Below are 288358 nucleotides of genomic sequence, written 5' to 3' on the forward strand. Positions count from 1 at the left end.
GGCGCAGGGGTAAGCGCTCAGGTTCGTAATCCGAAGGTCGCCGCAAATTTTTTATTTTGTTTTTTGTAACTCAAATGTACACACACACACACACACACACACACATATATATATATATATATATATATATATATATATATATATCCATCGTCCACCATCAATTGTCTTCTCCAATTTTTGCCGATATGATACGATAAGCGTGGTATGCATCAAACCTGACGAACGATAGAATAATTTTTTCAGAATGTCAATCAGGTGTGTTTCCCAACAGATATTTAAAAAACAATTGTTCTTGTAAAAACGCAACGTTTATCAGATGTGCTCGATGTCGTGCTGCTTTCTGCTTTCCATGTTTCTATGATAACTATCACTCTGATTCGTGCGATACTCCGGCTACTTCTGGTCACTAATTGTTAATTATGTGCGAGTGTATACCGAACTTTTCAATATATTGTATCCACTTGAATACTATTTGTGATATTGTGTTTTATTTCAAGTTTTATTTTTCCACGACAAACGACTTTCAACAACTTGTTATATGCATAATTGTTGCAACTGATTGCCCGGAATTATATATATATATATATATATATATATATATATATTTGAATTACAAAAAAAAAAACAAATAATAAAAAAAAGTTGCATGGCGCGAAATTCGATCCGGCGACCTTTAGATTATGAACCCGAGCGCTTACCGCTGCGCCACGACGATATAAAAATTTAATAAACGTAGAGAGTATTTCACGGCAACGGTTTCTTTTAACTCGATTTTCTCGACAACGGTTGAGAAGTGCATCTTGGTGCTTTGCCACATTACACCTCTGGCCATGAGCTTCTATTATGCGCAGCATGAATCGAATCTGAATTTCACAATTGGCGGCCTCCCCTTGTCAGATCGGCACCGGATCGCGGACGTTAGTTATCAGTGATGTGTGTCAACTTGCCAGAACATTTCACAGATCGGGGACTCTATATTGCATGTCGCCCTTCGTTTGCGAATACTACTTGTAAATCTCAAAGTTAAGTATTGTCAATTGCTTTATATAAATAAAACTATTAATGTTATTTGTCTGAAGTGTTGTATAGCATTCCGAAAACGCTGCATCTCTTAGGCACCCCGTTAGCGAAGAGTGACAAGACGCCACACCATTCATCTTTAGTTGCCAGCATCTGAAACAAGTAATCCTGACTTCAGACCCCATGACAGATATGATAACCTGCAGAAGAAACCGATGAAGCCGCGGATAGTGGTGAAGGGGGAAATATTACACCTCCACGAAACAGATAAAGAGCAAGGCAGGAAGAAGCGACACTTTGAACAAGACCACTGAAGTGTTGCAGTATATCCAGCAGCAACAAAAACAAGATACATCAACTGATTTTGAAAAATTTGTTGCCGTCAAATTACAGGAGCTTCCACTGTATGAAAGGGCGTTGGCCACAAAAAGTTAATGATGCATTATTTGAGGCCAAAATGAATGTGCCTGTTCGTGACAAGAGGATCATCAATTTCAGCTTTAGCTTCCCCTGTCACATCCATTCGAAGTGTTACAGAGTTTGAGGCTGAAGAAACTACATTTATTGAAAATGATAAACTAGATTAATTTTAACATGAAATTAAAATAAATATATACTCAATTAAATATATGTTTCAGTGCTTTTAACATAACTAAATTACCTTTACATAATTCTTCAGCCCTTGAACCAAAGCTTCACAAACTGCAGAACCTATTTGAGATATGGCTGGCTTTGAAATGTGGTATAAATATGTAAGGCTTTGACACGAACCACCTGTTGCCACAAAATGAAGAATATTGGCTCTGAGCACTATGCGACTCAACTGCTGAGGTCATCAGTCGCCTAGAACTTAGAACTAATTAAACCTAACTAACCTAAGGACAGCACACAACACCCAGCCATCACGAGGCAGAGAAAATCCCTGACCCCGCCGGGAATCGAACCCGGGAACCCGGGCGTGGGAAGCGAGAACGCTACCGCACGACCACGAGATGCGGGCTGAAGAATATTAACAAGTCTTTGTTTCATAGGAATTGCTTTTCTGAAATTTACGTCTTTCTTCGAAACAACTGTCCCTATCATACTCATTGCAATTTCATCCTACTGAAGTTACAAAAACTTGCAAGTTCACAAAGTGTGTCATTCCCATCACGTCTACTGTAGTATGTTTTGGTCCACAATTCTGCAAATGGAAACATGATTACTGGCTTTATATGAAGCATACGTAAAATTTTTGTGGCTAAGCAAGTATTGTTTAATAAGTGAAGGCTGATTGTAATTTCACAGCAGTTCATTTCGTTCTAAAAATGGTGAGAATTAGAGCAATACTGGCAGCTTTTCCAGGTAATCCGATTCTAGAACTGGAAACTTCAATGCCCAGTCGGTTTGAGAAAGGAAGGAACAAGGTTTCTAGTGGTAGTATTATTTCAGTTTGAGTGTAGCTTTTGATAAAAGAAATAAATTATATTACAGTGTCTTTCAGTGTACTTGCACGATACATAGAACCAAAAATCGGTACAGATTGAATTTAATATTTCAACCTATTTAACTGATGTTCGGTGCAAAAGTGAAAACTTTTAAATGAATCTTTAGGCATCGCAAATAGCACATAATATACCGCATAAAAACTTTGGAATTATGCTTTTGAGAACCTGATGTAGGCCAAAATATTGGAAATATTTCATCGTCAGAGCCATGACTGCACCTTTAATGTATCAGATTTCTTAATACAGCTCGAATCGTAGCTCTACAAGAAGATGAAATTAGCTTTCGTTATCTAAAAGCGTTTCACATATGGGTCTTCGTTTACAAGTTCTATGTTCATTGCTTTGTTTGATGCCACTATGTTATTTGTGTATAATTTTCACTTCCAGATCCAATGACTGTTCTTTCTCTTGTCATTGGATTCTTGGCCCAGTTCTAATGTCATACCCTGGATGACAACACTGGTGTCCATAACAATAATCCCTGTTGATATCATACTGAATACAGTGCCACAATTTTGACAGGAGCATGTGAAAATAGCAGCACATAATGCTACTGCTATATCAGACCTCATGTCGCCTGTTGTACACTTTTCTTGGTTGTGGAAACCTGGTTAAAAAGTACAAGAGGCACTTAATGTGGCGATCATATTTTTGAATCTGTGATTTTCGGAAATTAAATACTGGTGAACATTTATTTTGTTATAAACAATGAACTTTAATGAACATTTATTCCTAAAGGGTAATGAACTTTAATTGTTAGAAACCAAATGGTACCTCGATAAAGTACCAAATACTATTGTGATATTCCTGGCTGTGGCTGCCAGTATTTTATCTTGCTAGAAGCTCACCTTGATGCAGCTTGATACACATGAAGTAGCATGTGGTACCAAAATGGGGTGAGGCACAAGCGGCAGATGATACGGTATGTACCTGTCACGTGGGATAGTCCGCCAGTTGTACTGAAATTGCTTATGATTGGTCGGCACATTCGGGTGTTGGGCGTCAAAACACCTAACTTCTCTTACTTTTCATTGGATTTAACCCATTTTCAGTATGACAATCTCTCACGGTTACCCTACGAGTTTATCGTTTCTGTTTATTAAATTTCACTAGGTATGAGAAACATATTGTAAGAGCAACGATATTGCAACCGAAGTGCTTCGGAAACCTTCAGGTCGCTTTGGCGCGCTTGGGAGACGAAGTACTTCGACCGCGCTAGTCAGACTGATTCGGGCGTTCTGAAGATCCGGTCACGCAACTATGTTTCGGTCCTTCAGAGGACCGGACGTGTAAGATGGTTCAAATGGTTCAAATGGCTCTGAGCTCTATGGGACTTAACATCTGAGGTCATCAGTCCCCTAGAACTTAGAACTACTTAAACCTAACTAACCTAAGGACAACACACACATCCATGCCCGAGGCAGGATTCGAACCTGCCACCGTAGCGGTCGCGCGGTTCCAGACTGAAGCGCCTAGAACCGATCGGCCAAACCGGCCGGCGGACGTGTAAGACTGTTTCGGGCATTCTAGTGGGACGGACATGTATCTCAGTTTCGAACAGGCATGTCGTACTCTATATCGGAAGTTGTCAGAAAAGTTACCGTACAATTAAGGAAGCTATGTCGAGTGTTGTAAAAGACAGTGAAAAAAGTTTGATGATTTAAAAATATAACAAAACCAGATATAGTAATGAGAAGTGTCGCCTACCATCATTGTTAGTACTACAGATCTTGCCCTCTAGAGATACAGAGACTAAACTGGGCAAGTGGCACCCATAAAAAGCACAATCACAGTTTCCAGATGACGACATAGCAGTCTCCGACGAAGAAGATTCCATGACCGACGAGCTGTCTTCTGCGCTGGGTACACAACTTCAGAACGACAGGTTGGTGGAAAGAACAGTTAGGGACTCTTATTCAATCTCTCCAGCTTCAAGATCTGACTTCCAAAGGACAAGCATAATTTATACGTGGCAGCCCTGGTGAGGGACGTATATTTTAAAAAGAGGCTACCGTCTGTCTACGAGAACTGTGAACTAAGTGAGACGTGAAAATCATAGTGACAACAGTGGACTGTAATGATTATCATAAAACGCCCATGTCAACAGTGTATAAACAGTGAAAAAGATAAAAAGCGACACTATGTGAACTGTGAAATTATATCCTGTTTGAACTTTTGTAAATTTCTTTGAACCGCTAGGCAACAAAATTTATAAATGCCGCTAATTAATCCGCGTCACGTAGTCGAAAGTGAAAACGCAAATCGAAATGTAAAGTTATAAGTGTGCGTGTGGTTCAAAGGGTTACGTTTTATTTCACCGCTACGAGAAACAAGGCTTCAGAGAGCAGTTAGTAGAGCAGTGTACAGCAGGCGAGGCAAATGACCTGGAAGCAACACCTATCGCCTCCACAAACTGCAGTCCAAAGTCAGAGAGCAGCGAACGGCAGGGATAGACGTCTGTGGTCGACTATAGCAGCTGAACACCCAACACGATACAAACAATGCAGCGAACAGCAGCATCGCGCCGGAGAAGAAGGTAGCGTGTACACTAATCACTTTACAGCCAGCGAGAGGAAGCTCGTATTGACAACCATAGGGATATTTAAGAATATTGTTAAACTGTTTCGTAATAATTTCTTTTATAACAATACGTCTGGGGAAAGCGAAACATGGTACAATCTTAGAAGTAGAGAGACAGTGCAGCCTCAGGGTAACGAAATTGACGAGGCAAGCCAATTACAGGGATGCCAGATGAAATCAAATGGCTCTGAGCACTATGGGACTTAACATCTGAGGTCATCAGTCCCCTAGACTTAAAACTACTTAAACCTATCTAACCTAAGGACATCACATACATCCACGCCTGAGGCAGGATTCGAACCTGCGACCGTAGCAGCAGTGCGGTTCTGGACTGAAGCGCCTAGAACCGCTCGGCCACAGCGGCCGGCCATGCCAGATGAAATTAGTAATATAAGTAAAGAGGAAATTGTACAAAATCAAATGGATGATAGCTATTTACCAGAATCATCTGGTGCAGAAACTGAAGTTTCCAAAGAAAAAATGATTTTAAATAGTAACAATAGTGACTTTGGAGAAGTGGATTCGGATGTAGATGACATGAATCTTAATGGTAAGTTAAATAAGGTGAATAGTGATGTCAGAGGTGATGACTCTGACACCGCCATTGCTAATGGATCAACAAGTAGATTAAGACATGGAACAGCACCAGCTGATACATTGCCTACACAAGATAATAATAAAAGTATGGTTGGAATATTAATGGAGTTAGTATCTGGGCAAAAAGAATTAAAAACAAGGCTAGAAGAAAAGATGGAACAGGTACAAAAAGAATTAAAGAAAGAGCAAAAATTACTTGCTGATAAAATAGAGGCAACAAACCAGGAGATGGCAAAAATTAATCGTAAGTTTAAACATTTAGAGACCGGGGTTGATTCTCACGAAATTAGAATAGGGGCATATGAGAAAAGAATTGAAGATGAGAGTAATGAATGGGGTCGAAAACTGGATAAGTATAAGCAAAAGGTTAATCATAAGATTGATTATGAAATAGCGAAAATAAATTATCTCATGCAAGCTCAAGATACTTTTGTATTGTCAGTTAGGGATGAAGTCATTAAATTAAGTATTGACCAGAGTAAAATAGACAAACTTGCGAAGACACCCATGAAAGGCAAAACAAACAAGTCATGGACTTAACGGACAAAAATGCTGTCCTTAGCCATAAAGGATCATGAACAGAAACTGTTTGTAATGGTAATGTAAATATGATTCAGTGTCGTTTGAGAGAGATAGAACAGAAGGTAGAAATCACACCTCGACTCAGTGAGGTGAGCAAAAATATAGATAATATGGAAGTTGTGCTAAAACAGAAAACTCGAAACGTGGGTTGAACAAGAAAAGCGTAAGTGTGTTGTTCATATTAATCAAGTAGTCAATAATGCCAATGCTTACAAATTTCGTAATTTTTCTAGGAAAGGTAGTATACATCCTGATGCTTCCATTCGTCAGTTTGAGGGCATCATGCCTGACAATATGACAGAACAGCAGAAAAGCAATTTTGTGGCCAGTAGTTTTGAAGGGGACGCCATATCATGGGGAACAGGAGTCAAAAACTCATGTAAAACATACCAAGAATTTGTTATAGCATTCCTAAACCAATACTGATCCACAAGTGCACAAAACAGCATAAAAACAGAAATATTTGAAGCTAGGATCTTTGAGAACAGTGGCTGCGATAGTTATAAGGAGTTCTTTCAGCACTACTAGAAAAAGAACCAATATTTAACTGATCCTCTATGTGAATCTGACTTAGCAGAAATAATACTTCTTAACTTTCCACTGGCTGTTCAGGAGAAACTAATTCATGTAGACAAGAGTGAAGTTAACAACCTCCTGTATGTACTAGAAGGCTGGACACGCTTTCAGGCAACAGACAAATGCAGGCAGGCTGGCGTAAAAACAGGTGGTGTGCAGACCAGCGCCACCGTCACTCGTAAAGGAATAGCAAGTCGAGAAACCTCAGGGCGCAATAGCCCTCTTTGCATTGCTCGATAGCTGACGCCTACCAAGTACCCGAGTTAACTAACAGTTTACTTCCTTTCTTTTCTCGCTGTTAGTTCTTCCCTCTTCATCATTCTGAATTAAAGTCTGTCATCTATCCTTTCTCTCTATTCAAGATAAAAAGGGATCAATTGAAATAAAACGTGTACTAACTAAGTAGTTAAGCAACCGACCATAGACTACACTTATATATAACAAAAGATAACATGCAGCATAAAGTTTGCAAAACAAGTAGAGGACCTAGGCTATAAGATCTAAAATCACCATCCATACAGGCAGAAGAACACCCTATAAACTACATACAGAAACTTTTTATGTATATTATGAAACACAAAGGAATTACATCGTACATATACAGAGAAAACAATCTTCTATATTTCTTTATTTAGCTAGGTTGCAGCTGATGCAGAGGAAGAGGAAAAAATGTGTGTGAAATCTTAAGGGACTTAACTGCTAATGTCATCAGTCACTAAGCTTACACACTACTTAACCTAAATTATACTACGGACAAACACACACAACCATGCCCGAGGGAGGACTCGAACCTCCGCCGGGACCAGCCGTGCAGTCCATGACTGCAGCGCCTAAGACCGCTCGGCTAATCCCGCGAGGCGAGGAAGAGGACGGTGCCAAATCAAGTAAGTGGAAACAATTAGAACAAACAATACACAATGGTCCTGAAATGATTAGATTAAACTTCATTAGCAACAATTGGTAGATGCTCTGCAAGTGATTAAAAACAATGATGAAGTTTTGCTGCAATACATATCTATTTAAGCTAGGATGAATCCAGACACAATTAAAATGAGTTTTTGGATCGACCAGAGAAGTCGATCACTCGTATGTAAACGATAGGGAATAATAGGAAGGTAATAGCCGGCGACGTGAGTCGGCCACACATTTAGGGTTTAGTAGGCGAGATATTTCCACTGAAGCGTTATTATGAATTGTATCACGATGCAGAAATTTATGCACACGGCTAATGAACACAAAACATGAATCGCACATAGCACACTCACAATAATAAGTACTGAGGAAGAAATACATAAAGCACTGTAGTGCTTCGAGAATTTCCGCGTAAATTCTAGAATCACTCGGCCTTCTACTGTCTCGAACACACGATATTTTAAATATAAGTGTGAGAGAGCCTATCTACTGCAAGTCGCCTGTCTGTGTGTGCAGATTCGAAGTGTGTAATAAGAAGACTGTAGACATGGCGATCGAACGGCGCCGACAAGTGTCTGCTGGTCGCACCATGGAAGCTGTAGTGAAAGAACAAGGAGTGTTTATGTATTCTGTGCTGTTTTATAACTTTGACTATTGTACTGGAAAAAAAGAACAGTTAAAATATTGTTAATTGTTGTTTCTTTTGGAGATGGAGAGGATAACACGTGTGTTCAGATTCAGAATGATAATGGACTTGGGTTTTTAGCCAACTTTTTCTCATGTGTAAATGAACTTTGTCTTTAACTTTTGGGCACATGAAGAGACTTACTTGATAGTGTTTGTTTATGTGGAGAATGAGTTTTGTAAAAGTTTGATGTTCAACTATATGTCGTGACGTGAAGCAAAAGAAACTGTGTACGTCTGCTTATTTTTATAAGTAGAAAGAGTCTTGAGAAATTCCTGTTCCTAGCAGATATACTTTGGAGAAGATGAGAAAAGGAGGTTTCAGCAGTAAGCTAACCAGCAAGGAAAGTCGGCTGACCATCTCAAGTAAGTCATATCGTTAAAGAAGTGGGAGTTTACACACATACTTCATCACTTTATGTCGTCCAAAGCATTACAGCACATGAGAAATGTTTGTTATATTCATAATGTTTACATGTTTGAGCAGCAAAGTCCATAATAAGCTACAAGCTAATTTAAAGCGACGAGATTTGTTTCGCTATTTTTCTCTGTTATCACGATCTAGGGTATCTTCAGTTGTTTCAAAAGACCTGCGAATCTTGTTTTAATGCCTAGTTAAGTTATGAAATGAATATAAAACTTGAAGTACAAAATGAGAGCTATTCTCATATCATTTCCATTCACAATACTTAGACGTAAGATAGCAGTGCGTCGAGCGCCTATACGAGCTTGAGTGAAAGTGATTATTTACTGGGATGAGTCACGCCTGATGGGTAACGGCAAAATATTAACAGGTAGTGCAAGAGTGGACTGACCAATGAGTGAAGGTTAGGAACATTAGCCGAGCAAGGAGACAATTCAAATGAAAGCCCTGTAGTCACCATAGCAGTAACAAAGGCTTTGTAAATATTATTGTATTATGTCAGTGCAACATTGTGTATATTGTAAAACTATGTAACATCTGTGTATGAGTATTATGTAACGACACTTACATGCTGATATAATTTAGAGTATTTCTGAGCTCTGTGATAGTAAACAATATATGTGGATGGCCTAGGGCTGGCGTAAGTAAAAAAATGTGAGTATTATTAGGTAAAAGGGGACACCTATGTGCTGATGTTAGATATAAAAATGTGAATGTTATTAGGTAAAAGTGGACGGCACTGCACTGATGTCAGAATAAATATATGTTATTTGGTAAAACGTGCGTGGCATTGTGCTAATATTAGATGAAAAACGTGTGTTGTGTAAAGATAAACGGCATTGCGCCAACAACTTATATTTTTTAGTGCCTATCTTACGTAAACAGCAATAAGTGTAGTGAGTGTTTACGAAAAGATTTAATAGCCCAGTGCTAATGTTTATTGTTGAATAACAAAACTACAGAAAATTTAAAGGACAGCCAGGAGCTGAAGATCGAAAATGATATTTTGTAGCAAGAAGAAGTTCATGATGTAATGTGTGCTTAGTTAAGGTTTTATGATAGAATTAAGATGAGAAAGTATATGTTTAGCATTAGTAAGTCAATAGTTTTGGTTAATTTGGGTAATATTTTAGGAACAAAAATTTCCTAGTTTTTTTAAAGAATTTCCATGGGAGGTACTGAGAGGATGGAAACTTCATTTTTTTTTCAAATTTGGGGCAAAATATTCTCATTCCCGAACTTGTTAGTTGTCTTCGATAACAGGCTAATTTTGTAAATCAAAGAAGAAGGAGGAAGTGTAATATTTCTCGCTGTGGCTACCAGTATTTTATCTTACTAGAAGCTCGCTTTGATGCAGCTTGATACATATGGTACCAAAATGGGATGAGGTACAAGCAACAAATGATACGGTATGTACCACTCCCGTGGGAGAGTCCGCCAGTTGTACTGAACTTGCTTCTGATTGGTTGGCACATTCAGGTTTAGGCACCAAAACGCATGACTTCTCTTATTAATTATTTATATGCATTTCACCGTATTTAACACAGTTTTCAGTATGGCACACTCTCATGGTTACCCTACGAGTTTATCGTTTCTGTTTATTAAATTTGACTAGTTATGAGAAACGTAAGGGTAACGATATTTCAACTGAAGTGCTTCGGACACCTTTGGGTTGCTTTAGCATGCCTGGGAGACGAAGTACTTTGGCTGCACTAGTCAGACTGTTCGGGCACTCTGAAGGTCTGGTCACACAACTCTGTTTCGGTCATTCAGAGCGCCAGACGTGTAAGACTGTCTTGGGCATTCTTCAGAGTTAGATGCATAAGACTGTTTTGAGCTTTCTAAAGGTCCAGTCATGCAACTATAAAGGCCTTCAAAAACAAAGGAGCCAGAGGCATAATTACAGAAACTAGTACCTGTATGTTAGAAGTATTGACCCTGGATGTTGAGACGCTTGTCCCACTGTGACACGAGGCAGTGAATGGCTGTCTCATAAAATTTCCGGGGCTGCGATGTTCAACAGTTCCGCACATACAGCTGGACGTTTGCCCCTCAGAGCCTTTTTAAGGGGACCAAAAATGGCGTAATCACAGGGAGAGAGATCTGGACTGTATGGAGGGTGGCCGAGAACTTCCCATTTGAATTTCTGCAGGAGTGACGCGACTGTGTTGGCCGTATAAGGCTTTACATTGTTGTGGAGCAAAATGAGCCCACAGGTGAGATTGCCTTGTTGTTTTGATTTGATCACTTGGCAAAGGGATCTCAAGGTTTGCGAGTAATGCTGAGCATTCACTGTTGTCCCATGCTGCAGGAAGTGAATCAGAAGGAGATCATCCTGTTCAAAGAAGAACATCAGCATAAACTTTCCTGCACTCATGTGGACGGCGACATCCAGCTGTTAACATCACAGCCCCGGGAATTTTATGAGACAGCTGTTCACTGCCTTGTGTCACAGTGGGTCAAGTGTCTCTACAGCCACTCACAGTGGGTCAAGTGTCTCTACAGCCACTAACATACACGTACTGCTTTCGGTAATTATGCCTACGGCCCCTTATATATTTCGGTCGTTCGGAGGGCCGATCGTGTAAGACTGTTTTGGGCATTCTAGTGGGACGGACATGTATCTCAGTTTCGAATGAACATGTCGTACTCTGTATCGGAAGTTGTCACAAAAGTTACCGTACGATTAAGGAAGCTATGTCCAATGTTGAAAAGACAGTGTAAAAAGTGTGATGATTTAAAAATATAACAAAACAAGATACAGTAATGAGAAGTCTCGCCTACCATCATTGTTAGTACTACAGATCTTGCCCTCTGTAGATGCGGAGACTAACCTGGGCAAGAGGCATCCCATAAAAAGTACAATCATGGATTCCAGATGACGGCATAGCAGCCTCTGCCGAAGAAGATTCCATGACCGGAGCTGCCTTTTACACTGGAGATACAACTTTAGAAGACGACAGGTTGGTGGAAAGAACCCTTAGGGACTCTTACTCAGTCTCTCCAGCTTTCAGATCTGACTTCCAAAGGACACACATAATTTGTACTATACATGCGTATTCATAATACAGCCTTCTGAGAACTATACCAAACTTGATACTAGCAGTGTGGCAGTGATCAAGTGTGTACATGCGTTGGGAAGTTTTTTCATTCCTACTTGGATCAGCACTTACCTTGGATTACAAGTTCATGTTGTTTGTACACGACAAACAGAGTGCAGTATTGGTGGTATTCCTCCTGGAATAGAATCACAGCAGACAATGAGACTTTATCGTCAACCTCTTATTACATTGTTTATGTGTGTCTCAAATATGACATTGCTATCAAATTGTAAGCAGGATACAGACTGCTCAAGACACAATATTGACGACTTTTCGTATAACTTGTCTGCCCTATAATCATTGTAACAGACTCGCGATAGTGACTTTAACAGTAGGAAATGAAATAATTCCTGTTTTGAAGGACACACAAACGTTACTTAGAGGAGATAAAGGAACAATAGATTGAGGTATTATTGAATGCAGTATCTCTGCCAGTGTGTGGGTCGAATAGGAGAATCTTCATTTATGATAGGGACAGGTCAGCCCGAAACAAGAATAACCAACAGCTGAAATCCGAAAGCAGTCATGTAACGTTTCTTTGTTTGGCTGAAATAGGGAATTGGTCACGTGATGACCCTCACTCTCTGTATGGCACGATTTTGACCTCCAAATTTACGAACGCATTGCTAAGGATTTGATCACAGCTAAATATTTGTGACAATCAAGACTATAAATATGACTGCTGCTCGTTTCATTTGCAACAATTTAAGCTGCACTATTAGGTTGTCTGCAGCTTGTGGTCTTGCGGTAGCATTCTCGCTTCCCGCCCACGGGGTGCCGGGTTCGATTCCCGGCGGGGTCGGGGATTTTTCCCTGCCTCGAGATGACTTGGTGTTGTTGTGTTGTCTTCTTCATCATCATTCATCCCCGTTACCGTCAGAGGAAGGCAATGGCAAACCACCTCTGCTACGACCTTGCCTAGTCAGCGGTGCGGGTTTCCCTCATCATCATTAGGTTTCACACAACCAGAAACTGGACATATTTGGAAGCAAAGCAGCCAAACATTTGTAACAGGCAAGAACGTAAACATCATTCACTGTCTACTCTTAGATTTATGACTAATCACATTCTCACAAATCACGACATATTCACAAAGAATTTTTTTTTCTTTTGCCTTAAGTCACGAAATGGGAGAAACTCGTTACTTGCAAAGCACGTTGTTATATGCAAATGAATTCGAATATTGCGGAACACACCTACGTTATATAACTAAGGAAGTCCCAGAACGTGTTAAAAAAGCGGAGATGAAAAAAAAAGCACACTCGAGGATGCGAACACTATATTCCTCTGTTCTGCAACTGCATGTCTCTAAAACTCAGGACCAGGTTTAGCTTTACTACTGTTCATGTTAAAATCTCTTTACATCAGAAGTGACATTTATTTATAACAAATCATACCTAGAGCAACATATTTGCGATAAATGTTCATTGTGCTGTTGCCTTGAAATAGCAGAGTGTCACAATATACAGGTCATAACATCCAAATACGATGAAAATAACATGGCGTCTCATGAGAAGCGAGCAAAGAATGTCATTGGACCCGAGTGCCAGATGTACTTCCGAAGCACTCCTTTTGGCTCTTGTTATATACTGAAAAGCTATTTGTGATTCTTGTTTCGGGCCGAACTGCCCCTAACTGTAAGTAAATATTCCCCTATTCCAAGAATGAATCATTAGAACAAGGTATGTAAAACTGAAGACAAAGACGATGTACTAAGTGAGCAACTTGTACAACTAGTTCTGAGAGTACTAAGCAGTTAAACGAGAAATTCGGGAAACAGTTCTAACATATGTTAGACTGTGGTTCTACTAACATGACAAGGAATTCAACAACAAAAAAAAAAAATGCCGTGAACAGTACAAACTATCGACGAACAGAACAAAAAGCTCGATGAATGGAAAGAAAAAATTGACAAAATGTGTAACGAATACAACTGAAGACTGTGAAACTGAATCATCAGTTGCCAATTTGAAAGCTTCATTGAGTATGCAATTAAGGAAGCTGCTCAATGATGTGGCAAATAAGTGGGAGAACTGTTTCAAAAATTCGATAATCCGCCAGCACTAAGTGATGAGCAGTACCAACAAAACTACACAGGACAAAAGTGAACTAAAACATATCATCATGTTTAAACAGCCATCAACAAGATATTGAGTGGGAAAAAACGAATTATAACAGATCGTTGGAATCTATGAACAACACGAGGAAGCTCCAGAGAAGGTAGCAGTATTTGTTGGCAAACCCGAAATCAAATAGTACACCTGTGTCCACAGAGTGGATAAAATTTCTGAAGACATAAAACAAACACAATTAGTAATTGGCAATGTGCAACAAGGAATTTGCATAGGCAACCACAGAAATGCAATAGCTGGTAAGGGAAAATTTCTTCACTATAGTGGTTTTGCAAAGTTCTCCACTAATGGAAACTATGTCCCACACAATTTCTCAATCAGTTCGTACCCAAATGATGGACCCAAACAAAGAAAATAGCTGTTGTAAGAGTACAGCTAGATGATGAAATTCAAAATATGAGCCCAGGATACGAAACGTGTGAGCCTTTAAGCAAGTAATTTTAGACGAATACTGGCCAAATGAGCAACAGAATGGGAGCCATAGTAGTATCTTCAGTGCTAGAACTTACGAAATGGGTAGGAATAATAAACTGGAAAAATATTTCAACATTTATTGTAGAAGAAATGAGCAGTTAGATTCACCTCTGTCAGACCAATCGTTTATGATGGTAATGACAGCCAGATCATGAAGGTGAAGAAAAAGTAGTTGGAGTGTACGTTAAGTGACTCAGAATCTATACTGTCAGACATTAAACTACATCAAAAGGACAACAAGTAAAAGATCAGTGATGAAATAACTTTTTGAATGAAGGTAATTACTGTGTCCCCTATGAACACAGGAATGAGTCAAGAACAGGTAGTGGAGAAAGCTATAGAGAACACTGTAGCTACCTGTTTGCCAGAACTTCTGACACTTTCTTCTTATTGAATGTTTTTCCTCCATCACACCTGAACTGTTTGATAGTATGACCATTTGTCTTAGCTTCATTCAAGGATTGTTCCAGAATGGTGCTGACTTCAGTCTTCTGCTTCAAGAACAAAAATTTACACAATTCGCTAAAAGTATCCTTACATCATACCTAGTAGTGACATTTTCCGACAGACTCTATGAACATAGGTCCATTTACATCAGCATGGATTTGCTCACCAGTAACCATTGGTTGATTTATTTTATTCCTGAATGGTAATCTATGCATTTTCCCAGTGCATATCCATAGCAAAATTCTTCTTTGCACCCTTCCACGCTGATGTTCGTCTACTTCAAGATGCATTTCAGTGTCGTTTGTGTTGATGGCCGTATCTCTCATGATAAATTTGCAGGCTATCTGACAATGTTTTAAAATTCACTTGAAGTGGTTGTGCTAGTTTAACGACACATGTGTGAAGAATATGTAGACATTGGTTGATGTGACCAGTCATCATTGTTTCCCCAGTGACTTTGTGTTCAGTCCTGACACTTTTGTTATAAGGTCTCATGTAGAAGCATTTTAATGCAGCTGCTTTTATGGACAACAAGTGAGCACTTGCTTCAGAAACATAAAGTACATCTTTTAGTTCATTCGCATAGAGGATAGTGTGTCTGCAGGGACTTATCCCTTGCACGCTCCCCGTGAGACCCACATTCCCAACTGTCCACAACCTGCATTCGTAGTGTTCCTAATAGATGGATAGAGCATTTCCATGTAAGCAGGAGATCCTGGGTTCGAGTCCCACTTGGGGTACACATTTTCAGCTGCCTCCATTGATGTATATCAGCAACACCTGTCGGTAGCTAAGGGTTTCAATTTAATTATCATTTCATTATAGAGAAGCTGCACGGTCATCAATGGTATCTGTTCTTTCAGGAACAGATACCACCTTCAAATAGTTAGAGGCTAGCTGGCCATTGACCTTCTTCTGGGCAAATGGGCATGCTTTGCCTGAACTCTTACGAGACTCGTCACCTTAGTCTGGCACGCGTAATGTGTGAACAGGCAAATATGTATTAGGAACACTATGAATATAGGTTGTGGACAGTTGGGAATGTGGCTCTCACGGGGAGCGTGCAAGGGATAAGTCCCTGTAGTCGCACTATCCTCTGTGCCCTCGGTGGCTCAGATGGATAGAGCGTCTGCCATGTAAGCAGGAGATCCCGGGTTCGAGCCCCCGTCGGGGCACACATTTTCAGCTGTCCCCATTGATGTATATCAACAACACCTGTTGGCAGCTAAGGGTTTCGATTTAATTATCATTTCATTCTAAAGAAGCTGCCCGGTCATCAATGGTATCTGTTCTTTCGGGAACAGATACCATCTTCATATTCTGTGAAGTATTCTACAGGACAGCTTCCCATTTCAAATTTCATCATCTTCTGCAGAGCTAGTAGGCATATAAACTTTTACTGCTGTGGTGGGTGTTGGTTTGTGTCTACTTTAGCTACTATAATACATTCTGTCTATGCTGTTCATAGTATCTCACCTGCATTTGTATTCTCTTTTTTCATTACTAGGCCTGTGTTACTCCTATCTGACGATGTGATCATAACCCTGCTAACTTTTCTTATCATTATAATTTAAATGGAATTTTGCCTTGCCACTGAAAGTTATTTTCTGATCAAATTCCTCATCTCCTTGTCTCATCAGAACCTATTCAAAAGACTGCTTCCATCTGAGTACAGTAGTCAGTTAATTTCATTGCTTGTATTAACTTAAATTTGTGTATAAGCAAGGATAGAATGTTTGTCAGAATACATGGTATGAAGATTAATGGAAAAAATTACTCTTTAAATTAAAAATTCTTTCCTCCCACTGTTTCTGTGTTTCCCAGTTCATGTTATTACTGTTGCTCTTTGTTACTTTTAACATACTTAATTCTTTCTTAATAAAATAAAAAAATCATAGGTTGAAATTAAACAATGTAAAATACACACACACACACACACACACACACACACACACACACATCACTTTTATGTGGAAAATAAATGCCTTTATTCACATCATTGAGTCATATTGTAAAAATGTTTCTTTTCCAACATTGCAATTTATGGACAAGCACTGCACGTACATTTTCTTAAAAAAAAAAAAAAATAAATAAATAAATTAATAAAAATAAAAAAAGGAAACCTCTTTTTCCTGTATGGAATAAATCAGTATAGTGATCTGGACGTGTTACTCCAATGTCTTATTATTAAAACACAGTAGAGCATCAATAATCCAAAATAATTTGGGAGAGGGAGTGAGAAGCAGTGTTTCAACAACTGATTTTTTGCATAACTGATCAATACAAAACATATTCTACCAGTGTTCAGAGTAATATGAAACAAAGAAACACTAAATTAAATACAAAACTATACTGTTATGTCCGCACTATAACACAACAAATATTCCGTGATAACTAAATTTATTTGACGTTCTGTCACTCAAAACAAAACTTAAGTTCGACTACACAACACTTCGCTGGCTGTAGCGCCAAGGAGAAATCAGAGTCACTAGTAGAGAATACAGGTCCAAACCACTGCCAACCAGTCGATACCGATGCGTCGGGAGTTTACAGCTTGGGAGGCCATAGTACGGTTCGGTCGTCGTGAATCCAGCCGCCGGGTAGTAACCAGTCATCAGCGAAGATTGAACTGGTTAAACAGGCTCAGGGAGCTCGCTTAAATCCGAAGGTCCGGCCAATCAGAGTGTTGGTAGATGGCGCCCTTATACGGTTGCTCACTCTGGTGGCAAGAGCAGCGCCGCCAGGGTAATCCGTATGTGGTGTGTACGCTGCCGCTAACCCCACGACGACGCGTTCACTTGCGCCGGTTGTTGACATTGTGTGCGGCGCCAGCGGTTGTAGCACGCCGTGCCGAGTTGACGGCTGCTGTGCGGTGGCCGATACAACATATACTTTTATATATCTAACATATGTTTTAAAGACAGCATCACTTTCTTCTTCTTCTCCACTTTATAGCTGTCTCAAGGCAGTAAAAAGCTTCCCAGAAAGATGGCTATTTTGTTGCAAGGATCTTGGCCACCAATGACATTGGCAGTTACTTCAACATACATGAGTACATGGTAGCCAGGATCATTAATATCACATTCAAGCCAGCCTTGAATCTTTTCCTGACAGCATTCTTCAGTTCCAGAAGTGTCTTTAATCAGCTCACTCATTTTAGATAAAAATTGACTGTTTAGCGGCTCTCGAGGTGCCGTGACACACTCATCTGAAAGAAGGAGCTTATTCCAAACTTTTGCTAATGTTACTTATAAAACGTCCGTCAAGTCAGTTTCTTTGTACAGGTGCTGAAGTGTTTTTTCATATTCTTCTCTGAACAGTGCTATACACAGAAACATTTTTCTGTAACAACATCTGAACCTTTCAATGACGTCTTTGTCTACTGCTTGGAGTACTGAAGTTATACTGGGAGGCGTGGGTGGGGTGACTGGGATGGGTTGGAAAACCCTTTAAACTTGCCGTTTTCTCGGTCAAGCAAAAGGTTTGAAGGATGAGTTGAGGCATTATTGACCAACAACACAATATTTTAAGAATTCCCAGTTGCAAGTTGATGCTCTTTGATTTCCTCAATAAATACAGTATCATACCATTCTACAGGGGTTGGGCAAAAATATGAATGCATGCTTGAACATAAATGCAGATGTCAGCCAAGCAGGCAGGTTGTGCTCTAGTATTTGACTACGAATGGCAGATAAGCAATGTTCACAATATGTTGCAAGCATCAGTCACGGTCAGGACAGTGTTCTGTGTAGTTGTGAGTGCATTTTTTGGAACTAAGAGAATTCAAACACGTACAAATTGTTGATGCTCATACAGTGAGTGCTTCTCCCAAAGCCAAGGTAACTGAAGTGTTCAAAGTTTCAAGGAGACCATATTGAACATTTATACCACATACAAGGAAAATGGGAAAACATCATCCACTACATCATCATGGCAGAGGGTTGTGGAAGAGGATTGTGAGAAAAAAATACGAGGTCAACAACTACAAAAGTCACAGCAGAACTGAATGTCACACTCATGAACCGCTTTCAGCACCAAATCAACACTAAGGTAGCTCTGTAAGCAGAGTATTGCAAGATGAGCTGGAATGCCAAAACCACACATCCGTGATGCCCATAACGTGAAAACATGGTGCTGAAGCCGTAAAACATAGACTATGGAGCAATGGAAAATTCACCTGGTCGGATGAGTCTTGACGCACACTGTTTCCAACTTCTGGTCAAATTTACATTCCGAGAGTGAAACATGATGGCAGTTGTATGATTATTTTGGCAGCAATATTGTGGTATTCCGTGAGCCACATGGGTACTCTACAAGGTCAAATTACTGCCAAGGATTATGTGACCATATTGGCTGATCGGGTCCATCCCATGTACAATGTTTGTTCTCCAAAGGTGGTGCTATGTTCTAAGATGACAGGATCCTTGTTCAAAGAGACTGCATCATCTTGGACTGGATTTGTGAGCATAAAGATGAATTTTTGCATCTCTCCTGGCCACCAGGACACCACTGTCACCAGATCTTAATATTACTTAGCCTTTGTCATCTGCTTTGGAGAGAGGAGTATGTTGTTGTTATCCATCTCCATTATCATTACCTGAGCTTGTCACTATTTTGTAGGAAGAATGGTATAAGATACCACTGAAAACCATACATGACCTGTATTTATCCATTCTGAGATGAAAGGAAGAGCTGTTTTAAATGCTAACAGTTTCCTACACCGTATTAGACACAGTAATATGTAGTATTTTTGATATTTCCATATTTATGTCCACCTCCGGTATACAAATACACTTTTGTCTCTTGTAGTTGACTTGCAGTTTTTTTATTCCTTTAAAGTAATGTGTATTTACAGACTACCCTATGGTCAGCAACGGTAGCCTGTGTGTTAACAGTAACGTTCCCACATACCACAGGAGTGGTTCATAACTTTCTTGCCTTACAACCACATGCTGACATTTCATTCACAGAAACATGAGATTTTGTTGGCTTTTTCCTCCAGTATAAACCAGTTTTGTTTGCATTGTAGACCTTAGTTTTTCTGTAACACTCCTTATTAATTGTTTTTAAAAGATGTTTTGAAATATTTAGCAGCTTCAGTATCACCCAACAGTTATTCATCCTGGATGTCTTACTGCCTAGTCAAGCACCTAGATTTCAGGCAAGTAAGAGAGCCAGTAGTCTCTTTAAAATCAGCATTATCTCCTTGATTCTTGTTTATGTAAACAGCTGTTTAAAAAATCAAACAGATATTAATTGCTTGTTCTTGGTTATATACCAGCATGAACTATGTGTAAACAGCAGTGTCTGAACCCTGGTTATCTGACATTTCAATTATTTTTCTAGGCAAGGTTCCATCTTCAATGTCAAGTGCACTCAACTTTTTGTAATACCATCACAGTTTATGTTTTTATTTTTTTTTAATTTCTGCATTTCTAACTCCATATTCCTAAGCTAAGTTTCATCCACTAGCAGATTGCTTCAAATGGTCTATTTTGTCAGAAATACTAAGAGTAATGGATTTTTATTTAGTTGCTATCTCGAAAGCACAACAACTGCATGATAACTCACCGGTGAAGGTTACACATCAACACATAACAGTAACTGTGATGATTGGGATGGAGGAGAGAGGGGAGGGGGATGACGACAGCTGAATTTGTCAGCCTAGTGCCAAAACTTCTATACTGTTCATGCACATATTTGAATTTGCTGATTGGAACGCTTTTGGTTAACTAATGTGTTAGTTGATCAGTATGTGGATGATGTTTACTCTACTGTAGAGAAACTACTGTGATGATAAATGGCTTACTAACATACCATACTCTGAATAGATAATAGTTGCTCTACTGAATGGTTAAATGAGGATGGAGTCCTCTTGGGTAAAATATTCCGGAGGTAAAATAGTCCCCCAACTGGGTCTACAAGTGGAGACTACTCAGGAGGATGTCATCATCAGGAGAAACAAAATGAGCATTCTATGGATCAGAGTGTGGAATGTTAGATCCCTTAATCAGGCAAGTAGGTTAGGAAATTTAAAAAGGAAAATGGGTAGGCTGAAGTTAGATATAGGTGGAATTAGTGAAGTTTAGTGGCAGGAGGTACAGGACTTCTGGTCATGTGAATACAGGGTTATAAATTCTAAGTCAAGGGTAATGCAGAAGCGAGTTTAATAATGAATAAAAAGATAGGAACATGGATAAGCTACTACGAATAGCATAGTGAACGCATTATTGTAGCCAAGATAGACACAAAGCCATTGCCTATCACAGTAGTACAAGTTTATATTCCAACCAGCTCTGCAGATGATGAAGGGATTGAAGAAACGTATGATGAGATGAAAGAAATTATTCAGATAGTTAAGGGAGACGAAAATGTCTTGGGGGAATGGAATTCGGTAGTAGGAAAATGAAGAGAAGGAAAAGTATTAGGTGAATATGGACTATGGGTAAGGAATGAAAGAGGAAGCCACCTGGTAGAATTTTGCACAGAACATAACTTAATCATCACTAACACTGGTGTAAGACCCATGAAAGACGACTGTATATGTGGAAGAGACCTGCAGAAACTGGAAGGTTTCAGAATCATTATATAATGGTAAGACAGAGATTAACGAACCAGGTTTTAAATTGTAAGACATTTCCAGCAGCAGATGTGGACTCTGACCATAATTTATTGGTTATGAACTGCAGATTAAAACTGAAGAAACAGCAAAAAGGTAGGAATTTAAGGAGATGGGACCTGGATAAACTGCAAGAACCAGAGGTTGTTGAGAGTTTCAGATGGAGCATTAGACAACAGTTGACAGGGGAAAGGAGTACAACAGAAGACAAATGGGTAGCTTTAAGAGATGAAACAGTGAAGACAGCTGAGGATCAAATAGATAAAAAGATAGGGTCTGGAAAAACAAGGAAATGATTGTATAGCATTTATTGGCCGGGATATTCCCTTCAGGGTTCAGCTGCCAAATTGCAAGTCTTTTTAATTGTCACCACTTCAGCGACTTGCGTGTCAATGATGATGAAAATGGTGATGAAGGACACACAACACCCAGTCCCCTGCCGGGAATCGAACCTGGGCCCCCTAGCGTAGTAAATGGTAATGCTACTGCTGAGCTACGGAGGTAGACAGGGTCTGGAAGATATCATTGGATAACACAAGAGATATTGAATTTAATTGATGAAAGAAAAAAATTTAAAAATGCAGCATATGAAACAGGTGAAAGGGAATACAACTGTCTAAAAAATGAGATTGACAGGAAGTGCAAAATGGCTAAGCAGGACTGGCTAGAGGACAAATGTAAAGATCTAGAATCATATTTCACTAGGGGAAAGATAGATACTGCACACAGGAAAATTAAAGAGGCCTTTGGGGAAAAGAGGAGGAGTCGTTTGAATATCAAGAGCTCAGATGGAAAACCACTCCTAAGAAAAGAAGGGAAAGCTGTAAGGTAGAAGGAATATACAGAGGATCTCTACAACAATATTATGAAAAAGATAGTTGATACTCACCATATAGCAGAAATGCTGAATCGCAGATAGGCACAACAAAAAGACTGCCACAAAATAAGCTTTTGTCCAACAAGGCCTTTGTCAAAAATGGATTATAGACAGATAGGCAGACACGCACGCACGCACACACACACACACACACACACACACACACACACACACACACACACACACACAAAATCACGCAATCATGCAAATGACGCAACTCACACACACACACGACCATAGTCTCTGGCACCTGAAGCCAGTCTTGGGGAGACAAGAAATTTGTGGCACAACTTGACCAAAAGAAGGGATCAGTTGATAGGACACATTCTGAGACATAAAGGGATCAACAATTTAGTACTGGAAGGAAGTGTGGGAGGTAAAAATCGTAGAGGGAGCCCAAGACATGAATACACTAAGCAGATTCAGGAGGATGTAGCTTGCAGTAGTTATTCGGAGATGAAGAGGCTCACAAAGGGTAGAGTAGCATGGAGAGCTGCATCAAACTAGTCTACGGACTGAAGACCACAACAGCAACAACAGAAATTAGTTCGATCAACAATATGTATTTCAGTGATTACTTAACAATTGCAATACATTAAATGTGAAACATAACATGTTTCATATACATACATTTAAATATTAGCATATTTAACCAACTTATAAATTATTCATTCTACTTATCTTTGAGGTATCACAGTCAGTGAGGAAGAATCCTCTTTTCTGATAGTATAAAATATAATTTTCATAATTATTTCACCTGTCTCTTCCTGCTGGAGTAATAATATGTCGTTCTGTCACTGTACCTGTAATGATTTTTTGTGTTCATATATTATTACTGACTAACTGATTTCCTGATGTGTACTAACTTGGCTTCTACATAATTAAAAAAATTATGTAATTTTCTGCCTTCTGTAGTTACATCTATTCAAAATTTTAAAATGTGCTGTCAAACATCTGTGAATATTGCAACATTGAAGAATTCTGTTCCCAAAACAATTAAATCTACTATGGAAACAACACACATTTTATGTGATTTAGTTGTAACAATACATCAAAGGTTCATCCATATACATGAAACAGTATGAACTCAAAGAGTATCATGCCAGAATTATGATGTATGGCTTACTTGACACACACATTATGTGCCAGGAGTTTCTTCAATTAATGACGAGCAATAGCAACAAGCAACATATAATCGTCGAAGAATCAAATGCGTGCTTCAATATTCACTTACATGAAGTTTTGCAAACTTATGTCACCACTGTAATTTTCTAAAGATCAAGTAAGACTATTCCACTCTGGTGTCAAATAACTGCTAACAACATGGTGTTTCTCTGTCATTACAAACCATTGTAATACAATACTGGGAAGTCCAGAGTGGAATACAAACTAAGAGTAAAGCTCATCTCATAGCTGAGGCACTGAGTGACTGACAGGCACATAAAGAAGACTGAAAACATACCTGAGCTTTCAGGGAATGTCCTTTGGAGCTGACTAAAACAAAACATGCCAATGCACACATATTACTACATTATTGAGGCCGGCTGTGTTGTCCTGGCTCTACAGCCTGACTGGGGTGAGAGGTTCTTTCCGATGGAGTGGATAACAGGGGAAAGGTGGCAGAGAGGGGGCAGTGAAGGGTTGAGGGAAAGCTGGGTGACAGTCAGGAGTGAGAAGCCGCAAGAGCATGGGATGGCAATTTGACACCGGCAGGTTCACCTTGGCTCAGGCAGGAAGAGTTGCAATGCATCTGGCACAGGATGAAGTCAAGGTATAGGTTGGGGAAGGGGTTGAACCAAGGCAGATGACAACTGTGGAGAGGAAAGTCTGAGTTTAGATTAATGGGGTTAAATAGGAAGCATGGGGAGGGGACTGGGGGGTTGGTTTGAGACAGGTACTAGTGGAGATTGAAGACTGCAGGTTTGACAACTGTGCTGTAAGTACGACGCCCATCTATGCTATTCAGGAATAGCAATATCAGCTGATATTGCTGGGGGGCAAGTGGGAGGTTAATGACATTTTTTTGTGAAGAATCCAGTGAAGTCGAGCCATTTGTGCCCAGTAGCATGTTCTACCACTGGGTAATCAACCTCTCTCTTGGGCACACTTTAGCTATTCATGTGAGTGGCAGTCACCTCCACATATAAAGCTGTGCAAAAGTTGCAGTGGAGTTGATATATCACACAACTGCTTTCACTGTTAGCCCCGGCTCTGATAGGATAGGGCTACCCACGTGGATCTTCCACAGGGATATGACTAATGTCAAAAAGAGTCTGGAATAGGTGTGGGATAAGAATGGACCAACATATTTTTTAAATTAGGAGGACACAGTGGGGAGGTGGTAAGCATTGTGAGAACAATGTTCCTTATTTGTGGGCATCATGAAAGATAGTGAAAGCTCTAATGAAAGATATGATTTAAGATGTTCAAGTGTGGGATAATGCTGGGTTGCAGATGGTTTGTTGGAGTGGGTGGAAGATTAGGGGCATGTGTGCATATAGCACAGGAGATCTGTTTGGGAATTGTCCTTTGATTATGCAGTATTTCTGGCCTCAGTCTACACTAATCCCTGTCCAACATCCACCTCTGCACCTATCCCCATGCCTCAGGCTCACTCAATAAAACTCACTCAAACTCTCTTCTCCAAAGTTATCATTTTCCTCAGTGCTATCATCCCTACACATCTCCCAACCTACTCCTCCACTTTATCATTTGCCAAATGCAAGTCTCCCTTCCTGTGCCAGGTTGAACTCACTGATGCAACATCTCTGTACTGTTCCCTTATGGCCTCTTTCTCCAGCTCTCAGCAACCCATCCCTCCACTACTCCCTTTCATTCCCCACTTCCTTTCTTCACTCACCCACTCCACCTTATACAGCCTTTCCTTGGAACAGTAGGACTATCTTTGTATCAGTTATCTCTGAAGAAGAACACTGTCTGAAAGCTCAGCTACATTTTCAATATTCTTTATGTGGCTCTAATCACTCAAAACCTCAATTATGGAGAGGTTACCTTTACTCCTTGCGTTACTGACCACTTTAATGGCTAGTTTCTAGTGATAAGAAGGATAAAGATCAGCTGTTCATTGAGCCTGCATTGTGACAGTTGTGTAGGAAGACTCTTTCAGAAGAAGCCATTCCACTGTCATCCTAGCTCAACTAATCAATTTCTAGGACCTCTTTTAGAACTGAAATCTGTGAGGTGTCAATAGTGTATGCTATAATATATACAAGTCATTGGAGAAATGGTTAATTTTCAATGATTTTAGCTTCTCTGAGTGGCCTCTACCAGGTTTCCAATGCGATCTCTTCTGGTAGCGTTTGTGTGTGATCACTTAAACAATGATACTGTAAGTGCAAAACTCAGAAGCATCAGTGTCAAGTGCAAATGCTATTAACCTGTTGCTCATAACTCTAAATGTTCTAAGTGCATCACTTTCCACAAGCATTGCTACGTTCATACAGAGAATAATATTAACAAAGACTTTCATGTTTTTATAGTATACTACTGTGAGTTTTGCACATGAATTTATGGGTTAACACTGGTGACCACTATATGACAACTCTTTTCTTTCAACAAAATATTTATGCTGCTCCCCATCAAATTGAAACTGAAGTGTTCTGTTTAATAACATTAATTGCAAATTCAGACTTTATTATAATGTGAACTTGTGCTCTGAATGACTGCACCAAACACACAGCATTCTTCTCCTTCCATGGTTGTGGCATTTTGTTGTTAAAATAAATTCAGCCGTAGAAGAAATTCTATTGAAGATGAAAATTGGTCCACGAATCCAGAGAGAACTGCTACAAAAGAAAACACATTTACATCCAGAAAACATAGACACATACTTGGGGAACTCTTAAGATTGGATTATGACAAGCTTTAAGGTTTTACACAAGTATCTTCAGGTCACAAATGTTTGCAGCCATGGGTACTACGCCATCGTCCATCTCACTCAGTAACAGAAGGTTCAATGTTTTCAGACCTGCCAAAAATGATTAATTATGTTAATAGTTAATTATGAGAGACCAAATCACTATTCAACATTGTAATGTGATATATATGGCTTTACCAAAAAAAAAAAAATTGAAAACGAAAAGGTAAATTTTACCTTATTATCCTTCCTTTGGCTCCACAATATTAGTACACGGTTTTTGTGTTTGAGGCTCTCGGACAAGTGCCAGTAATTTCTCTAACTTCATGATTTCCAGTTCTCTAGGCTCATACTGTGGACCTTTTTTTGGTGGCTTCACTTTTTTACGGAGATTTGGGGACAGTTTCAGACTAGTTATACAACCCCTGAAAACAAAAAATAAAATACTGTTGAAACATCACATTTTTAGCCTGGTATTGATTTCTAAGGAGTTTGCATATGTCAATGCATTTAACAAATATAATTTCAGTTCTCATCAATTTCAGAGATAGCTGTTGCATCAAATTGCTAAAATCAGATTGAAAAAATTGAGAAAATCATGTATGTAATATGTTGAAAGCTGGTCACAAATTGTAGTTCAGTTTATGCCACTACTGATGGCAATGTTTCTTTACAACGTAAAAACAGATGTAAAAAAAAATAAAATAATATAAAAAAAAAATCACACAAAAAGTAATAGAAACTATGTTCTCAGGTTCATGATTCTTTCTTCCAGAATTAAAATGGGAAAATGGGCACTGATAAAAGGAAAAGAAGGGATGTAAAACAGCTCAAAAGCTGTGAGCAGCCTATTCTTAACACATATTGCATCTTGGAGTGCATTTTTTCGATAATAGGTTCTACTGACACATAAAAAAGCACTCCGTCTCCAGGCCACGAGTGGCCTACCGGGACCATTTGACCGCTGTGTCATCCTCAGTGGAGGATGCGGATAGGAGGGGCGTGGGGTCAGCACACTGCTCTCCCGGTCGTTATGATGGTATTCTTGACCGAAGCCGCTACTGTTTGGTCGAGTAGCTCCTCAATTGACATCACGAGGCTGAGTGCACCCTGAAAAATGGCAACAGCGTATGGCGGCCTGGATGGTCACCCACCCAAGTGTCAACCACACCCGACAACACTTAACATCGGCGATCTCATGGGAACCAGTGTATCCACTGCGGCAAGGCTGTTGCCTTAAGAACATAATATAGTCACTTAAATATTAATTGTGTATAGAGTGCTGACATATACAAGACATAATCTATGCCCATATTTTCTTCTTGTTCATATATTGGGGGCTATACAGGGTGTTACAAAAAGGTACGGCCAAACTTCCAGGAAACATTCCTCACACACAAAGAAAGAAAATATGTTATATGGACATGTGTCCGGAAACGCTTACTTTCCATGTTAGAGCTCATTTTATTACTTCTCTTCAAGTCACATAAATCATGGAATTGAAACACACAGCAAAAGAACGTACCAGCGTGACTTCAAACACTTTGGTACAGGAAATGTTCAAAATGTCCTCCGTTAGCGAGGATACGTGCATCCACCCTCCGTCGCATGGAATCCCTGATGCGCTGATGCAGCCCTGGAGAATGGCGTATTGAATCACAGCCGTCCACAATACGAGCATGAAGAGTCTCTACATTTGGTACTGGGGTTGCGTAGACAAGAGCTTTGAAATGCACCCATACATGAAAGTCAAGAGGGTTGAGGTCAGGAGAGCGTGGAGGCCACGGGATTGGTCCACCTCTACCAATCCATTGGTCACCGAATCTGTTGTTGAGAAGCATACAAACACTTCGACTGAAATGTGCAGGAGCTCAATCGTGCATGAATCACATGTTGTGTCGTACTTGTAAAGGCACATGTTCTAGCAGCACAGGTAGAGTATCCTGTATGAAATCATGATAACGTGCTCCATTGAGCCTAGGTGGAAGAACATGGGGCCCAATCAAGACATCACCAACAATGCCTGCCCAAACGTTCACAGAAAATCTGTGTTGATGACGTGATTGCACAATTGCGTGCGGATTCTCGTCAGCCCACACATGTTGATTGTGAAAATTTACAATTTGATCACGTTGCAATGAAGCCTCATCCGTAAAGAGAACATTTGCACTGAAATGAGGATTGACACATTGTTGCTTGAACCATTCGCAGAAGTGTACCCGTGGAGGCCAATCAGCTGCTGGTAGTGCCTGCGCACGCTGTACATGGTATGGAAACAACTGGTTCTCCCGTAGCACTCTCCATACAGTGACGTGGTCAACATTACCTTGTACAGCAGCAACTTCTCTGACACTGACATTAGGGTTATCGTCAACTGCACGAAGAATTGCCTCGTCCATTGCAGGTGTCCTCGTCGTTCTAGGTTTTCCCTAGTCGCGAGTCATAGGCTGGAATGTTCCTTGCTCCCTAAGATGCCGATCAATTGCTTCGAACGTCTTCCTGTCGGGACACCTTCATTCTGGAAATCTGTCTCGATACAAACGTACCGCACCACGGCTATTGCCCCGTGCTAATCCATACATCGAATGGGCATCTGCCAACTCTGCATTTGTAAACATTGCACTGACTGCAAAACCTTGTTCGTGGTGAACACTAACCTGTTGATGCTACTTACTGATGTGCTTGATACTAGTACTGTAGAGCAATGAGTCGCATGTCAACACAAGCACCGAAGTCAACATTACCTTCCTCCAATTGGGCCAACTGGCAGTGAATCGAGGAAGCACAGTACATACTGACGAAACTAAAATGAGCTCTAACATGGAAATTAAGCGTTTCCGGACACATGTCCACATAACATCTTTTCTTTATTTGTGTGTGAGGAATGTTTCCTGAAAGTTTGGCTGTACCTTTTTGTAACACTCTGTATAATTGGGATGTTTCTGTCCAGACACAGTATGGTCCTTCCCTAGTCATGCCTCAGGTTAAGCTAATAAATTACTTTATCCATAAACAAATGGATCTAAAATTAAAGAGTAAAGTATTTTTTCATCAGTTCTCTGTTACATTTTCTTTGCTGTTCACACATTCTATGTGCTTTCTGTTTTCTTTATTACACTTCTTTATTCACATAGCATGTTCTGAACAAAGCATTATGAAGTAGACCTTTCAGGGATAGGGAACAAGTCAAGAAGAACATTAAAAAACAAATAATTACTAAACAATGGAAAAACCAGGATGGAATAACAACAATATTATGAAAAGGATAGGTTGCTGTCACTATATAGAGGAGATGTTGAGTCACAGACAGGTAGACAGGTAGAGAGAGAGTGTGTGAGAGAGAGAGAGGGGGGGGGGGGCTGCTATATGTGTGAGCTTTTGGCCAAATTGCCTTCTTCTAACATAGTAAATACACACATTACATTCATGGAAGTGCAACTCCCACATGCATGACCACTGTCTCTGGACACTGAGACTGGACTACAAGCAACTGCACCTGATGGGAGAAGCAGTCTGGGTGGTGGGGGGTAAGGGGGTGGGGAGTGGCAGGGATAGCAGGGTCGTGGTGGAGAAGGGTTTAGTGCTGCTTGTGGGAGCTCAAGTAGCATTTTATCATCCACCACCGTTAGCCTGCTATTCCTCCCCCTCCCAGACCCGGCCTCCTCTTCACCTCCACCACTCAGACTGCTTCTCCCATCAGGTGCAGTTGCTCACAGTCTGCTCTCAGTGGCCAGAGACAGTGGTCATGTGTGTGTGAGTTGTGCTGTGTCAATGTGTTTGTGTTTTCTATATTAGAAGGCCTTTTGGCCAAAATTTCAGATGTATGGCAGACTTTTTCTGTGCCGGTCTGTGACTCAGCATCTCCACAAATAATTATTTTAAGCTTATGTCTGTATATTCAACAAAACAACTAACAACTGTTAATTTTAGTGTGCACTGGCTGTTGATAAAGGCAAATAACTGAATGAATAAAAATAAATACTACATAGTGGGAACACTGAGTGGTAAATAGGCATATAAAAAAGAAGTTGAAATGATAGCTCAGTTATGGGCTTGTATTCTCCTTGAGAACAAACAGACACACATACTTAGCTACAGTGCACCAACACAGTTTCCTGTCATAGTAAAGCATTAAATATGCTTGTTGTTTTGTCTCAGAAGTGAAGAGTATAGCAGGATACTGATTTGAACACCTGGTCAAAGACAAACTTGCTAGCACCCAAAAACACTTCGGGTTTAGCTAGAGTGGATATTCAAAAGCAGAGACGAAGTGTTGACATTTAGTAAACACCATTGCATTAAATATCTGAACACAACAATGACTCGTCACTTACAATGCATATATGAACTCTGTGAGGGATCAACACTTTTTAATGCCTTACGTAATGAATTACAGGTCAATAGCACAAATGGTTCTGTGGTACTACATATCAACCCATGCTGAAACACCCATACTAGTTTGTGGTGTAGCCTCCACAGGCGGCAATGCAGGTGCTGACACTGTCAACTTATCGATTGTACAGACGGTGAATATTGTCCTGGGATATATTGTGCCAAGCCTGCTCAACATGTTCATGTAGTTTTGTAAGAGTTGTTGGTCGACAAATTGTATGAATCACTTCTTGCCTCATGATATCACACACATGCTCGATTGGAGACATTCTGCAATTGCACTGGCCAGGGCAGCTGCTCCACGTCTTGCAGAGCACATTGAGTTTCAAAGGCAGTGTGTGGGCAAGCATTACTCTTTTGGAACAAAATATCACCTTCCTGTTACAAGAACAGCGAAAGGACAGATCTAACAACATTCTGCACACATCAACTGCTGGTTAGCATCCTTCCAGAAACACCAAAGGTGAATGAGAGTTGTAGCTTGTTGCACCCCAGACCATAGCACCTGGGGTGGGGCCAGTTTGTCTTGGACAACATATCTACACTGTACATGCTAATGACCATCAATTGCATGTAAGAAAAATCTTCTTTCATCGCTGATGACCATGGCATGCTATTCCATCTTCCAAGTGATCCTCTGATGCCACCAGTCGAGCCATGTATGTCGACGCTGAGGCATGAGTGGAAGATGGGCTAGAGATATGCATGCTCATAGTCCCACTGCTCATAGCTGGTTTTCAACAGGTCATGTTGACACATCTAAGCACAAATCCCTCTTACGTGTGCTGTGGTAGCCGTAAGATTCTCCACTGCTGCCCTTACAATACAACAGTCCTGGCGGGTGTCTACGAGAGTGTTCATGTGACTACTGATACCTACATCATTGCACAAATGACGCAGTATGTCCAACTTGTGTGGCAATTCTCTGAAACAGCTATCCTACCATTCAGAAGGCCACAATTTAACTGCTTTCAAAGTCACTCAGCCAGCTGTAGGAAGCATGAATGCATTTCCATGGCATGGTTGTCCACTTACTTCACACATTTGCATCACATTGAGCTTTCTTGCTCTGAGCATTCCCTATTACAGGGTAGACAGATGGCACTGTGGTAGCTATGCCACTATGCTTCTGTTGGTGGACATGGATGAAAACATTATCATTACATCTACTATCTCCCCAGGAGGCATATCCTGTCATTGGATCAAAATCGACATCATATTTCCAGATGAACTATTTTTTTTACAGCAGTGTATTTGCTTTTGACTAAGTTTCTCATCCCTTCTTATTGTTTTATAAACAAGAAATAATTATCGGACTTCTTAAAATCTCTGTCATCACTTTCACATCAGTCCTTCACATCCAGTAAAATACTGATTCTTAATATCAGTATTCCTCTATGTGCATATCATAAATATTTCTTCTTGGTATACAATAATGGAAAAACTGGTAGAAGCTGACCTTGGGGAAGATCAGTTTGGATTCCGTAGAAATGTTGGAACACGTGAGGCAGTACTGACCCTATGACTTATCTTAGAAGAAAGATTAAGGATAGGCAAAGCTACGTTTCTAGCATTTGTAGACTTAGAGAAAGCTTTTGGCAATTTTGACTGGAATACTCTCTTTCAAATTCTGCAGGTGGCAGGGGTAAAATACAGGGAGCGAAAGGCTATTTACAATTTGTACAGAAAGCAGATAGCAGTTATCAGAGTCGAGGGACATGAAAGGGAAGCAGAGGTTGGGAAGGGAGTGAGACAGGGTTGTAGTCTCTCCCCGATGCTATTCAATCTGTATATTGAGCAAGCAGTAAAGGAAATGAAAGAAAAGTTCGGAGTTGGTATTAAAATCCATGGAGAAGAAATAAATACTTTGAGGTTCGCCGATGACATTGTAATTCTGTCAGAGGCAGCAAAGGACTTGGAAGAGCAGTTGAACGGAATGGACAGTGTCTTGAAAGGAGGGTATAAGATGAACATCAACAAAAGCAAAACGAGGATAATGGAATGTAGTCGAATTAAGTTGGGTGATGCTGCGAGAATTAGATTAGGAAATGAGAGACTTAAAGTAGTAAAGGAGTTTTGCTATTTTGGGAGCAAAATAACTGATGATGGTCGAAGTAGAGAGGATATAAAATGTAGACTGGCAATGGCAAGGAAAGCCTTTCTGAAGAAGAGAAATTTGTCAACATCGAGTATTGATTCAAGTGTCAGGAAGTCGTTTCTGAAAGTATTTGTATGGAGTGTAGCCATGTATGGAAGTGAAACATGGACGATAAATAGTTAAGACAAGAAGAGAATAGAAGCTTTCGAAATGTGGTGCTACAGAAGAATGCTGAAGATTAGATGGGTAGATCACATAACTAATGAGGAGGTATTGAATAGAATTGGGGAGAAGAGGAGTTTGTTGCGCAACTTGACTAGAAGAAGGGACCAGTTGGTAGGACATGTTCTGAGGCATCAAGGGATCACCAATTTAGTACTGGAGGGCAGCATGGAGGGTAAAAATCGTAGAGGGAGACCAAGAGTTGAATGCACTAAGCAGATTCAGAAGGATGTAGGCTGCAGTAGGTACTGGGAGATAAAGAGGCTTGCACAGTATAGAGTAGCATGGAGAGCTGCATCAAACCAGTCTCAGGACTGAAGACCACAACAACAACATACAATAATCAGCCAGAACATTATGACCACTTACCTACTATTGATATAAAGCCATCCAGGCAATAGCAGGATCACCTGGCGAGGATCGAGTGCTAGTCAGACACACACACAAACACACACACACACACACACACACACACACACACACACACAGTGCATGTAGTATCAGTGAGAGTGCTATCCCATGTGTAGAATGGGGAAGGCACACAATCTATCTGAGTTTGACTGAGATGGCCTGGAGGCTCAGCATGAGCATTTTGGAAACTGCATGACTTGCTGGGTGTTCAAGTAGTGCTGTGGTGAATGTCCTCAACATGTGGTAAAATCAAGGTGAAGCCATGTCCAGATGTTGTGGAATTGGGCAGCCAACCCTCATTACAGACGTCGGACGTTGAACACTGTGCAGACTGGTAAAAAAGGACAGGCAGTGAACTGTGATAGGACTAACATCAGACTTTAATGGTGGGCAGAATACAGGTGTGTCTGAATGCACAGTGCACTGAACACTTGTAACGATGGGCCTCCACATCCGATGACCCGTGCATGTGGCAATATTAACATCACAACATTGGCAACTATAACTGCAATTGGCAAATGATCATTGGCACCAGACATTGACACGGTGGCAGAGCGTTACATGGTTTGATGAATCCTGATACCCTCATCATCATGCCGATGGGAGAGCACAAATCCACCATCTTCCAGGGGAAATGCTCCTTGATACCCGTACTGTGGGAAAGAGACAAGCGGGTTGTGGCTCTGGGCTCTGTTATGTTCTGGGGCCCTGGACGTGCGGAATATTTGTGTATAAGGAAGTGGCATCAATGGTTACAAGGATGGTTTCTGGGGGTAACAGACTGGGTAAGGATTCCAGGCGTTCGAGAAAGTGGTTGGTGTCTTTGATGAAGGATGGGAGACTGCATGTAATGGGTTGAAGGTGTTGCTTCATCAGGAAAGAGGGAAGGAGAGGGAAAGATGAAAGGATGTGGGTTTTAAGGGAGAGGGTAAGCAGTCATTCCAATCCCGGGAGCGGAAAGAGTTACCTTAGGGGGAAAAAAGGACAGGTATACACTCGCGCACACACACACACACACACACACACACACACACACACACACACACACACACACACACACATATATACAGCCATATATATGTATATAAAAAAAAACAAAGATGAGGTGACTTACCGAACGAAAGCGCTGGCAGGTCGATAGACAACAACCGTTTGTTGTGAAAGCTTGAATTTTGTGTGTATGTTTGTGTTTGTTTGTGTGTCTATCGACCTGCCAGCACTTTCATTTGGTAAGTCACATCATCTTTGTTTTTAGATATATATCTATATATATATATATATACAATAGAGAGAAACATTCCAAGTGGGAAAAATATTATTATAAGTTTCTGGAAGGTGAAGTATTATATATATATATATATATATATATATACATAATGGAAGGAAACTTTAAAGCTTTAAATATGTCTGCTTGTGTCTGTATGTGTGGATGGATATGTGCGTGTGTGCGAGTGTATACCTGTCCTTTTTTCCCCCTAAGGTAAGTCTTTCCGCTCCCGGGATTGGAATGACTCCTTACCCTCTCCCTTAAAACCCACTTCCTTTCGTCTTCCCCTCTCCTTCCCTCTTTCCTGATGAGGCAACAGTTTGTTGCGAAAGCTTGAATTTTGTGTGTATGTTTGTGTTTGTTTGTGTGTCTACCGACCTGCCAGCACTTTTGTTCGGTAAGTCACCTCATCTTTGTTTTTATATATATATATATATATATATATATATATATATATATATATATATATATATATATATATATATATTAAAAAATTGCTTTTGAAAAAGTGAATGTGGAATTAAGAATCATTGACAAAAATGTAAATTGTCAAATTTTGACTTTAAAAACTAATGTTGACACCAAACTGGCGCTTGTTGAAAGCAATTTTGTTGAACAGGTGAAAACAGTAGACAGAAAATTCACAGAAAATGTAAAATTAAGCAACAACAGAATGAGCATTCTTTAAAGTAATGTTTCGGTTTTGTGTAAAAAGTTGAGGAATTGTCTAATGATGTAGTTGGTAGAAATCTTGTTAACAATATTGGTACCCGTTTTGCAACATTCTAGTGAGAAACTTTTCAGGTGGCGGTAGTGTACATTCTGTAGATTTTCTGCGGCATTGTAAAGATAATTTTGTGTCTAATATGACTGATACTATTAAAATCAAGTTTGTTAAGAAGTTTATGGAAGGTGAAGTATTATATTTATAAATGATCTCCCTCTCTCTACGGAATATTGTAGATTCACCATTTTCGCGGATGACACTACACTACCTATTGATAATTCAGTAGATAAACTTGAGGTAACTGCAAATAAGGTTCTAAATGAAACGGTGAACTGGTTCAACATTAAGGGTCTTTCTTTAAATTACTGTAAAACAAACTACATTCAGTTCCACAAAACACCCAAAGATGAGGAAATAGTAGTACAAATAGGTGAGCAGACAATAACCAGGGTAGATTCCTCAAAATACCTAGGCTTGCATATTGATAGCAAACTGAATTGGTCAAACCACATCGTGGATCTATGCAAAAGACTAAGTTCAGCAACATACGCATTACGCATTGTTTCTTCTTATGGAAATATGGAAACCATGAAGTCAGCGTATTATAGTTACTTTCATGCAATTATGGAATTTAGAATTATATTTTGGGAAAATGAGTCACTGGCTAAAAAAGTACTGTGTGTACAAAAAAGAGCCATAAGGATCATGTGTGGAGTCCATCCTAGAGCCACATGCAGGAATGTTTTTAAGAAGCTTGAAATACTTACATCCACGGCGCAATATATATTCTCGTTGGTGTGCTTCATAAGGAAAGAAAAATCCATCTTTAAGCTGAATAGTGCATATCACAGTCACAATACTAGAAGGAAACATGTTATCCACTATGAACAGCCAAATCTAAGTATAGTGCCGAAAGGAGTCCATTTCAGTGGCTGTAAGATTTTTAATGCCCTCCCTTCAAGAATTAAGTGTTTGGTAGATGATGATCTCTTGTTTAAAAAAACCTTAAGGCAGTTCCTATTGCAAGGATCATTTTATACAATAGAGGAGTTCCTGAACTACAGTGTTTAACATATATTGCAGATGTATGCCCAAATTTGTATTTGTAATATGGAATATTTTATTGTAAACATATATTTTGCAATATTTATTGCTCTGCAACACTTATTATTTTGTAATCTTTATCTATCTCTAAAATGTATCTTTTGTAGTGGGATCTAAGTTACTGTTTACTGTTTTTTGTTTTGTAATCTCTATCTATCTCTAAAATGTATTTTTTGTAGTGGGACCTAAGTTACTGTTTACTATTTTTGTTTTGTTTTATGTATTACCATAAATTCTGGCCAAAAGCTTGTAAAATTGACACGTTCCATATCCTGTGATAGTGTCACAACATGGATCACCGGAACAAGAGATAAATAAATAAATAAATAAATAAGCTGGGCAAATCAGTATACTAATGATAACACAAGCTATGTATATTTTGATAAATGATTTTTAGATAAATTTTGGTCAGAGACTGAGCAAGCTAGAATAAATAGTGATTTTCCCAATGTACTGAATAACAAAGAAGGGCATATTAGCATGAAACAGTTTTGCAAAAATCAGCTTAAAAAATTAGCGCATTTGAGGAAACCTTTTGATGAACTCACCCAGATTGATGGTTTAAAAAGGAGGTTACTGGCTGATGTACAGTGGACATAGTATATGGGCCAGATGACACAGCAGATCAGTTTTTGACATATGTGCATAAATTAGGTAGAGTTTTGGAAAAAAACAAGGAAATACTGCTACAACAGACACACAAATTTTGAAGGAGGTAGTAATCAAAATTGGCACAGTAATAATCACAACAGGAGAGAACATTGTAACCACAATGATAACAATTATCATCAGAAGGAACATAACAGAGTAGATGGTAACAATTTTCATTATGGAGAGCAACATGGTAATAGTTGGAACAGAAATTGGAATAGAAACCCAAGAAAGGAGGATGGGATATTAATTCAGGAAACAAATATCTAGCCTGGGTCCCATTGTCAATCCGCAATTTAGGGGCTCATGAAACAAATAACAGATTGACCAGAAATTACACAAATACTGACACACAAGAAAAACACTCTAGTGTAGCAATCAGTAGTTACTTTAAAGATGTGTACTATTCTGTTAATATGATATCTGTTGAGAAAGAAGTTTGTTCACCAAATAACAGATGGATCAGAAATTACACAAGTACCGACACACAAGAAAAACACTCTAGTGTAGCAATCAGTAGTTACTTTAAAGATGTGTACTATTCTGTTAATACGATATCTGTTGAGAAAGAAGTTTGTTCACCAGGTACGGCAAAATATACAAATAAGGTAAGTGAGCTCGCAGAAATTGAAAAGGAGGATACAGAAGAAATCAATTTATCAGAATTCTGTCACTCGGTAGAGACTTTTCATTTGTCAGATACTGAAGTGACTGATTTTTGTGATGATTTTGGAATTCAGAAACTAATACCAGAACCAGGTAAGAAAAATACGGATACTGTATTAATGAACAGCAAAACTGAGAACTTAAACAATAATGAAACAGCGAATGATGATTAGTAATTTATGTGATGATACTGATGATGTTCATTGTTTTTTTTAATACAATAAATTGAAGGTAAGTGGTGATGAGAATAGTAATGAGGAAGAAAAGTATTTTGTTTGCTTTAAAGAAGAATTGGAGGTATTAGGTATTAGTAAGGAAATGTATAATAGTGGCTATAATGCTGTAGAGATATCCAAAGAGACTTTTAAAGGATTGAGGGACATTAATCACAGTATCACAGCAAACAAAATTCTTGATTTAATTACTAATAAGAAGGCAAGTATAGATGACCAACCTAATTTATTTACCAGCTATGACAGTGACAGTAAGCTACTTAATGTTATGAATGAGAATGAATCATTGTTATATAATATGTGTTTAAAAAATGATGCTATGCTATTACAATCATGATAAAAAACCTGTGTTTAACTTTGTATCCAGAGTGGTGGCAAAAATTAAACATGTGGTTGTAAAACAACTTAAAGACAAGTACCACAGTGTTGATCTAAATGAAACAGGTAAGTACTTATGGATTGATGAAATTCTCAGTGACAGTGATAATGATGTCAGTGTTAATTTAATGAAAGTGTGTCAAGGCAATGAAAATGGTAATAATAATAATAATTTTAGAGGCTTTAGTTTTGTAGAGATAGAAGATGACCTGTCATATGAGGATGTCAAGACTGATAAATGTACTGAAGTTTGTTGTCCGTTCATTAAGGTCAGAATAGGATCATGGGAAGGCAGGTGTTTTGACACAGGCAGCCAAATTTCAGGAGTGTCTGACTCATTAAGTAAAAAAATTAAAACATGATGAAGACTATGTAGAATTACCTGTAATTGGGGTGTAGATTAAAGGTGAAACTGGGAAACATAGTAAAGTCAGGCTTTAGTTACTTTTGCAATTGATGTTTAATAATTCAAGATCTCTGTGAAGATCTTATCCTTGGCATGACATGGATAGTTAGTGTCAATGCAGGTTTTGATTGGGGAGGATAGAAGCTGATAATCAATGCACCTGATGGAGATTGTATTTGTACTGATTTTATAAAGTCAACTATATCTTATGAGGAGGATAAAATAAATAGCATCAATGTTTAAAAGACAGTGGATTTCTAGTTAAAGATATTCCAGGATTAGACACAGACGAAGCTGGATTTAAAGAACTTGTAGACACTAGATTTCAAAAGGAAAAGGGTTAACTGATAATCAGAAATGGGCATTGGAATCTTTGTTATGGGGGTATAGTGATGTGTTTAGTAGTGTTCCAGAGGTAGAGTGAGAGGATATCAGTGTACATTGCAGCTAAAACCACATCAATCATTTTTTATAAAACCATATTGTGTACCTATAGCTAAGAGAGCTGCACTTGAGAAGAGTTGCATAAGATGGAAGTGTGTGATATCAAGAGAGGTGTTAGCTCATAGAACAACCCATCAGTCATTGTTTCCAAAAGAGATGGTGGAGTGAGATTGTTTCTCTATTCTAGGTATTTGGAGAAGTATTTGTGCAGAGAAACAGATCACCCTGAAAACACTGATGAACTTTTACATAAATATAAAAACATTCAGATTATGTCTAGTTGGGATTTAACTTCTGGATTTCGTGAGATACCTTTAGTTCCAGAATCACATAAATATACTGTCTTTCATTACAGTGGTAGATATTACCAATACTGTGTAGTACCTTTTGGTTTGAACTCATCTGCAGCTGAGTTCATAAGAACATTAGAATATGTACTTGGCCAGGATATGATAGTGTTATACTTGGATTAAAAAGAGTGTAAGACAAGGATATACTTTTTCGCCCTGTTGTTCAATGTATACACCAAAGAACCAGTAATGGAAATAAAAGAAAGGTTCAGGAGTGGAATTTTGCTAACTGAACCAAGTTGGGAAGAGCATTTGGAATTGTTGAAGCAGGTAGGTGAAAAATTTAGGCAAGAAGGTATGAGTCTGAAACTCGAAAAATGTAAATTTGCTGTCCCTGAACTAAAAGTATTAGGTCATGTAATTACTGGGGAAGAAATCTTGGTAGATCATGATAAAATTAAAGCAATCTAGGATTTTCCAGCACCACGTAGTAGCAAGCAATTGAAGTCTTCTATGGTTTATGTTAATTTTATCAAAAATTTGTGAGTGGACAAAGTTTGCATACATTGTCTTATTTTAGATTTTTGGTTGACCTGAGTTCAGTTAACTGGAGTTGTATTGTACTGTCTAAAATAGGCACTGTCCAGTTTTACAAATTACATGTGCTCTCTTCTGGAAAGTGCTCTGGATTAACTGCCAGTAAGAGAAAAAATTTTTGAGCTGCAGCCATACAACCTGTAAGACTCACCAGCAACTAATACTAAAGCCTTCATTGTATGCACAAAATGTAATGTTACATAGAATGAAGGTATGTTTGTTATGAAGGATACTTATGTGACACAGCTGCTATGGACACAGTGAATTTCACAACGTAAAATATTCCACAGAAACTTCAAAACTGAAAAGCACCTGAAAATGAAAATATTAGAAAGGCACATGAGAATGGAAATATTAACATCAAATTTCTAAAAATGTAAATAAAAAGAAAATATAGGAAAATTAAAAAGAACTTTGGACAAAAGAGAAGCAGCTGCGTGAATACCAAGGGCTACGATGGCAAGCTGGTACAAAGAAGGGAAAGCTGAAAGGTGGAAGGAACTGAATGAAGAGCTGTAAAAGGGAAATGAACTTGATGACAGTATTGTAGAAAGCTAAGAAGAAGTAAATGCAGATGAGATGGGAGATGTGATACTGCGAGATGAACCTAATAGAGCACTGAAATGCCTAAGTCGAAACAAGATCCCTGGAGTAGACAATAGTCGCCCAGAATTACTGAGATCCTTGGGAAAACCAGCCATGATAAAACTATTTCATACGGTATGCTGAGTATATGAGACAGTCAAAACATCTTCAGATATAAAGAAGAATGCAGTAATTTCTATTCCAAAGAAGCCAGGTGCTGACAGATATGAGAATTACTGAACTATCAGTTTACTAAGTCATGGCTGCAAAATACTGACATAAATTATTTACGGGAGAACAGATGTACTGGTAGAGGTCGTCCTTGGAGAGGATCAGTTTTGGTTTCAGAGAAATTTTGGAACATGTAAGGCAATACAGACTCTATGTCTTGTTGATGATGTTGATGAGTCCCATACTTCTTTACAGAGCGTAGGGGAGCGACGCGGGAGACCCGCGCTGCCTGTCTTATCTTAGAAGAAAGGCAAATCCACTTTTATAGTATTTGTAGATTTAGAGAAAGCTTCTGGCAGTGTTGACTGGAATGAGCTCGAAAATTCTGAATGAAGCCATGATATAGTACAGGGAAAGAAAGGTCATCCAAAATTCGTCCAGAAAACAGACTGCAATTATAAGAGCAAACAGTGAAGGACTGTAAGGAGAAATTTGGATAAGGAATCAAAGTTTATGGAGCAGAAATACAAACCTTTGAGTTTGCAGATGGGATTGGACAGTACATGACTAGTTGTTGTTGTTGTTGTTGTGGTCTTCAGTCCTGAGACTGGTTTGATGCAGCTCTCCATGCGACTCTATCCTGTGCAAGCTTTTCATCTCCCAGTACCTACTGCAACCTACATCCTTCTGAATCTGCTTAGTGTATTCATCTCTTGGTCTCCCTTTACGATTTTTACCCTCCACACTGCCCTCCAATACTAAATTGGTGATCCCTTGATGCCTCAAAACATGTCCTACCAACCGATCCCTTCTTCTGGTCAAGTTGTGCCACAAACTTCTCTTCTCCTCAATCCTATTCAATACTTCCTCATTAGTTATGTGATCTACCCATCTAATCTTCAGCATTCTTCTGTAGCACCACATTTCGATAGCTTCTATTCTCTTCTTGTCCAAACTATTTATCGTCCATGCTTCCCTTCCATACATGGCTACACTCCATACAAATACTTTCAGAAATGACTTCCTGACACTTAAATCTATACTCGATGTTAACAAATTTCTCTTCTTCAGAAAGGCTTTCCTTGCCATTGCCAGTCTACATTTTATATCCTCTCTACTTCGACCATCATCAGTTATTTTGCTCCCCAAATAGCAAAACTCCTTTACTGCTTTAAGTGTCTCATTTCCTAATCTAATTCCCTCAGCATCACCTGACTTAATTAGACTACATTCCATTATCCTTGTTTTGCTTTTGTTGATGTTCATCTTATATCCTCCTTTCAAGACACTGTCCATTCCATTCAACTGCTCTTCCAAGTCCTTTGCTGTCTCTGACAGAATTACAATGTCATCGGCGAACCTCAACGTTTTTATTTCTTCTCCATGAATTTTAATACCTACTCCGAATTTTTCTTTTGTTTCCTTTACTGCTTGCTCAATATACAGATTGAACAACATCGGGGAAAGGCTACAACCCTGTCTTACTCCCTTCCCAACCACTGCTTCCCTTTCATGTCCCTCGACTCTTATAACTGCCATCTGGTTTCTGTACAAATTGTAAATAGCCTTTCGCTCCCTGTATTTTACCCCTGCCACCTTTAGAATTTGAAAGAGAGTATTCCAGTCAACATTGTCAAAAGCTTTCTCTAAGTCCACAAATGCTAGAAACATAGGTTTGCCTTTCCTTAATCTTTCTTCTAAGATAAGTCGTAAGGTCAGTACTGCCTCACGTGTTCCAGTGTTTCTACGGAATCCAAACTGATCTTCCCCGAGGTTGGCTTCTACTAGTTTTTCCATTCGTCTGTAAGGAATTCGTGTTAGTATTTTGCAGCTGTGACTTATTAAACTGATAGTTCGGTAATTTTCACATCTGTCAACACCTGCTTTCTTTGGGATTGGAATTATTATATTCTTCTTGAAGTCTGACTAGTTAGAGCAGCTGAATGGAGTGAATAGAGTCTTGAAACAAGTTTGTAAGATTAATATTAACAAAAGTAGAACCAACATAATGGAATGCGGTCACATTGTATAAGATGATACCGAGAGAATTTGATTGAGAAAATAGACAGTAAAAGTGGTATATGAACTTTGCTATTTGGGCAGCAAAATAACTGCTGGTGGCCAAAGTAGAGAAGATATATAATGCATACTTGCAATACCAAGAAAAATATTTATGAAAACATAAATTGTTAACATTTAATTTAAATGTAATTGATAGGAAGTCTTTTAGAGGGAATTTGTGTAGCATGTAGGGTTGTACAGAATGAAACATGGATGATAAACAGTTCAGACAAGAAGAGAACAGAAGCTTTTGAAATGTGTTGTTACAGGTTACAGAAGAATGCTGACGATTAGGAGATAGATTTAGTAACTAATGAGGAGGTATATAGCACAATCTGAGTAAAAGAAGAGATGAGTTGATAAGACATAGCCTGAGGCATCAAGGGCTAATCAGTTTGGTAATGGAAGGGAGTAGGGGAGAGGAATTGTAGATGGGGGCCAAGGGTTGAATAAAGTAAGTAGGGTCAACTACATACAGGTTGTAGTAGTCATGAAGAGATGAAAAGGCCTGCACAGAACAGACTAGCATGGAAAGCTAAATCATGCTCACAGCAAAAAAAACAGCTCTGGTGAAAAACTCAAGTACAATAGCTGAGCAACAATAATAAGCACCTTTTTTATGTATCTACCCATACTTTGACTCTTTATTTGTATGTTGAGTGATTGATTTTCATCATTTGACATTTTATTCTTTGTTTGCATTTAACAGATAGAAATATTACATCAGTGGGTATACCTTGCATTCTGTAGAAGTGAAGCATGCAGTGGTAACCACGAACCTACTATGCTGTCATAGTAGGAGGAGAGGTGATACGCCTATGTGGTGCGTCCCAGGTGGCGGACAGGGAAGTCCTCACCGGTTTACTGGCAGACTTGAGTGAAATAAAATAGCACTCGCAGACCAAACACACCCTCTGCTGTTAACAACCGTAGTTGTAAATCGGAGCTTGCTCCAACTAAGGTTGACAACCTTCGAAAGTCAAAAATGGAAAGGTCTTTTAGGAAAAAAATTCCACCGTCCTGCTCAAAAAGGCAAGAAAAGGCTACATCGGATTCGGTGGGTAGTCAACTAGAAGACAGCAATGAATCAGAGTGTTTGCAACCATCAAAATGCACACTAAAACACAAAAAGAAGGTTAAACATAAGCAAATAAATTACATAGCAACACACAACATAAACTCACTACTTCAGACCGGAAAACTCAAGGAGCTCACAGATGAACTAAATAAACAAAAAATTTTAATAACAGGGATCCAAGAAATGAGAAACACCACAGAAGACCCATTCGAACCACAAGGATACAGAATTTATAATGGGAAACCAGGACCGAGGGCAATGAAACAATGTCCCCAGTTTGGAACAGGGTTTTTAGTAAACATAAAAATAATAGATTCAGTAACGGATTTCCAAGCAGTATCACCAAGAATTGTGACTCTAAGCTTTAAAACAATGAATAAAACCTATACAATAATAAATGATCATGCCCCAACAAATGAAAAAAATTGTCTAACAAAAACAAAGGAAGAGGTAGATAAATTTTGGGACCTTCTAGAACAAACTGTGAACAGAGTTAATAAAAAGAATGTAAAAATCTTATTGGTAGATTTCAATGCTCAGTTGGGAAAAGAAAGGAAATATAAAGATATAATTGGAAAATGGAGTCCACATAAATTTACGAACAAAAACGGTCAAAAACTTGTAGAACTCTGCAGAGAACACAACCTTATATCTAAATCAACATACTTTAAGAGGAAGCCAAGTAAACTTAAAACATGGAAACATCCAAACTGGAGGAAGGGGGAGTGGCAGCTAGACCATGTCTGTATGGACAAAATTTTTCATAAGGAGATCCACAATGTTAAAGTACTGAGAGTAGTAGACACAGGCTCAGACCATTATATAGTTAAAATTAAAATCAAATTCACTCTTTTAAAGAAGAGGACTGTAAAAACTAATAAAATTAAAAGGTTTGACCCACATCAGTTAATTAAAAATAATAAATACCATCAAATTAACACATGATCTAGAACAACTAGTGCCTAATCTTAAAAAAGAAGCAGAGAATCCAACTCTCTTGAACTCACTAAGGAAACATGCATGGTGGACATCAGAATGTGACAAATTCCATGAAGATAGACACCAAGCATGGTTAAAGTTTGAAACACATAAAACTGAAGAAAATGCCATCAACCTAAAAAATGAAAGAAAAAAATTCACACAAAATATTAGAAGAATCAAGAGAAGATTCCATAAAGATATTATAAAGTCTATAGAAGGTAATTATCATAAAACCAACTCCAGGAACTACTATAAAATCTTTGGGAAACAACTACAACAATATGAGGCCCCTACACTAATACTGAAAGATGAAGATGGAAGAATGACACACAGTAACAAGGAAAATGCAGAAATCATGGCAAAAGCATTTAACAAACTTCTGAATTGCGAGGAACCCAAAGAACCCTTACAAATCAACATAAATACCCCAATAAAAACCAAACCTAACAAACTAGACCTCCAACTTTCCAAGAAGTAGAAAAAATTCTTAAAGAATAAAAAATTATAAGGCATGTGGAGAAGATCAGGTTTTTGTTGAAATGTGGAAATATGCAAGTGACACAGTCAAGACCTCCTTACACATGGCTCTAACAAAAATTTGGCTAACAGAATGATTCCCCGAACATTGGACCACAGCTATCATTCCACCCACCCACTACACAAAAAGGGACATAAGAGCAACCCAGACAACTACAGAGGAATCTCTCTCCTAGATTGCACATACAAAATTCCATCCAAGATCCTATATGAAAGAATCAAGGAGCAATTAGAACAGGAGTTAGGGGAATATCAGGGAGGTTTCAGACCATGGAGAAGCTGTGCAGAGCAGATAATTAGTTTAAAATTGATTATGGCATACTACAAGAAATGGAACAAACCTATGGCAATAACATTTGTAGATTTTAAGAAGGCATATGACTGTCTCCACAGACCTTCAGTATTAAAAATTTTAAGAAATCTAGGACTCCATCCAAAACTAATTAAATAATACAACTCACTCTAACCAACACCAAATGAAAAGTGAAGTTTAGAGGAGAAATTTCGGAACCATTCCTCATAAAAACAGGCTTAAGACAAGGTGACTGCCTATAACCATTACTGTTCAACTGTGCACTGGAATACATAATGAGAGAATGGTATAAGGGCAATTCAAAGATGATAAGAATTGGAAGTGCAAAAGATGATATTAGCTTGAACTGCTTGGGATTCGCTGATGATCTTGCTCTCCTAGCCAACACCGTTCAATGAGCCAGGCAACAAGTGAAATCACTACAAGAAATAGCAGAGAAAGTAGGCCTTAGAATATCATTTGAAAAAACGGAGATTATGCTAACTGATCCACCACTTGCAAACAAAATTACAATAGGAGAACAGGAAATCAAAATTGTTGATAAATTTAAATATTTAGGCGAAATAATAACATACAATCTAAATGAGAAGCCATCATGGCAGAATAGAATAAAAAAACTGAACTACGCAAATTACATTACCAAAACTACATACAACAAAAAAAGCCTATCTATAGATGCAAAATTAAAACACTATGAAACAGTTACACAACCAGAAATAACGTATGCAGCTGAAACTATCTTCAAAACAACTAATACAGCAGAAATTTCCAAAATACTAAAAATAGAAAGAATAATAATTAGGACATGCATAAATAAACAGTATAAAATAAATGGACATTGGAGAATAGCATCAAATGAAACAGTATATAAGAAAATAGAACCAATCATGAGCACGATCAGGAAGAAACACATCTCATTCTTTGGACATCTGACGAGAACTCCAGAAAATAGAATTAGTAAAAAAATAATACAAAAATTGTGGAATAGCAAGAGCGACATAAAATGGATCACAGAAATTTAGTAAGATATAAAAGAACTCCAAATTACAGTAGATGACCTAAAAAACAAGACAGAGAGAACCAGAATACTGCAAGACCCGTAAACCAGACTACAAATGTAAATCAGTAAAAGGAGTACAGAGTGGTCTCAGATGAAGAAAGAAAGAAAATATCTGAAAGAATGAAGAAATATTGGACAGACAGAAGAGCAAAACACCTTTCATATAAGAATAGACTCCAATAATTATATTACCTAAATATTGTATTAAGTTATTGTTGAGCCAAATTGTATCCCTGTGTAACAACTTGTTTACAGCTTTGTATTTTTGACTAGAGTGGTCCAATGAAGGCTATAAAATAAACAATAATAATAATAATAATAATAATAAAATGCAGTTGTACATAAACAGTATTAAAATAAAGAAAAACACACATAGGATATACAAAAAACAATAAGAGTAAGAGTATAAACTGGTACACCTCTTCTTATGGCAACTCATTAAGCAGACTTTTGTATCTTATTGGCATGCTTCATTCCTTACATTTATTTGCTATTATTTTATTTTTTACCTGTCATCTCCCACAATTAAAACTGGTAACTTGTAATTAAATGATAGTCTCGTCAGTTTGTTCTTCTTTGCTGATACAACTGGCTGGACACAAATTGGTTTATATTTGTTGACATTCAAATCAAAAACGTGGACTTTACCATCATTAGTGACTGCAGCAAGAACAGTACTTGAATAAGGTGCCCACTCAACATCTCCAACAGGTGATCCCAAATCAAAAACAAATAATGGATCACTGAAATGAAGAAATCATATAAACTGATAAATAGTAGATAAGGTATATGGTAGTTAATTTTTATTTTAATCAGCTAGATCCAAAATCAATCCAAAATTTTGCTGTTAAGTTTGAACTTTGTAATGTTACATATTGATAGTAACCCAAAGTCTTTACCACCTGAGTAAAGTTATGCAAATATTTATAAAATTATATTTCAGTGTATTTACATTAGGTTTATTTCAATATATTCTCACAGTTTTGTTTCTTTTCTATTTTGTGTGGAGGTTACAAGATCGTCACAATGTGGAATTATACTTCTTTACTGGTACAAAGTTTTGCAGTGCTGGCCACCACAGAGTTTTAGTTGACAACCGGAAGCACAAGATGAGACATGCATTGTCAGGAGCTTCACCACACTTTATAATAAGTAGAAAAAAAGGAAGCTCACAGTACCTGATCCCAAGTCCAAAACAAATAATGAATCACTGAAATTAAGAAGTTGTATAAGCTGATAAATTTTAGATGATGTTTATCATACTTAATTTTTCAATTTAATCATGCTTCATTCAAACTCAATATCTTTACTGCTTGAGAGAAGTCAGGTAAATATTTATAAATTTATCTTTAATTGACAAACTGCCTATTGGCTTCTGTCTCGGGTTCTTTGGCTGACATTCATCTAATGATTTTACTGACGTTTCGCCAGCACAAGTGGCTGGTATTGTCAAAGCTTCATCCTCCATTGCCGGTGGTGCCCACTCAACATCTCCAACAGGTGACCTCAAATCAAAAACAAAATCATTAGAGGAACATCGGCCAAAGAACTCGAGACAGAAGCCAATAGGCAGTTTGTCAACAAGTGGCCACGAAAGCCTTAACAATTTGGTATTATCTTTAATTGTATTCACACGAGGTTTATTTCAATATATATACACAATCTTATTTCTTTTCTGATTCAAATGGAGGCTACAAGATTGTGACAATGTGGCATTGTACTTTTCTGTAGACAAAAGGAGTTTAAGGCATTATTGTTGAATCAACAATTGATGTAATGTAAATGTGCAGTTTTGCTTAGAACCTCATTGAGAATGAATAAAGTTCATTAATATTGAATTGTAACAGTAGTAGTAACCATCAGGCAAATATTTATATACTATATGACAAAAAAACCAATCCACCATGAAAGAATTATCCAAATGGGAAAGAAATCAGTAGATGTGATGTACATGTACAGACAAAGAAATTATTACAAATTCAGAACAATTGGATGATTTATTCAAGAAAAAGAGCTTCACAAATTGAGCAAGTCAAATAATGTGCTGGTCCATCTCTGGCCCTCGTGCAGGCTTGACAGAGTTGTTGGATGTCCTCATGGGGGACATCATGCCACATTATGTCCAATTGGTACGTTAGACCGTCAAAATCCTGAGTTGGTTGGGCAGCTATACCCATAATAGTCCAAATGTTCTCAATTACGGAGAGCTCTGGCAAACTTGTTGGCCAAGGTAAGGTTTAGCAAGCATGAAGACATGGAGTAGAAACTATCACCGTGTGCGGTTGGGCATTATCTTGCTGAAATGTAAGCCCAGGATGGATTGCCATGTACAACAACAAAATAGGACACAGAATATCATTGAAGAACTTGTGTGCTCTAAGAGTTCCTTGGATGACAACCAAGGTGGTCCTGCTATGAAAAGAAATGGCACCCCAGACCATCACTCCTGCTTGTCTGGTGACGTGTTGGTATCCCACCACTGTCTGGGGGATCTCCAGACATGTCTTCAGCCAGGAATCTAACTGCCTGGAACATAATTGTCTTCAGTGATAACTTCCACTTCAAACTGAGCCCTGATGATCAGTGAAGGCGTGTCTGGAGATGCCCTGGACAGTGGAGGCATACCAACCTGACTGTCACCCACCATCAGGTCTGACAACCAGGAGCTATGGTCTGGGGTGCCCGTTCTTTTCAATGCAGGATGCCTTTTCTTGTAATCTGTGGCACTCTTACAGTACAGTGGTATCTAAATGATATTCTATGCCCAATTTTGTTGCTGTTCATGGCAAGCCATCTGGCCTTACATTTAAGCAAAATAATGCCTGCCTACAGGCAATGAGAATTTCTACTGCTTGTCTTCAGACTTGCCAGGAAGATTTTCAGATCTCTCCCCAACTGACAACATTTGGAGCACTATTGGCAGGGCCCAACATGAATCTCAGGATTTTGAAAACTAATGCACTAACTGGACAGAATTTGGCATGATATCCCTCAGGAGGGCATCCAACAACTCCATCAAACAATGTCAAGCCAAATAAATGCTCGCATAAGGGTCAGTGCATTATTGACTTGCTGAATTTGTGAAGGTCTTTCTTTTGAATAAATCATTCAGTTTTTCTGTAATTGTAATAATTTGTTTGTCTGTACATGTACATCACATCTTTTGGACGATTCCTTCATGATGCACTGCTTTGTGTCTTAGAGTAAATCTGTATTATAAGCACTCCGTCTTCAGGCCACGAGTGGCCTACCAGGACCATCCGACCGGCGTGTCATCCTTAGTGGAGAATGCGGATAGGTGGGGCGTGGGGTCAGCACACCGCTCTCCTGGTTGTAAGATGGTATTCTTGACTGAAGCCGCTACTATTCGGTTGAGTAGCTCCTCAATTGGCATCACGAGGCATGATTAGTAAATGGTGATGTGAGAAGATTTGTGGGGAAAAGTATTAGAGAAGTCTGTCATTCTTATTTCAGGAGAACTACATAATTTGCTTCCATCCCTGAACATGAACTTATTTGAAACCCACTGAAGTGAAAAATTTTATATATTGTTGCAACAAAGCATACGGAGTACACGAAATGATTACAATTATAGATCAATAGCACAACCAGTGCTGAGCTACCACGTATTGACCCATGCTCGAACACCCACATTATTGACGTGGTGTAGCCTCAACAGTTGGCAATGTGGGCACTGACTCTGGCATCTAGTTGATCATACAGATGACGGATACTGCTCTGGGATATGTTAAGCCGTGCCTGCTCGACCTGTTCACGTAATTCTGTATGAGCTGTAGGTTGACACGTTGCACGAGTCACTTCTCATCCCATCATATCCCCCACATGTGCTCGATTAGAGACAAGTCTGGAGATCGTACTGGCCGAGGACGTTGCTGCATATCTTGTAGATCACACTGAGATTCTCGGGCAGTGTATGGGTGAGCATTATCCTGTTGGAACAACCCATCACCTTCCTGTTGCAAGAATGGCAAAAGAATGGATCTAACAAAATTCTGCACATACGAAGTGCTGGTTAGCATCCCCCCCAGAAACACCAAAGGCGAACAGGAGTTGTGACTTATCGCACCTTGGATCATAAGGCCTGGGGTGGGGCCAGTGAATCTTGTATGAATACACTCTATGAGACAGCACTCACCAGATTTCTGTCATATGCACAAAAAACCTGTGTGCAGGCAGAACCTGCTTTACCGCTGAAGACAACTGCTCCATTCCGTCTTTCAAGTGATCCTCTGATGGCACTAATTGAGCTGTGCACGTCGATGTTGTTGTGTGAATGAAAGATGGGCCAGAGATGTGTGTGCCCATACTCCTGCTGCTAATAATCTGCTCATAACACTTCACACTGACACACTTGGGACCACAGGTCCTCTTATGTGTGCTGTACGATCTGCCACTCCTATCCTTTTCAAGAGTCCTCCAATTAATTTCCTTCAGTACCTCTATGACACTCTCCCATGGATTAAATAAGCCTGTGACACGTTTCCCTGGGGCACACCCAAAGTTACTTGTATGTCTGATGATGACTCTCCATCCAAGATAACATACTGTGTCCTCCTTACCAAAACGTCCTCAATGCAGTCACAAATTTCACTTGACACTCCATATGATCATTCTTTTGACAATACCCATAGATTTGGTACTGAGTCAAATGCTTTTCGGAAATCAAGAAATACTGCATTTACCTGGCTGCCACGATCCAAAGCATTCCAAGTGCGAAATGATCAATGTTTTTGAAATCCATGCTGGTCAGCACTGAGGAGGTCAATCTGTTCAAGATACTTCATTATGCTTGAGCTCAGAATATGTTCTAAGATTCTACAACAAATCAATTCAAAGATACTGGATTGTAGTTTTGTGGATCACTTCTACTACCCTCCTTGAAGATGGGTGTGAGCTGTGCTTTTTTCCAAGAAGTGGGCATGGCTTTTTGTCTGAGGGATCTATGACAGATTACAGTTAGGAGAGTGGATTATTCAGCTGCAAATTCAGTATAGAACCTGACAAGGATTCATCAAGGTCTGGAGATTTGTTCAATTTTAATGATTTCAGCTGTTTCTCAACACCACTTGACACTAACACTTATTTCATCCATCTTTTCAGTGGTAGAAGGATTGAATTGGGGCAATTCTTCTGGGTTTTCCTTTTCAAAGGGACGTTTGGAAACTGAGTTAAGCATTTCAGCTTTTGCTTTTCTACCCTAAATTTCAGTTCTCGTCTCATTCGCTACGAAATGGACCATAACTTTGGTGCCACTAACAGTCTTTACAAACGAGCAGAATTTCTTTGGGTTCTGTGAAAGATCATTTGATAATATTCTGCCATGGTAGTCATTGAAGGAATCACATATTGCTCTCTTGACAGCCAAATGCGTTTCATTCAGCATCTCTCTAATAGTCATATGCTTTGCTTTACACCAATTTTCATCGCCCATAAAATACAGTGTCAGGTCAAGTTCACATCCACAACCTGTTTAAGCAACTTCCTGCAATACTTAACCCCCCTTACCTTTATCAGCTTGAAGTATTGCCAATTCAAATGAAACACAGCATGGTTTTGTGTGCCACATCATAAGTACAGAATGAAAAGATGCTTGTGTGACACCCAGCTGGCACCTTATGATCCAGACACATGGCACACAACAGAGTACTCTATGCAGGTTGCCACCCTGTCAAGGCACCTGTAGCTCATCTTCAGCCCATCCTGCTTGTGACAGCAGCTGCATTATCCAGGGACACAACACCTACTAGATGTAATGCTATAGTGCTGCTGTTCCTAGCACTAACTCACACCCAAGAGCCACGTGATACTACATAACTTCCTAGTACTCCTCCACTGGGCAGCCTTATTGGACACTACATTGCAGCTTGTCAGTCAGTGCAGGTTACGGTCTCTACCTCGACATCGACACTCGACATCTTGATACCAATACCCGACATTGGATGTTCCACGAGTTAGTTGTCAGAACACAGTGCATGTCAGTTGGAACATGAGACACTGCCAGAGTCGCATATACACATTTCAGTTGCTATCTGGAGCCAAATGTTATTGTGTGCTCTCTGTTTTAATAACAAATTTCTATTGTTCTTTGTTACCTGTGAACATTTATCTTCTTGTAGCATGCATCACCCACAACGGGATACTAAAGTAGCGAAGAGGGTAAACATTTCTTTTTTTTGGTATATTTGTTTTGCTTTCAGGACCTTGTTCTGAAACTTTTGCACTTTGCTTCCACATTTCACTGCAACTGTCTTCTTCTCTTGCTCCCTATCAATATCAGACCTTGTTTCATTTTTCTTTCATTGTCTCACTTGACCATTTGCCATGCCACTATCGCTCCTGTAGCTTTTCCAATTACAAGGTCAACAGTTAAGAGTTGCACTGTCTGACCTGGGGCATTGCTCGTTTGATCCAGATATGTTCAGTGGTGATACCCCCACTTGCTGCAGACAGGACAGCACAACTTCTGCATGACACACGGCACTTGCTGCACACCACCGAGCTTCTTCGGCAGTTTCTCACCCGTCGCAATCTCCCCTGTCCAGAACTCGTCTTGTCTGCCTCCAGATTTTGAGAATGCCTCAGATTCATGGCCTGCTTTCCTTGCTGCACTGGCCCACTTCTTTCAGGTTTCTGTTCATCCTGAATTTTCTCTCCTGGCAGCCTCCAGCCCCACCGCATCTGGCACACTCGCCTTGTATGCTGCCTCCCCTGACCCAGCCTCAGCACCCACAGCCCACTGGCTCCTTTGCCTCACTCTGCTTCCAACTCCTGCTCTATGGGCCCTTGCAGCTCCTGCGGCACTGTCCATGCAGGCTCCTGGGCCACGAGCCCTGTTGGTGTTTCTGCACCACAGGCCCCAGCATCACCCACTACAATGCTGCCTAATCCAGCACTGCTCACTTTGGTGCTACCTGTTCCAGCCCTTTCCCCTTTCCCTCACAAGCCTCCCTCTTGGGTGCCTCCTGCTATGGGGCCACCAGCTCTAGTGCACCCAGCTTCAGTGCACCTCTCCCCCTCCCCACTGGAGCCAGCCTCTCCACAGCCAGCCCAGTCAACAACCCTCTACATCAAGCTCTCTCTTGTACTTCCTGTCACCTCAGCATCCACTAACTCTGCAGACTCCTCTTCTCCATCCAATGGTGGTATCACTCACCTTTTTTCCACTTCCATTGACTCGAGCCAGTCACCTCCTGACATGCCTCACTTCATACCACATTTCTTTCTGTCTGTTGCTGATCTTCCACACTTGCTTCCAGTGCTCTCTTTCACTTCCTCCCATTTTATTTTGGGTCTTATCTGCCTCATGTTCACGCCACCTTCCCCACGAGGCAGCCGTGGTTGGCGTTCCTTATAAGTGTGGATCACGACCCTGGACTGCTGCTACCACTGGTGATGATTAGTCTACTGACTTCTTTGAGCATTCTGCTAGCACTGTTGTGCCAGGACCTGGCTACTGCTATGGTCTCTCCAGCCCATATAACCCAGCCGGTCCCATTAGCACCCTCGTGTTCTGGCAGCCACCATTAATTTGAGTAGCTGTCTCCCATCAGCTGCCAGCATGCTGCCACCATTCTCCCAATCAGCCAGCTTCAGCATCATACAGCATGCTTTGCAGTGTACAGGCCGGGCACCTTCTGTGGCTTGTTCAAACACTGCTGGCTCCCTCAGTGTCATTCCTGGCGCCTCTTCAGGCCCCTGCATGCTACCAGCCTGCAAACTGGTGGCCTGCATGCTGCCAGCCTGCATGCCACAGGTCCACACAGCACACACCTATGGCTCACTTGCCATACATCACCGACACATCCTCCCTGGTATTTCCTGAGGCACAGGCACATGCCACCATTGTGCCATCACCTTCTCAGTCCAGCAGTGGCATTTCTTCATCCACTGCTGCTGCTGCTGAACACACCTTGTCCCATCCACATGTGAGGCCCTTCATTCTGTCATCCTTACTGCCTGTTACTGATGTCCCACCCACATCCTTGGGGACTTGCTTCTTTCCTCAGGCTTGTTCTCTTCAGAGTATTTGTCACACACAACTCGTGCAATTTTTGCCTCTGACAGACCCTTGTCAGCGCATGATGTACCTACTCCAGTGCTCTGGTCTACTCTGCTCCACCCTGGTTGCTGGCCTCGGGCATCTCAGGTCATGATCATTTGCTGCATGCTCCACGGTCTACTTCACTCTGCAGAGTGTCCACCCCTTATCTTCAGAGCACCATCTCAGGGCCCTTAGATCAACTTCCCTGGCCCTCCTTTTCTCTGGTCCTCAAAGTTTTGCAGTGAGCCTGGCCACGACAGGTCACACTGTCTTCAGTGACTCAATCACTTTTCTCAACAGTGACCTTGCCCGATTCCCGTTTTTTCTCAGGTCCACTTCTCCAAAATGGCTTCACCATCTCCTCTGTTGTGAAGACGAATGCTGTATCCTTGGCTGCCATCTACAGCATAGTGACTGTCTATGCAGTGAGAAGACTCCACCATTACCTTCATCAGGAAGAGGAATTTGACATCTGGCTGACAACTTACCATACAGCCGCACACCACACAACAGAGTGCTGGGGGTTGCCATCTTGTTGAGGTGCCTACTACTTAACTGCAGCCAAAACTGCCTAAGATAACTGCTTCAGTACATGCGGGCAACAGATCTGCTGTATACTGTGTTGCTCTTGCTGGTAGCAGCTTGCCTCCATGAGCCATGTGATACTTCACAACTTCCTCATACTCCTTGCCTGGGAAGCTTTACAAAATGTCACCTAGCAGCTTTTCAGCCAGTGCAAGTTCCAGTCACAATCCTGACATCAAAACTGTACATCTGTGGTTCCAGAAGTTATTCATCAGAGCATAGTACAAGCCCATTGGAACCTACCTAGGACATCACCAGCACCACACAAACAGATCTTGTATATGGCAGTGTCTCCTTTACTGTGACAGATAGTCTACTCACCCTGTACCTCCAATACTGTTACTGTGTTAGTGACAAACTTTCATCAGATTAGGATGATCTTTCAGTTGCATTCATTCCAAAATCATTTTTATTCCTATCCAGAACCAAATGTTATTGTATACTCTCTGTGTTAGTAATCAAGTTCTATTGTTATTGATTATCTGGGCAAATCTCTTGATGAGCTACAAGCTTGCATCATCAACAACAGGATACAAAAATACGTAGAACTCGACACCTGCCACTGGATTGCCACTTTGTTATCAACTTCTGAACATTACTCTCAGTGGGAATACTGGAGTGTGGAAATTTTTCATAAAATTTTCATAAACCTTCTTGAATTGAACCACTATGGATGTAACGTCAACTATAAATGCTTATTCGTCCACAGAATACAGCATGCTTTCATTGAATAACTTACAGAATGATGAAATGATATTCACACCACTTGAAAGAAACAATTGGAGCTGTAACAGTTAACCAGTCCTTCATGTGAATGGAAGATTGGTTGAGTGGAAACAATAAAATTATAGTATGTTTGTTATGGAATGGGTCAACTTTTATTTTGGACATATTGTAGCTCACACTCCAGGTGTTGAGAAAACAAAATAAGTAAATTCTTTAGCATGCAAGCCTTCAGGAGTTGTTTGAAGTCTTACAATTCTTGGGATAAACTACTTTTCAAGTAATGTGGAATAATCATGGAAAATATTTGCATCAGTTAAACTTGCCTTGAAAAAACCTGTTCTAGTTGGTATTTGGTAGAAGGCAATAAGGAATGTAAGAGTCAGGTTATTATGAATGTTATATACTCATGTTCAGAAAAAACAGAACACCTTGAATTATTAGAGAAAGGATGTTCATATTCACAGAACATGTACAATAGTATGTTCTACAGAAATGATTAGCATTTGACCCACATCAGCCCACAGGTTTGAGGTCAACATTGATATTGCAGTACAACACCACCTACTGGTAAAATGTGCCAGTGGCTCTCATTGTCACTAAAAACCCAAGGTAATGGATCAGTGTGACCTGAGCAGATATGCAGGATGTCTCACGGACGTTTTCATGAACTGTACCATCAAATCAGTGAGTTTGAAAGAGGGTGCATTACTGGAATGAGAAAATGTGATGCATACATCCAGGAAATTGCTTCATATGTGGGACGAAGTGTTTCGGCAGTGCAGAATGTTTCATGGAAGGCTGTAGAATGTGACAAGATCAGTCAGGTCACACCATCCACAATACCCTTAGAGAAAATTCACACCTCATCCAAATAGCATTGTAGGTCAGAAACGCAAACTCCTCAACTCTGGTTCAACAGTGGAACACTGTAACACACTGCACACAATTGGTGATAGTCCATCGCAGTTTATTATGGCATGGGTTGTGTGTGCATTGTCCAGTTCCCCACCCACCTTTGACGAATGTGCAGAAATGTGCTAGACAGCACACTTGGGACAGGAATGGCATCAGATAGTGTTTTCAGACAAATCTAATTTCTGTTTGTTTGAAAATGATGGCCTCATTTTAGTCTGCCACAGACAGCTGGAGTGGCGTCACAGAGACACATTCACACAAGACATACAGTGCCAGCTCAAGACCTTATGGTGTAGGGTGCTAATGGATACAACTACAAATTACAGTTGGTGTGTGTCCAGAGCACTTTGACCAGTTTGAACACGAATGACATCCTGCGACCCGTAGTACTACCCTTTCTGCACAATACCCCAGAAGCCATTTTTCAGTATGATAATGCACAGCCACATGTTGCTGCATGAAAATGAGCCATCTTGATGTCACAGGATTTAAGACTTTTGCCCTGGCATGCCAGATCTCCAGACTAGTCACCAATCAAAAACAACAGGGTATGGTGAAATGGTGGTGCAGCACTGTGACCCAATGCCAACCACCATAGACGAACTCTGGAACCAGATGAATGCAGCATGGATGACTATACCACAGGACATCATTTGCACCTTATGAGCATCAATGCCATCACATATGGAACAGGTTATCAGGGCTCATGGCAGACCATGTGCCTACTATGCACTGAAATGACTGAAATGCTAATCATTTCTATGGAACATACAATTGTAAATGTACTGCAAATATGAACGTACTATCTTTAGTCATTCTAGGTGTTCTGTTTTTTTCTGAACATGAGTGGTGGTCAGAAAGAGTGTGTAAAGCTTTTAAGGGCGTTATAGGGGAGGGTGTGCTGAGAAATAATCGTTAGGAGAATAATTTTATATGTTGCATTGTTTCTAAGTTATTTAGCATTGAAATTAACCCATTCAGGTTGCTGTGTGTGCACATTCAAGCTGCTTGCCAGAGAAAGTGTTGCCAAACATTTTCTTTTTTTGGTTTCCTCAAACTGAACTAGTGTCACTTTTGCTCATCTAGCTTAAATTTATAATTATGAAAATGTTTCATTTTAAGTGATAATGAGCATTTGAACAAGAAGTAACTCACAGATCCACAGATGTCTGTGCATTACCACATTTTAGTTGATGCAAGTGCTTAAATTTGTGATTGGTTAACTTCAGTGTAAATAACTCGAAAACACCAAAAAATATTGATTTTTCTTTCTTTCTTTTTTTTCCTTTCACCACAACCTGGAACACCCTTATAAGCTTTTTAGATTGTTTCTGACCACCCTGTTGAGGGAAAAAAAATTATAGTATGTGCAGTGATGTAAATACCAGATAAACAGTTTGTGGGCTTGGGAGAACACTTCTTATTGTTCCCGGTTCTATAACTTTTCTACTGTAAATTTAGTGTATAAACATATTTTTTTTCTAATGGGCACAATACTTATCAAGAGAGAGACTGTTGTCATTGCTTACCTCCTATTATCTTCCCATATCTTTACTCTCCAATCAGCACTACATGAAGCAAAAATATCTGGACAGTATTTATTGAAATCTATTTTATACACTGCCATATGATGTGCTTCATATGTTGCCAAGAATAGGGAAGAGTATGCAGTACTGCATTTGTAAATTTGCCCATCTTCACTGCCAACCAAAAAAATTAAAGGCTCCTTTGGATGAAAAGCTATTGCAGTACCACATCCTGAAACAAATAAATCATTGGAACATCTTAAATGACAAAAATAATTGTTTAATATTAAAGACAAAGTGAAGAAACTCACATGAAGATATTACAAAAATTAACTACAACCAGAAAATCAAAAAACTTCCAGCTACCAGGTGGCAGGCCTGTACATTCATATTTATGTCCATACTTTGCAAACGACTGAATTGTGTGGCAGAGGGTGCTTCCCATTGTACCAGTTATTATGGCATCTTCCTGTTCCATAACTTATGGAATGCAGGAAGAATGATCATTTCAACACCACTGTGCATGCTGTAATTAGTCTAATCTTGTCTTCATGGTCCCTACTACAGGAGCAATACATAGAGAACTGGAATATATCACTTAATTCATTTTTTAAAGCTGGTTCTTGAAACTTTGTAAGTAGGATTTCTTAGGATAGTTTGTGTCTGTGTTCATGCATTTGCCAGTTCAGGTTCTTCGGTACATCTGTGACACTCTCCCATGGGTCTAACAAACCTATGACCATTTGTGCTGCTCTTCTCTGCTAATGTTCAATACACTTCTGTTAGTGCTATTTAGTATGAGTCCCACACACATGAGCAGTACTTTAAGGTGGGTCACATCAGTGATTTGTAACTAATCTTACACTAATTGAATTTCCTTTGTGTTCTAGTAATGGACAAAGGCTACCATCTGCTTTACCTGCAACTGAGCTTATGTGACTGTTTCGTTTCTCTTTATTTGTATGACTTCACTGATTTCAGTTCTAATTTTTTGATGTAGTAATCATAGGATACTAACTTTTTTAGTTTTGTGAAGTGCACAATTTTACATTTCTGAACATTTAAAGCAAACTGCAAATCTTTGCACCACTTTTGATAATAAGTGTAGGTGTAGTGCTGAGTCAAATTATTTTTGGAAATCAAGAAACACTGCATCTACCTGACTGCTTTCAGCCACGGCTTTCAGGATTTCTTGTGAGAAAAGTGCAAATTGGACTACACATGATAGATGTTTTCAGGATCCCACAGGGGTCCCACCACACTTCCCTGGGGTGCACCCTAAGTTACTTCTACATTTGATGATGACTCTCCATCCAAGATAGCATACTGTGTCCTCCATACCAAAAAGTCCTCAATGCAGTAACAAATTTCACTTGACACCCTGTATGATTGTTCTTTTGACAATAATGATAGGTGTGGTAGTGAGTGCTTTTCAGAAATCAAGAAATACTGCATTTACATGGTTACCATGACCCAAAGCTTTTAGTATGTCATGTGAAAAAAAGTGTGAGTTGGGTTTCACATGATCAATGTTTTTGAAATCGATGCAGGTTTGCATTGAGGAGGTCATTGTGTGCAAGATACCTCATTATGTTTGAGCTCAGAATAAGTTGTAAGATTCTACAACAAAATGATGTCAAGGATATTGGATGGTAGTTTTGTGGATCACTTCTACTACCCTTCTTGTAGATGGGTGTGACCTGTAATTTCTTCCAACTACTAAGCAGTTTTTTGTTTGTAGGATCTACAGCAGACTGCAGTTAAAACGGGGGAGTAATTTAGCCACAAATTTGATACAGCATATGATAGCGATAGCATTGGACCCTGGAGATTTGTTAGATTCTAGTGATTACAGTTGTTTCTCAACAACTCTGGCACTAATATTTACTAATATTCAGGAATTAACAGGAATGCTAGTAAGGCCTGGGGCAAATTGAGACACACTAGGATAGGACAAGAGGAATATCGGCAATCAGATGGCAGCAACTACTGATATATGAAAACTTAAGAAAGCAGAAGTTACAAAATGGTGAATCGACGAGTCAAGAGATAATAAACAAATATACTGGAGCTGTAAGTGTAAATATGACGAAATTTAACACAACAGAGAGAACAGAAAGAGGAAGAAAATCATGGATCAGAAGTTTAAAGATAGAAATGAAATAAGATGACTCACAGAATGGAAAATAAAATAAAAAAAGGGAACATAAATATGGTAATGGGAAGTCCTTGGTGAAATATAAATAATGGCAGGAGTAAAGATAACAGATCACCACACAGCTGAGGCACAGAGTAGTTGATAGGTACATAAACAAGATGGAAAATGTTTCTAAATTTTCAGATGAACTCTTCTTCAGAGCTAACAAAGTACACATACACACACTTGAATACACACAAGTACAAGAAAGACTTGTTTGAAAGCTTAGCAATGTTTTTACTCATTTTTTACATGCCTATCTACCAGCTATACAGTGACTTGTTATTTTTACTCCTTCTGTTATTTTAAAAAACCAATATGAGTGAGTTGGAGAATGATGGTAAAATAAGAGATGTGAGAAGTAAAATGTTGTGAAAAGAAGGTCAGCCTGTTAGTGGCAAAAATTAAATATTTTCTGTGGAGAAAGTTTTTACTTGGACCATGTTTAGACACTGGTACTGACAGGAAGGATTAAAATTCTTAGCACATTCTGTGCTTTTCGTCTATTCCCATCTATATATACTGGCTGCACAGTGATCATGATGCTGACACTAAGTGCTGAGAGGTGACTACATGAAGACTGTTATCACAAAGGTCACCACGCAAAAGTCTGTTTCCTTAATTTTTTCTTATTGTACCACTAATGGTAAGAGAAAAAAATTGTGGAACTGGCATAGGAAAAGCTTTGCACTGTTGTTCATGTTGAGTATATATGATGCTTGACAAAGAAATGAGCTCTAACCAGGATGGTGCATAGGATGGGAAGATGACAAAAACCTACTCTGGCTAGTGTGAGGAGAGTAGAGCATAGACTGTGGTTAATTTCAGGGTAAAACATGTGAAACACTTACCACTAATCAAAAAGTTATTGACTTCATTTCGGACCAGCCTAGTACATTCGACAAGAGATTTAACACATTGTTGTCATAAGGTGATTCATAATATTTTTCTGTACCTGTGATGGAACAACCATGTAATTGTGACTTGTATGGTGGCTTAATTATGACAACTGAAGGCAGTGGTGAGTCTGGTTGTGTAGCAAATCAGTATATGTTTTGGTAAAAATTTTTATACTGTATGAAAAGGAATTACATGGGGAAAGTATGACAACTGTTTGTTAAAGATATTAAAATGAAAATAAATATGGAGATAGTCATCAGTAAGATGGAAGTCAACACTGAGGAAGATGACTATGGATCAAGGAAATCTTTATCTGTAAAAATAGATTTTTATATTTTGAAAAATTACCATCTTCTCTAGGGGGTACAAATGGTGAAATCATCATTAGTGCATTGTAACCATAGGAGGAGTTTATAGTCCATGGACTGCACTGATGAGATCTACAAGAATAAAAGAGGGGAATGGGGAGGGTTCTTTGTAGTTTCCATGTCATACATTTAATGTGTTTACCCTCTAAAGATATATCTGTTATTAGGTATACAAAAATTATGAATCTGAGAAGAAATGGTGTCTGTATGTTGCCTTTCAGTTTGGCATTTGCTGATGAAGTTACAAGATGATGGCCTAAGTGAAAGTACCTAAAGTTTCATCACAAAAAATTGTGAATTGGGAAATGAAAAAGCATATGTAAACAACACATGCAAATGAAATCACAAAGCTTAAAGAATGTATTTCAAGCCTGCAATTAGTTATTGGTGAATTAAGACCGAGTATCTCAAAACTTCAGAACGAAAAACTTGGACCACTGTCGAAGCAAAACTCGACAAATCTTCCTCAATGTAGTTCAAACAACTCCGAAACAAACGAGTCGTGTAAAAACAGCAGACATAAAGTGAAAACTACTGAAGACTATGCAGAATTGGGAAATTTAGTGAATGTCAACAGATCTCAGATACTTTCTAATACGAACTATGCAAAAGCTGTGAACAATGTGATACCACATGACAAGATCGAAGATGGTGCAAACGTGACAAGATAGGAACATATTCCACCATGGAAAAACAACCAACATAACAAGAATGTGAACAAGATACATCTACCGACTTTCAGAATCCTTCTCCGTTATTTCCATTTCTTGCTGGCACAAAAAATGATGTGGAAAATGTGTGTACCTGTACTACAGACCAAGTAACAGTAATCATCCTGCAAAAAGTAGGCCTACATATAAAATTGACATCTACATTGATAGCCAAGGGTGAGGAATAGCCTCTGAATTGCAAAGTACACTCCTGGAAATTGAAATAAGAACACCGTGAATTCATTGTACCAGGAAGGGGAAACTTTATTGACACATTCCTGGGGTCAGATGCATCACATGATCACACTGACAGAACCACAGGCACATAGACACAGGCAACAGAGCATGCACAATGTCGGCACTAGTACAGTGTATATCCACCTTTCGCAGCAATGCAGGCTGCTATTCTCCCATGGAGATGATCGTAGAGATGCTGGATGTAGTCCTGTGGAACGGCTTGCCATGCCATTTCCACCTGGCGCCTCAGTTGGACCAGCGTTCGTGCTGGACGTGCAGACCGCGTGAGACGACGCTTCATCCAGTCCCAAACATGCTCAATAGGGGACAGATCCGGAGATCTTGCTGGCCAGGGTAGTTGACTTACACCTTCTAGAGCACGTTGGGTGGCACGGGATACATGCGGACGTGCATTGTCCTGTTGGAACAGCAAGTTCCCTTGCCGGTCTAGGAATGGTAGAACGATGGGTTCGATGACGGTTTGGATGTACCGTGCACTATTCAGTGTCCCCTCGACGATCACCAGTGGTGTACGGCCAGTGTAGGAGATCGCTCCCCACACCATGATGCCGGGTGTTGGCCCTGTGTGCCTCGGTCGTATGCAGTCCTGATTGTGGCGCTCACCTGCACGGCGCCAAACACGCATACGACCATCATTGGCACCAAGGCAGAAGCGACTCTCATCGCTGAAGACGACACGTCTCCATTCGTCCCTCCATTCACGCCTGTCGCGACACCACTGGAGGCGGGCTGCACGATGTTGGGGCGTGAGCGGAAGACGGCCTAACTGTGTGCGGGACCGTAGCCCAGCTTCATGGAGACGGTTGCGAATGGTCCTCGCCGATACCCCAGGAGCAACAGTGTCCCTAATTTGCTGGGAAGTGGCGGTGCGGTCCCCTACGGCACTGAGTAGGATCCTACGGTCTTGGCATGCATCCGTGCGTCTCTGCGGTCCGGTCCCAGGTCGACGGGCACGTGCACCTTCCGCCGACCACTGGCGACAACATCGATGTACTGTGGAGACCTCACGCCCCACGTGTTGAGCAATTCGGCGGTACGTCCACCCGGCCTCCCGCATGCCCACTATACGCCCTCGCTCAAAGTCCGTCAACTGCACATACGGTTCACGTCCACGCTGTCGCGGCATGCTACCAGTGTTAAAGACTGCGATGGAGCTCCGTATGCCACGGCAAACTGGCTGACACTGACGGCGGCGGTGCACAAATGCTGCGCAGCTAGCGCCATTCGACGGCCAACACCGCGGTTCCTGGTGTGTCCGCTGTGCCGTGCGTGTGATCATTGCTTGTACAGCCCTCTCGCAGTGTCCGGAGCAAGTATGGTGGGTCTGACACACCGGTGTCAATGTGTTCTTTTTTCCATTTCCAGGAGTGTATATGTAAACGCAGGATCACCAGCATGATAAAACCAGGAGCAGATCTCAAGACAGCAACAGTCAGCCACAAAAAACACTCAGATTAAATAGTAATGATTTTTCTGTCTTTCTTGCGGGTACTAATGACACAACAAAAAATGGGGCAAAAGATCTCATACCAAACCCTTAAATAGAGGCTGCACAAATTTAGAAATATGAATGTGACCGTATTTTCTATATCCCACAGTCATGACATACACAATTGGTCTTGTGTGAAAAGAAACAAATAAAGCAATGCAAAATCTATGCTGGGACTTTAAAAATGCAACATACGTTGACATAAGCGCACTATGGAAATTATTCATACAACACTTGGTTTTCACATCAGCACACTGGGAAAGGCATTTGTTAGCAGTAAGATCATCGAAATGGTTCATTTGAAAACAAACACACTGCAATGCACTAATCAAATTATACCACTGAAAGGCAAAAGTGCTTTAACTTCAGCACCAACTTCCGTCAAGAGCGATGAAAAAAATGCTGTTTTACTGGAGGTAAACGTTACTGCAGCTGCGTTACTTATAATTCAGACATATCACGCAATTGTACAACCGAGAAAGAAAAAAATGATCAAATGTTTACATTGCTGCAGGTCAGTTCTGTTGTAGGAGAAATTAGAATTGTAACATTTTTGTAACATTAATAATGTAGATGTGACATGTGGGGCAGAACATTGGCTAACAGAAAATGAAATTGACAGTTTCATTCTGCAAGGACATGTAGTAGCTGACATGAGGTCTAGGAAAAAGGGAAAAAAATGGTGGAGCTGGGATTTACATTAAGAGTGGGCTAAAATTTTCAAAAACGGATGTGACACTGTATTGTTCAGAAATAAATGCTAAATTTAGTTGTATGAGCCTAAGTGAAGAAAATGTAATAATTGTTAGCCCGTATAGGTCTCCAAATTGAGATATAAATGTATTTTTTGAACAGTTTGAGTTAAGGTCTACGAAACTCCTTAAACTTAAAACAAAAGTCATTATCAGTGGAGATTTTAATACTGAAATGGGAGACTGAAAGCAACAAGACTAGAACATTATTGAATATTTTAAGATCCTTAAACCAGCATTTGCACAAACACATCTTCTACTCGCAATGATACATGTCTAGACAATATTATTGTAATTTACGTAGAGAAAAATATGTGGCTAGTCTGACTGTTCGAGTTTTTGCAGACCATGATCCTTTGCTTTTAATAGTTTAACACAAGCATACAACTTATTACAATAAATCTGAAGTGGCTTGGATGAGAGGTCAGAGAGAGGAACACATTATGTTGTTTACTGACAAGTTTAGTAACATGAACACAAAATAGGACTCTACTTATGGGTGTCAAACAGGAAAATCTGGAGTTGAAAATGGTTCTGATGATCTCTTTAAAAAATACAGAGACTTATGGTATTTGTGTTCCCTACTAATAAAAGTTAGTTCCCCAGGTAGACCTAACCATAAAAACACAAAAATCAACTGGTATACAAAAGAATTGGCAGAAATTAGAGAAAATGTGCTTGTATTGTACCAAATGCATGAAAATGAGGATAATCGAGGGGAGGAGGAGAGGAGTAGGACCTACAATGAATACCTTAGGAATAAAAAGCGTACACAGAAGGTGCTCCAAATAAGTGCAGGGCAGCATGGGAAGTTATTAGACACAATAATTCTTCCAGCCAGGCATGCCAAACTCGGCTTGATTCATGATATCTGAATGACTAGTTTGTCATGTCAGTCACGCAACTAGGAGATATAATTAAGACCTCAGATACTTCCGCAAGGGATCTATTCGATCCTCAGCTGCCCTAAGAACCTTTATTTCACTGGGAAAAAATCACACCTGATGAGGTCTGTAAAACTGTTCCCAAATCATCCAATTCCAAAAATATGGACTGCTACTGGATGTCCAATCATGCTGTTAAAAGAACAGTTCACTTGATAAGTGAGCCACAAAGTTTTATTTTTAATAAATGTTTAGAGTATGGAGTATTTCCGGATTCATTTGAAATCTCAAAAGTCATCCTCATATACAAAAAGGGTGGTAAATTACTCCCCCAGAATTACTGACCAGTTTCTATTGTGCCAATACTCTCAAAAATATTTGAATCACTCATGTACATTCAATTAAGTAATTATATCTAAAACAAAGATGATGTAACTTTCCAAACGAAAGCGTTGGCATGTTGATAAACACACAAACAAACACAAACACAAACTTCAAGCTTACGCAAGCCACGGTTGCTTCATCAGGAAAGAGGGAAGGAGAGGGAAAGACGAAAGGATGTGGGTTTTAAGGGAGAGGGTAAGGAGTCATTCCAATCCCGGGAGCAGAAAGACTTACCTTAGGGGGAAAAAATGACAGGTATACACTCGCACACACACATACATATCCATCCGCACATATACAGACACAAGCAGACATTTGTAAAGGCAAAGAGTTTGGGCAGAGATGTCAGTCAAGGCGGAAGTAAAGAGGCAAACATGTTGTTGAATGACAGGTGAGGTATGAGCGGTGGCAACTTGAAATTAGCGGAGGTTGAGGCCTGGTGGGTAACGGGAAGAGAGGATATACTGAAGGGCAAGTTCCTATCTCTGGAGTTCTGACAGGTTAGTGTTAGTGGGAAGTATCCAGATAACCTGGATGGTGTAACACTGTGCCAAGATGTGCTGGCCGTGCACCAAGGCATGTTTAGCCACAGGGTGATCCTCATTACCAACAAACACTGCCTGCCTGTGTTCATTCATGCGAATGGACAGTTTGTTGCTGGTCATTCCCACATTGAAAGCTGCACAGTGTAGGCAGGTCAGTTGGTAAATCACGTGGGTGCTTTCACATATGGCTCTGCTTTTGATCGTGTACACCTTCCGGGTTACAGGACTGGAGTAGGTAGTGGTGGGAGGGTGCATGGGACAGGTTTTACACCCGGGGTGGTTACAAGGGTAGGAGTCAGAGGGTAGGGAAGGTGGTTTGGGGATTTCATGGCCACTTGGGTGGGGGGGGGGGGGGGGGGGAAGAAAAAAAATTCATGATAACATTCACTGATCACTTGTGCATGAGGCAACAGGCAACATCTCACCTGTAGTGTGGGCACAGTCTGTGCAACATGCTGAAAAGCTTCAGCAAGAATAATTTTACAGGGAAGTGATGATGGATATAAGCCTTGAACCTATCATCATAAATTTACAATCAAATTGTTTGGAAACATATTAAAAAAGGAGTGATGGTGGTATTGTGATGTAGACTTTGGAACAAAGTAATAACATTTCTTAGTTTTAAAGACTTGTGGTTTAAAAAATGTGTTTGTCAACATATCTGTTGTGTGCATAATTATGAGAACATCCTAGCCTTTTTGATTAGGACTTTGTATAGCAATTTTCTCTGGATAAGGAAAAGCGTGGGGTCATCCACAAGTACAAAAAGAAAACTGTTAAGTTTCAGTTACATGATAAATTTCACACAACATCACAGCCTGCCAATTTGACTAAATATGTAGGAATTACAATTATGAACAACTTAAACTGGAATGATCACATAGATAACATTGTGGAGAAGCAAACCAAAGACTGTGTTTCATTGCCAGAAAACTTAGAAGGTGCAACATGACTACACTACGCTTTTTCGTCTTCTGCTAGAGTACTGCTGTGCAGTATCCTTACTGGATAGGATTGACTGAGAACATTGAAAAAGTCCAAAGATGGCCAGCTTGTTTTGTATTACCTCAAAATAGAGAAAAAGAGTGTCATGGATATGATAAATGAGTAGGGGTAGTAATTGTTAAAAAAAGAGATGTTTTCCCTTGTGGTGAGATCTTTTCAGAAAATTTCAATCACCAACTTTCTGATGTGAATGTGAAAATATTTTGTCACCAATTTAGATAAGGAGAAATGACCATAATAAAAAAATAAGAGAAATCAGAGCTTATCCAGAAAGATTTAAGTGTTCATTTTTTCCACACATTGTTAAAGAGTGGAGAGGTAGCGAAATAGTTTGAAGGTGGTTAAAAGAACCCTCTATCAGGCCCTTATGTGTGCACTGCAGACTAGTCACGTAGATATAGACTTAAGACTATATGGAATGTAATGAAATGAGAAGCACGACAGCAAGCCACAGAATAGGACAACACAACTATTGAACATAAAGAAAGGGCTATAAATGAGTCACAGGCAGAAAATTTATTTAATAATCATTTCTTAAATACAGCAAAAAAAAAAAAAAAAAAAAGGACAAATAGTTAAAGAGAAAATTCACAGTAGAATGTTCAAAAAGCAAGTCTCATAAAATTTAGTCATACAAATGTATCACCACTTCCCCCTCAGAAATTAAGAAAATTATATATGCTCTCAAAAATAATACCTCATCTGGATTTGATGGTGTTTCTTACAGAGTACTAAAGATTTGTTCCCATGTAATAAGCCTCATCTTATCTGAAGTGTGTGATGCATCACTAACTCAACACATTTCTCCAGAGAGACTAAAATATGCTGTTGCTAAAATTGTCTTTAAGAAAGGTGACATGAGAGATGTCAGTAACTGTTGATCTGTTTCTCTGCTGATGTCATTTTCTAGAATTTTTGAGAAGGTGATGTTTTCTAGAAAATATCTTACCTGAACAACAATAATGTTCTCAACAAATTGCAGTTTGTCCTCAACAAATTGCAGTTTGGATTTAAGAAGAGTTGCTCTGTTGAGAATCCCATTTACATGGTCACTTTCCACATTTTACAACTATTAAATAACAAAAAAGTTATTTTCTGTGCCTTATCTAAGGAAAATGACTGTGTGAATCACAATAGTCTCCTAGATAAACTGAAATTTTATGGGAGTGGTAGTATAGCCAACCAACGGATAATGTCATATCTAACCAACAGTATGCAGATATTGTTCTTAGTAATTGAACCAATGTAGTCTGAGGATATTATTCTGACTGGGTGGAAATCACATATGGCATTCCCCAAGGGTCAATCTTACGTCCACTATTGTTCCTCATAATATGTAAATGGTCTTCAGTCTAATATACAACAAGCAGAATAAGTTCTTTTTGCAGATGGCACTAGTATTGTAATCAACCCAAGCATACATACGGCAACAAAAGAAATAGTAAACAAGGTGTTACATGTATCATTGACTAGTTTTCTGCGAATGGTCTCACTCTCAATTTTAAAGAGTCGCAACATAACCAGTTCTGCACATAGAGGGGTACTGTACCAACAATAAGTGTAACACATGGTGAGGAAATAATAAATAGGATGGAAACTTCAAAAGTCTTAGGTGTTCAACTTAGTTCATCCACATTTCCACTTAGAACCATTGGAAATCATTGGGAGAGACAAACGAGTAAGTTGATATACACTCCTGGAAATTGAAATAAGAACACCGTGAATTCATTGTCCCAGGAAGGAGAAACTTTATTGACACATTCCTGGGGTCAGATACATCACATGATCACACTGACAGAACCACAGGCACATAGACACAGGCAATAGAGCATGCACAATGTCGGCACTAGCAGTGTATATCCACCTTTCGCAGCAATGCAGGCTGCTATTCTCCCATGGAGACGATCGTAGAGATGCTGGATGTAGTCCTGTGGAACGGCTTGCCATGCCATTTCCACCTGGCGCCTCAGTTGGACCAGCGTTCGTGCTGGACGTGCAGACCGCGTGAGACGACGCTTCATCCAGTCCCAAACATGCTCAATGGGGGACAGATCTGGAGATCTTGCTGGCCAGGGTAGTTGACTTACACCTTCTAGAGCACGTTGGGTGGCACGGGATACATGCGGACGTGCATTGTCCTGTTGGAACAGCAAGTTCCCTTGCCGGTCTAGGAATGGTAGAACGATGGGTTCGATGACGGTTTGGATGTACCGTGCACTATTCAGTGTCCCCTCGACGATCACCAGTGGTGTACGGCCAGTGTAGGAGATCGCTCCCCACACCATGATGCCGGGTGTTGGCCCTGTGTGCCTCGGTCGTATGCAGTCCTGATTGTGGTGCTCACCTGCACGGCGCCAAACACCCATACGACCATCATTGGCACCAAGGCAGAAGTGACTCATCGCTGAAGACGACACGTCTCCATTCATCCCTCCATTCACTCCTGTCGCGACACCACTGGAGGCGGGCTGCACGATGTTGGGGCGTGAGCGGAAGACGGCCTAACGGTGTGCGGGACCGTAGCCCAGCTTCATGGAGACGGTTGCGAATGGTCCTCGCCAATACCCCAGGAGCAACAGAGTCCCTAATTTGCTGGGAAGTGGCGGTGCGGTTCCCTACGGCACTGCGTAGGATCCTACGGTCTTGGCGTGCATCCGTGCGTCGCTGCGGTCCAGTCCCAGGTCGACGGGCACGTGCACCTTCCGCCGACCACTGGCCACAACATCGATGTACTGTGGAGACCTCACGCCCCACGTGTTGAGCAATTTGGCGGTACGTCCACCCGGCCTCCCGCATGCCCACTATACGCCCTCGCTCAAAGTCCGTCAACTGCACATACGGTTCACGTCCACGCTGTCGCGGCATGCTACCAGTGTTAAAGACTGCGATGGAGCTCCGTATGCCACGGCAAACTGGCTGACACTGACGGCGGTGGCGCACAAATGCTGCGCAGTTAGCGCCATTCGACAGCCAACACCGCGGTTCCTGGTGTGTCCGCTGTGCCGTGCGTGTGATCATTGCTTGTACAGCCCTCTCGCAGTGTCCGGAGCAAGTATGGTGGGTCTGACACACCGGTGTCAATGTGTTCTTTTTTCCATTTCCAGGAGTGTATTTTGCATATTTTCATTCGATAATGTCATATGGAATAATGCTCAGAGGTAACTTTTTAAGAAAGAAAGTCTTCATTCCTTAAATACATACTGTAAGAATAATATGTGGTGCTCGCCCATGATCATTTTATAAACATCTGTTTAAGGAGCTGGGCATTCAGACTTCTGCTTCACAGTATATTCATTCCCTCATGAAGTTTGTTGTAAATAATCCACTGTAGTTCAAAAGGAACAATGATGTACATACTGACTATACCAGAAGGAAAAATGATATTCATTATTTCGCATTAAGGTTGTCTTTAGCACAAAAAGGGGTTCACAATGCCCAACGAAAAGTTTTGATCACTTACTTAGTCATGAAAAAATCTGACAGACAGAAAAGCAAAATTTGAAAACAAACTGAAAAATTTTCTGCTCGAGAGCTCCTTCTTTCCTGAAGAAGAATTTCTGTTACTGTAATGTCTAAAAGGTAATGAGCAGGAATTACTAACTCTAATCTGTTTTTACTTCTTTTTTTTTAACACTTATAAATGTCCAGCATGTAATTGTATTTACAAATTAACACCTGCTGTGAAGGTAAAATGACTCATTCTGCATCATTAAGATGTATAATGCAAATGATTCATGTAACATTAAATTAACTAACTCACCATGTGAGGGTATGTCCAGAATCACTACTCAGACTGAATCTGCTGTCATCCAAGAAGAGCACACAACCCCACTCATCATCTGACCAGTACCTTGCTCTTGGCACCATCGCAAATGGTGCTGCAGTTGTATGGGTGTCAATAGAACACAACATACTGATCACACAGCAGAGAGACCACCACCCCACCATGCAGCTGCTGTGCCACTGTGGAGCATGATTGCAGTCCTGTTAAATGTAGTTGTAACAACACTGCTGTTTGACGTGGGTCCCTTCTTGGCTGTTGCACAATATAGAGGTCATCTGCTACTGTAGTTGACCACGGTTCACCACCTCTTCTCCTTCGAGCACCAGTACCGCTGGTTTGAAGTGCTTCCCATGTGCGTGAATCAATGCTGTGAGCAATATCAAACTCCTGGGCTACACTCGTCACACTTTGTCCTTCTTCCAGTTTCCTGATGATTTTTCCCCATGTGAAATCATCCAGATGTTGTCTGCGGGCCTTGTTTTAATGATGAACACCTTCAAAGTGCACCATAACTGCTCACTGATTGATACACCATATTTTCCTATTCCGTCAACTGTCACATGTTGTGGGGGTAGCCCCATTTGGTGATATAGTCACGATGACCTCATGCCATTTACCGTCCAACTTTCTGTGCATGACTGGAAGACCTCTGGCAACAAGCTCCTGTACTTTCATTCATTTCCATGTTAACATGTTATTTTATCTATCTAGTCTTTAAATTTTGCAAAGCAGTCTGTTACAGAAAGCTCTGTAGTATCAGTGGTTCCAAAGGAAATTTGATAAAATAACCAACAGAAAATAAATTTGGAAGAGGTAGAGTGCAAGTCATTAATATCTAATGCATCACAATGGGGGCTTACTCATGATTGAGTCCCTCAGGGTTCTGCCCTGAGTATCTTATTACTAATGACTCATGCTTACAACTCGCCTGCAGTGGTGAAAGGTAAGTGCAAATTAATGATGTCTCGCGATTAAATCACCATTTTAAATGAAAATTTATCAACTACGAAGATCAATAATTTGTTTTCAAGGTCATCAACTGGATTACCATAAACTCTCTGATTCATTATGTTTCATTCTAACCATAAAGACCAGCAAGAATTTAGAATGCAGTACAATGTTCATCAGTTACAGAGAGTATATAGGACAACATTGCCCCTGCGTCTAAGTTACCTGGGCCTGATCTGAAGGCAACTTGCATGCCAACTATGATTTTATGCTGTCAACTTTCCTGAGTTTGAGATGGAAACCAAACCCAAGAGTAAAATTGCTGACTTACTGATAATTTTGATTACCAAAACTGGCTTTACTGACTTGGACATAAAAAAGAATAAATAATGACTCAAATGTCTCATTAGGAAAGAACAAATCAAATCACATTTTTTTTATCTGCCCTCCAACCTCCCCACAGCCAGCCAACTCACACCTATTTATTGTTTGAATTTTAATCAACATATAAAACTATTACAAAATTACATGTAATAACAACAACAGTAATAATAATAATAATAATAATAATAATAATAATAAATCAGGAACATCAGCGTACTTTAGTATAATACACTGTAACACTCCTATTCAGCACAAATATACCTTATACTAGAAAAGGCCTTAAAGGGCAGCTATATGGCACCATTTTCAGAATAATACATACAAAATGTGAACAACTTTTAATTTTTAAATGTAATGTAGAAAATCATCTACCTTCCTTTACAAAATTAGTTCACTGTTTTTGCTAATTTGAAAAATTTGTTGTTATAACACTATTTTTTCATTTGTCAACTGATTGCTGTACCTTGTCTACATCTTTAATTTTCTTCACTTCTTGTTCCCTAGATTTCACAGCACTTCCTAAGATCTCGTGGGCCACACTAATTCATTTTTATTTAACGCTTCTTTTAAGCACTTGTTTACATCATGCAATAATCTGTCAATGTCAGTCTTCTTTCCTTTTCTTCCTGTTTCATTTTCTTCAGTGCCTGTTCACTGTGTTCAATATTAACTTTTTTCTTTTTCAAACTTACTCTTTATACTTGTTTGCAACAAGTTTTCTTTTTCTTGTTTCCTCAGTTTTTCCTCAGCCACTCTCTTCTCACATCAAGAGTATAGCTAGTGGGAAATCTTGGGTCCTTATCGTTATAAATAACAACCCGTTGATCCACTTGTTAAAACAATGAGCACATTTATTGTCACACTCCAGATATACGTCATTACACATCAAAAGTATCACATAGACAGGATGGCCGGAGACGGGATTGAACCGTCGTCCTCCCGAATGCGAGTCCAGTGTCTTTCTTTTGTGCTGGGGTATGAACTGAAGAAAGTAGTTTTCAACAGCTGACTATAGTTCTAAGAGTCTCTCTCCAGCTGGTTCTAATTTCAGCCATATAGGGGAAGCAAGTTCCATAAACTGATAACCTGGGAGTTTCATATCTGACTGTATTTTTTCAAAGTCTTCCCAATGAGATGTTTGGCCACCAAAAAAATTATAGAGAAGCAAAATCATGTATGGAGCATTTTCACCATAGTCTTGTAAATCTTTTTGGAACACATTGTGGATGATATGTCAATGATGAGTCACATTTTTCTTCATATTGGCTCCCTCACAACCTATAATCAATGGCTTTGAATGAGAAAGATAGACATCATCCAAGGTTTCATTTAACTTGGAGTAAATATCACTAATCATGGCTTTACCAATGAAAAAAGTATGTAGATGTTGTGTTGTAATCATTTGTTTGGAATTAGACCTGTATTTAACTATTTAAAAATATTTAAGTGGGTATTTAATGTTTTTTTTTTCTCAAGTTCTTAATTTCATCCCAGATATGGCCCTTTTCTGTTCCTTTGCTTTATTCCACTTTTTTCTTCCTTGGTGACAGTGAAGCTAGTGTGTTAAGTGAACGTTTATGAATTTCATGAGCTATCCTTCTATTAATTCTTCATGATAGCTGTCAGCAGTAGATGTGGCTTTGATAGAGCACAATGTACACACTGCAGCCTACTTGAAGATTTTCAATTACGGAAGCTTCAATAAATTGCCCTAGAGATCCTATAAATAACTATCATCTTTAAAATGATGCTACAGATAACATTTTTTTATGTTACTGCCACCACTTCTTCTACAGATCTGAACCTACTGATTTTTGAAGCTTTGAAAGAAATATAATTAGGTTTCTGTTTAGAGTTTTCATGTATCGCAGCAACCCAATTTGGTATTATTAATGTCAAGCAGAATGAACAAACTTGACAGAACAGAAAAACAAAGAGTTACTTGCTACAACATGTAGGAGCATGCACAAACTAAGCACAGCTTCTTGACAGTAACATAATGTGCAGAATGGTGGTAAACCTCAGTTCTGTGCAAACACATTGCCCCCCCCCCCCCCCCCACACACACACCTGTCACACAGGTGGGCCATGCAGTCACAGCCACAAACACATCTATAATATTTCAGTAATTACATTTCTTAATCTGCTGAAACTGTCATTAAAATTCGTATAACTGTACTTGTACAATTTCATAACAAACTTCTTGTGACAATTTATTTAATATTTTTGTCTAAATTTCTCAAGATTAGATTATCTTATAATTTTGACTTATTTGAGACAAATACATGATATTTTTGATAGAATTTATGTATCATTTTTCTTTTCTGAAGTTTGTGGCTTATTTTGAGATTTGTTATGTTTTTATGTTTTCAGTTACTTCACATCATTTAGACAACATTCCCATCATAGAGATTAAGAATTGGTCTCTGGTGCACAAGGTTGATTATAAGGTTATAACTCAGAGCCTTCTCAACAGCATTTTCTAATTTTTCAATCCATCTGGCACAGAAAACTTTATGACCACAAACTTTTTTCATATCATGTAAACTTCTCGAAAAAAGCTTTGGTATAAAGTTGACTTTACACACCAAATCAAAGATCACTTACTAAAACTGACCAATGAGAAAAATAGTGACTTTACTCAAGGATGGAAAATCATTTTACTGATATTTTCCATCCTGGAGTTTGGAGGGCCACTACACATGGCACTCACAAGAAGCCTGCCACTGAAAATTGTAAGCAAGTTACAGGAACACATTTCAAGGCTTCAGCTTCTTAAAGCATTAATGATTTTGAAGAAGAACCACTAGTCATCTCAGAAGATGATTTTGATATGGATATGGACACAATCGATGCCACCTTCATGCTTTGCCAAGAAAAATACTTGAACAATTTCAACAGACAAAACTGGGTGAGATGCTCTTCATTTTATCTTCAATGATTTTAATTCACATTTCTTTAATAATTTAATGAGATATAAACATGCATCATGTATGTAGGGGCCGATATGACTATGCTATAAGGACCAGTTAATATTATGACTAAAATGAATAACAGATAATACCTAGCTATCTTTATTACAGTTTCTGTTTTTAGTCAAAATATGTTGTTGTTGTTATTGTTCTGGTCTTCAGTCCAGAGACTGGTTTGATGCAGCTCTCCATGCTACTCTATCCTGTGCAAGCCTCTTCAGCTCCGAATAACTACTGCAACCTACATCCTTCTGAATCTACTTAGTGTATTTATGTCTTGGTTTCCCTCTATGATTTTTACCCTCCACGCTTCCCTCCCTACATATGTATGTTCCTTGAAACAGTTTTCAATAAAACTATTACAGTGTGTGTGTGCTTGTCTTTAAATACAACTCACACCACATACCATAGAAACATCAAAATTTTACAACTGGTATATGGGCTAAAATGTAAACTACAATAATAATGCTCTTAATTTTGCCTGGTACATTATACTACGAATTGGAGTATGCAGAATTAGGAACAAATTTTTGAAAACTGCCTTTTCAAATGTTTTAAACTCAGCAGAACATTTTCATGGATGAAAGAATAAGAAGATAATTGATTCCAGGAAACTAAAGTAAGATACACAGACCAGGCATACTGTCTATGTGTGGTCTAAGGCTAAAATACATAATTAATTTTTTTATGAAGTAATATAGCTATTTGTAATATTTATTGAGATTCCAGCTTCATAAAAAGCACACTTAGGGTATGTGATATTTCAGGCACTCACCCCTTTATTTAGTTCTCCAGTCTTCATTTAGAATGCCACCTAATAATGCACCAGACAATGAAGAGCTTGAACTCGACTGCTTTTTACACTATGAATGCTACCTCACATTAAGAACAATTTTCAAGCAGTTACGGATACCTACCACAGCTTTTTACACTAAGAATGCTACCTCACATTAAGAAAAATTTTCAAGCAGTTACGGATAGCTACCACAGCTTCCAAATACATATTTTTCTCTCATGTGGTTTATTATAAAGAACAGTTCTCTTTATGAGAGCAGTACAGAATCTATGTGCTTGACAACAGACACAAAAATGACAGCCACTGCAAATTTAAAAAGTATATACACATATAGCATTGTAAGAGATGAACTGCCAAATTACTGTCACATCGAAACTTCCTGGCAGATCAAAACTGTGTGCCGGACCGAGACTCAAACTCGGGACCTTTGCCTTTCGCGGGCAAAGCTACAGCCTGGGGGATGTTTCCAGAATGAGATTTTTCACTCTGCAGTGGAGTGTGTACTGATATGAAACTTACTGGCAGATTAAAACTGTGTGCCGGACCAAGACTCGAACTTGGGACCTTTGCCTTTCGCGGGCAAGCGCTCTACCATCTGAGCTACCCAAGCATGACTCACGCCCCGTCCTCACAACTTTACTTCTGCCAGTACCCCGTCTCCTACCTTCTAAACTTTACAGAAGCTCTCCTGTGAACCTTGCAGAACTAGCACACATGAAAGAAAGGATACTGCGGAGAAATGGCTTAGCCACAGCCTGGGAGATGTTTCCAGAATGAGTTCTGCGAGGTTCGCAGGAGAGCTTCTGTAAAGTTTGGAAGGTAGGAGACGAGGTACTGGCAGAAGTAAAGCTGTGAGGATGGGGAATGAGTCATGCTTGGGTAGCTCAGATGGTAGAGAGCTTGCCCGCGAAAGACAAAGGTCCCGAGTTTGAGTACCGGTCCGGCACACAGTTTTAATCTGCCAGGAAGTTTCATATCAGCGCACACTCCGCTGCAGAGTGAAAATCTCATTCTACTGTCACATCATAATTAACATTTTATTTTCAACATATTGATGTCATTTACCATCTTATTAAAACAGTGTCAGTTACAAGACAGTCCACTAACGACATAATATTGATGTCACATCAATCAAGATATACTTGAAAATGGTGATAATGACAAGACAGTCAGTCGTAAATAAAGATTACTTATTATAAGCAGCTATTTGGTGCATCTACTCTAATAATTTAAAAAGTGTAATTTGTCTAATTATGTATTGAGTATGCTTGTGCTGAAAGATACATCTCACTTTCTCCACAGCTTAAATGATTTAGAGACAGTGAAACCATGTTAAAAAATGAAATTACAATACAAAACTGTTGAGGCCTTCATAGTCACTTGTTGACACATTGCCTGTCAGCTTTTGTCTCAAGATCTTTGGCTGATGTTTGTTTATAGTTACACATCAGCTGAAGATCCCAAGACAAAAATGAACAGGTAATCCATGAATTATAGTATTTTCTATTAGACTGGTATTTGTAATTCACTGATAAGTACGAGGTTACCACAGAAATAATTATTACAAACAGTTTTGTTGTTTTCAAATTATAATTTAAGCATTGTGTATATAAGCTTATTATCATGTAGTTATTACACGTATTGTTGTAATTACAAACAAGGTTTTGAATACCAATATGTTTATAATAATAGTGTATCAGATTAGGTGAACACAAACTAAACAGCTATCCTGATAATATACAAGATGCTGCAGTAGCTTGATCTCTGATGATGATGCTTGATTTACCAAGTAAATGATTTAACCTAAGTATTTATAATTGCAAAAGAGAACATTGTTAGCTTTTGAAAAAGGATGGTGCCTACCTGTAAGGCTTGTTGAAGTTCCTTGTGGCCCAGGTATTGGTTCTTTTGCCAGTATCAGTGGAATAACAACTGTTTGTGATAAACCACTCTGTCCAAGAACCCAACTAAACACATGCCCATCAGCTGACACTGAGAAAAAATTCATTTCTCCATCTGGCATGTCTTCTCCCCATCGAACCTAGGTATATTAAAAGTTATTTATGCAGTTCAATAATTACTCAAACATTAATAATTACAGTTACAATGACTTTGTTAACATTGTGTTAGATGAATAAAATAGTTTTTGAAGTATGACTTAGCAAATAAAACACCATTTTTGACACACACACACACACACACACAAACACACACACACACACACACACACATAAATCTTTATTTAAAAGAACTGTCCACCTGCTTAGCTGGGTGGTAAGATGCTCGCCTCCCATGCCAGCATTTGATTCCTGGCCGGCTTGGAGATTTCCTCCCCTTGGGGACTGAGTATTGTGTTGTTCACATCATCATTTCATCCTCATCACCGGCATGCAAGTCACCCAATGTGGCATCGACTGAAATAGGACTTGCACTTGGCGGCCAAACTTCCCTGGATGGAGCCTCCCGGCCAATGATGCCATACGCTAATTTCCATTTTACAAAACTGTCGAAGTCTGAGTTATCTAGCACAATTATTAGCTGCTCATTTTGAGCACTTCTAGATTCTGAAAAAAATGTTACAAGATGTGCCCCAGAAGTCATGAAATATATTTTTTTGCTGTGCTTTCATAGGTCACAGCATGTTTGAGTTGGGTGGGATGACCCACAGCTTTGTAGCACACCCTATGTCAGTCTGCTCTGAGCATCCATGGCATCATGATCACTGATTGGCTAAACCCCTACTTGGAGACCATGTCATGGTTGATACTTTTGAGCAATGCTGGGTAATCAAGATCTGCATAGAGCTCAACAAAAAGTTTCAGAAACTCATTAACTGCTTAAACAGTGCTGCGAGGAATTAATTCTTTTGTATGTGCAAGTTATGAAGTGGATGAGAAAGTTTAAGCTGCACCAGGAATGAGTGGATAGCCATCACCAAGCCAAATTGATGAAAATGTGACTCATCTCCATTGGTTGTTGAATTCTGACTGTTGACAGAGTGTTCAGCTGTTGGTTCACGCACTAAACATTCTGAAAACTGTCATGCATCACATAATTACAGAAGAATTGAACATGAGGAACGTGTGCACTAAGCTGGTCCACAAACTGTTTATGGAGGAGCAAAAGATCAATCAAGTGTCGATCACAAGTGGACAAAAGGAATGTGTGGAAAATGAACTGGATTAAATGAACAATGTTATTACAGGTGATGAAACGTGCACTTTTCAATACAACCCATAGTCAAAGTGCCAAAGTGCTGAATGGTACATCCTGGCATCGCCAAAACAGAAGAAGGCAAGGATGAGTAAATCCAAATTGAAGAGAATGTTGATTGTCTTTCTTGATTACAAGGGTACGGTTTGTAAAAACTTTGTACCTCAAGGACAAACTGTTTATGCTGCCTACTATATCAGTGTTCTATAAGAGGCATTCAAATGAAACCCAGTCACTAGTGTAAAGTAACAGTAACAATTTTACTATCTCAAAAATGTAGTTCTACACAGTACACATACTCAAAAATAGTCGCCAAAACTGTTGGCACATTTATCCCATTGTCAATTCCATTCTTGAAGAAGCTAGTAGGCTGCTGTCAGATCCAGGCCTGGACCCAGTCACACACTTCATCATCTGTTGCGAATTGATGTCTGCGAATAGCTTGTTTTAGAGGTCTAAACACATGAAAGTCACACAGTGAAAGGTCAGGACAGTACTGTGTACATTCCAGCATTTCCCACCAAAACTGCTGGAATGTTGTCTTCACCACGTTGGCTGTGTGTGGGCGAGCATTATCATGCATGAGGATAATGCCTTTGGACAACATGCCTTAGCATTTCGACTTGATGGCTCATCTAGGGTTCTGTAAAGTGGCTTGATAATGCTGGGCATTGATGGTGATTCCCCTTCCAGGAACTCGACAAGCAGTGTGCCCTTGTGGTCAAAAAAGGAGGACATCATGACCTTACCAGAACTGATGTGCACGGCCTTTGATTTCTTTGGAGATGGTGAAGTCACATGTTTCCACTGCTTGCTCTGACGCTTGCTTTCCTGTTCAAAATGGTGACACCAAGTTTAGTCACCTGTGACAATACATGACAGAAAGCCGTATTCCTCCTCATCAAAATGTTGCAGATGACTTGAAGACAGTGCCATTCAAGTATTATGCTGTTTGGCGGTCAGTTGGTGGTGAATCCACGGCACAGAGATTTTTGAAAAGTTCAAGCGTTGATGCATTATGGTGTGGGCAGTTCCCATGCTAATACCCAGTAACCGGTGGATCTTGTCCATGGTGATTCTGTGGTTGTCCAAGACTAAAGTATTCACTTCTGCTACCATTTCCGGTGTGGTGACACTATGGGCCTGTCCAGGACGAGCATCATCTTCCAGTGACTTGTGCCCCTCAAGGAATCATTTGCGCCATTCCACAACACTTGAACAACTCAGACTGTGCTCACCATACACAGCCTTCATCCGTCGATACATTTCACAGCCTCCAACTCCCTCTGCTGCCAAAAATTGAATCACTGCTCATTGTTCCTGCTTACTCACCTGCACGTTCAGTAGTGGACGATAGCTTTTGTGACCACCTTATCTTCGGCATGAAACCACACTAGCACTATGCAACATCAAATGGTGTGCACACGTCAGTCTCTCTTTCAATAGATGGCACCACCATACCCGCAGTTAGGTGGTGCCACCTTGCGTGTAAGGCAAAGGTAGATGCACTGACCAGGTTTCATTCAATGAACCTCAAAGAAATATGGCAGAAAAGACTCATTCATGTACGAAGGGACATTGCCTCTACTTGGCTGCTGCATTACGAGAATGCACCCAGCTGCATGTCTTCCTACATCGGTGAGTTCATGGCAAAGCATAACAAGGGAACACTGCAGCAGCCACCTGCACTTCTGATCTGACTTGGGACAACATTTTTCTGTTCTCCAAGGTCATGAACATACCCAAATGATACCATTTTAACAGCACTGAGGTTATTCAAGTGACTGTGTCTATAGCTTTAAAGGAAACTCCCATCTTGCTCACCAAGGAGGTGTAGGGATATAGGACAGTCAGTGGAAAAGAGTGTAAATGGTCATGGAGAGTACTTTGAAGAATAGTAACCTGTTGTACAGAAATAGCTAATAAATCTTTTTCAAATAATATGTGTCATGACTTTAGGGACACATCTTTAACATAATGTATAATGTCTGAAACACAATATTGCTTTGATTTGTGACTAGTCTGAGTATTTTTATATGTAGTGTGTACTGTAATATGTAAAATGAAGAGCCACCACCAGACAAAGCTGTAGTTTCATTATGCTTCAGGGGAGTCTGTTGTAACCGCTGTTGTTCATGTATCATATTGATAAGCTGAACTTACAAAAAGATTTTTCAATTGGTCATCAGGCTCAACTCCAGATGTGACTAAAAACTTTAGTGAAAACCTAAGTTTACTAATACACAAGTTCCCCAAAGACACTGTCACCACTGGAGGCACCAAAAATCCGTTAGCGAACTAGGTCTTAGGTCCTGTCTGTGATGGCCTTTGTGAGACCTTCAGCACACTGGGCAAGGGAGTTCTTTTCACTGCAGTTTCAGTACCTACAGTTTGACAGCTAAAATCCCTTGCACATAAAAAAAAAACCTCCTGTATAGCGTAGCCGCCTGTGGATACCATATATGCAGTGACAAGAACTCACTTGCCAAATATGTTGATAATCTCACAAAGGCATTCACAGATAGGCACCATCCCCCAGACCTAACCTACAAACAGATTTCCCATGCCTGCATTTGATGTGTTTCAGTTGTGGTTTGGTTGGAGTGGACAGATATAGTGGTCACATGTGTGTGAGCTATGCTTGCTTCTGTGAATACAAGTGTTTCTTTCCTTTTCTGAAGAAGGCTTACTCCGAAAGATTAGTGCATAACAGTCTTTTCACTGGGTCTGTCTGCAGCTCAGCCTGTCATCTTTACAGTGAGTAACAACCTATCCTTTTCATAACTGTTGATACTCCAATTTGGACATTCCACTGTTTGATTTTCACCAATGTCTTTTCTTGCATCTCACAATCTTGTGATGTTTTCCTTTGTTGCAATTCTCTAAAGTATTATGCTACTCACTGTTCAGTCTTCCTCATCTTTCCTGTGTTATTTTCACCATTTTCCAAACTGTGCACAATCTGACATACGAGCCACACTGTATCAACAGTCTCGTCCATGCACAATACATGGCTACATCACTGCGTGGATTGCTGGTTTAGCTTCTATTCTCATGGGGGAAATTCTTTGTGATCATTAATTACTGCTATTGAACCCATTTCCTTGCTCATCCTCATGTATATTCTCATTTTATTTTCCACACCCACCCATGCTACACAAACTTCTGAATCCCACATCCTCCCTCCCCTCTCTCTCTTCCCTTTTCAAAACACACGAATATTCCCATACTTCATCTGGTGTGTCCTTTTTTCCTACATTTTATAAGTTTTTCCACATTTATTTGTGTGTACACTTACATATTTTGACATATTTGTGCATACTCTTACGTATTTGTGGGTATTTTTACATATTTGTGTGTATTTTTATGCATTCATGAATGTCTGTACATATTTTTACGTATCTTTTTCTGTTGTCCTGTTCCCCTCACAACCACCTACTGTCTTCATCTGCCCATTTCCTACATCATTTCCCATTTTCCCCACATCATCCCCACCACACTGGAACCCTCGTCCATCTTTCTACACCAGTTCAAACAAATATCCCTTTCCCTGGCTAGAACCCAATCCCACATCTTGTTCCTTAAATGCTGCCTAAACCATGGAATCCTCCCCATCGGTCTAAACATAAAAATTCCTTTCTCCGGATCTCACCTCTCCATCCACAAGGACCTTCTCCTTTTCATGCTCCACCAGTCCCTGTCCATCACAAATCAGGTACTGCAAAAGCACTTCTCCATGGCACAGGCATCCCAGAACCACTTCTACCCCCTCTGCAAGGTACGGCTACTGTGGAATCCTTATTATATAAATTACATCTCTGAAATTCAATTCCTTGTTATCCAGCACCTGGAAGAGCATTAAAGACACCACCTCCATTAAGTTACACAACCTGCTGCCATCCTATTGCCATCTTGGAGTAACACTATCCGACCCCTATCCTATCCACAGTGTTCCTCCTTGAGAACCCAGCATAGCATTCAGACCCTGCCTCGTTGACCTTTCCAACATGGCACATCCCCCAAAACTCCCTGCCAACACTCCACCAAATCCAGAGCTGAAACAAACCCAGAACACTGTTGCCTTTCCACCAAAGTCCTCATCCCCACATAAATTTCAGTCCTATACAAAAGCCTCACCTTCAGCCCTCCACCCGAATGTAACCATGCTGGACTTGTCACAGGCCTACTCCCCCTCCCACATAACCACTTCGTGTCACCTTCCAGGAAATCCTTATCTCAAACTTGGCCCAACCATTCTTCCCCACTTCCCCAAATCCCTTCCACCACTGTCATTATGAATCACAAGACTACCAATGGTCTGACTCCTCCACCTATAAACTCTGTCTGAGTGATCCCATCCCATATGGTTATTGCGCTCCACTCATATTTGTGTGAGATGTGGTAGCTTTTGTGAATGCATGTATGTTTTTTGTTTCTAAAGAAGGCTTTGGCCGAAAGGTTAGTATACAACAGTCTTTTTGTTGTGCCTGTCTGCAACTCAATGTGTCATCTTCATGGTGAGTTGCAACCAATCTTTTTCTGAATTGTTGATATTCTAACCTTGACCTTAATTACCTGTTGTTGTTGTTGTTGTGGTCTTCAGTCCTGAGACTGGTTTGATGCAGCTCTCCATGCTACTCTATCCTGTGCAAGCTTTTTCATCTCCCAGTACCTACTGCAACCTACATCCTTCTGAATCTGCTTAGTGTATTCATCTCTTGGTCTCCCTCTACGATTTTTACCCTCCATGCTGCCCTCCAATACTAAATTGGTGATCCCTTGATGCCTCAGAACATGTCCTACCAACCGATCCCTTCTTCTGGTCAAGTTGTGCCACAAACTTCTCTTCTCCCCAATCCTATTCAATACTTCCTCATTAGTTATGTGATCTACCCATCTAATCTTCAGCATTCTTCTGTAGCACCACATTTCGAAAGCTTCTATTCTCTTCTTGTTCAAACTATTTATCGTCCATGTTTCACTTCCATACATGGCTACACTCCATACGAATACTTTCAGAAATGACTTCCTGACACTTAAATCAATACTGGATGTTAACAAATTTCTCTTCTTCAGAAACGCTTTCCTTGCCATTGCCAGCCTACGTTTCATATCCTCTCTACTTCGACCATCATCAGTTATTTTGCTCCCCAAATAGCAAAACTCCTTTACTACTTTAAGTGCCTCATTTCCTAATCTAATTCCCTCAGCATAACCCGACTTAATTAGACTACATTCCATTATCCTTGTTTTGCTTTTGTTGATGTTCATCTTATATCCTCCTTTCAAGACACTGTCCATTCCACTCAACTGCTCTTCCAAGTCCTTTGCTGTCTTTGACAGAATTACAATGTCATTGGCGAACCTCAAAGTTTTTATTTCTTCTCCATGAATTTTAATACCTACTCCGAATTTTTCTTTTGTTTCCTTTACTGCTTGCTCAATATACAGATTGAACAACATCGGGGAGAGGCTACAACGCTGTCTTACTCCCTTCCCAACCACTGCTTCCCTTTCATGTCCCTCGACTCTTATAACTGCCATCTGGTTTCTGTACAAATTGTAAATAGCTTTTCGCTCCCTGTATTTTACCCCTGCCACCTTTAGAATTTGAAAGAGAGTATTCCAGTCAACATTGTCAAAAGCTTTCTCTAAGTATACAAATGCTAGAAACGTAGGTTTGCCTTTCCTTAATCTTTCTTCTAAGATAAGTCGTAAGGTCAGTATTGCCTCACGTGTTCCAGTGTTTCTACGGAATCCAAACTGATCTTCCCCGAGGTTGGCTTCTGCTAGTTTTTCCATTCATCTGTAAAGAATTCGTGTTAGTATTTTGCACCTGTGACTTATTAAACTGATAGTACGGTAATTTTCACATCTGTCAACACCTGCTTTCTTTGGGATTGGAATTATTATATTCTTCTTGAAGTCTGAGGGTATTTCGCCTGTTTCATACATCTTGCTCACCAGATGTAGAGTTTTGTTAGGACTGGCTCTCCCACGGCCGTCAGTAGTTCCAATGGAATATTGTCTACTCCAGGGGGCCTTGTTTCGACTCAGGTCTTTCAGTGCTCTGTCAAACTCTTCACGCAGTATCATATCTCCCATTTCATCTTCATCTTCATCTACATGAGCTCTTGATATTCATACAAGTCGTTCTCTTATCTCCAAAGGTCTCTTTAATTTTCCTGTAGGCGGTATCTATCTTACCCCTAGTGAGATAGGCCTCTACATCCTTACATTTGTCCTCTAGCCATCCCTGCTTAGCCATTTTGCACTTCCTGTCGATCTCATTTTTGAGATGTTTGTATTCCTTTTTGCCTGCTTCACTTACAGCATTTTTATATTTTCTCCTTTGATCAATTAAATTCAATATTTCTTCTGTTACCCAAGGATTTCTACTAGCCCTTGTCTTTTTACCTACTTGATCCTCTGCTGCCTTCACTACTTCATCCCTCAAAGCTACCCATTCTTCTTCTACTGTATTTATTTCCCCCATTCCTGTCAATTGCTCCCTTATGCTCTCCCTGAATCTCTGTACAACCTCTGGTTCTTTTAGTTTATCCAGGTCCCATCTCCTTAAATTCCCACCTTTTTGCAGTTTCTTCAGTTTTAATCTACAGGTCATAACCAATAGATTGTGGTCAGAGTCCACGTCTGCCCCTGGAAATGTCTTACAATTTAAAACCTGGTTCCTAAATCTCTGTCTTACCATTATATAATCTATCTGATAACTTTTAGTATCTCCAGGGTTCTTAATTACCTAGAACAGTTTATTTGGAAGTGTGCTCATGTTGGAAATGTACTGGATGTAATAGCAACAAACTGACCTGACCTATATGAGTACAATCACATAGAAACTGGTATCAGAACTAACAGTGGTACCAGGCAGTTATACCAACTATGATTACCAAAGTGCAAAGGACAACTAAAACAGGTAGAAGGATTTATGTGTTCAGTAAACTGAATAAAGAGGCAGGAATAAGGAACCTGAAATATCTAGCTGTGTAGATATCATGTAGATATCATGTTAGAAGAATAGTTGACCATGCATTTGATAGATATGTGCCTAACAGCACAGTTCATGATGGGACAGACCCTCCAAGGTATAAAGTCACTGTACAGAAACTTCTACGGGAACAGAGACTATTGCATAATATGTGTAAAACAAAGCTTAGGGCTGTAGACAGGGTGATGCTGAATGAAACGTGTTTAACTGTTAAGAGGGCCGCTCGTGAAGCTATCAGTGACTACCATAGCAAAATATTATAGAAGGGTCTCTCGAAAAACTTGAAGAAATTTTGGTCTTATGTCAAGCCTGTTAGTGGTACCAAAGTTAGAATCCAGATATTCTTAGGCAAGACAGGGACTAGAACTGAGGGTTGCAAAGAAAAAGCACCTATGCTGAAGTCTGCTTTGAAATGTTTCCATACAAATAAAACTCCAGAGCTACTGCCCAATTTAATCTAATACCACTGTAAAGGTGAGTGATGTAGGTATTAGTGCCAGTGGTGTTGAGAAACAACTGAAATAGCTAAAACTGAACGAAGCTCCAGGTCCCAATGGAATACCTGTCAGATTCCATACTGAATTTGCTATTAACTTAGACTACCCTTTAACCATAATCTACTGTAGATCCCTTAAAGAAAAACCATACCCAGTATTTGGAAGAAAGCACTGGTCACAACTATCAACAAGGAGTGTAGTGTAAGTCATCCACAGAAGTACCACCCTATATCCGCATGATGTAGAATCTTAGGACATGGTCTGAGCTCAAACATAATGAGCTATCTCAAACAAAATGAGCTCTTCCATTCCAACCAGCATGGATTCTGGAAACATCAATCATGTAAAACCCAACTCACAGTTTTCTCATATTACAGCCTGAAAGCCATGGTTCAAGACAGTCGGGTAGATGCAGTATTTCCCCATTTCAAAATACCATGTGACTTAGTATCACGCCTATGCTTACTCTTAATAGTGCAACCACATGGATTAGCAAGTGAAATTTGTGACGGGATTGAAAGATTTATTGATGGGGAGGCTGTAGCACGTAATACTGGATGCGAGATATTGGCAGATACAGAAGTGACTTCCAGTTTGTCCCAGGGTGGTGTGTTGGGACCTTGCTGTTCATGTTGCATATTAATGATCTTGCTGAAAGTATTAATAATAGCCTAAGACTTTTTGAAAATGATGCTGTTCTCTATTCCAAGTACTGTTTGAAGAAGAAAAAAATGCAAAGTTCAGTCAGATCTTGATAAGATTTCAAAGTTGTGCAAAGAAGACTGACAATTTGCTTTAAAAGTTCAAAATTGTAAAATTGTGCACTTCACAAAACAAAAAAATATAATATCCTATGACTATAATATAAATGAGTCACAACTGGAATCAGTCAGCTCATACAAATACCTTGTTGTAACAATTTGTAGGGATATGAAATGGAACAATCACTTAGGCTCAGTCATAGTGAAAGCAGGTGGCAGGCTTTGGTTCTTGGTAAAATAAGAGAGAAATGTGATCAGTTTCTAAAGGAGGTCACTTACAAATTATTCATGAGTCCCATCCTACAATATTGCTTAAATGTGAGGGCTCTGTACCATTAGGACTAATGGGGGATACTGAACGTATGCAGAGGAGGGCAATACCAATAGTCAGTTTTGTTTGGGCCTTGGGAGTGTGTCACAGGGATGCTGGAGAAATTAAACTGGCAGACACTTGAAGATAAACACAAACTAGCCCAAGAAAGCCTACTTATAAAGTTACAAGAATCAGATTTAAATTATGAATCTAAGAATATATGTGGTGGAGTCAAACAAAAATCTTAATTATTTTTTTCAAACAATGGAAAATCCGAGATGGTGTAATGACAATGTTATGAAAAGGATAGATATAGAGGAAATATTAAGTCGCACACAGGTATGACAGAAAGACTGCCACACAAGTAAGCTTTTGGCCATAAAGCCTTCTTCTGTATTAGACAACACACACACACACTCACATTTATGCAAACACAACTCACATGTACACAACCTAAGTTCCTGGCTGTTGAGGCCTGACTGCGTGCAACAGTGCATGATGGGAGAAGCTGCCTGGGTGGTGGGGATAAGGAGGTGGCTGGGGCAGGGAGGGGGAGGGATAGCGGGTTGGGGGTGGCGGACAGTAAGTGCTGCTTGTGGGAACATACAGGGACATGATGGGTAGAGGGTAGGGCAGCTAGGTGCAGTTGGGAGGCTAGGCTGATGTGAAGGGAGGGTTGAGGGAGCGGAAAAGGAGAGAAGTAAGAGGAATGTGGGTGTATTGGTGGAATGAGGGCTGGGTAATTCTGGAGTAGGAACAGGGAAGGAAATATTTGGGTAAAGAACAGTGACTAATGAATGTAGAATGTACAGTGGGGAGGGTCCCCGCATGCTCAATTCAGAAAAGCTGGTTTTGATGTGGAGGATCCAGGTGGCACAGGCTGTGAAGCAGTTACTGAAATGAATAATATTGTACTGAGTAGTATGCTTATCAACTGGGTGTTCCAGTTGTTTCTTGGCCACAGTGTGTTGGTGCCCACTCAGGCACACAGACAGCTTGTTCACTTTCATGCCCACGTAGGACACAGCAGAGTATTTGCAGCTTAGCCTGTAGATCACATGATTAGTTTCACAGGTAGCCCTGCCTTTGATGTGATAGGTGTTGCTGGTGACCAGACTAGAGTAGGTAGTGGAGGGAGGACGTATTAGACAGTTTTTGCATATAGGTCTATTACAGGGATATGGCCATGAAGCAAGGGGTTGGATGCAGGGTTCGAATAGGGAGTGGTGAGAATTATCATGCAGGTTCAGTGGGCAACAGAATACGACTGAGGAAGGGGTGGGAAAGATAGTGGGTAGGACATCCCTCATTTCAGGGCATGACAAGAGGTAGTTGGAATCGTGGCAGAGAATATGATTCAGTTGTCCAATACTGGTTGGTACTGAGTCACGAGGTGAGTGCTGCTCTGTGGCCGGAGGGTGGGACCTTAGGAGGTGGTGGGTTATTGGAGAGGTAAGGCACAGGAGAGCGGTTTCTGTACAACACTGGGATGGTAATTATGGTCTGTGAAGGCCTCTGTAAGACCCTTGATATATTTTGAGAGGGTATATTTTGAGAGGGTCTGTGGTGACCATGGGTGGCAAGGTTATATGGAAGGCACTTATCGTTATTAAATGGGTGGCAGCTTTCGAAGTGGAGGTATTGCTGATGGTTGGTAGGTATGTTATGGATAGATGTAATGATGTAGCCATCTTTGAGGCAGTCAGGCTGACCAGGAAAGAGGTTGTAGGTTTGGAATCCATTGGGCATTGAGCAACGCAGTGTTCTAGAGCAGCAATGACATTAGGGATGTTGGTGTAAAGGGAGGTGGCATCAACAGTGACGAGCAGAGCACCATGTGGTAAGGGAATAGGAATGGTGGAGAGTTGCAGCCACAGTCTTTTTACTTCTCTCCTTTCCCTCCCCCCTTCCCCCCGCTCCCCTCCTAGCCCCTCTCTTTCTAACCTCTCGACTGCACCCAGCTGCCCTACCCTCTCCCCACCTTGTCTCTGTATGTTCCCACAGGCAGCACTTCACCATCCCCCAACTCAACTCTGCTATCCCTCCGGCTCCATGCCTCAGCCTCCGCCTTAACCCAACCATCCAGACTGCTTCTCCCATCATGCACTTTTGCTTGTAGTCCGGCCTCGATAGCCAGAGACAGTGGTCACTGGTTGTTTGTGTGTGTGTGTGTGTGTGTGTGTGTGTGTGTGTGTGTGTGTGTGTTGTGTTGCCTATTTCAGAAGGCCTTTTGGCCAAAAGAAAGAAAGGATGCCCTCTTTTAACTATAAAAACACATTCTCACTACCAGTATTTGTTCTGATACTAGAAACAAAGTTCTGTGAATGACTTCCTGTATCATGGGGACTGGCAACATGAGCCCTCTGGTTAGGTTGGGTGTTGATACCTACCATAGGTAAATCCATTTTACTGGGAATTGAAAGAGAAAAGTTAATAGGTTCCATCTTGATCCCACAATCAGCTAGGGAAATCAAGGTCCACCAAGACAGAGCCCTGTTGTCTGGGTAAGTCTTATACAACTGAAGTGCAGTTGGTTCCCCAGAGGTAGCCCGCTAATGACTGTTTCACCTCAACAACCACACTTCTCATCAATGTGCAGCATACCTTGAGAATGAGGCTTTTTCTATACAGGTTTTTATCATCCTCATGATCTGGGTGTTTATGTGTGCACACTATGACACACAATGTTCCACCCCTACATTGCAAGGTGGTCACAGAAACATGCCCAAAGCTTACAGTTACAGAGGACTGGCAGTGCTCACCAATCCCCAGCTCAGGTTTGTCAAACCTGTACCCAGCAAATGAATGCTGAGCTTCCTGAGGGGCTCACCATTTACAATGAACCCTGAGGGCAAGTGTGGCTTTGTCAAAACTACCATGGATACAGCGAGAATTGCCCTCAAATTTTATGAGTTTAAATGGCAAGCCCATGCTAAGCAGAGAAAGGAAGGCTGAACTGTGTAAGGAATATATATGAGAATTATACAAAGGAAATGAACTTGATGGCATTAGTTTGTAAGGGTGAGATGAAGTAATTGAAGATGAGATGTAAGACTCGTACTGCAAGAAGACTCTGACAGAGTACTGAAAGACTTAAGTCGAAACAAGACCCCAAGAGTGGAAAACATTCCCTCAGAATTACTGAAATATTTGGGGGAACCAGCCATAATAAAACTATCCCATGTGGTATGCAAGATGCATGTGACAAGTGAAATACCTTCAAACTTCAAGAAGAATTTAATAATTCCTATACCAAAGAAGACAGTCAGTGAAAGGTGTGAATATTAGTGAACAAACAACAGTTAAATAAGTAATGATTGTGAAAAATTTACAGAAGAATGTGAAACCTGATAAAAGTTAACCTTGGGGAAAATCAGTTTGGGTTCCAGAAAAATATAGGGGCATTTGAGACAATACAGACCCTCGGACTAGATACACTGAAGAAAAAACAGAAGAAGCAGAAGGCTATCTGAAACTTGTACAGAACCACATTGCAGTTATAAGAGTAGAAGGACATGAAAGGGAAGCAGTAAACGAGAAGGAGTGAGACAGGTTTGTAGTCTACAACTCATGTTATTCAATATGTGCACTAAACTAGCTGTAAAGGACACCACAAGAAAATCAGCTGAGGGTATAAACTTCAGGGAGAAGAAATAAAAAGTTTGAAGCCTGCCGATAACATTGTAATTCCGTCAGAGGCACTGAAGGACTTGGAAGATCAGTTGAATGAGATATATAATGTCTCGAAAAGAGGTTATAAAATAAACATCAACTAAAGTTAAATAAGTGTAATGGAATGTAGTTGAATTAAATCAGGTGATGCTGAGGGATTTAGATTAGAAAAAAAGACACTAGAAGTAGTCAATGAGTTTTGCTATTCAGGCAAGAGAATAACTGACAATGGCCAAAATAGAGAGGATATAAAATGCAGAGTGTTAATAGCATGAAATGCATTGTTGATAAACTATTTGTCAGGAATTTAGTCTTCTGAGAATCTGAAACATGGACAAAAAAAAGTTCAGATAACTGTTAGGAAGTCTTTTTTGGAAGTATTTGTCAGTGGGTAGCCCTGTACACAAGTAAAAAATTAACAATAAGCAATTCAGACAAGAAGAGAACAGAAGCTTCTATAATACAATGGCACAGAATACTGTTGAGGATTAGATGGGTTAATCAAATAACTAATGAGTTGGTACTCAATCAAATTGCAGTAGAAAGAAATTTATGGCACAATCTGACTAAAAGAAAGGCTTGGTTGATGGAACACATCCTGAGGCATCAGGGAACTGTCAATTTGGTAATGGAAGGAAGCAAAGACTACAAAACTTGCAGAGGGGGACCAAGGCTTGAATTCAGTAACCAGGCTCAAATGGATTTAGGTTGAGATAAAAAGACTTGCACAGGATAGACCAACATGAAGAGCTGCATAAACAACTTCTCACACTGAAAATCACATCATCTTATTAACAGTGAGATATTTAAATTCAAATAACTTTTGAACCGTCTGCATACTAAGTAAATCAAACACTGTTCAGTAATAGGAACCTTAGTACTTTAGTTAAGTGTAAGTCAATAGCCTAACAAAAAATTAGTGTTAGTAACATTTTTAGAGCACGTGGTACTACAGAGATTTAGCTCTCAAGCTCTTCTGTAAGGAGCAGAATATTATCCACTACATAGTCCTTCTCTGTATAAATTTATTGTTGTAGAATTATTATTGACTGGTTCTTAAGTTTGTTTCTAACATACTTGTTATCCCATAAAGCCTTGAATCAGTTTGGAGAAGGCAGATGCTCTCAAATAAAACACACACACACACACACACACACACACACACACACACACAGAGAGAGAGAGAGAGAGAGAGAGAGAGAGAGAGAGAGAGAGATCCTTAAACAACCATCACAGAGCTGTCCAATTAAGGACTTCTTATACCACTATACAGGATGTTAAACAAAAGTGTCAAATAGTTTTAGAGTTGGTAGTACCCACCAAAACAACAGAAAATATCCAGTAAACATGAGTTCCGAAACACTTACTTTCTGAGATCTGTACATTTGTTTGTAACAGCTAAAAATTGTAAAATATTGTGAGAGGTGGTAATACACATCACAACATTTGGTGTGTGTGTGTGTGTGTGTGTGTGTGTGTGGGACTGGGGGGGCGGTGGGGGGGGGGGGGGGGGGGGGGGGGAGAGAGACCATTATACATGGGTCCAGAAATGCATACTCATACACATCTTCATAAAAGAAGTTCAACCTGATATCCATTCATGATGCTTGTTATAGTAGGTACTCAACATGACATCTGCCCATGGCAATGCATCCCTTTGTCTTTAGGCATAAGGAATCCTGCATTCTTTGAAATACATCTGATTGTTGTTGTAAGTGCTGTCATGCATTGAAGTTGTGATTCTGTACTGTCTGGATATTATTGACTGGGGGGGCATACATTAATGCCATCAGATGTCCCCAAATCAACCAAAAATCTACAGGATTGAGGTCTAGGGAACAGGGAAGCCTAGGTGTCGGGCCTCCTTGACCAGTCCAGTGATCCTGAAATGTCAGTGTCAGTGCTGAGGAATTGTACTGGAGCACTGTCATGCATAAACCACATCTGTCATCTTTGTACATTCTCCAATAAGGTAATATGTTAACAAGAAACTGATGATAATGAGGCCCATTTAATCTTTGTATCAATATTTATGGCTGTAGTACTTTATAATCAGGAATGCCTGCCCATATGTTGGTGGATAAACTATGTTGATGGACTTTTTCTGCAACTGCATAGCGATTTTCATCAGCTCAGACATGCTGGTTATGAAAGTTCACAACACCATCTCTTGTGAATTCCATGTCATTGGGAAATAAAACCTTCAACAAAAACAGTCTAACCTGCAGCACACTTCTGCAATAGCCACTGACAGAACTGCAGTCTAACTACAGCGGTCTTCTGGCCTTAGTGCCTGGACACATTGAAGATGGTATGCATACAGCAATTGTTCATGCAGGACTGTCCAGACATGAGGATGACTCATGCCTCCTGCTGCTGCCAATTACCACAAACTGATTCCAGTACTTTCATCCAGTCAATGTAACACAAGCTCTCCCATCTTATGTGTGTGGCCTGACCGAGGCTGTCCACTGTTCACCTTGTAGGGTGTCAGAAAATCTGTGTCCCTGAAACACTGAAAAAGTTGGCCAAACAGCTTGTTGACTGGTACTCTGTGATGTGGCTATTTTTCCACATAGAGGGCATGGGTTTGTAGGCTGCTTCCGTTTGCTAACCCGTAGCAGAAAATTGTATCCGCCATATCACTTGTGAAGTAGTATGCTCCCGTTGCTAACATGTGGAGGAGAAAAGAAAATGAACTGAACTATTTGTGTACAGGACAATAAAAAGAACTCAATAACATTAAACATAACAATTTAGGCATTTTTGTAAGCAAAAGTGAGACTGCAGTACACACTCAGCATTGCAAGTAATTTACTACACAATAATACACTCTAACAAGACAAACAATAGCGCCTCCAAACACAGCTGCCTGTAGACAATCCAGTGCCAATACAGATATGTGCACTAGAATACACTGATGCATAGAGACATGCACAATAGTGAACACTGTCAATGGATCACCTTGGCAACAATTGTGCTCATACAGTACTTGTTTCCTTGTCTGTTGTGAAGTGGACATATTCACAACCAAACATCTTCAGCCACTGTGGACAAGTGTACAGATCTCAGAAGGTATATGTTTCTGGACTTGTGTTCACTGGACTTTTTTTCTTGTTTTGTTGGTTACTAATATCTAGCAAAATATTAGTCACTTTTTTAACACTTTGTGTATTATTAATTAGGATAATTATACATGGTGTCCCAGGAGGAATGGTCAGTGTACATGGATATGACAGGAACAACCATTCAAAGCAAAAAAATCTACTGACATGGGCTCTAAAATGCCCAAATTAAGAGCTATTAGCTCTTTAACTTCGATAATGTGAAACAAATTTTTTTCTACTGGAAGCTCTTTGCTTTCCATCTTTTGAGAGCAGGTAGTATGGACCAAAACAAGAAAAGATTGTCTAGTAGACATGGTCTGTAAAACACATACCTTAAGAGCTGTGTGCACTGTTCAGTGGGAGAGAGATATTTCACAGTAGCGTAGATGAACAAGTGATCATAGTTCTTAAGGTGTGCACTTTATAGCACTTGTTTACTGGAGTTTATTTCTTGTTTTGGTCCATACTACCACTTCTCAAAAGATGGAAAGCAAAGAGCTTGCAGTAGAAGAGATTCGTTTTACAGTATCGATGATGAAGATGTGCTCATAGCTCTTAATGTATACATTTTAGAGTCTATGTTTAATATACTTTTTTTACTTCAAATGATTGTTCCTGTCATATCCCTGAATATTGATCACACCTCTAGGGGGAACCTGTATTACTTATTTGGATATTTATATTATTCATTTGGATATCTGCATTACTTACTGGGGCACCCATTTTATTTACCTTCTGATTCAGCTGCTTCATTGATTTCATAATTAAAACCAAAACCACACACTCTACAGCCATTGCCTGGTTAATGCTTGAAAAATCTTCATATATTAAAAGTTAAATGTGACAAAATATCTCTCATTTTTAAGCAAAAGTAAGATAATTACAGTGTAGAAACTACAGTGTGTTTAAAAAAAAAATGACCTGATTTTGGACAGTAATAATTACAAAACATGGGATGTGCCAGCAAGGAAATATGTGTTGTTTGAATAAACATGGGCTAGAATGTCAGAAAATTGCCATTAGATAGCAGTCAATGCATCTTCTCAGTTTGCAGTCAGTCAGAAGTAATATGGCTGTGCTCAATAGAAGGCATTTGTGTGCTGCAGTTTGCAAAGAGTGAGTCAGTAATTTCTGTTCAGGGTGCTTTCCATCAGCATTTTGGCATTAATCCACTGGCACCCAAAACCATTCATCATTACTATCACCAATTTGAGGGGACAGGATGCCTGTGGAAAAGTAAGAGTCCAGGTCAGCCTCAGACTTCTGATGAATGGAATGAGAATCTTCAAGTGCTGCAGAATTGGCTTCTTACACAACTTCTGAAGGACTCTGATGACTTCGTTTACCAACAGGATGGAGCTCCTTCATACTGGCACAACAACATCAGTCAGTTTCTCAATGATACTCTGCCTCATCACTGGATAGGCCATATGGGACTCCAAGACACTGACCTGCATTCTTTGCCTCCAAGATCACCAGAGGTGACCTCATGTGATTTTTTCTCATGGGGATATGTGAAGGAAAGTGTGTTCATCTCCCCTTCACTTCATGACATAGAAGAAGTGAAAAACAGAAAACAGCCACCATAACTTCTATAAAAGCAGGTGCACTGTGTAAAGTTTATGACAAAATTAGCTATCATCTAGTGATTGTTCATGCTACTCCTGGTGGACACATAGAGCATTTGTGATAGCATAGCTAAAACTTTAAGATTTTTTGAGTATTTTGCAATTCATTTTAGTATGTTTTTATCAATAAATATGGAGTTTTGAAATCAAGACATTCTTTCTGCAACACCCTTTTTCTTCCATTCGAACTGACCCACAAATTTCCTTGCTCTCTCTTGTCACATCATTGATGGCTCTACACAATATTTTTTATGCCTGTACCCCAAATCAATCATACTTTCCAGAAATTAACATATCACATTACTGACAAGAATGGTGTAGTGGCCGCTTACCCCCTTACCCCGCCCCCCTCCCCGAGAGTGGCAGAGCCAATGTCCAACTGACACAAGAAGCATTATACAATATAGAATGTGAACAACTACCCCTATTTATGAACCCAGATTGACGTTCATGACAGAAATGCAGTCCCTAAATCACCCTTGAAAACTGCTGACTGTAAACCCATTCAACAGATCAACACCTTTCTGTTTAGCCACTTAATCTGACAGTAATACTCGAGTCAGTAGAAGCTCTCAGCATGGCAGTCCCGATGTCTAGTACACGCTAAAAAAGAGCCCATATGGACTAGCAAGACAAAAGTACACTCTATAAGTTACTTGAAAATAGTTTCTCATTTTCTCTTCTTGTGGGATGCATTACATACCATACAATAAATAAATTTTGGCATGATTTAGCTTTTGATATTCCTTATCTTCACTATAAATTTGTTTTCTTCCAAATCAAATAAATTAATGTTCTTCATTTTATTATTCAACAATACATAACATGGCAGGTGCAACTGTGCACCTAAAATGGAGTCATCTACAAATAAACAAAACTATTAGCCTTTGCATACATAATTTGTACCAATATATCATTTTCTATGTTCATTTAATAATAATTTTAAATATTTATACTTGTAGAAGGATTTGGATAACATAATACAAAATGGACAAGAAAGAATTAAGTAGTTGTTTTGATGAGCAATTGCTGTTACATTTGAGGCAATATATTAAAATAAAAATAATTGTAATCGGAAAATATAATAGAATGTAATAGAATAAGCATACAGAACTGTGTAATGTATTTGTTTTTAGCATTTGTATAGTGTGAAAAGTGTTTGTTTGGAAATGAATGATGGTCAGATATATGGGTGTTAAATTTATTTGAGCAGAGTGTCACACGACAAAATGCAGGGCAGAATGCAAGGTGGAGATCGTGGTCTTTGGTGTGCTGGGATCCGGTACATGTAAGGTGGGCTAGAACAGCCTGAGGCCACACATGTTTCGATTGTGGGGCCATATCAGGTATATAGGACTGTTCAGAAGCTAGTCTTCAGTTTATAATTATTTGAGCTATGAACATAGTGGAATTATGGTGACTGTGATATAGTGCCTGCCACTGCTGTGCTAAAAGTATTTACAGATTTGGCTGGACCATTGTGTGCAGGACCATCATTCATATCTAAGCAAGTTTCTACAAATAAAGCAATGATATAAATCTAATGTGTGCTAAACATACATTAATATCCTTAATTCTAGATTTCATTGCTCAATCTACTCTTACATATGTGTACTTCGCTGACTGACCTCACTGGCCACCTTAATAATCTTTTATGTAAGAGCATAAAGCAACAGTGTGTGGCAAAACCCCTGTGCAGATGAGCCATGTAGTAGGTTGTGCACTCACTCTCTGCTGGATTGCAAGCAGCAGTAGTTATCACTAGCCGTTGGTAACATTGGAGTAGGTAAAGATAAGATCGCTACTTACTGTAAAGATGACACATTAAACTGCAGACATGCACAATTAAAAGACACTTACATAAAGCTTTCAGCCACAGCCTTCACCATTCATACACATTGGCTAGCACGTCTCATGCACACATGACCACCAACTCAAGTAGCTCAGGCCAGAATGCATTCTGGCATGAGCTGCCGGAGTTGGCAGTCATGTGTGTGTGAGGTGTGCTTGCTTGTGTGCATCAATTGTGTGCGTTTCTCTTTTTCTGATGAAGGCTGTGGCTGAAAGTTTTGTGAAAATGTCTTTTAATTGCACCTATCCATAACTTAATGTGTCATCTTCACAGTAAGTAGCAATCTGTCTTTTCCTACATTGCTGATATTCATAGCTGAAATTCTTACCATTTAATTTTGCCGAATAGCTTTTCTTCCATCCTACAACCCTGAAATTTTTTCCTTTGTTACCTTTTATTCTATAACATAATCCTCTCAGCGTTCATTCTTTCTCTTCTTTACTATGTTTATTCGCTGAATTCCAAATGACATCTGCTTCTGAGCCACACTGTATAAATGATCATAAGTGCACAACACAATCTTCATGACTGTGCAGATTGTTGATGCAGCATCTGACACCTCAAATTCTTTCCTCCGATCATTATTATTGTATTTGTTCCTGTTGATTCTGCTTCATAACATGATCCTGACGTACTTTAGCATCTTATTTTCTGCATGAACTTGTGATTATTGACCTAACCCATCCCCTCTCCACCTCTCTTCCCTTATTGCAATACACAAACACTACCACACCTCATCCACTCCTTTTCTCCCACATTTATGTATGCTTTATGTATTTATATGTATGCTTTAAAATTTTTCCCGAGGGCATGCAGCTTTACTGTATGGTTAAATGACGATGGCGTCCTCTTGGTTAAAATATTCCGGAGGTAAAATAGTCCCCCATTCGGATCTCTGGGCGGGGACTACTCAAGAGGACGTCATTATCAGGAGAAAGAAAACTGGCATTCTATGGATCGGAGCGTGGAATGTCAGATCCCTTAATCGAGCACGTAGGTTAGGAAATTTAAAAAGGGAAATGGATAGGTTAAAGTTAGATATAGTGGGAATTAGTGAAGTTCAGTGGCAGGAGGAACAAGACTTTTGGTCAGGTGAATACAGGGTTATAAATACAAAATCAAATAGGGGTAATGCAGGAGTAGGTTTAATAATGAATAAAAAATAGGAGTGCGGGTAAGCTACTACAAACAGCACAGTGAACATATTATTGTGGCCAAGATAGACACGAAGCCCACGCCTACTACAGTAGTACAAGTTTATACGCCAACTAGCTCTGCAGATGATGAAGAAATTGATGAAATGTATTATGAGATAAGAGAAATTATTCAGGTAGTGAAGGGGGACGAAAATTTAATAGTCATGGGTGACTGGAATTCAAAAGTAGGAAAAGGGAGAGAAAGAAACATAGTAGGTGAATATGGATTGGGGGTAAGAAATGAAAGAGGAAGCCGTCTGGTAGAATTTTGCACAGAGCATAACTTAATCATAGCTAACACTTGGTTCAAGAATCATAAAAGAAGGTTGTATACATGGAAGAATCCCGGAAATACTAAAAGGTATCAGATAGATTATATAATGGTAAGACAGAGATTTAGGAACCAGGTTTTAAATTGTAAGACATTTCCAGGGTCAGATGTGGATTCTGACCACAATCTATTGGTTATGATCTGTACATTAAAACTGAAGAAACTGCAAAACGGTGGGAATTTAAGGAGATGGGACCTGGATAAACTGACTAAACCAGAGGTTGTACAGAGTTTCAGGGAGAGCATAAAAGAATGATTGACAGCAGTGAGGGAAAGAAGTACAGTAGAAGAAGAATGGGTAGCTCTGAGGGATGAAATAGTGAAGGTAGCAGAGGATCAAGTAGGTAAAAAGAAGGGCTAGTAGAACTCCTTGGGTAACAGAAGAAATATTGAATTTAATTGATGAAAGGAGAAAATATAAAAATGCAGTAAATGAAGCAGGCAAAAAGGAATACAAACATCTCAAAAATGAGATTGACAGGAAGTGCAAAATGGCTAAGCAGGGATGGCTAGAGGACAAATGTAAGGGCGTAGAGGCTTATCTCACTAGGGGTAAGATAGATACTGCCTACAGGAAAATTAAAGAGACCTTTGGAGAAAAGAGAATCACTTGTATGAATATCAAGAGCTCAGATGGAAACCCAGTTCTAACCAAAGAAGGGAAGCAGAAAGGTGGAAGGAGTATATAGAGGGTCTATACAAGGGCGATGTACTTGAGGACAATATTATGGAAATGGAAGAGAATGTAGATGAAGATGAAATGGGAGACACGATACTGCGTGAAGAGATTGACAGAGCACTAAAAGACCTAAGTCGAAACAAGGCCTCGGTAGTAGACAACATTTCATTAGAACTACTGACGGCTTTGGGAGAGCCAGTCCTGACAAAACTCTACCATCTGGTGAGCAAGATGTATGAGACAGGCGAAATACCCTCAGACTTCAAGAAGAATATAATAATTCCAATCCCAAAGAAAGCAGGTGTTGACAGATGTGAAAATTACCGAACTATCAGTTTAATAAGTCACAGCTGCAAAATACTAACACGAATTCTTTACAGATGAGTGGAAAAACTGGTTGAAGCCGACCTCGGGGAAGATCAGTTTGGATTCCGTAGAAATATTGGAACACATGAGGCAATACTGACCTTACGACTTATCTTAGAAGAAAGATTAAGGAAAGGCAAACCTACATTTCTAGCATTTGTAGACTTAGAGAAAGCTTTTGACAATGTTGACTGGAATATTCTCTTTCAAATTCTAAAGGTGGCAAGGGTAAAATACAGGGAGCAAAAGGCTATTTACAATTTGTACAGAAACCAGATGGCAGTTATAAGAGCCGAGGGGCATGAAAGGGAAGCAGTGGTTGGGAAGGGAGTGAGACAGGGTTGTAGCCTCTCCCCAATGTTATTCAATCTGTATATTGAGCAAGCAGTAAAGAAAACAAAAGAAAAATTCGGAGTAGGTATTAAAATACATGGAGAAGAAATAAAAACTTTGAGGTTCACCGATGACATTGTAATTCTGTCAGAGACAGCAAAGGACTAGGAAGAGCAGTTGTACGGAATGGACAGTGTCTTGAAACGAGGATATAAGATGAACATCAACAAAAGCAAAATGAGGATAATGGAATGTAGTCAAATTAAGTCGGGCGATGCTGAGGGAATTAGATTAGGAAATGAGACACTTAAAGTAGTAAAGGAGTTTTGCTATTTGGGGAGCAAAATAACTGATGATGGTCGAAGTAGAGAAGATATAAAATGCAGACTGGCAATGGCAAGGAAAGCGTTTCTGAAGAAGAGAAATTTGTTGACATCGAGTATAGATGTAAGCGTCAGGAAGTCGTTTCTGAAAGTATTCGTATGGAGGGTAGCCATCCATGTATGGAAGTGAAACATGGACGATAACCAGTTTGGACAGGAAGAGAATAGAAGCTTTCAAAATATGGTGCTACAGAAGAATGCTGAGGATTAGATGGGTAAATCACATAACTAATGAGGAGGTATTGAATAGGATTGGGGAGAAGAGGAGTTTGTGGCACAACTTGACGAGAAGAATGGACCGGTTGGTAGGACATGTTCTGAGGCATCAAGGGATCACCAATTTAGTATTGGAGGGCAGCGTGGAGGGTAAAAATCGTAGAGGGAGACCAAGAGATGAATACACTTAGCAGATTCAGAAGGATGTAGATTTCAGTAGGTACTGGGAGATGAAGAAACTTGCACAGGATAGGGTAGCATGGAGAGTTGCATCAAACCAGTTTCAGGACTGAAGACCACAACAACAACATTAAAATATTTGTCTGTATTTTTACATGGTTTCACACATTTTTGCATATCTGTGCTTGTTTCTGTATGTCTTTATGTATTTATTATGTGTTTTTTTTCTCTTGTCCAGCTCCTCTCTCAATTGTCAACTCCAATTTTTCCCCATTTCCATGTCATACCTGTTTCCTTTACACCACTCCTGCCACAATGCCCCCTCCTCCATCTTTCAGCAATGCATTCTGCCCTGAGCGGCTTGATTTGATGGTCATTGTGCATGAGATGTGCTTGCTTGTGCCTATGAGTGTCGTGCGTTTCTCTTTTGCAGACAAAAGCTGTGGCTGAAAGCTTTGTGTAAGCATCTTTCAGTACTGCCTGTCTGCAACTTAATCTGTCATCTTTATCATAAGTATCAATCTATCTTTTCCTACATTGTTGCTATTACTCCATGGAGTTTCCAATGTATCATGTTACTATTCTTCTCATCTAATTTCTAACTAGCATCCAGCTGGATGTTCATAAATAACTGACCAAAGCATGATTTCAAAACTCTGTTACTACCATTGCTATGCACAGTTTTTCCAATTATAAGTTCTATGAGTTGAATTAATACTTTTTCACTCAATCTGCAACTATAAAATTAATTAAAAATGTCTATCATTTCACCCATCTCACTCTGTTTATATTTTCCTCCGATCCCACTCCCTGAAATGGTTTAGCATAGGTTTTCTTTATATGCAATACTAATAAGAACACCACTTTTTCTTCCTGTTGTATGATTGCACAGACTGTCCTTCACCATAAGTCTTTACAAATACCTTTGTCTTCCTTTGTTGTTTTGTCTTCAATTACTCCAAAGGTGCAGCTTTGTTGAACCACCTTGGTGCCTCTTACAATAGGCATTCTTTATTTTACTGAGAGTAGTAATTTTTTTCAATTACATCATTAAAAAAAAGTACACATCCAAGTCATATGAAACTGTTTTGTTGAATCTCTTATGAACAAATAATTATGAGAGTCTTCTACTTTATGTCTCTTATTGTAACTTTTAACTTGTTACAAGAATACATGGAAGTACTGTCTTAATAAATTGGGCAAGACTTCAACTTGTACATCGACATACATACTCTGAAAACTACAGTAAGGCGCACAGTGAACTTTCTCAAGAGTGTTTATAAAAGGGGCATCTTCTTCTCTCCAGGGATTCCTTTCTTAGTTCATGGAGTATTCCATTACTACTTGCATTTGATCAAGTCTACTGGAAGCAAATCTAACAGCATACCTCTGAATAGGTATCTCAGTTCTCTGTAAGCAGTCATCTTTATAGATGAGCTACATCCTTTTTCTAGAATTCTCTCAATAAACCAAAGTTAACCATTCACATTCCCTGTTCCAAACCTAACGTGCTCATTTCATTTAATGTTGCTTTGCAAGATTGTGTTAAACATTAACAAATTCTTCTTTTCCAGAAGTGCTATTCTAGCTTTTGCCTGCCTGCATTTTATATCTTCCGTACTTCAGCCATCATCCATTATTTTGCTGCCCAAATAACAAAACATGCCTACAACTTTTAGTGTCCTAATTGAACTCCCTCAGGATCACCTGGGTTACTTTGACCATGTTCTCTTACACTTGTTTTACTTCACTGATGCTCAATTCAATCTGTTTTCAAAATACTATCCATTCCCATTCAACTGCTCTACCAAGTCCTTAGCTGTTTCTGACAGAATTACAATGCCACATGCAAACTGCAGAATTTTATTTTCTCTTCCTGAACTTTAATTCCTTTCCCATGTCCCTCTTTTCTTTCCTTCACAGACTGTTCAATGTACAGACTAAATAACATCGGCGATATGCTACAAAGCTGCCTCACTCCATTCTCAACTATGTATTCCCTTTCCTTCTACTCTTAACTACAGTCTGGTTTCTGTACAAGTTGTAATTAATCTTTTGCTTTGTGTATTTTATCCCTGCTACTTTCAAAATGTAGTGACAAGAAGTGCAAAATGGCTAAGCAGGGATGGCTAGAGGACAAATGTAAGGATGTAGAGGCTTGTCTCACTAGGGGTAAGATAGATACTGCCTACAGGAAAATTAAAGAGACCTTTGGAGAGAAGAGAACCACTTGTGTGAATATCAAGAACTCAGATGGAAACCCAGTTCTAAGCAAAGAAGGGAAGGCAGAAAGGTGGAAGGAGTATATAGAGGGTTTATACAAGGGCGATGTGCTTGAGGGCAATATTATGGAAATGGAAGAGAATGTAGATGAAGATGAAATGGGAGATAAGATACTGCGTGAAGAGTTTGACAGAGCACTGAAAGACCTGAGTCGAAACAAGGCCCCGGGAGTAGACAACATTCCATTAGAACTACTGACGGCCTTGGGAGAGCCAGTCATGACAAAACTCTACCATCTGGCGAGCACGATGTATAAGACAGGCGAAATACCCTCAGACTTCAAGAAGAATATAATAGTTCCAATCCCAAAGAAAGCAGGTGTTGACAGATGTGAAAATTACTGAACTATCAGTTTAATAAGTCACAGCTGCAAAATACTAATGCGAATTCTTTACAGACGAATGGAAAAACTGGTAGAAGCGGACTTCGGGGAAGATCAGTTTGGATTCCATAGAAATGTTGGAACACGTGAGGCAATACTAACCTTACGACTTATCTTAGAAGAAAGATTAAGAAAAGGCAAACCTACGTTTCTAGCATTTGTAGACTTAGAGAAAGCTTTTGAGAATGTTAACTGGAATACTCTCTTTCAAATTCTGAAGGTGGTAGGGGTAAAATACAGGGAGCGAAAGGCTATTTACAATTTGTACAGAAACCAGATGGCAGTTATAAGAGTCGAGGGGCATGAAAGGGAAGCAGTGGTTGGGAAGGGAGTGAGACAGGGTTGTAGCCTCTCCCTGATGCTATTCAATCTGTATATTGAGCAAGCAGGAAAGGGAGCAAAAGAAAAATTCGGAGTAGGTATTAAAATTCATGGAGAAGAAGTAAAAACTTTGAGGTTCGCCAATGACATTGTAATTCTGTCAAAGACAGCAAAGGACTTGGAAGAGCAGTTGAACGGAATGGACAGTGTCTTGAAAGGAGGATATAAGATGAACATCAACAAAAGCAAAACGAGGATAATGGAATGTAGTCAAATGAAATCGGGTGATGCCGAGGGGATTAGATTAGGAAATGAGACACTTAAAGTAGTAAAGGAGTTTTGCTATTTAGGGAGTAAAATAACTGATGACGGTCGAAGTAGAGAGGATATAAAATGTAGACTGGCAATGGCAAGGAAATCGTTTGTGAAGAAGAGAAATTTGTTAACGTCGAGTGTAGACTTAAGTGACAGGAAGCCGTTTCTGAAAGTATTTGTATGGAGTGTAGCCATGTATGGAAGTGAAACATGAACGATAACTAGTTTGGACAAGAAGAGAATAGAAGCTTTCGAATTGTGGTGCTACAGAAGAATGCTGAAGATTAGATGGGTAGATCACATAACTAATGAGGAGGTGTTGAATAGGATTGGGGAGAAGAGAAGTTTGTGGCACAACTTGACTAGAAGAAGGCATCGGTTGGTAGGACATGTTTTGAGGCATCAAGGGATCACAAATTTAGCATTGGAGGGCAGCGTGGAGGGAAAAAATCATAGAGGGAGACCAAGAGATGAATACACTAAGCAGATTCAGAAGGATGTAGGTTGCAGTAGGTACTGGGAGATGAAGAAGCTTGCACAGGATAGAGTAGCATGGGGAGCTGCATCAAACCAGTCTCAGGACTGAAGACCACAACAACAACAACTTTCAAAATGTCATAGTGTGTAGTCCAGTCCATGTCGTCAGAAGCTCCCTCTTCTAAGTCTACAAATGCTATAAATGTAAGCTGCATTTCTTCAGCCTATGTTCCAAGATAAGCGATAGTGTCAGTATTGTGTCACGTGTTCCTACACTTCTCTATGACCTGAAATTATCCTCTCTGTGGTCTGCCTTTACCAGTGTTTCCATTCTTGAGTAAATAATTTGTGTAAATATTATGCAATTGTGACTTATTTTAAACTAATGGTCCAGTATTATTCACATCTGTTAGCATCTGCTTTCTTTGGAATTGAAATCATCACATTTTTCTTTAAGTCTGAGAGTATTTCATCTAAGTCATATATCTTGCAGGGCAGGTGGAATAATTTTGTCATCACTGGCTCTCTCAATGATCTCAATAATTCTGTAGGAATGTCACCAACTCCAGGTGCCTTGGTTTGACTTAGGTCTTTTAGTGCTCTGTCAAATTCTTCTTGTAGTATCATATCTCCCATCTCATCTTCATGTACTTTGTCTCCTCTTTTTATAACATTGGTCTCAAGTTTTTTCCCCTTATATATATATATGCTCTGCATATTCCTTCCAACTATCAGCTTTCCCTTCTTTGCTTAGTTCTGGCTTGCCACCTGAGCTCTTGATATTCATACTATTGCTCCTCTTTTCTCAAAAGATCTCTATAATTTTCCTGAAGGCAATGTAGATCTTTCTTCTAATTATACATATTTCTACAGCTTTGCAATTGTCCTCTAGCCATTCCTGCTGAGCTATTTTGCACTTTCTGTCAATCTAATATTTCAGACGCCCGTATTCCCTTCCACATGTTTCATTTGCTGAATTTTTATAATTTCTCCTTCTGTCAATTAAATTCAATACTGCCCGAGCTATCCAAAGATTTCTACTATGCCTCATCTTTTCCTCTATGTAAACCCCTGCCACCTTCACTATTTCATCCATCAAAGCTACCTCATTCATTTGATATTTTATTTTTTTCCTCCTCTTTCAATCACTCCCTTTGACACTTTCAAAAAACTCTAGTTTCTTCAATTTATCCAGGTCCTTTCTTCCTAATTTCCTAAATTTTTACAGTTTCTTCAGTTTTAGCCTTTTATTTGTCCACGTGAATCTCTTTTTCAGAACATATATTGTGCAGAAGATATTGGATGGAAAATCTTTTTACCTGTTGGTTTTAAACTTGCAAATACATATCATTTAAATTTTTATAAAAAATTACATCAGTATAATGAAAAAAGAAAAATTTGAGTCGATGTTCTCCATTTACAACTTATTTCTGCAATAAAAAATATGAATGAGATAATGAGAGATTGAATAGATATAGTTTTACAGTAGGTAGGAAACCACAGATTTTTTTAAAGGTATGTAATTCTGAGAGAGATTTTATATGTCTGGGTAATCTGTTTATAGTTTTGTTCCTGCATTGTATACACATTTTTGGCACAATGTGGTGTTGCAATGACTAACACACCATGTGATCAAAAGTATCTGACACCTGGCTGAAACTGACTTACAAGTTCGTGGTGCCCTCCATTGGTAATTCTGGAATTCAATATGGTGTTGACCCACCCTCAGCCTTGGTGACAGTTTCCACTCTTGCTGGCATATGTTCAGTCAGGTGTTGGGAGGTTTCTTGGGGAATGGCAGCCCGTTCTTCACGAAGTGTTGCACTGAGGAGAGGTATCAATGTCGATCGGTGAGGCCTGGCATGAAGTCAGCATTCCAAAACAACCCAAAGGATTCAGGTCAGGACTCTGTGCAGACCAGTCCATTACAGGGATGTTATTGTCATGTAACCACTCGGCCACAGGCCATGCATTACAAACATGTGCAAGATCGTGTTGAAAGATGCAATCACCATCCCCAAATTGCTCTTCAGCAGTGGGAAGCAAGAAGGTGCTTAAAACATCAATGCATCAATGTAGGTCTGTGCTGTGATAGTGCCATGCAAGACAACAAGGGGTGCAAGCCCCCTCCATGGGAAGCATGACCACACTATAAAATCACTGCCTCCAAATTTCACTGTTGGCACTACACACACTGAGAGGTGACATTCACTGGGCATTTGCCACACCCACACCCTGCCATTGGATTGCCACACTATGTACCAGGATTTGTCACTCCACACAATGTTTTCCCACTGTTCAATCATCCAATGTTTATGCTCCTTACACCGAGTGAGGTGTCGTTTGGCATTTACCGGCGTGATGTGTGGCTAATGAGCAGCTGCCCGACTATGAAATCCAAGTTTTCTCACCACCCACCTAACTGTCATAGTACTTGCAGTGGATCCTGATGCAGTTTGGAATACCTGTGTGATGGTGTCGATAGATGTCTGCCTATTACACATTACGACCCTCTTCAACTGTCGGCGATCTCTGCTACTAAACAGAAAAGGTCAACCTGGATGCTTTTGTGCTGTACATGTCCCTTCGCATTTCCACTTCACTATCACATCAGAAACAGTGGAGCTAGGGACGTTTAGGAGTGTGGAAATCTTGTATACAGACATATGACACAAGTGACACTCAATCACCTGACCATGTCTAATGTTCTGATGACTTAAAGTGTGAGTGTGAGTCTGGGTTATACTGATTTATTCCCCCAACCACATTCCACTTCTTTACAAGATGACTTACTTCAGATTTGCAGCCACTCTTCTTTACTGGATAACCAGCTGCTGGAAACTCTCTGGACTTCTTCTCTGTCACACAGCACGAGGTACAGGAACTTTTAAGCCTCTTTCTGCTTATAAAATGAGTAGGCATACAAACTTTCCTTTTCGTCAGTTAACAGTGTATCTGACTTTCATGCCCAATATAATTTACACTTTCAACATACATATGTATCTTTCTGTAAGTACCTCGTACCGTTGAACATTAGAAACAAAATGAGCTCCAGTTAAAAGAATGTTGGCCTCACTACCACGAGTTTCTTAAAATGAATCAGAAAATACATATTGCCTCTACCAAGGCTGAGTCAAGAGTCCACAATAGTACTTTTTCAACTGTTCTTGTTTCACATAGCAATAGTCAATGACACAATAAGCACACAGCAGCATAAAAACTCCATGATTCTTCCTTACACACACACTAAAACCTTTATGTATTGCTTGACAGGTATTTGTCAGTGCCGTTCGACCACCACATCAACTTTCTTCCAGCAACTGATTTTAAACCTGCACACACAAACATGTGATGCCCAGTAGGTAGGATTTTAGCATTCCACACTCATATCTAGAATATCGTTTGTCTGAGATGGTAGAAGGCTGAGTGGTTCTAGAATTGACACAGAAATTCTCAAATCACTACACACGTTCGAAGTCCGTGAGTTTCACAGAGCACCCCATTCTGCTCTTTCACGATGTCTAATGACTACTGAGGTCACTGATATGGAGCACCTGGCAGTAGTTGGCAGCACAATGCACCTAATATGAAAAACGTATGTTTTGGGGAGTGTCCGGATACTTTTGATCACATAGTCTATGTATGTCATTGTGTGACGCGGTACTGTGATCATGCGCAATTTTGTTTTGAGTAAATTTTTTTTCTTTCTTCACTATACTTTTTATGACTTGTATAACTACTTCCACTATAGAAATGCAGGAAAGGGGTAAGATTTTTAGATCTTTAAAGAAAGGTTTGGATTTTTTTTTTCCTGATTGCTTCTTACATTATTTTCATAATTACCTTTTATTTCCCAAAAACTGTTTTGGTTTGGTGTACATTTCCCCAGAAAATATACTGTACCTCACCAATGAATGTCAGTTTTATTTTGGTCTTATGTGAATTCATGAATACCATTTTTTGGGGACTTAACTATTAGCGTACTTCAAGTAAAATACTCAGTCACTTGTTTCATAATACCTTTTTCGAATGCAACATGATCTTCTTTGACATTCCCTTTAACTAATAGACTGGGGTCACCTTATAACAGTAATGGCAGTTAATTCATAACATGTAATAGGACATTATTTATGTATACAGAAAAGGAAATGAACCTAAAACTGAGACTTGTGGAGCACCGTGACTTAGTTCACATGGTTTGGAAAAATATATCTTGAGTTCATTTCCTTCCATGCTCTTTATTTTTGCTATTACACATACAATTTAAAATACTCATTTGGCATGTCTCTTACCTCATACATTCAAGCTTTCTCAAGAGCACAGAAGATCAATGACATCATATGTAGAGGTAATTTCGGGAGTACCGCAGGGAAGCGTGATAGGACCTTTATTGTTTACAATATACATAAATGACTTAGTTGACAACATCGGTAGCTCCGTGAGGCTATTTGCAGATGACACGGTTGTCTACAAGAAAGTAGCAACATCAGAAGACTCGTACGTACTCCAGGAGGACCTGCAGAGGATTAATGCATGGTGCGACAGCTGGCAGCTTTCCCTAAACGTAGATAAATGTAATATAATGCGCATACATAGGGGCAGAAATCCATTCCAGTACGATTATGCCATAGGTGGTAAATCATTGGAAGCGGTAACGACCGTAAAATACTTAGGAGTTACTATCCGGAGCGATCTGAAGTGGAATGATCACATAAAACAAATAGTGGGAAAAGCAGGCGCCAGGTTGAGATTCATAGGAAGAATTCTAAGAAAATGTGACTCATCGACGAAAGAAGTAGCTTACAAAACGCTTGTTCGTCCGATTCTTGAGTATTGCTCATCAGTATGGGACCCTTACCAGGTTGGATTAATAGAAGAGATAGACATGATCCAGCGAAAAGCAGCGCGATTCGTCATGGGGACATTTAGTCAGCGCGAGAGCGTTACGGAGATGCTGAACAAGCTCCAGTGGCGGACACTTCAAGAAAGGCGTTACGCAATACGGAGAGGTTTATTATCGAAATTACGAGAGAGCACATTCCGGGAAGAGATGGGCAACATATTACTACCGCCCACATATATCTCGCGTAATGATCACAACGAAAAGATCCGAGAAATTAGAGCAAATACAGAGACTTACAAGCAGTCGTTCTTCCCACGCACAATTCGTGAATGGAACAGGGAAGGGGGGATCAGATAGTGGTACAATAAGTACCCTCCGCCACACACCGTAAGGTGGCTCGCGGAGTATAGTTGTAGATGTAGATGTAGACATATGCTTTTGTTTGGTCTAACAATAATCCTGAGATTTTTGTTTGATGGTTCATTCATTTACGATACGGTTTAACAGGATGACAGTAGCTGTTTCATTTGTGTGCTGTGGCATGGAGTCAAGCTGAATAATATAACTTTTGTTGAAGAATATAGTCAGTTGCAGAAGGAACACTTCTTCCATAATTTTAGAAAATCCTGACAGTAGTAGCACAGGCCAATAGTTATCCACACAGTGATGATCACTTTTATGTATATTACTACTTTTTCTGTCTCACCTACTTTGCGAAGACACCACTTGATAAAGGTGAATTGCAGATATCTAACGAAGGAGGGAGCATATGTCTTGCTGGTATTTTAATAATATAATTTGGGATATCATCAATGTTAGCTGAATATTTACTCTTCAGTGAATTAATGGTATTTAGGAGCTTACCTGGACCTAATGGACTGAGTAACATGTACAGATTATTAACTTAAATACATGAAAGTTCTTTCAATGTTGCATTGGATGGATTTCCAAATTTTTCCTTCTCTAATTTTCAGCAATGGTTACACAATGAGAATTGAAACTGATTGTAACTGTGCAAGAATCAGTGACAATTTTTCCATCCTGTGATAACACAATACTTTTTGTGTCATGTCTTTTTTTCTGCACACACTTGGACTTAGTTTTATTGGCTGACTCCATAATATATTTGTCATTTTACTTCATAATGCCTCTTTTACAACACATCTCAAAACAAACTCATATTTTTTAAAATGACTTAAAGTTCTGTGCTGCTGTTAGTTTTTGAGTGTGGAACTCTAGAACTAAATGCAACAAAATGGATAACACAGGGTATAAAAATTTCTAGTGCATGAAGAGGAAATTCCACAATGAACTGAAATATAATAAAAACAGATGTTTTTCTGAGTATGTTCACCATTACAAAGCTATATTTAAAAAAGTTATGAAGGTGGCCGAAAAAATGGCAAATAAGATGTTCATTGTACAACATGAAAGTGAAGCAAAAGCAGTGTGATCTGTTGTCAAACCAGAATTAGGTGTTAGAATTAGTAGTAATGAAATATCTAGGATTAAAGTAGATGTTAGCTTTATTGTAGACCCAGCACAAATATCAGAGTGTTTAAATGAATTCTGCATAAATTTGGCAAAGTAAGAAGTTGATGTAGCAGCCTTTGGAATCCACCATGAAAATGAGTATCTTATAGATTTTTAAAAAGTCACAATAAAGGATGAGGAAAATTTTATATTATCATTAAAAATATATAAATAAATAAAAACTCTGCCAGGTGGGATGGGACACCCACTAAAATGGTTAAAATGGTATGTGGCATAATAGCACAACCACTAACTAAAATATTGAACCAGTTGTTTGAACAGGGATACTTTCCCGATGTTTTGAAGTATGCCAAAGTCAGACCTCTGTTCAAGAAAGGGTCACGGGAAGACATGGGAAACTGTTGGCTTATTTCTATTCTTCCAGTCCTGTCAAAAATGGTAGAGAAAGCAGCTGCAAAAAAGATAAAAAATGTTATTGTAAAAAATGATATTTTAAGTAACCAATTTTTATTTCAACCAGCAAAAAAACAATCTGGATGCAGTGAATAACTTTATTGAAAAGATAGGCAAATCATTGGATCAGAGGAGTAAAGTTGCAGGTTCTTTTGTGATCTCACAAAAGCATCTGACTCTGTGAACCATGACTTGCTTATCTATAAATTATACAAACATGGGATTAAGAACAATGCTCTTAGTTGACTAACAACATACTTACACAACAGAAAACAAAAGGTAATATCACCTCAGATGCAGTGAACTATTGTTCTAAGTGGAGTACAGTATCAGAAGCGGTGCCTCAAGGCTCCATTTTAATGTAAATTCCCCATCAGTTCTGTTTGAAGACAATTCTTCGGTTTTAATTGAAGATGACAATGCAGAAAAAATTCCGAGCTCCATCATAAGCACACTGGATACCATAGAAAATGGTTCCAGTCAAATGGGTTGAAACTGAGCATTGCACAAACCAATATAGTACATTTCAAAACCAAACATTAGAAATGTGTGGAACTTAAAATACAATGTAACAGTCATCCTATGAAATAAGGTGACACAGTCAAATTCCTCGGACTAAATGTGGATAAGAACTTAACCTGGAATACACATATTTATTTCCTACCAAATAAACTTGGCAGTTTTGCATTTGCAATGCAAATCTAGCAAATTCCATTGGCATGAGTACACAAAAAATTGCATATCATAGTTATTTTGAATCTGTCATTAGATATGGGATAATTTTCTGGGGCATTCAAGTAGTGTATCTCGAATACTGAAACTGCTAAAGAAAATATTCTGATACATGTGCACTGCACAGCAAATACAGTCTTATCCTAACTGTTTCATCCACATACATTTATGAAATTAGAATATTCCTACTCAGCAGACAAAAATTATTTGAGGAGAATCATTTTAACCATACATATAACACAAGAAATAAACATAATTTAATGCTACCTATACACCAGTTGAAATTATATGTACAGACTCCACAGTATATGGGGATGACAATATATAACAAGTTAATGGGCAAAAACATATTTCATACAAATCCAGCAATTTTAAAAACAAGGCTACAGCAGATTCTGTGGCAGAAATGCTACTGTTCAATAGAAGAATTCATAGCAGATGAAATGATCATTTGAGCAAGGGGTAATTAAATGTTAGATTTTATCATATGTATGTATAACAAAATTTTATTTTTATTATAATACAGTCTGTTAACATCAGCTGTTCTTTGTTAATGGGGAAATTTTACCACAATTTGACATGTCTCCTGTTGTTGTTGTTGTTGTCTTCAGTCCTGAGACTGGTTTGATGCAGCTCTCCATGCTACTCTATTCTGTGCAAGCTTCTTCATCTCCTAGTACTTACTGCAACCTACATCCTTCTGAATCTGCTTAGTGTATTCATCTCTTGGTCTCCCTCTACGATTTTTACCATCCACGCTGCCCTCCAATGCTAAATTTGTGATTCGTTGATGCCTCAGAACATGTCCTACAAACCGGTCCCTTCTTCTTGTAAAGTTGTGCCACAAACTCCTCTTCTCCCAAATTCTATTCAATACCTCCTCATTAGTTACGTGATCTACCCATCTAATCTTCAGCATTCCTCCTGTACCTGAATCAAATGATTTAGATTATGTATGTTATGAGACAAATAAACCACAATTCTCAAAATGAGTTCCCACTTCATTTTACAAGAGATGTTAATGCCTGGTGTAATATAGTTTATGAGTCTGTCTGTCCTGGGAACTGCTTTCTTTGTAGAAACGTCTGCACTTCATGGCCCATAAATTATGATCAGAGCCCATGTCTGCCTCTGGAAATGCCATACAGTTTAAAACCTGTTTTTGAAATCTCTGTCTTATCATTATATAATCAATCAGAAACCATTCCATTTCCCCAGATCTCTTCCACATGCACAGTCTTTTTTCATGACTCTTAAATCAGATGTTAGTGATGACTGAATTATGCCTGCAAAATTATACCATATGACTTCTTATTTCATTCCTTTCCTGAAGTCCATGTTCTCCCACTATATTTCCTTCTCTTCCCTTTCCTACCGCTGAATTACAGTCGCCCATCACAATTAAATTTTCATCTCCTTTAACTACCTGAATAATTTCCTTTATATTGTAATACATTCTTTCAATCTCTTCATCATCTGCAGAGCAAGATGGCATTTGAACTTGTACTTGTGTGGTGGGCACTGGCTTTACACCTATCTTGGCTATGGCAATGTGTTCACTAGATTGTCTGTAGTAGTTTACCTGCATTCCCATTTTCTTATTCATTATTATACCTACTCCTGCATTACTCTTATCTGATTTTGTGTTGGTAGCCCTGCAATGACCTGGCCAAATGTTTTGTTCTTCCCACCACTGCACTTCACTAAATCATGCTGTATCTAAATTCAACCTACCCATTTCCCTTTTTAAATTTTGTAACGTATCTATACAATTAAGGGATCTAAAACTCCATGCTCTGATCCATAGAATACCAGTTTTGTTTTTCCTGATGGCAACAACCATCTTAGTATTCCCCACCCAGAGAGCCAAATGGGTGACATTTATAGCCCCAGTTAAGTATCCTACAAAAATGTTTCCTATCTGTGTACTACCCTTCCTCTGTAAATATTGTGATAAACTTAGCAACAAAATAAACATTGTAAGTGTAAAGTAACATTTCCAAATTATTAATTTTATCTGAATCTTTCATAAAAGTAATATTAAATCTTTATTGACTTTCTTCCTTTTGTCTGATAGGTGGCATAATAATGCTTCAAATTTTTCAAAGAATATGAGGGTGTCCTGAAAAGTAATGTCTCCAAATATTTTATGTGAAAGGTTTATTAACCTTAATAAACCTTTATTTCCAACTGGTTGGCTGATTTTTCAACGTCTTCAGATTTATACAGTTGCTGTTTCCAGCCATGTCTAAGATTCTGAAAACTTATTAACATTCTACATCTATATTCTCCTACATATTTATTTCTCAATGTAATCACCCTGGTGATGAGAACACTTCTCCCACTGAGCAACCAGTTTGTAGATACTGTCTCTGTAGAACATTTGACTTTGTGGACAGAGCCACAGCCACACCTCTGCTTGCACCAATTCATCACTGTCAAAGTGAAGTCTCAAAGGTGTTTTGTAACTTCTGAAAACACTTGAAAATTGGATGGAGCCAAGTAAAGACTCTATGAATAATGATCATAACAGAAAACCCAAGGCATCGGATTGTTGCAGGTGCTGCACTGCTCATGTGTGTGGCCTGGCACCATCACGCTGAAAGACAGTGTGCTCCATATGTCGACAAACTTTTCAAATTTGAAACTCGATTGCAGCATACTGTTTCTCATGCACCAAAATAGTTATGTCCATACTGCCAATTACACACTGCAATTCTGAGCCCTTGAGCAAATACATAAACATGAAGAATAAAGATATGGAATGTTAATAACATTTGTTTTATTTAAAAAGTTTTAAGAGTTTTCACATGAAAAATTCAGAGGTGTTACTTTTCAGCATGCTCTTGTATTTGAAGGTTTCCGAGTGGGGATCTGTATGTCATAACAATTATAAATGACTTCTTTTATAGTAACAGCAATTCACAAGCACAGGCTTCCATTTGTTGATCTAAGCAGCTACAACTATCAATAAATTTGAAATTGACTTCATTAATTATATATTGACAATACCCTCTTTCTGCATATTTCTCTACAAAAATGGGCCGCTAATTTATAGTTTTCTATGTTTAACATATGGATCCCTAGGTATCCAAAGTACTACATATGGATTCCCACATTACATTGTACTCAGAGAGACATAATATGTGAACTACTTTTTTACACTCTTGATCATGTCAACAGATAATAAAGTAGTTAAGTTTGGTTTTTAGGCTTCCAACATACCAACTGCTAACAGTAACATTCATAAAAGCTTACTTTGTGTGATTCAGTTCATTTACAAGGACCTATTTTAAAGTGTTCTGAATGAGGTATTTAACCTAAAAACGGCTTACCTCTCACACCGATAGCCACAGGAACTGTGCCATTTGTGACAATATGAACTCCCTCCCCAACATCCACCTATATTTTCAGCTGTCAGTTCAACTAATCTACCTTTCACCTTCCCATTATGGTGTAGGACATGTCTTGTGTATCTTCATATCTCACTAGCAGCAACTGGCACAGCACTAATGTGAGCACCATCCAAAATCTGCAGCAATTTCGTCAATTCCTGGTTAACTCGTCTGATGACTTTGTTCATCCAGGGTTGATCATTCTGCTGCAGAACCCAAATAAAGCTTTCACTAGTGTATCATGTTGCTACACCTAGTTTCTCTGGACTAATACAGGTATTGTATACTCTATGAAATGAAGACTGAGGAAGAATCAGTGTTTCTGTCCCATAATAGATCTAATTGCTTAAAAAACTGAAAAGAAACCTTATGACTTTCCATGAACTAACATAATGTGAAATGAGAATAATGGACTGAAGTCAGAATGTTGTTGCAGAAATGAGTTATTCTGAATACAGAACAAGTCTTTATAAAACTGTAACTATAGGTGGCTCCAATGCACAATAAACTTGCTTGTTCTAAATGAAATCAAACAATAGAAAGTTCAGGATGGAATATAACGATATTATGAAAACTTTCCTTTTCATAATATTGTTCATTCTAAATGAGATCCTTAGCACTACACATCACCAAATCATAATCACAGGAGGTCATTCACTTCAATGTTTCACCATAAAAGATTCATTTATTTTCTTCTTGGATGTGTTTCAATAGTTTATTTTGAATATCATCAATTTTATTGTTATTGAGCTTGAAGTTTTCCCTTTACAGTTAATAGTGAATGCAGGTTCCTACATTTTGATCAGAGTAAAAGAATGAGTAGTGAGAATATTAATGAAAGAATGTGCTGTCACTATTCCATAGAGCAATGTGTGGTGCTCCCCCCCCCCCCCCCCCCCCCCCCCACACCACCCAGCCTACCAATGTTTATCAGTAGTAAGCAGATTCTTATTAAATATTATGTTTGTTTGCATCAAGCTCTCCATCAGAAAAGAGGTGCAGATCCACAACATGGTGCCATGCAGTTCTCATAACAATGACAAATTTCAGGTTCAATTTATTGCTCATAACACATAATTTTACATGCACATGCATTTTCAACTAAGTATGAAGTTTTCATAATTACAATTTTTCTTAGTTTACATTATTTATTATTACATTCTAATTCATGATAAATTCAAGTTATAAGGGCATTTTTGGATAAGCCACTGCTTGACTCGCTTTTTAAAAGAATCCCCTGTCAATACCTTAACTTCATTTGGTAACAAGTTATTAAAAACAGATACTTTGACATAGGGGCTTTTTGCTGTGAAAGTTAATCTTCTGTTAATCATGTGAAAGTCTTTTCTATGCCTTGTTTCATAGTTGTGAATATCTATGTTCCTTTTTGTGGTCTTAGTGTCTTCTTTCACTAGCATTATAGTTTATATTATATACACGGCACAAACTGTGAAAATTTTGTGTGTAATCAGCAGAGGTTTGCAAGAAGTTCCTGGTTTTACTTTTGCTATGATACTCAAGGTCTGGTTCTGCAGTATGAAAACCCTTTTCATATTTGTTTGGCATGTCCCACCCTACAGTACTATTCCACAAGACAAGAACGGGTACACTAGCCCATAATATACAGTCTTTAGGGTTTCAGAATTAAGATATGGTGATAATCTTCTTAATACATGTAGGCTGGGTATTATATTTTTACAGACATAATCAGCTTGCTGCTTCCATGAAAGTCAATCATCTATGCATAAACTCAAGAATGTACAATATGTTCAAGAATGTACAATATGTACAGGTTTTTGGTGGATTTCATCAATCATAGTATTTTGTCTCTTTGGACCACTTGGTTTAAAATGAATAATAGTTTTTTCTATGTTTACCCTTAGGATTGTCTCTTTCAAAGTGAGCACCTGCCTTTTTGATAAACTTATGTATCTCTTCAACTAGGCTGGCCTCATTGTCTGCATGACAGATACCACATGTATCATCTGCATACATTGTGATTAATAGCTTATTGTCAAGAGAACTTGGGGAAATTATTTACATAGCATATGAATAGGACTGAACCTAAAATAGAGCCCTGATGAAGCCCTGAGGAACACCAAAATGTATATTTCTTATACTTGACCTTCTCCTCTCCAGTATTTCTCCAGTACAGTATATTATCTCCATGCACTGCTGTCTAACCTTTAAATATGTTTCTAGCAATTGTATGAGTTTTCCAGTGACACCACTCTTTGCAACTTTTGATAAGAGCATGTCATGATGTACACTATCACAAGCCCTAGAGAGGTTAAGGAATACTCCTGCTGCTTGGGATCTTCATTTATTTTTTTAAGTGCATGATGGACAAATTGTACTGCTGCTGACATGGTACTTTGACCTCTTCTGAAACCATACTGGAAATCATTTAAGATGTTTGCATTGTTGAAATGTTTCAGGATTTTTTAAAATATTATTTTCTCTATCAGTTTGCTGAAAGTTAAGATTAGGGCAATGGGTCTGTAGTTCTGCGCATGATTCATTTCCCCCTTTTTGTTTACTGGTTTAACTACAGAGCCAGTTTCAACTTGTTAGGGAACACGCCATCTTCGAGAACACAGTTCATTAGATGAATTAGTCATTTCATTAGTTCACGTTTGCATTTCTTCAATAGATGTGGAGAAATTTCATCTAATCCTGTTGATTTTTCATTTCTGAGGCTATCAATAAGCTGCAGAGTGTCATATGTGCTTACTGCAGGTAGTGTACTGCAGTTCTGTTTGTTATTGGACTCAAGTGTGTGCTGTATATCCTGTTTCATAGAGACATAATTTTTGACAGTATCAATGAAGTAATTACGAAAAATATTGCTGCCTAGAAGGGGATCAGAGATATCTTCATTATTCAGAGTTAATTGTACATTATTAATTTTACTTTCTGTTTCATTGTTTCTGATTTTATTTACAATTGTCCATCAAGTTTTTGAAACATTATCTGAACCTTGTATCTGCTGGATGATTCTTTCCGATTTTAATCTCCTGACTTCTTTGTGGTACTTATATTTGTACTGCTTGTAGAGCTCTTTATGTAACTCTGAGTTAGGCAGTGTCCTGCCTCTCTCCCTGTTGTCGTTTGCATCTTCCCTACACAACCATGGTGCAGCTTTTCGGGAGGGAAAGAGGTAGGGGGAGGAGAGAGGAATATGCTGGCATAAGCTGTCACCAGTACACAGGTCAGCAAAGATGAAGCGTGAAGATCGATAGTAGCTGTTGGATAAAGTGTGCCTTATCATGAGAGACCCCAGAGACACACTGACAAGCAACGCACTGCCAACGCCTTCTCAACAGCAGGTATTTAGGCCACTGATGCTGACCAGAGGGCTTCACTGACTTGACTTACACTTTGGTATCTCCAGAATGAGATTTTCACTCTGCAGCAGAGTGTGCGCTGATATGAAACTTCCTGGCAGATTAAAACTGTGTGCCCGACTGAGACTCGAACTCGGGACCTTTGCCTTTCGCGGGCAAGTGCTCTACCATCTGAGCTACCGAAGCACGACTCACGCCCGGTACTCACAGCTTTACTTCTGCGGAGACGAGATACTGGCAGAAGTAAAGCTGTGAGTACCGGGCATGAGTCATGCTTCGGTAGCTCAGATGGTAGAGCACTTGCCCGCAAAGGCAAAGGTCCCGAGTTTGAGTCTCGGTCGGGCACACAGTTTTAATCGGCCAGGAAGTTTCACTTTGGTGTCTGTCAGTTAAATCATGGAGCGGGTATAGTTCATCGCACACTACGACAGTACATAGTAATATTGCTGAGAAGCTTGTATCACAACACGTGGACTCTATTCAAGATAAGTAAATGTGAGAGTCCTTGTAAATAAAGAACTGTATTAATCCATGTGTGCATTTGTGTTGTAGAAGGAGGATACCAGCCACCCATAACAACATACTCTCCCTTGCTTCCTATGGTACAATACTCTACAAAACTTGTGCGAACCGGTTCGGGGAGAGAGAAGAGTAAGAAGACATAAAAGGCGAAAATTTGGCAGAGTTAGGGATGTAAAAGAAGGGAAATAGCTTTTCAGCATATCTGGCAGCTTTGAAGACATTTGAATCAAAATGTCTTACCATATTTGCACTTTTTTATGAGTTAACCTTACTTCCCCAGAGCAGTGAGCTCTCTTAGCTGCAAGTTGTTGGCACATCTGCATTTTGCAATTTATAGGCGAAAGTCCCTGATCCTGTATCCAAAATACAGAGGAGTCACCAGTCGTAGCAAACAATAAAAGCAACTGTACAGATAAAAAAAAATTCTACTCACCAAGCAGTGGGAGGAGAACACACAAGTAAAAGGTATTACAGTTTCCTAGCTTTTGGAGCTTGTTTCTCCTTCTTCTGGTAGAAGGGTTGAAGAGGAAGACTGGGGATGAAGGAGAAGGACTCATGAGGTTTAGGAGAAGGGGTAGACTTTCTATACTTGTTAGTAGGATTAAAGTTATAGATCAGTAGATGATGCCTGAAGAGACTTAGTGAACTTTGGTTTGGTCTTCGGAATGATGGCAAAAAGTAGATTATTGTTTTTATTATTTAGTTCTAGGGACCAGATGACCATGTACAGGAAAGTTTACATTATTGGTGAAAGTCAATTCCATTGTAAACATTCTGTTTAGATCAGCCATTAAGATAGCTGCTTCTGTGATTGTAGCCTGTCTCTCTTCTTATATTTTAGTGTAATTTTTTGCTTTGTTGGCTCTAATAGCAGTTCAGTAAGTGTAATTGACCTCCCTACATTTCTTGAGTCAATGCACAACTGTTCAGAAAAGATTTCATTTATCTTTATCATACCTTCAGAATAACAATTAATAAATCTTTGATTAAAGTGAAAGGTTCAGGGGCTCAATTCTCTTGACCAATCTAAAGTTTAATAAAAACTAAAAAGTCACTTAACAAAAGAAAGTGTAAATGCATACTTGAGAGATTGAAAGACCATTTTGATATTTTTTGTAGAGTTATGTATGCCAGGAGTCCTAAAATAGTAAATAAAATCACATCCAGGTCAAACTGCAGCCTTCACAGCTCCCTTATAACATTTTCCTAACAGTAAAAATATAACAGATAGCATATAATATTATTAACATCAAATAGTGAACTGTATTCTTTTTCAGTCCCTCCTATTTATTGGCAAGTTTATTTAAATGTCAATTTTGAATTAACACACAACAGTTATACAATAAAAGACAATCTTGCAGCACTATTTGACTTTATTGAGAGTCATTAAATTTATCTGGATTACTGATAGAATTTGTTTTACCCATATCAAATTATCATGCCAATGAAACATATTATGAAGATTAGAATCAAGTATCAAGTAAAGTATTGCACAAAATGAACCTATTTGCATGCTCATTAAAATAACAGAGGATTACTTACATTTTGATTGTGATGAAACACTATAAGCATGTAGGCATGTGCAATAATAAATATGATGAGTTTAGCTGTACCCTAGTATGATGGGTTTGGGTGGCTCAAATTCATTAACATCAAGGTTACAAGGTGCCATAAAGATAATGTGAATCTGAGCATAGTATCCATCATGCATACTGCTTTAAATGACTATACTACATACAGCTGTACTGAAAAACTGGCTGCCCCTCAATCCCCAACCATCTAAGTTGCTCTTCAATTTTGAAAAACAGATACTGTGGTCTCACCAGACAGAGATGTCTTAGCCATTTATTAGAGGTAGAATGCAACTCTGTCTCACATTAACATTTACGTTATTGTTACCTGTATCATCTTATCATTCTCAGACTGGCCTCAGCAGCCAGCCAAGGGGTATGTGGTCACCAACCTGCATAATTTTCAGTACTGCAACAATGTTGCATAGCACTCTACAACTCATCAGCCTAGCACATGCTGTAACATGAAGCAATGTTTCATAGCCAGCTATGAGGCAGGAACTGACCCCATCACAATAAACCCAGGAAGGGAAAGTAGATATGGTCTCAGCTTAGTCAGTAGCTTTATTCTATCAGGGCCATCCATTTGCCCAGTGCAGTCTCCACGACAGTCGTTGGTTAGGTGTGTAGCTACAGTTCCCACTGAGAGCTATTTCCTGACACTCCAGCACTTGTAGTGTCACAACTGTGTGGTGAAGTTAAATGTTAGTAGCGCCAAGTGCCGAATATATCAGCATTTCTCCTTGCATGTCTCTGCCCCCCGCAAAGACCAGTCTTATCATTTAGATTTTTGTTCATCAGTTTCAGCATCTGTTTTTGAAGAATGCCAATGTGAAGAAATAGCACACTAGTCATATTAAAAATTGTTTTTAATGCAACTGGTGTGCTATTTATTCACATCAGACATAGATATCTTGTTATTCCATCCACCCCTCCCCCCCAGGGCAATTGGCAATTGGACTTCTTCTTCGCGTCATCTGTACTTGCTTCGTACAGTCAAAGAGAAAGATTGGACGTGACGAAAGCTCAAAAAGTGGCAATGCTCCTTCACACAGGGAATATTTATCGAAAATTGCGAAGAAATGTAATAAAAAATAAAAATATTGACACTGTATACTGCCATTTCGATATATGAGGGCTGTTCAAAAAGTAAGGTGACTTTTCAAATTGTGTGGGCAACGTAGATTTGATTATTGATCTTTTTTGTTATGTTGGTACACATGTCCCAAACATATGTTCACAGTATCAAACATATAGCATACCTTGTTTATTTTTGACAGATAGGAAGGTTAGATGGGTTTTAGTGTGCTCAGCGATTTTCATTTATTATAAAAAATGAAGCAAAGAATTTGCATCAAATTTTGTGTGAAAAATGGAATCAAGTGCTCTAAAACACTTGAAATGTTGACTGTGGCATGTAGTGAGTCTGCTCTGTTTTGGAAAATCATCGAATTACTGTAAGAAAAGTTGCTCAGGACATTGGCATATCGGTCAGCTCATGTCACGTAATTTTTTTGGATGTTTTGGGCATGAGATGTGTGTCAGCAAAGTCTGTTCGAGAAGTTATCAATTTTGATCAGAATAACCGTTGCATAAGCATTGCTCAGTAGTTCTTGAATGACATTAATGATTATTCCATTTTGCTCAAAAGGGTCATAACTGGTGACAAAATATGGGTTTATGGTTGTGACATCGAAACCAAAGCCCAATCATCCCAACGGAAGCATCCCGGAGAGCCAAGACTGAAAAAAGCACGCCACATTCAATCAAATGTCGAAGTTTTGCTCACTGTTTTTTTTTTCAATTACAGTGGAGTAGTGCATCATGAGTTTTTTCCTCAAGGTTGTACAGTCAATAAGGAGTATCACCTTGATGTTATGCACTGTTTGTGAGAAGCAATACATTCATGGTTTTTGCATCCTGACAATGCACCTCATTCATCATTGCTTGTGAGAGATTTTTTGGCATAAAACAACATGACAATCCTGCCTCGGCCACCATATTCACCAGATTTGGCCCCCTGAAACTTTTTCCTGTTCACAAAACTGAAGAGACCTATGAAAGGACAAAGATTTTCAATGATTAAGGAAATAAAAATAGCATCGTTGGAAGTACTCAAGGCTGTACCAGAAAGTGCTTATGAGAAGTGCTTGAGGGATTGGAAGAAGCATTGACACAAGTGTATTGTATCTGAGGGAGATTACATCACTCCATATGAAGTTGCAAAAATATTCCCACAGCTGTATTTAAAAGAATAACAATGAGTGAATATGTGACAGTTTTGATCTCCTTTAGACATACTATCACATGAACCCTTAACAAAGTGAATGTTTTTGTTTTTTTATGGGTTTGGGTTCATATTTTAAAATACAAGAAGCACTCATAAATGTATTTATTTTAGAGATTTTAAAGTCAGTTTCTGTTTTGCATTCAAGACACTGCTTTTCAAGTAATTTATATATCTGATAAAGGAAGTTTGTAATGGATCTAGCAGATTTCAAAGAACATAAAGATATATTATTGACAGCCATGTATACATCATTTATGGTTATGTACAAGTAGGAGAATTGGTTTTAGCCTTTTTTGTGGCAATTAATATGCTTGTCCTTATAAATAAGGAATGAGGAAGTTCTACGCAGAATCGGAGAGGAAAGGAATATATGGAAAACACTGATAAGGAGAAGGGACAGGATGATAGGACATCTGCTAAGACATGAGGGAATGACTTCCATAGTACTAGAGGGAGCTGTAGAGGGCAAAAACTGTAGAGGAAGACAGAGATTGGAATATGTCAAGCAAATAATTGAGGACGTAGGTTGCAAGTGCTACTCTGAGATGAAGAGGTTAGCACAGGAAAGGAATTCGTGGTCAGTCAGTAGACTGATGACCAAAAAAAAAAAAAAAAAAAAAAAAAATAAGAGTTAGTCTGGGTTATTCCAGTGGAGGATTATTAACATACGATCCATGATATGGAAAGGTGGCTCCAGTATTCAGTAGCATAAAAATTATAATCTTTTTTCCCCTTCATGATATGTAAGAGAAATATTTTCTAGCAAATACAATACTTCCTTTAGCAGACTATAAAATATATGTAAAATAAGGGAAAGGTGACCACTCACATACAGAGAACCAATGTGTGGAACACAAAAACGTGTAACAGAAAACAGCATTCACACTAGCTTTCCAACTATTGCTGTTTCTCTAGTAAAAATACACACATTCATTCACATAACCACAAAGATACCTAAACGTACACTGCCGCAGTCCTAGTGGGACTGATTATTGAGAGTTGCTGCTTAGGCAGGTGGTGGAGGGTTGTTGGTAGGAGAGAGCACAGGAGGCAAGGAGAGGATATCAGTATAGTGTGAGGCACATCTTTTGACAGATGAATCCGAAACTACCCAGCAAGACAAAATGAGTTCAGAGGGCAGAGTATGTAAGAGATAGAGAGAGAGAGGTGGATAGGAGAGGAATATGGAGATGAAGAGAGATGCTGGGAGGGGGGAGAGAAATGAGCCACCTTCCCACATATCAATTTCCGCCTCTCAGGTGGCTCCATACATATTTAATATCATTCACATCAGCCACCACCTCCACTATAATAACTGTCACTCATTCCATGTCCTTTCTCTTTCCCCTCCCAGTCTCCCTCTTCAATTGTCGCTTCCTCTCCTTTCATCCCCTCCCTCACACTTCTCTATCTCTTACATGCTCAACCTTCTGAACACCTTTCATTCTGTTACGCATTCCTTGGGTCATCTGGTTGACTAAGTGGTTGTGCATGTGAATGTGCGTACTTTTACTAGAGAAAGAGCAAGTGCTTGAAAGCTCGGGTGAACACTGTTTTCCATTAAATGTTTCTGTGTGTCACTCACAGGCCTGCTATACGTGACCAGTCAACTTTTCCTTACTTCATGTATTTTCCATCCAGAAATTTACATTATTATTAGACTGCAAAACACAGATACACTTTCAGCCTTGTCTACTTGAACAGCTATGTAGTAAAAATTTCTCATACAGGCAGCTGTCGGCAGTGTCAAGCAGCATATTGTAGAGCTGTCAGCTGTTACAAAAAGTTAACAACTGACAAACAAACTGAAAAGGTGTCTCCTTCTCATGCCACATACACACACTCTGATGTAAACTTTCAAGCTCAAACTGCAAAGATGATGTTACAGTATGCATCAGTATATTGTGTTAAACCTAGTATAAATTGCTGTTACTAATATTAATGTCATCCAAAGTAATTTTTGGTGAAAGGGGATACAGAATAGACTTGGAAGTACATAGAGGATAACTGATGTAACCACAATCTTCAATTTATGCAGAGTAGAGCACTTTCTGTGTTTTGCTTGCAGGGTGTGGTGTCATGTGCAAGGGTGCACCAGTGGTAAGATAGGGCCAGTTGACAGTTATTGTTCTGTAGTGGCAGTAGGTGGGCACCAGTGTGGGCCAACAGTATAAGACATTGTTATAAATCTTTATTAAACAGTGTCTTATTAATAAATGTCTTTAAATGACACATTCTGTAAAACATCAGCAACTATTCTATTGCAGATTTGTGTTGCCCATAACTAAAGCAGAAGTAACATTAATGGGAAAGCAGTAACACAGGTGAGATGTCAAGATCGAGCTAAAAACTCACCACAGCTGAGCAGCTGATTGACTGAACATCCCAAGACCTGTTTCCTTGGTTATAAGTCAAATGTAGTCTCCCTCAACACATCAGATACAGGCCAGAATACAACATGAGAATCACTATGTGTTGTGCTCGTGTGTTCTCTGTGTTAATAAATTCAATCAAAAAATGATGTTAGGAAGTGAGTTGTGGAAAATCCCCATCCAAAACCTCCCTCTCCTGAAATTTGCTGGTCACTTTCTACCTCTTGCCTTTGTTTACTTTCTGCACTCCTATTTATTTCTCCGTCCTTTTCATCATTTTGGATTCCTATTTCACACCTCCCTCTTGTTACCACAGACTAATCAACTTTCTGTTGTTCTTGCATGATTAATTATTACATCTTTCACATTTATTGTAGCCTCCTTAGGGCTCTTCCTGTGGCCCGTCTTTCATTTCTACTCTCCATTTTATTTACTTTTGATTGGTTCTTCCTTTTCTGAAATCTCAACCTGCTCCCCGTCACTGAGCGAGGTGGCTCAGTCATTAGCACACTGGACTCTCATTTGGATGGAGGACAGTTGCAATCCATCTGGATTTTGATTTTTTGTGATTCTCCTAAGGTGTTCTAGGCAAAAGCCAGGATGGTTCCTTTGAACCAGCACAGTCAGTATCCTTTCCCACCCTTAAGAAAACAATCCATGCTTGTGCTCCATCTCTAATGACTTTACCTACTGGTCATAAAGCCCTTATCTTTCTTCCTTCCTTTGCTTACCCTTCTCCCCTGATCTATGCAACATTCTGCCTTATTCCTCTTTTCCTAACTTACTGTGGTTTCCTCTCAAAAGCTTTTTACATTTAGAGCAACTCCTACCACTATTATAAAAATAATTTCATGTCACATTATCCCCATTTCAATAAAAAGAATTCTAAGAAATTGGCAAGGAAATGTTTAACAACAGATATATTTTGAACATGGCTGCACTTCAGAAATGGTTAGAGATCAGTAAATGAATCAGAAGCAGCCAACCAGTTGCAACAAAAGGTGGTTTTATTCAACCTTTGACCATGGTTTTGATGGATGTAAAACCATCTTCTTTAGAAATACATGTAACTAAAGTTTCACATTGGAAAAACACCAAATAATTAAGTGCTATGACATTTGTCCAATGAAAATATGCTGTCAGAACACATCACTGTATACATTATTAAATATACTGACCTCTATGATCAGTGCTTGTTAAGTAATAATAGTTAAAATGAAGAAATAAAATCAATCAAATAAAATGTCAGGTGATGCTAGGCACTGACATTTTACTTGATTGGTTTTAATTCTCCACTATAACTATTCTGATGAAAGGGGTCAGTATATTGAATAATGTATATAATGATGTGCACTGACAGCATGTTTTCACCAGACAAATGTCAGACTGCTTCATTATTTGGTGTTTTTCCAATCTGAAATATTAGTTACATGTATTTCTGAAGAAGACTGCTTCACATCTGTCATAACCATGCCATGTCAAAGGTTGCATAACACCACCTTTTGTTGCAACTGGCCTACTGCTTTGGATTCATTTAATGAACAGATTTATGTGTTTTTATGTTAATGTAAGGAATGTTTACCTGCCACACTATTCCTCCATGCTTGCTTGATATTGAATTGCTCTTGCTTACTGGTTCCTTTGATGGGGAAATAACATTATAAACAGCAACATTTCCATCAAACAGTCCAACAACGATGAGGCAAGCAAATTTAGGATGAATATCCACACACACTACTCCAGTATCTGTAGTACAAACATATTCAGGGAATGATGGATTTTTCAATGTGAACAGACACACAGCACCTTCAGGTTGTGGTTTCATGAAATCAACTGAAAAAAGGACACTACAATAAAATCTCACATTTTGAATCTATTATGAATTAAAATAAAAATTTAAAAATAACTATGAAAAATACTTAATTTACCGCTCAGTCTTCCCTTCACATCACTCATTTGTCACTCATTAGCATACATGCCTGCTTGTGATACACCCTTCAATTATTGCTACTCTGAAGTAGCAAATGTAGGTGTGTGTTTGTGTTGAATACCTCTCTTCTACCATCCCACTCAGTAATACTTAGCTGCATGCATAGCAATTCCTGTCATTCATTCATTCATTCACTGTGTTCCAATGACAAGGAGAACATTGACTGATGTGGAATGAGTCAAAAAGACAAAGAAATCACAGAAATTTAATCTGTAAACTGTTTTAACGATAACCTATTAGCACACTCCTCAATGATATGCTTATGCCGTTTAACCTTACACACATAACTAGTTTCTTAGCATGGCTATTTACTTTATAAAGTGCATAAAAATTCATTTTATAAACTGAAACACCTTTTTGGCTGCAATCTATATTTATATTTCAGATGCATTTTGGCTTTTACACTAAGCAATCCTCAGTGGATTTAATCTGGAAAAATATAGTTTTTGTTTTTATATTTGGTACTTACACATTAAAAGGCAGTTCACACTATAATTTTTACAGTAACAAATTATTTATTAATGTAAAAATCATGACATGAAATATTTTATAATCTATAAGTATAGCACAAAAAATTAGAACTATGTTGTTCCAGATTAAATACACTGATACAATGTAAAATGTGAAACATTTACTGTAAAAGGTGAAACACTACTGGGACACAAATATAGGTTACAGAAAGAAGGTGTTTCAATTTATGAAATGAATACTAACCGGGAGGGGGGTAGAGAAAACTGCTCGCTCCTCAGTTGCACTATAGAGCTGCTGTTTATCTACCTACTGTCAGTTACCCCCCTTTTCCTGTTCCAGTTGCAAACACTCCAAGGGAAGAATGACTGCTGGTAAGCTTTCGTGAGACCTCGAATCTCTTTCAATTTACCTTCATGGCCTTTTCATGAGATATGTATGGGAGCAAGCAAATTATTTGTTGATTCTTCTAGGAAAGAATGTTCTACAAATTTTAACAGTAAACCACACCATGATGCACTATGACTCCCTTTTGGAGCCTGCCACAAGAGCTGGATGAGCATCTCCTTTATGCTTTTGCATTTAGAACTTGAACCACAGATTAAATGCACTTCTTTTTTTTTAGACTTTCTCTATTTCCTATATCAATCCTATCTATAACAGACTGATGAGTGATATTCAAGTATTGGTCAAACAAGGGTTTTGTATGCTAATGCCTTCATGGGTGGCCTACATTTCCTGAAGATTGCTCCTACGAATCTCAGTCTGACATCTGCCTTACCTATGAATAGTTTTATGTGGTTGTTCCACGTTAATGGTCTTATTGTTCAATAATTGGAATTTCTGCCTATTTATTCACAATATATGACATTCGTTTATGTCAAGGGTCAACTGCCAAATGTTGTAGATCTGTAGTGTCGCGGAATAGTAAAGAGTTGGAAACATGGAATATTGTCAAAGTTTCGTTGCCTATGCCGAGAGCCAGAGGCAGTACATTAGCCAAAAGGTAGGAGGATTGCACATATATCAGAATGTGTCATCACGCAGGGGCAATGGCCTGGTTACACACAACAGGTGAGAGAGAATTGCTTAGCACGCGGGTTTGTGTTAGACGGAGACTTTCGTAGAGTGCAAGACAGGAGGTATAGCGTCAGCTGTACTGCATTTCACAACTTCGCGTAAGTCTGCCGTAACAACACATAACTCTGTTGCAAGAACACCTAAGGCGCGAGTACGACAGATGAATCAGCAGTATAAGTGGAACGAATGCGTTAATTACAAATGAGCATGACGTCAGGATGTCGCTCATGCTTCCTTAAATAAGCCAGTTTTGATAGCAACAAGGCACTCACAGTTAGACTTGCAGATAGATGTGTACTGGGTCATTATGTAGCACTCAGCTCGGTGATCGACATGTTAATCTTTATTAAGGAGATGTTGCAGTAAGGGCGGCCCATCCAGCAGCAGACGTGACGGGACAGTACCAGCTCTGGTCCTCTCTGCTGCCGCTGTCAATCATCAACCCAGGATTATCAGACATTGTGGCAGACTTGCTCGCTGCCAATGCTGACCACATCAGTGAGCCATCGTCGAGATCGTGTGGGGCCTAGGCCCTGTGCATCTGCCGTCACAACCAGGTGAGCTGACGACACTGGAGGACTGCAGCTCGTTGCACCATTCCACCATGGGCGAGCCACCAGGAAGAGCAGGGAAGAAGACGGTGTGGGATAGAGTACACTCCGCACTATGAGAACACTTCTCGTGCCAACAGCACCAGGACTCCAACCCGGGACCTCTACACACAACGGCCTGCTGTCCACCGCCGAGCCGGCCGGCTAGCTGAGCGCCGCCAGCCACGTGCGGCCGAAGTACGAAGTAAGGACAGTCCTCCACTATGTCACAGCATGCGGCGCTGCCTAGCAAGATGTGCGGCCCAGAGCTGGTGTCATCACTACGAGTCAGCGAGGACTTGGGGAAGGTCGTTGATATCACCAGGCTCAGCCAGCCTGTGTTACAAGGGCCACATTGTACTCGGCAGGAATAAAGGTGTTATGAATGAATAATGTTTCTTTGGCCTTTCTGACGTGTCCATAGTCATTTCCTACCTGACAACTGGAGGGGTCACCGCTCGGTCATCCTGTCCACCGTAGGCGACCGGAACCACCGGACTGCCTACAGATTTGGTGTCAGAAGTGGTCGCGCCCACTGCCTACAGATCTTTCTGCTTTTGGTTACTGCTTCATAATGTTGTAAATTCTCTATACATAGCAGCTAAGAAAAGCCTCATGGACCTTCTGATGTTATCAACCAGTTCATTTATAATTATGGTGGCAAGTAATGTTCATTTAACATTCCCCTCAGGTATTCTCAAAGTTACTTTTATGTCTGAGGAGTTCTTCCTGCTTAGAATGACCTGCTGTTCTGTGATTAGTGTTCATTGATGGCCAGAATTTCAAGTAATGCTAGTTTTTGGCCCTTCTTTGCTCTATGGAGAACACATTTAATAAGACTGATATTCATTTAGAGCATGTTCAGAAAACATGCAATTTTTCTTTTTCAGTGTCCAGTTCCTTTCATGTTCAGTAAATCTAGTAGTTATAGCTCTACCTGATTGACCTACAATAATTTGCCATACAAATTGCAGCAAATCATAAAAACTCCACTCTGTTCTAAAGGTGGAACCTAGCCTCTACACTGAACAGAATATGGGCAACCATATTCTTAGTATAGAAAGCTACTGTATATTTCCTGGATTTTAGTTTGCTGCCAAGTATCTGTAAAATCCTACCTACATATAGCTTGGGGACCCATTTGTTGTTAGTGTGACTTAGTGCCTTCTGAGGAGGATACAGAAATGCTGTTATACTCTCTCTCTTCTTTCTACTAAATATGTTATCAATTCCTGTGTATGTAGAAGTTATTTTCCTGTGTATCTTAAATAAACGTTTTTATTGCTAATGTCAGTGGTAAGTTCTAACAAATTCTAACAACAGTGGAGTCTCCTCCCAACTCCACTGTAGAATCAGTTGTACTGTGGTGTGAATTTAAATGTTGGAAATATTTGTTTAATTGTCCAATGGTACCTGTCCACAACCACAGTTCAGTATTGTATTTTAGAACTTAGTGGCTCTTCATCTAAAAATATTTTATTCAAAATTACCCATCAACGTTTCAGCTACTAAGGGACTTGGAGGGACCCCACTGCTAAACCGTCTGACTGACAACAGAACCTGTTGGTATTGGAAACAATTTTGATTTAAGCCTGTCTCAATTGCCAGTCTTACACATTATGTCTCCACTGGAAAAGTTCTGGTTTTACATAACAATTCTGTTAATATTTCCATAGCCTCTCCAACAGAAATATTGGAAAATAAGCTGCTTACATCAAATGATATAAGCTTAGCATTAGGGGGAATGGTTTCATCTTTTAATTTTTCTGGAAATTTTGGTTTACATTTTATTCTTGTATCAATTAAAGAATCTAACTCTTGCTGATTTAAGCTGAAAGTGAAGAATCTACAAGTTTTATTGGAATAACTATCTTGTGAAGCTTAGATAGCCTATAAAATTCATATTTGTGAGACAATTGGAATCACTATCAGTAACTATGGATTCGCAGGTTTTAATAAGTCCTTCTCTTCCACAGAATATTTCATCATGTGTGGTTAGGTAACTGAAGGAATTCTGCAGAGTGAGGAATGTAAATCCCTTTTACGATATACTCTGGCTTATTAAACAACACTAATCTTTCCGCCTCCTCAGCTTTGGCATTTACTGCCTTTAACTTATCTTAGCAGACTGAAGATGAATAAACTTATATTTATTGCATTTTTAGATTTAAAGAAAGAACTTAATAATGTTGACTGGACCACAGTCTTTGAAATAATTGAAGATAACAGGTGTAAAATATGGGTAGCAAAATCTTATCTACAACTTGTACACAACCAATCTGCAGCTATGGGAGTTGAATGGCATGAAAGGGAAGCAGTAGTTGAAAAGGGAGTGAAATAGGGTTATGTACACTGAGCATGCAGAAAAGGAAACCAAGAAGAAATTTTGAAAGGGAATTAAAAGTCCAGGGGCAAGAAATGAGAACTTTGAGGTTTGCCAATGACATTGTGTTGTGAATTAATTATTTTTCTGCATTTCATTGCCATATGTAGTGCTGGTGCTGCTGCTGTTGATGATGATGGATGTGCTTTCATTCACTGATAATACTATTCTGGACTTACAGCAGCCAAAAGATACTGCAAACAGATCATAGTAGTGAGGATTCCAGGAAAGACCTGTTACATGATTCTTCTTTGTCTTCTCATAAGCAAACTTCCACAGTGGCAACAGAGTTCCTTCTTCATCTCTATACTCATCAGATGGATCCTCCCAGTACCTGAAATCTAACAACCACAGCATCATTTGAAATTTAGTTCTAGAGATACTAAATAACTCAGCATAATTTTCAATCACCTGTATTGGCAAACACGTATCATCCTGAAAAAATGGTGTCTTATTACCCATTCAATCTATGCAATATCCTAATCCATCTCTATGACACTCCTGCTACCAATTCTGTTGCTTACAACTTGCAAGTTAATTCTCTGTAGATAATCTAGATACACAACCTGTTTAGTACACTGAGCTGTAATCCCTTGAGGCATTCCTTCCACATGTATTTCCTATCCAATCAGACATAGGCTCAATTACATGCCCCTCCCCCCCCCTTGCTCACAGTAATAAACATTTAAGTGTAACTTACAACTTCAGGAATCAAATTAGCTTATAGTAAATATGCTCAACAAGATATGTTTTCACTTTCTTTTAATGCACGTTGTTTAAAAAGTATTTCTGTTGTTTGCTGGGAACACCATCATTTAGTACATATTTAACTATCCCAGTATTTCTGTTGTTTGCTGGGAACACCATCATTTAGTACATATTTAACTATCCCAAGTGACTTGGGCACACTGTAACAGTGCACACTGTAAAGAGTTGTTCAAAAAGTTAGAAATTCTGACAGTTCTGTGTGAATATATTTATCAAAACATATAATATGAGGAAAAACATTAATCTGTATACCACAAACAACACAATTCACGACCTTGGAACCAAATCCAGACACTGTTTGCATCTAAACAGAAGAAATAAGTCAAAAACTCAAAATAGTGTATTATATCATGGTATTAAATTGTACAACAGATTACCACAAGAAATAAAAGATGTACATGATCCCAACACCTTTAGTCAAAGGCTAAAATAGAAAATATATACTAGAAAATAGATATCACACTGCAGATGAATATTTAAAATAACTATAGATTAATGTTCATGAACATTCTACTGTATAACAAATTTAACTTGACATGATTAGAAAAGTAGGCCTAAGTATAGGAGTTGTACATACTGTAAAGACATGTTTATTTTATAAGAAATATTGTACAAACATACTGCTGCACTAAGTGTGATATTAATGGTTCTACAGAATTTCTCCACAGCAGTACCGAAAAAGGAAACATGTAAATTATGATGACAAATTTATTTTGCTATCAAGTTAATTGATTTCAAAACATCCTGATTTTTTTTAGATTTTTTTTTTTTTTTTTTTTTTGCGGGGGGGGGGGGGGGAGGGGGGGGGGAAGCTAAATAATATGCCAGTTTGATACTAACAAAAGGTTCATTTCTGTTTCCAGTATTTTTATACTTGAAGTGTGACTTTTTTTATGTCTTGTTAAGGCCTGTTTCAGAAGTACTTTTTAAGTACCATATGGAACTCTGAATGATTTGGCAAAATTAAACAACGGAAAATTCAGGATTGAATAATGATATCATCGCGAAAAGGATAGAGTGCTACAAACAGAGATGTTGAGTCACAGATGGGCACAACAAAAAGACTACTGAACATGTAAGTTTTTGGCCAGAAGGTCTTCTTCCAAAATAGACAACATACACTCACACATTCACACAAATGCAGCTGATACACACACCTGACCACTGTCTCTGGCTGCTTGGGACAGACTCTGGCTGAATGCTTACATGTTCAGTAGTCTTTTCATTGTGCCTGTCTGTGACTCAACAACTCTGCTACATGGTGGGCAGCAATTTTCACAACATTGTCTGAACGATTTGCTTTTGAAATATCTCTGGGTGAACTATTTGCTGTGTATCATTTGTAGAGCAAACTTGTTAAAATTTTGTTCTTATTGCAGAGTTGGAACCTTGGATCAGGACAATTCTCCCACTATTTCAGCTTGATCATTTCCTGACACCAAAAATAAATCAATAAACCGTCCAAGAATTAATTGATTCCCTATTCATTCTGTAGAACAGTTCATAATTGTACATTTGACGTGGAATGGGTTAGTTGAATTACAACAACATGAACAAAAATTAAGAGATGGAGCAGCTACTTATAAAATGAACAAACATGACAAAGTCATAAGTTGTAATAACTGAAAACTTAAAGTATGTAGTCAGGAATATTGCAGTACACATAAATTTAATATTTATACACAAATTATATATAGGCATACAAAACATACAAATCTGAACTTGTCTCTAGAAATACATAGAGTAGAAGTGATGGTCTAATAAAAATTGTTTCAGTTTGGCTTTCATTTCTGTTGTTGAGCAGCAGTTTTTCACTATGTGACTGTATACTTTGACTGCCATCTTTTATCCATTTAATTTTGTGTTATGTGGTAAGATCTATTAATGACTTTTGTTCTTGTGTTAGGGAAATGGAAATCCAGGCATTTGTGTACAGACTATAAATGCTGAATTGTGTCACAAATCAATTTAACTATATATAACAAAATTAGTGGAAGTATCTTAAACTGTTTGAAAAATAGCCTGTAATGTACATATTCCTTTTAGATTGAAGTATACCCACTGCTTGCTACCATAATTTGAAAGATGCTATGAGGCTCAAAGCCATTTCCCCTAAAAATCACCACAGTTCACAAGACACTCAATTAGAACATGGTCCACAGGCTTTAATGTGCCTAGATGATTACATCTTTCACTGATCACTGTGTGAAAGAGATTTTGCTATTGATTTGTGGTTATATATCCTTTTCAGATTGCAGCCCACTGTATCACTTGGTCTTCTGCACTGTTCTAAACCTTGATCTACTGCTGGCACATGTATTTTCTATGTGTAGGTATCCTTAAATTTTTTTATTGTCAGTTAACCTTTATCTAGAAAGATTTGTCTTCACCTGCACTACTGGTGCATGTATTTTGTTTAATGTCAACAATATTATTAACAGTAGAGATTGCTACTCACCATAAAGATGACATGCTAAGTTGCAGAAAGGCACAACAAAAAGACTGTTACAAATAAGCTTTTGGACAACTAGCAATCTATCTTTTTCATGATAATGTTAATGTTCCAACTTGAACTTTCCATTATTTGTTTTATTTTCTAGGTTTAGGAATCTTAAAAATTTCTTCTCTATTGTTTAACTCTGATCTAGAAAGATATTTCTTTACCTGCATTACTGGTTTTCGTCCCCTCCAGGCTTAGGTATCTTTCATTTTTCATTGTCACTTAAGATCAAAAGACCCATGTGTGTTGTAATTTATTTTGTCATGCAAATTCTACTCTGTTAACCCAAAGTACTTGCAGGTCAAATGGACTCAGTTACCTGCCCTCATTTTCCCTGTTTCGATTAGAGGCACGTGTACTATTTGCCACCACTTATATCATATGTAAATTTAATGCATTATATGTGAATATGTTCTGGAATCGGTACTGAAATGAGCAATTGTTTGGGGCATGGGCCGAGCTCAAGTTGGTTACCATGTATTGATTAATCCATGTGTTTCAGATCCTCCCCCCAGCATTTTTTTGCACATTGTGGTCTTTGTAGTATCAGTTTCCAGGTAGCCAAAACTATTGTTAGACCCAGGAAATGCCTCCGAGGCAATTTTCCAATACTTATGAAGTTTACATAGTTTGGGTTTTATTATAAAAAAAAGGAATTCTCTGTACTATGATAGAAACTATAATTCAGTTTTTTGGATTTTCCAATTTTTTATTTTTTATTATTTTTTTCAAATTTAGGGTGTTTCCACTAGTTTATTATAGAGTTGGTTCTCTCTGGCGAGTAATTATGGCTCATTTGTTGAGGTTAAATTTGGTCTCTCTGCTAAAATTATATGTTAAAATGATTATTTTCTTTATGCTCAGATCCTTACCACTCCTCAGTCCTCACTCCCTACCATTTCAATTATACCATGCGAGTACAGATACCAATATGTTATGCACATAAAAAAAGATAATTTTGACACTCACAGCTCAATCCATAGCCATGGAACAAGATCCATGCATGCTAACGTGTAGAAATGAAAGTTTAGCAAACATTAAGCCCAACAATTTATTCACATCAGGTCACTAAGCAAATGTAAAAAGTTTTATAATTACTTTTAATTCATTCATCATGTTCTGTAGACTCCATCAAGAAACTTCAAGGATATGAAATGAGTGAATGTATACATACAAAAGTGAAGGAATTTTCAGAAACTTAGGCTGCACCCTGTATTAACAATAAACTGGCATTATATGACTTGATACTAACTATGCTTACATTAGTTAAATCTAACCTGATACACAGGCAAGAAAGCTGTTACATCAGAAAACCTGCTGCTTCCTCAGGTATATTAGATAATGTAACATGTACAAGAACACATTGGTATTTTTCAAAGAAAATCGTTACCTACACCTGTGATGATAAAGGCCATTTTGAAGACACTGCTAGTTGTAATGGAACTCTGTGACGGATTTTGCTGCTTGCCATGTAGCTTGCAGGAATTTTAAATCTCTGAATATAGATTATCTGATAATTCGTGGGAGTGGCTAGTGAGGTATGTTTTTCATTCTGCTTTTGAATTTGTAAGGATTATCAATTTTCCTTTTACGTGAAACTTCAGCTTCACCCAGCATACTTCATGAGAAAATAGGGCACAGGTGAATGGTTAGATCTGTGAATATGTCAGGAAAAATATTTGGCAACCCATCACATTGCCATCACTACGTATGCTGATGAACTGACCACTTGGGGGCCAGTGTGACACTTTTCTCTCTCTCCTCTCCTCTCTTCTCTCTCTCTCTCTCTCTCTCTCTCCCTCTCTCTCTCTCTCTCTCTCTCTCTCTCTCTCTCTCTCTCTCTCTCTCCCTGTCCCATCCTCCTATCCGATAATCTATCTGCCATCCACAACCAGCATCTCCTCCCTCTCTCCTCCTACTGACACTCTGCTCCACCCTCATTTCGCACCCACGTATGCGTGCTGTTCCTCCATCTGCCGCTGAAGTCAGTTTCTTGTAGGGTATCTCCTTTCTCTACTTAATCAGACTAACTGCCAGTTCCCAGGGCTTAATAAAGATGTAGCCACTGTCACAACTGATCAACGGTTTACTTATTTGGGAAGATGCTGGACACAGATGGCAGACTGAATGGCACATCGAAGGGAAGGGGAAAAGAGATAAAAACACTACACCTGTTCCAACTCCGCCAAAGCCGGTCCCAAGCCCGGTTGAAAAAGGAGGACGGGGAGGAGTAACAACCTTGTTAAAAAACCTTGGTTCACCTGGCCCGGGTGATAGTACCTCGTAAGGGTCCCTTGCCAGGGTAACGGTGAAGACCTCAACGGCAGTGAAGGCGGAGATGAAGATCATCGGAACGGCGGAACTGGCGGTAGAGGTGAAGATTAACCAACGGTCCAGAAGGCGGAAGAAGACACTATATGTCCCAACGGCTTTTGGAGCGGAAGAGTTATCTTCAATCAGCAGCGTCTGTACTTCAGAGAAGCGGCTGCGAAAGGCGTCTGTACTCCAGAGGAGCGGCCTGAATTAACTTCTTAGTGTAGCGAACTAAGTCTTAGTGGAAGGAGGTGTATACCTCTGGAAACAACAGCTTTAACCAAGTATCAGAAATGGAAGGTGCAATGAGAAAGTTTCCTCCCCGTGGTGGTAATACCGCCGAAGCTGGGCATTCGGATCCGGGGGCCCAGCATCATTGCGCAACAGACCAGTCGGAGGGTCCTAGGATCCCTAACGCTAAACATAGGAACAGACATCAAACGTTCATAGAAACACTGAACGTGAACTCAATGCTGAGAACAGGTAAACAAAAAGAACTGACAAAACTAATGGATGAACACAAACTAAAAGTTCTGGCTATACAAGAAACAAGATACCCAGATGAGGATACAGTACAGGCAGACCAGTACAGGATTTATAAAGGGAAACCAGCACAGATAGTAAAGAATACAAAAGGTCTTCGGGTATATGGCACAGCATTTGTGATACATAACTCATTTTCTACTAAGGTACTAGAATTTAAATCTAAATCACCAAGAATATCATTGATAACATTCAGAAATAAAAATAAAAAGTACACACTTATAAATGCCCATGCACCAATAAATAAAGACAACCAACAAAATCCAGAGAAAGTGCAGACATTTTGGGAGGAACTGGAAGAAACAATAGGGAAGATCCCTGAGCAACACACAACAATTCTGTTAGGAGACTTTAATGCACAAATTGGAAGAAACGAATTATCAAAAAGCACAGGGAGGTTTACAGCACACACTAAAACTAACATGAATGGCCAGAGATTAGTAGAGTTTTGTGAGAAATTCAAATTGAACATTATGACAACTAAATTCCAGAAGAATCCCAAAAAACAAACAACATGGAAATCACCGAACAAATTACTTGGCGAGTTCCAGATTGATCATGTGGCAATAAGTTATGATAATTCAAGGGACATTCAAGATGTACAGGTGGTGAAAGGGGCCAACTTTGATTCTGACCATTATCTGACCAAAATTAAGATGAAATTAACACCAGAAAGAAGTCACAAGAGTGACGAAACAAAAATAGCCAAATACAGAGTACAGGACTTAATGCTCAATCAGCAAGTCTTAGACGACTACAAGGAAAAGACAGATAAAATCAAAAGTCACAAATGGGAAGAAATTGCAACCTCAATACGAGACGCAGCAGAACAAACAATTTTACTAACCAAAAAGAAAAAGCATCCCTGGTGGAATGAGGTCTGTGAGAAAGCACTACAGAAAAGAGCCAGAACTTGGGAGAAATACAACTCAACCAAAAGGCCAACTGACTGGGAGCAGTTCAAAACGCAAAGACGTGAAACGACGAAAATCATTAAAAGTGAACGAAGGAAATATGACACACAACAAATACAGAAAATACAAGATGAATTTTCTAAGAATAATACACGCAATTTCTTTCAAACATTCAGAACTACAATAACAAGATATAAACCACCGACACTCTGCTTCAAAGATGAAAAAGGAAATCTGATCACCAGCGTGGAACAAAATTGCCAACACCTAGCGAACTACTTTGAAACGCTGCAAAAGACCTGATGAAACCTTGACATTTGAGAAGCCTAAGAATAAGCTACCAGACTCTGAACCACCTAATAAAGAAGAAATTAAAGAGATCTTGAAAGGATTGAAAAACAATAAAGCATCTGGTAAAGATTCGTTAGTCGCGGAACTACTGAAATACGCAGGAGAAAACTTAATAAATAATTTCGAGGCGCTGTTTGAAGAGATTTGGAATACAGAGAAGATTCCGGAGGAATGGAAGACAGCATTGATTCATCCGTTACATAAGAAGGGTGCCAAGACAAATGCAAATAACTACAGAGGTATCTCATTGTTATCAGTGGCCTATAAGATCCTATCCAAGGCACTACAAAACAGGATTGAAAATCAGGTAGAGAAAGAACTGGGTGAATATCAGGCTGGGTTTAGAAAAGGAAGATCATGCAGTGAACAGATATTCAGTCTACTCTCCATAATACAACTTCGCGCACGCACATCGAAAAATCTAGTAATTACATTCATAGACTTCAAAAAAGCATATGATTCTATTGATAGACCAACTCTGATTAACACATTAGAAGAATTTGGGATTGATGATAAAAGCAAAAGTCTAATCCAGGAAACCCTTACGGGAACAAAATCGCAAGTGAAGTTTTTGGGTAGATTGTCACAACCGTTTGTAATTGGAACAGGTGTTAGACAAGGGGATGGGCTCTCCCCGCTGTTGTTTAACATTGTCCTTGAAAAAGTGGTCAGGGAATGGAGAAAGAAGATGGCAGAAGCTGGAGTGAAAAATGGGATAACGTTAGGAAGAAATAAAACAAAAATTGAATGTCTGGCATTTGCTGATGACATGGCAATATTGGCAGATGACATCGAAACAGCAAAGATTCAGATAGAAATGCTGCATGAGATCGCTGAGAAGACAGGTCTACAAATATCGTATGAAAAGACAGAACTGATGATACAGGACAAAACAGACCCAACACAGACATTGCAAACTAAATATGGAATAATTAAGAGAGTTCATAAATTTAAGTATCTAGGGGAATGGATTACACCGACAGGGTTACCAAATGTTTCACTACAGGAAAGAGCAATAAAGATGGAAACGGCATACCAGCTATGCCGAAATGTATACAATAAAAAGTCGATCTCCATCAATGCCAAGCTCAGGCACTACAATGCGGTAATAAAACCAGAAAGTTTGTATGCGATTGAATGCATCCCACTGAACAGAAAACGTCTGTTGGAGAAATTGGAAATAAAAGAGAGAAAAATACTGAGAAAGATCTTAGGACCTAAAAAGGATGGACAGGATTATAAATTGCGATCCAATAAAGAGTTATACGAGAAAATTGAAAAACTGACAACATCCTTTAAAAAGAGAAGACTGAGTTTCTATGGGCATGTCAAAAGAATGGCACCAGAAAGAACGGCAAAGAAAATCCTGGAATACATGGAAAGCAGAAAGACGCAAATTAACTGGCTGAAAGAAGTAAAAGAAGACATTGCAGAAATGAACATTATACCAGAGACAGTTTACAACAGAATGGAATATAGGAATGCCATCAACAAAATACAGGGATTCAAAGACCGAACGCAATCAAAGAAGACGGGAACAACCTGGTCGCAAGAACGTAAAGAAGCCCACTCAGAAAAAATGAAGAAGTACTGGGAAGAACGCAAGAAAAAGCACAAGAAATGACTGATGCTTAGCGTAGTCCAAAGTTGACTGTAACGAATAATAATAATAATACTACACCTGTTCCCAAGCAGTCAGTTCATCAGTGCACTTATGATGGCAATCTTTTGCCTCTATGTTTATCAGGAGCTTGTTGGATGTATTCCGCACAGAATTCTTAATTCTGAATCTTAGTCACACTGCACCTACAAATGATTTTTATCATCAGATACAAAGGCTACTAAGAATTAAACATACTGGTGAATGGATATAGGAATTGCATGATATTTAAAGTAGCTTCTGTTAAATGTTCACTAAAAAATTTCACTCAATATTATACTCTGCTGAATGAATACTTTATTTTCTTCAGATGCATTTCTCTACAGCATAATCCGACAAAAAAAAAGTTAAAATTTGCAAAATAAAACCATTGCCTTTAGGTCAATGCAATGGAGAGATATTTAGAGGAGCAAAATATCCTGAATTGAGCTTCATAATCAATTTTTGATTTTTTGACTCAATTTTAACTTGTTATTCATTTCAGTTCCAAGTAAGAAACTTCCTGGCAGATTAAAACTGTGTGTGGGACCAGGACTTGAACCTAGGACCTTGGCCTTTTGTGGGCAAGTGCTCTACTGACTGAGCTCCCAAGCATGGTTCACAACCCGTTCCCACAGTTTCTTCCAGCAGCACCTCATCTCCTATCTTCCAGACTTGTTTTAATCTATCAGGAAGAATCATATCAGCACACACTCTACTGCAGAGTGAACATTTATTCTGGAAACAGTCCCCCAGGCTGTGGCTAAGGCATGTCTCTGGAAAACCCTTTCTTCCTGGAGTGATAGTACTGCACGTTATGCAGGAGAACTTCTGTGAAGTTTGGAAGGAATGTGATGAGGTAATGGTGTAAGTAAAGTTGTGAGGACAGATTGTGAAACATGCTTGGATAGTTCAGTTGGCAGAACACTTGCCTGCAAATGGCAAAGTTCCTGGAGTCAACTCTTGGTCTGGCACACAGTCTTAACCCACCTGGAAGTTTCTTACTTGGAATTTAACTGGATAACAAATTAATATTGAGTCAAATTATCAAAATATATCAAAACATATTTTTCTCCTATAATTTTTAATGAAGTCAAAATGAGAGACATTTATCAAGTTCTGCTCAGTAAAATGAGTCAGTATTCAATTAAAGGCTGCTTTCTCAAATCAATTCAAAAAGACTGGAAGGAATGAAATAGTTTTCTTATTAGAGGTGATTTGCTTCTCTCTTGTTTGACAGACAGCTATTACTACAGAATACTTGGGTCCGTAAGGAAATATGCCATGAGTTACTGATTACAAAAGTTACCTTAAAGTTTATCCTATCAGTTCAGCACATGATTATTATGATTATGATTATTATTATTATTATTACTGTTACTGATATTATGTAATATCACATAGAACATGGCATTTTTCATGATACTGGACATCTTAAACCTAAGGCTATCAGCATTTTTTACATTTGCACATTCTGTTTCAAAGAATTATAGGTTTAAAGAAATTCATGCATACAATTACAAGCCTTGAAGTTAGCATTTAATTTATAAATTGAGAAATGAAGCCTATACTACCATTATATGTTGACAAAATATACTCTTACTGATTAGATAATGTGGTGTAGGTATGTCCTTAGTTGCATCCTAAATGATTTTTTACATAAATGACAGATTTTATTGTATTAGCAAGTTGTTGGAATGTTTTATATACATGTGATAGATTCCTTTTTGATATCTGTAAGTGTTTGTTGGCTTAACAAGAAGATTATGTTGTCTTATGCAATTATTGCTTATATCCGAATTTTTACAATAGTTTCCTTACTAATTTCATGTTTCTTAATGAACAGTAATTGTTTCTACAATGTACATACTGGGCTCTGGTGGGATCTTTAATATTTTAAAGAAAGGCCTAATCAAACAATGGAAACTCCAGATTGGAATATGAACAATATAAAGAAAAGATACATTGCTACTCACTGCACACATGGCATGTTGAGTTGCATACAGGCACAAGAAAAAGACACTGCAATTCACTGAGTCATCTTTACTGCAAGTAACACTCTATCTTTTCCTTGTACTGTTAAAGAAAGGCTTGCATCTCTTAGGGTCTTCCCAGTAACGATTCTGATAGCTCCCTTTCATATTCTGAAAATACTGTGTGCAGCAGGAGAGTTACCCCAGAATATGAGTCCATATTTTTGATGTGAAAGAAAATGTACACTACACCTGCACACTTATACAGGGTTTCATAATTTTTAGGGTTTAACAACTTTTTTTCAGATTTAAAGTAATGTGTACCACATTTATGTCCCATTTCATGTTATTTTTGAACCCACAGGTCCAAGAATTTAGTCACTTTATTATTTACTTCAAATACAGTTTGGATAGTTCTGGCAGAATGCTATTAATCTGAAGCAAAGGAGACTACTCACTGAGTAGCAGAAGTGTTGGGCCATAACAGGCACACACAAAAGAGAACGAAAACTTCAACAGCTTTTGGAAGAATTTCTTGACAAGGAAGAAGTTCTTTGATGAGCTAAAGTACACACAAAGACACACACACACACACACACACACACACACACACACACACACACACACCTGTGTACCTATATTGTGCTGTAAACACAAATTATTTACTATATGTTGATTACTAATGATGGCACTTGAATACTGAACATTTCTAAATTGCTAACTGTAAATATTTAGTGCTACTGTTTTACTGCTGCCAAAATCTATTATATCTGTCTACCAAAATCTATTGTAACACCAAGTCATCAGCAAAGAATACTGCTTTGTGAGCCTAGGCACCAAACATCAGCTTATAGCATATGCCTTGACGTCATCTGTAGTCATTGCGCACATCGGTTTCAAGGCGCGACCATACAATGTTATGTTTCAATGTTCAGTATTGTAACAGGTGCATCGTAGCTCTCAAACAGTTCCGTGTCCAACTGCCAGAGGCACTGTGTTTATTTCCCCATGCAATCTTTGTTACTCTCTGTTTAAAAATTCCTTTCTTTGATATGTGCACCCCATGTAATTACTTTTCGCTAGCTATACTTTTAACCCGATTACTGTCTAAGGTTATTCATGTTTTTGCTGTTCTGAATTATTTGCTGTAGTGAGAAAGCAGAGCTGTATCATCATACAATTTCAAAGCGGTGATAACTCCGAGACTAATAAATTTTTTTTCTCCAGTGTGATGTCTGTTTACTTTACACAATAATAGGGCTATGCAAAAGCTGGCCAGCTAAAAGTTGTGCTGTAACTGACAAACATTTTATTACAGATAAGAAACTGCCATTTCCTGTGATTTCTAAGAATAAGAGTGACATGCTTTCACAGCTGGACATTGCTGATACAGTATACAGAGTTTTTCAAAATGGCAAAATCCTGTAGTGATGTCACAATGGTGACTTCTTCTGCCCTTACAAGAGAGCAACAACTTCCACTTGTGGAGCAAGTCTGCATGTTGCAACAACAAACAGATGCACTCCCCCAGCAGCTGACAGAAGCAGAACACAAAACGCTGACAGGATCAAAACTGAGCATTTTTCATCAACATCATACATGGGGTTCACAAACACACATGTAATAGGGCGAGTGAAAGAAACACTGTAAATTGGCCAGGATTAAATTTTTTATTTTTTACTAATTGAAGTCATTTGAGAAATTTATTTGCCTGCCTTTTTATTATTCCCCATTGATTTATTTACCTTATTAAGCCTCTTATGTTTACCAGCTTTGAAAGAGAAAAAACTGGAAATAAAAATTTGCAGACTGCAGCTGGGAATTAAAACACAAGTTCTCTGCTCTGCAGCCAGACTCCTTGGTTGCTACAACAGTGGTGCTTTCGTTTAACAGCACATACCTTATGGGTGCATAAGCGGTGGTCAAAAAAGTTCCTCCTTGATACTAGGAAAATATCTGATACAAGTTGATGAAAAATGTCCTACTTTCAATTATCTATCGATACTATCAATTCTGAGTCAACTGCATGTCATGTACTTTAAGGCAGTTTTCTCAAAAACATCTCAATTTTAGGTTGTGCACAAGCAATGTGCCAAATATGAGCCAAATCAGGTGGCCGTGTCTGAGACCTTACCCTTGTCGAGGTCCCATGTCCTCCCCAACGAGGTCATTTGACGTAATGTTCTGAGTCCACAAACAATTAAGCAGTATGCATGTAGCTGTCACTATTCTATCTTATGTCCCCAGCTCACAATCAAAAGATCATTTGAACACTCAAAACCTGGAGCTCAATATACCAAATGCACATTCCACTGTTTGATGAGCATTAGAAAGCCAGTAGTTAAAAACTTTTTCTCATTATCAGTGATTTTACATTTAGGGTAGAATTGTGCTAAGTTTTTAATAATGGAAGTGCCTCATTATCTTCAAAATGTAAGAAGTTCCATTCTAATGTCCAGAAAGTTGTTTACCTTACTGGTTATGAAAAGTCCCACAATGAGCTTTTTACCTAATATGAAGTTTGATAAGTTTTTGTGTCATGAAATCTACCCACTCAATCAATTTCTATAGAAGTCAATGTTGCCATTATGACTACGAGTAATGTTGTTTATAAATGAAATAAGAAGAAGCTGATAATAGAGGTTTTCTCACTGTAACAGGTTCCCATTAACAACTCTAAGACAACTGTAAAATTGCCATTTCCTTTCAAATTCAGAGTGCTGTGCAGCATGAGAGCTATGCACTGAAATGGGGACACTCTGGAGCTCTGCTGTGTCTTTGTTGTGTGCAGTGTGCAGCAGGCCTCAATGAGAATATGTTAGTTACACTATTGAATTCTGTATTATTTACATAGAGTATAGAAACTCATCCACAACAGTTGTCAGATCTGCACTAGGACTCAGCCAGAGTAAAGTTTTGCAGAGAGATTGGGTGAACTGAGTCTCAAGACAGTCAGTGTTCAAACGACATAATATGGAAACCTCCTACAATTCACTTATCATTAACACATTTAATACATTTTTTTGGTTGTGTATGGACTGAAAGTTATGAAGATAGATTTTTAGTACACTGTTATCATTCTCTTGACTGTTACAGAGATGTCTACAGCCCACTCACCTTCAGTTCAAATGTAATGTGTATTGGAACCATAGACAACACACACTGTATGGATCATGTGTTCTGTATCACTATCTGCCTTTCTTCTGTTGAGGCTTCTCCGTTCATAATCCCACTGTCTAGTGGATTTTGCTTCATTCTAGGTGAGTTTGGCTGTGTTTAATCAGTTCCTATTCCCTCACTTCATTATTGTCTTAGTTTTATACTCGGGCTGCTCTGTTCATGATAGGCTGTGGTTCTCTTCTTACCCTTCTGCTTTAGATGCTGCCCATGATTTGTGAAACAGTTTATTTTGTAAAGTACTAGTGTCCAGAAGTGTGACATTTTTTAATTTTGTACATAAGTTTGTCAGTATTTGGCTGGTACTACAGATCTCTGTATTTACATAAGATAAGTCAACTAAGTTGTACCTCACAGGCAGGCTCAAGAGTATTATGTTTATGAACTTAATAGTTGTGGTTTGAAAAGTAACTTTAAATAAATAATAATAATGTCGTGAGACGAGGGCCTCCTGTTGGGTAGACCGTTCGCCTGGTGCAAGTCTTTCGATTTGACCCCACTTCGGTGACTTGCGCGTCAATGGGGATGAAATGATGATGATTAGGACAACACAACACCCACTCCCTGAGTGGAGAAAATCTCCGGCCCAGCCGGAAATCGAACCCAGGCCCTTAGGATTGACAGTCTGTCATGCTGACCACTCAGCTCAGAATTTTGGCTGCCGAAATCTGGGAAATGACTAGCCAACCCCATCTTCCAACCCTTCGAGCATGTGGGGACTGCTTGCATACACATTGTTTTTTAACATTCCCCAAAGATAAAAACCACATGGATTTAGATCTGGAAAATGAGCAGGCCAGTCAACTATCCTATCATTAAAAATGCTTCATATAGCTGTCACAGAAGTGTTGGCGATGTATGATTTTGCATTGTCCTGCATGAAATAATTGTACATCTTTTTGTTAGGTGTTAGTTCTCAAACAAAAAAGGATGAAATATATTGACATGTCGAATAATTGGGATCTCTGCCAGATGTTCGCATCATTCTCGCATGACATATCAATGGCATAACTCACTGTCTTCTTCAGGTGCTACCTGAGAATGGTCCTTGGGTGGATCAAGTCCAATATTTATGCTTGGATGGTGCTCAGCACTCCATAATCAGTGTGTGCTGCATCGAGTGTTCTGTCCACGGTCCATGCCCACTGAGGTATGACTCCAATGGTCCTCTCTGGTCGCCATTGTTCCGACTGCCATCCACGTCCAGCTTGGCCATCCTCTGGGGTTGTGGTCATTATCTGAGGTATGTCAAAGCCAATGTGTAATGTCTGGGGGTCTGTCACATGGCTGTTCCCTCGGTCTCCACTTCTCTTTTTCGCTGGGAATTTCAAAGTTCATGCTGCGTTGGGTGTAGCATCCATGATCCGCGCCCACCAAGAGCAGCTCCAATGGCCCTCTCTGGCAGCTAGTGTCATGACTGCCGTCTGCACCCAGCTCGGCTATCCTCTGGGTTTGTGGTCGTCATCTGAGGTGTGTCAAATCCGACCTGTAATATCTGTAGCTCTGTCTCAGGGCTGTTTCCTGGGTCTGCACTTTTGTTTCTTGCAAAATCTCAAAGTGTCTTCCATTGAGTTTTCAGGATCTCAAGAGCCAAGGCAGTGCTGAGTTGGTATAGAGTGTCATGGTTGATGAGATTCACCGTGACCTTCATCTCGATGGATTCTATTATGACATTATCCCAGTATCTTGGGGTCTGTGTGACAATTTTAGTGTCATTGTGGTTCACTGAGTGACCAATATCTAGACAGTGTTTCACTGTGGCTGATATTGTTGCCTGTCTGAGTCTGGTGTGCCTCTGGTGTTCTTTACACCTGATGTCCACAGTGCTAGTGGTCTTTCCAATTTATGGCATCCCACACTAGCATGAGATGTTGTAAATACCTGGCTTGTATAGCCCCACATCATCCTTTACATTTCCCAGTGTTGTCCCAGTTTTTGTGGGTGGGCAAAATACGCTCCTGATGTCATGTTTCATGAGAATTCTGCTGATCTTGGCAGAGATCAGTCCAGCATATGGCAGGTATGGCATCTTTTTCCCCTCTTCTGGTTCTTCTTGTGGATCCTGTGACTGACTGGCAGGTCAAAGTGCCTTCTGGATGTCTCTAGAGGAAAACCTATTTTTGCTGAACACTGATTGTATGTGTTCTATTTCCGATGCCAAACTGTCAGCATCTGACAGAATTATGTGCCCTGTGGACCAGAGTTTTGAGCACTCTGTTCTTCTGTGCTGGATGGTAGCTGCTATCAGCTTGCAGGTATAAGTCAGTGTGTGTAGGTTTGCGGTACACACTGTGCCAAAATGTGCCATCTGCCTTCCTCTTGACTAGCACATCCAGGAATGGGATTGTCCATCCTTCTCCAGTTCCACTGTGAATTTTATATTTGGGTGGCATGAATTCAGATGTTCCAGAAAATCATCTAGCTTCTCCCCGCCATGGGGCCAGATGACAAAGGTATCAGCCATATACCTGAAAAAGCGCTTGGGTTGATATGTGGCCGATGTAAGTGCCTTCTTTTCAAACCTTTCCATAAACAGGATGGCCACCACTGGCGATAGAGGACTGCCCATCGCCGTAACTTCTGTTTGCTGGTAACTGGACTGGTTACAGAATGCCCAGCAAGAAATAGATGTGGAGAGCAAGGAAACAGCCACGCAACAGAGCACTAGACATTACACAATGGCTTTGACACATCTCAGATAATGAACACGAACCCAGAGGATGGCCAAGCTGGGTGTGGATGGCAGTCAAAACACCGGCAACCAGAAGAGGACCATTGGAGACACGCATGGTGGGCACGGACCATGGATAGAACACTCAGCATGGCACGGACCAATTATGGAGCACCCAGCACGATCCAGACATAAATACTGGACTCAATCCACCCACTCTCGGTAGCACCTGAAGAAGAGAGTGAGTTATGCCATCAAAATGTCATGCGAGAATGACACGAACATTCAGCACAGACCCTGATTGTTCAACATGTCAACAGATTACCAGGAAAGGCTCAAGAATTACATGAAGTATATTGTTCACATACCTCTCTGAATATATTGTTTTGTGGAAAAAGATTGGTCACCACAGTCCTGTTTTCACATCATGCACAGGTTGTTGATGTAATTCATGAGGATTTTCGGAGCTCCAACATTGATTGTTCTGAGAATTTATGTACCCTGATAAATGTAGCCATATTTCCCAGAAAAAAAAGCATCTCAGGATTAGATTCCCCATCATGCACAAACTGTAACAGCTAGTTGCAATAACAATATCAAGCAACAGTATCTGGGTTGGGTTGGGTTATTTGGGGGGAGGAGACCAGACAGCGAGGTCATCGGTCTCATTGGAATAGGGAACGACGGGGAAGGAAGTCTGCCGTGCCCTTTCAAAGGAACTATCCCGGCATTTGCCTGGAGCGATTTAGGAAAATCACAGAAAACCTAAATCAGGATGGCCAGACGCGGGATTGAACCGTTGTCCTCCTGAATGCGAGTCCAGTGTGCTAGCCACTGCGCCACCTCGCTCGGTCAACAGTATCTGGGTTCCTCAGTTGATGCACTACCAGCAGTTTGTATGGTCTCAATTTCAGTTTGTGAACAGCTCTGTGAGCAGATGCTCTTGACACACCAGTCTGAAGTGCCAAATGGCGTAGTGATTTTCTTGGTCCTCTTTCCATGGCCTCCCCATCTTGTCTAATTTATTTTTGGGCAAAACACTAGGTTCTCTAGGCTTACATTTGTCTAACGCAGATCCAGTTTCTTGAAATTACTTCACTAATCTGTGTATTGTTTGAACACTGGGAACACGCACATTGGGAAATTTTTGTACAAATACAAGCCGACATTCCACATATGATTATGTTTTTGTGTAGTTAAACACAAGAAAAACTCATTGATCCTTCGTGTATACCATACCAAACGGAAACTCAATAGGAAACTCAAAACAAATCACTCAAACACTCAGTCACAAAGTATAGAAGACATGCATAGTGTTTCTGTCTGAGGACTGGACCCAGCGACGTACGGGCAGGGAAAGCCCCGGACTTGCAACAATATTTGAAGCGATTAGACTACACAAAAAACTCAAAAGAAAACACCAATACACTCTGTTGCACAGCGTAGGGGATACGTGCAAAGTATTTGTGTCTGAGAACTATATAGAGTGACAACCAGCAGATGCAGCAGCAACAGCTGGCAAGTGCACTGCTTGACTCGTGGACCCCTCCTGGGTGTCTTTCATAAGACACGCTGTATATTTACCTTGGAAAGTAGTATATCAAATTTTTAAGTCTTTGATAACATTTTATAGCATTCTACCTATGTTGTCGCTCTTCTTGATACTGTTTATAAACCCCCTTTCACATATTTTGGTTATGTATTCCTCACGTTTGTGTATAACTGTCAGCAACAAATCTGAAGTTTATCTTCCATATTTTTTCATGTGATTCTTCAGTTTCTACGCACATATTAGTTGATTTAACAGTCCACCATTTTACTGCCAATTCAGTGTCTAGCAGGCACAAAAGCTTGGCGATCAGACATGTCATGCCTTTAAGTGTGTCGATGGACTGTTTGTCAGCACTGACAACGCCAACACGTTTGATCACTAAATATTGTCTCCTCTGGACACTATCAGCATTTTTCATGATAACAATGCCTGCAGCTTTTACTGAATTCAATTCTAACTTTTTTGTTACAAAGTGTGGTACATTATCACTTTTAACTTCATATTTACGAATGGAATTTTTGTCAGCTTGAGCACTGCTTGAAACACCCTCACAGCCAGAAGAATTACAAACTTTTAGAGAAGTAAATAACTCTGTGGTCACCTTACGGAAGAATGTCTGTTGGTGGCATCAATGTCTATAGACATAAATATAGTGCATCTGTCCTTTGTTGTTAATGAGTGGGTCCAGTGCCACTATGAGGAAGTATTCATTGAATTTGGTGGACAATGATTCCATTGAGAGCTCATTTCTGACAGATATTTACTGGCAACTCGTATCATTATTTTTGTTTGATTCTTATCTAATATTGGTCCAGTTTTTCCCCTTATCCTTGGAATGTTTTATTTTTGTACACAATGCACATTTCCCTTTTTGAATTGCATACTGGAGGATTTTACACTTCTGGTGGTAATGGATTTTCATCTCTTGACTACTGCCTGTCCTTTGAATTACATCTACATCTACATGATTACTCTGCTATTCACAATTAAGTGCCTGGCAGAGGGTTCATTGAATCACTTTTAAGCTACTTCTCTATCATTCCACTGTGAGTGAGAAAAAGGAACACTTACAATTTTTCCATTTGAGCTTCGATTTCTCTTACTTTATTATGACATCATTTCTCGCTATGTACATGGGCACCAACAAAGTATTATCACATTCTGAAGAGAACTTTTTAAATGTCCTCCATCAAACCTATCTAAAGCAGATCACACACCACCTAGCAACACTCCAGAAGAGACCAGACAAGTGTAATGTAAGCAGTCTCTTTAGTAGACTGGTTACATTTTCTACGTGTTCTGCAAATATGTCTCAGGCTTTGGTTTGCTTTCCCCACAATGTTACTATGTGACAGTTACAATTTAGATTATTTGTAACTGTAATCCCTTTGTATTTAGTTGAGTTTACAGCCTGTAGGTTTGTCTGATTTTTCATACAACTGAAATGTAGTGGATTCTTTTTGGTGCTCGTGTGGATGATTTCACACTTTTCTTGCTTTTTGCACCATACATATATCTTGTGCAAATCATTTTGCAATTCATTTTGATCATGTGATGACTTTACATGATAGTAAATGACAGCATCACCTTCAAACAATCTAAGAGGACTGCTCAGATTGTCACCTAGTTCGTTTTGAAGATCAGGAACAACTGAGAGCCTACAAGACTTCCTTGAGGAATGCCAGATATTACTTTTGTTTAACTTGGTGACTTTTTCTCAATTATTATGAACTGCAACCTTTCTGGCAGGAAATAGTGAATCCAGTCACATGAATCCAGTCACCCAACTTGGCAATACTTCATGGCCGGGTACACAGTTTAATTAAAAGTCACTTGTGAGGAACAGTTTCAAGAACCTGCTGGGAATGTAAAAATATGGAATCAATTTGACATTCCTGTTGATAACAGTCATTACTTCTTGAGAATAAAGAGCTAATTGTGTTTCACAAGAACTGCATTTCCTGTATCCATATTAGGTATCTGTCAATAAATCGTTTTCTTCGAGGTGATTCATACTGTTAGAGGACAGTATATGTTCCAAAATCCTACTGTAAATTTGAATTACTGATATGGATCTGTAATTCATTGGATTAATCCTATCCCCTTTTTTGATTAGTGGTGTGTGCGACTTGTGCAACTTTCCAGTCTTTGTGTGCAGATCTTTCTATGAGGGAACAGTGGTATATGATTTTTAAGTATGGAACTATTTTATCAGAATACTCTGAAAGGAACCTGACGTATATATTCTGGACCGGAAGCCTTGCTTGTCTTAAGTTGCTTCACTATACCAAGGATATCTATTTCTATGTTACTCATGTTGGTAGTTGTTCTTGATTCAAATTCTGGATTATTTACTTGTCTCCTTTTGTGAAGGCGTTTCAGAAAGCTGTATTTAATAACTCTGCTTTAGTGCAGTGAAGGTATTGATTGCCTCTTGCCACTGGTGTACTTTATTTATAATCAGAATCTCCTTGGGTTTTCTGCTAGATTTTGAAACAGAGTTTCATTGTGGAAACTATTAAAAGCATCTTGCATTGAAGTACGCACTAAATTTCGAGCTTCTGAAAAACTTTGCAAGTCTTGGGAATTTTGCATTCTTTTAAATTGGCATGCTTTTTCATTGCTTCTGCAACAGCATTCTGACCTGTTTTGTGCACCATGGTGGATCAGTACCATCTTTTAATAATTTGTTTGGTATATATATTTCATTGCCAGTGATACTACTTCTTTGAATTTAAAGCACATCTGATCCAGACTTCCACAGTCACATTGGAAGGAGTGGAGACTGAGGAAGGTGTCAAGCAAATTTTTATCTGCTTTTTTAAATGGATGTATTTTGCATTTTTTTGTTGAGTTTGGATGTTATGGTATTCAATCTAGCTACAACAACCTTGTGGACACTAATCACTGTATCTGTCATGATGCTCATTATTTGATCAGGATTATTTGTTGCTAAGAGGTCAAGTACGTTTTCGCAACCATTTAAATTTCAAGTGGGCCCCTGAACTAGTTGGCCAAAATAATTTTCTGAGAAAACATTCAGAACAGTTTTGGATTATGTTTTATGACTACTACCGACTTTTAACATGTATTTTTGCCAACATATCATGGGTTGGTAGAAGACTTCATCAACTACAGCTGTACCTATTTGTAATGACACCCAAGTTTTCTTTGAACTAGTCAACAGCTGTATCATCTGAGTCAGGAGGTCAATAAAAGGAATCAATAACTAATTTATTCCAGTTGTCAAGTATAGCCTCCACCCATACTATTTCATAGCAACTACCCATTTCAGTTTCACTACAGGTTTAAACTATTTCTAACAACAATACATACTCCACCATCTAAACACAGTTACGCCCTTTGCAAAAATTGTGCCTGAACTGATCTCCGACTTTAGTCAGCTTTCCCTACCTATAACAATTTGAGATTCAGTACTCTCTGTTATCGCTTAGAGCTCTGGTTCTTTTCCAACACAGCTACAACAGTTTACAACTGCAATATTGATTGTTCCTAAGTCTACCCATCTCCTGTAAGTGTAGTGTATCCTTTGCAACTGAAGCCCTTTCTGCACTTTCCCAAGACTCTCTAACCTAAAAAACCACCCATTCCCCTCCACATAGCTCCTGTTATCCATGTAGCTACTTCCTCAATGTAGTGAGCTCTTGACCTATTTAGCAGAATTCTCTGTCCTTAGTACGAAAAACTCTAATTTCTGTGGAAGTGAGTTTAAAAAAAAGTGTAATTTTCCATCTGTACTATCTCCTTCATACATCTATTCCCAATATTATTTCCGTAACTTCTCTCTAAAGACTGTAATTGAATCATTGTTTGTGACTCTGTGTTATAATTCTTCCCTTCTATAGTCTAAACCAAACTAGTCAGTATATTTTATTGACAATATTTGACTGGCATGGTTAGACAAAAAGTTACCTATTGCTTTTAAATCTGTACCACAGAAGTTGTCTGGGGATAGAAACAAATGGCCAACAGCTGTTGCACTACACAAGTGAGCCAAAACATTATGACCCTCTCCCACAATAGACGAATGCCACCTACTGGTGTTGAGGGCACATGGTACAGTAAGTGGAGCAGAGATAAATGGGGAATCACTTAAGTGATGACACAGGCTGCAAATGGTGAATTTCACTGACATCAATGACTTTGACAAAGGTCAGATTGTTACGGCCCAGTGCCTAGAAAAGAACATCTCCTAAATGACAAGTAAATGCATAGTGAAAAATACCAAACCCACTCTGTCAACTGATATTTCGTTTTTAGGGATAAATATGTAAGTGGTTCTGGAAATCAAAATCTGACTATTTACCATCAAAACATATGTAGCCTGACCAACAAGATTAATGAACTCTTAATTAATATCCAGGAGCCACAAGGTATAGATTGCGCCCATGTTCTGTTATTTAGTGAGTACCATGTTATGTCAGATATTGAAAAACTTGCTATAGATAATTACTGCTTAGCAACATCTAGAAAATTCATAGAAAAAGGTCGAGTAGCAATCTATGTCAAAAACAGAAACACATTCAGTGTAATTAATGAGCAGAATTTTTGTATAGATCAACAGTTTGAAGGGTGTGCCACAAAGCTGGCTTTAAATAATTCTTATATAGCAGTAGTAGCTTTATACAGGGCACCTTCAGGTAACTTAAGTATATTTTTGAAACAGTTTGATGCACTCTTAACATACATATTTAAACTCAGTAGAGATGTCACAGTTGTTGGAGACTTCAATGCAAATTCCTAACGAACTGCAGAGACAGAATAGACATTGAGAACTTGATGTCCTCATATAATTTCGCTTCTGTCGTAAATTTTCACACCAGAATAACTTCACGAACAAAATCATTAACTGACAATGTATTTATGACATAACCAAGATTGATGATATAGCTGTCAGGCAAGTCCTGCATGGTCTCTCTGACCCTGACGGACAAAGATTCACCATTAACAATTCAAATATTTGTGAGATTAATAGTGGTCCCAACTGGAAAATTACTTGGAAATCTACTGATGAAACTATTGAGATCTTTAAATCACATCTCCAAAACGTAGACTGGGGTCCAGTATGTAATGTAGAAAATGCCAATTCCAAATACAACCTTTTCAGCAATTAAGTGGCGCTAATGTTTGAAAGTACTTTCCCATAAAGAATATATAAAACCCATACTAAAAAATCCACCAACAAGCCTTGGATTACCACTGGAATTAGGATTTCATGCAGAAGAAAGAGAGAGTTGTACATTGCCTCAAAAAAATCAGATGTCCCTAACCTTTTAAATAACTATAAAAAATACTGTAAGATACTGAATAATGTCATTCAGAAATAAAAAAAGTATGTATCTGGGCTCAAAAATTAATAACTCCACTAATAAAATCAAAACTATATGGGAAGTGATATGAAATGAGACTGGTGCAAATTATCCCAACAAGACCCAAAATATTGCTCTTTTAACAATGAAGGTAAGCTAGTTCAAAATCAAGATATTGTAGCTAAAATCTTTAATGAGCACTTTTTAACTGTTGCTGAGAAAACAGCATGCAAAGGCTCTTCAGAAAAGGCAATAAAAACTCTGAAAGAACTTTTCCCTAACTCTATAGACATGATAGGTATGGCCACATAACTGTGCAAGAAGTAAAAAAAAAAAAAAAACATAGTTTCTCTAAAAAGTAAAAATTCATTGGGTGTAGACAATACTTCCAGCAAACTGCTAAAAGCCAGCTGTAACCAACTCTATAAAGTTCTAGCTCATATATTCAATGCCTCTCTAAATCAAGGTATCTTCCCTGACAGAATGAAGTATGTTACTGTGAAGCTGGTTTCGTAAGTAGGTGTGTACCCACGCAAACACAGTTAGAAATCGGAAACTAATGGAGTCTGAACTCAAGTTTCTTGTTTATTTCTCTCACATATAACAGGTTGTCAAGTAAGAGAATACATAAAAGAGAATCAACAACAAAGAGTAAAAAGGTAGGTATGAGAATCACAGTCGACGGCTCTCTTCTCTGTGACTCCCATGCGAAATGTGGAGACTGATCTCTGTGGTTGGCGCGAATTTTACGCGTCGACTGCGATCGACGTGTGCAGTAGTCGCCACATGAGCCCCCTTTGTGAGAGCGGAGCTTGGATGTTCCTCTCTGTAGCAGGCAGGGAAGTGCACTTGTCTGCAAGAACGTGAGGTGCATCGAGGCTGCTGCTTTATTGACTGCGGAGGTAGCGGAGTGGGGTTCTGCATCGTTGTCTTGTGCTGATCGCTGCGCGACACTGACACCGCCGGAGTGTCTTGAAGTATATAAGCAGGTTTCACTCTACTTAGCAATATGGTGGCTTGTTTCCCATTCAGTACTATGTCTAGGGTGTGTGCATCTCTGCGTATCACACGATGAGGTCCAGTGTATGGCGGTTGTAGTGGTGGTTTGACGGCATCTGTGCGTAACAATACATGTGTGCAAGTTTTTAAATCGTTGTGCATGAATGTTACCGGGGCTCCATGTCTGGACGCTTTTGCAGGTTTGATTTTCTTGATCGTTGCTCTCAATCCTTGTAAATATTCTGACTGGTCATCTGCATTCGGTCCCCTTAGTCGTCAGCGAACTCTCCGGGCAGACGTATTGTTTCTCCATAGACCAACTCTGCCGGGAAGGCGTCCATATCAGGTTTCAAGATTGTCCTAAGACCTAACAGTACAATGGGTAATGCTTCCACCCATTTAGTACCATGGCACATGAGGGCTGCTTTTAAGGTACAGTGCCATCTTTCTACCATCCCGTTGCTTGTCGGATGGTAGGCGGTGGCGCGGTGATAGCAGTATCCGCAGAATCTTGCTAACTGAGCGAATAGTTCTGATTCGAACTGTCATCCTCTATCAATTGTTATATGGCGTGGGCAGCCGAACCTCGATATCCAAGTTGACATGAATACCGTTGCCAGAGTTTCCGCCGAGATGTTATCGGTAGGTATTGCTTCCGGCCAGTGTGTATACCTATCAATGATTGTTAGCAGGTAGCGATTACCATCTGATGGTGGAAGAGGTCCTATGACGTCCAAATGAATGTGGGAGAAGTGTGCCTTGACATCTGGGAATTGTCCGATTGGAGGGCGCACATGTCTGCTCACTTTGCATAGCTGACAGCGTGGGCAAGATCTAGTCCAGTTACGGCAATCACGGTCTATTCCTGGCCATACAAATCTTTTGGACACCAGTCTGGTAGCTGCTTGAACACCGGGGTGACATATGCTGTGGAGACAATCAAACACTCTTCTGCGATGTGCGATTGGAACGTAAGGGCGTGATCGACCTTGTTGCACATCACAATGTAGTCGTACGTCTTCCCCGGGCACGTCAACTAGCTGCAACTCCAACACCGTGTTGTCGTCACTCAACAGGGCATTTAGCTCATCATCTTCCTGATGGGCTTGCGCTAGTTCTGCCATAGTTACAGGCTGTGTTATACTGGATACTCAGTACAAACAATCAGCTACCACGTTAGTTAAACCTGAGATGTGGCAAAAGTCTGTGGTGAATTGGCTTATGAACTCCAATTGAGAATACTGCCTTGGAGAGCATTTGTCACTGTTCTTGTTGAATGCGTAAGTCAAGGGCTTATGATCGGTAAAAATTGAGAAATCACCAGCTTCGACTTGTGGTCTGAAGTGTTTGATCGCTAAATATATAGCCAAAAGTTCTCTATCGTAAGCACTCCAGTGTTGTTGTGCTGGTGACAACTTGTGTGAATACTATGCCACAGGTTGCCATGCACCATCTACCAATTGTTGCAGGGCTGCACCAACACCAAACTGGCTAGTGTCCACCACCAGTGCCAAAGGTGCTTCTAGTTTAGGGTGTGCCAGTAGTGCGGCCTGAGCCAGGCTCTGACGTGTCACTTCGAATGCTGCATCAGATTCCTCATTCCACTGTATGGTTGCATTGCTGCGAACCTTTGAGCCGGCTAATAACGCGTTTAACGGTGCCTGCTGTTCAGGTGTCCGTGGTAGATGCCTTCTGTAAAAATTTAACATGCCTAGGTATCTTCTTAATTCTTTGACCATAGTAGGCTTGGGCATGTGTAGAATAGCCTCAACTTCTCTGGGTAAGGGTGCTGAAACTGTAGCGGATATGCGATGACCTAGAAATTCCACTTCAGGTTGGCCAAACAGGCAGTTCGCTGTATTTAACACTATTCCAAACTTCTCTAAGCGTTGGAGTACTTCTTTTAAATGCTGCTTGTGTTGTTCATTGTTTGCGGAATATATGAGAACGTCATCCAGGTAGGCAAAACAGAAGGGGAATCTTTGTAATACAGAATCCAGAAAACGTTGCCATATCTGTGCAGCATTTCGCAGACCAAATGTCATGAAATTACTTTCAAACAATCCAAAGTGTGTTATTATGGCGGTCTTTGGTATGTCACAGGAATTTGTGTATAGGCCTTTGCGCAATCTAGCACACTAAAGACTGTGGCGCCATGCAGCGCGTGATTGTAGTCCCTTAACAAAGGTACAGGATAACGATCCGGAATAGTTCTGGTGTTCAGTGCTCTGTAGTTGCCACATGGACACCAGGATCCACTTTTTTTTGGTACGAGGTTAAGGCCGATGTCCATGGACTGGATGACGGGCGTATAATTCCCTCTTTAAGCGTTAGCTCAAATTCCACTTTAGCTATAGCGAGGCGTTCTGGTGCTAGTCTCCTAGGTCAACATGACACAGGTGGGCCATGCGTGGTTTTTATGTAGTATACTGTATCATGCAACACTTTCTGTTGTGCTCTTGGCAGTTTCGTTAATTCAGGAAAATCTGCTAGTATTGTGCGGTACTCTGCTTGTCTGCCATTTGAGTTAACTTAATACTGGTACAATCTGTGTCACGAAAACAACAAGCCATTGATAGGTTGGTGAGACTGTCTATCAGGCGAGCATTGGCCAAGTCTGACAAAAGTCTGAAGTTTGATGAGAATTCAGCTCCTAGTATTGCTTCTGTGACGTCTGCTACTGTGAAATTCCATTTAAAATCTCTACGGAGTCCCAAGTTCAGATTCTCTTGTTGTAATCCGTATGTTGAAATCTGCGAATTGTTGGCGGCACATAAGTTAAATGCAGTGCACGGCCAGCAACAATGCAAGGACTGTCTTGGTAGTATACTGAGGTCTGAACCGGTATCGATTAAAAATTTCCTGCCTGACGCACGATCTGTTATAAAAAGGCGTCGAGATGCAGGAAGGTAGGAGGTAGCGTCTACTGCCACTTTCCGCTCTGATTTGGAGAAAGAGCATGGGCTAATGCATTTACGTGCTTGCTCTCCATACCGACTACGATACCAACAAATGGTCTGTCTGTTCTCAGTTGTAGATTGTGATGCAGAACGACTTCCATAACGTCATCGACTATGGCTTCTCTGATTGACAATGATGCCATTTGACATTAGTTTCGAAAGCTGTGTGCATAGGAGATCGACCTTGGTGGTTAGTGCATTGTAATCTGCCCAAGACACCATAGTAGATGCAGCTGCTACGCTGACAGGTATGTCTACGACACTGACCTGTGTGTTCGGCATGGTCGCTTCCAGTATGCGGTCGGTGTGTTCTGCTACCGTGTCCAGTGACGTCTTGTTCTGCGTGGCGATGACTGCTTTTATCTGTGGTGGCAGGCGGGAACTGCGAAGGTTTCCGGTCAACGATTTCTTCTTGCATCAATACTTGCCGGATTCCATCTTTTTGAGAAACAGCTAGGTGTCATATCAGTTCAGTCATTAACCCTTCATATGCATTCTCTGTCGGAGGAGCTGTTATGATATCCTGAACTTCAGTTGCATAACGATGATCGAGTTGGCTTACTACAAGGGAAAACTTAATTGTTTCTGCAGTTATTCCCGTGTACGTGAAACTCGCTTCCACCTGTGCGAACCACAGCATTGGGTTGTGTGGCCAAAAGGGTGGTAAGTGAAACACTAGTCTTGATACTGCTGGTGTGTCCATATCTGTATCTGCTGTTTGTTTTGCAGTCGGGGTCACCAATGTTGCGAAAGTAGGTGTGTACCCACCCAAACACAGTTAGAAAGCAGAAACTAACGGAGTCTGAACTCAAGTTTCTTTTTTATTTCTCTCACATATAACAGGTTGTCAAGTAAGAGAATACATAAAAGAGAATCAACAACAAAGAGTAAAAAGGTAGGTATGAGAATCACAGTCGACAGCTCTCTTCTCTGTGACTCCCGTGCGAACTGTGGAGAATGATATCTGTGGTTGGCGCGAATTTTACGCGTCGGGTGCAATCGACATGTGCGGTAGTTGCCACAAGCCCCTCTACAAAAAAGGTAATCCCACAGATTTTTCCAACTATCGTCCTAACTCTCTTGTAACAGTATTTTCTAAAGTTTGTTGTCAATCACCTTAAAAAAATTGCACTAATTAGTAAACAACAATTTGGTTTCAGATCAGGTATATCAACAACCGAAGCATATTTCGCACTTACAAATGACATTTTAAAATGCCTTGACAAGAAAAAATTACCTGAAACTTCCTGGCAGATTAAAACTGTGTGCCGGACCGAGACTCGAACTCGGGACCTTTGCCTTTCGCGGGCAAGTGCTCTACCGACTGAGCTACCCAAGCACGGCTCACGCCCCGTCTTCACAGCTCTACTTCTGCCAGTACCTCGTCTCCTACCTTCCAAACTTTACAGAAGCTCTCCTGCGAACCTTGCAGAACTAGCACTCCTGAAAGAAAGGATATTGCAGAGACATGGCTTAGCCACAGCCTGGGGGATGTTTCTAGAATGAAATTTTCACTCTACAGCAGAGTGCGCGCTGATATGAAACTTCCTGGCAGATTAAAACTGTGTGCCGGACCGACACTCGAACTCGGGACCTTTGCCTTTCGCGGGCAAGTGCTCTACCAACTGAGCTACCCAAGCATGACTCACGCCATGTCTTCACAGCTCTACTTCTGCCAGTACCTCGTCCCCTACCTTCCAAACTTTACAGAAGCGAACCTTCCAGAACTAGCACTCCTGAAAGAAAGGATATTGCTGAGACATGGCTTAGCCACAGCCTGGGGGATGTTTCTAGAATGAAATTTTCACTCTACAGCGGAGTGTGCACTGATATGAAACTTCCTGACAGATTAAAACTGTGTGCTGGACCGAGACTCGAACTTGGGACCTTTGCCTTTAGCGGGCAAGTGCTCTACCGACTGAGCTACCCAAGCACGACTCACGCCCCGTCTTCACAGCTCTACTTCTGCCAGTACCTCGTCTCCTACCTTCCAAACTTTACAGAAGCTCTCCTGCGAACCTTGCAGAACTAGCACTCCTGAAAGAAAAGATATTGCGGAGACATGGCTTAGCCACAGCCTGGGGGATGTTTCTAGAATGAAATTTTCACTCTACAGCGGAGTGTGCACTGATATGAAACTTCCTGGCAGATTAAAACTGTGTGCCGGACCGAGACTCGAACTGGGGGCCTTTGCCTTTCGTGGGCAAGTGCTCTACCGACTGAGCTACCCAAGCACAACTCACGCCCCGTTACCTGTTGACATATTCTGTGACCTGACTAAGGCTTTCAACTGTGTTGATCACAGAATACTTTTAGGAAAAGCAGCCCAATATGGAATCCGTGGACAAATGGGTAACTGGCCCAGATCATATTTAGAAGACAGACAACAAAAAATAGTATTAGATGTTAACAATCTACAAGTAGGAGAGGTAGAGTCTGACTGGGGAACAGTACATCATGGAGTTCCACAAGGGACAGTCCTTGGTACTCTCCTATTTATCATATATGTTAATGACCTACCACTGTCCTCAAACAATATCACAATGTTTGCAGATGACACAAGTATAGTGACAGCCAGCAAAACTTCCACTGGCATAGAGTTAAATGCCAACCAAGCACTTGCAAATGCTCTGAATTGATTCACAGCAAATTCTCTACCAATAAACGTCAGTAAAACAAATTACATGCAGTTCCAATCCAGTTACACAAGCCCCGAAGAGATTAACGTTGCACATGAGAGCCAACAGTTAGAGAGCGTTCAGTGCACAAAGTTCCTAGGCATTCACATAGATAACTGGCTCAACTGGCAATTCCACATACCGAAAACTCTAAAAAAAGCTTAGCTCAGCAACATTTGCCATACGAATAATCTCCAAAATTGGAGACATCAATGTATCAAAGTCTGAATATTTTGGCTACTTTCATTCAGTGATGTGCTATGGAATAATCTTTTGGGGCAACTCACCACTTCCAAAAAAAATTTTGTAAGCCAGAAAAAAGTAGTCCGAATTATATGTAGTGGTCCTCCAAGAACCTCATGCCGCAATCTTTTTAAACAGTTAGGTACATTAACCACTACCTCACAATATCCTCTCTCACTCACGGCTTTCACACTTCTCAATTCCTCTGAATATGACACAAATGAGGCTTACCATCATTATGAGACAAGACGGAAAGGTGATATGCACTGTGAATGGAAAAATCTGTCTCTGGTACAAAACGGGGTAAAGTATGCAAGTACAAAAATCTTTAACGCATTCCCGAGTAATATAAAGTGTCTAAAAGAAAATAAAACACTATCAAAAAAAAGTAAAGGAATTCCTACTTGAAAAATTTGAGTAGTAATTCAGATTATTTCCTTTGTCATTGTATCTGTATTGGTTTTCTTATCACTACTGTATTTTTGTATTGTATTGTTTATTATCTCTATTATATTATTGTATTGTACCAGTTTTGAATCATTCATCTACCATATACCAGTATGTATTGTATTGTATGATACCTATATTGTATCTGCTTTGACTCGTTCCACATCCATGCGTAATCATGCCATACTGGATCCATGGAATATGTATCTCAAATAAAAAAATAAAGTCAATATTTCTTTCCTTAATTCGCAAATGAAACAAGATATGGAATGACTAGTAGTGGTACAAGGCACCCTCCAACATGTGCCATATGATGTAGACAGATTTATAATGGGTTACTGTCTGGAGAAAAGAAAAACTGCCATAAATATCCAATCAGCTCCTAATAAGATTTCAAAGTTGTGCAAAGATTGGCATGTTGCTTTAAATGTACAAAATTCAGGAGAAAACAGGAAATATTTCTAAGCCTGCATCTTAGGTGAGTTTTTGTAATTCAAGATTAAGCATAATAGTTAACTTCTGAGAAAAGGTGCTTTGTTCTCAATAATTTATTCATTAAAAGAAGGAAAAACCTTAAAGGTGGAAGAAGAAGGTAAAATAACGTAGGGAAGGAATTAGCATAGATGAGATGGTTGAGACACATCTAATCTACAATTATAAGTGTTGCTTACATTGTGTAGTAGAAACTGCTGAAGAATAAGGACTAACATTGTATAGTAGAGACTGCTGAAAAATAAGGACTAACATCTGCTCAAACACAATTTATGAAAAGATTTTGTACATATAATTTACAACTGGATTAATAAAATGAATGAATGCCAGAAAATATTTTTACCTTGTGCTATTTCATCAAATGTGTTCTGATTGACCATTCTTTCCAGTATCTTCACAGCCATTAGCATTCGGCTGTTTACATCCAGCACTTGAACCTCCTTCTTTTTTGTTTCTTCTTTCTTCATAGCTCCAGATGTTGCAGGTTTCTCTTTCTTGTCCTTATCTTTTTCACGCTGTTGTGTTAAGAAATCTTCATGATATGCATCATATATAACCCACTGTGTTACTTGTTCAGAAAACTTTGCACGTGGTGGAGGTATTGTTTGCGTATCCACATCCTAATAATAACAGTACCCAATTACATAAAAATTACTCATTATTAATAGGCAAACAGGGATCAAGAGATAGATGTCCCACATAAATTAAACTTTGTAGTTACGCAAGTAAAGACTGAAACAATACAACAATTTATTTTTTTTTTTCTTTTTTGGGTGTTAGTGCCACATCATATTTTTCTCAAAATTTGGGGAATGACAACAAACACAATAATTTTGACTATCAATGGTCCAAATGAATGTGATACATCATCAGTGCCCACTGTTGCTGCTAGTTAAAAAAGCCTTTATACATCTCTCTTGGAAATTCTATTTATTTGTGCAGCTTGTACTTTTTAAATGAGAGAGACTGACTTTAGGAGAAAGGTTTAAAAAGGACACGAAGAAAAAAAGAGGCTTGGGATTTAAAATCTCTGGGATAATAAGGGCATTAGAAATGGAGCACAAGTTCGAAGAAAACATATGTGGAGAATGAAATCAGCCAAGTTCTTTTAAAGCATTCATCACAGCAGGGAACTCTATTTCATGAAAAACACAGAAAACCTAAACCTGGAAAAATGGAACGGGATTTGAAGCCCATGCCTCCTGACCATAAATGAAGTTCTCTTAAACACTGTGCCACCTCACTTGGGGGTTTCAACTGCACCTGAACTAAAATATACGAGGGCAGTTCAATAAGTAATGCAACACTTTTTTTTTCTCGGCCAATTTTGGTTGAAAAAACCAGAAATTTCTTGTGGAATATTTTCAAACATTCCCGCTTCGTCTTGTATAGTTTCATTGACTTCCGACAGGTGGCAGCGCTGTACGGAGCTGTTAAAATGGCGTCTGTAACGGATGTGCATTGCAAACAACGGGCAGTGATTGAGTTTCTTTTGGCGGAAAACCAGGGCATCTCAGATATTCATAGGCGCTTGCAGAATGTCTACGGTGATCTGGCAGTGGACAAAAGCACAGTGAGTCGTTGGGCAAAGCGTGTGTCATCATCGCCGCAAGCTCAAGCAAGACTGTCTGATCTCCCGCGTGCGGGCCGGCCGTGCACAGCTGTGACTCCTGCAATGGCGGAGCGTGCGAACACACTCGTTCGAGATGATCGATGGATCACCATCAAACAACTCAGTGCTCAACTTGACATCTCTGTTGGTAGTGCTGTCACAATTGTTCACCAGTTGGGATATTCAAAGGTTTGTTCCCGCTGGGTCCCTTGTTGTCTAACCGAACACCATAAAGAGCAAAGGAGAACCATCTGTGCGGAATTGCTTGCTCGTCATGTGGCTGAGGGTGACAATTTCTTGTCAAAGATTGTTACAGGCGATGAAACATGGGTTCATCACTTCGAACCTGAAACAAAATGGCAATCAATGGAGTGGCGCCACACCCACTCCCCTACCAAGAAAAAGTTTAAAGCCATACCCTCAGCCGGTAAAGTCATGGTTACAGTCTTCTGGAACGCTGAAGGGGTTATTCTGTTCGATGTCCTTCCCCATGGTCAAACGATCAACTCTGAAGTGTATTGTGCTACTCTTCAGAAACTGAAGAAACGACTTCAGCGTGTTCGTAGGCACAAAAATCTGAACGAACTTCTCCTTCTTCATGACAACGCAAGACCTCACACAAGTCTTCGCACCCGAGAGCAGCTCACAAAACTTCAGTGGACTGTTCTTCCTCATGTACCCTACAGCCCCAATCTCGCACCGTCGGATTTCCATATGTTTGGCCCAATGAAGGACGCAATCCGTGGGAGGCACTACGCGGATGATGAAGAAGTTATTGATGCAGTACGACGTTGGCTCCGACATCGACCAGTGGAATGGTACCGTGCAGGCATACAGGCCCTCATTTCAAGGTGGCGTAAGGCCGTAGCATTGAATGGAGATTACGTTGAAAAATAGTGTTGTGTAGCTAAAAGATTGGGGAATAACCTGGTGTATTTCAATGCTGAATAAAACAACCCCTGTTTCAGAAAAAAAATGTGTTGCATTACTTATTGAACTGCCCTCGTAGATAAAAGCTATAAACATCAATAATTTTGAAATAGATCTGGAAATTCAGTAGTTATTGAATAATTGTTCCTTCATTATTTGACAGGTTTATGTATAGCATGTTTTAAAAACTTGTAATCATTAGCAATTTTTTCCTCATAATATCACTTCTGTGTGTATTACAACCATTCATTCAGCAACCAGTTCATTTATTCACAAAATATTACATATCCAATAGTGTCTTTGTGAAAATTTGAAAATTACAGTGTAAACAAGAGATAGGGTATAACATTATATTGAATTTTTTTATCATTAGAGGCAAAGAATTATCTCAGTTGAATGAGAATGGTGGAGAATATTGGCGTTGACTGCTTCTAAGGAAACATGCTGGCACATGTACAATATTAACTGATGGATGGGGTTTGAACCTGAGTTCTGCTCAATATTAGCTCTACACCTTTAACACTGTGTGACTTCACTCAATACCACACAGACTAGGTTAAAACCTCTTGGTTTATATAAAGATTCTCTGACTAATTACTTTTATTGATGGGAAATGCAACAGTTCCTAGGGGTTTCTCAAAGAAAAAATTTTCTTCAGTTTATTTTCATATTTGATTTTGCTGTCTGTCAGACATTTTATATCATGGGATAGGTGACCAAACATTTTTGTGGCAGCATTGTGCACCCTTTTAGCCCTAAAGCCAACCTTAATGTGGAGTAATAAGTGTCATTTTTACTTTGACTACTGAAATTAGGTTTATCATTGTTCCTTTTGAACTGCAGTGGCTTGTTAACAAAAAACTTCATGAAGGAATAAATATATTGTGAAGCTGTAGTCAAAATGCCTAACTCCTAAAACAGATATCTATAAGATGGTATTCTTCATAAAGTATGTATTCATAAAGTATGTATTTCTGAATGAAAATATGCCAATTATTAACTTACAGATTTGTTTCGTCCCAAGATTTGCAATGATTCAAAGTGCAAATGTGGCTGAAATCAGTTGTTTTGGGAGTTCCAAAATGTGTTTTTTGAGTTTAAACTCCCTTCAATGTAGACACCCAAAATTTTTTAAGTTTCTACCTTAGTTATTATTTCTTCACCATATGTTACACTTATCATTTCTGTAGTATCCCTGTCTCCCATCTACATCTGCATGACTACTTGATAATTCACACTTAAGTGCTTGGCCAAAGTTTGATCAAAACACCTTCAGAGTCTACCATTCCACACACGAGCAGTGTGCAGGAAATACAGACACTTAAATCTTTCTGTGCAAGATCTGAGCTCTCTTATTTTATTATATTGGTCATTCCAGTCCATACAGGTGGAAGTCAGGAAAATATTTTTGCACCCGGGGAAGAGAGTTGGTCATTGGAATTTCCTGAAAAAAAAAAAAAAAAAAAAAAAAAAAAAAAAAAAAAAGAAAGACACCTGTTGTTTAATGGCTGCTACCTCAACTCACTTATCATATCTGTGATCCAATCTCCTCTATTTCTTGATAATATAAAATGAACTGCTATTTTTTGAACTTATTCGGAGTCAATTGCCACTATTTGCACCATACAGATGTTATTGTTGTGGTCTTCAGTTCGAAGACTGGTTTGATGCAGCTCTCCATGCAAGCCTCTTCATCTTCAAGTAACTACTGCAACCTAAATCCATTTGAATCTGCTTACGGTATTCATTTCTTGGTCTTCCTCTGCGATTTTTACCCCCACACTTCTTTCCATTACTAAATTGGTGACCCCTTGACATCTCAGAATGTGTCCTATCAACTGATCCCTTCTTTTGGTCAAGTTGTGCCACAAATTTCTTGCCTCCCCAGTTCTATTCAGTACTTCTGGATTAGTTACATGATCTACCCATCTCATCCTCAGTATTCTTCTGTAACACAACATTTCAAAAGCTTCTGTTTTCATCTTATCTAAATTATTTGTAGTCCATGTTTCACTTCCATACATGGATACACTCTAGACAAACACCTTCATAAAAGATTTCCTAACGTTTAAGTCTATACTCAATGTTAACTAATTTCTCTTCATGATTTGGTTTTTCTTGCCATTGCCAGTCTACATTTTATATCCTCTCTGCTTCAACCATCATCAGTTATTTTGCTGTCCAAAATATAAGAAAATTTAACTACTTAATGTGTCTCTTTTTCTAATCTAATACCCTTAGCATCACCTGTTTTTATTCACATACATTCCATTATTTTTACTTTGGTTTTATTGATATACGTCTTATATCCTCCTTTCAAGATGCTGTCCATTCCATTCAACTGCTCTTCCAAGTCCTTTGCTGCCTCCAACAGAATTATAGTGTCATTGGCAAACCTGAACTTTAATTCCTGCTCCAATTTTTTCTTTGGTTTCCTTTACTGTTTGCTTAGTGTACAGATTTGATAACATCGGGGATAGGCTACAACCCTGTCTCATTCCCTTCTCAATTGCTGCTTCCCTTTTGTGCCCCTCAACTCTGATAACTGTCATCTGGTTTATGTACAAGTTGTTCCCCAAGTCCACAAATGCTATAAATGTAGATTTCCTTTTCTTTGAACTATCTTCTAAGATAAATTGTAGTGTCAATATTGCCTCACGTGTTCTTACATTTCTCTGGAATCCAGACTGATCTTCCCCCAGTCAGCTTCTACCAGTCTTTCCATTCTTCTGTAAAGAATAAGTGTTAGTATTTTGCAACTATGACTTATTAAACTGATAGTTCAGTAATATTTCCACCTGTCACCACCCGCTTTCTTCGGAATTGTAATTATCACATTCTTCTTGAAGTCTGATAATATTTCGCCTGTCTCATACACCTTGCACACCAGATAGAAGAGTTCTATCGTGGCTTGCTCTCCCAAGGCTATCAGTACTTCAGACACGATGTCAACTAATACTGGAGCTTCTTCGTTTCAACTTTGGTCTTTTAGTGCTCTGTCAAATTTTTCTCACCAGTATCATATCTCCCATCTCATTTTCATCCATGTCCTCTTCCATTTATATAAAATCATCTCTCTTGTCCATAGTCTATATACTCCTTCCACCTTTCAGCTTCCCTTCTTTGCTTAGAACTGGTTTTCCATCTGAGTTCTTGATATTCATACAGCAATTTCTCTTTACTCCAAAGGCATCTTCAATTTTGCTGTAAGTAATAGCTATGTTTCTTCCTAGTGACATGCATTTCTAAATCCTTACATTTGCCCTCAAGTCATTACTGCTCAGTCATTTTGCACTTTCTGTCAGTTTCAATTTTTGGGCGTTTGCATTCCCTTCCACTTGCTTCATTTGCAGCATTTTCAAATTTTCTCCTTTCGTCGATTAAATTAAATATCTCCTGTATTATTCAAGGGTTTCTACTAGGCCTTGTCTTCTTAACTGTTTGATCTTCTGCTGCTTTCACTGTTTCACCTCTTAAAGCTACCTATTCATCTTTTACTGTATTCCTTTCCCTTGTTACCGAGTGAGATGGCACAGTGGTTAGCACACTGGACTCACTTTCAGGAGGATGATGGTTCAAACCTGCTCAGCCATCCTGATTTAGATTTTACGTGATTTCTGTAAATCGCTTCAGGCAAATAACAATATGGTTCCTTTGGAAGGGCATGGTCAACTTCCTTTCCCATCTTTCCCTAATCCAATGGGAACAATAACATTATTTGGTCCCCTCCCCCAAAATCAACCAACCAACTTTCCCCCATTCTAGTCAACATTGCCTAATACTCCCTCTGAAACTCTCAACAAGCTCTGTTTCCGTGTTCTTAATTTCACAACTTTTTGCAATTTCTTTAGTTTTAATCTACAGTTCAAAACCAATAAATTGTGGTCATTGTCCACATCTGCCCCTAGAAATATATTAAAATTTAAAATCTGGTTCCAAAAGCTCTCTCTTATCGTTATATAATCAATCTGAAATCTTCTGGTGTCTCCAGGTCGCTTCCTAATATACAATCTTCTTTCATGATTCTTAAACCAGGTATTAGTAATGATTAAATTAGACACTGTGCAACATTTTACACGGCAGCAACCTCTATCATTCCTTTCCCCCAGTCCATATTCACCTACTATTGTCGCTTCTCTTCCTTTTCCTACTACTGAATTCCAGTCCCCCATCACAATTAAATTTTCATTTCCCTTAACTATCTGAATAATTTCCTTTATCTCACCACACATTTCATCAAGTTCTTCATCATCTGCAGAGCTAGTTGGTATATAAACTTGTACTACAGTGGTAGGTGCGGGCTTTGTGTCTGTCTTGGCTATGATAATGCATTCGCTATGCTGTTCATTGTAGCTTACATGCATTTCTATTTTCTTATTCATTATTAAACCCACTACTGCATTACTCTTACTTGATTTTGTATTTATAACCCTGTATTCACCTGACCAAAAACTGTTTTCCTCCTGTCACCGAACTTTACTAATTCCCACTGAATCTAACTTCAATCTGTCCATTTCCCTTTTTAAATTTTCTAACCTACCTGACTCATTAAGGGATCTAATATTCCACACTCCAATCCATAGAATGCCAGTTTTTTTTCTCCTTGATGAACTCCTCCTAAGTAGTCCATGCCTGGAAATGCAAATGGGAGACTATTTTACCTCTGGAGTATTTTACCTAAGAGGACACCACCATAATTTAGCCATACAGTAGAGTTGCATGCCCTCAGGAAATATTATGGCTATAATTCCCCCTTGTTTTCAGCTGTTCGCAATACCAGCACAGCAAGGCTGTTTTGGTTGGTGTTACAAGGCCAGACCAGTCAGTCATCCAGACAGTTGCCCCTGCAACTACTGAAAAGGCTGCTGCCACTCTTCAGGAACCACATGTTTGTATGGCCTCTCAACAGATACCCCTCCATTGTGGTTGCACCTATGGTATGGCTATTTGTATTGCTGAGGCACACAGGCTACCCCACCGACAGCAGTGTCCATGGTTCATAGCAGAGGGAGGGGGAAGGGCTGGGAGGGGGGAGGGGGGAACATACAGATATGTTATGTTATCTAAATCATTTTCAAATTTGTTTTAATCTTCTGATGACTTTACTGGACAGTAAACAACAGCATCATCAGCAAACAATTTAAGATGGCTGCTCAGATTGTCTCGTAAATCATTTACATAGATTAGGAACATCAGAGGGCCAATAACACCTCCATGGAAAATGCCAAATATTACTTCTGTTTTAATCAGAGATTTTCCATGAACTTCTATGGACAAAAAATCAAAAATCCAGTTGTACAACTGAGACGGTATTTCACAGGCGTTTGTGTGTCTATCGACCTGCCAGCGCTTTTGTTCGGTAAGTCACCTCATCTTTGTTTTTATATATAATTTGATTATAAGTTACTTGTGAGGGACTGTGTCAAAAGCCCTTTAGGAATTTAGAAATATGGTGTCAATTTGAAATTCCCTGTTGATGGCAATTATTACTTCATATGAATGATATTTTCTGAATCAGTGATGACTATATGTCAACAGATCATTTTCTTTGAGGTAATTCATAATGTTCCAACAGAGTACATTATGTCAGTGATATGAGTCTGCAATTCAGCAGATTATTTCTATTTCCTTTCTTGTGAACTTGTAAAACTAGTGCAGCTTTCCAGTCCCTTTGTTGAGTGAGTGTTTTTACATGATTGTTGATTATCATGCTCTGAAAGAAGCCTGGACTGGAGGACTTGCCTTTATTAGCTGATTTAAGTTTCCTCTCTACATCAAGTTACTCATGTTGGCAGCTGTTCTACATTAAAATTCTGTAATACTTTCTTTGTCTTCCTTGAAAAAGGAATTTTGGAAAACCATATTAAGTAACTCCACCATAGTGGGACAATTGTTAGTAATGTTAACATTGATACAGTGTAATGAAGGTATTGATTGCATCTTGCTGCTGGTGTAGTTTCATTGTGGTAACTATTAACAGCACCTCGCACTGGTGTCCATGCTAAATTCTGAGCTTCTGTAAAACGTTACCAATCATGGGGATTTTGCATTCTTTAAATCTGGCATTCTTTTTTTGTTGCTTCTGCAACACTATTCTGAGCTGTTTTACATACCAAAGGCGATATTTTCCCCCTTATTTGGTATATAAATCTCAATTGTTGTCAATACTGTTTCTTAGAATTCAGGCCACATCTGGCCTACACATACATACTTAGTTTGTTTGGTGTTTTTGGATGTTATGGTATTTAGTCTCACTACAATAACCTTGTAGTCACCAAACCCTGTTTCCATCAAGATTCTCACTATCTGCTCATGATAATTTGTTGCTAAGAGGTCAAGTATGTTACCACAACCATTTAGGCTTTGAGTGGCTTCCTAAACTAACTGCTTACAATAAGTTTTGGAGAAAGCATTTAGAACAATTTCAGATGATGTTTGATGGTGAAACTCAAGTTTTCTTTGAAGCTTGGGTGGGGTGGGGGGGGGGGGGGGGGGGGGAATTTCTAAAGTGAACAAATTATTAATTTATTCTGGTTGTGAAGTATAACCTCACCCATACTAACTCCCATGAACTAACTACTTGCAATTTCACTACAAGATAAACTACTTACTTATAACAGCAACAAGCATGTCACCACCAACTGTATTTAATCTATCCTTTGTGAAGACCATTAGGTTGTTGGTAAAAAGTTTGGCTGAACTTATCTCTGGCTTTGTACAGCTTTCAGTACCTATAACAACCTGTTGTTGTTGTGGTCTTCAGTCCTGAGACTGGTTTGATGCAGCTCTCCATGCTACTCTATCCTATGCAAGCTGCTTCATCTCCTAGTACCTACTGCAACCTACATCCTTCTGAATCTGCTTAGTGCATTCATCTCTTGGTTTCCCTCTACGGTTTCTACCTTCCACGCTGCCCTCCAATACTAAATTGGTGATCCCTTGATGCCTCAGAACATGTCCTACTAACCGATCCCTTCTTCTAGTCAAGTTGTGCCACAAACTTCTCTTCTCGCCAATCCTATTCAATACCTCCTCATTAGTCATGTGATCTACCCATCTAATCTTCAGCTTTCTTCTGCAGCACCACATTTCAAAAGCTTCTATTCTCTTCTTGTCTAAACTATTTGTCGTCAATGTTTCACTTCCATACATGGCTACACTCCATACAATTACTTTCAGAAATGACTTCATGACACTTAAGTCTATACTCGATGTTAACAAATTTCTCTTCTTCAGAAACGCTTTCCTTTCCATTGCCAGTCTACATTTTATATCCTCTCTACTTCAACCATCATCAGTTATTTTACTCCCCAAATAGCAAAACTCCTTCACTACTTTAAGTGTCTCATTTCCTAATATAATTCCCTCAGCATCACCCAACTTAATTCGACTACATTCCATTATCCTCGTTTTGCTTTTGTTAATGTTCGTCTTATATAATCCTTTCAAAACACTATCCACTCCGCTCAACTGCTCTTCCAAGTCCTTTGCTGTCTCTGACAGTATTACAATGTCATTGGCGAACCTCAAAGTTTTTATTCCTTCTCCATTGATTTTAATACCTACTCCGAATTTTTCTTTTGTTTCCTTCACTGCTTGCTCAGTATACAGATTGAATAACATTGGGGAGAGGCTACAACCCTGTCTCACTCCCTTCCCAACCACTGCTTCCCTTTCATGTCCCTCGACTCTTATAACTGCCATCTGGTTTCTGTACAAATTGTAAATAGCCTTTCGCTCCCTGTATTTTACCCCTGCCACTTTCAGAATTTTAAAGAGAGTATTCCAGTCAACATTGTCAAAAGCTTTCTCTAAGTCTACAAATGCTAGAAATGTAGGTTTGCCTTTCCTTAATCTAGCATCTAAGATAAGTTTTAGGGTCAGTATTGCCTCACGTGTTCCAATATTTCTACGGAATCCAAACTGATCTTCCCTGAGGTCGGCTTCTACTAGTTTTTCCATTCATCTGTAAAGAAATCGTGTTAGTATTTTGCAGCCGTGACTTATTAGACTGATAGTTCGGTGATTTTCACATCTGTCAACACCTGCTTTCTTTGGGATTGGAATTATTATATTCTTCTTGAAGTCTGTGAGTATTTCGCCTGTCTCGTACATCTTGCTCACCAGATGGTAAAGTTTTGTCATGACTGGCTCTCCCAAGGCCGTCAGTAGTTCTAATGGAATGTTGTCTACTCCTGGGGCCTCGTTTTGACTCAGGTCTTTCAGTGCTCTGTCAAACTCTTCATGCAGTATCATATCTCCCATTTCATCTTCATCTACATCCTCTTCCATTTCCATAATATTGTCCCCAAGTACATCGCCCTCTGTATAGACCCTCTATATACTCCTTCCACCTTTCTGCTTTGCCTTCTTTGCTTAGAACTGGGTTTCCATCTGAGCTCTTGATATTCATACAAGTGGTTCTCTTTTCTCCAAAGGTCTCTTTAATTTTCCTGTAGGCAGTATCTATCTTACCCCTTGTGAGATAAGCCTCTACATCATTACATTTGTCCTCTAGCCACCGCTGCTTAGCCATTTTGCACTTCCTGTCAATCTCATTTTTGGGACGTTTGTATTCCTTTTTGCCTGCTTCATTTACTGCATTTTTATATTTTCTCCTTTCATCAATTAAATTCAATATTTCTTCTGTTACCCAAGGATTTCTAGTAGCCTTTTTACCTACTTGATCCTCTGCTGCCTTCACTATTTCATCCCTCAAAGCTACCCATTCTTCTTCTACTGTATTTCTTTCCCCCATTCCTGTCAATTGTTCCCTTATGTTCTCCCTGAAACTCTGTACAACCTCTGGTTTAGTCAATTTATCCAGGTCCCATCTCCTCAAATTCCCACCTTTTTGCAGTTTCTCCAGTTTTAATCTACAGTTCATAGCCAATAGATTGTGGTCAGAGTACACATCTGCCCCTGGAAATGTCTTACAATTTAAAACCTGGTTCCTAAATCTCTGTCTTACCATTATATAATCTATCTGAAAACTGACAGTATCTCCAGGCTTCTTCCATGTATACAACCTTCTTTTATGATTCTTGAGCCAAGTGTTAGCTATGATTAAGTTGTGCTCTGTGCAAAATTCTACCAGGCGGCTTCCTCATTCATTTCTTACCCCCAATCCATATTCACCTACTATGTTTCCTTCTCTCCCCTTTCCTACTACCAAATTCCATTTACCCATGACTATTAAATTTTCATCTCCCTTCACTATCTGAACAATTTCTTTTATTTCCTCATACAATTCTTCAATTTCTTTGTCATCTGCAGAGCTAGTTGGCATATAAACTTGTACTACTGTAGTAGTCGTGGGCTTCGTGTCTATCTTGGCCACAATAATGCGTTCACTATGCTGTTTATAGTAGCTTACCCGCACTCCTATTTTTTTATTCATTATTAAGCCTACTCCTGCATTACCCCTATTTGATTTTGTATTTATAACCCTGTATTCGCCTGACCAAACATGTTGTTCCTCCTGCCACCGAACTTCACTAATTCCCACTATATCTAACTTTAACCTATCCATTTCCCTTTTTAAATTTTCTAACCTACCTGCCCAATTAAGGGATCTGACATTCCACGCTCCAATCCGTAGAATGCCTGTTTTTTTTCTCCTGATAATGACGCCCTCTTGAGCAGTCCCCGCCCGGAGATCAGAATGGGGGACTATTTTACCTCCGTAATATTTTACCCAAGAGGACGCCATCATCATTTAACCATACAGTAAAGCTGTATGCCCTCGGGAAAAATTACGGCCATAGTTTCCCCTTGCTATAACAATCTAAGCTTTCTATTAGTGATTTGAGCTCTAGCTCTTTTTCAATATAGCTATGACAATTTACAACTATACTCCTGGAAATTGAAATAAGAACACCGTGAATTCATTGTCCCAGGAAGGGGAAACTTTATTGACACATTCTTGGGGTCAGATACATCACATGATCACACTGACAGAACCACAGGCACATAGACACAGGCAACAGAGCATGCACAATGTCGGCACTAGTACAGTGTATATCCACCTTTTGCAGCAATGCAGGCTGCTATTCTCCCATGGAGACGATCGTAGAGATGCTGGATGTAGTCCTGTGGAATGGCTTGCCATGCCATTTCCACCTGGCGCCTCAGTTGGACCAGCGTTCGTGCTGGATGTGCAGACCACGTGAGACGACGCTTCATCCAGTCCCAAACATGCTCAATGGGGGACAGATCTGGAGATCTTGCTGGCCAGGGTAGTTGACTTACACCTTCTAGAGCACGTTGGGTGGCACGGGATACATGCGGACGTGCATTGTCCTGTAGGAACAGCAAGTTCCCTTGCCGGTCTAGGAATGGTAGAACGATGGGTTCGATGACGGTTTGGATGTACCGTGCACTATTCAGTGTCCCCTCGACGATCACTAGTGGTGTACAGCCAGTGTAGGAGATCGCTCCCCACACCATGATGCCGGGTGTTGGCCCTGTGTGCCTCGGTCGTATGCAGTCCTGATTGTGGCGCTCACCTGCACGGCGCCAAACACGCATACGACCATCATTGGCACCAAGGCAGAAGCGACTCTCATCGCTGAAGACGACACGTCTCCATTCGTCCCTCCATTCACGCCTGTCGCGACACCACTGGAGGGGGGCTGCACGATGTTGGGGCGTGAGCGGAAGACGGCCTAACGGTGTGCGGGACCATAGCCCAGCTTCATGGAGACGGTTGCGAATGGTCCTTGCCGATACCCCAGGAGCAACAGTGTCCCTAATTTGCTGGGAAGTGGCGGTGCGCTCCCCTACGGCACTGCGTAGGATCCTACGGTCTTGGCGTGCATCCGTACGTCGCTGCGGTCCGGTCCCAGGTCGACGGGCACGTGCACCTTCCGCCGACCACTGGCGACAACATCGATGTACTGTGGAGACCTCACGTCCCACGTGTTGAGCAATTCGGCGGTACGTCCACCTGGCCTCCCGCATGCCCACTATATGCCCTCGCTCAAAGTCCGTCAACTGCACATACGGTTCACATCCACGCTGTCGCGGCATGCTACCAGTGCTAAAGACTGCGATGGAGCTCCGTATGCCACGGCAAACTGGCTGACACTGACGGCGGCGGTGCACAAATGCTGCGCAGCTAGCGCCATTCGACGGCCAACACCGCGGTTCCTGGTGTGTCCGCTGTGCCGTGCGTGTGATCATTGCTTGTACAGCTCTCTCGCAGTGTCCGGAGCAATTATGGTGGGTCTGACACACCGGTGTCAATGTGTTCTTTTTTCCATTTCCAGGAGTGTATATTACCAATGATTCCTAAGTCTACTCTTGTTCTGTGTCTGACCTGCACCTTTGGAGACTGAAGCCCTGTTTATACTTTCTTGAGACCCTTTATTTAACCTAACAGTATTAGTGGTGAGCTGCTTGACACAGTCATGTCAATTAAATATCTAAGCTTAACATTGCAAAGCAATATTAAATAGAGCAAGCACATAAGGATGGTAGTACAGAAGCTGAATAGATGACTTCATTTTATTTGGAGAGTTTTAGGAAAGTGTAATTCATCTACAAAGGAAACTGCATAGAAAACACTTATGCGACCCATTCTTGAGTATCACACAAGTGTTACGAATCACCACCAGGTCTGATTAGAGGAATAAATCAAAGCAATTCAAACATGAGCTGTTATATTTGTTACCAGTAGGTTCAATCAACACATGAGCATTATAGAGATGCTTTGTGAATCCCTGGAGAGAAGACAACATTCTTTTGGCAAAACGCTATTGAGAAAATTTAGAGAACAGGCATTTTCAGCCAACTGCAGAATTATTCTACTGCAACCAATGTACATTTCGCGTAAGGACTGCAAAAACAAGATACGAGAAATTAGGGCTCATACAGAGGCATACAAACAGTTATTTTTCCAAAGCTCCATTTGCAAGTGGATTAGGAAAGGAAATGACTAGTTGAGGTACATGGTACCCCCTGCCATACACCTTACAGCAGAAGCAGGTGTAGACATAGATGAACCTAAAAAAACTGCACAGACCACTCCATACATCCCTGCTATCCATACAGACGCCTTCTGTGTGTAATGGGCACTGTGTGTAATAGACACATGACCTATTAAGCAGAACCCAGGACCAGTTCAAGAACATTCTGTCCCACAAGTGACTCATCATTTGGAACCCTCCCCTCCCTCCTTTCCCCTCGTACCCTTTTGTCCATGTCAGTTTTCACTACTAATTGTGAAATGTACCGTATGTGAATCTTGCACTTAGGTGCCCCTGGTTCCTTTCTGAGCTTGGCACCCAGAGTAGTCACTATTAATTGTCATATATCCAGTACAGATATCTTACAATTGTGCTGCATCTGACATCTCTCTCAGCTTGGTGCACAAAGCTATGGCTTGTGTCATTGTGCCTTAAACCACCCCTGGCAGAAACCTGCCTTCATCAGAAACCTGCCTTCATCATGCAACCAAGACTGGCTATCTTTACTACTTCAGATAGCAACTGGAACCAAGAGGCCACCTCTTCCAGTCAAAAGCAACACACATCATTAGCACTGACATCAGCCACCACCTGCAATTGGCTGCACCCTGTGTACTTCGTGGTATCAAGAAGGACCCATTCTACATCTGAGGTGACTCCCCCCTGGTATCCACAAAGAGTGCACTTGGTTTTATTCCTGTCCTTGGCAGTCATATCCCTAAGATTCTTCATCACATGTCTAACAATGAAGCTCTCAACTACCAATAATCCCCGTAGAAGGGCAGAACTGAATATGTCATGTCTTTTTGAAACTGAGAATGCAAACAATTTGCAGAAAATCACTCAATAAGAATTTTAAGAGCATTATTTACCATTTCTTCTGTTGCCATGTATGTGTTTCAACTGATAATGATATCAGTGTGACAAAAAAAAAAGAACTAATTTTGCTTGTTGTATAATATACAGATGCTTATTTACACATGCATGAAACAACAGTGGATATAAGATTTAGTCTTATGGAACCACATAAGTGATTTCTTTCCACTCGGAGTAATCTCCCCTGCTTGCATTGGTTGTATCCTTATACACAATTTTCTTTATTCTTTTGACAATATTATGAAAAGGAAAGTTGCTACTCACCACGTAGCGGAGGTGCTGAGTCGCAGATAGGTACAACAAAAATAATGTCAAAAATAAGCTTTTGGCCAGCAAGCAAACCACACAAACACACACACACACACACACACACACACACACACACACACATATGCAAACGCAACTCAACACTCATGACTGCAGTCTCTGGAACTGTGTGGCTCCAGTTGCCAGAGACAGCCTTGCTGGGCAAAAGCTTATTTTTGACAGTCTTTTTGTTGTGCCTGTTGTGCCTATCTGCAACTCAGCACCTCTGCTATATGGTGAGTAGCAAAATTCCTTTTCAAAATACTGTTACATTCCATCTTGGATTTTCCTTTATTCTTTTGGTTAGATATGGCATTATCCATTACTTGGCTGTACCACCAATGTCATAAAACATCAGTTTATTTAGAAAAATATTGTGATCACACAGTCAGATACTTTAGATAGGTTACAGAAAATACCAGAAGATGCTATTTTGTCATTTAATTCTTGCAAAATTTTGTGAGTAAATTTGTAAATGGTATTCTCTATGACTGTATGGCCCAATCCACACAGAAGTGGTATGGCAGAGATGCCGGCACTGGTGTGGCAGGGATGTGGTGTGAGCAGGACTGAAATGGCACTGTCAGAGAGGCACATGACAGTCATGCTACCCTTGTCCTGCATTCTCCCAGTATTCCCAGAATTTGTCACTTCCTGCATTGTCTTCCAATTCTTCTTGAACAATACCACTGATACACTAAACCTTAATCAAATTGTCACTTGAAGGCAGAGCACCCTTTCACCCTCCTCGCCATGAGCAAAGGCTCCACTACCGTGGTACTCGACAATGAGAAGTATGTGGCAGAACAGCAACAATCAGCTATTGGACACCTCAACATACCAAACTGTTCCTTGTGACCCTGTACCTTCCAGTGAGGCTGAGCTTCAGAAAATCTTTAAAACTCAACTTCCGTCACAACTGCATCAACAGAGGCAATTGACTCTTCCTCTTCCATGAATCCACACCTTCTCCATGGTTCCCAAAATATACAAAAACAACTACCCCACCTGTCATACTGTAGCTGGCTCCAAAGCAACCATCAAATGCCTCTCATCTCTCATAGACTAACACCTCCAGCTCATAAAACAGAGCCTGCCATCCTACATAAAAGACACCAACCATTCTTGGAACCTGAAAGTCTCTCTAAAATCTTGTTTATTATCAGCCTAGTCAATTTCATCCTTACCTGTCTACTTCAGTTTGAAGTGCAGATCTACAAAACCATCCCAGAGATTATTATGGGAATTACAATGTCCCTGTGATATGCTAACCTTTTTATGGGCAACAAGGAAAAGACATTCCTAAAGACTCAGAAGCTGAACCCTCTGACTTGGCACAAGTTTATTGATGACATATTTGTCGTCTGGACACACGATAAAAGAGAACTGCTCACATCCTGCAATGACTTGCCTCCCAACTCAGATTCACCTGCCTCTTTTCCAAAACCAAAGCTATCTCCCTTGATGTTGATCTCCATCGCATCAAATTCCACATCCAAACCTCAGCCCATATAAGATCTACCAATGAACAGTAACATCTGCACTTTACAGCTGCCATCCCTTTCACATAATCACTCCTCTCCATGGCTAAATGTATTTGTGCTGTTCACAAAACCCTCAACACTTGCATCAAGGGGCTACTCAAACTTGGACAACAAATAAGACCTGATAATTCTGCGTATGCGGAAGAAGACAATGTCATAAGAAGCTCCTGAGAAACTGATAGTGAATGGGAGGGAGAGGTAGTTGAGCATCTCACAGCAACTACTTTTCTTTATTCTTGGTTGTAGTTTAAGTGCAGTTTTTAAAAATTAGTAATTTACATGGACTAATATTCAAATACTTAACACACTTTGAAATATTAAGTATTTTCAAATTTATATGGCTCCATACAATTAAATTCCAACATTAAGTTAAAAACACAGAATTCCTTGAGATTCTACAAAATTCCTGAAATATCCTGAGATTTTCCTGATTTTTCCAGGTAAAATGTAATTTCTTGAGAATTCCAGGTTTTCCAGAAGAATCACTACACTGTATAGCAACAATCTCCCCAACACTTTTCCTTCCTGCAACTATCCCACACACACCACACACACCGAGTGAAGCGGCACAGTGGCTAGCACACTGGACTTGCATTCGGGAGGGCGAAGGTTCAATCCCGCGTCTGGCCATCCTGATTTAGGTTTTCCATGAGTTCCCTAAATCACTACAGGCAAATGCTGGGATAGTTCCTTTAAAAAGGCACGGCTGGCTTCCTTCCCCGTCCTCCCCTAATCCGATGAGACCAATGATCTCCCTGTCTAGCCTCCTCCCGCATACAAGCCAACTATCCCACACATCTTATTCACTAATAAATCTCTTGAGCAGTGTCCTCCTCTCACTCTACAAATAATACACCTCCAACTCCTCAAATTACAAGTTCTGCCTCCCTTCCCACTAAAGTTCCGATTGCCTCAATACTGTACTCTACCAAGACTATGACTTTCTCCGCTCAAGCCCTGTAGTGAGATACCTTCCTCCTCCACACACCAACCACCATAGCATTCTGTCATCATCCTAACCTCTTTAACAAGCTTACTGAACCACATGGCATTCCCACACCATTATCCCAAGCCCCAGGTTTCTATCTCTACAAATGTCCATGTCGTAAAACCCACCAATTACTACTTTCTCCATCTTCACCACTGGTAAATCCCCCAACATAGCACACAGAAAAACATGTGAAACCATGCAAGTTGTTTACCATTTTAAATCCACTGACTGTGTTTTATATAAGTATGACCACCACCAAACTGGCTGAGCACATGAAGGGACAGAAATGTACTATTCATCTTGGAGACATCCAGTACACAACTGCAGAAAATACTCTGCAACATAACTCAAGAGACCTGATTGCCTGTTACATCACACAGCCTCTTTTGTTCCAGCAAGTACCAGTTTCCCTGAACTCTGGGGGTGGGGCTGTGGGGAGTTGCTGTATAACATCTCATCACCCTCCTCGACTTAACATATAATCAGCCCTGCTCCCTGCTTCATTTTCTTTTTTACTGGTTTGGCCTACTAAGGACCACAAGAAATAACTTAATGTTCTTTTTCTCCTTTCTTTCTTTCCAGTAATTTTTCATTTTGTCCCTATATTTTTCTCTTCTTTCTTCTGTCCACACTGCACCTAGTTTTACCTTTCTTTTTCTTTCTTTTCTCCTGGAAGCCCTTAAATTATTTTACTTTTACTCTAAACTTTTCATTTTCTTCCATTTACTCCTCTGTTACTTCCATTTCCCTCAGGTCTTCTTTAACTTCTTTGATCCTCATCATTGATGTTTTTGGGTTTCTGTCAATAAGTTAAAAATTATATTTCAAACAATGGAAACCCCATGTACGAATATCAACAATATAGAAAAAGATAGATTGCTACTTATGTCAAGAAGACACCTATGATTACCTACCATCATGCTCTGAAATGAGGGACATCCTATCCGAGATACTTCCCACCCCTCCTAAAGTGGTGTTCTGACACTTACCCAGCCTCCACAACATCCTAGTCCATCCCTCCGCCATTCCCAATCCCAACCCCTAGCCACAAGGATCATATGCCTGTGGAAGGCACACGTGCAAAACCTGCCCAATCCTGTCCTGTCACAGGTTTAGCCTACGCCATCAGGGGCCAGGCCACCTGTGAAAGCAGCCATGTAATTTACCAGCTCTGCTGCAATCATTGCACAACTGTTTATATTGATATGACTACCAACCAGCTGTTCACCAGAATGAATGGCCACCACCAAACTGTGGCCAAGAGCAAAGTAGACCACCCAATGGCACAACATGCAGCTGAACATAACACACTTGTTTTTAATGGCTGCTTCACTACCCGAGCCATCTGGATCCTTCCCTCCACCACCATCAGCTTCTCTGAACTACGTAGATGGAAGTTATCCTTATAACACATACTCAGCTCCCGTAATTATCCTGGCCTCAAACTAGCATAACATACTGTCCCCACACCCATCCACCCAGCAGTTTCCACCCCCTATGTCCTATCATCTCCTCCCAATTCTCATCTCCTACCCTTTTTATTTGAAGCCCCCTGCCAATGCATCCACCCATCTTTCTCTGCTCCTCTCATTTTTTCTTCCTTTTTTCCCCACCTCCCTGCCCCACAACCTCCTGACATTGTGCCTGTTGGAGTCTAGTCCGTGAACACTCCACCAGACAGTGTGCGTCTGTCTCCCCACCCGTACACTACTATCCCTTCCCCTTCCCCATCCCCTCCAGATTACTGTTTGCATCCCATGTGATGTTGCATTCTGGCCTGAAATATAGCAGTTGGCGAGTGTGTGTGCTTGAAGTGTGCTTCGTTGTGTGTGTGTGTGTGTGTGTGTGTGTGTGTGTGTGTGTGTGTGTGTGTGTGTGTGTGTGTGTGTTTGTATGCCTCTCTCTCTTTATTGACGAATATTGTGGCTGAAAGCTACATGTGAGTGTCTTTTCATCAAGCCTGTTGACTTGATGTATCTTCTTTATGGCAAGTAACAATCTATCTTTGCCTACACTATTATTTTATATAATAATATAAATTATTTTTGTTATTCTTTTTTCATCTAGCCTCGTTGATATTCTTGTTGGGTGATTCGGGTGTGCCATTTCAAATTTAAAACTGAGATTGATACATCCCACAGTGTTATTTTTCCCCCTTTATTATTATGTATTTTATTTTTTACGCACTTAGTTAATCATCATTTCTTTATCTCAATTCTCTGCTCTCCCAATCATTCACTCTGTTAGCCTCCTCCCCACACCATCACTCTTCAGCTTTTAATTCCACTACTTATTTCACTTCTCACTTCCGTGTTTCATTCTCATCAAGTCTTTGTATCATCTCTGAAATTGCCCCCTTTATTATTATGTATTTTATTTTTTACACACTTAGTTACAACATCATTTCCTTATCTCAATTCTCTGCTCTCCCAATCATTCACTTAGTTAGCCCCCTCCCCACACCACCACTCTTCAGCTTTTAATTCCACTATTTATTTCACTTCTCACTTCTGTGTTTCATTCTCATCCAGTCTTTGCATCATCTCTGAAATGAGCTGCCATAGTGCTTACCAATATACTGTCTTTGACTTCTCAGTCTCTGTCATGCCTCCCCCTTCACCTACGTTACCCCTCATCCTCATAACAAGTCAGTCCCTCTCTTCTTTCCAACCAATACTTCCATCCTCCCTGAGAAAGGACCTAATTGCTGTGAGGGCTGGGGTTAGGGAGATTTTTAAATGTCTATTGACATCATACACTGTCCTTCAAATGAATGGCGTTTTTGATGAGTATGTGTTCTCAGTTACCATTCACTTAATAATATTTCTGTTATTTGCACTCTTTTCACTAAATCATTATATGTTAATTACATACCATGCTACTTTACTTTTATGTTTTGAATTTTTAATGGATAGGTTTACTGAGACGCCTTTTGGTTTTTTTACTAATTGCCTGTACTTCCAGTACTGTTCTGAACATGTTGTTGTTGTTGTTGTTGTTGTGGTCTTCAGTCCTGAGACTGGTTTGATGCAGCTCTCCATGCTACTCTATCCTGTGCAAGCTTCTTCATCTCCCAGTACCTACTGCAACCTACATCCTTCTGAATCTGCTTAGTGTATTCATCTCTTGGTCTCCCTCTATGATTTTTACCCTCCACACTGCCCTCCAATGCTAAATTTGTGATCCCTTGATGCCTCAAAACATGTCCTACCAACCGATCCCTTCTTCTAGTCAAGTTGTGCCACAAACTTCTCTTCTCCCCAATCCTATTCAATACCTCCTCATTAGTTACGTGATCTACCCACCTTATCTTCAGCATTCTTCTGTAGCACCACATTTTGAAAGCTTCTATTCTCTTCTTGTCCAAACTGGTTATCGTCCATGTTTCACTTCCATACATGGCTACACTCCATACAAATACTTTCAGAAACGACTTCCTGACACTTAAATCTATACTCGATGTCAACAAATTTCTCTTCTTCAGAAACGATTTCCTTGCCATTGCCAGTCTACATTTTATATCCTCTCTACTTCGACCATCATCAGTTATTTTACTCCCTAAATATCAAAACTCCTTTACTACTTTACGTGTCTCATTTCCTAATCTAATCCCCTCGGCATCACCCGATTTCATTTGACTACATTCCATTATCCTCGTTTTGCTTTTGTTGATGTTCATCTTATATCCTCCTTTCAAGACACTGTCCATTCCGTTCAACTGCTCTTCCAAGTCCTTTGCTGTCTCCGACAGAATTACAATGTCATCGGCGAACCTCAAAGTTTTTACTTCTTCTCCATGAATTTTAATACCTACTCCGAATTTTTCTTTTGTTTCCTTTACTGCTTGCTCAATATACAGATTGAATAACATCGGGGAGAGGCTACAACCCTGTCTCACTCCTTTCCCAACCACTGCTTCCCTTTCATGCCCCTCGACTCTTATAACTGCCATCTGGTTTCTGTACAAATTGTAAATAGCCTTTCGCTCCCTGTATTTTACCCCTGCCACCTTCAGAATTTGAAAGAGAGTATTCCAGTTAACGTTTTCAAAAGCTTTCTCTAAGTCTACAAACGCTAGAAATGTAGGTTTGCCTTTTCTTAATCTTTCTTCTAAGGTACGTTGTAAGGTTAGTATTGCCTCACGTGTTCCAACATTTCTACGGAATCCATACTGATCTTCCCCGAGGTTCACTTCTACCAGTTTTTCCATTCGTCTGTAAAGAATTCGCATTAGTATTTTGCAGCTGTGACTTATTAAACTGATAGTTCGGTAATTTTCACATCTGTCAACACCTGCTTTCTTTGGGATTGGAATTATTATATTCTTCTTGAAGTCTGTGGGTATTGCGCCTGTCTCATACATCTTGCTCACCAGATGGTAAAGTTTTGTCATGACTGGCTCTCCCAAGGCCATCAGTAGTTCTAATGGAATGTTGTCTACCCTGGGGCCTTGTTTCGACTCAGGTCTTTCAGTGCTCTGTCAAACTCTTCACGCAGTATCTTATCTCCCATTTCATCTTCATCTACATCCTCTTCCATTTCCATAATATTGTCCTCAAGTACATCGCCCTTGTATAAACCCTCTATATACTCCTTCCACCTTTCTGCCTTCCCTTCTTTGCTTAGAACTGGGTTGCAATCTGAGCTCTTGATATTCATACAAGTGGTTCTCTTTTCTCCAAAGGTCTCTTTAATTTTCCTGTAGGCAGTATCTATCTTACCCCTAGTGAGATAGGCATCTACATCCTTACGTTTGTCCTCTAGCCACCGCTGCTTAGCCATTTTGCACTTCCTGTCGATCTCATTTTTGAGACGTTTGTATTCCTTTTTGCCTGCTTCATTTACTGCATTTTTATATTTTCTCCTTTCATCAATTAAATCCAATATTTCTTCTGTTACCCAAGGATTTCTATTAGCCCTCGTCTTTTTACCTACTTGATCCTCTGCTGCCTTCACTACTTCATCCCTCAGAGCTACCCATTCTTCTTCTACTGTACTTCTTTCCCTCACTGCTGTCAATCGTTCTTTTATGCTCTCCCTGAAACTCTGTACAACCTCTGGTTTAGTCAGTTTATCCAGGTCCCATCTCCTTAAATTCCCACCGTTTTGCAGTTTCTTCAGTTTTAATGTACAGATCATAACCAATAGATTGTGGTCAGAATCCACATCTGACCCTGGAAATGTCTTACAATTTAAAACCTGGTTCCTACATCTCTGTCTTACCATTATATAATCTATCTGATACCTTTTAGTATCTCCAGGATTCTTCCAGGTATACAACATTCTTTTATGATTCTTGAACCAAGTGTTAGCTATGATTAAGTTATGCTCTGTGCAAAATTCTACAAGGCGGCTTCTTCTTTCATTTCTTCCCCCCAATTCATATTCACCTACTATGTTTCCTTCTCTCCCTTTTCCTACTGAACATGGGGAGAGAAAAATGATGTCTATGGGGAGAGAAAACTGGTGTAAAGGCCAACTCTACTGCCTGACAAAGAAAGCGTGGCAACCAGAAGGGAAAGAGGAAACATAAAGAACTTTACAGGTTCAGAGGGCATATGAGGTTATTCCAGGGATTATAAAATCAAGTCAAAAAATGAGCACATTTATAAGTATGATGAATGACAATGCACCCCCCCCCCCCCCCCTCCTGGCACACAACTGTTGTAATTGGGTTCTGCCACTGGGACAGGGTTGACATCTGAGCTGGTCTCCCATACGGTCTATAGGAGAATGATATCAGGACCTCGCTGGCCGTGGGAGTATCTTCACATCACACAGACCATTCAGGTGTGAATGAACATTGTCCTGTTGAAAAATGGGTATCATGGTGCTGTCACATGAGAGGTAATGCATTCTCATAGGATGTCCATGACATTACATTGTGCTGTCAGAGTTCCCTCAATCACAACCAGCCGAGACCAGAAGTCACACCCAATTGCTCTCCAAACCATGACATCAGGAGTAACACTGCTGTACCCCTCCAAAACACTGGAAGATTGGGATATCTTCGCAGGGTGCTACAATATTCATTGACAATAGTTGTCTGAGGTAGTGCAGAACCACGATTTATTGCTGAATACAATGTGGCACCATTCACCAGGTAGTCCTTGCTTCCTGATCACAGTACCATTCCAAATGCCACTGTGTGTGTTATGGCATTAACAGCAGCAGGACTGGGATGATAATTCCAGAGTCAGATTGCTGCTAGTCTCTGAGCAACGGTGCAAGATGACATAGAATCTTGCAAGAAGTCAATTACTAAATCTTGGATGGCAGGCACAGATGTGAATAGGTTACTATGTGACTGGTGCAAATTGTGGTGATCGTTCCTCATGGTGGTCAGATATAGTTGACTAGAACCTTGACGATGAGTATGCTTGTCCTCAGATTCCCATGGTATCCATCACTGGACAATTTCACCTTCAAAATGCCCATGAGTTTGGAAACCACATAATTCTACCCACTGATGAAATGGAGACCCACAATGAGGTCTTGTTAAATTGTATCAGATGCTGATAATCTTGTATCATCTGATTATGCTTCATCTCCATGCCTTCACAGTGATTATCCAACATATGACGCTGTTCACAACCCCTCATATAACCTACCAGGCCTGGCAACAACACTAATGCACTCTGGTGGCTGTTCTTCCTGTCACCCAGAGTAGCAAATCTTATCATTTACATATACATCAATGGTGCATATGTGTACAAAGTTATGAGACTTCCTGTCAGATTAAAACTGTGTGTCGGACTGAGACCTGAACTTAGGACCTTTGCTTTCTGTGGGCAAGTACTCTACCAACTGAGCTACCCAAGCATGACTAATGACCCATCCTCACAAATTTAATTCCCCCAGTACCTCATCTCCCACCTTTCAGTACTGCCAGGAAGTTTCATACCAGCACACTCTCTGCTGCAGAGTGAAAATTTCATTCTGGAAACATCCCCCAGGCTGTGGCTAAGCCATGTCTCCACAATATCCTTTCTTCCAGGGGTGCTAGTTCTGAAATGTCTGCAAGAGAGCTTCTGTGAAGTTGGAAGGTAGGAGATGATGTACTGACAGAATTAAACCTGTGAGGACAGGTTGTGAGATGCACTTGGGTAGCTCAGACGGTGGAGCACTTGCCCACGAAAGGCAAAGATCCTGAGTTTGAGTGTCGGTCCGGCACACAGTTTTAATCTGTCAGGAAGTTTCATACCAGCACACACTCTGCTGCAGAGTGAAAATTTCATTGTGTACAAAGTTACATTGACCTTGTCTTCTGGACACCTCACTTTCTTGTCAAGCAGTGTATAAGGCTATGACCAACTACATGTCCCATCCTTGCCAAACTAGACCTGTGAGTATGTACTTGCACATAATTATGATTTACACATTTACACTTTTTGCCATTAAATTATCAATGTCTCCTAATAACAGTGATGCATGGACAAATAAAACTACTGCTACTATTTACTACTACCAGCTTAAATAATATGCTGCAAGATGTTATGGAGACATTCTGTATACAAAGAATAGGTAAGCAATGGTAGCCAGTGGTATGCTTGAGGTGCAGTGGAGGAGGAGGGGTGGGGGGAAGGGTATCTGTTACAGACAGCTTCATAAGGCTGTAAACAGAGCCAGTGTTCACTTCAGTTTCATCCACAGAAGCACCTATTTTTTCCCCAGTATATAACCACTCTTACCTCAAATTTACTCGTTTGCATAATTCACATCATAGAGACTGCTTGAACGATTGTATTGTGTATTGTCATCAGGTAAAAATTATTGCCTGCCAAGGTCACAAATAGAATTATCTGTGTAAGGAGACAAAGTGTTTGTCTACCACACACTGTAGTCTATATTTCTCTACAGACTACATTTTCAGTAATCTTCCAGAAAACAGAAGCTGGATAGTGACAAACCACATATTTTCATGGCCAATTTGAAAGCTTTTCTCTTGATAACCTCTCTTACATCTCAGTTAAATTGTGATTCTTGTTATTGTAACTTACAAATATGAACAGAGTTTAGAAAGTAGTCTTATCACTATGCTTTTATTAATCATTGCAGAGCAGATGAATGCACTGTTCATAAGATGTGTGAAAAACATGGTACACGTCAAGTGCTGTCAATTTCCTTTTTGACACTGTATCACAGTGAACACCCTGAAATAATAGAATTGCTTTCTCTTCAACCTCCTTATGATAACTGATGGTATTACTGACATACATATTTGTATGTGAAAAGTTGCCAAATTTGTTCCTGTTCTCCCTCCACCAAAGCTACAATGTAATTTACAAGCTATCGTATAAGAGCTCTTGCTTGTACAATTTGAATACCTCTACTGTTATAATGTTTGTTGTCCTTCAAAATCATACTCTTGCACTTTGCATACTATTATCTGTTATCTAGTGCAGATCCTACTATAGTGTATGGCAATGTTTGAAAGTTGAACTATAATGTCAAGGATGTTATCTATGGGTCTATGCTCTGTCAGATTTCCACACTAAGTTATTCTTAATTAGCACCATACCCTAACTTTACATAGAACAGGATCATGACCTTATCCTGCTTTCAAAGCATCTGAATTTCATGCTTAATGTAGCTGAAGAAGGTGTTACTTATCAACAGACGTACAAAATTTATAACATATTTTACCTGAAGTTACTGTTTTAAGTAATAATGCTGTTGTAATACTTAAATATACATCTACAAATACACTGAAGTGCCAAAGAATCTGGTATAGGAATGGATATTCAAATACAGAGACATGTAAACAGGCAGAATATGGCACTGCAGTCAGCAATGCCAATATAAGACAACAAGAGTCTGGCGCAGTTGTTAGATCATTTACTGCTGCCACAATGACAGGTTATCAAAATTTTAGTGAGTTTGAACGTGGCATTATAGTCAGAGCATGAGCGATGGGACATAGCATCTCCAAGGTAGTGATGAAGTGGAGACTTTCCTCTATGACCATTTCATGGGTGTGCTATGAATATCAGGAATCCAGTAAAATATCAAATCTCCGATATCACTGCGGCTGGAAAAAAGATCCTACAAAAATGGGACCAGCAATGACTGAAGAGAATCATTCAACATGCCAGAAGTGCAACCATTCTGCAAATTGCTGCAAATTTCAATGCTCGGCTATCAACAAGTGTCAGTGTGGGAACCATTCAATGAAACATCATCAATATGGGCTTTTGGAGCTGAAGGTCCACTTGTGTATCCTTGATGACTGCATGAGACAAAAGCTTTATGCCTTGCTTGGGCCCGTCAACACCGACATGATGATGTTTGGATGAGTCTCGTTTCAGATTGTATCGAGCAGATGGACAAGTATGGGTATGGAGACAACCTCATGAATCCATGGACCCTGCATGTCAGCAGTGGACTGTTCAAGCTGGTGAAGGCTCTGTAATGGTGTGGGGTGTGTGCAGTTGGAGTGGTATCAGTCTCCTGATATGTCTAGATACAACTCTGGCAGGTGACACCTTCGTAAGCATCCTGTCTGATCACCTGCATCCATTCACAACCATCGTGCATACCAACGGACTTGGGCAATTCCAGCAGGACAATGAGACACCCCACACATCCAGAATTGCTACAGAGTGGCTCCAGGAACACTATTCTGAGCTTGAACACTTCCGCTGACCACCAAACCCATAAGACATGATCATTATTGAGAATATTTGGGAAGCCTTGCAACATGCTGTTCAGAAGAGTTCTCCACCTACCTTGTACTCTTGTGGGTTTATGGACAGTCCTGCAGGATTCATGGTGTCAGTTCCCTTCAGCACTACTTCAGACATTAGCTGAGTCCATGCCACGTTGTGCTGCAACACACGAGGGCTCTACATGATATTAGGCAGGTGTACCAGTTTCTTTGGCTCTTCAATGTAATACAGACTGTTTCCCATTAACAGCATACAATTCCACTGCTTACTAATGGGCAGTTAGTTCATTGCTGGAACTAAAATCCTTACCCGAAATGGATTATTGAAAGTCAGTGAAGCACGTTCACAGAAATTAAACTGGTTAGTGATCTTCTTGGGTTTCATTGGCACAGGAGCTTCAACTACACTGTCCTTCCTGTCATCTCCTTCACCTTCTCCTTCAGGTTCTGCTTCTCCTGCTTCTTGTTCACCTTCTTGCCCCGCTTCCTCACCTTCAGGCCCTTTCTCACCACTTTCCCCAGCTTCTTTTTCCCTTGTTCGTGCACTTGCTCCATCATCTAAAACCGAAGCATTCATAAAAGTTAACGTGTTTTATTTTGTCTTGCAACTTGAGAAAGAATTACAACATATTTATTCATTTTCCAAACAGGGAAGATTATAAGAATATCTAAAAGGGAACAAATGGAAGTGAACATTATTCCCTACTGAAGTGATTGTAAAACAAGGTCTACTGTAGTTTCTTATCATTATTATGAAAACAATCTCAAACATTTTTCTTATGGTAGGTAAAGAGGGTGCATGGGTGAAATGAATTTAGTTGCTATTAGATGTAATAAATGGACTGTGTCAATTATAATGAATCTAGTCATCAAAAACACATTCATTCATTCATTTAACAAAAAAAGTTTTTAACAACACATGTTCTTTTCACCATCAGTTATTTTCCTTTACAGAAAGTATCCCAAGAGTTGCTTGAGTTAATGAGTGTAAGACTCCAATGCAATCCTAGTTACCTCACATAGGAAATTACAGAGGAAGCTCCTTTACATTGCCTGGAGGTGTTGCTACTTACTGTTGATACATCAGTTTAAGTACAAGACTTTTTTTGTATCTGATGGGCTTGGAAGCCAGTGGAAATGTTTCAGTTTGAGATACTGTTTGGTAGAATTTAGAAGCTCTATGTAGACTACAGATAATCTTTTAATGTATGGTAATTTCTTATGAAACAGCACAACTAAATGCTGGAAGTTGCTCACAATATCTCTCTATTCATTTCCTACAATTGCTTAGTGATAAATATTGCTGACCACTCATAATTTTCTTATGAATCATTTTCTGTTATGTTAGAATTAATATGTAAAATAATGAGCCACCTATGTTATACATTACAGAAGTGTCTGAGGAGTGACACCCGGTCCAATAGTGATAATAATAATAATAATAACAGTGTCATACATTATCAGTGCACTATTTGTGGAATATTCAGCAAAGAAGTAGCTGGCTAGCAGCAGGCAAGAGAAGAACACACAACAAATTACACTGAGTGTCCAAAATTCATGAGAATGCAATTGATGTGAGGAGTCAGTCATCCACTACTAAAACATATGCAGTGCATTTGTCTCCTTAAGGTTCTAGTAAAAATGGACTCCTGATGCCCCACATTCAAGTCAACGATGGGCTGGCTAACAGTAAACTGTCAATGAACCCATATGACTCTACCAGATATTATGTGACATCCACCAAACACTTGTGGTTGTCCTGTGTGATGATTTATGCTTGTGGAAACATTGTCTCTGGGATACTGAAAATTCACTCCCATGTGCTATTGACCTCAGAAACCAGAATTCTTGTGTAAACTCTAATAGGTTGTGACCCATGCACCATTATCATCCCACATTCAAAGTCAGTTATCTCTTGATGTGTTACAGCATGCAATAGAAAACTATTCATAATCAGACAGTTCAGAGGTCAAGCACATGGTCTGATTCCACATGTATGCTTTGACCCATGATATCCTTTGTGATGTTATGAGTTTACATTGCAAAGGATGTAAATGGCATGTTTGAAATGTTAAGTGTGGTGGTCAAAGTAACTGGTGTAAACTATTACGTTTATTCCAAATATTTCGTGATGTATGGAAGTGGTTACAGTGGAACCTCAGTGCTTAAACCACTGTTAGAGAAACTAGTGGTGATTATATTTATATTCTTGTTTCTCACAAATATTTAACTGTTTCTTTCCACATCTGGCATGATTTCTAAGGGCAATTTCAGGCAGGAACCTAAGAGTGCAACTTAATTTTTGCAAGTGAAACAATTAGTGAGTATAATTGTTATGTTGTTTCTTACAATTATTTGCCTGTTTTTGTAATTTGGAATGTTTGTCGGGGATGAGTTTAGGCAGTAACCTAAGTGTGTAATTCAAATGGTTGCTAGTGAAGTGAGTCATGACCTTGTTTATAATCTTGGTTCTTACAAATATTGGGCAGGTTTTTTTCCCCCCAAATGTGACACTGTAGAGATACAGGGTATTTCAAGTGGACTATTTTTATAGGGGTCATGCTGTCATGGGTGGCTCATTCTTGTGGTGGCTGTACTTGTTTGTGATGTACTTATCAATAGTGGTTTAGCTGAAAGAGATCAAGTCTTTGGTATTTATTGGTTATTTATTTGTCTTTAATTTTTGAGCTGTTAGTTTTAGTTCATAGTTTGTTGATTTTTTAGACATCATGTTTGTGTTTCTTGTTTGCCTTGCAGTTATGCTTGAATATTTTGTTGTTTGCAATACAGTTTGTTTGTTTGTGTGTGTGTGTGTGTGTGTGTGTGTATGTGTGTGTGTGTGTGTGTGTGTGTGTGTGTGTGTGTGTGATTTGTGACCAACCTTCACTGATTTGGAATTCTGTGATCTATAAGTACATTTTTAAGAGCTTTTTCATTCATTGTAAGATTGTATTTTGTTTTTGGTAGGAAAATATCTTTGAAATGTGGGCTTTCAAATTTGTGTTGGTTAGTTTCATTTGTTGTGAAGAGGGAGGGTGGCTCTATAGATATGTGTGTTTTACCTTTATATGTGCAGTTAAACTTGCAGTACTGGTTTTTATGGTTGTGTATGGGGTTTTTGAGCTATATAGGTCAAGTGAAATATTCTAGTCCAATTGTGTCGTTTTTGGATTTGTTGTTGTTGTTTTGTTTGTTCTGGGGAAGGTTGAGTGTTATTTTTCGATTATGTAGCTGTTTTGTAGCGAGTGTCTGGTATCACTGTCTTCCTTTGAGCTACACAGGTCAAGCGAAATATTCAGTTCCAATTTTTGCTTTTCTGTATCTTTTCATTTGGTTTATTCTGGAAGGAATTTGTGTATATCATGATTTTCCAATTTTTTTGGTTGCTTTGGAACAATCTTAAGTTTGGTCTTTTTTTATGTTTGGTTTCAGTCGTAATAGTCTATATTGTGGTCACCATGTTAAAGGGTGGAATTGGCCTCTTATTAAATGTATCTGTGATCGTCTTTGTAACACTTGTAAAGCTGTTTACTCAAAATACGACATCAAGGGGCAAAGCAGATGGCTGGAATCAGACCCTGCTCTAACCCCTGGACCAGATATTGTTTCTACACTTGTGCCATATGCCACATCTAGCTGCAGCACTGTACCTGACACACCTTTAGATGTGGCAATCTTCCCACGACTTTTGGCCATTCAGTTTACAAGTACAAGGTAAATGGATTTTTCAGTCTATTATACTTCTCCTCAATGGAATAAAATACATCATCAGCCACAAAAGTCGATCCCACCACAACTTCTATATTTACAGCAGTTACATGCTCCTCTGGGCAAATAAAGAGTGTTTCTTATAGTAAATATTACTGGTCAAAACTAAAAAAAAAAAAATCCCATAAAAATATAGGAATTTTACTTGTGTTGCAAACAGACAGTATTCAGTGATGCAGGCTGACTCTCTGTTGTTCACTGCTCATACTGCTTTGATCATGTCTGTCTCTCTACTTAAGTACTCTTATTGTGATGCTGTTGTTAGACCTAACACTTGCAACTCACTGCCTCCAACATCACCCATTCCATACATATTGCTTGAGATTGTGCTGGCATCAGAACAGAATCAGTGGCTTCATGGAGTGTGTATGACATAAAAAGTGAGGTGCATCCTATTATATCAAATGAGAAATGGCAAACACAGTATTCTGCTATGAATTAACTGATGTGTTAATTGATAGGTTCAAATTGTGTATACTGAATGATACCTTTACTGTCACATTCCACCTGTAAATAATAATGATGATAATAATAATAATAATAATTAGTGTTGTTCTGGAAACTTGCAGGCACAAGATCATTCTCAACAATGAAAAGGGACTGAAGAAGACCTTGCACTGTGCACATACTGCCTGTGGAGGAGACAACATTGCAACCAAGTTAAGGATGATCCTAAAACAAGTGGTGTAAAACATTCTTAAATTGCAGTATGTTTAAGATAGGAAAAATAAAGAACTGATATATAAAATAAACTGTGGAAGGTGGCCATCCAAAGAAGTATATTACATTTAATGTGTTTCTTGACGGATTTCTGTCAGTTTTTAAGAGCAGGTTTCCCAAGAAAAAATGTAGTACAGCACTAATAAGACATCAGGAAAGCTGCAGACTGCAAAAGTATTTAAATATCATGTGCAAGGATAAAGGAAATTAAATGAAATGGTTAGGGCAAACAAGGAAGTAGAGCTGATGCCATATTACAAGAAATACTGTGCTATCTTAAGGAAAGTTAACTGCATCAACCACTAAGACAATAATATTAAATCCATACAGGGAGTAAAACAAGAAAGCATGCGATAGCAGTTAGGTAGCTAACACACTGAACAATCGTTTCCTGGAAGTAGCTCAGAGAGTTCATGTGGACTGTTCAAGGGATAAAGCAATAAAATACATGAAAGAAGGAATGCCACATACGAAGCCAAATCACAATTACTCCATTCACAGCCAAAGATACGTACATGAGGGTTGTTATACAGGTTAAGAATGTTTTGATCTGATGAGTCATGCATTTCTCTATCCAACCCCCGCTGCCTTGTCATAGACCTTCCTCGAACATTGAGCAAGAATGATTGTTTACTGTTGTGCAGTTTTGAAATGTGTCACAAAATTAATAATCCTGCCAAGGTTCATAGTATAAAACTCTTTCTGAGTGCTAAACTAGTCCGACTGGTGTAGCCACCAGAAAGATCACGGGAGGCGCACATTGGCACGGCGCGTCACGGACGGTAGTTGCTGCAAGTAGAGTCCCGTCCACCAGAGGGCACGCGAGAATTCGGACGCGACCTCTGCCAGCATAACAACAACAACAACAACAACAACAACAACTCTGGCAGCACGGGCCGGGCCCAGTCAGTTCACATCAGACAGGTCTAGCAGACAGTTCCCAGTCCACACCAGGTGAAGTGCGATGGAAACGTGAATCGTGTTACTACACAATTGGTGACGAGTAGGGTCCTTCTTTTGCGTGTTGCGTCGTTGTTCCGGTTTCGGAGCTTTTCCACGGCATGGAGGATTTGGTGCGGGTTTTGGTTGCGCAGCAGACGGAGCTCATGGCCACCATGAAACAAGTGCTTCCGGCGTTGCTCTCCACGCCGTCTGCTCCGGCGCAGTTCCCTCCTCCCTTTCCCCCATATGACGAGACGGCGGAGGATTGGGACACACATGAACATCGCCTTCGGCAGCATTTCCAGGCGTTTCATGTTGCCGATGCGGAGGTATGTCGTGCTCTCGTCTTGTCTTGGATATCTCCCTTGCTGTATCACGTTTTGCGGCAGCTAGCGCCATTGCAGGAACCGTCGTCCTTGTCTTTTGATGCATTGTGTCCTTGCTGTCTTCCTATTATCACCACCGCACGCATGATGTGGCGGCTAGGGTCGAGTTCTATCAATGCAAGAAATAGCCCCATCAGTCTTACCGGGCGTGGGCAGCTACCCTGCACAGTCTTAGTCGCAAGTGTTATTTTGTTACGGAGCAGTCGCGAGAGTCGTACGCCCACGTTATGGTACGCGACGTCATTGTTCGTTCGGCCCCTGATTGGGAGGTCCGACAACGGGCCCTGCAGTTAGAAGACCCTTCCCTCGAGGAAGTCCTGTCCATTGCTCAATCGTATGAAGTCTCTCACGCAGCAGGTCAACAGCTGGAAGCGTGGTGCGACGTCGTGGAGGTTCAGGGCGGCGCGCCCAGGTCCACTGTGTCAGGGGTACACGACGTGCGAGCGGTACAATCCAGCCGTTACGGCCGCTCCTGCACTGCACGTAAACAAAATTCCGGCCGCCAGCCCCTGTTGCCGTCCTGTGCATCGTGCTATATACATCATGATCGGTCAGAGTGCCCCCAGCGTTGGGCCGTTTGTCGCAAATGTAATAAAAAAGGTCACATTGCTAAAGTTTGCAGCTCAGCCTCAAAAGAATCGAAGGAAGCAGGTACAGAGGACATGGACGTTGACATTCAGGAAGTTTCATCGGGCCAGGCTCCCGACGCATCGGCACGCAAACTCTTTATCGAGGTGTCGGTTCGGTCGCACCGGTTACAACTGCAAGTAGATACGGGCGCGGCAGTTTCGTTGTTGAATGCACAAACTTATTCCGACCTTGGATCGCCCCCGTTGGCGCCAGTTTACCGGCGTCTACGCGGTTATGGTAAACTGTTCATTCCCCTGTTGGGTCAATTCACTACCGACGTGACTTACAAATCAGTCACTCGGCCTATTACTTTTATTGTTGTCAGTGATGCGAGCTCCGCTAACCTTTTTGGCCTGGATGCCTTTCAAGCTTTCGGTTTTTCTATCGCTGACACCATACAGTTGGTCTCCGAAGACGTTCCCTATCAATCATTGGAATCTTTGATCTCCGACATTCCACATATTTTTGAGGAGGGCCTGGGGCGTGTTTCAGATTTTGAAGCTCACTTAACGTTGAAGGCGTCGGCTCGCCCGCATTTGCTACGCACGAGGCAGATCCCCTTGGCTCTCCGCCCTCAGGTAAAGGAAGAGCTAGACCGGCTGACAGCCCTAGGGGTCGTTCTTCCCATTTCTTCCAGTGAGTGGGCTTCGCCCCTCGTTATTGTAAGGAAGCCCTCAGGAAAATTACGTCTTTGTGGCGATTTCAAGGCCACCATTAATTCACAATTGGTGGTGGACACCTATCCTTTGCCTCGTGCTGATGAATTGTTCTCCTCCGTGGCGGGACGCCAATATTTTTTGAAAATCAATCTGTCAGAGGCTTACCATCAGATACCACTTGATGAGGACTCCAAACGGTTGGCGGTCGTCAACACCCCGTTTGGCCTTTACCAATACCAGCGGTTGGCCTTTGGAATATCCAGTGCCCCGGCGATATTCCAGCGTTATCTTGAGCATGTCACGTCGACAATCCCTCATTGTATTAATTACCTGGATGATATAATTGTCACAGGCCGCAGCACGAAGGAACACTTGCACAACCTTCGCACCCTCTTTCTCAAATTCAGGTCTGTGGGCTTGCGTTGCAACCTGCATAAGTCAACCTTCTTCCAACCGTCCATTGAGTATGTGCGCTACACCATATCTTGGCACGGCATCCAGCCACTAGGAAGTTTGGTCCAAGGTATCATCAACCTTCCTCGGCCCGCTTCGCTGAAAGAGTTACAAGCTTTTTTAGGCAAGATCGCCTATTACCACCGGTTCATTCCCAGGGCTTCCACTATAGCCCACCCACTGTACTGCCTTCTGCACAAGGGTGTTCTTTTTGATCGGTCGCCTGCATGCGAGCGAGCGTTCACCTCGTTGAAGGGCCTCCTCACGTCAGCCCCTTGTTTGGCTACTTTTGATCCCCATAAGCCGTTGCTCCTGGCTACAGACGCTTCGCAGTATGGGGTGGGGGCGGTCCTGGCCCATCGCAACACAGATGGTTCCGAGCAACCACTGGCGTTTGCGTCTAAACGCTTAGTCCCGCGCAGGCCCATTACTCCCAGGTGGAAAAAGAGGCGTTGGCAATTTTGTCTACGCTGTTACGAAGTTTCACCCTTTCCTGTATGGCACGAAGTTTCAGTTAATCACTGACCATAAGCTGTTACTATCGTTATTTGGCCCCGCCTCTCAGATTCCGGATAGGGCGGCCCACAGACTACAGCGCTGGGCCTTGTTCCTCTCTAAGTACCATTATGACATTCATTTTCGCCCTACAGGACAGCATGCCAACGCCGACGCTCTTTCCCGTCTTCCGGTGGGCCCGGATCCTACGTTCGATCGAGAGGAGATTATGTGTTTTCATTTGGATGTGGCATCCCGCCACGCGGTTGATGGCTTCCCGATCACTAGTTCTCGAGTCGCCAGGGAAACGGCGGCTGACCCGGTTCTCCGGCAAGTAGTTCGCCTCATTCAGCAGGGGTGGTCTTCCCGCCCTCCGGGCCGGGCCTCGGACCCTCTTCGTAATTATTTTCTTCTACGAGACCGCCTCTCGGTCTTGGAAGGAGTTCTCCTTCTGACTACCGATGATACAGCTCCTCGCATGGTTGTTCCTGCAGGTTTAAGAAGGGAGGTCCTCACGTTATTACATGCGGGGCACTGGGGTGTTTCCCATACTAAAACCTTGGCTCGCAGACATGTGTACTGGCCCGGTATTGACAGAGAAATTGAACACTTGGTGGCCGCCTGTTCCCAGTGTGCGAGCCAACAAGCATCTCCCAGGGCAGCGTTCTCTTCATGGCCGCCGGCAACCCAAGCATGGGAACGTGTTCACATCGATTTTGCGGGCGCGTTTCTCAATGGCTTTTGGCTCATTGTCATTGATGCTTATTCCCGATTCCCATATGTGGTTCGCTGCTCCTCAACCACTTCAGAAGTTGCAATCCAGGCACTAGCAAAAATCTTTTCTGTGGAACGTCTGCCAATCACCCTGGTCTCGGACAATGGACCGCAGTTTATTTCACAGACCTTCCAGGATTTTTGCTGGCGCTTCGGTATTTGGCACGTTTGCTCTCCTCCCTTCCATCCACAATCGAATGGGGAAGCCGAGCGCATGGTGTGCACATTTAAGATGCAGATGAAAAAGTATGTGCACGACTTTCCTGCGGAGGAAGCATTGACGTTTTTCTTGACGGCATACCGGACCACACCAATGGGAGAACGCAGCCCCACAGAGCTCCTCCATGGGCGTCAACCTAGGACTCTGCTGCACCTCCTCCGGCCTGGTCCTCGCCAGTCTTCACAAAACGGAGTGCCTGGCTTTCCACTGGGTATGTCAGTCTGGGCCCGTGGGTTTGGTCGCAATCCACGTTGGATACCGGCGGTGGTCCTGCGCCGACATGGCCGCCAGCTCTGTACCTTGCAGGTGGGGGACCGGGTGGTACGTCGTCACCAAAATCAGCTACGTCCACATTCGGGCACCCACCCTCCGACCTCTCGGGCACCGGCTTCCCCATTGCCGGCACCGGTGCTGGTTTCACAGGGGACGTAACCTCCTCTCCGCACTGTGACTCTGCCGCACTGCGATGGTTCTCAGCCTTGGCAGCCTCCAGTAGCTCCAGCACCAGCATCACCATCGTTTGAGATGCCACAATGAGAGCCGGCCCCCCTAGCAGGCCTGGTTTCTCAGGAGGCTGGTTCACCTGGGGTCGTCCCTTCCCCTTCGTCCCCGCCACTGGGTCTTGCCCCTCCCGAGGTGGAACAGGATCTGGTGTTCGACAGCTTGTCGCCCGTTCTGTCCCGGGCTCCGGTTGTGGGACGACGGGGGCCTCTTCGTGTGGGTCACTTCCAGCCGTATTCGAAGGTTACGGCTCGAGGGTTGGCAGATCCCCTCGACTCCGGCCATCCAATGGATGTGGAGGTCATCGCTCCGGCCTGACGCTCCACCTTCCGACGCAGTGGATCACAGTGGCTGCACCCCCCGAAGGAGGAGGAGTGCTGTAGCCACCAGAAAGATCGTGGGAGGCGCACATTGGCACGAGGCGTCACGGACGGTAGTTGCTGCAAGTGGAGTCCCGTCCACCAGAGGGCACGCGAGAATTCGGACGCGACCTCTGCCAGCATAACAACAACAACAACAACAACAACAACTCCGGCAGCACGGGCCGGGCCCAGTCAGTTCACATCGGGCAGGTCTAGCAGACAGTTCCCGGTCTACACTAGGTGAAGTGCGACGGAAACGTGAATCGTGTTACTACACTGACATATGAAGTTTCAGTTCGAAGATATTGCACTATGTTCAATGGGAGATGAATTAATATTCATGATGAAGTATGATCAGGCTAACATTCATTTTTGACTGACAAAATCAAATCAACAATTGGGTGGAAAAATAAACACAGCAGACATTTCACTACTGAAGTACTGAACATTTGCCTAGGGCATTCTACACACTAACTTTATAACCACAAGAGAGACCATAAATGCTATGGTCTTCACCAACTACACAGTACCATAAAATGCAGTTGGATTCTTGCCCAGGGGCATTGTGCTGCATGATAACACTCACCCATATTCTGCTGCATTGAAGAAGAATTCCCTTTGTCAGTTTAAGTGGTATGTTTTTAACATCCACATTATAGCCTGGACTTATCCCTGAATGATTACCACCTTTACCACAAACAGAAAGATTTTTTGATTATTAAACTCTGTAGAGATGACAACAAACAGAAAGAGGACATTAAGTGTCTGGTTCAGCAAGTTGGCAACAATTGAATATGAAGAAGGCACAGAAAACCTTGTGGAGTGCTGCAACAAAAATTGGCAAGGATATCAAAATAAGTTGTTCTTAAATTTGAACAGTGACTGTGAGAAGTTAGCTAAGATATCAGAATTTGTTGTTTTAGAGACACCACCCTACACCACTATGGAAACTGAATAGCTGGCACAATTTTAACGTCAACTGCTGTGTTGCCAATACCCAGCTATCTCAAAATACGATAGTTAGTCTCAGGATTAACTGAAGCATTCAGTACTGCTTCCTCAACTCACAACCAAACTGCGGCCTTTCAACAAAACTAACCAAACTGCCATAGACCTCAGGATCTACTACAGATCATTCAGTCAACATACTCTATGTATCAAAAACTAATACAGACACAAAAAAATATTGTCAATGCTCTGTTTTTCTGCTTGGTTATATATGACATCAAATGCCAGACAATTCTGTTACAGGACAAAGTTGACATTTGGCATGGGTAAGTTCAGTTGACCCTAGCCTCTAGTGTGATTACAGAAGGGGGTCAGTCAGTTGCAATGGGCACACAGGCTTCGACCAATGAGGGTACTTGTTGCCCACTGTATACTTTGGTGTACAGAAGGTGTTCATGCCTTTTGGCACAATAATTACAGTTAATAGCAAGGTGTGTGGCTTGAGAATGGACATGTCAGACTGAAACCAGTAACCACTACAGCTGAATTTTATATCAATGCAACTGAGACAGGCAAAATAAAAAAGTTATCCAATTTGCTCACACTGTTTTTCAATTTACAAAACGATCATACCAAATTTAAAAGACAAATTACACTAAATGTTAGTTTCTTTATTTGCTAAAAAAATATTGTGCAATTTACAGTATTCTCCTACAGAAAGTTAAATATTACAGTACTGGAGACCTTGTTGGTAACTGCCTTCGATTCTATCTAACTAAAAGGATGAATCATGTCACATTACGAAACCCAAGGAGTGCACACAAGGAAACGGCACCTTCAGAGTGGGAAATACTCATTCCATGTTTCTGACAGGAATCAATACTGGATCTGTTCTAATTGTTGTGATATATATGATGTGCCACTTCATAGATAAGGGAAAAAAATAGCTCCCTTTTCTCTTGATTCAATTATAATCAAGCCTAACAGTCAATTCAACTCATCAAAACATTAAATGAATTTTTCTTGAAAATTATCAATTATTAGTTTTATTTTAGGCTTTACCAGTGTATGATGATACTGAAGTGTTCTCAGGTACTCACAAAGATAATGTCACCTAAACGACTCAATATTTCGGCAAGTTGATTTGTTATTGTCTTGAGGGGCTCATGATGACTGACCGGATTGTTTTCCATTGGGTACCACCTTTATACAGGATGATTCAGGAGGAATGCCACATAACTTGTGAGTGATTCCACATGTGAAAATAAACCAAAAAAGTCCTATGAAGATATGTCTGATCTATTATCATTATGGAACTGGAGCAAGCTGAAGACTACACACATCCACAAATGATCATGAAGACAGGTGTTTATATTACTTACCCAAATGCTGTGTAGGCACTGTGGTGGGCAGAATAATGGTGGGGCAGATGACTGATCCATCCCACAAGAGATGTGGGGATTCTCCAACAGATGGCAGGACTGTGACATTGCACCAAGGCAATAGCTGCAAGCATACCCAGTGCGCAATTACAGTGTGGATAAGTGAGCAGTCGTGAGGCCATGTAAGTGTCATGCTTGAGTGTTGTTTAATTGAGTGTATTGGGTTTCTGTCTTGTTTAATTGAGCAAGTTCATAGTGTCCTTGAATACCAATATGCCACATATGTTCACCCATGCAGAATATGCAAACAAGTTGTTTGTGTACAGGTACTGTAATGGAGTCCCTGTGCAGCTGTGACAGAATAGCAGAGTCATTTCCCTGAACGATAAACCTCCTGTGATAGGGTACTTCCCAAGGTTTTTCAAACATTACGTGAATCCAGAACACTACCCTGTGTACATATAACATCAGAACATGAGGCCATCCAGTCAGTTGAGGAAAGGGAAGATATTATTGCAATGGTACAATGGAGTCCCACCACCAGTACATGGTGCATTAGTCATCCGTTCGATACTTCACAAACGTGAATGTGACGTATGTGACATTCTGAAGGCTTGTACCCATTCCACGTGCAGGCCGTGCAGCATCTGTATCCAGGTGACTTAGTAAGCAGACAACGATTTTGTAACTGGTTGGCTGTACACAGAGACATCATGTAGTTCACTACACTTTATTTTACAGATGAAGCTGAATTTACATGCAATGGTATTACGAACATCCAAAATTATTAGGCATGGGCGATGGAGAACCTACATGACTCTATGGAAACAAGATTCCAAGTTAGGTTGTCAGTAAACGTCTGGTGTGCTATGATTGATGACCTGATGATAGGGCCTGCATTCCTCCCAAAATGTATGACAGTTGCAGAATATTCACATTTTCTGATAGAAAACATACCTGCACTTTTGGAAGAAGTGTCATTAGAGCTACGATGGCAAATGTACCTGAAACATGATAGATCACCAATTCACTGTACCAGACAAGTATTCCAGTATCTGAACAACATGTTTCCTCAATGGTGGATTGGCCATGATGGACCCATTAACTGGCCTGCCATATTACCTGACCTAACACCATTAAACTTCTGTTTATGGGGCTGGTTAGAGGGAGATGTATAAACTACAAAGGTGGATAAACATGAAGAACTTGTCACTCACAGCACTAACACATTAAAGCCCACTGAGATGATTTTTGATGAACAATACAACACACCCTTCAACGTGTTGACAACTGCATTGAGATGGATGGTGGATTTTTTTGAACACCTCTTGCAGAATGGATAGGTCTCTGTCCCACTATTATTCTGTCTAACACAGTGTCTACACAACATTTCAGTAAGTAATATTCACACTTGTCTTCATAATCATTCATGGATGTGTGTAGTCTTCAACCTACTCCAGTTCCATAATGGCTGAAAACTGGACACATGTTCACAGAACTTTTTTGGTTTATTTTCACATGTGGAATCACCTCACAAATTATGTGGCATTTCTCCTAAATCACACTGTTAATCTTGGGCAAGTAGTGATTGTGCATGGCTATACAAGTGAGGTAGAGGGCAAAGTGCACCAGTGGGAGTCAAGTTGTGATCCTCAGTCACTGTACTGCAACCACCAAGCCCTTGATGCTGCCGGGTTCGATGACACACATCTACATGGTGTGCTCTCAGGTCATAGTTGGCATGGCACAAGAGGATCTTTCCAATCTTTTGACAGAATGTTGTCATGTTTTGAGCATGTTCAAGGGTGGGACCCAACTCTTACCTAGATAGAAACTGCTATTTTTATTTATCAGTTCATCTTGTAGGTGGAGTTCTACAGATTATTTTCAGTGCAACCTCAAAATGTTTCAGCATGTTTTAACAACCTGGTACTGTTGTGATTCATACTGTATCCTTTGGAGACAGAATCCTTTGTGACAGTTGAGGTTGTTGATTGTTCTTTATCTGTGTGACACATGCTTCATGCATCTTTCTTGTGCCATCTGGATTGAGGGGCCAATGTACATTTTCCTGCACTGGCACCAGATGTGGTAGACTCCTGGTTTCTAGAGAACTAGTTTGTTATTAACAGACCTCCAACCATCTGCCATCTTTGGTGGCAGGCAGAACAAGCATTAGAACATTCTTCCAATGTTCACCGATGTGTTATCAATGTACAGGACAGAAAATATAGCAACAGGTTTCTCTTTTCCCTCTGCAAGTTGCCGACTAGACTTCTTCCATTTCATAGTATGCTGGTTGTAACTGTTCTCCATGAAAACTGTCTGCAGCTGCTGCAAATATGTTGCTGTACTCTCTTAGTCAGAGATTAGCAAGCTCTGTGCTCTATGAAAAAGCATGAACTAGGATGCCACAAAACTGTTAAAACAGGCCAACATATTTTGGGATTGTGTTTTAAAAAGAATGTGAAGACATAATGAACTGATGAATAAAGACAGCAGTTTCCCAGTAAGTAAGGCTTCATTCCTATCCTTGAGTATTAACAAAGCATAACAGTGTGTCAGAGATGCAACTGGGAACTGTGGGCCTCAGATTGACAGCAGGAGAGAGGGAAGGATGTGACATGGCAATTTAGGAAATGACATTATGAAATTACCCATACGAGGACAGACAATTAACGTGATTCACTAGACATGTATAGCACACATACATTGTATAGGGTGGCCAAAATCAAAGTAGCCTGGAAAACAGAGTTCCAGGGTACAAAGAATCACAGCGGACGAAAGGAAATACAGTACTAAGTTGGCTACAGCAGATGTTGAAAGTGACCACCACTCATCTGTTGGCACTTTTGAGCTCTGGCCGACAAGTTACTGAAAGTGGATCAACACTGGACTGCTGGAATTGCTGCCATCTCATACGAAACGTTCTGCTGCAGTTCTTGAGGGCTACGAGGATTGTTGTGAAACACCTTAGACACACTCACACTAGAAATAATTCATGAGAGAAAATAAATAAATGAAATAAATATTCCAATTTCTTTCAAAATACACTAAAAGTGAGAGGAACTGATGTTTTCCATTACAAAATTATGTCTTAAAATGTATTGCCTTGTGATCTATGATTTTCAATATCAATGAGACAAGTTTACAGAATCTTGACGGTTAGTGTCACATGCCAAGAGATGTACATTACATTTTTGTCTTCCTGCTTTTAAAATTGTAATATGTGTACAAGTTATTAATACCACCCTCTTTATTTGAATACTAGATTTTTACCTGCAGCTTCACCCGTGTACCTGTATGTCACATGCATTGCACACCTCTCTTCCTCCCCTCTCTCTCTCTCTGTCCATCTCCTCCTCCACCATCTCTCTGTCCATCAAGTCAACTCCCCTCTCCTCTCTGTCCAATGCCTCCTGCCCCCTCTGTGTCCATCTCCTCCTCCTTCTCTGTCCATCTTTCCCTCCTCCCTTCTCTCTCGCTCTTTTTGTCTTTCTCCTATGTCAGCCCATTTCAGCACCATCCCATCCTAATGGGAACTGATTCTTACCACCACAGCACTTCTTTGCAAACAATAGGCCATATGTATACCAAGTTTGGTTGCAATTGGTCCATGGGGTTAGGAAATGTGAAAACTACATTCATTCATTCATAAATACATACATACGTTTTTATAATATATATAGATATGATCACTTTTTTTCAACTAACATATGAGCCTCAAAGTAAAGTTCTATTAGAGATATTAAACACAGATACTGCACCGATTGTTCCTCCTTCTGCAAGTATCTGATAACGAGCATCCTCAGAGTCCTTGGCCAGACACGTTCCTTCAATACTGAGGAGAAATATTGTAGGCTCTGGTGGAGGAACAGGAACAAAGGAACGTTCTTTAAAGCTGAATTGTACTACATTATCAGGAACTTTACTGGTTACTGCGGTCAGAACACGTGTAATATCTTCCTTCTGTTCCTGTAGACAAACATATAAAAACCTAAAATTGATATCTACAGTCATGCATGCATTGTATAGTAATGCCAATTCAAAATATGTAAGATAATACACAATATAATAGAGGGAAACATTCCACATGGGAAAAATATATCTAAAAACAAAGATGATGTGACTTACCGAATGAAAGCACTGGCAGGTCGCTAGACACACAAACAAACACAAACATACACACAAAATTCTAGCTTTCGCAACAAATGGTTGCTTCGTCAGGAAAGAGGGAAGGAGAGGGAAAGACGAAAGGAAGTGGGTTTTAAGGGAGAGGGTAAGGAGTCATTCCAATCCCGGGAGCGGAAAGACTTACCTTAGGGGGAAAAAAGGACGGGTATACACTCGCACACACACACATATCCATCCACACATATACAGACAGAAATATGTCTGTATATGTGTGGATGGATATGTGTGTGTGTGTGTGTGTGTGTGTGTGTGTGTGTGCGAGTGTATACCCGTCCTTTTTTCCCCCTAAGGTAAGTCTTTCCGCTCCCGGGATTGGAATGACTCCTTACCCTCTCCCTTAAAACCCACTTCCTTTCGTCTTTCCCTCTCCTTCCCTCTTTCCTGATGAAGCAACTGTTTGTTGCGAAAGCTAGAATTTTGTGTGTATTTTTGTGTGTCTATCGACCTGCCAGCGCTTTCGTTCGGTAAGTCACATCATCTTTGTTTTTAGATATAAGATAATACACAGGAGGATATAGCGCACAGCCTTAGAGAAAAGTGAGAATCTAGTAATTTCAGTCCATTAGACTGTTGCATTATACATATTATTTTCATTCATTAAACAAATATATATATCAAACAATGAAAACTACAGGTTGGAATATCAACGATATAAGGAAAAGGGTAGATTCCTACACTGAGTTGCAGAGAGGCCCAGCAAAAAGACCGTTACACATTTAGCTTTCATCCAACATGAACACACATTCATTCACAAAAGTAAGCACATCTCATGCGCAAATGATCATCATCTCCAGCAGATGAGACCGATCTTCCAGAGATGGCAGTCATGTGTGTGCAAGCTGTGCTTGTTTGTGTGAATGAATGTGTGTTTGTTTCCTTTTCTGAAGTAGTATTCTGCAGAAAGCTGCTAAAAGAATAACACTCTTTTTGTTGTGCCTGCCTGCAACTCGATGTGCCATCTTTATGGAAAGTAGCAATCTACCCTTTTCCTTATATTGTTAAAAATATAACAAAGTATTTTAACAACAACCCACTTTTATAGTTGCTATAAACTACTTGATTTTTTTAAAGCAAGTCAAATAATATAATGTAATGTGAACATTTCACAAATATACACTCAACATTTGTGTAGCTGATCTAACACAAATGAATGATTAATATATTGGGAATCTAAATGATATATGTAGGACTGAAAGGGTTAAACATAATTAAAAATAAATGTAATTAGAAATAAGTAACTACAGAAATTCCTCCCTCTAAATATAATATTGAAGGCAGCTTTTTAAAATGTCTGTTACAATTATAAGGGAATATACCAACAAAAACGATTCCATTTAGTTGTAGAGATGATCACAACACAATGAATTCTATAGAAAATCAAATAATTCTCTAAGCTGAAAGACTTCCAGAAAATTGTACTGCTCCATTCTACCCTGTATGAAGCATTGTATTGAACAAGTAAACACAGAGCTTCAGCAGTCACTCAGCACAGGACAGTCACAACTGGCGTGACATGTGTCACACCTCTCACAGCTGCCCCTCACATGGATTGGTGTTTCCGACAACAGATTACTTGCACAAATACTTTCCAGAAATAGTCTTTGTAACCAGTCCTTGTTATTTTCAATATTTTCAATGGGTGTTTTTTTAGATAAATCTTTCTCAGAGAGAGTGATGTTGAACAACTAGAGACCCAGTTATGACGACCAGTGGAGAAAGCAAGAATGGCAGCTTGGACAGCACAAAGGGTGACAACCACTATAAATTTTGATTTTTTCCTCGGAATATATGTAGCTTGTTAAATAACAAATAAGAATTTTCATGTCGCTAGAGGAAACTGAAAAATCTGTAAGTATTTCTACATAACAGAACATCATTTGGAAGTCACAGAAGCTGGGAATATACACCTAGATGGATACACATTAGTATTACATTACTATAGACACAATGTACACAAAGTAGAGTGGCTACATGGAATAAAGGATGTAGTAAAGTCCTGCACTACAGGTCTACATGCTGTATTAAGCATCCCTCAAAGTGCTGTACTTCAGCAGTAAACAAGGAGACACAGTAGCAGTTCTGACAGTGTACAGGCACCAACAGCAATTGTTTTAAACTTCATCAAGCAATTAGAGTGGGTACTGTTATTTAGGGGTTTAGAGTCCTAAAGATATATCTACAAAACTGGCAATTTTGACATTTCTGCTTCACAACTGTCTTGGAAAATCAAATTATTCAAAGACAAAACAGTGGGACCTCTATCTTTAACTAATCTGGAGACAGTGTACAGTGCATCTACAAAATCACTTACATGTTTAATGTCACAGTAGCACATTGGTTTTTACACAATTTTGTTTCCTTTGCAGTACTATGGCATTAAATGGCATGACAACAGTCAGAAGAGGGATTTGAAGGGGAAGGAAGAGGGATGATAAAAAAATACTGGCAAAGTTTAGGAAACAAAGAGAGTTTGGACAAGTTGCTCAGAACCCCAGGTCACGAGAGACTTACTGGATGTGGTGACAAGAAAAGACTGATTGTTGGGGACTGCAGTGGGATGAAATTTGAAAATCTGAGACTTTAAAGGTGGAAGATAGGGCAATAAGGAAGACAGAGATTACTGACAAAATATAGTGCAAGAGTTAATAATAGTGGAAAGCTAAGTGCATTTTAAGTGGTCAGGAAATAAAAGATATAGAAAACTAAAGGGGAGTGAAGAGAGGATTGGTCATTGAGAAGAAATGCTGAGACTGAAGAACGCTTGTAAGACGTGATTTTGAGGTGGTTGTATCAAGTTGAAATAGTGATCAGAACTGTTGAAGGCATAGTTCAATGTCAGGTTTGCTGTTGGAAAGGTTTTGGGATTGGGTTGCAGACAGATATTTGCAGTTGACATTAAGTGTGAAGAAAAGTAGGTCCTTCAACAAAGCAGCATAACTGAATGCACAGGTTTAGGACTGAAAATGAGACCCTTGCATAATACAGATAACTCAGGAGGGGAGGGTGCCTTAGATGAGAGATTGAGAACACTGTACTGATGTGGCTGGTTCTTGTGATCAGAGATATCATTCCTCTGGTGTAAGCTGGGGGATGTTAAGAGGCTGGCCAAGCACTTCTTCTCAGTAACTACTCCCCCACCCCCCACATCCACCTTATACAATGCACTTAGCTTTAGCTTTTTGCTCTTACTAACTCTCTCACTATGTTTTGTTAATAATCTCTGTCTTGTTTACTACCCTATCTTCCACCTCTTAAGCTCTATGATTTTCAAAGCACATACAGTGCAGTCCCCAACAATCAGTCTTTCCTTCTAACCCCATTCAGTAAGTCTCCCCTGGCCCAGGGTTCCGGGCAACTTTTCCATACTCTCCCCATTTTCTAAACTTCATCAGGCATGTTTCTTTATCCCTCTTCCTTCCCCTTCACCCCTTCTGCCAGAAGAAGGAGCTACTGCTTCTGAAAGCTTGCACATTTCCTTAATCTTTATATGTGTGTGTTCTCCTGCCACCACGTGGTGAGTAGATTTTTTATCTATATTTTCAAAATTGATTATTTCATTGATGTAACAACAGCTGTTAATTTTGAAATATGTATCAAAAATCTGGAGCAGCCAGTACCCAACATATCCTTTATTGACATAACGCTTGCAATAAACGTCTACATATCCATTATTGTGGTCCATGGAACATATCAATCAATTGTGAGTAATATGTCATTCAAGCCACTGCTATTGTGCTGTCTACATGTTTTCTAGAGGAAGAAAAATTCATAATTTGGGAAGACTCAAACATGTGCAAATGAAGAGAATTAAAGTTGACTTACTTACTATAATATATTTTCATCATCAGGCAGTAATGCTATTGCAGGCTGTGGTAAATCATCAACATGCGTGGGACAACATGCGTACCTAATGTGTTCCAAAATGCTACACATACAAATGGTCATTTCTAGGGCTCATACTTCAGGTTCTATTGGTGAAAACAAGGCAGTGTCAAGTGTTTTGCATAGCCCTTGTACTACGGACCACTTGTATACCCAACAGAAAGATTGTCTTAGTGTCACTATCCTAAAGACAGAGTCAAGGTATGAATATCACATACTTTCTCCTGCTTAGGCAAATGGAGTAAATTAGTTGGTTGTTTTTTTTTTTTTTTTTTTTTTTTTTAACGTGGTCTACAGTGGGCTTCATGGGACTTATGGAGGCACCATTAGTACATGATCAGTTTCTGGGGAAACCACACCAAAAGGGATTTTTAAAATATTTTCACTACCCCCTACTAAACAAAGCCAAACCGAGGAGTCCAAGAAGCTATGCACAGCACATGGCTGAAATTTTTGCAACATATACCTAAGATCCTAATTTGGAACAACTGCAAAAATTTTCTTTATATCTTTATCTGTTTCTAAGATACAGAGGTTCAAAGTAACCCTACTTCTACATGTAAAGTCTTGTATGAGGTGAAATCTAAATAAATGGTATATTCCAATGGCAATTATCTAGAAGAGTCAGCTCCCTGTTTTCAAAAATCTTTATCTGTTTTCAAGAAACACACAAAAATCTTGATCTTCAGGTACCAAAACTCAGTCACGTATTTTGAAATGGCTATGCACAGTATATGGCTGTAATTTTTATGATGCATTCCCAGGATACAGATTTTGAAAATTTTCTTCATATCTTTATTTGTTTCCAAGACACAGAGGTTTAAAGTTACCCTAGCTGTAAATGTAAAATGTGCACATAAAATATGGCATGAGGCAACAACATACTTTATAAAGTGATGCAGCATGGAGGAAAATGCTGTAAAGTGTCTCTGTTATCACCAGAAGGGTTCTGGGAACTCCATTTTGTAGTACTCAAGCACACGAAAAAAATTTTGCACCTAAAATCTGGTCTGAGGTATAAAATTAGTTTTGTGTTTTTTAAATTTCACATAAGCAAAGTACCTAAAATTTACTGACCAATACATTTCTTTTCATATGAGTAACATGCCCTGCTGCAGCAGGGAAAAGAAGGAAATCAATCGAAAAGTGCTCCTATCAGAGCAAAAAAGATGCAAATATGTTCCTGTTTATTTAAAAGACTCTGACTGAAAATTGGGGTACCAGCTGCTTCATTCTACCTTCCTCAGCACTTATAAAAAAATTTCCAAAAATTTTGGCATGTCAACATATTTGCATTTTTTTAATGCTGATGAGAGGAGACAACAGTGGCAGTGGCAAAGAGGTGGTGAAGTAATAAACACTGGAAGATAGCACAGTGGTTGTGTTGCAGAAAGAGCAAAGGAGACAATGGTCGTGTGAGAGAAAGAGAAGGACACAGCGGCAGTGGAAGATAAATGACAGCAATGTAAAAGTGCTAGGCAAAGAGTGAAGGAAAGAGTGCTGGAGGGGGGGGGGGGGGGGGATAAAGAGAAAGTGAAAGTACGTGAGAGCCAGTGATAATGAGAGACAGAGTCTATGTCAATGATAATGAAGAAGAGAGAGAGAAAGAGAGAGAGACAATGACAGTGAGAAGAGATGGCAGAAGGAGAAAGAAGGAATGAGAGATTAGCAGTAAGAGAGGGCAAGAGGAAGACAGTAACAGTCAGAGGAGCCTGTAGTAATAAGACAGGACAAAGGAGACCGTGGCTGTGACACAGGAGACAGACTCAAAGAGATAATGACAATGAGTTGGGCTGGATGAGTGTGTGAGAAAGAGCAACTGGGAGTCGATGGGTATGCCTGACTTTCAGTGATGGACTAGTGGGCATGATTGATTACAGTTGTGGGAGTTTGAGATGAGATGCATGTTAAATAAAAAGCAAATCTGTTTGCATGTCACAATTTTTGGGAAAATTTTGAAAGGCCCTGAGGAAGGTAGAATAAGGTGGCTGGTACCCCACTTTTCAGTCAGAGTCTTTCAAATAAACCAGAATAAAATCATTTTTTTGTGCTGCAATAGGAGCACTTTTCCACTGGTTATGGTTCATTACTCACAGTGAATAGCCCATTACAAAATTAATAGATTAAATACAGAGATTTTAGTAGGTTACACATCCTAACTGGCCAGTTAAAAGCATTTACTTTTCCATAATTTGGTAATTGTACTGCAGAAAATGACTGCCATCTTAAAGAAAGCACTCTTGCGAAAGCACTCTGGTGTTCAATGCTGCCAGTGATTCAAATCCAGAACTGTCATCTGATGACTCCTTAAAGGGCCCCAATTATCAGAAAAAAAGTGACAACAGTGATGACACTGATGGTATGTGTGCCTCATGGAGCATTTAAGCAAAGGAACTGACCTCAGATGGAAGTAACAATCATTTATACATAAGTAAAAACCTACACAATTTCTCTTCTCTTATCAATGTTGTATTTCTCAGTAGTATGGAAGGGACTAATGTGGACAGAAAGAGTCTGGAAGTTGAATTTTTACTTCTCTATAAAACTATCGAAATGGAAATACCTTTTAGCTTCAATTAATCCTTACCCCAAAAATTTAAGAATATTTATTTGTTTTATAAATTCTGTGTCCGTACATTACACTCCCTTGGTAAATCATTGTTAAAACTATTTTTTCAGTCCCCTTTGATTGTTCTCCAGAAATCTTTAAATATTGCATTTCTACTGTACACTGAGAGACAAACTAATGCAAGTGACAATAAAAAGGTAATCTTGGAAGAAGGGAACAATCAAATGGAAATTTTAGAGCCCGGTGGTTCAAAAATTGGCAATAATAGTAGAGAGCTGTTAGTAAATGAGAAATTTAATGTAAGGGAGCTAAGACAACTTAGGTAAGACTCGGACACACAGCCCAAACTGAAACTAGAAAAAAAAGAAAAAAATTTTATAGAAAAACCAAACGGCTATCAGGTAAACCATAACATTAATACAAAGGCAAATACAAGGTGTGATCAAAAAGTAACGGGAATTATTGTTTTTCTTAAAGTGTCTTTATTTATTCGTCAATATTAACTTTGTCCCCTTCACAGTAATCCCCCTTAGAAACAATGCACTTGTGCCAGCATTTTCTCCAATCTTGAATGCACTACTGGAACTTACTTTTCATTGTGGTGTTGAGCTCCTTCACTAGTTCTGTTCTTATCTCATCAAATAATGTCCTTTCATGGTTTTCTTTAGCTTCAAGAACATGGGACCATGTCCAGTGAGTACAGTGGATGAGGCAACATAAAAGTTTTGTTTTCAGCCAAAAAATCATGAACAAGCATTGAAATGTGAGCAGGAGGATTATCATGGTGCAATTTCCACGAGTGTTTTTGCCACAGTTCTAGTCACTTTCTTCACAGAGCATCATGCAAATGGTGCATAATTTCCAAGTAGGATTCGTTATTGACTGAACTACCATAAGGCAGGTGCTCATGATGCACTGTCCTATTGTAATCAAAGAAAACAATGAGAAGACCCTTTGCATGTGATTGAACTTGTCAAATATTTTTAAGTCTTGGCTTTTCAGATAGTTTCCTTTGGGATCATTGGGCCTTGTCACACCCGTATTCCCATGTTTCATTACTTCGTATAACCTTCTTTAGAAGTTCTGGATCATTGTAGATTTCTTTCAGCAATTCCTGAGCAATGTCTGCATGATGTCATTTCTGGTCGAAATTCAACAATTTTGGAACAAATTTTGCTACTACACAGACCATGCCGAAAATATCCCAAAACAAATTTCTTGGCTTGAGCCAAAGGATTTGGTGACATCATCAGCACCCTCTCTGATGGTGATTCGGTCATTTTCCAGAACCACTTTCTTCAGTAATTCCACATCGTTGATGCTAGGCATCCAGAGCAGACGTTGTCTCCAACGTCTTCTCAACCCTCTTTGAAACCACTTGTAAACTCTTGTCTTACTCATAGTAAATTCACTTAAAGCCACAGTCAACAATAGGAATGTTGGGGTACACTTTACCTCATTTTTCAAGCAAGATTTAATGCAAGTTCTTTGAGCCATATTCTTTGAAAGTAAAAATCCACCGACACTCAAAAACATGAACCCCTTTTTGTTTGTCAGCAATACACTAAATAGTCAAAACAGTTGAAAATGCAAACATATATCAGGAACACGTGTACCAATAAGATTAAAAGATTGATAATTGGATGTAGAAAAGCACGCAAATTTAAAAAATTCCTATTAATTTTTGATCAGACCTTATATACCTCTACGGGTTAGTTACACCAAAAGATTGGTCAAAATGCTTAAGGAAATTCAGGTTAATTTCACTGAGGCTGACAAGACTAAAAATGCGTGAAGAATTTTGAAATTTAAGTAAGAAAGACAGACAGCAACTATACTTCAGTTCACTTTCAGAAAAGATGAATAAGCAAAGTTATAGAACATCAACAGGTTCCTCCATGAGAAAAATCACATATAAATACTTTTTGGCCAAAGATGATCTAAATGGTCAGATCTGAGAGACAGTCTCTCTTGCAGTGTTTGATTTGATTGCATCATTCATATACCAGATTTTGTTATAAGGGAATAGACACAACATAATTTCTAGAGAAAAAAAAAGGATTAGTGGGGGATACCTTCTGCTGTGCACTTGACAACCGTTTGCAAAGTATAGACACAGGAGTAGATGTAGATGTAAATGTAGATGTAGATGTAGGACGGGGCGTATGGTTTTGTTGAGTTTAAATAAAACAGAGGTGGGCAAGGCACCTAACTAGTTAAATGGATGGTAGGTGGACCGAGAAAATATTTTTGTGGATTATAAGAAATAAGAAAAGACTGCTATGCTGTCTGATGGTAGCTGGGTGGATAACATCAGGAAGCTTGCAGGAGCAACGTGGATGTGAACAGCTGAAAAATTTAATGCATGTGCAAGTATAGAGGAGGCCTCTTTATCCAGCAGCAGATACCAGATATCTGATTATGATGACGATACTTAGCAAAATGCTAGAGCATACGACAGATCTCAAAGCAACACACAAATTTCATCTTAGAAGATGGTTTACTATTACTGATGTAATAGTGAAAAACACCTCTGCACATGTATCAGAAGCAAAGAAAGAAAGCCATATTGCATCATTCTCTAACAAAAAGCACTCAGTAGGGTGACACAGGGAAATTTATGCCACTTCTCAAAGCAGCTGGCTTTGATTGGACCTGTGTGTAAGAGACAAATTTATAATACATCTTCATTACTGGGACACTAAAGGTGTGTACATAGGAAAACACATATCATAGCACTGCTGCTTATCACATATACTGTTTAACCTACATCAAAGAGCGTTGGTAGAAGAAATATGATACTGATGGCAAGTTAGGAATATATGTAATGTATACTAAACACCCTGGAAAATACATGAACCTTTTTTTTGTTCATTTGAAACTAGGTCAACATAAATTCGCTGAACATGAGTAACTTGGCATCAGCTGTATTAGGTACAGATGTTCTACCTGTTGGTAACATAGGAAAATTTCTCTGGATCAGGACTCGAAGCCAGATTTCTACTTATCGTGAGCAGTCGCCTGACCATTAGGCTATCAGTGCACACCTCCTGGACTGACCCAAACTTCCATGTGTCACATTGTGTACATCCCTATACCATAGGAAGTTTGGGTTAGTCCGGGAGGCATGCACAATTAGCCTAACTGTAAGGTGATCACTCACATTCAGTAAATTTATTTCTAGCTAACATGAAAAGTATTTTGTTATAGGGATGAAGTTGTTGTGGGTCTCAGTCCAACAACTGGTTTGATGCAACTCTCCAGGCTAGTCTCTACGAGACAAATCTCTTCACCTCTGCATAATAGCTGTATCCTTTAAACATGCTTACTATAGTCAAGCCTTGCCCCCCCCCCCCCCCCTTATAATTTTAGCCCGTCTCCCTACTTTCTTGCATCACCAAATTAACTGTTACTTGGCGCCTCAAAATGTATCCTACCAGTTTGTTCCTTAGTGGCATGGTGTGGACACCTGGTGGTGGCGTGGCAGACGTGGCACTGTTTTCAGCCATTTCCATGTTATTAAGTGAAACAAAACACACAGAGGTGGAATGGTGGTAACAGAACATGTCACTTCATGGTGTGCGCCACATCCAGTCATAGCCACAAGTGTCACTCCAAATTAACATGTGGCAGAGACTTCCAAGTGAGTCTGGTCCCTTCAACCCCTGCGAACCAACCAACCAACCTTTCAAATGTCAAAAATAAATTCGAGATGATTTAGAGTTTAATGTAAAGTCCTGTTCACACAATGCTGCTGCCAGACATTTGTGCCATGTCACACCATTTTTGTGTGGACAGCAGCTAAGATAAGTCGAAGGGTGAACACTGACTAATGTGTTCCTAAGTTTCTCTTGAACCCAAATTAATCACCCCCTGGTCGACCTCTACCTGTCGTTTCATTCTTCTATAGTAATGTGGGCCAGTATTTTGTATCCATAAATTATTAAACTGATTATTTATTAATATTCGCCCCTGTCAAGGCCAACATTCATTGGTACTGGAATTATTACATTCTTCTTACAGTCTGAGGGCATTTCCCGTCTCATATAAGTTGCTTACCAGGTGAAATAGTTTTATCATGGTTGATTCTCTTGATGACACCAAATTCTGAGGAAATATTACATGCTCCAGGTGGATTTTTCACTCAAGTCTTTCAGCATTCTGTCAAATTCTTCTCACAGTGTTCCATCTTCCCTCTCATCTTCATCTACTTCCTGTTCTACAAGTTACTCACCTTTGTCTAGACCTTCTAAATATTCCTTCTACTTTTCAGCCTTCCTTTCTTTGTTTAGTGCAGCTTTCCCCTCTGAGTTCTTGATTTTGATACAGTTGCTTCTCTTTCCTCTTTCTTTAATTTTCTTATATGTGGCATTTACATTGCTGAAAGTCAAATAAGCTTTTAACAACAGTGTTTCTCTCCTCTGGTTATTTATGATTCATATTTCTGCAGCCTTTGTCAGTCTCATGTTTTAGAGATATGTATCCTCATCTGTGTGCTTCATTTTCTGCATTTTTTATATATTCCCCTTTCATCAATTAAATTTAATACCTCATGTTTAATCCAACGGATACAGGGACTTGTATTTTTGCCAAGCTGTTACCGTGCTACCTTCACAGTGTTACTTCTCATAGCTATCCGCTCATCTCCAGTTGTATTTCTTTGGCTTATTTTTGACAGTAGTAGCCTAAAGTTTTCTTTGAAACTCTCAACAATTTCTGGTTAATTCAAGTTTTCCAAGTCCCATAACCTTAATTACCCACTTTTCTGAAATTTCATCTATATCTACATGATTACTCTGAAATTCACACTTAAATATTTGGCAGAGAGTTCACAGAACCACTTTCACATGGTTCCTCCACCTTCCCACTGTCAAAAGCACATGGTAAAAAAGATCGCCTAAAATTTTCTGTACAAATTCTGAATTCTATTACTTTATCGTGAAGTTCATTTCTTCCTATATATCTGGGAGTCAACAAACTGTTTTGACATCTGGAGGAGAAAGCTGGTGACTGAAACTTCATGAAAGGATCACGTTAATGTCTAATTATTGCTACCCCAGCTCACTTACCATATCCACAATACTCTCTCCCCAATTTCATGATAATACAAAATGAGCTTCCCTTCTTTGATCCTTTCCAGTGACCTCCATCAATCCTATCTTGTAAGAATCCCTTATAGTGCAGCAGTACTCCAAAGAGGACAGATGAATGTAGTACAGGCTGTCTCTTTAGCAGACTTGTTGCATTTTCTAAGTGTTCTGTCAATAAAACACAGCCTTTGGTTCATTCCCCCCCTCAGCCAAAAAATAAATAAATAAATAAAAAAATCTATGTGATAGACCCAGCTTAAGTTGTTTGTAATCGTAATCCCCAGGTATTTACCTGACTCAACAGTCGTTATGTGTATGTGATCTACTGCGGCTTTATATTATTTATTATTCATGGATAAACTACCACGTTTGCACCACACAGTTACCTTGTGTAAATATTTTTCATGTTTTGCTAACTTGACAGTAACTAACAGCATCTGCACACAATGTAAGAGGGTTACTCAGATTGTTTCCTAAGTTGTCTGTATAGATTAGGAATAGGAGAGGGCCCTATAACACTTCCTTGGGCAACCCAAGGCATAACTTCAGTTTCACTAGATAATTTCTCATCCGTTATTACAAACTGTGACTTTCCAGACCAGAAATCATGAACTGAGTTGCGCAGCTGAGATGACATTCCATGAATCAGCTTGAAATCACCTATCCCTAGCATTTATTATTTCATGTGAATAAACAGTCAGTTGTGTTTCACAAGAACAATAATTGCTGAATCTCTGCTAATTATAAGTCAATAGGTCATTTTCTCTTAGGTGTTTCAAAATGCTGGAACACAGTATACATTCCAACATCCTACTACAAATCACTGTTAATTACAGGGATTTATAATTTAGCAGTTTACTTCTATTTCTTTTCTTGTTGATGCAACCTGCACTGCTTTCCAGTCTTCAGGTACATATCCTCAGCATCAATCTGTATTTCAAAACTAACAGACTATAGTCAGAATACACATCTGCTCCTAAACAGGTTTTGCTGTTTAAAAATGTATTTCTAAAATGCTGTCTTAGCAATTGTGGCAGATATTGCTTTGGTTTAGCCATAAAATTTGTCATTGGAACACTGTGCAGGGCAAAGATGCGATGTAAACATGCCTGCACCAAAAAGAGGTACAAAAAGAAAGATGAGCGTATATCTGTATTCAAATGTTACCTTAAGCCGATATCGAATTTTTCAGTCTTCAACTATCAGTCTCTTTGTGTCTGTGATTCTGGGCAGATGTGTATGTCAGACAACAGTATGTTTATCTGTGTAAAATTTTTCGCAATATATCCTATGGGGAGGGAGGCAGTTTCTTTCACTTCTGAACTGTTCACCTGTAAATGATATCTAAATACACTGTGGCCCGCAATTTTCAGAAATAATGGTGACATTATTTATGATTGTATTATACTGCATCCTTTATCACGCAGATGGACAGCGCATCTTTTTCTTCAAGAAAGAAGAGGCAAATACCACTCTGTTTGAAGGAATGTTAATACATCAATCAATTTAGACTGTTGTAGTGGTAACCGTAGCGAGAGACTGTGGAAGTGCGAACTCAGACACATGAACTGCTGCTGATGAAAGTATCTGGCAGCCACACACCTTGAAATAATCCACATTATTCACACATCCTTACAGCGCCTGTACTTAAACACCAGTATACAACTTATAATATACATTAAACCCTCCACTGTCTCCAGGTCTTAAGAGATTAATTTAGATAATTTAAAAGTAATGAAAACATCCTTAAGTGAAAGATCACTACGAATATTTGCAATAAAAAAGGGCTAAGAAATGCTGAACATTGTTTTGATATATTTATGGAATCTGATTAAAAACATGCCTGTATGCCAAATAAATTAGATCATAAAATGTTAAGAAATTTTTACAAGTGTTTTAACCTCTTTTGCCACAGTATAGGACATTATTAGTTCAAACAAGTTAAGGATGAACTAGGTAAGCAGACAGTGGTGCACATTTCCTCCATGTATTATCTATTCCCATAAACACAAAATCTATTAAATATTTGTTAGATCTGTTGACCATAGCTTATAACAAATAATTAAGTGGCATTACAAATCTGAAATGATAAGCTGCTTTTGGCGTAGTTCGTATATATTGATCACTTGATAATGGGGAGAGAGATCAAAACCAGCTAATCCACATCTATATCTGAAACCATACTCTGAAAACCACTGGCAATGGGTATTCAAGATTATAGCACATATCAGGATTCCTTCTTCTAATATGGAGCACAGGAAGAATGATTGCTTAAATACCTCTATGCACACTGTAATCTGTCTAATCTTGTCTTTGTGGACATTATGGGAGGAATACCTAGGGGCCTGCATCATATTCCCATATTTCTTGCTTAATGTTGATTAAAACTTTGTATGTAGGCTTTCATGGTATAGTTGATGTCAATTTTCAAGTGCCTGCCAGTTCAGGTTTTGCTGCATTATCATGACACTGTTCTACATGTCAAACAGGTGACAATTTGTGTTATCCTCCTGTGTTTGCATACGATACCCCCAGTCAATACAATGTGGCACCGATGAGGTCGACACCAGCAACGATATGCGTTCGTCTTTGGACTCTGAGCATCGTCTTTGGAATCTGAGCATTGTCTTTGGGCTGTTCCACCACGTTCAGTTCTTTGTGAGCCTTGCCTGTGTTTAGGTGAATAAATGAACTACTGCAAAATGGGTGTTGTTTGGTGTAACCAACCCGAACTTCCCCTCACTGGTGATCCCGAGTTGTAAAGTCTTCTGTTTTCACTGTTTTACTGTGTCCGCGACCTCCGTGTCGGTTATTTTCGCGTGTATTACATCAACACAGCATTCGAACAATGACTTCGGCCCAGCACCTAACGCCAGATTTTGTAATCGACATGCATTGTGTTGCAGGTGATGTACACCCACAGGACTGCAACACAAAGCCTCTCACTCGACGATTACACCGATTTCACTGGACGTTTTCGAGCCTGCACCAATGAGTGACATTAGGAGTGCCCATGACTTCGGCTATCAAACACCTTTGTTCCAACCACATGTGCCCTCCCTCATCGACTGTGCAGTTACCTCCTATGGATCTCCGGGCAGTGTGCGACCAATGCCAATTTCTGCAAATCCTTCGTTGGACAACGTACTACCACCAGGAGAATGATTTGCCACACTGCAATCCATACAGTACCACATGGATACCTGCCATGTGGCTGGAACTGTTTCGTTCACAGGTCTACGTCCTCAACATCCGACCACACCCGCACCTGCCTCAGCACATGCCTTCCTACTTCGATACCTCGGCCTGCAACAGGAACAATAACTTGTTAACTGTGCCTGACCTCCATCTCCGTCCCACTGCTACACCTCAGTGTTTTGTGCCACGACATTCACCTTATCTGCACACCGTTTTGAGTGGAGTGACTATGAACAGTAAACATTCACACATTCCGTCCCATGTTCGACATCATTTCCCACACTGTGCTACTGGACAGCCCACACCTCCACAGTCTCCCTGCAACACAGGTGGCCCTGGTGCTGATCATACGTCGAGCTTTCCGCAGACTAACACACGTTCTCGAACTTTGAACTTTTTCTCACCTGTCGCCCCCGTGCTGGCTCCAGTCGAGCTTCCGCTACTGTTCTTGGCACATCTCGGTGCCTCATCCGTGTTGGTCTTCCGCGACGCGTCAATCCAAACACACCCGCAACATGTTGAGCTTCCGCAACCGCAATTGACACATTACGGTGTCTCACCCGCGTCAGCCTTCTGTGTCGTGACAGATCGTGCTCAACCACAACGTGTCACCTTCAAGCTGCCACCCGAATAGCCGTCATTGCCACATCCCCTGGAGGCACACTCTCCTGAAGTACTACAGCAACAACAGCTCGATGCAGGCAGTGCCCCGACAAACTCAACTCAACCTGTTCTTCTGAACATTCTACAACACTTACCAACACTGCTGCCGTTTAATCCTGACAGAGCAACAACCTGGTTCAAAATTGTGGATGAAGTGTTCCGCCATTACAAACTCAATGAGTCAACCAGGTTTCTGTGCCTCATCACCCACCTGCACGACCAGGACGACTTGATTGCTGACCTGGTCGATGCCCCGGACTCATCTACCCAGTAAACTCTAGCCAAAAAGACAGTTCTACGCCAGCTTGCATTTTCAACTGAGGCAGCAATACGGCAAGTGCTCCACGTCGAGCAAATAGGCAACGACAAACCTTCCCAGCTCTGGAGATGACTATGTGCCCTGGTTAGCGCCGATCTATTCTCTGACACAGCTCTCCTCGCCATCTGGTCAGATAAACTATCTCCTCACATACGCTTTGCTCTGGCTCAAAGGTCTCCTGAACCTGTCGAGCAAAGAATGACAATTGCTGACAAGCTACATGAGGCATCACTGCTCTATTTCGCCAACCACTGCCTACCTGACAAGTCTCAGGTTTAGGCTCATCGCCCTGCAGCCGGACGCGGCCGGGGCAGTACTGTGCCGACCATTCTGCTCACTCCGGGAAGCAGTAAACAAGCAACTGGGACATCACCGGCCCCACCCATGGTCACAACCCCTCCTGCAACTGAACCTGCTGCGGCCACCAAACCCCAGCCACCGCCACTGGAAACTAACTTTCCGCAGGAAATGCAACCGCACTACCAGTACTGTTACTTCCACACACCGTTTGGTGAGGCGGCATGGAACTGCAGACCACCCTGCTACTTCCCAAACGACAATCGGAGGTAGGTCCGGGTGCCGCCTCCTGCGCACAACATGACGGGCATCCCCGAGTGTTCCATTCTGTCTGGCAACTGCCGGATAATTGCAGACGACTTTACATTAAAGACATTTCATCGGGATACCTTTTCCTAGTGGACAGAGGCGCCGATGTTTCACTGCTGCCTATGTCCTTAGCGTCGTCGAACATCCGCCCTCATCATACTTCACTGCAAGCCGTGAATTCAACTAAACTACAGTGCTCGGGTTCAACTTCCCACGTCATCTCACTCTCTGAAAACTGTAAACTCGAGTGGACTTTTTTGGTGTGCGAAATTGACAAACCTATACTAGGCATTGACTTCTTGCGACACCACAAACTTTCACCGGACCTAGTGTGAAACATCGTGTTTCATCATCCGTCCAAGACTCATTTCCCCTGTGCTCCGTCGAGCAACCCCCCCACCCCCCCCCCCCCCATAACACATCGGTCCAGGCTCATCTCATCTGTTCATGCTCGTCTCTGTCGACGAGGTGTTACAAGAAACCATGCACAAGTGCCTTGTCGAGCTCGAACATGTCACTCGCCTACGCAAGGAAAACTTCGAGCTCTCCCTCCGGCTCCACGAAACACAGCTCCAGCTCTCTGATGCAGCAAAGGAATTACAGACACTACAGCAAGGACAAAGTACGGTCAGTAAGTACGCCGAATTTGCTTGCAATCCCAGCAGTCGAGCCTCCACGTGTTTACCTCCCGCTACCCCTTGCAACTGTGCTATTAAGACTGCCATAGTGTACTGACAGTTCCGCAGGGCCACACCCTCCAAACACAGCAGCGTTTGACACTCGGCCAGACACAAGTGCGTGACTAGTGTCACGTGTTCCCGAACTGACGGCTCCTACCCCGCACCTCGTGGACAGCACCTCAAACGATGCAACTTCAGCTCCTGCTCGCCGCCGTGTGACTGCCACTGACAACACAAACAGTGCACTTGTGCCAAGCGTTTCACCTGCAACTGTGCTGCCACAGGCCGCGCCCTCGGACAATGGACTCACTAACGGCTCACGAACTCTACTGAGCTCACCTGACCACGGTGCCACTGCTTCGGGCCGGCGGCCATCTTGCCGCGTTGACTCCTGGGACAGTTCACCACCTCGGCTCCTGTCGGATCCGCCGAGTGGCTCTGAACACCATGACCACGCCTCACCTGCCCCGCCCACCACACATTGTAAACAAACCGCCTCCCGTGCCGCCGGCAACATTTCTGTCATCACCAATGGCGCGGTTCACAAGCTTCGCCTCACGCCACGTTTCCCGATCTCCAGTAAACCACATCGACTTTGCCGCAAGCGCCTCTCCAACATTAAAAAATCAGATTTCTGAACTACTAAGCTATGGCATCATTGAACCCTCTGCCAGTAGCTGGTCTATGCCCATACATATGACGCCCAAAAAAGATGGGTCCTGGTGCATGTGCGAAGACTACTGTCTACTAAACACACGAACAATTGTGGACACCTACCCATGCCCAACATTACCAACTTTACCAATTCCCTCGCAGGTGAGACCACATTCTCTGTCATTGATTGCAAATGGGCCTACCACCAGATCCCCATGGCACCTGAAGACATGGAGAAGACAGCAATCACCACCCCGATCGGGTTGTTTCAGTTTCTATTCATGCCCTTCAGTCTGGAAAACGCAACCCAGACCTGGCAACGCCTCATCAACGAAGTGCTATTCGACCTAAAATTCTGCTTTGCATATCTTGATGACATTCTTGTGTTCAGCTCCTCTGCCGAGGACAACACTCGACATGTGCAAACTGTTATGAACACTCTTGCGGCAGCAGGCATTGAGACCAACCAGGACACATTGCAGCTACATCAACCCGCTGTCACTTTTCTTGGTTTTCGAGTCTCTGCCGACAGCATTTCACCGCCCCCTGAGAAAGTACAAACAATACTAAACCTACCTAGACCTTCGTCATTCAAAGAGCTCCAGCGCTTTCTGGGGATGGTTAATTATTATCGCCGACATCTACCTCAGGCTGTGGAGATTAAGGCTCCACTGACGTACGCCTTGGATCTCGGCCCGTTCCATGGCCCCTGCTATGACTGACTCTTTCACTGCCCTCAAAAATTTTCTTGCTGAGGCCTGCACCATCGCGCATCCTCATCCCAATGCGCAGCTTTTCATCACCACAGATACGAGTGATACTGCCATTGGCGCTGTCCTTAGCCAGACAATCAACGGCCAAACTTCGCCTCTGCAGTTCTTCTTGTCCAAGCTCACCAATGCGTAACGGAAATATTCCACATTTGACAGGGAGTTGAGTGCGGTCTACAAAACGATCAAGCATTTTAAGACTGACTTTGAGGGACGCCCTTTCTATGTTTTAACAGACCACAAACCCCTGGCTGCGGCCATTACAAATGCGCCACCTGACCCGCCTCCTCGCCGCTTAAGATACATGGACTTCATATCTCAGTTCACCACCGATGTCAGACACATAAAGAGTGCTGACAATATTGTTGCTGATTTCCTTTCACGAGTTGACGCCGTCCATTCGCTGTCAGATTTCTCTGAACTGCCTAACCTCCAACCCGCTGATAAGGAAACACAAAACCTGATTTCAGGCTTTACTTCTTCACTACACTTTGTCTGCACCACCTCCCCTGGCATTTCTGGTGAGATCTGGTGCGGCGACAGTACAGGCACATTATGTCCCCTCATCCCAACCATGCTCCATCGAGCTGTCTTCAACGCATTGCATAATTTAGCCCACCCCGGTGTTCGTGAGTCCGCCCGCCTCGTAGTGGAGTGCTTTGTGTGGAGAAATGTCAACAAGGGCTGCCAGCAACGGTCACGCTCCTGCGTCGCGTGCCAACACTGCAAAGTACACAAGCACACTTCACCCCCCCCCCCCCACCCCCCCACCCCTCTGCGCCTTTTCGATCCCTCCTGGGCGTTTGCAGCATATTCATGTTGACATTCTCGGCCCTCTCTCCCCCTCTAACGGCTTTCATTATGTTCTCTCATCTATCAACCTAACAACTCGGTGGGTCGAGGCTGTCCCCCTCCCCAATATTACAGCAGTAACTATTGCTCGAGCTTTCGTCGAGTCATGGGTATCACATTTCAGATGTCGACTGACCAGGGCAGACAATTTGAGTTGGCCCTGTTCAACAACATTTGTAACATTTGCGGCATCCGGCGCATCCATACCACAGCATATCACCCGCAAAGTAACGGGCTAGTTGAGTGCTGGCACCGCACTTTCAATGCAGCTCTTCGATGCCATGACTCTCTATGGACGGAGGCCCTTCCCCTTGTGCTACTCGGCATTCGTGCGGTCTATAGGGAAGACCTCAAAGGCACAATAGCCGAGTTCATACACAGCCAGAACATTGTTCTCCCTTCCGCTTCTCTCCCTCAGTCTGACTTACCTTCCTTCGTGGACCACGTCAGATGCCACTTCATCAACCTCCATATTCCTCCGCCCGCCATCCATTCCCGCCCTAAGGTTCACGTTCCGAAATCTCTGGACAATTGCAAGTACATCATGTTCCGAGATGACACTCTCCGTGTCCCCCTCCAACCTCCATATACCAGCCCGTACCGAGTTCTCCGGGACTCAGCCAACACCTATGACATCCAGATGAAGGATTCAGCTGTTACAGTCTCTCTCAAAAGACTTAAGCCTGCTCATGTCGAGCCTTCTTCTACCCCCCTTCAGGCCATGACCACGCCACTCACTGTCGTGGCTCACGACACTCCGACCGCTTCCTCCATGTCACACTTACACACTCCGTCGAGTGTCTTCCACTTCCAATCATCAAGGTCTCCTCTGACCTCGCCCTCTACTCTGGTTTCACGTACTCCGTCGAGTGACCACATGCTCCCTACATTGAGCTTACCTACGATCACGCCTTTGCCGCCGGCCCCTTCGACCTCTCCACCATCGCCTGCCTTGCCCTGTCGAGGTTTCTCATGCCCCCCACCTTGAACGTTCCCTCGCTCGAGGTGTTTGTGCCTGTCCCCTCGGACATAATTCACGACATCTCAATAATACTGTGTGATGATACACTGTTCGTCGTGTGTTTCCCTTAATCCAGTGCTCATGACACAACCTCCGCCATTTCCTGCCACCTGGTGAAATGTGATCCCCTCCCGCCCGACGTCGACCTGGACATGCTTCGTGTGTTCGCCACGCCCTCCGGAGACATTGTCGTCGTCGCTCCGTTCCACCGCAAACCACCGGCCTACCTGTCTCCGCATGACCAGCATGCCCAGCACGTCCAGTACGACGCCCGGCTTGCTTCAACGACTTCCAGGTTTGGTGGCCGAACCTTCCTTCACGACATCTACTCACACAGCTCCCCAACAAAATGTCGAGCTGACTGTGGTCCGGCTCCGCGGACCACCCCTGCTGATGCCTTAGTCACCCCCCCCCCCCCCCTTTCGTCCTCTCAAGAGTACTCCGTACTGCAGGGGGGTGGGGGTGGGGGGGTGGGGGGCTATATGGTGCCGATGACGTCAAGGTTGACTTCAGCATCGATATGCGTTCGTCTTTGGGCTGTTCCGCCATGTTCAGTTCTTTGTGAGCCTGGCCTGTGTTTAGGTGAATAAATGAACTACTGCAAAATGGGTGTTGTTTGGTGTAACCAACACGAACTTCCCCTCAACAATATAGTGTATATATAGGGGGGGGGGGGGGGGCTATATGCTGCCGATGAGGTCAAGGTCGACATCAGCATCGATATGCGTTCGTCTCTGGGCTGTTCCGCCATGTTCAGTTCTTTGTGAGCCTGGCCTGTGTTTAGGTGAATAAATGAACTACTGCAAAATGGGTGTTGTTTGGTGTAACCAACACGAACTTCCCCTCAACAATATAGTGTAGGTCCCATACGCCTAAGTAATATTCTAGGATAGGTTGGACAAGTGTTTTGTGAGCAGTCTCATCTGTAGACAGACTTCATGTTTCCACCTGTTTTGCTTATGACTAAGCCTGTGTGATCACTCCATTTTATATCCTCACAAATTGTTACATACAGGTATTTCTTTGAGTTTACTGATCCCAGTTGTGATTCATTGATACTATAGCCATAATTTGCATGTTTCTGTACCACTTTGAAACTGTATTGTATTGTATTGAAAGCTAACTAAATATTTGTGCAACTTCTTCAGATATTATTTCATTATAAACAACTGAATCACCTGCAAAAAGCCCCAGATTACTGTTAATATTGTCTTCCAGGTCATTAATATGTGACATGAACAGCAATGGTCCCAAGACATTTCTGTGGAGCATACCTGACATTACTTCTACTTCTGTCAGTGACTCTCTATTCAAGATAACATGCTCCACGCTCTTTACCAAGAAATCCTCATCTCAGACACAAATTTCATTTGATATCTCATGTAATGGTTGCTGCCAAGTTCCTTGGCTTCCAGAAGTTATTTGATACATTTCTCACTGTTACCTAATTTAAAAAAAACATGAGCTTACAGAATATTAGATCAGATTTGCAATAGGATTGAAGAGTTCCTAGCAAACAGAACACAGACTGTCCTTCTTACTGAAGAGAAATCTTCAGACATAGAAGTAATTCCAGGCATACAAAAGGGAGTTTTAAGGAACCACTACTACTCACAAGATAAATAAGAGTGATTTCATCTCGAATTGTACAGGGCATGTCAACTCATGGCCTTTCTCAGGAAAAAAATGTATATATTAGACCTCTATATCGTAAAGGTTAAGAAATAAAGTATTTTTGTCTTATCTTAATTTCTGTAAATGGTATGCCCCTTTGAAAAATGTACATTTTGTAAATAATTCTTAAAACAGGAAGAAACTAATAAATCAAAAGTACTGGAGACCTGGCAGATGTTTTGCGTTAAAGCTCCCTCTTAGTGTGCTGAAATTTAGTTGACACCCATACATTTATGGGATTCCTTCAATTTACAAATTTAAGGCAAAAATATAAAATTTAAGTTAACTTTTCCTTTTAATTTTTTTTCTGCTTTGGAAAGTTATAGAATGATATCTTTTCATCGATTTTACCAGATACTACTGACGTGACTATAAACAGTATCTTCTCTATTCCAGCTGTCTGTACTACATAAATATCTATTACTAAAAATGTAAAAAAAAGCATTTTTCAAGTTTTTATTAATTATTTACTCAAAAACCCGATCCAAAAATGTTAGGGAATTACACGAAATATTATTTGGTTAATATGTTAGTAGTTAGTGCAAACAAAGTGGGCAGTATTTTTATGTGTAAAGTGTTAAAAAAATTTCAGCACTCTGCATATTTCACATCACTGAATTTCTAGTGCAAAACATGCATGTTGGCAACATTGCTTCCAGTGCTCTTCTGTTTATAACAAATGAGTGAGAACTTGCACATAAACCATTCTGCATCAAGTTTTGTATTTGGTTTGAACTTTTTGTTACATACAATTTAAGTGAGGAAATACTGCACTGAAACAGTGAAGTGGGTGGACTATGAAAAAAGACACAAGAAGATGGTGTTTAAGAAATGTGAAAAACACTTCATAGTTGTTGGAAATCAGTCAGAGATATTGCAGAAATGTCTTGGTCCTCAGGTAATGGTATTAGCATCAGATCCATTGTGCAGTAATTTTTACACCCACTAGAAGAAGAAATTTAGTGACAACCCGCCTGAATGATCTATATCATACAAATGTGAAACTGAAGAAGACAGTGCAGATGTTTATAATCCCGGGTGTGAAGTATGTTGAATTTTAGAATTTCTGCTGTGGTCCCTGATATATCCCCACTTAAATGCCCAGTAAAGGAAAAAAGCACAAGAAGAAAACAGTATGTAAAAATAAAAGTGAAAGAAATTGAATCAAATTTTAAGAAGCAACATGTTCAAAACTTTGTGAAGTGTATAATGTAGTTGTGCTTGGTGGAGAAACTGAAGATAGTGATAGTGCATGATATGTGATGTGTGGTTTCAAAACCTAAATACTGCTATCTGCTATTGAGAAGGTACAGTTACTGACACTGACACCAGGTAGCTACTCAAAGCAGCTAGTACAAAAATATATACCCACTTCCTCACATTATTTGATTTCAAAAGCTCATAAAATAAAGAATGAGAAAGGTATCTGGGCATGCCCAGATTCTTACTGTAGGAATCCATTGCAATATGATACACTTACTGTCGCTCTGGACTGTTACCTAATTGATGACAAAGATTGCAGCAGCAAAGCCCTAACTATGCTGATGTAACCTCTGTTAGTGAAAATGGTGAAAGAGTTAAAAAGGTACAAATATATATGACAAGATCAGTAAGAGAAGCATATCTCCTAACGAAAAAGGAGAACCGAAATTTAAAAATTGGTCTTACAAAATTCTACTCCTAATGACCAAAATGAGTAAAATGCCAGCCAGTGAAGGAAGTGTGCACATGTATTTACTGAACTAATTTGAAACTTGTTTGTTTCCACATAAGCAGTGTCACAGTAAAGAAATATACAGAGATGGACCTGATGCTTTTGTGTATATGTCAAAAGCTGCAAGATAAAGGATACTGACAATGACATAATCTATGCACTGTGGGAGGGAGGAGAGTTGGCAAATTCAGCAGAGTCAAAGAAGTTTGTTACAGAGGTTAGGCATTGGATCAGTGATGGGCCTCTGTACTTCCACCTCGACAGACATCTCTGCCCAACCTCTTTGCATTTACATGTGTCTGCCTGTGTCTGTATATGTGTGGATGGATGTGTGTGTGTGTGTGTGTGTGTGTGTGTGTGTGTGTGTGTGTGTGTGTGTGTGTGTGTATACTCATCCTTTTTTCCCTCTAAGGTAAGTCTTTCCACTCCCGGGACTGGAATGATTCCTTATCCTCTCCCTTAAAACCCACATCCTTTCATCTTTCCCTCTCCTTCCCTCTTTCCTGATGAAGCAACCTTGGGTTGCAAAAGCTTGTGATTTGTGTGTGTTGTTTGTGTGTTTGTCATTGTGTGTATCAACATACCAACGCTTTCTCGCTTGGTAAATTACAGCATCTTTGTTTTACAAAAACAATGGTCTACATGACTTGCAATTATCTACCCCTTCCATTATTCTTACAATTTTTTTTTAAATTTTGAATGTTTTGATGGCATCTCCAGAATTTCTCCAGAACATAATCCCATATCGGAGGCAAGATTGTACGACTGCGTAATATACACACTAAAGAGTTTTATAGCTGGTACAATTTTTTAATGTACGCAACACAGAACAAGAAGTACTTAATTTTTTGTTCATTTGCTCAATATGTGCTTTTCATTTCAAGTTGTCTTGCAGATGAAGTCCAAGAAATTTGGTACAGGCTGTTTTGATAATTGTCTGTCCATATAGCTCTAGATTGGGTGATATCAGATTTTCTGTTTGTGCTGTGCGTATATCCGTAGCTACAGTTTTTCCAGTGTTTATTATTAAGTCATTGGTATCAAAGTAACATGTTAGCCTGTCAGTGGCTTCTCTTATGTTTTTTACAAGAGTTTCTACTGATTTTCCTGTAATTAGAACGCTTGTATCATCAGCAAATTGAAATATTTTATTGCTGTCATTGCTTATGTTTAGGTCATTTACATATAGTAAGAACAGAACAGGGCCCATTACTGATCCTTGTGGCACTCCTTATTTAACAGTCAGTAGCTTGAAATTATATTTCCTAATGACATTATCCCTTTCCTGATCTATTTCCACGTATTGTTAACTGTTCTTAAGATAAGAGCTGAGCCAGTTGTAAGCTGTTCCCCTAATGTCAAAGCCAGCCTTTGTGACCGAGCAGTTCTAGGCGCTTTAGTCCGGAACCACGCTGCTGCTACGGTCGCAGGTTCGAATCCTGCCTCGGGCATGGATGTGTGTGATGTCCTTAGGTCAGTTAGGTTTAAGTAGTTCTAAGTCTAGGGGGCTGATGACCTCAGATGTTAAGTCCCATTGTGCATTTGCACCATTTTGAACCTAATGTCAAGATTTTCTAGCTTGTGTAGCAATTTGTCATGATTTACGGTGCAAATGCCTTTGACAAATCTAAAACTATGCCCATGGTAAGTTTTTTGTTGTCTAATGCTATCAGTGCCTCTAACAGAAAGGAGTGAACAGCTGATTAGGTTGAACGGTTTTCTCTAAATACATGTTGAGATTCTGGCAGAATGCCATTATTCTCCAAGGAGTCTGTTAGTCTCTTATTGGAGAGCCTTTCTAATATTTTGAGGAAACAGACAGAAGTGCCAATAGTCTGTAGTTGGAAATATCATCTTTGTTTCCTTTCTTGCACACCTGCTTTACTTTTGCAAATTTCAAACATGAAGGAAAAGTTCCTGTAGTAAAAGATAGGTTACATAGGTGATGTTATAACTTTAAGTTGAACAAATATATTTCAAGGACGACACAATACATGAAAGTCACAGATCAAGTAAACAGAGTAAGACGTGTGTCACTTTAAAAGTCAAATCATAACTGAGTCCGAGTCTTGCGGCCACTGGCTCGCTGGCTGCTTAGGTGGCGCTGCTGCTGCATGGCTGGCAGACAGCGCCGCATGTAGAGGACGTGCGTAACTGCGCGGCGGCACTTTGAAAGAGCGGCGAGTCACAACACTTTTCCCCTTTTGAAGTTTTTGCACAGGCCTTGATGGAGGTAGCCTGTAGATTGCTAACGTCCATAGGTGTTGTTTGACTGGCCGTAAAGTCTCGAGGAGGAGGCTTCCCGTACGGACGAAAGTGTCCCCAGTGATAATGGGTCGAGATGACAGGAGACGTGGGGGTCGAATCTGCTGGGGCCCCGTGTCCCAATCTGCCCGTTGCGGCAAGTCCGGTTGTTATAACATGAGACATGGGCGATGTGTCCCTGTCCGTAGGAGAAGGAGGCGAGTAGAGTTGTTCCAACAGACGGTGGTCATCTGGTTCCTGCATGGGCACGTCTCCTGTTGGCGTCAGTTCTTGTGCTGGCGAGAAGACTGTGTTGTGAGTAATGAGAGATTCCAGGATCCCGAGCGTCAGGTAGAGCCGAAGATGGTGTAGTGGCATCCAAAACAGGCGTTGCCAGCGCACGAGGCTGAAGCTGGTCCGAATGACGCACTGCGACACCCGTGTCCGTCTGGATTTCATACAGGCGTCGGCCACAGTGTCGTAAGACGCCGCCGGGGCTCCATTTTGGCCACCTGCCATATCCCCGTACCCATACAAGGTCACCGGCTGTGAACCGGCCAAGCGAAGGCATCCGCGGCCGTGAGGTGGAAGGCCACAGAAGATGAAGTAGCATGCGGGGCTGTCGGCCATGTAAGAGCTCAGCCGGGCTGTGGTTGCCCATGGAGGTGAAATGGTAAGAAGCCAGAAATTGGAGAAGCGCATCATCAGCAGCAGAAGAAGTCAGGAGTTTCCTCATCTGAGCCTTAAATGTGCGGACCAGTCGTTCAGCCTCAGCGTTTGACTGTGAATGGAACGGAGGGGCCATGACATGCATGATGCCGTGACGGGCACAAAAATCTGCAAAATCGGAAGAGCCAAATTGCGGTCCATTATCAGTAACAAGAGCAGAGGGAAGGCCTTCCAAAGAGAAAATGCGTGCTAGAGCATTGGTGGTTGCCGCGGTGGTAGGCGACGAGCAACAGACAATGAAAGGGAAGTTAGAGTAGGCATCAATAACGAGAAGCTAATAAGTACCTAAACAGGGTCCCGCGAAGTCAGCAAGAATACGCTCCCAGGGCTTCTCAAGCAAAGGCCACGGTGACAAAGATGACTTCAGGGCAGCGGCCTGTGACACACAAGGGCCGCAGGCAGTGACCATGTGTGCGATTTCAGAGTCAATGCTGGGCCAGTACACATGACGGCACGCCAGAGATTTTGTGTGAGAGACAGCCCAGTGTCCTTGGTGAAGGAGGCACAAGACCAAAGCACGCAAAGACGCAGGTACCACAACACACGGTGAAGCATTTTCGGTGGAAAGGAGAATAACACCACCCCTAGCCGTGAGGTAGTAACGCAAAGCGTAGTAGTTCCGCAACGGATCAGAAGTCTTAGCGGATGGACGATCTGGCCAACCTTTCTGAATACAGCATAAAACCCGGTAAAGGGTAGCGTCAGAACCTGTAGCAGCCAGCAGCCAGTCCCCGGTGATGGGGAAACCATCCACAACCCGCTGCTCGGCAACATCCAGGTGGAAACACAAGAGTTCGTCCCTATTGAATGCCAGATCAGGACCCATGGGAAGGTGAGACAGTGCATCAGCATTCGCACGTTGAGCCGTCGGCCGGAAATGAATCTCATAATTGAAACGAGACAAGTAAAGAGCCCTACGCTGGAGGCGGTGTGCAGCCTTGTCGGGAAGTGACGTTGATGGATGAAACAAGGAAACAAGTGGTTTGTGATCCGTAACAAGATGAAATTTGGATCCATAGAGAAAAACACCAAACTTATGAAGAGCATAAATAATGGCCAAAGCTACTTTTTCAATTTGGGAATACTTTTGTTGAGCATCTGTGAGCGTTTTGGAGGCATAAGCAATGGGTTGTTCAGAACTGTCAGAAAAACAGTGCGCAAGGACTGCACCGACCCCGTATTGAGAGGCGTCTGTGGCAAGAACAAGATGTTGGCCAGGTCGATAAGTAGCCAGGGATGGGGCCTGTTTCAGCATAGGCTTCAATTTCTGGAAAGCCGCATTGCACGACGCGGACCAGCGAAAAGGCATGTTTTTATGCAACAGGTGATGCAATGGCTGAGCCACCGAAGCAGCAGACGGTAGAAACCTGTGATAGTATGCTATTTTTCCCAAGAAGGCATGCAGTTCCTTAACAGATGTAGGGTGAGGAAGGGCATCGATCACAGTAACAGTTTGCTAAAGCGGACGAATACCATGCCAAGAGAGTTGAAACCCCAGGTATGTGATAGATGCTTGAAAAAATTTTGATTTCTGAAGATTAAACTTAAGACCGGCAGTCTGTAAGACATGAAAAAGTGTGCGGAGATTTTTAAGATGTTCTTCAGTGGTGGAGCCAGTGACAACAATGTCGTCCTGGTAATTTATACACCCAGAGACAGTGAGCAATAATTGTTCCAAGAATCGTTGAAAGAGAGCAGGCGCGCTGGCAACCCCGAATGGCAATCGTTGGTATTGATAGAGGCCGAAAGGCATGTTAAGGACCAGAAACTGCCGGGAAGCAGCCTCGAGAGGAAGTTGATGATAAGCTTCTGACAGGTCAAGTTTAGAAAAATACTGGCCTCCAGCAAGTTTAGTGAACAATTCTTCAGGTCAAGGCATAGGGTAAGTGTCGATAAGGCATTGAGCATTTGCAATGGCCTTGAAATCGCCACAGAGACGAATAGCACCATTTGGCTTAGCAACGACAACGACAGGAGAGGACCACTCACTGGAAGTGACAGGAAGCAAGACCGCAGAAGCAGTGAGATGATCCAGCTCCCGTTTGACCTGATCACGAAGGGTCACAGGAATGGGCCGAGCCCGAAAAAACTTAGGCCGAGCAGTGGGTTTGAGCATGATATGAGCTTCAAAGTTGTTTGCACGGCCTAACCCAGGAGAAAAAAGGGACGAAAATGTTGTTGACAAGGAATCCAATTGAGCATAAGGAATAGCATCAGAGACGATATTGCAGAGTCACCTATGGAGAACCCAAAAACGCGAAAAGTGTCGAAACCGAAAAGATTCTCCGTGTTACTATGGTCGACCACAAATAAGGTAACAGTGCGAATGACTGATTTGTAAGATACCTCAGCATCAAATTGTCCCAAGAGAGAAATCTTCTGTTTATTGTAAGTCTGTAATTGCCTAGTGACAGGTGACAGGATTGGAGAACCCAATTGAAGATACGTCTGAGAATTGATGATAGTGGCAGCAGAACCAGTATCCACCTGCATGTGAACATCTCGACCAAGTATTTGGACAGTGAGGAATAACTTCCCTGAAAGGGAAGAAGTACAATTGACAGACAACACAGAATCAAAATCAGCGCCATGTTCATGAACATCATGTATGCGGTCAGATTTGCAAACGGATCACCCATGGCCCTTTTCTTTGCATTTGTGACACACGGCCCAACGTTGTGAATAATCCTCTCGTGAATGTTTTGTAAAACACTGCGGACATGAAGGAAGTTGCCGGGGGTTTCGCTGCAGTTTCTTAGAGGTTTGTTTACGGTTAGGCCGAGGCTGCACTTGGGAGCACACTGCGGCCACAATGGCTGGTGGGGACACGCCACACGCTTTGTCAACAGCGCACAGAGGTTGTATTTCCCTGATGTCACCCCTGCCTCAATCTGCGCTCCAGCGGCGCGAGAAATTTCAAAAGACTGAGCGATGGTTAGGACTTCATCTAGAGTCAGATTTGCCAACTGAAGGGCATGTTGCCTAACTTCTTTGTCGGGCGCCGACCGGATAATAGCATCCCGTACCATGGAATCAGCGTAGGATTCTTTGTGAAATTCAGTAACAAATTGACACTTTCTATTGAGGCCGTGACATTCAGCAACCCAAGCGCGATAGGATTGATTTGATTGTTTTTGACAAAGATAAAAGGCAACACGAGAGGCTACCACATGCGTATGCTTTCGAAAATAAACAGACAGAAGTGAGCACATTTCAGCAAAGGACACAGACGCAGGATCTTTCAAAGGAGCCAATTGCAACAACAACCGATACATTTGAGGTGAAATCCATGAAAGGAACAGAGACTTACTTGTTTGGTCGTCCGTGACATGAAATGCCAAGAAGTGCTGTCGAAGACGTTTTTCGTAATCAGACCAGTCTTCCACCTTCTCGTCGTGAGGAGGAAAAACGAGGTAGAGACAACGACGAGAGACGTCCCACATTTGATGCCGTGACGAAATCACGAATCGCATTTGTGAGAAGCGTTTGCTGTTCTATAAGACCTTGCAATAGTTGCTCTAAAGTAGACATGGAAACACGTGGGTCAGCGATGAAAAAGAAAAATTCACTACCTCGTCGCCAATTGTTATAACTTCAAGTTGAACAAATATATTTCAAGGACGACGCAATACATGAAAGTCACAGATCAAGTAAACAGAGTAAAACGTGTGTCATTTTAACAGTCAAATCATAACTGAGTCCGAGTCTAGCAGCCGCTGGCTGGCTGGCCACTTAGGTGGCGCTGCTGCTGCATGGCTGGCAGACAGCGCCGCATGTAGAGGACGCATGAAACTGCGCGGTGACACTTTGAAAGATCGGCGAGTCGTAACAGGTGAGTTAAGGGCTCAATAATCAAGTCCCCACACTTCTTTATAATGAAATCAGGTATATCATCTACGCCTGCAGTGTGTGTCATTTTGAGACTTTTTAGTGTAACCTGAACCTCTTCTACATTTATTGGTTATAGAAACATTGATTTGCTTGAGACCTTTTTTCCCTGTTTCTGTGTGCTGTGTTCTATTGGAGGTCTGTTGTAGTAGTTTGTTTGTTACATTTATAAAATAGTTATCAACCATTTTAGCTACTTCCTCTGGGTTATTAATGTTTTCCAAGCCAGACTTCAATGTAATATTATTAACTCTATTTTTGTCAGATTGGGTTTCTTTCCTTACAACTAGCCAGACTGCTCTGGTTCTGTTTGAAGAATTTTCTATGTATTTGTCATTGTCTCATTTCTTTGCCTCATTTATTATTTTATTTAAGATAGATTTATATTTTTTGAAGTAACTATCAAACTCCGGAGCTGTGTAGATACCGTTTTCTAGCACAAGATTTCCTTATACCACTAGTAATCCACTTGTTGAATCTAGTGGTTTGGGTTGTTTTGGCTTTCGATGGAAAAGCAAGATCAAAATAATATTTAAATATATTCATGAATGTCTGAAACTTCGAAATATTTTCTGTACCATACACTAGCTTCCATGATTCTAGTTGGAGATAATTCGGAATGTTTGTACTGCAGCATTACTGAAAGTTCTGCCCATGTGTGTTGTCTTCCTCATATAATTATAGGATGGATTAGTGTTTACACAAAAGCTTATAGCCTGAGCATGATGGTCTGCCAGTCCAGCTTTAATTACAACTGATTTATATTTTGTTTTGGAGCTAATTATTATTTGGTCTATAGTAGTGCTAGAATGATTCGTTTCCATGTAGGGCAGTGGATTGTAATAATCATCTCCTTTATGACACCTCATGGTCCTGCTAATGTTTTCAAATGGCTATCATCAAAATATCAGTGTGCAGTTCCCATTTCCCAAGTACTGCTTTTGTTGGATCATCCTTTTCCATGGCCAAATCCAGCTCGGCTATACAAGTTTAATGAGAAGCATACTTTTCAACAGTGCAGTGTTAATTGTTACATTGTAGGCAATTTTCATTCACGGAAACTGAAGTATAATCATGACAGAAGATGATAATAATTTGTGAATAATACCACAAAAAGAAAAATAGGTATAAAAAATCTATTTATCTCATTTTTGTTATAAAATGCTTTTGACAAAAATATGAAGGGTTTTCCCCACTCACTTAAAATGCTGTAAAGTAGTTATTTTGCTTCAGAAATACCAGTTTTGCATGATATTTACTTAAAATCAGTGATCAATTTAAATATTTGAGTGTCCACGATTTTCTGACCTTGAGAGTAGCTAGGTCTACCTAAAAAATTTCTCGCATTTTGTACAGACAAGTACTGCCCACTCTGACTGTACATTCCCTAAGTACAATGACCAACTAACATACCAAGAAATTTTTAGAACATTCATGATGGGGATTTTTGGTGAAAATAATTTTTAAGTAGCCAAAAAATTTCAGATTCTATCATTTTATGTACAAATACTTTGACAGTTTAAGAATTTGTGGCATTAATGTCATAGCTGACAGTTAGCAGTCCTTCCACTTTATAATTTCTCAAGACAGTTAACATCCTGTGACTATTCGTATTTTCAAAACAATTTTGAAATTCACAAAAAGTTACAAATTTTTGTAGTTTATTTTTCCAAAAAGAAAAATGAAAAAAGGTCAGAAGTGCATATTTATTAATCATATCTGATAGTATTGGGAACAAAGTATTTATTTAAAATAAATTCAGATCTCTATCACAGTTGGTTTTTTATTGCAATTTTTCAATTTTTCCTTTTGTTATGACATTTTCACAAACACTCTCTTTTAGAGAGGTCTGTAGAAAATCAAAATATTGTAGTTTTGGAGAGGTGTCATGTGGAACTTCAAAACATATTTTTTTCAGCAAACTTTGAAATAGTGATGTATCACATTCACTCTTAAACTGTATGTTCAGAGATGAAATTGGCCAAAAACGGTCTCGTGAATATCAACAGAAGCTCCCTGAGGCTCTTTGTGGGTGACGATGTTGTACATAGTGAAGTCACAACACCAGAAAATTGTAACAAAATGCAAGAAGTCACATCCAGTTAGCCTACAGAAGTTGAAAAAATTTTATAATTTGTGTTTGATTTTTTGGTTGAGTTGAGAGTTTAGTTTAATACAGACACTCACTAAACTTGAAGAAAGAAAGCTGCCATTCAGTAAAATAACATATGTGAATAAAATTGCAAGTATTTATTGCTATAAAATATTTCACTAACACGTTGCCTAGAGATCTTAGTTACAAAGTTAGCTTCAGAAATGCACAGAAGACTAGAGACAACTGTTATCACTAGAGAGTACAGGTGGAAAGGTAGGAGGGAGGTAGGTGGAAAGGTACGTAGCAGCGATAGTGAGGTATCTTATGCCCTGGCAGTGCAGTGATTTGAAGAGTAAGTATACAGCTGTAGATTTAAATGAATGATAAAAAATAAAAGTGAAAAAATAAAGAGAAAATATAAATATATGAAATTTAAAATTTCTTAGGTGTATAGATTGTTCCATGAAATATCCGGTGAAATGGCAGTTGTCAGTAACTGACCAAAATTTGTGCAAAATTTCAAGGAACAATATAAACTAAACTGCAAGTTTCCTTATATATTGTTAGCAAACAATGAAATTTCAGCTGGCAGAGGAATGAAATGTTCACTGTATGCAAAACAGATTCAGACACTTCACTATTTTAAACAGAAAACACATAACACTGTATAAGTGCAAGTGCTTCTGTCATTTACTTGTCATGACTGATACTTGCTTCTGCTTAAAAAATTCTTCAATATCAAATTAACAGGGATGCCTATCAAAAACTAATAGTATAACAAAATGGAAGCTTGCAGCATGTTAGATTTACCTGTTCAGAAAGATCCAGCTGATCATCTGGCCTGGCACACAGCTTCACTCGTGTGCATTCACCATCGTCCCCATTTGCCCCTCCAGCTTGATCTGTTCGTTTAGCTGTTCCAATTGCTGAACCTGATTGTACTTTTATTAGTTTGGACTGTGTCTGTAGAAAATCAGTCTCATTTAATTAGTGATTACAAAACAATTATCCTCAATCAGGGGAAAAAGAAAAGAGCTCACTCTGCAGTTCAAAACTGATAGTTTAAGTACAACTGATAACTAAGTTGTGTCACTGAAGTCTCGCAACTTTTTAACAGTGACTACTAATAAATGCAGCTACTTCTATATTTATGGTGTCTTTAATCTGTCGATTCCATCTCAATGTTTAAACATATATGGACAATAAAATTATAATAATAATGTGCTGCTATATTTATTTTCAGTGCATTTTTGTTATATCTCTATTGAATATATACTATTGACAAGCATTAGTTACTTGGCAGCATATTAACTTGGATGTTAACTGGTGTGCTTTACTTCTATTGAATGAAAGCACCTTGGAAGTGTGCATAGCTACTCAGCTGAATCATACACGCCTGTCCACAAAAAGAAACATTGCATATAAATCCTTGAGTTATACAATATAAATCCAACAATTATACAGTTTCCGCAAGCTTTCAGGCATCTACACATTGGCACAGACAAACTCTTAAATAGCTGGCCTGTGTCAGTTCAAGAATGCAAGAAACATCTAATTTGAGAGGTATAATAAAGAACAAAAGTATGAGGCTGTGTGAAAAGTAATGCCTCTGAAAATTTTATGTGAAAACTCTTGCACATTCTTAAATAAAACAAACTTTATTCTTCATGTCTGCACATTTATTTCTCAACATAGTCAAGTTGGTGATGAACATATTTCTAGCAACAAGGGACCAGTTTGCTGATACCATCACTGTAGAATGTTCAAATTTGTAAATGGAGCCTCAACCTCACCTCAGCTTGCACCTCTTTGACACTACCAAAGTGAAGTCTGCAAAGGCTTTTTTTAAGTTTTGGAAACAGATAAAAATTGGATGGGGCCAAGTCTGGACGGTATGGAAAATGATCAATGACAGTGAACTCAAGGTGTCGGATTGTTGCAGAGGTTGCAGCACTTGTGTGTGTTCTGGCAGTGTCATACTGAAGTAGGAGGGGGGACTCATGTGTGGACAAACTCTTTGAATTGGTGCTTTCAGTTTCCTGAATTTTCAATTTTCTCACCGACGTAGTTATGTTTCACAATGACATATTACACACTACAATTCAGAGCCCTCTAGTGGCAGAGGGTTGCAACTTGTTCAGCAAAAACATCGATCAAGTGACATGTAACACCTCATCCAATATCGAGAACAGAATAAAAAATTTGGAGGCATTACTTTTCAGTATGCCCTCATAAATTGTCTGGCAAATAACAGATATTTTAGGTAATTTAGGTAATTCTCATTCACTGCACAGTCTCAGTTGCACATTTTTTATTAGATTGCTTGTTCTGATCACACAGGATCATCTTCAGATCATAAACAAAATAAAACTAAATACATATAATCTAATATTTTACAATAAGTAGCAAAAAAAGTATTGCACATAAATGAAGAATTTACCCGAATGGTTGCACCAGCAATCCATATTGTCTGCTCAGAACCACAAATCAGAGCACTGTGTTCTGCAGCTGTCGTCAATGTTTTAAATAGGTACATGTTGGAGGTACAGAAGAGGGGAGAGGGGGATGGAATGATGCTGGTTGAGGGGGAGAGGCAAGGAAGTTGGGGGAGTGGGTGGTGGTGATGTCATGACTTTAACAAAAGGAGTTTTGCTAAAAATACTATGAAAAGAGTACTTGTTACTCACCATATTGCGGAGATGCTGAGTTGCAGATAGGCACAACAAAAGGACTGTCAGAAAATGAGTCTCACCAGCCAGAGACTGCAGTCATCTGTGTGGGTGAACTGTCTGTGTGTGTGTGTGTGTGTGTGTGTGTGTGTGTGTGTGTGTGTGTGTGTTGTGTGCAAACGTGCATGTTCTATCTCCAATGAAGGCCTCGTTGCCCAAAAGCTCATTTTCTGACAGTCCTTTTGTTGTGCCTGTCCGCGACTCAGCATCTCCTCCATATGATGAGTAACAACTATCCATATCATAATACTGTTACATTCCATCCTGGATTTTCCATTGTTGGAGTTTTGATAAAATTATAGACTGTGTAATTCTGTAAAATTCTTGTTAAAATACTAATAATGCAGAACAATGGATATGTAAAATGTAAATGGTACAAAATTATAAATTGGAGTGAGAGGGATAGAGAGCAGGGAAAGAATGTAAGGGAGAAAGGAGAGAGGAATAGTGACAGGGGTACTATGCATTTAACACAGTAGGATCTTATACTAAAATTTCAAAAAGTCAATTATGTAAAAAACCATATGTTGAAAAATTAGAATGCACATGTAAACTGTAAAATGGGATAAAACAGTAGAGCATAACAGTGGAACTAAATCAGCAAATGCTGAACTAGTAACATAAGGTAATAAAAATGTGAAACTTTGAAAGCATAAAACTCTGAAAGTGTAAAAAATAAAATCATATAAAATTTTTTCATTGAAATATTAAAAGTATATGGCTAGCACAGTGAATGTATAAATAGTGAATGGCATAAAAAGATTGTAAAATTACAGAAGTGGAACCATGCATACGACCTAGAATTGTATGAAGTGTCATTAAATATCATAAATGTTTAAAAACATTGGCAGTACAGAACACTAAAAGTATAAATTATAAAAGTGAAACTATGTACAGCAATTAAAGTTGCAGGAAACAGGGTGTGACAGTTATCGTTAATTGCATTTGCTTCTGTATGGTGGTACTGTATGATGTGCAGTTTTGCAGTATGTACGGAAGCCAATCTGCACACTGGCCTACTGCTAGGACGGTTTGTGACTCGATATGCTGCCATTGTCTCTTCTTGGTGAGTGGAGCTGCTGGTCATATGTGTATTTCAGTGAGGTGGACAATTGGAAGAGGCTTTCAAATTTTATATTTTTAACAGTTTTATACTTCCATTGTTTTTAAAAAAATTCATTATTTAAGGACACTACAAGCAATTCTAGGTCCTATACATAATCCTCCTTCTGTAACTACATGATCTTTATGTCTTTCATAATTTATACGTCCATTGTTCTAGCCCTATACTTTTATAACCTATACTATTTTAGCCCCTTTAATAGTTTTAAACATCCATTCTGGTTTTTTAACAGAAAGGTTTCTACATGATTAATGTTTTGCAGTTTTAATATAAGACCCTCTCTTGCTACACTCACAGCATCCCTGCCACTATCCCTCCCTCCCTCCTCCCTTGCCTTCTTTCCCCACTATCAATCCCCCTTGCACACTTTATAATTTTATTATTTTATGCCACTGACATCTTACATATCCACTGTTGTACACTATTAGTATTTTAATGAGAATTTTTACATAATTATATGTCTGTAATTTTAGCAAAAACCTTTTTGTTGAACTCACGACATCCACACCACCCCCTCCCTGCTTTCTTTCCTCTCCCCCAACCAACCTCATACCATTCCCCACCCCCTCTCCCCTACCTCCAACATATACCATATTTTACAGACAATAAAATGTTATAGACTATAAGAGCACCTCAATTTTTAAGCAATTTTTTAAAATAACATTTTTACCACTTTTCTTATTAGACTGCAAAGACAGACTACCAAAAATTCTTAATTAATAAAACCAAACAGATCTTTTAAATCCCTGAAAATTGTCATCTGAACTAACTACTTCTTCTTCTTCTTCTTCTTCTTCTTCTTCCTCCGCTTCTTCATCATCATCATTGTCCTCTTCATATACAATATGATCTTCAATGCTATTGGGAGCATTACTTATGCTGCACTTCCTGAAAAAATTTGTCAACAATGTCTTCTCTAGTTCTAGACCACAGCTGTTTTATCCATCAACACGCTTGCTTGATTATAGATCATTTTAAAGCTCTCTTCAGCATGAATTCATGTTGGGTTTCATCCTTCGTCCATTTGTTCCATTTCTCTCTCATATACACGTTGAATGGTTTATTTACCAAAACATCAATATGTTGCAATTGTGAAGTAAGTCCTCCCAGAATAACAGCAAGCTCTGAATTTCTCTGTCACAGTTTCTCTTTCACAGAATTTTCCAAATGACTACTAAACTGATCTAGCACAAGAAGAGAACTCTTCTTTAATACAGCACCTTTCCTTCTCTCCCATACTCTCTTAATTCATAATTTCATCCTAGCATCATCCATCCACCATTCCCATGTATGTGAACAACACCACCTGACAGCATTTCAGGTTTTGGCATTGCTTTGTGCTTGAAAATGATCACTGGATTGAGCTCAATACCACCAGCACAACATGGGAGGACAACAGTGTAGAGCATTTTTTCTTGGCCACTTGTTTTTCTACTGCAGTTTTAGCACCTTTCACAGTAACAGTTGTGTTACACGGCATATCACATGTCAGAGCAGTTTTATCCATATTTGCTATTTCGTTGAATAATAAAGAGATGGAAAGATAATACTTTCTCCTCATACCCTTGTGGCATTTTCTGAGATATTTTGGTTTTGGTTCTCGTGTGAAGTCCATGATGCTTCATAAACCTATAGCACCAACCAACTCCATCCTTAAAGTCTGTTAAGTTCCACTGTAGTGCTAACTTACGACCATGTATTTGAATAATTTTTGTATTAATTATAATGCCATTTTGACGATGACCTTGAATCCATTTCAATACATCATTTAGTTTTGGCCATTTTGCATTCAGTCCTCTATTTGCACATTTAGTATTCCTCATTTTTTTCAGTTCTTCTTTACTAGCCTGCCAATCAAGAATGGTTTTTTTCTGTTAGTGGAGGGTCAAAATACTGCTCAGCAGCTCTATTTCCATGTTTTTCTGCATATACTGTTACTTTTGACTTATAGCCCACATCATATGGATACCTTTTTTTTTTCCATTACAAAACCAACCACTGACAAAATTATTGTACTGTTGCCGTTAACACAAATCACTTTCAATTCAAGTTCGCTGGTGTTGTAGACTGCAATGATGCATCATAGACTAGACAGTGTTGTGGGTTTGTGATGGCGGGGCTGGAGGAAGACTGTGTTAGCAAGCTTGTGAATCTCCACTACTCATGTTTGTCAAATTGGTACACTGCTGCTGCCAGTTGAATTCAATGATGCTGGATAGAGAGAGGTTTTCCACAGCATCAGATATATGAAGTCTGTTCAAAAAATTCTGAAACTTTGTTCACAAACTTTTTCTATGCTTACCTTTTATTTATTGTGCATAGTCTCCTTCAAAATACGCTGCTCCACAATTGATACACCACTCTCAATGCCATTTATACTTCTGGAAGCATTTTTGGTAAGCCTCTTGCTGGTTCATGTGAAGCACCATCCCTGAATTTCCTTTTATCTTGTCTATTGTCACAAATCTTTGTTGCCCATAATGGGGTTTTCAACTTTAGTAATAAAAAAAAGTCTCAGTATCAGTCACAATTCTCTTAAGGAACATCTCATTCTTGTGATCCAAAAGCTCTTCACAGATCACAAGGTGAAGGTCTTTCTGGTCTTGATTCATGAGTCGTAGGACAATCTCGGTGGCAACACGATGCAGTCCAAGATGCTGTGTCAGAATCTCATGACATGATCCAACTGAAATGTTACATTCTTCTGCAACCTCTTGGATAGCTAGTCTTCAACTGGCATCCACAATTTTGTCGGCGTTCCTGACATGAGCATCGTAAGTAGACGTCAAAGGGTGTCCTAAACAAGAGTCATCTTTAACTTCCACCTGGTCATTTTTAAACCATGTGAACCATACACCGAGTACGGCTTAAGTACTCATCACTGTAGACTTCATGAATCATTCGGTGTGTCTTTGTAAAGGTGTACTTGAGTTTCACACAAAATGTAATGCAGACACGTTGCTCCTCTAACTCTGCCATCTCGAAATTCCAAAATGTGCGAGACAACAGTCTACTCAATGCAGCACTGAACCGTAACTGACAGACAAACAACAATATAACTTCTAGCAGTTATACATTAAACACAGGCGTGTGCAGTGATGCAAACCTCATTTTGCTCCAACACACCACTGGCGTGAAATCATAAATGTTCCAGAATTGTTTGGACAGACCTCATATGGCCATTTTTAAGACTGGTGGGAATTTTAAATGAAACACAGGACTTTTTATATTAATTTTGAGTATAAGACAAACCTGAATTTTGGAGGCATTTTTCAAAGAAAAAAGCAGTTTTTATAGTACCTGTTTCAAACACTGACTACAGTTGCAAACCACTGTGCTCTGATACGTGGTTCTGAGTAGACATAATGAGCTGCTGGTGCAACTGTTAGGTAAATTCTATATTTATGTACTATTCTATTTTTCTACTTATTGTAAAGCATTACATGATTCATATTTAGTTTCATTTGGTTTTAAATCTCAAGATGATCCTGAGTGATTGAAACATGTAATCTAAATAAAATGTGCAACAGAGACTGAACAATAAAAGAGAATTTTCTGAAACATCAATACAGTTGGTGATTCTCACAGCATGAATATGTCAGCTCCTCTATAGCTGACATATTCATGCTGTAACAGATTCTTTAATTATGTGTAGGATCACCAATTATTTTTAAAAACAAAGATGAGGTGACTTACCGAACAAAAGCGCTGGCAGGTCGATAGATACACAAACAAACACAAACATACCCACAAAATTCAAGCTTTCGCAACAAACTGTTGCCTCATCAGGAAAGAGTGAAGGAGAGGGGAAGACGAAAGGAAGTGGGTTTTAAGGGAGAGGGTAAGGAGTCATTCCAATCCCGGGAGCGGAAAGACTTACCTTAGGGGGAAAAAAGGACAGGTATACACTAGCACACACGCACATATCCATCCACACATACAGACACAAGCAGACATATTTAAAGACCAATATGTCTTTAAATATGTCTGCTTGTGTCTGTATGTGTGGATGGATATGTGCGTGTGTGCTAGTGTATACCTGTCCTTTTTTCCCCCTAAGGTAAGTCTTTCCGCTCCCGGGATTGGAATGACTCCTTACCCTCTCCCTTAAAACCCACTTCCTTTCGTCTTCCCCTCTCCTTCCCTCTTTCCTGATGAGGCAACAGTTTGTTGCGAAAGCTTGAATTTTGTGTGTATGTTTGTGTTTGTTTGTGTATCTATCGACCTGCCAGCGCTTTTGTTCGGTAAGTCACCTCATCTTTGTTTTTATATATAATTTTTCCCACGTGGAATGTTTCCTTCCATTATATTGATATCACCAATTATTTAGTTTATAAGTGTTCCATACTTATTCAGATGACACTCAATTTTGTAATTTTGCTCATCAGTTTGATATATGGAACAATTAACTAACTAACAATCAATTAAAATATCATTGTTATTACATACCATTCAAACATGTCATAATTATCTTGACAGACTAGTTTTATTTGGACGAATAAAAAGAAATGTTAATCTTTAGCGCACATAGTATACAACTCGAATTTTATGGCACTATTTTATATTAACTGACTACTAAATTTGAAGTAGCCTGAGTAGTATTTTCAAACTTTTATCATAAGTTCAATGGCAATTTCACATCCACCCTAATAGCCAAACACGTTAAAGTGCCTGCTTCTGGGACACAGGAAGATGTGCCAGCCCTGAATCGAATCTAATTCTGAGTATGATGGGCAAACATCTATTAGGTGCACTACGAATGTAGTGGTGTGGACATGTTGGGAATGTGGGTCTCACAGGGAGCGTGCAAGGGATAACTCCCTGCAGGCGCACTATCCTCTGTGCCCTTGGTGGCTCAGATGGTTCAAATGGCTCTGAGCACTATGGGGCTCAACATCCATGGTCATCAGTCCCCTAGAACTTAGAACTACTGAAACCTAACTAACCTAAGGACACCACAGAACACCCAGTCATCACGAGGCAGAGAAAATCCCTGACCCGTGGCTCAGATGGATAGAGCGTCTGCCATGTAAGCAGGAGATCCCAGGTTTTTGAGTCCCGGTCAGGGCACACATTTTCAACATGTCACCAATGAAGTATATCAATGCCTGTTTGCAGCTAGGGTATCCATTTAAGTATCATTTGAATCTAATTCAATGATTAACAACAGGGACCGGTGAGTCGGCCAAACTGGACATGAATTTTAGGCAGTTTTCCACATCCACCCAGCCAAATCTTGGGCTGGTTCACACATCCCACCATAGACAACCATAGTCACATGATGCACAACATTCTGTAATACATTATAACATTTGACAATGTGATTACAGTTCACACAGACAGAAGGGACATGTGGATTTCTCCATGAGAGGGAGCTAGCATTGTCTTTAAAATGTCGTTGGGGGTGGCAGCCCCATCTTAATAATAGCCTCTAATTGGGTATGGTCAGTTCTTCAAGAAATAGATGTGCCATACCTGTCTCAAACCAGCATTGGCTGCATAAAGGGCACTGGACAAGAAGGAAGGAACTGAAATAATTTCTCATCATTTTGAAAGCAAGTTAACTTGTTCTCAGTCTTTGTACCAGAAAATTATATAAAACAGAATGTATATTTTAACACATCACAATTTACTTCCCCATTTTTAAATAGGTAGATTTAAAAAATAATTTCAGATTGACTTTGATTTAAACAATAACAATAAACACAAAAATAATTTTTATGGGAAGTCTGGATCCTTGTCTACGGTTCAGAGTGGTTTCTTTATTCTGGACCAAAGATCTTCAACTAGCTGACAACAGACATAAGGCAAGAAATTGAGACACTCTGCTAATTCAAAACAACATAAACATGAATCACTCTTCCTACAAAGTCTCATTATATGACTTATTCTAGCTAATAAGGAGGATATTTTAGCAACAATTAGAAATTTTAAATCCACAAAAGCCACAATCATAGATGGCAACCCAGATTACACTGTTAGGAACTGTGCTGACCTTCAACTAAATCCCTCGACATTTATGCAACAGTTCATTGTCAAATGGAAGTTTCCCTAGCTCTTTAAAGAAAGGGTGGTAATGCAAAAACTAATATTCAAGAATAGCAAGAAAGAAATGTAGCAAATTACAGGCCTGGTGTACTATTATTTGATTTCTCAAAAGTGCTAGAAAAAGTTTTCCATAAGAGGTTTCCACATTTTATTGTATAAAAAAGTCAACTCTTTTCCACAGTAGAACAAGGTTTCAGGAAATTCTGATAACAAAACACTGCTATTTTTTAATTTGTAACTCAAGTACTTCATAAGTTTCCAGTGGAAAATGTTAATAAACAATGCTAGTTTTCTTGCTAGATTTTTTTCTTTGATACACTGGAGAATGTATCACTGGTATAAACCTCAATCTGTCACTGGCTTTTGATATCATTTAACATACAACATTAATTTACTAACTGCACAGTTTGAGCATCAGGAGCAAACCCAACAAATGTCTCATGCCATACTCATGTAGACAGAAGCAATAGGTTGAAATTTCAAATTAAATAAACATTGGTCGGGATATCAGAAAATTACATATGGCAATTTCCTTTTGTATGTAAATGACTTGATATCAAATAAATATTCCTAAAATATTATTTAGCTTGCAGATGATACAAGTGATGTGAATTCTGAAACACTCCAGAAGTCTATAACAGAAATTTTAGGCAGTATGTAAAACTTGTTGAAAAAAATAAACTATTGTGAGTTAAAACAAAACAGTACAAAACAGTAACACTAAACTGATACAATTCAAAAGAATGGCCAGAATATGAAATAAATGTACAGTGGAATGACAAAAGTATTCAGCCTGTAAATGGTCTAAAATTTCTAGGAATTTGACTTCAGGTTATTATTAGGTAGGAAACACACATTGAAAATTTCTCAAAGCTAAGTACTACATGTTACCTAAAGAGTCACCAAAAATTGCTGCTACGGACACTATCTTAATTGTTTTGGCCTACTAAGGACCACAAGAAATACGTTATGTATTCTTTCATTCCTCCTTTCTTTCTTTCCAGTAATTTTTCATTCTTTCCCTAAGTTTTTCCTCTTCTTTCTTCGGTCCATATTGCACCTGCCTTTTTCTTTGTTTTCTCCTGCAAACCCTTGAAACCTATTACTTTTTCTCTGAACATTTCTCTTTCTCCTATTTCTTCCTACATTATTTCCATTTCCCTCAGATCTGCTTTAACTTCTTTTATCCACATCACTGATGTTTTGGGGTTTCTGTCAAAGAAGTTAACAATTCCTCCTGTTATCCTGTTTTCATGTAACTCTTTTAGGTGTCTACAGAACACAACCCTTCTCTTCCTCATCATGTCTAATATTCACTCTATTTCTTCATAAACTTTTTTTATTACTTCTTAATTTCTATTTCCTGCTCTAGTATTTTGATTTCAAGATTTTTCTGATTATTCCCCTTTCCTTATTTTCCATTTCACCTGACTGCTTGGCAGTCTTTAATGAAAGGTACTCTGATGCATAAAGGCATTCTGGTTTAATGACATTATTGTAGTGCTAAAGTTTTGCATTTATTGATATAGATTTCCTGTGAGAGTTTTTGCTAGCTGAAGAGTCAGCTCTTTTTTGCTTGCCCTTGTCAGGTTGTATTATGTCACCTAGATATATAAATTTTGTAGCCTTTTTTATTCTACCACAATCAGTTTCCATACATTTCGGTGCCTCCTTCAGATCGGACATGTATTCTGTTTTTCCAAAACACATTTGTAGGCCTCTTTTTGAAGCTATTTCTTGTAGGAGATTTATCTGCATTGTTACATGTGATACAGATTCAGCAAAGATGGCAAGATCATCTGAAAAAGCCAGACAATCAAAACTCAGGTTATCTTCTTTTCTCCCAATTGTGATTCTTCTAATTCCTTTTTCTTCTGTTCTTTTCCTCCATTTCCTGATTACCTTTTCTAAGACAAAATGGAACAACTGCCTTACACCAGTTTTGACCTCAGAAGCCTTGGATGTTTTGTCTAAAAATTTAATTTTGCATTTTGTATTTGTTTGTGCATCTTTTATGACTGGCACTGATTTGTTGTCAGCTCCAAACACTTTAAAGGCGTAGAATACTGTTTTCTTGTCCAGTTGGCTTTCTAGCCGGTTTAGTAATGCTTTTGAAAGAACTTTGTAAGTCACTGGAAGGAGTGATATTCCTGTACAGTTGCTGGAGTCAGTTTTATAGTTTTATCTCCTTTCCTGTGGATTGGGTGAACTAATGGTGTTTTCTGATCTTCTAGCATAGCTTCTCTTTACCAGATTTTTGGAAAGACTCCATGTAGCTTCTCGATTGTTCCCGCACCTGCAATTTTCCATATTTCAGCAGTTACTGAATCTTCCCTGGGGGCCTTGTAATTTCTCAGATATTTAATGATATTTCAGATTTCATCCATGCTGGCTGAGTTGTGTGAGTGTATCCTGAATTTTGTTCTGAAAAATTTGCTCTTTGTACCTCACAATTTAACAACTTATTGAAATACTTCGCTAATATTTCACAGTTTTATTTGTTGTTTATGGTTAATTTCCCATCTTCACTCTTGGAGCACAAGGTATGTAGTTGGTATCTTTGGAGGCTTTGTTTAAATTTATAGAAGCTCCCAGTATTTTTCTTTTGGATGTCTTCTTCAATCAGTGAGAGCTGGTTTCTTTCCAAATTCTTGTGACTGCTATAATTGTTTTTGATGTTTGAGACCTTTGTTGTTTGAAGCTGATAAAAGTCTTCATTTCTTTTTGTGGCGTACCATTTCTGCCAGGCTTGTTTTCTAACTAGTAATGCTTTTTCACACTTTTCATTTGATCATCTGTGTTTTTTGTATCTTTTGATTCATGTTATTTCAAGGGCTCTTTTGACCAATTTTGTTTTAATCTCTTTCCCAGTCTTCTGAGTATATATTTAGCTGTTCCTGCAATTATTCTTGTTTCTTCACTTTCAAAGTTTCTGTATCTATTTTATGAATCCTATGTTCTTGTCTTAGAATCCTTGTTTGTGGGATAAATCTCATTTTTATTGTGGATAGTTAGTGATCTGTTTCAATATTCACACCCTTTCTAACTTTTACATTCATGATTTTTTTCACTCTTAAATGATATAGCTACAGGGTCAATCTGGAATTCTCCTAGATTTGTATTAGATGATTTCCAAGTTTTTCATTTCTTTAGCAGTTTCTTAAAAATTTTGGACAGCAATTTGAGGTTGATGTCTCTCCATAGTTCTATCTTAAATTATTTATTTTCTTAATTTCTTATTTATTTTGATTTTATTCACTCTGTATTAAACTGTACTTTGGGACAACATAGTATATGGTATGAAGCTTTCTTGGCCGCCAAAAATGAATTTCAAGGCTATGAAATGACTTTGGATTTCGATAAAATAGGGAAAAATTTACTTTTTTTCAATCCTAGTGAAAATGCAACTCTTATCTGATTTATGCACATAAATAACTTCAAGAAAAGTGAAAGGCTTTGTAGATGCAATGTAGTTCTAAACTGTATCATGTCAGGCTTACTTAATTACAAAATGCTTCCCTATAACATCATTAAATATATATGTACCCATCATATCACTTCTAAACTGTCTCATTCTAAATTGTACAGCACCTTGTACAACAAAATGTAATGAAACACAAAGTAGCACTGTTCACTGTAAATAGGTCTCTCTTTTCATTATTACAATTTGCCTCTTTTGACATCTACTTTAGCTCATATGTTGTATAAATGATTTACCAAGTGCTATAGATCATAAGCATCTGATTACCATGTATGCTGATGACATATGTGGTGTGTTTTGGGCAGACAGTGAGCCTAAACCTCGTGAGGAAATTCACAATCTTACTGGAAGAGCAAGATCTCTCTCTGAGAGAGATAACTTCAAAGTTAACACAGAAAAAATAAATACACAAAATTCTTTGAATGATGAGAATCTGCCAATTCTGAAACCCCAACAACTGTGTATTTTGGATTAATATGCTCTTTCTCGTCTGACAGAATAGTACTGTGTGGGAGGACCTGCCAAAATAATATGAAAAGGGTTGTGGTGACAAGCAACCAAGTCGTGTATCAACTAGATGGGTATATATATGTGTGTGTGTGTGTGTGCTTCGGACAAATAAAATAGTGCTTATTACATGTTGTATAGCGTACATCATTGGATCTGGCAATTCTACAACACTAAACCCATAGGGTTATGATATCGTAGAAGAGAACATTGAAGATCATAGCCAAAACGAAACCTGAAACTTCTTGTGAAAGCTTATCCACTAGTTTTAATATTATCTAAATTTATGCCATGTATATGTTACAAATCATAATGTTAGTGAAAGAAGACTTGAAGGTGACAAATAGAAACATACAAATTCATGGCAATGGTATGATGTATAAAACAGATTTTCCTGTGATTAATGGAAGATTAATGCTAACAGCAAAAAGCTTTACGTCAAAGGAGCTATTTTTCATAATTTGCTACCAAATTAAGTTACGATTTTGACTTGAAACGCTTTTGAAAGGAGTGGTTTTGCCTTAAATGACCATATAATTAAGATCTAACTTGATAAGTAATGAAAGTAAAAATCCTATCCAAGCAATGAATGTAGTACTAAATTGCATAAAAACAACTGTTGCACAATTGAGAACATGATTGTCTAATTGTATGAATCAAATACCTGTACAATAGTGTACAAGACTTCTCTGTGTGCAAAAATAGCATAGCTGTTGATATTACCCATGCATGTAACATTATGAGTTATGAGCAGAAAGTAAATAAATTGCTGAATATTCTTCCACTTGGTGAGATTGTGGAACACAATGACTGGATGCCTCATGCATTACAAGCTTCCAAACAGTATAATCAGGTACAAATTTCTTAAATGCTCTGAATGCAAAAAATACACTGAAAACTATTTAAAAAATGGACTTAATAAGGTGTTTTAAAATTTGAAACTTGTTATAATTTTGCATTTGACTTGATATTTTCTTTAACATACAACCTCTTCAACAACACAGGACAACCACTCCTTAGAAAACTGGAAATAGCTCATTCCTGACCACCAAGAATTTGAGAGTAGATTGTAGCACATCATCAACACTCTTGCACTTGAAGCTTCATTGTTATATTTCTTGTTTCCTAACAGATATGACACAAAGGAAGGGAATACTTACATACAGTAATGAATGACCAATTGTGGGCACAATCAATCACATGTTGCTAACATACAATAAAGTAAATCAGTCTTCTAAACTGGGGCTCCCTACCAAATGCAGTCTCCTCAGGTGCCAGTTCCACAGTACACATGGATAACCTTTGGTGAAGCAAAGAAATGGGGAAAAGTCCGTAGCAAGTTCAGGACCTAACTGGCTAAAATATGTAGATGTTAAGCCTCTATTCAAGAAAGGGGATAAAGAGATACCATCAAACTACAGACCGATTTCACTTTTGCCAGCATTCTCAAAAATTTTAGAAAAAGTAATGTACATACAGCTTCTCAACCACCTGACCACAAATAACATATTATCAAGAACACAGTTTGGATTTCTGAAGGGTTCTGATATCGAGAAGGCTATTTACACCTACAGTGATAATGTACTTAAATCATTGAATAACAAATTACAAGCAGCAGGTATTTTCTGTGATTTGTCAAAGGCATTTGATTCTGTGAACCACAACATCCTTTTAAATAAATTAGAATTCTATGGTGTCATGGTCAGTGCTGCAAAATGGCTCAAGTCATACCTCACTAACAGGAAACAAAGGGTGTCAGTGCAAGGGACTAGTGAATTAAGTCATCAGTCATCATCAGAATGAGAAGAAATTACATGTGGTGTCCCAAAAGGATCCATCTTAGGGATATTGCTTTTTCTTGTGTACATTAATGATCTCTCATCAGTTTCACTGTCAGAACCAGAGTTTGTTTGTTTGCAGAGGACACAAGTATTGCAATAAATAGTATGTCGAGTGTAGTTCTAGAAAGATCTGCTAATGATATTTTCATGGATATTAATAAATGGTTTAAAGCCAACTCATTGACATTAAACTTCGAAAAGACTCACTATATGCAATTCAGAACCTGTAAGAGGTTTCCACCCAGCAAAAGCTAGTAATACGTATTACTTGTGGAGTAAATTCACAGACATCCTGTAGAAACCTCTTCAAAGAACTGGGTATACTAACTACTGCCTCTCAGGATATTTACTTCTTAATGAAATTTGTCCTAAATAATATATCTCTTCTTCCAACAAACAGTTCAGTTCATACATACAATACTAGGAACAAAAATGATCTGCAAAAGGACTTAAAAGCACTTACTTTAGTTCAAAAGGGGTCCACTACTCAGGAACACTCATCTTCAATAATTTGCCAGCAAACATAAAAAATTTAGTTACAAATAAATATCTGTTTAAAAGGAGCCTGAAAGACTTACTAGTGGCCAACTCCTTCTACTCCATTGACAAATTTTTTAATAGAAACAAATGATGTATTGTATATATTCATACTATTAGTATTGTTATTTCAGCTTTATATATATATATATGATGTGACTTACCATACGAAAGCACTGGCAGGTCGATAGAAACACAAACAGACACAGACATACATACACACAAAATTCAAGCTTTCGCAACAAACTGTTGCCTCATCAGGAAAGAGGGAAGGAGAGGGAAAGATGAAAGGAAGTGGGTTTTAATGGAGAGGGTAAGGAGTCATTCCAATCCCGGGAGCGGAAAGACTTACCTTAGGGGGAAAAAAGGACGGGTATACACTCGCACACACACACACACATATCCATCCACACATACACAGACACAAGCAGACATATTTAAAGACAAAGAGTTTGGGCAGAGATGTCAGTCGAGGCGGAAGTGCAGAGGCAAAGATGATGTTGAATGACAGGTGAGGTATGAGTGGCGGCAACTTGAAATTAGCGGAGATTGAGGCCTGGTGGGTAACGGGAAGAGAGGATATATTGAAGAGCAAGTTCCCATCTCCGGAGTTCAGATAGGTTGGTGTTGATGGGAAGTATCCAGATAACCCGGACGGTATAACACTGTGCCAAGATGTGCTGGCCGTGCACCAAGGCATGTTTAGCCACAGGGTGATCCTCATTACCAACAAACACTGTCTGCCTGTGTCCATTCATGCGAATGGACAGTTTGTTGCTGGTCATTCCCACATAGAATGCATCACAGTGTAAGCAGGTCAGTTGGTAAATCACTTGGGTGCTTTCACATGTGGCTCTGCCTTTGATCGTGTACACCTTCCGGGTTACAGGACTGGAGTAGGTGGTGGTGGGAGGGTGCATGGGACAGGTTTTACACCGGGGGCGGTTACAAGGATAGGAGCCAGAGGGTAGGGAAGGTGGTTTGGGGATTTCATAGGGATGAACTAACAGGTTACGAAGGTTAGGTGGACATAGGAAAGACACTCTTGGTGGAGTGGGGAGGATTTCATGAAGGATGGATCTCATTTCAGGGCAGGATTTGAGGAAGTCGTATCCCTGCTGGAGAGGCACATTCAGAGTCTGGTCCAGTCCCGGAAAGTATCCTGTCACAAGTGGGGCACTTTTGTGGTTCTTCTGTGGGGGATTCTGGGTTTGAGGGGATGAGGAAGTGGCTCTGGTTATTTGCTTCTGTACCAGGTCGGGAGGGTAGTTGCGGGATGCGAAAGCTGTTGTCAGGTTGTTGGTGTAATGGTTCAGGGATTCCGGACTGGAGCAGATTCGTTTGCCACGAAGACCTAGGCTGTAGGGAAGGGACCGTTTGATGTGGAATGGGTGGCAGCTGTCATAATGGAGGTACTGTTGCTTGTTGGTGGGTTTGATGTGGACGGACGTGTGAAGCTGGCCATTGGACAGGTGGAGGTCAACGTCAAGGAAAGTGGCATGGTATTTGGAGTAGGACCAGGTGAATCTGATGGAACCACCCTAATTCAGTAGTTAACCTTTCCTCCAAACCTCTCTCCCAATCCGAAACCTCTGTCCTATCCAAAGGCCTCACCTTCAGCCCCACTCCCAGATTCAACCAAACAGCACTCATCAAAGATTTACTGTCCTACACTCATACTCTCTGCTGGAAATATCACTTTGCCACGAAGAAAAATGATCCTAATCCTACTCCTAATGATCCAACTCCCCAAGACACCATCCAAATTGAACCCTGCCTGGAACAGTTCCTTCCTCCGTCGCAGGGGGACCCACCTCCTCTTCCTCAAAATCACCCTCTCCAAACCTTCCAGGAATTTCTGACTTCCAGCCTTGCATCTCAATCCTTCTTAAAAAACCTTAATCCTACTCCCAACATCACCACTGCTGAAGCCCAGGCTATCCGTGATCTGAAGGCTGACCGATCCATCGTCATTCTTCCGGCGGACAAGGGTTCCACGACCGTGGTACTTGATCGGCGGGAGTATGTGGCTGACGGACTGCGTCAGCTTTCAGACAACACCACATACAAAGTTTGCCAAGGTAACCCCATTCCCAATGTCCGGGTGGAGCTTCAAGGAATCCTCAGAACCTTAGGCCCCCTACAAAACCTTTCACCTGACTCCATCAACCTCCTGACCCCACCGACACCCCGCACCCCTACCTTCTACCTTCTTCCTAAAATCCACAAACCCAATCATCCCGGCCGCCCCATTGTAGCTGGTTACCAAGCCCCCACAGAACGTATCTCTGCCTACGTAGATCAACACCTTCAACCCATTACATGCTGTCTCCCATCCTTCATCAAAGACACCAACCACTTTCTCGAACGCCTGGAATCCTAACCCAATGTGTTACCCCCGGAAACCATCCTTGTAACCATTGATGCCACTTCCTTGTACACAAATATTCCGCACGTCCAGGGCCTCGCTGCGATGGAGCATTTCCTTTCACGCCAATCACCTGCCACCCTACCTAAAACCTCTTTCCTCATCACCTTAGCCAGCTTCATCCTGACCCAGAACTTCTTCACTTTTGAAGGCCAGACATACCAACAATTAAAGGGAACAGCCATGGGTAGCAGGATGGCCCCCTCGTACGCCAACCTATTCATGGGTCGCTTAGAGGAAGCCTTCTTGGTCACCCAGGCCTGCCAACCCAAAGTTTGGTACAGATTTATTGATGACATCTTCATGATCTGGACTCACAGTGAAGAAGAACTCCAGAATTTCCTCTCCAACCTCAACTCCTTTGGTTCCATCAGATTCACCTGGTCCTACTCCAAATCCCATGCCACTTTCCTTGACGTTGACCTCCACCTGTCCAATGGCCAGCTTCACACGTCCATCCACATCAAACCCACCAACAAGCAACAGTACCTCCATTATGACAGCTGCCACCCATTCCACATCAAACGGTCCCTTCCCTACAGCCTAGGTCTTCGTGGCAAACGAATCTGCTCCAGTCCGGAATCCCTGAACCATTACACCAACAACCTGACAACAGCTTTCGCATCCCGCAACTACCCTCCCGACCTGGTACAGAAGCAAATAACCAGAGCCACTTCCTCATCCCCTCAAACCCAGAATCCCCCACAGAAGAACCACAAAAGTGCCCCACTTGTGACAGGATACTTTCCGGGACTGGACCAGACTCTGAATGTGCCTCTCCAGCAGGGATACGACTTCCTCAAATCCTGCCCTGAAATGAGATCCATCCTTCATGAAATCCTCCCCACTCCACCAAGAGTGTCTTTCCGCCGTCCACCTAACCTTTGTAACCTGTTAGTTCATCCCTATGAAATCCCCAAACCACCTTCCCTACCCTCTGGCTCCTATCCTTGTAATCGACCCCGGTGTAAAACCTGTCCCATGCACCCTCCCACCACCACCTACTCCAGTCCTGTAACCCGGAAGGTGTACACGATCAAAGGCAGAGCCACATGTGAAAGCACCCACGTGATTTACCAACTGACCTGCCTACACTGTGATGCATTCTATGTGGGAATGACCAGCAACAAACTGTCCATTCGCATGAATGGACACAGGCAGACAGTGTTTGTTGGTAATGAGGATCACACTGTGGCTAAACATGCCTTGGTGCACGGCCAGCACATCTTGGCACAGTGTTACACCGTCCGGGTTATCTGGATACTTCCCACCAACACCAACCTATCTTAACTCCGGAGATGGGAGCTTGCTCTTCAATATATCCTCTCTTCCCATTACCCACCAGGCCTCAATCTCCGCTAATTTCAAGTTGCCGCCACTCATACCTCACCTGTCATTCAACATCATCTTTGCCTCTGCACTTCCGTCTCGACTGACATCTCTGCCCAAACTCTTTGTCTTTAAATATGTCTGCTTGTGTCTGTGTATGTGCGGATGGATATGTGTGTGTGTGTGCGAGTGTATACCCGTCCTTTTTTCCCCCTAAGGTAAGTCTTTCCACTCCGGGGATTGGAATGACTCCTTACCCTCTCCCTTAAAACCCACTTCCTTTCGTCTTTCCCTCTCCTTCCCTCTTTCCTGATGAGGCAACAGTTTGTTGCGAAAGCTTGAATTTTGTGTGTATGTATGTGTCTGTTTGTGTTTCTATCGACCTGCCAGCGCTTTCGTATGGTAAGTCACATCATCTTTGTTTTTAAATATATTTTTCCCGCGTGGAATGTTTCCCTCTATATATATATATATATATATATATCTACGTGCAGATATAGACATGTTCCACATCCACGAGGATCTCCTCTGCACGGATCTATGGAACGAAAAACTACTCTAATCTAATCTCATGAGGTAAGTTTACTTAGTGTCCCTGCTCTGCAAACAAATGTCACATACTTGAGTATGAGTTCCAGTCTTGTATAGGGTTTAAATATTTCAAATATACTCAGCAAAGAATAAAAAAATAATAATCTCATGTACTTGTTACCTGATCCTACTGGCAGCTCCTATGAAATCCAACAAGGACCTCAACATTAATTTCAAATTGGAAACCTACAAATTTACAAGTGATACAGAAATCAGTTAATGTACATCTACGTGCAGAAACACAACATGATATGCAATTTTGCTCTTCATATTACACAGAACTTCACAACACCAAAGATACTTGGAGTATTTTACAAGATATTTGCAGGATGCTGGGCACCTGTGTGGAAGCACTACTGTCTAATGCTCTCCTTGGATCTTCCAATTCTTGTCTAAGGTCAGTAACTTCCACAGCTGTTAGCTATCATTGCATCCAGGGGGTAGCTGATAGGTACAAATGTGAAGTACTTTCTACTTCCACAGTTCCAGCATTGCCTTTTAACAAAGAACAGCAAACAGTTGTAAGTTTCTGCAGGACCTCAGCCATTGCTGACGAGGGTTAAGGCCACTTAGTTTAGAGACGGAATCTGGCAGGAAAAATTTTGGACAAAGTGCACTGGCATACGAGGAAGTTACATTAAAAAATTATATGCATTTTGACTTGGAGTTCTTTTACTAGTAAGAGCTCGAAAGTTACTGTTTACTGTTTTCTATAAAATGTTTCTATATGCCAAGCACCGATCCTCCAGAGGTAAGTAGTTGGTTTTCGTTTAATTCAGTCATAAAAACGTTTTTCTTGAAAAAATCAGTGAACTGTAGGTGCCCATCTAACTGGAAGATACTATTTCCTGCACAAGTGACATTAGCATCTTCATTTGTTCACATCTGTTGGAGATACGCATTGATAGGAATTTAAACTGAAAAAAATTATGTTGTGGATCTACGAAAACTGACTTATATCAGGAAACATGTAATTTGGACATAAATCTACAGTGATGAGTGAAGTATTCCTCATTCAAATGAAAGTGGAATGCAAACAACTGAATGAGTAAAAGAGTACAGGGTTGCTGCCATAGCTGAGCTGTCTCTGGACGCTCTGATGAAGAATAAACATTTCTCCACCGAACTACCATATTACAGTTCTTGGTTATGTGTGTGTCTACCAATCAACACTTCTACTACAAAGTGATTTGCTATCTTTACTCATTCCTTTGTTTGTATTCCTTGCAAATATTCCAGTACTGTATAGAATTATAATGTTGGATTTACAGATGTACATTTTGTGGAGCCTTTTTAAATAACAAGATATATTTACCACAACCACATTATACACACATTCCTTGACAAAATTTGTGATAAAAATTCATTTCAGTTCATGTTAATTGTAACACTAATAAATAAAATGCTAGCAATAAAATTATATCCAGTCTTTTACCAAGTCAGGTTGTGATCCACACAAGAGTGAACTATACAGACACAAAATATAGAGAAACCAAATATCTGGCATACATCACAAATACATATGCTGTTTAAGGCCTTCCAACTATATAAACTGTTGCTGAGAGACTTATATTTGCACCAGATGGTATTGCTGGACCTTTCATAACACTTTGTCACAGTATATGTTGACCATCTTCAAGCCCTGACAGCAACTGTTTGTGGAAGACCCCAGCAGGATGTACAGAGTAATCCATCTGATGGTCTATGATCAACACCGTGCAAGACAAAACATAGTTTGGCACATGGGCATACGTGTTTCACCACGAGTATTAATGTCCTAGTGGAGTCTTCCTATAGGGAACTTGTTAACTAAGTCTAATAGACAGACATTACCTGCCACATGGCCAGATTAATGCGTGCTGGAGAACATCCAGACAAAGCTTGAATGTTTACCAGAGACTGTGGTGAAAAGTATGGGGAGGAAGATATGTTAGAAAATGGTGCACCATAAACTTGGGTTAGGATATTACACAAGTAGATTGAGCATTTTAGTATCATTACGTGAGATCACAAGGCCTGCAGAGCTGCAATGGGGCTTGGTAAGTTTTTGTGCAAGATGTTTATCATATTTGGAAGAGAGTATAGAAAAGCATAGCCTCAACTGACACAGAAGTAATCTCAAAATATTAGCATACTGTAAAAGTAAAGCTGTGCAGTTTTGTCGACTGATAGATGTCAAAGAGTCAACTGAACCACGTCATCAAGTACATTAACACATTCTGTTTTTAAAATATGGGTTCTGTGTCTTTGTTATGTCTCTTTTGATGTAGAAGACTGTTGAGAATGGGTGTACAATGTATAGTTGAACTTGCATAGTTGTTTACAATGGGAGAGAAGAGAAAGGGTTAATGTGATGACTGCACATAACTTACTCATCTTAATTAGTACTAAAGGGCCTACCGAGCTTAGCACTATTCAGTGGACAGATCACCCTCAACAGTATTACATGTCCTTGCTACATGAGACATAGTAGAGGGGTTCAGAATTTGACCACGAATACTTATGTGGACATCCCAAACTCTTCCTGTTGTTCTTCCTTCCCAGCCAAATTTTAGCAACGACTTTTTTTTCTATGAGGAGTCAAACTGGCTATCTCTGAGTCAAGTGCCACACTGTTAGCATTTCTCAATAAGCTTCACTAGGAAGATGAATTTGTTGTGTGGTGAACAGAGGATCTAGGTGTCCAACTTTCTCACCACCTACCTCTTTCTCTCCCCCTGAATACCATCACATCACATTACTAATATGGCTTACTCTATACAGCGCATTCTCTTATAACAATCAACTTGCAGTGAGAAGGGAAAATTTGCATGAAGCACGGTGATATGTACAACAGAAAGCTTATGGTGTTGCCACTTCATAAAATAAGCAACTTATGTGAAGCAACCACATTTAACACATTTAATTTGGAGCATTAATCTGCTCATTTAATGGAACACTGAGTCTATACAAAGCTTTAAGAATTTCATCTAATAAGTCTCATTAAAATAGCACATAGTATTTGCTTCTCTATTGCTATCATGTACATAACTAGATATACTTTTTGCTGTTGTTTTTGCAGCAGCTAGAGTACAGTGGCTTCAGAAATACAATACATGAACACTAACTCTTATAGTGGTCTCCTTATAACTGCTTACTATAAAAGCACAGTTAGTTGCATAGTTCACTCAAACAGAATTTAATCTTTCAAAAATTTCTTAAATGTTTGTCTATCACATTTCTCAGTTCTCTCACTGTCATATGTAGGAAAGGATATACTATAAAAACTTAATTAAAATGTTATAAATATTCTGTAAAAATACTCAGCAAAATGACAATGTATTTTCAGCCATTAAATATCTTTGTTAATATTCATTCATGAGCAGCACAATTAGAGGTAACTGCTGTCTTGCAATAAAGTGCAAAAAAGCTTGGAATGAAATGTGACTAGGACGGTGTTACATCTCACATTGGCCATTGGTACACCAGTTTGATAACATAAGGACAAGACAAGTCACATTTTATTGTGGTCAGATCAGGGTACCCCACACACAAGATTCATCTCCAAGGTTGTGAAAGCTCTGGGATTTTTCATGTGCCACTGTGTCAGGGATGTATAATAACAACCTCGATTCATGGAATATGTCTGGTGCCAAAGTCAGGTAAGTGAGTAACAATGTATCGATGAGGGTGCCAGAATGTATCACTCACCAAACAGGCCACTGTGCAGCAAATCATTTACCAATTTAATGCTGGACAACACCAAACAGTGGGAAATCTTGCCTCACAGATTTACCTCCTCCCTATGACATACAAAAGCCACCGCTCCTGACATACCCCTCAGCTCACATGTTGCAGAGCACAGAGATTAGTACAGGTGCAAAAACACATCCACATAATATTTTTGTCGACTGCAATGAAGACACCACCTCCTACGGTGTCTGATCTGTCTTTCCAATACACGTTCCAACCCTCACTAAATATTTCAGAACTTCCCATGTCAGGGTTCAGCCAGTTCTGAGAATAATTTGTGCGCCACACGCTTCCTGGAGGGCAGTAAATTCAGGAACTTTATTCCAAACACTCTGAAAATTTACTGCTAATATCTTGATAGCTGAAGTGTCTTTACACTGAGCACGTCCTGATTTCCCTGCCTGCATGCCGACTGGTGAATGTTCATCAGAACACCTCGCACTACTGCCTAGCCTAAAAAACCCCCATGTGCACGCCACAAGTACTCTGCTACCTGAGTAGCCGCTTCCTTTGGGTAGTGCACCCCCGACCTATCTAGGAGCATCCTACAATTCCCCACCCAATACCGCAAGTCTAGAAATCTACAGCCAAGACCGTCACACAGTCGACGAAGCCTCTGGTCTCTTCTTCCTGTCGGTGTTCTCCATATATTCCTTTCCTCACCGATTCTACAGAAAGTGCAAAGTGTTTGTCGCAAGAGCTTGGTAACACGCGAAGTGAATCTAATACAACCAACTCTACAAAAAATACACTTGGTAACTTTAATAACAATAAAAAACGTTTGACCCATCTGATCGCATGTTTCTGCTTTCTTCCGAGCTGTCCGTCCCAGCACCCCCTTAAAATCTCAGATACAGCCAAGAGGGCATGCCCCCAGGTTGATAACCACTGCTGTAATTCACCTGTTTGTGAACATATACTCTATTATAAGAAGGAAAGTTACTACTCACAATATAGCACAGATGCTGAATCACTGAATTGTTTGAACATATACTCTGTCTTATTCACAGTTCAGAAAGTTCTCTTTTATGATGTGGTTTATGGAACAAGATGAATGAAAGATAGAATTAAATGATAACAATAATTTATAACAAAGTATTAAGATAAAAAACTTTCAACACTGTAAAATGGGACAAGATGTTTGAAATCCTGAGAAAAATAGGGGTAAGCTACAGGGAAAGACAGGTAATATAGAATATGTACAAGAACCAATGGAAAACGAAGAATGAATTGCTCAGAATAAAAAAGTGTGTAACACAGGGATGTAGTCTTTTGATTCTACTTTTCAGTGTATATGTCAAAGAACCAATGGTGTAAATAAAAGAAAGGTTCAAGAGTGGAGTTAAAATTCAAGATGGAAGAATATCAATGACAAGATTTCGTGATGACATTGCCATCCCCAGTGAAAGTAAAGAAGAATTACAGGATCTGCTGAATGAAGCAAACAGTCTAACGAGTACAGAATATGAACTGACAATAAATTGAAGAAAGATGAAAGTAATGAGGAGGAGCAGTGAGAAATTCAACATTGGAATTGGTGACCACAAAGCAGATGAAGTTAACGAATTCTGCTACCTAGGAGGCAAAATACACCATAATGGTCAGAGCAAAGAAGACATCAAAAGCAGATTAGCACTGGCAAAAAAGGGCATTCCTGGCCAAGAGAAGTCTACTACTATCAAATATAGGCCTTAATTTGAGGAATAAATTTCTGAGAATGTACATTTGGAGCACAGTATTGTTTGGTAGTGAAACGTGGACTGTGGGAAAGTGGAAACTGAAGAGAATGGAAGCATTTGAGATGTGGTGTTACAGATGAATGTTGAAATTAGGTGGACTTATAAGGTAAGGAATTGGGAGATTTTCTGCAGAATCGGTGAGGAAAGGAATATATGGAGAACACCGACAGGAAGAAGAGACAGGGTGATAGGACACTTGTTAAGGCATCAAGGAATAACTTCCATAGTACTAGAGGGAGCTTTACAGGATAAAAATGTACAGGAAGACAGAGATTGGAATTTACTCAACAAATAACTGAGGACTTAGGTTGCAACTGCTACTCTGAGATGAAGAAGTTGGCACAGGAGAGGTATTTGTGGCAGGCTGCATCATGCCAGTCAGAAGATGATGGAAAAAAAAGAAAATAAAGAGGAAAGAGAGAGAGAGAGGTAAACCTTCACTGTATGATGGTAGTCATACAAACCCATTATCAATGTTTCATTGGTTACAGATACATGTCTGGAGTCCTGGTACACCCAGAAATACCCACACCTCAGTACTGCAGCACACTGCTGGAGGAGCCACAGCAAAATGGTACACCCTCTTGGTAAGTGGAGATGAGCTTTGCCATTATGTTTTGGTTTTTCAAGCACTGTGCTGTAGTACTAAAGTTGGGGATTTCTGGGTGTACCAGGACTGCAGACATGTATCTGCAGTAAAGCAAAACGTTAATAATATATCCTTATTTTTTTAGGTAATAATTAAACTTAATTACTTCCTCTCATACTAAACTGCCATAACCATAATACCTGCATAGAAAAATAGCTAATCATAAACAATTCCTGTGGTATCTCAAAATTAAATGCACTGAAGGCATTTAAAATACAAACACACTGCTGGAAAAAAAATCATAACCCCAAGAAGGAGTTGTGTGATATAAGCAGAGGTTGGTAAGGGTATTTCTACATCTGAAAAGTGTCTATTCACATTTTACGTAAGCCCCATAAAAGTGATGCTAGCAGCACCAATGTGAGGATGAAAATCAGGTTTGCCTTAAATAAACACTGTAACAGTCATGAACATTAGTTGCCTTTGAGGTTGGGCATGGTACGTTGTTCTTAATCAAGAATGCATTTATGGTCACAAAGATGTCACTATCAACAACTCAGTTTTAACAAGGTTGCGCAACAGGGTTACAAGAGGCTGGATGTTCCTCCTGTGATACTGCAGGAAGACTTGGCAGGAATGAAGACCTGTATGTGATTGCTGGCACCAGTGGTCATGAGACCATTAGGTCACAAGAAGAGTGGGCTCTGGGCAGACACGAGACACACTGAGTGGGAAGACCGTCATGTTCAGCATATGGCTCTGGTACATCACGCTGCAACTGTAGCAGCAATTTGAGCAGCAGCTGGCACCACAGGTACACCATGAACTGTTACAAATCAGTTACTTCAAGGACACCTCTGAGCCAGACGTCTTGTAGTGTCAATATCCCTGACGCCAAACCAGCGCCACTTGCGATGTCAATGGTGTCGAGTAACAGCTCACTGGAGGGCAGGGTGCAGGTCTGCCATGTTTACTGATGAAAGCTGGTTCTGCCTCGATGCCAGTGATTCCAATGTGTTGGTTAGAAGGACGCCTGTTGACAGCCTGCAACCTACCTGTCTGTGTGCTAGATACACTGGAGCTACACCTAGGGTTACTGTCTGGGCTGTGATTTCATATGACAGGAGAAACACTCTCATAGTTATCCCAAACACCCTGATTGAAAATTTTGTATGTCAAGCATTACAGGGGTGGAGGGGGTGCAACAGGCATGGATCTCCATCCATAAATTGACATCCAGCACCTGTACAACACAATGCATGCAGGTTTGCATGCTTGCATTCAACATTTTGGCAGTTACACCGGTTATCATGTAAATATGTTACCCAGACAAATAAATTCCCAAAATTGCATTACTCTCACCCACCTACCACTATTTTAATCCAACATGCTCTTCACAGTGTTGACATGTTACCTTGGTCTGCTTGATCACCAGATCCAATCGAGCATTCACAAGATATTATCAGATGACAGCTCCAGCACCATGCACAAACAGCACTAACCATCACTATATTGAGCAACCAAGTGCAACAGGCATGGATCTCCATCCATAAATTGACATCCAGTACCTGTACAACACAATGCATGCAGGTTTGCATACTTGCATTCAACATTCTGGCAGTTACCCCAGTTATTAATGTACCAGCATTTCACATTTGCAATGAGGTACCTCGTGCTTGCATTAACATGTGATCTTCCAATATTAATCATGTAAATATGTTACCCAGACAAATATATTCTCAAAATTTCATTACTCTACATTAATTATTTTTTGGCGCTGCAATTTTTCTTACTGTCATTTTATAACTAATGAATATTTCTGCCAACAATCACATGAAGTAACAAAAATATTCCCTCCATTGTAGAAATTACCATTGTTTTCATTTCATGAGCAGCTGTAAAAGATGAAGTGTTATTTATTAGACTGTCATCAGTGTTGTTGCAGCAGGCGGCGATTTGATATGAAAGATAAATAGTTTACAGATACGTGCCTCCCACATGCTTTTCATTCAAAACTTAGTACCAACTGAAATATTGATTTCAGACCATTACCTCCTTATGTGAAAGTGCTGGCCAGTACAACCCACTGTTGCCATAATTGTGCTGATTGCAGCAACCAGTTGTCAAAGCATTTTGTCATCAAGGCAAGTCTTAGTATGCGGTTATGACCACCCAGTCAGCAACCGGTGTTGTTACCAAAATCTGGGACACGATAGCAGTATCACAACAGGAAGCATATGCATGTCAAACCACCTGGTGCTGCAACATGTAAGTACTGGGCACCTAGTCAGCAAAGGGCATGTAGTTGGTGACCACTGTGGACTGGGATGCTGCCATGTGCCCAGAGAAGCGTCACTGCTCTACCACCATCCGCTGGTGCAGTCGTTAATGTCTGTCATCCTATGAGGCTGCCTGCTATACAGTCCAGCATCAGCAAATTAGGACCCTTCTTGTCACCAACCAGCATAGCAGTTATTGTCACCAGGCACCATCAAGCAGACCTGGGGGCTGAGGTTTGCTCACTGGATGCCATCATTTCTGTCATCAGCTAATACTGGGGCAAGATCCATGACGAACTGCATTGCCAGCAGCTTAGCTAACTCTGGCCTTTGGTTAGGAATGCTTATCTTCCACAGTCCTTCCACTTCCTTGCCATGCTGTGTCATAACAGTTGCAGTGAGGATATGAAAATCCACTGTTGTCAAGGCCCATGTGTTTGACCCTCTCCCCCAGCCACCAGCTGTACATGGGCACTGAATCACTGATGTTTGCCCTATCTGAGGAATAAACAATTAGTTCCAACCTGAGTGGCTGAATTTGTCTTTGCTTCCCACTAGTGAACCCGCATATAACTAGAGAGCTTACAGGAGGGAACATTCCCCTCCAAATGTGTCCCTAACTATCCTTGACAATGGTACAGCCCCTTTGGTTACTTTCTTTTCTAGTATAGCAGAGGAGGATATGTTAGCTTTTGTGGATAACCTCACTATCACCAAAAAGCTGGGAGGCTGGAATGAGGAACAGCTTTTGTATGCAGCTAAGATTGAGAGGAGATGTGAGAGTGTACATGATGTTGCATGGGAAATTAATGGATGTTCATTCTTCATTATTATCAGACTGCTATTGTACCAATAAAGCACTTTTGCATGATGTGGAATGGAGGGTGTTGGATGCATTCTCACAGAGTTCACCCACCGATGTATCTCATAAGGTACAAGCCGCATCCCCAAAAATGTTGAACGAAGCAGTGGCAAGAACAATGGGTCTGGCTGAAGTAAATACACTCACCAGACTTAAAGACAGAAAAATAGGATTTAAAACAGAAGTCACATGTTAATGGTGAGATCACCCTGGTCACATTCAGTCAATTGCAGGAAACCTCAGTGCGCGAATTGTTAACAGATTTGACATTCGGAAGAAGCAGATTAATATTTGACCAAATATATAGGAAGTCCAATGTGCAAGTTTTTGCTGGATACAGGGTCTCAGTTACTCATGCCAAGTCAGAGGAGAGTGGAGGTAAGGAATTTGGATCCACCGCATTGTATTGGGGCTTGAACAAAAGTTTTCCCTTGACTTAGCAGCAGCTTTGTCATAAGTAGGCTAGATTTTCCGTATACACATCACACTTAAGTTGTGAAGCCTGAAGCAATTAAAAGACTTATTGACTAGTGGTCATGTCTTTGCTTTCTCAGTCTATCATAACCAATCTATATTATTGTTTGATCTTAGTAATCACACTTTGGGATGCAGGCTGAGTCAGGAGATAGACAGAGCACTGTACCCAATAGCCTACACGTGCAGACAGCTAAACAAGGAGCATGATAACTATTCCACCTCAGAGAAAGGGGCACTGAGCCTGATTTACAGACTGACTTATTTTCATTGCTACTTGTATGAAAGGGATTTTAATTTAATAACATAACACAGCACCTTAAAATGGCTTATGGGTCTGGAGGATCCGACCAGCCATCAGACTGTATGGACATCGCGACTGAACAAGTACAATTTTGAAATAATCCATCAGGCTGGGAAAATTCATGGTAACAATGACGGCCTGAGCCAAAAATTGTGCACAATGAAATGCATTCTGCAGGTGACAGATGAGCCCTGCAGGGCACTGACCCTGACTGTCACCAATTTGCAACACAAATACAGTTCCACACTGATGACAAAAAACTGTATCAAGAGATCCAGCAGGGCCAACATATAGTCATCTTGGCAAGTTTACATGAGGTATTGCTACAGTACAATGCTTCACGGAGACCTATTGATAGCAGAAATGCAAGCGGGTAGGAAATCAATACGTGTACACTGAGCAGAAAGACCAGAGCTTAGCCATTGCAGAGATTGCTAGAGGCTAACTAACCATTTCAAATGATTGCTGTGGATATTCTCAGACCCTTTGCACAAATACCCGTACTTTTTATAATCATAGACCATATCTCACATATATTGATCTACATCTACATACATACTCCACAATTCACCATACGGTGGTGGAGGGTACGTCATACCACAACTAGCATCTTCTCTCCCTGTCCCACTCCCAAACAGAGCGAGGGAAAAATGACTGCTACATGCCTCAGTACGAGCCCTAATCTCTCTTATCTTGTCTTTGTGGTCTTTCTGCGAAATGTAAGTTGGCGGCAGTAAAATTGTACTGCAGTTAGCCTCAAATGCTGTACCAAATTACCAAGCAGAGACAATGCCCAAACAAAAGTTAACCACTGGATACTGACGTTTGAGATACCGGAAACCATCCTACTGATCAGTGGATGAAGCAAGTTATGGACAAGCACACTGCATCTGCAAGCCAATGGAAGAACAGAACAGATGCACCAGATCTTAAGTGAAACACTGATCTCCGGGAACTGCTGCCATTGTAAGTGGAACACTTTGCTGCCATATGTTGTAGCATCATTCAAATCAAAGGTGTATGAGAGTCCAGGCCTTTTGCCATATGAGTTTATCTATGGGCAGAAAATGCCTTTTCTTTTCAAGATAACTTAACTGAATTCTGGGGAGGAGGTGTCATCCATTCATGGTTTTGCAAAATGGTTATGAGACATATGGCAGCAGGTATGGATGGCAATTATCAAAACTCTAGAGGCACAAGAAAGAGTACAAAAACTGAAAACCAAACCACCTTAATTCCACATCGACAATGGGTGAAGCTAACCAACCCTTACATTTCTAAGAGTAAAATTAAGAACCAAACCACCTTAATTCCACATTGACAATGGGTGAAGCTAACCAACCCCTACATTTCTAAGAGTAAAGTTCAGAAATTCATTATGCTGTATCAGGGGCCAAATCAGATGGTCAATCTGATGTCCCCTGTCAATGTGAAGTTACAGCTCCCAAAGCACCACGGTGAATGTGGAATAAGTCCATCCAGTGAAATACACCCAGAGGCTCTTCCACAGTTGCTGGCAGTTTCCTTGAAGGGAAGTAGTGAACTGGTAGGAAGTGAAGATAAAGATAAAAGTATATTGTCATGTAGAAGAAGGTGTAATTAGATGAATGACGAACACTAACTTCACTTAACAAAGTTTTATTCAGCACTTGCACATACAAGAGCACAGAGCGAACTGCCTCTGGCCAGAACACATGTGGTACACATTCAGTTACAGAACATTCCATTCCATTACAATGATTCTTGACATTTGTGGATACTTCTACGATGTACTTGAACCAAATATAGAAATTAAAATTTTACAGTTCAGGTGAGTTTTTAAGTCACGACCCTCCACGCAACAGTCTAGTGTCACAATCACCACACCACAGTGACTGTGCTACTCAGCTTCTTCTGTGACATTGCTCCCTCCTCAAGAGAACAGTATCTCGGTGTTACGTCCTCTTAGTCCAGGAACGAGTCATCAGTCCTGCATACTCCGACTCCTGATGACTGATGTCTAACCTGGTAGTGATCTTCTTAGAACTTCCTTTGCCACTACAGTCTTCATCACCTTTCCACTTATTGCCTGTCACTGGAGCTTCGAATTTACCCTGGGTTGCACGATCCTTCTAGGGCTTCATTCGAAAGACATGGACCGTATCTCTGATCTTTCGTCATCTTGTGTCAAGGTCAAAAACTTCAAATTCATAAGTAACATTGGACAACTGTTTTACAACCTTATAAGGTCCAAAGTAGTGCCTGAGGAGCTTCTCAGAGAGATCAACCTTCCGAACAGGAGTGGAGATCCAGACGAAGTCACCAGGCTGGTAGACAACACGGCGGTGGCTCGCCTCATACCTTCAGCGATCGTTTTCTTGAGCCTGCAGCGTGTGAATTCGAGCTAACTGCCAAGCTTCCTCAGCTCTCGTTAACACCTAGCCGATGCAGTTGTCGTCCACGTCAACAGGATGTAACAGAAACACAGTATCCATTGTCCTAGTTGCCTCATGCCCATGCACCAGGAAAAATGGCGTAAATTCTATGGTGTCCTGTTAGGTGGTGTTGTAGGCTGTCACGAAAGGTAGCACCTCATCCCAGTTGCTCTGCTCAACATTGATAAATATTGATAGCATGTCATCCAAGGTATTATTAAGGTGTTTAGTAAGCCCATTAGTTTGCGAATGGTAGGCTGTCATCATGTGATGAGTAATGTTGCACCGATGGTTTATCTCTGTCACAAGATTTGTTTGAAAAACTTTCCCTTGATCCATAATTAACAACTTTGGGCACCGTGTTTTAATACAATGTCTTCCACAATGAATTTGGCTACCTCGAATGCTTCAGCTGTTTTCACAACTTTTGTAATGGAATAGAGTGTCAGACAATCTGCGCAAACAATAATCCATCTATTGCCACTAGCAGACGTTGGAAATCGCCCGAGGAGGTCAATCCCAACAACGTTTCGACTGGTGGAATTGGTCTGAGTCAGCCAGGTGGTTTCTGAGGAACTGCCTTTGTCCTCTTACACTCTCGACAGTGTGACACATAGTGACGGACACTCCTAAGTAAACCTGGCCAGAAAAATTTCTTGCGGATTCTGTCGTATGTCTTAATAATTCCTAGATGTCCGGCCTCAGGTGTATCATGGAATTTCTGTACAACATCTAAGAGCATGTGTTTAGGAATCACTGGTAGCCACCTCTTTCCCAATTGATCAAAGTTTTTCTTGCAAAGTAATCCATTAACTACCTTAAATTATCCTTTCACATCATCTGACCGATTTAAGGCAAGCATAATTAGAGATATCTTGGTGCCCTTCTGCTCGGCAGAGAGATCCTGGAGTGAAGTGAGACAGTCATTATCTTCAACAAAGTCTTTGTGGTCCTGCACAGGGTTTCCTGAGAGACAGTCGGCATCTTGGTGTTTTCTTCCACTTCTGTACACTATGGTAATGTCATACTCTTGAAGATGTAGTGCCCATCTGGCGAGTCGTCCTGTTGGATCCTTAAGACCTGTCAACCAACAAAGTGAATAGTGGTCTATAAAAACTGTGAATGGCCTTTCACAGAGATACCTGTCGAGATTTGCACATGGCCCAGATCACAGCAAGACATTCTCTTTCTGCAGTTGAGTAGTTTCTCTTGGCTTTTGTAAGTGTCCTAGAAGCATAGGCTATAGCCTCCTTTTTTTCCACCCAAAATTTGCACCAGAACAGCACCGATCCCATACCCACTGGAATCTGTGTGTAGTTCTGTAGGTGCTCTCTCATCATACAGACCAAGTACAGGGTCAGTCGTCAAAGCTTTTCACAGCGCATCAAAAGAATCTTGTTGAGCACCACCACAGATAAATTTAGCATCAGCTTTTAACAACTCTTGGAGTGGCCTGGCTTTAATACAAAAGTCTGATAAAACGACGTTAATAAGAACAAAATCTGAGGAAGCTTCTCACATCTCTAATACTTTTAGGAATACGAAATTCCATTACAGATCTCACCTTTTCTGGGTCTGGCCACACACCTTTGTTTGGCACAAGGTGTCCAAGTATTTTGATTTCTTTTCCTCCAAAGAGATACTTTATTGGATTAAGTTTCAGTGCGGCTTGTTGGAGACACTTAAGAACAGCTCTCAGTATTTTGTGTGTTCATCAAATGTCTCTGAGAACAATATAATGTCATCTAAATAACAAAGACACATCAACCACTTCAGGTGACTTGGAAGATTATACACCATCCGTTCAAAAGTTGCTGGTGCATTACACAAACCAAACAGCATTACCTTAAACTCATACAGGCCCTCTGGGGTGATGAATGCAGTTTTCTCATGATCAGCCTTACCTGCTTCGATCTGCAAGTATCCCGAGTACATGTCCATGGTTGAGAAAAACTAATCTCCCTTCAGATGATCTAGTGTATCGTCAGTTCGTGGAAGGAGGTAAACGTCCTTTTTAGTTATCTTATTAAGCTTCCTGTAATCAACACAAAAGCATCAACTTCCATCCTTCTTCCTGACAAGGACCACTGGTGACGACCATGGGCTCTGCAAAGGCTGGATGATGTCATTCTTCATCATTTTCTCTACCTCACCGCAAATTATTTGACATTCTGTTGCTGACACACAGTATGCTCTCTGGCTTATTGGTTGATTGTCTCCAGCATTAATCCAGTGCTTCACTGTCAATTTGTCTAATTTGCTCTTCATTCAAAGAACTCTTGAAGAATGGCAAGTAGCTTCTTCTGTTGTTCCTTAGTGAGATGTGGTGATAGTCAAGCTAGAAGAACTTGTCTCGTATTGGTAGTGCTAATTTTGCCCACAGACTTGGCATGGGAGGTTTCTATGATGATCAGCTGTTTACCAATTAACAGCTCAGTATTTGCTACACACATGCATCTTGGAAGGATCTGTGGTTCTCGGCGACAGTTAACTATCCACAATTCACTGAATCCATTCTTAAACGAGATGACAGAGTCTGGGATGACCAAGTTATTCTTCTTATTCTTCAGTGGTACGTTTCTCTTACATTCAACTACAAGATCCGTTGGTTGCTGCATGACATGACACATGATAGTTACCTTTCTAGTGCTGACTGCAGGAATGATCACTTCATCCAGCACACGTAGTCTCCACACACTCGGATGCGCATCGTCCTGTCCACAATATCTATTCTCATCTAGCTTAATTTTCGAGCAACCACAATCTATAACTGCCTGAGAAGCTCTCAAAAAGCCCTATACGAGAATGACGTCATGACTACACTCTTGTAAGACGATGAATTCTAAGGGCTGTGCACTGCCACTTATACCCACATGAAAGACACATCTGCTGTAGGTTTTACATATTTCCCATTAGCCACCTTCAGCAGAGATGTTTTGTTGTCGATGAATACGGTTTTCTGTAACTGGCGATGGTACTTCTCTGAAATGACTGAATAAGATGCTCCAGAGTCCACAAGAGCTTGGGCTGGCTGGCCATCCATGAGGATATCGTCATAGTTTCCTATCATTTTTGTAGTGATCGATGGCGGAGGATTTTTCTCTTTGGCAGCCTCATCTCTAAGGAAGGTCGCACCCTTTAGTTTTCCAGGTTGCAGTGGCTAGGTGATGGAGACCTTGTTCGGCATGTTGGGGAGCGTCCTCTCCAGTGGCTAGCTTGCAGTGATGGTAACCTACGTTGTCCTGCACCCAAATCTTCTTGTTCATCTTCGGCGTCCCAGAGTTGGCGTCAGCTAAGATCGGTCTGCTGTCTTCTGGTGCGGGCATCACCAAATATCCACCGCCTTTCTCGACAATAGTGCAACACATGTCCCAGTCATCTGCAGTGGAAACATACTGGTTGGTTATCCTGGGTCCTCCAGACGTCATGTCTTCCTTGGTGCCCAAACAGGTTCCTCATGCGGCATTGTAGGAACGTAACTTTGCCTGGGTCTCGACTTTTTCACCATTTTAAAGGAAAATGAAGGAAGAGAGATTGGGTTCAATGTCTGTTCCACTTCCTCCCTTATGACCTCTTGAAGTGTCTCAGTTTTTTGCTCGCTGGGCAATCCAAGTGCCTTCTGAACTTCCTCTCTCACTATCTGACAAAGAACACTTGTGAAATCAATTTCTTCCTCCATCACAGACATCAATATGACATTTGGAAGCTGTTCACTCCTTCACGAGTAGGGCTTGATACATGTCCTCAGCAACACCCTTCATGAGATGTGCAACCTTATCTTCCTCCTTCGTTCTAGGATCCACTATTTTATACAACTCCAAGATGTCTTGAATGTAGGATGCTGTAGTTTCTCCTAAATGCTGTGCCCTGCACTTTAATGTATCTTCAGCCTTGCACTTCTGTCATTGTGTGTCGCCAAAATACTTACACAGTTCCACCTGGAATACTTCCCAGCTTGTGAACTTCTCCTCGCTGCTTTCATGCCATTGCTTGGCAGTGTCCTCCAAGTAGAAAAATACATTAGCTAAACACATGGTGTCATCCCATTTGTTAAATTTGGCTATACACCCATATACCTTCAGCCACTTGTTTGGGTCTTGGCCATCGTCACCAGAGAACCTGGAAGGATGTCTCATGTGGAGGCGCACAGCTGCTGTCATCGTAATGTCCTTTTCTTCTTCTGTCTCCAATAGATTGCTATCTGTTGAATATGGCTCGAACTCGGGTTTCTCGCCACGCAAATGGCGGCTCTGTCGTGGCCTGATGGAGCCACTGGGTCGTTGATAACGTGCAGTATCACAAGTTCCAATAACCAGCGCCTCCACCAGAACAATGTCATGTAGAAGAAGATGTAATTAGATGAATGTCAAACACTAACTTCACTTAACAAAGGTTTATTCAGCACTTGCACATACAAGAGCATGGAGCAAACTGCCTCTGGCCAGAACACACAAGGTATATATACAGTTACACAACATTCCAGTACACTGATTCTTGACATCTGTGGATACTTCTGGAGTATACTTGAACCGAATATAGAAATTAAAAGTTTACACTTCAGGTGAGTTTTGAACTCGAGACCCTTGATGCAACAGTCTAGTATCGTAACCATTACACCACAGTGGCTGCACTACTGAGCTTCTTCTGTGACAATATATCCAGGAGAATGAACAAATTTCACTTAGGGCTACATCAGTCTACCCACACACACTAAGTACACAAGATAGTGCATCATAATAACTATGAATTTCCTCTCCACCTAGGGCATGATTCAGACATAAACCATAGACAATCCTAAGGGGCTGACAGCAATCACTTATCCTATACAGTTAACATAACTTTAGTCTTAAGGCCTTTCAATCCTCTACCTGCAAACTGATGAACAATAATGGTTCACTTTATTTTGTCAGCCTGATCATCTCACTCTACGAATAAGACTGAATTCACAGATTATAATGGTAATAAATATCACCTAGTACAACACGTGCTGTACAATAGCGGCAGACATTGTGGTATTTGCATCACTTTGTAATTCCAATGCCTCATTACTTGGCTCTCCCTCTCCCAATTCTAACCTTTGTTGCAGACCCCTGTTTTACATTTTCACTACATCTCCTCCTTTTCTCCTCTCTGCTGTTTCATTCTTTTTTCTTGCACTTTCAGGTTCTGTTGCTGTCTTTGTTCTTTTTGCCTCTGTCTTTCACTATGCACTATTACTTTTATACTTCATTCAAATTTAGTGATATATGGGGAGTCCTCTCTGCCACTTATACACACATCAAAAAAAGTTTTGCCTCACCCCGGTTACCAGAACTCCTGAAGACAGACATTGACTGTGGATATTGTATCACAGACACAGTCCCTTTGGCTGTTCATGGATGTCACTAAACCCACCCAAAGATGTAAACAACCATGTGTGAGCAGCACCTATTAGGCATAGGAGGTACGACAGCTGATCAGTTTCAGTCATTCCACCAGGAAGGAGGTACATGGTTCGTATTGTCTGCAGTTCAACCACGCCTAGATGGTCTACACCATTGTGCTATCGCATCTGCATTGTTATTTTGTGCCAGGAAGAGCTCTCAACAAGGGAAGTGTCCAGGAGTCTCAGAGTGAACCAAAGCGATGTTGTTCAGACATGGAGGAGATACAGAGAGGCAGGAACTGTCAATGACAAGCCTCGTTCAAGCTGCCCAAGGGCTAATACTGCAGTGAATGACTGCTACCTATGGATTATGGCTCAGAGGAACCCTGACAGCAACACCACCATGTTCAATAATTTTCGTGCAGCCACAGGACATTGTATTATGACTCAAGCCTGTGCAATAGTTTGCGTGATGCGCAACTTCACTCACGATATCCATGGCGAGGTCCATCTTTGCAACCACAATACCATGCAGCGTGGTACATATAGGCCCAACAACATGCTGAATGGACCAATCAAGATTGGCATCATGTTCTCTTCACTGATGAGTGTTGCATATGCCTTCAACCAGACAATCGTCGGAGATGTGTTTGGAGGCAACCTGGTCAGGCTGAATGCCTTAAGACACTCTGTCTAGCGAGTGTAGCAAGGTAGAGGTTCCCTGCTGTTTTGGGGTGGCATTATGTGGGGCTGACATACGCTGCTTGTGGTCATGGAAGACGCTGTAACGGCTGTACTATACATGAATGCCATCCTCCGACTGACAGTGCAACCATATCGGCAGCATATTGGCGAGGCATTTGTCTTTATGAATGACAATTCGCGTCCCCATCGTGCACATCTTGTGAATGACGTCCTTCAGGATAACGACATCGCTCGACCAAAGTGGTCAGCATATTCTCCAGACATGAACCCTATCAAACATGCCTGGGATAAATTGAAAAGGGCTGTTTATGGACGGCGTGACCCACCAACCACTCTGAGGGATCTACGCCAAATTGCCATTGAGGAGTGAGACATTCTGGACCAACAGTGCCTTAATGAACTTGTGGATAGTACGTCACAACGAATACAGACATGCATCAATGCAAGAGGGCGTGCTACTGGGTATTAGAGGTACCGGTGTGTACAACAATCTGGACCACCATCTCTGAAGGTCTCGCTGTATGGTGGTACAATGTGCAATGTGTGGTTTTCATGAGCAATAAAAAGGGCAGTAATGATGTTTATGTTGATCTCTATTCCAATTTTCTGTACAGGTTCCGGAACTTTCGGAACTGAAGTGATCCAAAACTTTTTTTGATGTGCGCACTTCTTGTTCTGTTTCATTGACAAGTTTTGTTTTGTAGAGTCCACATGTGGAACCTTTCTTTTCTATACTCCACATTTAGTTTATCCTTTTTTTTTTCAACTGTCATAGTCATTATTGTACTTTCTATTAAATATACTTATTGCTTTTGTGATTCTTTCATTTACTGAATATTACCTTTTCTAATTTTAAAACATGAAGGATCATTGGCTCCTAAAGCCTGTGAGTCAGCAGTCTTTCTTTGCATCTATCTGATTATCAGCTGCTATTGATAAGTACACTTACTGCTATACCTTAATTTTGTCATAGTTTATTTGGACAATATCTTGTTGATCACAAGTTACTTCATGTGTTTCATGGGTCCAAGTGACATTTAATTTTTTTTAATGTCAGTGATCATGTGCTATAAATATCTAGATGAGGATGTATCACCAATCACTGACCAAATGGGGCAATGAGTAGAAGACAAATACATAGAACAGTATGATTCCTAGCAAAGTTTTTAGATCTAGTCTGCCTGCATGTGCTACAGCCAAAGAGGAGTGAACATGGATCATGGCTGGAGCATATGATGAGGACATAGATACCAGTTTTTTTTTACTTGGCCCCCGACCAGAAGATTCTGGGAGCAGAAGCTTGTGATGAGCTCGTAGCACACTGGCTGCAGAGACAAATATTGAATCCTTTTCTTGGAGCAGCCAGCTTATAGCTTATAAAAAAATGAACATGTAATGAATTAATGCCTCACAGAAGTGACACAAAACTTGATGGTGAGTTGTTAGATGGAACAGGTACAGCTTCTTTGCTCATTTTTGTAAATAATATTGACACTCGTGCTCAACAATGCACACCGATCAACACTATATTCATAACAATTAGTTATTATCATGGCATCCAACACCATTACAAAGCTAAGGTTGGCAATAAGCAAAAACATTGTGGAGTAATATGAAGTCAGCTGACTTCCATTGATCACAGATGGGCCAAAGTGAGTTATCAGTAGATAGATAGATAGATAGAGAGAGAGAGAGAGAGAAAGAGAGAGAGAGAGAGGGAGGGAGGGGGGGGGGAGTGGGAGAGGGCCAGAGAGAGGATTATCAAAAGAGACAGTTCAGAAAAATCATGCAGGTATGGACCATGTAGTGGAAGCAGTTGGCACTTTCCCAAAGTCACAGTGTGCACAGTGGGGGAAATGCTCTGAAAATAGAACAGGCAGAGAATTTGGAATATGAGAATGAGATAAGGAAAGTGGGTGCCTGGAATACTATGGGAATGGGAGTGGAGATGTAGGTAGGTAGAGAAAAAATTATAGCAGAAATTAAGGTCATGTGTTTTATGGAAACTAAGGATGTCTTGGTAGTCCCATTTCCATAAAAGATGAAGAACAAGGGGCATGGAGATGACATCAGTTGTGATGTCAGTGTTGAGGACACAAATATTATGTTGGGTAACATGTTCTACAGCTCAATAGCTGAGATATGTAATGGGTTCTTGGGCACTGTTAGGTGCTGGCCATTCATCTGTGTAGTTCATTGCCATAACTGTATAGAACACTGGGCAAGTTGTCCAAGATGACCTCGGTTAATGACACAGCCAAGAGAGTGTGACACAGCCGAGTGAGGACTTGTCCACAGCCATGCAGATGTCATGCGTTTGCACTCACTTGCAAACAGGCCGCACACCCGCAGTGTGCGCATGCACTATGACTTCCCTTTGCAGCCAGAGTTGGGCAAAATTTATTTGAATCACACATAACAAATACTTGTAACAACTTGTATTCAATATCAAATAAAAATCGAAACATTATTCACTCACATGGATCAAAATATTTCACATCGTCTGTGAAGAAAATACATTACAAATAACATACAAGTTCAAAATACAATGAAACCTATCATTCCAATTTGTTGTCATATATTAAGCAATTTATGTATTTTTTGTTGCTTTTAAATTAATTTTCAGAACTTGACATAAAAAAAGTTCATTGGAAAGTTTATTTGACTTTCAATTTGCAATTGTGATACACTAAAGAAAACGCATTGTATGCATGCGAAGAGAATATCAGTGCATTGTATCTCCTAAAATCTTCTTTATTTCAGGATAATGATGGAAAATTTTCAAACCACAATATTCTCCAGCAAAAACTGGAAAACATTAACTGCACTGCAGTTTTTGGTGAATACCTTTTTTGTGATTCTACATTAGCTGTAATCCCTAAATAATGTTCAAAATAAAATTTCTTTTTACGTCATAACATCATTTCGATCTCAGGCCCTGATAGTCTTTGAGATTTTTTGGCCATTATTTGTCTGTAGTTTTTCTGAACCTCCCTCATGGACAGCAGAACAGCTAAACGATTTGTTTTTAAACCTTGATAAACGTCTTTGCCAACTTGCTACAGTATAATGAGCACTTTTATATACTCACACTCAGTATCTCTCCCAAACTTTTTCAGTCTCAAAGATCTTGAGCTCCATTTTAGAGCCCATGTTTACGGGGGTTTTTATTTAAAATGATCATTCCTCTCGTATCCCTGAATACAGACCATTCCTCTTGGGATATCCTGTATAGGACACCAAAAAGAGTGGAGCAGCAGTCATCAGATGTCAACGAATCTGTTTGCCAAACTATAATGGAGAACTTACAATGTGACCTGCACAGACACCTGAGAATTCTACAAGTTAGAGATATGTCAGCTAAACATCTAAACATTAGATCACATTTCAAGTACCTTTTTTTTGGGGGGGGGGGGGGGGGGGATGTACTTCAACAAATGAAGATGTTGGACAAGATGCAGAACAAGGGGGAGCAGCTGCTCTACTCAATTGCATTCCTGCTCAGATGTCGAGACAGTACTTTGATACCACATTTCACCAAGGTATCTCACCACATAATGATTGCAGTGGTCATTTGCATCATAAATTGAGCCAGCTTGGCAGCTGGCAAGAGAGTGAATCCAATGTACTTGCCACTGCCTAGATTCCACCTCTAAAAAAAACTATTGGATATCCACCTCAGTTTGGCTTCAGCACTTTCTCCCACTTCAAGGGAGTGGGATGACACTGTCTTTGAGCAAAGGCAGACAGCACATGAGGAAATCTACAACTAAACAGGTGTCAAAGTAGAACATCTTGCAGCTTGATGAAAAATCCTGCAAGGGCCGCCTAAGTGAATTGCACTCAACCTTACATGGAGAACGACCAAGAATGCAGCAATGTTGGTTCTCAGGGAAGGACTCAACTTCACCTAGACTCCAACATCACTACCAATTGTGAACATCATTCCACAGCATCCCATAGTCAGTAACATAAGAGCAGCAACATATGGCTTTGCTGAATGCTCAACTGCTCCCACGAGCCCATCTGTGAGAAATGCAAACATCACATCTGTAATTCCATTCATTTCCTACAACATCTACAAGAAATACACTTAGTGAATAGTGACCTGTTGTTGAGTTTCGACACTGTGTCCCTCTTCTTCAGGTTACCACTAGAGGACTCCATGGAGCTGGTAAGCAAGAAATTCAAAACCAATATGACAAGACTCTTTGAGTTTGTGCTAAATTCAACATATTTCCTGTTTGAAGAAAATTATTACTAAAAAAAGGAGGAGGATTAGGTTTAACAGCCCACTGACATTGAGTCACTAGAGATGAAACATAAGCACAGATGGTGTCAAGGATGGGGAAGGAAATCGGCTGTGCCATTTCAAAGAAACCATTCTGGCATTTGCCTGGAGCAATTTAGGGAAATCACAGATAACTTAAATCAGGATGGTCGGACATTGGTTTGAACCATTGCTCTGCCAAATGCGAGTCCTGTGTACTAACCACTGCTCCACATTGCTTGGTGAAATTAATATTAACAGATGTCACTGCCACGATGTACTCTGTTGCCAGTTGTGGTGAATTTGCGCAAGGAAGATTTCAAGGAGAAGCCAGCTTATTTTTACTCTTATATGGATGACACATTTGTCGTGTGATCTCGAATATGAAGTGAATTTCTCGTCATCTCAACTCGCTTCACCCCAACAAACAGTTTATCATGGAGGTGGAAAAGAATGGTACCTTCCTGTTTCGTGACATCTTGGTGAAATGGAAACCAAATGACAAGCTGGGACACTGTGTGTACAGAAAACCTACACACACTGGTCTGTATTTACATGCCTCCAGTAGTCAGCACAACTCGCAGCAAGAAGGCATTTCACACGTGCTTGTTCACAGCCTTCCAACTGAGCTGAAGCACCTGGAGATAACATTCTGAAGACATGGGTACAGTAGCAAGCAGAGAAGGCATGCATTTAGACAGGTTGTATCTAGGCAACAGCAAGAACAAAAAGCACAAATCACTAGTGTGAATCCCGTTTGTTGGCAATACCTGCAACAAAACTTGACAGAATCTTTGGTGACACAATGCTAAAATGTGCATTTCGTCCAACTCTGTAAGACCATGACACTACTAGATTCAGTAAAGAAGGATCTAGGCCTTCACAAACCAGAGGTCCACGAAATACTCTGCTAGTGTCAACAAGCAAAAACTGTGAAACTGTATGCATGGTAATAGAGAGGTGCCGTGAACATAAATTATGTCAGAGCCCCAAATCAGTCGTGGCCAATCACAGAAAAAAATCTGGCCAGATCACAGATTATGATAAAAACAAGAGACTTCTGCGTTCTTCCTACTTCTGGGACTGCGTTATTAAAGAGGCCACTGGAATTAGGATCCAACATGGTCTAATTAACAAACATAGTGCTAAGTCTGGTGTGGAATCCTGCACTGAGACTAGAGAAAGAAAAGTGTTCCTGTACATTGTGATCTGTATATGACAGCAATGGCCTGGACAATAGAGATCACAGTTCGCAGCTGAACACCACTATCCTCACCATTGCCACCACCATAGCAATGCCTGCACAGATAGCAACAGGAGTGGAATGATGGAAGCAGTAATGGCCAATGTATACAGGATCCCAACAAGAGTGGAGCAGCAGTCATCTGGAACCACTTGAAGATGACAGTGAGTCAGATTGCCAAAATATCATGAAGAGTTTATGATATGACCTGAGCAGACACCCAAGAATTGTACAAGCTAGAAATATGCCGGAAAAACATCAGATCGTAATGTCTTACTTTATATTTCCCAGTCTAAAATAATAGGTGTGCTCTATAATGTTACACTCCAAGATTCATATGCGACTATTGGCATCTTAAGCATACAGGAAACTGCACACACAAACACTGTATGACTATGAAAGTCCATTCTTCACCATATTCTTACACCATAAAGAATAACAGAAAACAGTAACTAAATTCTGTAACTTCTTTGCAGTTTTCCTACATTGTTGTTCTTTAAGGTAAGTAGCAAGCTGTCTTTTCCTACATTGTTGAAATTGTGTCACTTGTGATATTATTGAATACTGAGTTATTGCAGACAATGTTTTAACTTTTCTTATATTCTACATCAACATAAACATAGGAACTACACAAAACACACAACTCTTCCATCAAATATAAATTTTTATGTGAGGTGAAGAAATAAAAGCTCAGTTTTTTACATTCTACCATTTTTTATGTAACCATGTGAAATGAAGTATTTGTTACAATCATAGCTACAAAAACAAAGGTTTTGTCCATGTACATTCATCCTGAAACCACTTCACAACTACACCAGCTTTTGTCTAGTTGTCGGGCTACCACTCTCTAGCAGAAGCCACATAAAAGTCTGCATCTAGATTCATTCTCACTAACTTACTCTTCTTCATCAGCTCCTACCTTAATCAAGGCATGCAGACGCTTGTCTTT

The 288358-nt window shown here is 40.1% G+C and overlaps 1 protein-coding gene across 1 annotated transcript; it reads right to left on the minus strand.

Moving 5' to 3' along the window:
• Nucleotides 1–26228: 26228 nt before the first annotated feature.
• Nucleotides 26229–220131, minus strand: LOC124616296 (dynein intermediate chain 2, ciliary). The gene is made up of 11 exons (XM_047144599.1): nucleotides 220060–220131; nucleotides 209745–209952; nucleotides 194048–194295; nucleotides 166186–166462; nucleotides 134472–134633; nucleotides 129364–129614; nucleotides 79115–79292; nucleotides 58879–59107; nucleotides 47571–47804; nucleotides 26627–26814; nucleotides 26229–26500 (listed from the first exon to the last, which is right to left on the minus strand). The coding sequence occupies exons 1-10, from the start codon at nucleotides 220129–220131 to the stop codon at nucleotides 26631–26633; spliced, it is 2043 nt and encodes a 680-aa protein (XP_047000555.1). The 3' UTR covers nucleotides 26229–26500; nucleotides 26627–26630.
• Between the last annotated feature and the right edge of the window lie 68227 nt (nucleotides 220132–288358).

The sequence above is a fragment of the Schistocerca americana genome, chromosome 5 (assembly GCF_021461395.2).
Source record: "Schistocerca americana isolate TAMUIC-IGC-003095 chromosome 5, iqSchAmer2.1, whole genome shotgun sequence".
Classification (NCBI taxonomy): domain Eukaryota; kingdom Metazoa; phylum Arthropoda; class Insecta; order Orthoptera; family Acrididae; genus Schistocerca; species Schistocerca americana.

What these genes read in the sequence shown, in the direction of transcription:
- LOC124616296 (XM_047144599.1), bottom strand. Translation starts at nt 220,131, where the DNA reads ATGGCTGAAAACAGTGCCACGTCTGCCACGCCACCACCAGGTGTCCAC. An exon ending in CTTTCAATAATCCATTTCGG is followed by an intron (nt 166,463 to 194,047) that starts GTAAGGATTTTA and finishes TGTTATTATTAG; the next exon opens with GATGTGGATACGCAAACAAT. An exon ending in TTAATTGTGGGAGATGACAG is followed by an intron (nt 26,815 to 47,570) that starts GTAAAAAATAAA and finishes TTTTGTTTTCAG; the next exon opens with GGGTTGTATAACTAGTCTGA.